The following is a 281,855-nucleotide window of genomic DNA, read 5'->3' as shown; positions in this document are numbered from 1 at the left end:
TCAAATCACAGGTCCAGAGCCCACTGATCCGCAGCAAAGCCAGATCCCTGTGCAGAAGGGCCCAGCAGCCCGGCCACAGACGTGGCTGTTCCTGTAGGCCTTCCCCAGTGGAGTCCACAGCCATGACTTGCCCCAGAAAAAAGGGATAAACCTGCATATTCTAGAACATCCTCAGACACCAGCTCTAAATCAATGCTGGTCCCTAGGGCCTCCAAATCCTACAGTGGTGCAGGACCCAGAGTGAGGGTCTGGAGAAATCAGCAGGTGCATGGTCCTTGGCCTTGGTGTGCCTTACAGTGGGTCCCGTGGGCCTGTGGACCCACCCTGTGTCCATGGTGCCCACAGGGATTAGAGAGTAGAAAAAGACCACTGACGGGATCTCCATTCTGGTTTCTGGAACAAGAGATAGTGTGGCAGCAAAATGAAAGCCAGCAGAAGTCTCTCAACATGCGCGCGCACACACATGAACAAATACTGAACCTAAGTCCATACAGCTTCCCCAGGGAAATTCAGAGATTAGTTCCACCAGGAAAGATCTGGAAGATGCAGAACTAATGATCCCCACTCACCCTCATTTACCTGTCCTGTTTGGCCAGTGCAAAAATCCAGATGGGTCTTGGAGAAAGGCTGTGGGTTATTTAAACAAGTATGTGGTGATGCCTCAGAGCTGCTCTTCTGTACAGTCTCTGACCCGAGATGCTGCACTGACTTGACAAATGTTCTCTCCTCCATTCCAGCAAGAGACCATCAGGGCAGCAATACGCTCCCACTGTTTCCTCAAGGCTAGACCAAGCCCACCCCCACAATAGAACCCACAACTGGCTCCACTGTCTATGTATCCAGTCACATAACGCTGAGCCGCTCTGTGTTGGAATCGTGGTAACTGGCCTCGCAGTAACAACCCACCCCCAGGAGAAGTATCCCAAGAACCTGGTAAGACACGGGCATACTCAAAGATGGGGGTGAGCCCTGTAAAGTGGGTGTAATTTCTATGGATCCAGTGGTCTGAGAAGCATGAAAATATTTCTTCTTAAGTGAGGGAAGGCTGTGAAACCTTCCAAAATTCACCAATTGGTGAGCCTTTGAGAATTTTCACATATACTGCATTTGGGCATGTCGCTCTCAACCAGCTGTGAGCAGGGCTCCAACCGAAGATTTTTATAGCAGAACCAGGCCGTGGTCCAACCTGCCATTTGAGTCATGTGAGTGTGAAGACCCACTGGTGCACGAAGTGCCTGGATGACACTTTCTGGAGCCTCCAGCAGGCCCCAGTCAACAAATCACCAATGGCAGAAGCAAGCCTGAACTCTTGTACCCCACCTCAAACCCCACAGGGGCTCAGCACTGGCTTATGACCAGGGCAGGCTGAGCGCCCAGTGGCATGACGGGTCAGCCCCCAGGAAAGGAAATCACGTGTCACTTCCATCTCTGTGTCAATGGCAGCCCTGAAAAAAGAACCAATGAGCAAGCACAGGAATGATGATACAAACAGGAAGGCTGTCACCCACAGAACAGGTCGCCTCCTCTCCCTGCCTACAGGTGGGCCCTCTGAAGTGGACACCCTCTGCAGCGCACTTACATGGGACATGGGTAGTTTCACACTCTGTGCTCATTCCACGCCACCGAGCTTCTAGTCATGCTCTCTTCAAGACTCAGACCAGGCAGCCAACCTTAGCTAACCACTTTTTATGAATCCTAAAGCCATCTCTCCTTTCCCAAAACTAAAATAACCTAGGAGACCATGAAAACTCTGTCCCCTGGAAGTCGGCCCCTCCACCACCTTGTAGGGCTAACCCTCGGTGGGTTGTCATGGCACAGCCATCCATGTCTGGTGCAGAGACCGGCATGGACCAGACCATGAGGTTTCTTCATCCACAGCGCCACCAGGAAGTCTGCATGAGGCCCAGCAGGGAGGGGAGAAGCCAGTCATCTTGAGATTTCTTCCACGTGAGTACAGAGCAATCCAAAGAGATGGCAGAGGGGACCCAGTCTGCAGTCTGCAGTCAGAGGGAGCATGGGGATAGCCACCAGGCCAGTGTGCAGGACAGAAAACACTTCCTGGGATTCATGGGTACACTTGGTATTAAAGAGGGACAGCTCACACCCATCAGGACAAGGGCTTGGGTAATTCTTATCTGACTAGTACTTCAGAGAGCTCAACAACACAAATGACGGGATGACAGATAGACCATGAGATCTACCTGTGTTTTAAAAAAAATTCCATGAGATCAACCAAGATCTTAGTGGTCTTGGGAATGGGGTTATGGATGATTTGTTTTCTTCTCTAATTTTCTACTTTTATTTAACTAAGACTGTGTTTTTCATTCAGATACAAGAGACATGTAACATGATGTTGCCTTCAGGTGTACGGCACGATGATTCAGTGTTTGCGCCTTTTGACGTGATCGTAGTGTGATCAACACCCGTCACTACACATGGTCACAAAACTGTTTCTCGGGGTGGGAACTTTCAAGAAGTACTCTCAGCAAATTTCAAATATGCATCATTGTATTGTTGGGGCGCCTGGGTGGCTTAGTCAGTTGAGCATCCAACTCTGGGTTCAACTCAGGTCATGATCTCAGGATCATGGAATCAAACCCCACATTGAACTCCACTCAGCAAGGAGTCTGCTGGAGATTCTCTCTCTCCCTCTCCCTCTGGCCCTCCCTCTTCTCTCTCTCTCTCTCTCTCTCTCTCTCTCTAAAACAAACAAACAAAAAACCCCAAACATGCAACACAGTATTGTTGACTCTGGTTCTAGCCACCATGCTGTCCACCATATCCCCAGGACTTACCTATTTTATAACTGGAAGTTGCTAACTTTTGCCTCTTCACCTATTTTGCCCACCTCCAAGCCTCACCAGTCTATGTGTCTCTGGACTTGGTTTTGGGGTGTTGTTTTTGTTGTTTTTAGATCCCACATGTGAGATCACATGGTGTTTGTCTTCCTCTGCCTCGTATCTCTGTTGTTGAAAATGGCAAGATTTCCTTCTTTTTATGGCTGAGTAATATTCCATTGTGTATGTACACCACAGCTTCTTTATCTCTTCATCTTCAGTGGACACAGGTTGTTTCCATATCTTGGCAGTTGTCAACAATGCTGCAATGAACATGAGGTGTCAGCATCTTTTCAAAGTAGGGCTTTTATTGTATTTGGATAAACACCTAGTAGTGGAATTACTGGATCATATGGTAGTTATATTTTTAATCTGTTGAGGAACCTACATACTGTTCTCCACAGTGGCTGCACCCGTTTGCATTCCCACCAGCCATGCATGAGGGTCCCCCTTTCTCTGCTTCTTCGTCAACATCTGTCATTTCTTGTTTTTTTTGAGTCAGGCTATTCCGACAGGTGTGAGGTAATACCTCATTGTGGTTTTATTTGTATATCCCTGATGGTCAATGATTTTGAGCATCTTTTCATGTGTCTGTTGCCCATCTGGGTATCATCTCTGGAAAAAAAATGCCCATTTCTTAACCAGATTGTTTTTTATTGAGTTATATAAGTTCTTTCTATGTTTTGGATATTAACCCCTTATCAGATTAAAAATTTACAAATATTTTCTCCCATTGAGTAGGCTGCCTTTTCATTTTGTTGATAGTTTCCTTAGCTGTGCAGAAGCTTTTCGGTTTGATGTAGTCCCACTTGTTTATTTTTGCTTCTGTTGCCTTTGCAAAGACTTCATTTTTATTTATTTATTTATTTTTAAAGTAATATCTACACCCAATGTGGGGATCAAACTCACAATCTCGAGACCAAGAGTCACACACACTACTAACTGTTCCAACCAGGTGCCCTTGCAAAGATCTCATTTTTTTAAATGAAATATTAAAATTAAATGTGGGGACAATTTTGGTACCAAAATATACAGAGAGGTGGAGAAGATCCCTGAATCCATCAACTATGTGTGGTTAAGAGATAACTAGAAACATCATGAATCCTGGAACTGTTTCTTTTTACAGAAAATAAACAAGATGGGAGAAGAAGACAAATTTAGAAACTTAGGAAGGTATCTGTTGGATGAAAGTCAAAGAAAGGCCATGGATTCTAGAAGCACAAAAAAGACATTACTCCAGAGAAATGACACAAGCAGAAACCAGGAAGTGATCATGTGCCTAGCATTGCACCTGACCACTGGCAGGTATATAAAGGGCCCCAGCCCAGGAGGCTCCACACCTGAACCCCTCCCCTCTATACCTACTTCTCTGACCTGCTCCACACTCCACCCACCAGAACCATGACCTGCTGTGGCTGCTCCGGGGGCTGTGGCTCCAGCTGCTGTGTGCCTGTCTGCTGCTGCAAGCCCGTGTGCTGCTGTGTGCCGGCCTGTCCCTGCTCTAGCTGTGGGTCCTGTGGGGGTTCCAAGGGGGTCTGTGGGTCCTGCGGGGGCTCCAAGGGGGGCTGTGGGTCTTGTGGGGGCTCCAAGGGGGGCTGTGGGTCCTGTGGGGGCTCCAAGGGAGGCTGTGGGTCCTGCGGGGGCTCCAAGGGGGGCTGTGGGTCTTGTGGGGGCTCCAAGGGGGGCTGTGGATCCTGTGGGGGCTCCAAGGGAGGCTGTGGGTCCTGTGGGGGCTCCAAGGGGGGCTGTGGGTCCTGTGGGGGCTCCAAGGGGGGTTGTGGCTCCTGTGGCTGCTCCCAGTCCTGCTGCTGCAAACCCTGCTGCTGTGAGTCCAGCTGCTGCAAACCCTGCTGCTCCCAGTCCTGCTGCTGCAAACCCTGTTGCTCCCAGTCCTGCTGTTGCAAACCTTGCTGCTGTGAGTCCAGCTGCTGCAAACCCTGCTGCTCCCAGTCCTGTTGCTGCAAACCTTGCTGCTCCCAGTCCTGCTGTTGCAAACCCTGCTGCTGTGAATCCAGCTGCTGCAAACCCTGCTGCTCCCAGTCCTGTTGCTGCAAACCCTGCTGCTCCCAGTCCTGCTGTTGCAAACCCTGCTGCTGTCAGTCTAGCTGCTGTAAGCCCTGCTGCTGCCAGTCCAGCTGCTGTGTCCCCATTTGCTGCCAGTGCAAGGTCTGAGGCTACGTCACGGACCTCAAGTGGCTCCTGCAGATCCACAATCTCTAGGAAATGATCGGTTCTCCATACCAGAGTCACTGATTGCAGATCTCAACCCATCTTTTCCAGAATTGGCAGCCCAAATCTCCTGTCTCAGTGGGGTTGCTCCCCAGATTATGAAGGATAAGTGCATCTATCCATACCTTCTCTCCTACTCTAGATCTCCTGCTTCATTTGCCTTGGAGAAGAGTAATTTCTTTCCCCCTTAACAATTACAGTCCCTTTAGGACCCTGATCCCCAGAGTCATCATCCCCACCCCCACCCCACACATGGGACTTAGCTGAGCCTGGGAATATACAAGACCAATGGCTGGAGTCCAGATCTGGGATGGGTGCACCACTCTCCCCTCTCCCCCACATATTACCAGCCCCAACTCTGGCACTTCCTTCTAATTTACCTGTGCTTCTTTCACCTACCAAGGTCCAGACTGGACCTTGTGACAGCTCTAAATAAAGACATTTCTAACTTAAGCACCCTCTGTCTCCATGATGCTTCTTTAATAAATACTCTAAAAACATCTGTGCATTGCTGATGGGAATAAAAACAGGTGCAACTATTTTTTTCTGAAAGTAATATGGTAATATTTACTCTGATTCCACCATTGTCAGTATTATTTTACTTGCTTTGATGGAATTATTCAATATAATCACTTAAGAGAATGAAATGCAAAATATAACAATTGAAAAGAGAAATCAAAACCATTATTATTTATAGATGGTTCCATTATATAACTGGAAAAAAAACCAAAAACAAGTCAAATGAAAAATACTCAAAATGTAAGAGCATTCAGATAGAGGGTGAGATATATAATTAACATGTAAAATTAATATCTCTCTATTCACACATAACAAAAAGAAAAGATCCCCACCTATTAAATATAAACCTTATAAGAAACAGTTTTAAAAGTGTATATAGGGCAGCCCCAGTGGCTCAGCGGTTTAGCACTGCCTTCAGCCCAGGGTATGATCCTGGAGACACAGGATCGAGTCCCACGTCAGGCTCTCTGCATGGAGCCTGCTTCTTCCTCTGGCTGTGTCTCTGCCTCTCTCTCTCTCTCTCTCTCTCTCTCTCTGTCTCTCATGAATAAATAAATAAAATATTTTTTTAAAAAAAAGTGTATACAAAAAGGTGGCACTTCTAGTACTAAAAGCTGAAACTGTCCAGATGTCCACTGACAGCAGGAAAGAACATTTATTTGTGACATAGTCACTCAGTGGGATACTATGTGGCAATGAAAATCTTACAGGCATAATGTTGAGTGAAAGAAGCCAGTCAAAAGGTATGTATTATATGACTCCTTCTATATGAAGCACACATGCAAAAACATGGGTCAACTAAAATAAAATAAAATTCTAGAAACCAATCAACTGTAAAGAAATACAGATTTTTGAGCTGCCTGACAAAGAGTTTAAAGTAAATGTCATAAAGATGCTAAAAGAGAGCACAAAACAACAACTGAATGAAATCAGGAAAACAATGCATGCATAAAATGAGAATATTAACAAAGAGAACAATTTTTTTTTTCAAAAAACCCAGAAGTTCTGGATCTGAAAAATATAATAAGAGAACTGAAACATTTAATACAGGGGTTCAATTACAAACTTGTGAGTTTGAAGACAGGTTATTGAAATCACATCAGAGGAGCATGAAGAAAAGTGAAGAGAGCCTAAGTGATGTATGGGTCACCAATAAAGAGATTGATATATGCATTGTGGGAGTCCCACCAACAGCAGTAGAAGAGAAAGAGGCAGAGAGTTTAATAAATAATGGACAAAAACTTCTAATCTAAGGAAATAAATGGACATATAAATTCAAGAAGTTCAAAGAACTACAGTCATATTATATCCAAAAAGATCCACATTGAGGGGCACCTGGGTGGCTCAGTCAGTTAAGCATCTGCCTTCTGCTCAGGTCATAATCCTGGGGTCCTGGGATACAGCCCTGCATTAGGCTCCCTGCTCAGTGGGGAGTCTGCTTCTCCCTCTGCCCCTCCCCCTCCCCATGCTCTCTCTCCCTCAAATAAATAGAATCTTTAAAAAAAAAAAGATCCACACCAAGATACATTATAATCAAACTGTCATTTGCAATTTTTCCCTTAGAACATATTTCTTGAAGGCTAATTGCCAGGCAAATGGGTATATACATTAAGTGCAGATAAATACATATTTGGAATTATTCATTTGTTTTGATAGGTAGTAACCACACATTGTAAATGTAGTAGAGTGTATTGCTGCTGCACAAATTACCACAAATTTAATGTCTTAATACCAATTTATTCTCCTACAGTTATGGAGGTCAGAAGACTCAAGTGTCTTACATCAAGGAGTCAGCAAAGCTGTGTTCCCTCTGGAGGCTCAAGGGAAGAATTCATTTCCTTGTCTTTTCCAGTTTCTAGAAATCGCCTACATTCCTTGGCTCATCCCCTTTCCATATTTAAAGCACATCACTCTGGTCTCCACTTTTGTGGTTATGTCTCCTTCTGTGGCTCTCAAAGGACCTTCATATAAAGCTTCCCTCTTATAAGGACCCTGGCGATTCCATTAGGTACACAAGGATTATCCAGCATAATCTCCCATTTCAAGACTCTTAACCTAATCACACCTGCACAGTCTCTTTTACCATGTCATGTGAGATAACATAATCATAGGTTCCAGGGATTAGACATACCAGGGATTAGATATGTTACCTCATATGATGACATAATCATAGGTTCAAGGGACTAGAATCCAAACCACCCAGGAATATGATTTACACTGGAAATAGACTGGAAGTGAAGAGAAAAGAACAGAAGAATATGCACTGCTAAAGATGAGTTTATAATACAAAAATTAAAAAATAAACATTCATTAGCAAGAGTGAGTATTTATAATAAACAGGATTACAAACCTAAACTTGTAAAATGAAAGAAAAACAATACAAAAATGCTGTAAATACATATACCTAAAACTATTAAAAACATAAAGAAGAACTAAATCCATAAATAAAGAATAATAAACTAAAAAATAGATTTATAAGAATGTTCATAGAGAATTACCAATATGAAATATAATGTCACTAAAATTAAACATCCAAAGTTCTAGCTAAACAGAAAAGTAGATACAGATGCAGAGAGAACTGTTAAACAGGGGAGAAACATCAAAGGAAATTAATTGGAATGCAGTATGGAAAAAAATTTAAATATGTAAAGACCCTTAAGACACATGAAGACTAGAACAAAAATATTCAATATATAGTTTATGTGAATCTTGGAAGAAGAGTACAGAAACAGTGGATAAAATTCAATATTCAGAAACAATAATCATCTAAAATTAATAAAAGAATGCATCTCATATTGAATAATCACAAATCTAAAGCATGATAAATAAAAACATAAGTAAATTCAAACCCGGTCACATCATAGTAAAACCTCAGAACACAATGGCAAATAGAAAATCTTAAAGGCTATCAGAGAAAAAAATTAATAATTCTATTGAAAACAAACTTTTCAATGAAAGATCTAGGAGGTAAAAAAAAAAAAGGAAAAATTCAAATACTAAGCATAAATTTCTGTCAACTTGGAATTCAATACCCAGCTAAACTATCACTCAATAATTAAGTATAAAATAAAGACACTTTCAACTAAATTAAGACTGACAGTGCTTACCCACCATCAGACCTCTGCAGTAGAAACTCATTCAGAATATAATCCAGGAAGAAGGAAATTAAACTGAGAGGCAAGGAATAGGTCACTAAAGACAATCATCATGTGAGTAAATATAAATCATGTTGACTAACAAAAACAAACAAGAAAAATCATGACTGATTTGGGGGAGTATCATAAACAAGGTGGCAAAAAATACCAGCCCATATCGCATGCAGGGCCTCCAGAGGAATCATTGTCCTGAGAGTATGAGAGTTAAAATGATTCAAGATTCTTCAATTGACTTTGGAGACGTGTCTAGCAAGAAGTTTCTGCAGCCGAGTTCACAGAGGTTGCTGCCTCTGTTCCCCTCTAGCATTTGGATGGATTCCTGTCTCACATTTAGGTCCTTCATCCATTTTGAGTTTATCTTTGTGTGTGGTGTAATAAAGTGCTCTAGTTTCATTCTTCTACATATAGCTATCTAATTTTCCCAACACCATTTGTTGAAGAGACTGTCTTTTTTCCATTGGATATTCTTTCCTGCTTTGTTGAAGATGAGTTGACCATAGAGTAGTGGGTCCATTTCTGGGTTCTTTACCCTGTTCCATTGATCTGTGTGTCTGTTTTCATGCCAGTACCATACTGTCTCTGTGATTACAGCTTTGTAATATAACTTGAAGTCAGGAATTGTGATGATACCAGCTTTGGCTTTTCCTTTTGGGTATTCCTCTGGCTATTTGGGGTCTTCTCTGGGTGCATACAAACTTTAGGATTGTTTGTTCCAGCTCTGTGAGAAATGTAGTTAGTATTTTGATAGGGATTGCATTGAATGTGTAGATTGCTTTGGGTAGCATAGACATTTTATTTTTTTAAGCAAAAATGAACTCTTGGGACCTCATCGAGATAAAAACTTTTGCACAGTGAAGGAAACAGGCAACAAAACTAAAAGGCAACCTACAGAATGGGAGAAGATATTTGCAAATGTCTTATCAGATGAAGGGCTAGTATCTATAAAGAACTTATCAAACTCAACACTCAAAACACAAAAATACAGTTAAGAAACAGGCAGAAGACATGAACAGACATTTCGCCAAAGAAGACATACAAATGGCCAACAGACACATGGAAAAATGCTCCACATCACTAACTGCCAGGGAAATAAAAATCAAAACCACAGTGGGAGTGGGATACTACCTCACACCTGTCAGAATGGCTAAAATTAACAACTCAGGAAACAACAGATGTTGATGAGGATCCAGATAGAGAGGAATCCTCCTACAGTGTTGGTGGGATTGCAAACTGGTGCAGCAACTGTGGAAAACTATATGGAGGTTCCTCAAAAAGTTAAAAATAGAGCTACTCTATGACCCAGCAATTGCACTATTCAATATTTATCCAAAAGATACAAACAGTGATTCCAAGGGGCACATGCACCCCAATGTTTATACCAGCAATGTCCACAATAGCTAAAATATGAAAGAGTCGGAATGTCCATCAACAGATGAATGGATAAATATGTGATACACACACACACACACACACACACACATACACACACACTGGAATATTACTCAGCCACCAAGAAAAGAATGAAATCTTGCCATTTGCAACTATGTGGATGAAACTAGAGGGTATTATGCTAAGCAAAGTAAGTCAGAGAAAGACAAACACCATATGATTTCACTCATGTGGAATTTAAGAAACAAAACAAATTAACATACGGGAAGAGAAGGAAAAATGAGATGAAAATTGGGAAGGAGACAAACTATAAGAGACTCAACTCTAGAAAACAAATGGTTGGTGGAAAGGAAGGGGGGGAACAGAGTAAGTGGCGATTGGCATGAAGGAGGGCATGTGATGTGATGTGATGAGCACTGGGTGTTATATGCAACTGATGAATCACTAAATTCTAGCTCTGAAACTAATTTTTTTAAAGTGAGAAATAAAATTTGTTGCAAAAAAATTTTTAAGTGTACAAAAGAAGATTCTTCAGTTGGTAAGTAGGGTCAATAAGCTTTAAACTCTAATTCAGAATTAGAATTGCTGGGGATCCCTGGGTGGCTCAGTGGTTTGGCCCCAGCCTTTGGCCCAGGGCGCGATCCTGGAGTCCCGGGATTGAGTCCCGCGTCAGGCTCCCGGCATGGAGCCTGATTCTCCCTCTGCCTGTGTCTCTGCCTCTCTCTCTATATATATCTATCATAAATGAATAAATAAAAAATCTTTTTAAAATTTTCAAAAAAAAGAATTAGAATTGCTTTTCCTTTAGTAAACCCTTAACCTCTATTTATTCTTGCTAAGGTAAATTGGCCCATAATGGGAAAAGATCTGGGGTTGTACAGTCTGTGATTTTAGAATCCTGATTTCCTGTGGTTGTTTAGAAAGCTAGCGCCCATGTAATAAATCGTTTCTTTTTAAAAGAGAGAGAGAGAGAGAGAGATTTTATTTACATATTTGACAGAGAAATAGTGAGCGTAAGCAACCACAAGCAGGAGGAACTACAGAGGGCAGAGAGAGAAGCAGGCTCTATCCCAGGACCCTGGGATCATGACCTGAGCTGAAGGCAGACGCTCCACCACTGGGCCACCCAGGTGCCCTAGAGTAGGAATTAAGTATTATTATTTTTTTAATAAATTTATTTTTTATTGCTGTTCAATTTACCAACATACAGAATAACACCCAGTGCTCATCCCGTCAAGTGCCCCCTCAGTGCCCGTCACCCATTTACCCCCACCCCCTGCCCTCCTCCCCTTCCACCACCCCTAGTTCGTTTCCCAGAGTTAGGAGTCTTTATGTTCTGTCTCCCTTTCTGATATTTCCCACACATTTCTTCTCCCTTCCCTTATATTCCCTTTCACTATTATTTATATTCCCCAAATGAATGAGAGGAATTGAGTATTATTTATGACTTCTCCCCGATCCTTGCTCTCAATTGATTACCTTGCTTCCTATTTTACCAAGAAAATTGAACTCTCAGAAGAGGATTGCTGCAGCTTCATGCCCCCACATCTACTTCCCATAGCTTCTGTGCCCACCACCTGGCCGACCCTCCTGTGATAGCAGATGAACATTCCACGCTCATACCTAAGGCCAACCCCTGCCCAAATGTCCTTTCTGATCCATCTAAGGGCGTCTCTCCAAGACTTTTCCCTGCTCAGCTGCATCACCTACAGAAACACTCCATCATAATCATACATAAAATAACTTGGCACGGGTGATTACTGACAGGATGTTGAGTGCCCGCAGCATTGCCTTCCCGAACACAGTCTTAGAACATGGGAGCCTGAGAAGTGAGAAAAGTCACTGCTGATACCACAGTCAGTGATAAGTTGTTCCGAATGGACAAGCCGTAGTCAATATGTCTCTGCCATCATGAACAGGTCAGGAGAGAGAATATTGACCATTCTAGCTTTTACCCCAGGAGACAGCTTGGCCTCTACTGAGAACTATTACTGAGGAATTTCCCAAATACACGAAGATAGCCACAAGGCAGGCCACATGATGTTAAAATATTCTTTTAGCCATTACCTTAAATATTAAGAGCAATTCATGATCAAAGGACAAACTCACTAGGCAGATAACATTCCAAACATGAGTGCATCTACCAACACAGATTCAAAATTATAGAAAACAAAAATGGGAGGATTACAAGGAGAAATTTATAAGCCTACAGTTATAATGAGAGATTTTTTAAAAGATTTTATTTATTGATTCATGAGAGACGCACAGGGAGAGAGGCAGAGACACAGGCAGAGGGAGAAGCAGGCTCCCTGCAGGGAACCCTATGAGGGACTTAATCCCAGGACCCCGGGATCATGCCCTGGGTCAAAGGCAGGCACCAAACTGCTGAGCCACCCAGGTGTCCCATAATGAGAGATTTTTAATAAACCTCTCTCAGTAATTATGAGAATAAAATATAAAATATTAGTACCATAAAAAGCTTTACCTCCTGAACATATACAGAACACCATTCCCTAAAAAGAGCATATATTCTTCTCTCAAGGACACATGGAGCATTGATCAAAATTAACCATGTTGGGAAGCCTGGGTAGGTCAGTGGTTGAGCATCTACCTTCAGCTCAAGTCGTGATCCCAGAGTCCTGGGATAGAGTCCCGCCATCAGGCTCCCGGAAAGGAGCCTGCTTCTCCCTCTGCCTATATCTCTACCTCTCTCTGTGTCTCTCATGAATAAATAAATAGAACTTTAAAAAAAATTAACCACAATACTGAATTAGATCCATTTTTGCATGAGCCCTTAAAAATATGTCAAAATGCAAAAACAAATGTGACTAATTTATCCAAAACAGTTTATAAAAATCCCACCCAAACAAATAAGAATCTGTACAAAATAAACAGTAGAACAAAGCTGCCTCCAGAGACCCTGAAGGCAATTCCTTCCCATCTTGCTACAGGTCTTCCATCGATAACCAGAATATATTTAACTCACATGGCAATTGGCATTTTCCAGTAAAGAATCAAAAGAGAACAAGATGAACTGCCTAATACGAGGCTGCTCCAGCCTTGCAACCTGGGGTCAAAATTTTAAAAACTGTAAAATATATTTTCAAAAATTCAGAAGAGAAATGTGTACACAAACAACACACAAAAAGTGTACGCAAAGGTTGATAAAGTATAAATTTGTCTCTTTATCTGCAGTTTGGAAACATATTGTTGAACATCTCAATTAAAAAGTGAGAAAGCGGGGATCCCTGGGTGGTGCAGCAGTTTGGCGCCTGCCTTTGACCCAGGGCGCGATCCTGGAGACCCGGGATCGAGTCCCATGTCGGGCTCCCGGTGCATGGAGCCTGCTTCTCCCTCTGCCTATGTCTCTGCCTCTCTCTCTCTCTCTCTCTCTCTGTGTGTGTGTGTGTGACTATCATAAATAAATAAAAATTTAAAATAAATAAATAAATAAAAAGTGAGAAAGCAAAGGATCCTGGGTTAAACAGGAAGCACTTTATTCTATCATCTTGACACGTATTTATTAAAGAACTAAAGGAGACTCCATAACAATTAATAGAATGGAGGTAAGCATGATAAAATAAGCCATAAATTATTCTGACCAGAGACACAAACTCCAGCAAAATTTTCATGTCCCATCAACAACAGCAAAATCTATTAAGAGGAGATACATTTCATACAGAAGTAATCAAGGCTCATGAATTATTTGATAATCCAATTAATGTACAATAGCAAATCATAAATATTTTAGAAAAGATTTCAGCCTCCTGCTGATTTGACATGAAAATACTGAGCAGCCAAAAATGCTATAAAGCACACCAGGCCACCTTGAGCAGGATGCAAACACGACAGGTTGATGGATGTAATCAATCCTAAGAGAATGTAAAATCAAACACAACACCTCGCAAAAAAGAAATGTTAGTGCCCCCAAGTTCTGCAGTGCAAATGTGAAAACATCTGAAGTCTTCCCAGATTTGACACGACAATACCAATTTTCAAAACCAACAATCAAAAGAACAAATCGCAAGCATCTGAGCTACAGGAAAACCCTAAGATGTCTTTCTAGGCATAAAATTAAAATTTAGAAAATAAAATTATAAAACTGCTACCATATGAAGAGTGACCAAAAAGTATGTGGCCAAAAAACATAGTGGAAGGAAGTAGCGTGGGGTCTGGAGGGGATGTGGGCCATCCATTCAATAAAATCAGGTTATTTGCCTATTTGGTCATGTGTGTGGTCTTCAAAAGTTTCTTTAAATGTCTAATCTATTGTGACTTCTTTTCTTGTTCTGATTATTAACTAGAATAAATACACACCCTACCCGAGTTGGGCCTCCAAAATCAGAGGAAGCACACAGATCTCTTCCTTTTTTTATTTATTTTTTTTCCTTTTTTTATTTAAATTAAACTGGCCAACATACAGCACATCATTAGTTTCAGATGTAGTGTTCAATAATTCATCAGTTGTGTATAATATCCAGTGCTCATCACGTCGCAGATCTTCTTAAAATCAAGAGTTTATGCTTAAAATGAGGCCAAATTCTTCATAAGAAAGAGCAGCACTTCTGCACGACACAGCGCCCCCTGGTGGTTGGCCTGATAAAACGCGGGCCCGCGACAGGTGGCCTGAGGACCAAGACCTGCACCTATCCCCTGAAGCCTTTGGGCACAGAATCCCCATATCCTCCAGGATTCATCAATTATTGAAAAATCCAATTAAAGAAATAAAAATTGAATAAGTAAAATACTGACACTCTAGGCTGTGTGCCCTCAAAAAACAAAAAAACACACACACACACAAAAAACAAACAAACAAACAAACAAACAAAAAATACCCAGGCCTGGACATTTCATTTTTTTTTTTAATTTTTTTTATTTATTTATGATAGTCACAGAGAGAGAGAGAGAGAGGCAGAGACACAGGCAGAGGGAGAAGCAGGCTCCATGCACCGGGAGCCCGATGTGGGATTCGATCCCGGGTCTCCAGGATCGTGCCCTGGGCCAAAGGCAGGCGCCAAACCGCTGCGCCACCCAGGGATCCCCCAGGCCTGGACATTTCAAAACAACTTTTACAAAACATTCAAGGAATATAATACCTTTCTGCACGTAAACTGCTGCACGGGACAGAACAACATGGCACATTCCCCAGCTTCGTTACAGGGGTTCTCCTTGGCGGCACCAGGCAGGGGTCCGGCCAGGTGCAAATCCTCACGGAGGCTCTTCTGCATAAAAACAAATCCCCACAGTAAGGAAAGCGGGGCCTCCACAGGGGTTTTTCAGAGATGAGACCCAAAGCCTTATTCAGTTTTCCTTTTTTCCCCTATTTTTCCATATATTAGAAGGTGCAGTGCTTTCGCCTCCTGCCTCCATTTGGCACATGATGAGCCCAGCAGAGCAGAAGGAGGGAGACACTCCCTCAGCACAGAACCTTCAGGAAATCTCATTCTGAGGTTCACGGGAAGAGAGACCTCCCCACCGCCACCACCTGCTCTGCTCCTGCCCACAAGGTGTCCGCTTCCCACCTACGGAGCCTCAGGTAGGTAAGTGCTAGACCACCTGCCATGGTGGCCAGGAGCCCCTAGGCTCACCAAGCCCCTTCCCTGCCTCACAGCCTTTGCACTCACTCTTCCCCCCACGTGGGATGCCTTTCCAAATATTGTTTTATCAGTGTCACCTCTTCAAAGAATTTTCTGTTGAGGGGAGCCTGGGGAGCTCAGCCAGTGGAGCATCTGACTCTTAATTTGGGCTCAGGCCATGATCTCAGGTTGGGGGATTGAGCCCCAGATCTGGCTCCGTGCTGAGCATGGAGCCTGCTTGGGATTCTCTCTCCCTCTGCCTCTGGCCCTCCCACCCCCACTCACATGCGGGTACACTGCCTCCCGGCCCCTCCAAAAGAGTTTTCTGTGGACCGACCTCAACAAGTTGGCCAACCCCGCAAGCACACACACATGCTGCCGCACCATGCGGGCATGCCCTCCCCAAAGCAGCCCTATCCACTCTCCCCTCCTCAGCCTTACGGACAGAGCCAGTGGAGCAGGTTGGTGCAGGAAGAACAAAGCCACACCTTCCCAGCCTTCCTGGCATGGCATTGGCAGGGGGTAGAAAGCTCTGATGCGGTCACCTGGCATCTTCCCAATTTGATGGGCGATTCCCATTAACAGGTGCTAAGCATCCACCCTCCTCAGGTGCACCTCCCACCCCAGAAGCAGAGACACAGGCAGAGGGAGAAGCAGGCTCTATGCAGGGAGCCCAATGTGGGACTCGATCCTGGGACTCCAGGATCATGCCTGAACTGAAGGCAGGCGCTAAGCCGCTGAGCGCACCCAGGGATTCCCCCATGCAGACCCTTTTTTTCCCTAAGATTTTATTTATTCATTCATTCATGAGAGATTCAGAGAGAGAGAAGCAGAGACACAGGCAGAGGGAGAAGCAGGCTCTATGCAGGGAGCCCAATGTGGGACTCGATCCTGGGACTCCAGGATCATGCCTGAACTGAAGGCAGGCGCTAAGCCGCTGAGCGCACCCAGGGATTCCCCCATGCAGACCCTTTTTTTCCCTAAGATTTTATTTATTCATTCATTCATGAGAGATTCAGAGAGAGAGAAGCAGAGACACAGGCAGAGGGAGAAGCAGGCTCTATGCAGGGAGCCCAATGTGGGACTCGATCCTGGGACTCCAGGATCATGCCTGAACTGAAGGCAGGCTGCATAGCCCATCCCTTCCCAACCTCTCCTGCTCAGACCTGCTCAGCCCTGTTCCCCACGGAACCTTGGGCTGGCACTGATCCCCGGAGCTGGGGGAGGTCCACTACACACCCTGCCCCTCGTCCCCGGGCATCTCCCCTGACATCAGCTCATCCTGATTCTTGGTCTTATAAATTCAACTGTGAGCTTTGTGAAGCTTCTAGATAAACAGATCCTCCAAGGACAGGCCTCATTCTTACAGCTGTGGTGGAAACCAGGGTGCACTAGTTCCGTGCATGCAGACCCTTTTTTTCCCTAAGATTTTATTTATTCATTCATTCATGAGAGATTCAGAGAGAGAGAAGCAGAGACACAGGCAGAGGGAGAAGCAGGCTCTATGCAGGGAGCCCAATGTGGGACTCGATCCTGGGACTCCAGGATCATGCCCTGAACTGAAGGCAGGCGCTAAGCCGCTGAGCCACCCAGGGATTCCCCCATGCAGACCCTTTTATTCAGTGCCTGAACTTCTCAGACTTTACCCAGGAAGGACACTGGATGTTCAGAGATCTGGGGAACAAGGCTGGCTAACACAAAATTATCTAGAAGAGGGTGGGCTTAGGAGCCACCTACAGTTGAAAGGCTGACTCTTGTCTGTGTGATGTACAATGTACTGGATATACTTGGGGGCGAGGGACTCCAGGCAGTGGCTACAAATGCCTGTGGGTTCCTTACAGCCCAGGAATGCGGCTTTGTTACGGCGTAATGGGAAAAAACCAGAACGCAAAATGTTCCACAGCATGTGATCACAACCACGTGTGCCCACAGATGGATAAGGTGGGCATTCTTTAATAATATTATCTTATGCTTAATATTAAAAATTAATAAACTCTAACAAGTACACAGAGGCAGGATACCACAAGTGCTCCTGTGAAGTGGGCACAAGAGTTAGGGGAGCTGTGAGCCTTTGAGATAGGCACATTTTCACACTTCAAATCCAAAGCAAAACACAAAACAAAAATAAAACACACAGGTGCTGTTAGTCTCACATGAAGAAATAGCTTGTGCGGAGCCCGGTGCTGGACACCACAGGGAAAATCACTCATCCGCGGTCCTCAGTGGAGGCCGCACCCCTACATTCAGTTTCACGATGACTGTCCCTCCAAGCACCTGTTGGCAGTGCCAACACCAAAGAAGAGTCGGGATACTTTTCAAGAGGAGCCTGAAGCCTTTTGTGAGACCGAATGTGTCTTCCACTCAAAGTCAAGAAAATCTTTGCAGGGACCACAGCGGCTCTGGCCAACAGCCCTGCCAGGAAACACGCAGATGCCAGGAGGCAGTGGGCGTCAGGGAGGGCGCACACAGGACCCATATGCTCCCTGCAAGGCTGGACACCCCCCTGGGCAGGGGTACCGAGCTGGCATCATTCCCTGGCGACCACCATCAGCCAAGTGAGTGTGAGGACATGTGGTTTGTAGTGTGGCCTTTCCCACGGCCACTGGCCAGGAGCACCACCTTCCCTCTAGCCCAGCATGGTGCCAGGCTGAGATCAGAGGTTCCATCATCCCGCTGGCTCTGAGACCTCCACGTTACGGGGTGTGTGAGTCAAAAGTTAAGACTGGAACATGGGCATATCCGTCCTGAAGACAACCAGCAAGAAGACGTCAGAGGGAAGCTAACCTCATTAGTAACCAGGAAAATACACATTAATGCCACACTGCTGATCTGTGGGAGCACTGGGACAGCCAAAATGGTGACCCCAGCAGAGCCAAGTGGTTGTGCAGCAAGAATAACTCTGGGGAACTGGCGAGAACACGACAGAAACACTGCTCCGAACACAGTCCACTACGTTTCCACACACATGCCCCGCCACAGTCCCGCCGCAGGCAGGACCAGAAGGCGTGGGTGCGCAGACCCTGACGCTTATGAAGAGCACGGACAGTGCAGCTTCTCCTCGCAGACCCAAACTGGAAAGCATCCAAGGACCCACCAAAAGTAGAACTGGCAAGTGAATAAATAGCACTGTAGTCGTGTGATGTAAAACTGCACACAATTGAAAATGAATGGACTTAAACTATGACAAGAACCATGGGTGATGTCACACAGAAAGAAGAGAAGCCCATCAGCAACACGCACATGGGGGGCTCTTAATGAGGTGGCATCACTTTCTGCCCAGACCATTCAGAATCTCTTAATTCCCCTTCCCACTTTGAGCCTCGTACCTTTTTCAGGATTCCTCTACATGTCAGCTCTGCCTAGGGTCCTGGCTTCCAAGCTCTACTGGGAGCAGATGATTCCACCCCATGCTCCAGTGCTCCTGCTGCTCCTGCTGCTCCTGCCCCTCATCATGGAATCACTTGGGACCTCACAACCTGCCTCATGAGAGCACTTCCCACCTGCCTGCCTGTGTCCCAGCTGGACAGTCACCTTCAACAGGTTTCTAAACTGAAGCCACTGATGACACTTCTGAATCCCATGCCCACGAGCCCCAAGAACTCACCCCTCAGCCACCTACTCATCAACTGCCAGATCTGAGGAGGTGTGGTCCCATCGAGGGCACTGCAGACCAGGGCAGCTAGAGCCATGCTGCTTCTGGCAAACAACAGTCAACTTCTTATTATAACAAAATAAATATGTTTCAATAAAAAAAACACACACACCTTTTTTGTCAAATAGAAAACACATCCTAATACATATAAGGAATTTCAAGAGACCTCCAAATAGCCCAACCATCTTGAAAAAGAATAAAGGTCAAGGACTTATACTTCTTGATTTTAAAACTTACTGTGAACTCTCAGGGTACCTGGGTGGCTCAGTCAGTTGAGCGTGCTTTCGGCTCAGGACATGATCTTGGGGTCCTGAGATCAAGTCCCACATTGGGCTCCCTGTTCAGTGGGGAGTCTGCTTCTCCTTCTGTCCCTTCCCCAGCTGTGCTCTCTCTCATTCATAAATAAATAAATAAATAAATAAATAAATAAATAAAATAAAAACTTAAAAACTTACTGTGAACTACAGTAATCGTAACAGTGTGGTGCTAGTACAGGACGGGCTTATAGAACAGAGGAAGAGAAAACACAACACAGCCCAGAAATAAACCCTCTCCTCATACATACAGCCAGCTGGTCTTTGGCAAGGGTGCCAAGACCACTCAGTGGGGAAATGATAGTCTCAGCAAATAGTGCTTGGACAACTGGATGTCCACAGGCACGACAGTGAAGTTAGACCCCCACCTTACACCATATACAGAAATTAGCTCGGAATGGATCAAAGATCTAAATGTAAGAGCTAACACTGTAAAACTCAGAAGAAAGCATTTCTGTAGTCAAAGGACAGCACCAAGAAAGTGAAAAGATAACCCACCACAAAGGAAGAAAATATTTGTATATCATATATTGGATAAGGGTTTAATATCCAAAATATATAAAGAACTCCTACAACTAGACAACAAAAAACAACCCAGTCAAAAAATAGGTGAAATATTTGAATAGATAAGTCTTAAGTCTCCAAAGAAGATGCACTGCTGGCCACTAATGAAAATGCATGAAAAGATGCTCAATATCCTTAGCCATCGGGAAATGCAAATCAAAACCACAATGAGATCCCACCTCACACCTGCTAGGACAGTTCCAATAAAAAAGAAAGAAAAAGAACAAGTGTTGGAAAAAGGATTTGGAACCCTCATGCGTAGCTGATGGGAAGTAAAATGGGGCAGACGCTGTGGAAACAGTTGGGCAGTTCCTCTAACTGTTAAACATAGAATTACCACATGACTCAGCAATTCTGCTCCTAGGTGTTTACCCAATGCAAGCAAGGGCCAGGAGCAGACACTTGTACATTCACAGTCACAGCAACAATGTGCACAACAGCTAAATGTGGAAACCACCATCAACAGATAACAGGTAAAAAAATGTGGTCTATCCACACCTGGAATGTTATTCAGCCATGAAGAGGAACAGGGCTCTGACACCTGCTGCAGTGCGGATGAGCCCTGAACACAACATGCTGAGTAAAATAAGCTGGTCACAAAATGACAAACATTGTATTATTTCACAAGTATGAAACACCTAGAATGAAAATTCCTAGAGGCAGAAAGTAGATTATAAGCTACCATGGCTGGGGAGAGTGGGAAATGGGGAATTACTGCTTAATGGGAAGAGAATTTCTGTGTGGGGTGATGAAAGACATCCAGAAACAGATGGGGGTGATGATTATTATAAAACATCATTAATGTACTTAATGCCACTGAGTTGTACAGGTAAAATGGCAAAAAATTACTTAACAACAGTAAGTTGAGCCCCTGGGTAGCTCAGTCGGTTAAGCATCTGCCTTATGCTCAGGTCATGATCCCAGGTCATGATCAAGTCTTGCATCAGGCTCCCTGCTCAGTGGAGAGTCTGCTTGTCTCTCTGCCCCTTTCCCCTGCTCATTCTCTCTCTCTCTCTCTCTCTCTCTCTCTCTCTATCTTTCTCTCTGATTCTCTCTCAATAAATAGATAAAATATTTAAAAAGAAAAAACAATAAGTCAACCAGATATCTTATATAGAAATTAGGATTCTCCTGGTAGTTTGACAGGGATTGCATTAAATGTGTAGATTGCTTTGGGTAGTGTAGACATTTAACAATCCCTATCAATATACCAACAGCATTTCTCACAGAGCTGGAACAAACAATCCTAAAATTTGTTTGGAACCAGAAAAGACCCCAAATAGCCAAAGAAATGTTGGGGGGAAAAAACCTGGTGGCATCACAATGCTGGCCTTCAGGCTCTATTAATGGATAAAGAAGATGTGGTCTATGTATACAATGGAATATTACTCAGCCATTAGAAACGACAAATACCCACGATTTGCTTCCATGTGAAGGGACCTGGAGGGTATTGTGCTGAGTGAAATAAGTCAATCGGAAAAGGACAAACATTATGTGGTCTCATTCATTTGGGGAATATAAAAATTAGTGAAAGGGAAAGGAGAGAAAATGAGTGAAAATATCAGTGAGGGTGACAAAACATGAGAGACACCTAACTCTGGGAAATGAACAAGGGTTAGTGGAAGGGGAGGTGGACGGGGGGTTGGGGTGACTGGGTGATGGGCACTGAGGGGGCACTTGATGGGATGAGCACTGGGTGTTGGCAAATTGAACTCCAATTAAAAAAAAGCTATCATCAGCAAGACAGTATGGTACTGGCACAAAAACAGACACACAGATCAATGGAACAGATTGGACAACCCAGGAATGGACCCTCCACTGTATGGTCAACTCATCTCTGACAAAGCAGGAAAGGATATCCAATGGGAAAAAGTCTCTTCAACTAATGGTGATGGGAAAACTGGACAGCCACATGCGGAAGGATGAAACTGGACCATCGTCTTATGCCACAAACAAAAATAAACTCAAAGTGGATGTAAGAGCTAAATGTGAGACAGGAATCCATCAAAACCCTAGAGGAGAACACAGGCAGCAACCTCTGTGATCTTGGCTGTGGAAACTTCTTGCTAGACACGTCTCCAAAGGAAAGGGAAACAAAAGCAAAAATGAACTAGTAGGACTCCATCAAGATAAAAAAACTTCTGCACAGTGAAGGAAACAATCAAGAAAACTAAAAAGCAACCTACAGAATGGGAGAAGGTACCTGCAAATGTCTTATCAGATAAAGGGCTAGTATCCAAGATCTATAAAGAACTTATCAAACTCAACACCCAAAACGCAAAAAATACAGTCAAGAAATGGCAGAAGACACGAATAGACATTTCTCTAAAGAAGACCTACACACACACACAAAAAAAGAAGACCTACACATGGTGAACAGACACATAAAAAAATGCCCCACAGCAGTTGGCATCAGGGAAATACAAATCAAAATCACCCACCTCACACCAGTCAGGATGGCTAAAATAAACAAGTTGGGAAATAGCAGATATTGGTGAGGATGCAGAGAAAAAGGAACCCTCTCATTCTGCTGGTGGGAATGCAGGGTGGTGCAGCCACTCTGGAAAACAGTATGGAGGTTCCTCAAAAAGTTAAAAATAGAGATACTCTATGACTCAGCAACTGTAGTACTAGGTAATTACCCAAAGGATACAAAAATACAGATTCAAAGGGGGCACCTGCACCCCAATGTTTATAGCAGCACCATCTACAATAGCCAAACTCTGAAAAGAGCCCAGATGTCCATCAACTGATGAATGGATAAAGAAGATGTGATGTGTATATATATATATACATACATAATGGAATATTACTCAGCCATCAAAAAAGTGAAATCTTCCCATTTGTAGTGATGTGGATGGAACTATAGTGTATTATGCTAAACGCAGTAAGTCAGAAAAGACAAATATCAAAATAAAATAAAATAAAATAAAATAAAATAAAATAAAATAAAATAAAAATAATAAAATGATAAAATAAAATAATAAAATTTTAAAAAGAATAGACAAATACCAGGTGATCTCACTTATATGTGGACTGTAAGAAACAAAACAGATGAACATAGGGGAAGGAAAAAAAAGAAAAGGAAGCAAACCATGAGAGGCTCCTGAGGATAGAGAACAGACAGGGTGGGTGGAGGGAGCTGGGGAGGGGTAGGATGGGAGATGGCAGTTAGGGAGGGCATGTGTAGTGCTGAGCACTGGGTGTGATGTGCAGGTGACGGATCACTGAATTCTACTCCAGAAACCAGTATTGCACTGTATGCTAACTAGAATTTAAATAAAATTTTTTAAAAAAAGAAAGAAATTGGGATTCTCCAATGTCATGCCTACAGGAGGCGGTGCTGGGAATTGTAGTGAGCAGGGGCCAGCACCCCTCCACTCTGTGCTACATGCTGAGAGGGTGGGGGCCAGTGAACCTGCAGGTAAGTGGGACCCTGGCCCCGGTGTGGGGTCCAGCAGAGAGAAGCACATGCATCTGCAGCTATGCCATTCTCTGAAAATTCAAGAAAAGCTACAAATCCTGGAAATGAGTTTCTATTAATAACAACCAAACAAAATGAGAAGAAGTTAAATTTAGAAACATGGAAAGGAGGATGTCAAAGCCAATGGGAGGTCAGGGATGGGAGCATGTGTACACACACACACACACACACACACACACACACACACACACTGAATGTCCCCTGGAAAAAAGGCACAAACAGGAACCAGGAAGTGACCGTGGGTCCAGCATCTCACCTGACCCCGGGCAGATATATAGGGGCCCCCAGCCCAGGAGGCTCCACACCTGAACACCTCCCCTCTGTACCTGCTCCTCTGACCTGCTCCACCCTCCACCCACCAGAACCATGACCTGCTGTGGCTGCTCTGGGGGCTGTGGCTCCAGCTGCTGTGTGCCTGTCTGCTGCTGCAAGCCCGTGTGCTGCTGTGTGCCAGCCTGTCCCTGCTCCAGCTGTGGGTCCTGCGGGGGCTCCAAGGGGGACTGTGGGTCCTGCGGGGGCTCCAAGGGAGGCTGTGGGTCCTGCGGGGGCTCCAAGGGGGGCTGTGGGTCCTGCGGGGGCTCCAAGGGGGGCTGTGGGTCCTGTGGGGGCTCCCAGTCCTGCTGCTGCAAGCCTGTGTGCTGTTGTGTGCCGGCCTGTCCCTGCTCCAGCTGTGGGTCCTGCGGGGGCTCCAAGGGAGGCTGTGGGTCCTGCGGGGGCTCCAAGGGGGGCTGTGGGTCCTGTGGGGGCTCCAAGGGAGGCTGTGGGTCCTGTGGGGGCTCCCAGTCCTGCTGCTGCAAGCCTGTGTGCTGCGTGCCAGCCTGTCCTTGTTCCAGCTGTGGGTCCTGCGGGGGCTCCAAGGGGAGCTGTGGGTCCTGTGGGGGTTCCAAGGGGGGCTGTGGGTCCTGTGGGGGCTCCAAGGGGGGCTGTGGGTCCTGTGGGGGCTCCCAGTCCTGCTGCTGCAAGCCCGTGTGCTGCTGTGTGCCAGTCTGTCCCTGCTCCAGCTGTGGGTCCTGCGGGGGCTCCAAGGGGAGCTGTGGGTCCTGTGGGGGTTCCAAGGGGGGCTGTGGGTCCTGTGGGGGTTCCAAGGGGGGCTGTGGGTCCTGTGGGTCCTGTGGCTGCTCCCAGTCCAGCTGCTGCAAACCTTGCTGCTCCCAATCCTGCTGCTGCAAACCCTGCTGCTGTGAGTCCAGCTGCTGCAAGCCCTGCTGCTCCCAGTCCTGCTGCTGCAAACCCTGCTGCTCCCAGTCCAGCTGCTGCAAGCCCTGCTGCTCCCAGTCCAGCTGCTGCAAGCCCTGCTGCTCCCAGTCCTGCTGCTGCAAACCCTGCTGCTCCCAGTCCAGCTGCTGTGTCCCTGTTTGCTGCCAGTGCAAGATCTGAGGCTCTGTCCACAGACCCCAGGTAGCTCCAATCTGAGCTCCCCTGGCCATGACCAATGACACATTCCATATCCCTGGAGCCCAAATCCTTGTCCATCTTCATCAGAAGAGGAGTGACTTGAGATTTGGGGGCAGTGTTCCAGTTCACAGACCCTATTCTTTTATCCATCCTGGAGCCCCCTCCCCACTCACCTTCCAGAAGGCCCTTCCTTGTCTGCTGCACTTGGATCTCAGCTCCTTGGGATCTAAGCCTCTAAATACTCTCCCCTCCCCCCACTGAATTTGGTTAGGACTAGGTTGGTGCTATTCCCAGCAGAGACCTATCTCTCATTCCCATTACCTGTCTTCTCCATCTTAACACCTGAGGTAAGGCTGGTATGGGGCTCCCAGGAGGCAGCTGACACCCCAGCTCTGGAGCTGCCTGGGACCCCTTCACCATTCCCCCCTCCGCTCCTTGAGCCTTCTTCCCAACACCCACTCACTGTGTTCTCTGTCTACCAGGGCCTGACCCTGAAAAGCCCCTAAATAAACACATTGTCCAATCACAAGCCTCAGGCTCCCTGTGTTTCCTTTCTTCCTTCCCCTGTAGGTGAGCAAACTGCCAAAGACGCTGGGAAAACCAGTGAAGTGTCACGACGTTTACAAGTGTTTCATCAGGGGATCCCTGGGTGGCGCAGCGGTTTGGCGCCTGCCTTTGGCCCAGGGCGCGATCCTGGAGACCCGGGATCGAATCCCACATCGGGCTCCCGGTGCATGGAGCCTGCTTCTCCCTCCGCCTGTGTCTCTGCCTCTCTCTCTCTCTCTGTGACTATCATAAATAAATAAAAAAAATAAAAAAAAAAAACAAGTGTTTCATCAGTAATGCCTTTTTGAGACATGCACATTCTCAGAATATGTCCTGAGGGAACCAATGCTGGATTTCCCCAGAAAACCATGAATGAGGCTGTTTGTGAGAGCATTATAAGACGAGGGACTTCCTAGAGCTACAGCAGGTGACTTGGTGACCTAAGAAAGCTTTGCATCCACAGGACTCCAGGCAGGGGCAGACCACAGTCTTCACAGTGTGAAAAGATGACCTTGTCAGCAGGAAGGATCATGCTGGGCTCTGTCCCTTTGGCATCTGAGAGCTCTGGACCTGAGTGACACAATGAGCTGCAGTCCTACTGCCCTGCAGGATGCTGCCTCCGGGGCCGCACATCTAGGGATCAGCATCCTGCGGGGGTCTGGGCATTCACCTTGTGCTGAATGCACTAGCCCTCTGCTTGCTTGCCGAGGTGTTTTGTCTAGAATTACAGAGGAAGCCTTTGTCCTCTGGGAGAAGTCGACAGATAATGCACATAGGATCAATGAAACAAGAGGGGATGGTATCTTGTGCTAAAATACGAGGGTAAACACTAGAAGACGTTCACCTGTAGAGGGAGATGCAGGCGGCAGGACGGAGTGTGAATACCTGACTTTTGGTACATGTTTCAGGTACCATTTGCCTTTTTAAACTACGTGTTTGTGATATTGATTTTAAAATATATTTAAAATAACAGGGATCCCTGGGTGGCGCAGCGGTTTGGCGCCTGCCTTTGGCCCAGGGCGCGATCCTGGAGACCCGGGATCGAATCCCACGTCGGGCTCCCAGTGCATGGAGCCTGCTTCTCCCTCTGCCTGTGTCTCTGCCTCTCTCTATCTCTCTGTGACTATCATAAAGAAATAAAAATTAAAAAAATAAAATAAAATAAAATAAAATAACATATAAGGGGTGCCTGGATGGTTGCAGCTCAGGTCGGGATCTCAGGGTTATGAGATCGAGCCCCACATCAGGCTCCATAGTCTGCTTGGAGTCTGCTTGGGATTCTCTCTCCCTCTCCCTCTGCTCCTCCTGGGCTTGTGAACGCTTGTGCTCTTTCTCTCTCTCTCTCTCTCTCTCTTTCAAATAAGTGAATAAATCTAAAATAAAATAAAATAAAATAAAATAAAATAAAATAAAATAACACTATAAATGCTAAAATGATCCAGACCATTTAATTTTAAGTTAGTCACCCTTGGGGCAGCCAGGTGGCTCAGCAGTTTAGTGCCGCCTTCAGCCCAGGGCCTGATCCTGGAGACCTGGGATCAAGTCCCACATCAGGCTGCCTGCATGGAGACTGCTTCTCCCTCTGCCTGTGTCTCAGCCTCTCTCTCTCTCTCTCTCTCTCTCTCTCTCATAAATAAATAAATAAATAAATAAATAAATAAATAAATAAAATCTTTAAAAAAAAGTTAGCCATCCTCTAAGTCGTTCCTAAAGACAGATATTGTGGGCACTGGGACTCTTGGCCCCTTAGGGAGAAACATCTTGGAGGCTTACCCATGGCTGCAACCCTTCCCTGACACCCCAAGCACTTACTGAGCACCTGTTGGGTGTCCACCTTGCTCTGACTTTGGGGAAATGACAGCAAACAGCAGGCAGGACCTGCCCTTGAGGTCTGATCTTCCAGGGGATAGAGGCAGGCAGGCAGCCCAATAGCAGCCTGCCAGGGATGCAGAGCTCTGAGAAGCTGCTGAGGATGGGGTCAGGAGGCTGGTGGCAGAGGGCCTACAGGACCAACCCCAGAGGCAGGACCCAGCCCTGACAGTGACTCGAGCAGACACCACACCAAAAGACATCTAAGCGGCTGAGGGATGCCAGGGGGACAGCCCTCCTGCTATGTTAGTCTAGAGCACAGTGCCTGCCAAGGCTAAGGCCCACCCACGAAACAAAGGGAGAGTATGTTTCTCCTGAAGGTAAAAACATTCAATGTAAAGAGCTAGCCTCACGCTGAGATTCTATGTCTGCTAAGTCTTGGCACTAAAATCTCAACCAATACTGGTTTCATGAGAGGCGTTTTCACATCCCTATTTGGCAAAATTAAGAGCTGTCAGCAATAAGTCCCTGGCCCTATTTTTCTTAATTTTATCGATCCAAGAAATTCAAAATCCTCAGATTTGAGCCATTCTCAGGCCTAATAAGACATTCATTCTCCTCTGAAGCAAAGGTGTCTAAGTAATACGGCGGTTTTCTTGCTTTCCTGGTATGTCCACTTTGACAAAGGAAAGTTCTCTGTGGATATTCACAGGAAAGCACACAGCCACTCAAACACTCCAGATGGCTGGCTGTAACTGCCCTATGTCTATACAGATAAGAATTACGCTGCCCACATTTCTTTGTAAGCAGCCTGATTTTTTTTTTCATAAAACACACATCATGGAGGGGCACCTGGGTAGCTCAGTCAGTTGAGCATCAACTCTTGATCTCAGCTCTCTTGATCTCAGCTCTCTTGATCTCAGGGCTGTGAGTTCAAGCCCCACATTGGGCTCCACGTTGGGTGTAGAGCCACCTTAAAAAAAATACAACCCATATGCCATGGTTATCCCTCCTAGGAAGTGGACATAGGTGTAACTTTTGGGCTTCCTCATGCAGGCATGCACATAAATAACTTTGACATAAGTAGACCATGCAACATACCCGATTCATTTTTATATTCTCACCTGCCTTTTTACCTGCCCCCTCCGGCCCACCTCATCACGCCCCAGCACTATCCTACTCCCCCCTCATGACATATAAAATATACATGAGAGATATTTGGTACTGTTCCAGGAACCCTTCTGCACTGTTGGCAGGAATGACAATGGGTGCAGCCACTCTGGGAAACGGCATGGAGGGTCCTCAGAAAATTAAAAATAGAACTACCACGTGATACAGTAATTCCACTACTGAGTATTTACCCAAAGAAAACAAAAACACTAATTTAAAAAGATACCTGCACCCTCACATTCATGACAGCATTACTGACCATAGCCAAAATATGGAAGCAGCCCAGGTGTCTGTCCGTGGATGAATGGATAAAGAAGGGGTTGTGCATATACAGTGAAATATTACTCAGCCATAAAAACACAATGAAATCTTGCCATTTGCAATGACTCAGATGGAGCTGGAGAGCATGATTCTGCAAGAAAACCTAGCCATAACCTACAACCCCCGCCTAGCGCCTGAACCCGAACCCTGAACCTGGGCCTCATGCCCACCCTGATCCTCAGTTTATCCTTCTGGGGAGGTCTTTGTACTACCACTAGTAGGAACATAGCCTCATCCAGGACCTAACCCTAACCTCAACCATTGTCCTGGTCCTCACCTGACCCCCAATCTGAGGGAAACAGAGACTGTGGTGAGGACAGAATATTACTCATCCATAAAAAGAATGAAATCTTGGGGTGCCTGGGTGGCTCAGTCAGTTAAGCGTCTTTGGCTTAGGTCATGATTCCAGAGTCCTGGGATCAAGTCCCACATCAGCTCTCTGCTGAGCAGAGTCTGCTTCACCCTCTACCCCCTGCTCATGTTTTATCTCAAATAAATAAATAAATAAAATCTTAAAAATAAAGAAAGAAATCTTACTATTTGCAATGACATGGGTAAAACTAGAGAGTATTATGCTGAGTAAAATAAGTCAATCAGAGAAAGACAAATACCATACTCTTTCAGTCATATTTGGAATTTGTTTTGTGTAAACAAATGAGCAACGTGGGAGAAAAAGAGACAAACCAAGAAACAGACTCATAACCATAGAGAACACACTGATGGGACCAGAGGTAAGTGGGAAGGTGGGGATGGGGAAACAGGTGATGGGGGTGAAGGAAAGCACCTGTCTTGAGGAGCACTGGGTGTTTTTTGGAAGAGCTGAATCACTATACTATACACCTGAAACTAATATTACAGTGTATGTTAACTATGCTTTGATGAAAAAGGAATAAATAAATAAAAATAAATACTTTGTACTATTTGTTATGAAAATGAGATCCCATTATGCTTGTTTTCCTACATCCACTTTCCTCACAAACAAATGCCTTGGAGAAATTTCTCCAAGTCAACTGGTATGGATAATCTAATGTTTCTTTTTATTTTTTTTTTAATTTTTAAAGAAGACTTTATTTATTCATGAGACACACAGAAAGAGAGAGACAGAGACACAGGCAGAGGGAGAAGCAGGCTCCCTGTAGGGAGCCCAATGGGGAACTCGATCCCAGGACCCTGGGATCACACCCTAAGCCAAAGGCACTCAACTGCTGAGCCACCCAGGTGTCCCTAATTTAATGTTTCCAACGGCTATCATTACTCATTTCCAATTCAGTGGGGGTTTTACTAATGCTAACATATGTATATTATATGTGTGTTTCTATTTGCTTTTACTTTTAGTAATTTCAAGGCAAATTGTGTTGATATCACCTAATTTTATCAAATGATGCTTTCAAAAAAAAACTATACCAACTTATCATCCCAAGAACAATGTATAAGAATACCTTTTCCCCAAGTTCATGAGCAACAGCCGTAATTCTTGTTAATTTTTGCCAGATAGGTGGACATAACATCTTATTATTTAACTTGCTTTTGTCTGACTACCAGCGAATCTGACCTATGTGAGTGTGTAGGAGCCATTGTGCTGTAGGGACCAGAACCAGGGGACAGGTTCTGCAAGGTTTCAGGACACAAGATCAATACAGGAAAGCTGGTTGTATGTCTGTTCACTTGCCATGAACAATCTGATCATGACATTTAAAAAAAAAATCCATGTGCAATATAAAGAGAATAAAAGAATAAAATACTCGGGGATGAATTTAACAAGAGAGGTACAAAACAAATACACCGGAAGTGATAGAACACTGTCAAAAGAAATAAAGGGGATGTAAGTACATGGGAAGACTGAATGTTGGTCCCACCAAACAAACACACAAAAGCCCTGACCCCCAGGGAGCTGGGTGTGGACATGGAGCCTCCAAGGAGGTGATTGTGGTTGTATGAGGTTGGAAGTGTGGACCGATCCCAGAGGACTGGTGGCAGGAAGAGACACCCAGAGCTCTCTCTCCACCTCTCTCCCCATATCTTCATCTCTCTCTTCATCTCTCCCTCCATCTCTCTCTTCATCTCTCCATCTCTCTCTCCATCCCTCCATCTCTCCATCACTCCCTCCATCTCTCCCTCTATTTCTCTCTCTCCATCTCTCCATCTCTCCCTCCATCTCTCCACCTCTCTCTCCCCATCTCTTTCTCCATCCCTCCATCTCTCTCCCTCTATTTCTCCCTCCATCTCTCCATCTGTCTCTCCATCTCTTCATCTCTCTCTCTAATTCACCATCTCTTTCTCCCTCCATCTCTCTCTCTAGCCCTCCATCTCTCTCTCTCCCTCCATTTCTTCCCCATCTCTCCCTCTGTCTCTCCCTTCTCCATCTCTCTCTCTCTCTCCATCTTTCTCTCTCTCATTAGCTAGGAAAAGGCCATGTGTCCGCACAGTGATAACATAGCCATCTGCAACCCAAAGGGAGAGTTTTCACCAGACACTGAATGTGCAAGAACCAGGCACCTTGCTTTTGGGCTCTGGCCTCCAGAACTGTGAAAGGGTTAATTTCTGCTGTTTAAGCCACCATGTCTGGTATTTTGTCGTGGCAGCCTGAGCTGACTAATACAGAGTCTACAGACCTGGAGACTTAATGTGGTAAGACAGCAATACTTCCCAGATTGGTCTACAGATTCAGTGTGCTCCCTCTCAGAATCCCAGCTGTCTTCTTGGTGGAAACTGACAAGCTGACTCGAATAAAGTTCATATGGAAACTCAAGGGATCCTGAGCAGCCAAAACAATCTCTAAAAAGGAGAACAAAGTTGGGAATTCACATTTCCTGATTTCAAAACCTGCTACGAAGCCACGGTGATGAAGACAGTGTGGCCCTGGTTTGAGGACAGACACACAGACCAATGGAATAGAATAGCCTCACATACACGGCCAGTTTTTGACAAGGGAGTCAAGATTGATGGGGAAAGAACAGTCTCTTCAGCATATGGTGCTGGGGAAACCATGCAGCCACATACGAGGGGATAAGTTGGAGCCTTAATTTACGCCATGTACAAAAGTTAACTCAACATGGATCAAAAGGCTCAAATTTGGGATGCCTGGGTGGCTCAGCAGTTGAGCGTCTGACTTCAGCTCAGGGCATGGTTCCAGAGTCCTGGGATTGAGTCCTGCAGCAGGCTCCCTGCGAAGAGCTTGCTTCTCCCTCTGCCTATATCTCTGCCTCTGTGTTTGTGTCTCTCATAAATGAATAAATAAAATCTTTTTTTACAAAAAAGGTCCAAATTTAAGAGTCAAAACTATAACACGGGGTAAATCTTCACAAATTTTGGTCTGGCAGTGGTTTCTTGGATGTGATGTAAAAAGCATAGACAACAAAAAATAAAAATAGATAAATTGGACATATCAAAATTTTAAGGTTTTGTGCCTCAAAGGACACAGTCAAGATAGTGAAAAGACAGCCTACAGACAGGAGAAAATATCTACAGATCACAGGTCTGATAAGGGGCTGGTGTCCAGAATATATGAAGACCGATAACACAATTAAAAAGTAAGCAAAGCAACTTATTAGATATTTCCCTGAAGAAAACACACAGATGGCCAACAAGCACATGAAAATGTTCCCAACATCGTTAGCATCAGGCAAGTGCAAATCCAAACCAGAGAGAGTACCACTTCACGCCCACCAGGACGGCTAGAATAGAACAGGTGAAACAATGGCAAGCATTGGAGAGGACACAGAAAACTTGGAACCCCCATAACTACTGGTGGGAGTGTGATGGTGCAGCCCCTGCAGAAAGCAGCCTAGCAGCTCCTCCAAAAGTGAAACAGAGAGTCATTACATGACCCAGTCCACCCAAGAGAAATGAAAACATACATCTACAGGGAAGCTGCACTCAACAGCCAAGTGTCCACCAGGGGATGGACGGATAAAATAATGTAGTTCATCTGTAAAACAGAATATTATTGATAAATAACATCCAATAAATAGGAATGAAGTACTGACACACACTACAGCGTGGATGAAACTCCAAACATCATGCTAAGTGGAAGAAGACAGTCACGAAGGACTGCGTACTGTAGCATTTCATTTTTATGTAATTTCCAAAATAGACAAAAACACAAACACAACCTTACTGTTGGTCATGTAAGGCTGAGGCTGGGAAAGGAGAATTGGAGGTGGTAGCTAAAGGCTATGAGGGTTTTCCTGAGGTGATGAGCATGCTCTATGATTGACGATGGGCGCAGTTGTGAGCTGGAAGCCACTCAGTTACGCACCTTCATTGGGTAAATTGTATCGTGTGTGAATTTTATACCAACTAGTCATTATGACAGAGGTCATCAGAGAGGTTGAGGGTCAGCAAAGAGGGTCCTGGTGAGTTCGGGGCACAGGAGAGTATGAGCTGGAACAAGGGTGAGAGTGGGGGTAGTGGTGGAGGAGGGGTGCACAAGCTGAGCACTAAGCGGGGTTGCACTTGTTAAGAGCAAAGCTAAGGAGATGACCAACCAAGGGGAGAGCAGGTCAACAAGCTGAGAAGACAGGGGTAGGAACGATGATCTGCTTGCATGCAGAAATCACCAAGAATCAAACCAGAAACTGTTGGAGAGCGTGGCCTTGAGCCAGCAGCCAAACTCGCTGAGCAGTCAAGGCGGGGGCGGGGGTGGGGGGGGGAGACTGGTGACCAGTCATCACGACCGACCAACTGTGGCAAAGCTGCGGGGTTCTGCAGGACACGAGGGGCGGCCCAGACCACCGCATCCTAGGTACACAGCCAGTTCCCAAACCTGGCACTGGGGCTTGTCATTTGCATTATTCGGCCCCTCTAGATCCTTTTATTTTTTTTTTTTTGTTCAAAGGTAAGCCCAATTCCAGAAGTGAAATATTGAAATCTTCCATAATTCCGTTTTTGTCAATCTCCCCTTACACTTCTAGTCATTTTTGTTTTTCCAGGTACCGACTCTGCTGCTCGATACACACGGGTCAAAGGTCATTTCTTCTTTTCCATAAAGCACACCTTCTAGCATCAGCTTCTTGGCCCTATCTGATGCTTTTCACCCTAAATGTCACCTTGTGCACTTGCTGCTCCAGTCTGGTCCCTTCTCTTCTGCTGTCGTCTCTGTATCACTTGCTTCGTTTGCAGCACTTCTCCATTGCTCTGTTAACTGTTGCCTGGAAATAGTTCTCACCTCTTCCTCTCATAGCTTTGCTTTATGTTCCTGCTCTGCGATGGGAGATTTTCCTTTCACTTAATCTTCCAGGGCAATAATTTCAGCCCCATGACTGTCCTTTGAGGCATCTACAACAGTCTTTTCTAAATTGTACTTCTTTTAGGGCAGTCTTAGGTTCATGACAAAACTGAGAAAAAGATACAGAGGTCTCCCACAGACCCCCCTGCCTCCCTGCATGCGAGGCCTCAGCCACCGCCAGCATCCCACCAGACTCAGCTTTGTTGAAGTTGATGAATCTGACATCATTGGGTGTGAAGCCCTTTGTCTACACTATAGCTCACTCATGGTGTCGTATGTTCAATGGGTTTTAACACACACATAATGGTATGTGTCCAGCACCACAGTGTCACACGGACTGGGGTCTCCCTGCCCTAAAGCCATCCAAGCTCCTCCTGTTCGTCCCCCCCACAAACCCTGATGACCCCTGATCTCTGTCCTGTGTCCCTAGTTCTGCCTTTTCCAGGATGTCCCACAATCTATGGTTGTCTCCTTTCACTTAGTAAGAGGCATTTAAGGTGTCTCCATGACCTTTCATGGCTTGATAGCTCTTTTTTTTTCTTTTTAGCACTAAATAATAGTCCAGTGTCTGGATGTGCCACAGTTTATTTATCTATCACCTACTGAAGGGCATCTTGGTTGCTTCCAAGTTTTAACAATTACAAGTAAAGCTGCTGGGACACCTGGGTGGCTCATGGGTTTGGCTCAGGGCATGGTCCTGGAGTTCCAGGCTTGTGTCCCACATGGGGCTCCCTGCAGGGAGCCTGCTTTGCCCTCTGCCTGTGTCTCTGCCTTCTCTCTGTGTCTTTCATGAATAAAGTAAGCCTGCTATAAATGTTCATGTGCCAGTTTTTGTGTGGACATGAGTTTTCAGCTCCTTTGGATAGATATCAAGGTGCACAATTGCTAGATCATATGGTAGGAGTATGTTAGTCCCAACTGTCTGCAGCCATTCCACATTCCTGCCAGTGGTGAGAGAATGTTCCTGCTGCTCTTCATCCTTGCCAGCACTTGATGTTGCTTAATTTTTTTAAATCATGGTTTTTTAGATTTCAGTGATATGACATGACTGCTTATATAGAAATCCCACTATAGCAAAGTTGCAGGATACAAGGTTAATATGAAATGTGAATTGCTTTTTACATACCAGCAATGAGCAATTGGAATTTGACATGAAAAATCTCAGTATTGTTTACATTAGCACCAAAAAAATGAAATATTTAGGTAAAAACCTAATAAAACATATACAAGATATATATATCCAAGGAAACTACAAAACTCTGATGGAAGAGATTGCCCCAAATTGATCAGCAGATTTAAGTGTGATCCCAATAAAGATCTCAGCTTATTATGCCACAGATGTCAACAAACTGATGCTAGAGACCATGGCAAAAAGCTAAAGACCCAGAACAGCCAACACTAACAAAGGAAAACAAAGTCTGAAGACTAACACTACCCACCTTCAAGACCCACCACAAGCCATAGCAGTCAGGGCAGCATGCCATTGGTGAGAAGAGAGACAAACAGATGGAGCCACAGAGTAGAGATCCCAGAAACAGATCCACACAAATGTAGTCAACTGATGTGACAAGGGAGCAAAGGCAATTCACTGGAGAAAGGATAGACTTTTCAACAAATGGTGCTGGAACTCTTGGATGTCTACATACAAGAAAAGAAAAAAAAATCTATATCCAGACTTTACACTTTTCACACACACACACAAAAAAAAACTCAAAATGAACCACATAAGACAGAAAACTATTAAAGTCTTGAAAATAAGAGAAAAAAATCTAGGTGATCTTGGGTTTGGTGATGACTTAGGACGTCCTTGGAAGAAAAATTTGGTAAGTTATACTTTATGAACTTTATGTTAAAGACATCTGCTCTATGAAAGCCACTGATAAAATGAAAACACAAGATACAGCCTGAGGCGGAAAACACAAAACACATGTCGGATACAGGACTGGCATCAAAATATATAAAGAACTTTTGAAATTCAACAATAAGCAAACAAACAACTCAATTTAAAAATGGGCAAAAGATCTGAATATATAGCTCACCAAAGAAGATACACAGATGGCACATAAGCAAATGAAATGATGCTCTGTATCCTATGTCATTCGGAAATGCAAATTAAAACAACAATGAGATACCACCACACACCACCTGGTGGGAATGCAAAACAGTGCATCCACTTTGGGCAATTTCTTACAAAAGTAAATATGATCTTACCTTATGATTCAGCAGTCACATTCCTTGGTATTTACCCAGGGGAGGTAAAAATTTACATCCACACAATAACCTGCATGTGGATGTTTATAGCAGCTTTATTCATAATTGTCAAAACTTGGAAGCAACCAAGATGCCCTTCAGTAGGTGATGGATAAACTGTGGGATATCCAGACAATGAAATATCATTCAGTAGTAGTGAGAAATGAGCTATCAAGCCATGAAAAGTCATGGAGTCATCTTAAATGCATTTTCCCAAGTGGAAAAAAAACCAATCTGAAATGTCCAAATGTCCATGATCCCAATGCTATGATGTTCTGGAAAAGGCAAAATGAAAGAGCTGGTAACAAGACCAGTGGTTGCCAGGGGTTGGAGGAAGGAGAGGAAGGAAGATGAAGAGGGAGAGCACAGAAGATTTTTAAGGCAGTGAAACTATTATTCTGTATGATACCATAATGATGAATCCATGTCATTATGATTTTTCAAAAACCATGGAATGTGCGACAAGAGTGACCCTAATGTAAACTATGAACTTTGGTTAATAATAATGTATCAATATTGGTTCCAACAATTGTAACAACTGTCCCATAGTAACATGATGTGTTAGAAATATGAAAAACTGAGGGGGTGGTGGGTAAAGGTGGTATATGGAAATCCTCTGTACTTGTCACTCAATATTTTCTGTAAACATAAAACTCCTAAAAAAATTGCCTGTTATTTTTTTTTTAAATCTTCACGTGTGTGCACTTGACTCGCCTGAACTAGTCTTCTCTTGTTCACCTGCCATTCATCCCACTGGAAACTTCATTTTACTGGGATCTGATCTGGTGCCAAGGCTTCTTGTCCCTCCAATTCGATCATCCTCTGGTGTGAGGCATGTGTCCTACTGCCCTGTGGGGCCCACTTCGCCTGCTAGGGCATCAGTAATGGCTATATTCCCACAAGATATGGAAGGTCATACCCTAAGTGAGGCAGTAGGTGGGATCCACTCTGCTCCCCAGTGTCCCCATGTCCTTCCAGAGGTACAGAGGACTCATCCCACTTTTCCTCAGTTGTGTGAGGATAGAGGCAGAGAACCCTCAGGAGGGAGACAGAAACTGCTTTGCACTGTGCTCGGTGGCTCTCTGTGGTCAGTCCTTGTCCAGGCCAGGGTTCTGACTCTGTTCCCAACCTCTTATCAAGCCCAAAGGGTCAAGGAAAGCCTAAACCTCATCTATCACCCCATCCATGACCTCTCTGCCTGCTGCCCTTGAAAGGCATGTGGCTGGGAGTCAATGTTGGCAGGAGAGAAGAGATGTTACATATTCAAGCTGTCATCTTCCAAGGATGCCCTCTTAATCTTACTGCTGGATATAGATGCAAAAATGCCTAAATAGTAATCAACAGAATCCAACAGTGTATCAAAATAAAAATACAGAATGACCAAGCTGGGTTGCATCCCCAAGCATGCACGGATAGTTCAATATCAGGAACTCCAGGCAAAGCTGCAGACGCAGAGATAGCCACCTTCCCATTGACCAGCAAGCCCTGAGATGAGAGCACAAACCAGACACAGATGCTGCACGCTGAATTGTTGGGTTCACTACTTAATCACTATTTAATCAAGGAAAAGGCTGGTTTCATGAGGAACAAGGTGCATCTCTACAGAAATTATCACAAACTTGCTGATTTGGAAGATCCCTTGTCAGGATCAGAATCAGTGGTAGAGACTATAAAGAACAGTGGAAGAAAAGGTCGGAAATTTTCATACCAAGGACAGCAGTCCAGTCAAAGGTAGATGGTTGGAGGCCAGAGGAAAAAGGCCATCAGCAGGAGGCCGATGCCCAAGGGCATAGCCAAGAGAATTGAGGAGCAGTGACATCTGGTACAGATTTAAATTCTCCTTTTCAGCACAATAATCTTCTTATGCTCACCTCAAGCTTTATAACCATCCCTTCAACAAAGTAACCTTGCATTAGCAATGGTTTGGTAACTGCAGAGAAACCACCCCTTCTCCTGTGGAGTGAAGCTGAGGAGGGGAGCAGACTTGGAAGCTGGACAAAGTAGTTCATGACAAACGGATGGTCTGGGTGGAGACAGGACAAACAGGAACCAGAGACATTTGTGAGGTTTTCAGAAATAACCAAGTGGAGAAGGGATTCCTTGGCAAATACCAAGATGGGGGCTAGATTATTCTTATTTTGATAGTAAAAGAAAGTGTGTTCCCAGAAGGCTGACAAAGGCCTGGGTAAACTGAGGCAACGCAAACATACATACACTTATTCATACTTACAGAAACCAACCAAAATGTCATCTCCAGATGACAGGTCTATGGGAATTATTTTCTTCTTTAAATTTTTACTATTTCCAATAAAGAGCATGGATGATTTTTCAAATCTCAACATGTAAGACGAATGTTGAGAGAGGTCAGGCACAAGTAAGAGCATCCATAGGTCACTTGAGGCCAGCAGAGGGCAGGTGACCAGTGCCTGGGGCTCCTGGGGAAACACAGGCATTCTGGAGCTGAGGTTCTAATTATAGAGCCCAAAACAAAAGTGGAAGAGGACAAATTTAGGCCACAGAAAGTGGATGGTCACCTGAGACAGTAGGAAGGCACCAGCAAAGAGAAAAAATAGGGCTTGGAAAAATAATATAATTAGTCATAAGGAAGTGACCGTGTGCCCAGCATCTCACCTGTCCCGGGCAGGTATATAAGGGGCCCTGGCCCAGGAAGCTCCACACCTGAACCCCTACCCTCTGCACCTGCTCCTCTGACCTGCTCCACCCTCCACCCACCAGAACCATGACCTGCTGTGGCTGCTCTGGAGGCTGTGGCTCCAGCTGCTGTGTGCCTGTCTGCTGCTGCAAGCCCGTGTGCTGCTGTGTGCCGGCCTGTCCCTGCTCCAGCTGTGGGTCTTGTGGGGGCTCCAAGGGGGGCTGTGGGTCCTGTGGGGGCTCCAAGGGGGGCTGTGGGTCCTGTGGGGGCTCCAAGGGGGGCTGTGGGTCCTGTGGGGGCTCCCAGTCCTGCTGCTGCAAGCCTGTGTGCTGCTGTGTGCCGGCCTGTCCCTGCTCCAGCTGTGGGTCCTGTGGGGGCTCCAAGGGAGGCTGTGGGTCCTGCGGGGGCTCCAAGGGGGGCTGTGGGTCTTGTGGGGGCTCCAAGGGGGGCTGTGGGTCCTGTGGAGGCTCCAAGGGGGGCTGTGGGTCCTGTGGGGGCTCCAAGGGGGGCTGTGGGTCCTGTGGGGGCTCCCAGTCCTGCTGCTGCAAGCCTGTGTGCTGTTGTGTGCCGGCCTGTCCCTGCTCCAGCTGTGGGTCCTGTGGGGGCTCCAAGGGGGGTTGTGGGTCCTGTGGCTGCTCCAAGGGGGGTTGTGGGTCCTGTGGCTGCTCCCAGTCCTGCTGCTGCTGCAAACCCTGCTGCTCCCAGTCCTGCTGCTGCAAACCCTGCTGTTCCCAGGCCTGCTGCTGTGAGTCCTGTTGCTGCAAACCCTGCTGCTCCCAGTCCTGCTGCTGCAAACCCTGCTGTTCCCAGGCCTGCTGCTGTAAGCCCTGCTGCTCCCAGTCCAGCTGCTGTAAGCCCTGCTGCTCCCAGTCCAGCTGCTGTGCCCCTGTTTGCTGCCAGTGCAAGGTCTAAAGCTCTGAACCCCGACCTTGGTTTCTTTCTCAATGTTTGGTGAAACTTGTATTTTTATGGTTTCCCTGAATCAGCACCTTTCACACATCCTCTCCTGATGTATCCTCAACTTTCTCCAACCTTTCATTCATACACATACCTCCTTCTTTGGCTCATCTCTACCTCTAGGACCTGTCTTTAACCTCCTCACTCAGAAGTGGATTTCCTGTAGGTGCCTCTGCTTAGAAGCAGTTGTCCGCTGACTGTTGCAATCAGCCCTTCGGACTTGTGTGGGAGCTGGCTGAGATGCAAGGCCAAGTCCAGGTTTCTAAGTGAAAACCAAGACTGTTTTAATCTGGCTTCTCAGCCAGCAGGAGGCTGGATCTTACGGGGCCACTTCCTACTTCCCTGTGACCCTCTTCTCCCTACAAGGGTTTCCTTCCTTCCTGTGCCTCTAACTTCACCTGTTTAAAATAATAACAATTGAATATCCCTTTAATAAAATTTATTTTGTCTCTGTAAGCCAATGGTATGCTTAGTGCAGTTTTTTCTTTTCAACCTTTTTCCTGTATAGTGACAAGTTAGCAATTTCCTCGTCAATGGGCTTTTGGATGTGCTAACTATGCTGGTACATTCACAAAGAACCATCCATTGACTTCTCTGACCCCAGTGGCTACCAAATATCTTCACCCTCTCTGCTCCCAGGATAAGAGGGCTCAGACTTGAGGAGTGGGTGTGGGTGTCTGTCACAGGAGGTCCAGATGCATAGCAGGTGCTGGGTGCTGACAACCATCTGAGCAGGGACTAGGTGTGTGTGTCCAGGTGAGTAAGAGATGGGCAACCTCCCCTCTCCTCTCTCCTCCCAGATACCATACAGATCACTGGTCCCTGGGAGGACCCTGGAGCAGATCAAGGTCAGGGAGAGGAAGCATAAAGCATCAGGATGCCCTTTCCCCTCAGGCTACCATCCACCTTTTATACAAATACAAAATTAGGATTTTAGAATTTAAACCAAAGTCACCAGAAAGCTATAGCACTGCTCACAGTGCTGAGAGAAAGCAGTCTCCCCCAGGAGAGGTGAGATCAGCCTGACACATTTGGGAGAGTCTGAAGCTCTTTCACATTGACATGCATGTTGAGACTATTCTCAGAACCTATAACATACACATATTTTAGAAACTATGCCATTTCTAGGGAGGATGTTCTCCAGCCAATTAAACACTACATGAAAACCCAGAGGCCAGAATCACTGATGAGCAGTAAATTCCAATAAAACATACAGCAAAACCTAAATGACTGTTGATAATGGGTTGGAGAAATCCGGCATGCCCTGGAAGAAAGGATCCTTGTGATAAAAAAAAAAAAAAAAAAGACAAGATGCAAGATGTAAGAGAAAACGAGAAATTAATCCAGAAATAAAATATCAGATTTTTTTTTTCAACTACATTTGGGAGGCGAAGTGAGGATAGAAGGGTATACCAGACATCTCGTGTCACCAGGGAACAGGATTATTGTTTGTTTTGTGATGTCAAGAGAATATGGTTTCAGGTATTTGGGCTAAATTTTCAAAAGAGGAATTTTAGAAAACTGGAAGCACAGGGGGCTCGTCTGTATATTCTTACATTTTCACATAAAAACAGACCAGGCAGCTAGACAGGAAAACTAAAACTCCATGGTTGAAATTTTTAACAAAATCAGGTGAACCACAAAGTACAAACTCACAAAAGTCACGAGTCCTCTGTGGTATCAGCATCTCTGCATGAGAAAGCCAACGGAGGCAAAGGGATGTGTGACAGACCTGAGGACAGGGCAGCCTCAGAAGGGCCATGGGTATTTGTCAGAAAGCGTGGCACATGCCTGAGCTCAGCACCTGAACGTGGTAGGCTTTCCTCCCTGCTGTGGTGAGTGGGTGCAGGGGCCCTTGGTGAGTCCTTAGGGCAAGAGAAAGAAATGTTACCCGACAGACCAACAAGTAGCCTACTATTTCAAAATGAGCTAATAAACAATCATAGAAATTAATACAAAGTGAAGGAACAACATAAGTTAGAACAGAATGTTTGAATGAGGTGACAACCCTCAGGGGAAAATAAGAGATAGAAAGAAAATCACTCCAGAAATAAAGAGTAAAATGAAGGAAACACAAAGCGAACAAGAACAACACATTTTAAGGCCAAAAAAAAAGTGAATGAGATAAAAAGGATTAGAGACAAAATTATGAATACTAAAGATAGGCAAAGAAGATCCCACGTGTAAGCAGAGGTCCATGGAGAGAAAGCAGAAGATGGGGAGGTCCAGTCACACGATGATGGGATGAGAAAGCACAAATCAATCCAAAAAGATGTGAGGAAGAAGAGGAAAGAAAAACAGGTTGATTCTATATTAAATATAAGGTAAGGTGTATATTTAAACCCAAATCTGTGGCAGCCCAGGTAGCTCAAGGGTTTAGCGCCACCTTCAGCCCAGGGCATGATCCTGGAGACCCAGGATCGAGTCCCACGTTGGGCTCCCTGCATGGAGCCTGCTTCTCCCTCTGCCTGTGTCTCTGCCTCTCTCTCTCTCCTCTCTGTGTTTCTCATGAATAAATAAATAAAATCTTTTAAAAAATAAAAAATAAACCCAAATGTGTCCGGAATTACACTAAATAGAAATGGGCAAAAATATGCTACCTTAAATATAAATATAAAGATTGCTTGACTAGATTTTTTTTGAAATCTAACTACATGCCAATTCAAAAGCCATATTTAACCAGAAAGAGAGGGGTAAAAAAAAAAAAAAAACAAAGGATGGAGAAAGACATGCATGCAAACAAAGCTGTATCAATAGCAAGAAAAGTAGAACCAAAAGCCCAGAAGAGTTACCAGAGAAAATGAGTATCATTTCCATACACTAAGAGTTCTCACCAATTTAAAATTTGTGTGTACATAATGAAACAGCCTCAAGAAAGAAAGGAAAGCAGACCTGCACAAACTAGGGGGTGAAGTGAACCAAACCATAATCAGAGTGGAAGGCTCTGAGGTTTCTTCTCTGTACTTTATACTCAAACAACAAGAAATATGGGGCAGATGTGGAGGATCTGAGCCCCTCAATTAACAAACTGACCCAGTATGACTCATGTCAAGTGTTGTGCCACTAACTATAGAATGTGTGCTCCTCTAAGTGCACACAGAGCAGTCACAAAAATTAACCATGGCTGGCCATGAAGCCTCAACGTGCACAGAGAATTTTATAGATCACAGTCATCAGTTAACGGGTCCTCCCTGCTTATTACTTAAATTTTCTCCTTCATCCTCAGCCCAACCTCACCACCCTCCACACCCACAGACACCTGTCCCCCTACCTTCTTCTCTTTCACCTCCTATAACTTTGTTCCCATATATGTGCATCAGTCATGACAAATAGGTAGTATTTTTCCAGCATATATGTTTATTTGTATTCATGAGGGTTATAAAGCTTGTTCTGTTTCTCACTTTTTTTTAGCAAATTTGAGATTGATTTGTTTTGCTACATAAAAATCCAGTATGTTACTTCTTTTTTAAAAATTTATTCATGAGAGAGAGAGAGACAGAGAGAGAGAAGCAGACTCCATGCCGGGAGCCCGACGCAGGACTCGATCCCCAGTCTCCAGGATTGAGCCGTGGGCCGAAGGCAGACACTAAATCACTGAGCCACCCAAGGATCCCCCAGTATGTTATTTCTGGCCACTAAAGTGTATTCCATGCAAACCCCACATTGCAGGAGTTCGTTGCCCTTTGGGGAGTCATGACAGAAAAGCCATGACTAACATCCTTCTTCCTTAGCATCTGTACGAGTGTTTCTCTGGGTGGAATCTGCATGTCAGAGGTGTGCATACGTTCCACCTCACTAAGTGCCACCAGGTTGTATGAGCGTTCCTCTGGGGTTACATATGGGGGCAATCCACTTGTCATAAGGGATGGGTATACACCATCTCACTAAATGCTGCTAGAGTTTTCCTTCTCCTCAATGATACAATGATGTGTTGTTTTAATTTGCTTTCCTCTGATCAAAATCAGGGTGAAGATCTCTGTGTTCTTACTGGCCAAGTGTGAGTGCTCTATTCACTGTCTCTGTCCATTCCCTGTTGTTTTGCAGTTCCTTGTACAGTCTGGATATTAACCCCTTAGTGATTACAAACAGCAAATATCTCCCCCAAAAGTCCAACGACCTTTTCCTTTTGCTCTATAGCAACCTGACTGAGCACATACATATGCAATTCTGATGCAGTCAAATTCAGCATTTTCCTAAGTTTTATTTATGCTCTGGAATCATATTTAAGAATTCCTTTCCAAAAAAAAATTCATTTTCTACCCCTAGCATAATAACCATAACCTCCAGCACTGTCTCCTACACTTTCTATTTTTCCCTTCACTTTTACATATACTTTTAGACCTTAAATCCATTTTAGGGGGTGTAACATAAGCATATAATTTTAATTTTCTGTATAGAATGAGCCACCTTTCCCATTCATCTTCTTAAAAAGTAGACTTCCCAATACATGGGGCTCTTATGGGTTCCTGTTCTGTATTTTCGTCTATTTATCTGTTCCTGTGCTGGTACCAAACTTTTAACAGAAAAGACTTTATTATATGTTTATCATGTATTTAATAATATCTAGTAGAAAAACCCTTTTTGCTTATTATTTATAATATCAGTTATTCATGAGCTTTGCACATACATTTTATTTTTATTTTTTTCAAAGATTTTATTTATTTATGAGAGACACAGAGAGAGAGAAAGAGAGAGAGAGAGAGAGGCAGAGACACAGGCAGAGGGAGAAGCAGGCTCCATGCAGGGAGGCTGACGTGACACTGGATCCCGGATCTCCAGTATCATGCCCTGGGATGAAGGTGGCGCTAAACCGCTGAGCCACCCGGGCTGCCCTGCACATACATTTTAGATCTGTGGAAGAAATTCCCCAATTTAATCCTCTGGGATTCCAACTGGAATTGCACAGACTACATGGACTGATATGGAGAAAACTAATGTTTTATAATGCTTTCTATCCATGAACATGGTTTATTTCTCCATTTATCCAATTTGTTTAGGGCTCTTTTCTGAAAAAAAAAAGGAAGGAAGGAAGGAAGGAAGAAAGAAAGAAAAAGAAGAAAGTAGAAAGAAAGAAAGAAAGAAAGAAAGAAAGAAAGAAAGAAAGAAAAAAGATTTTTATATTTTCCCCCATAGAGGTTTCAAGCCATTCTTTATTGTTTCATTCTTAGATATATAAGATTTTGTTGACATTTTAAGCAACTTTTTTCCTACTAGATTTTCTAATCATTTATGGTGAATAGGAATACCAGATTAAACCACAATAATACCCTGTTTCATCTAGCACCATTGAACTTGGCAATGACAAGTGGGGGTGATGACTAGGGTCTCCCCAGCACTGCTGGAAGTGCTCAGGGTTTAGTGCAGCCCAGTCCCAGGCCCACCACTCCAAAATGCACCAGCAGCTTTAGAAAAGACAGTTGCAGGATGCTGGAGACAGTGTCCACTAACAGGTAAGGGGTAAGTCAGTGACTACCTTCAGGAAGAAAACGTGTAAATTAGGGCCTTACCAGTCACCTAGAGAAATCTCTTTCACGTAACCACTGCATTTTGCAAAGGCAGTTTCCAGAAGGAGAAAATTACTACACTAAGTTTAAAGCATGCAAAATAATATTTAAAGAATACGCATAAGGATGCCTGGGTGGCTCAGTCAGTGAAGCACCTGCCTTCGGCTCAGGTCATGATCCTGGGGTCCTGGGATCAAGTCTCACATCGGGCTCCCTGCAGACTACAAGGGTTAATACATTCCAAATTCAGGAATTTGCCTAGGGTGGGAGGGAAACAAGATGGGAAGATGCATGGAGAGGGCTTCATCTATTTTCCTAATATCTTCATAATCTGGGCATTTTACATGTTTTTTTGATATATTATTGTATATATGCTTTGTACAGTTAAACAATTTTTAATCATGTTAATCATCCCATTAACACCCCTAGTTAATGGGAATGGGCTGAACTCTTGGGGATGGATCTCCCTCAAGTCTAGACATGGATTCTGTGAGGGGCTGAGCCCCAACAAGTAGCCAATAGCAGCGAACGGACTTTATACTAGGGGCTGGTATCTAGGGGAAAACAAGGATGAAGAGGTACAAACAGGAAGCAGGAAGTGGTGTGTGCCCAGCATCTCACCTGTCCTGGGCAGGTATATAAGGGTCCCTGGCCCAGGAAGCTCCACACCTGAACACCTCCCCTTGCACCTGCTCCTCTGACCTGCTCCACCCTCCACCCACCAGAACCGTGACCTGCTGTGGCTGCTCTGGGGGCTGTGGCTCCAGCTGCTGTGTGCCTGTCTGCTGCTGCAAGCCCGTGTGCTGCTGTGTGCCGGCCTGTCCCTGCTCTAGCTGTGGGTCCTGCAGAGGCTTCAAGGGGGGCTGTGGGTCCTGTGACTGCTCCCAGTCCTGCTGCTGCAAACCCTGCTGCTCCCAGTCCCGCTGCTGCAAACCCAGCTGCTGTGAGTCCTGCTGCTCTGTCCCTGTTTGCTGCCAGTGCAAGATCTGATTTTCCATTTTCTCAGGGACTCCTACCAAAGCCAGAGCCATCCTGATCAGGACCCATGGGTTCCGGCACGGCTATCATCTGCCTGTTCCCTGCATCCCTGATCCAAACTCTCCTCCAGCCCAGCACCCTGTCTTCTGCCCTCCTCCCCTGCCCACTGTGAGCATTTCCCTTTGATCTCCTGCCAAAGGATACAGCGGGCACTGTGTCCAACAATGACTTTCAAAACCCCACCTCCCATCACCTGGAGACCCTCCCCAGCCACCTGCAGAAAAGGCCCACCCCAAGCCCTGCCTGCCTGGCCTCTTCTCCAGTGAGAACATCCGAGCAGGGGCCACACAAGCATTCCTCAGCTCTGCTCACTCTACAGTCACTAATTTCTCAGATATCTGTCCTTGAAGGATCTAATAAAGCCATTGCCCAGAACCCTGTAGCTGTGTGCTGATGAATCTCTGTTTCCATCTCTCTGCTGGGAGGGACAGGATGTGCACTGAGGCTAACACCTGCACCCATGCTTCCCAGACCTGCTAGCAGGCCACTTGTCCTAGGCTCCCAGAGCACCTTTGGCAAACGCTGATCTGCTCCGCATCTGCAAACACTTGGTGTGTTTCCCACAGCCAACCAGCTGAGGAACCTTGAGCATATAATTTTTCCTCCCAGAACCTAGGTTCACACCTGTAAAATGGGCTACTGATACAGTACTTTCCTTGTAGGAAATGCACAGTAAAGCAGCCATAGGAGATGGACTTATTATGGCGGCCAGCTGGGTAAGTTCTGGCATGCACCTCCTCGCTCCATGCTGAGCTGAGGTGGGCATGGCCCTATTGTCTTTCCTGAAGCAATCTGACCAAAATGAAATCACCTCTAAACATTCCCTGTGTGGATCTGGCACTGTGCAAGCACTTTGTGTGTATCACTGCACCAAATGCTCAAAGCAGCACTGGTGTACTGATGCAGAATGAAACTCAGAGAGGGTAAGTGGAATAAAGAGCCCAACACCATCTTTGACGTTGGACCACTGACAGTTTTCAGGGGCTCCCCACCTTCTTTTTACCCCAAAGATGATCAGCCAATAAGAAAGCCCATTGCCACTGGCAGGGAAGTTCAAACCATCCCAGGTCCAGCTTGTATAGGAACCCAAAGCCTAGAGCTACCCCTAACCATGGTAAAAACCAAAGCACATTCCCTCTCTTCATTCAAGTCATTCCAAACCATCTTGGTGCCTGCCCTGCTCACCTGGCGGCTCATTCTGACAATAATAAACCCTTTCCTATACTCTTGGTGTATCTAGTGTCATTAGTCTGGTATCTGTGCCAATTTGGGGCAGAGAATTGATCCTGACCCCCATGGGGCAGCCACAAGATAGGAATACATTGTCCACGGTTCCACTGTAGAGAGCGACAGAGCCAGGATGAAAACCATGCAGTCCAGTTCCAAGCCACCCTCCCAACCCCTGCACCATGAAGGTTTTTGATGATGTGTTAAAGTCAGGAGAGCAAACTCTGTGCTTCCAAAGGGATTGTCATATTTATGGAAGGTCGATGATCCCACTGCAGCAACTAGAAAAGGCTAAATTAGTTTCAAAACCCATAGAGTAAAAGACACAGTAAATTGTATGTTGTGTGTATTTTACTGCAATTTGGAGAAAGTGGAATACATATATAATATTAGGGCACTGTGGCATCAATGAGGACCAGAGAAAACAAGTCTCAGAAGGGAAAGCTCTCTGAAAGGAACAGAGGATCAACCACCATGTTTTCCTCCTTTGAGGAATTAGCCATTTCTGTGTGTGGGCTGATCATCAGGTGTGACCCAGAAGGAGGGATGCTCCTGGGAGAAAGAAAACTCACAGAACTGTTGCAATCACACCAGGGCTGGTGTAGAAAATTGGGACATTTGCTAAGTTCCAGGACTATGAGAGGCACAAAACGAGACCCAAGGATTCTAAAGGCAAAGTGAAATCTCCTGTAGCCTCATGGTCCTTAGCACACGATGTCCTTCTAGAGAAAAAGGTTTCTGCCTCAGACACAAGACAAACGTCTTCTAAGACATTTTCCAAATTCTGAAGCTGACTGAGCAGAAAACTAAAGAGCTAAGCTCTTTATATTTGAGGAAAAGAACAGAGTTCTCCACAGTCTTGTAGCACTACGGAGATACAGAGGCTCTTAATCAAACACCAAGAAAGCCACATCTAGAAGGCTCTTAATCACACACCAAGAAAGCCACACCCAGAAGACTCACAAAAGTGCAATGAGCCCAAACCCAGCCCAGTCTCCACTGGACTGGAGTGTTCAATTTCTTGCCCTACCTGGATAAGAGAGGAAAGGCCAAGTGCCCCATTGAAAGATATCAACTAGACCCTCCATTGCCCTTTTATACAAATAATTGTCATACAGTCAACAAGTGCTACATACAGGTAGTGGCAAGAAATCAATAATCAAGAGGAAAACTAACAACAGAAGCAGGTCCACAGATAGACCACATATTGAAATAAGGAAACAATTTTTTAAAAACTATGATTGGGACACCTGGGTGGCTCAGTGGTTGAGCGTCTGCCTTTGGTTCAGGTCATGATCCCCGGGTCCTGGGATCATGTCCCACACTGGGGTCCCTGCAGGGAACCTGCTTCTCCCTCTGCCTGTGTCTCTGCTTCTCTCTCTGTGTGTCTCTCATGAACAAATAAATAAATAAGTCTTTAAAAAATAAAAAATAAAATAACTTATTAATATGTTAAATAAAATATAGAAAAGATAAGCAAAGTGGATGAAAAGATAAACGATTTTCTGTAAAGAACTGGAATACAGAACATGAGAGACTCCTAACTCTGGGAAACGAATAAAGGGTAGTGGAAAGGGAGGTGGGCAGGAGGTTGGGGTAACTGGGTGACGGGGACTGAGGGGGGCACTTGACGGGATGAGTACTGGGTAATATTCTATATATTGGCAAATTGAACTCCAATAAAAAATAATAAATATATATATAAATCTAAAATATGCCTTTTTAATTACTATTTCAATGTGTGTTTTTAATCCTGCCTTCTTTCAGAAGGAGTAATACTATTTACTCTTAATTTTTTTTTAATTTCTTTTTTTTTTTATTTTTATTTATTTATGATAGTCACAGAGAGAGAGAGAGAGAGAGGCAGAGACACAGGCAGAAGGAGAAGCAGGCTCCATGCACCAGGAGCCCGACGTGGGATTCGATCCCGGGTCTCCAGGATAGCGCCCTGGGCCAAAGGCAGGCACCAAACCACTGCGCCACCCAGGGATCCCCTATTTACTCTTAATTAAAATTATTATGGTAACTGAACCTCAAGAAATAATTACATGTCTTTATTTTTTTTAATTTTTTTTTAATTTTTATTTATTTATGATAGTCACAGAGAGAGAGAGAGAGAGGCAGAGATACAGGCAGAGGGAGAAGCAGGCTCCATGCACCGGGAGCCTGACGTGGGATTCGATCCCGGGTCTCCAGGATCGCGCCCTGGGCCAAAGGCAGGCACCAAACCGCTGCGCCACCCAGGGATCCCCAATTACATGTCTTTAAATTTACTTATTGGTGTTCTGTTTTGCCTCAAATAATTTTTGGAAATATGTTGCGTATTAGCTACCTTGCAAGGAATTTAAGTTGGGAATCCCTGGGTGGCTCAGCGGTTTAGTGCCTGCCTTCAGCCCAGGGTGTGATCCTGGAGTCCTGGGATCAAGTCCCACATCAGGCTCCCTGCAGGGAGCCTGCTTCTCCCTCTGCCTGTGTCTCTGCCTCTCTCTCTGTCTCTCATGAATAAATAAAATATTAAAAAAAAAAAAAGGAAAGGACTATGTTGTCTTGTATATAGCACGTGATAGTTCCATCCTATATTAAATCCATAAATCCCTCACAAAAAAAAAAAAAAAGAACTGGAATACATTTTAAAATGTTAAATGGGGGCAGCCCGGTGGTGCAGTGGTTTAGCGCTGCCTTCAGTCTAGGGTGTGATCCTGGGGACCCAGGATCAAGTCCCACATCAGGCTCCCTGCGGGGAGCCTGCTTCTCCCTCTGCCTGTGTCTCAGCCTCTCTCTCTCTCTCTGTGTCTCTCATGAATAAATGAATAAAATCTTCAAAAAAAATGTTAAATGGAAGAACAGTCTCATACTGAAAAATGCAGTATCTGAAATACCTAAAATTAATGACTCATCGGATGGATTTAACAACAGAAAACAAGTTTAGAGAATACAAATATATACAAATAGAAAATATCCTGATTGAAGCACAGAAAGAAGATTAAACACAGAAAATAAAAAGAGTACAGAACATGAAACATATGAAATATAGTTTAAAAACCTATTTCTGGACTCCCAGAAAGAGAAGCAAGAAATAATGGAGTGAGGGCTATATGCAGAGAAAATGATATAATATTTTTCCAGAATTGTTGAAAACCATGAATCTACAGATTCAAGAAGCTCAGCAAACTAACAGCAGAATGAATAACTAGGAAACCACACAGAGGCATAACATAGTAAGATTTCCAAACACCAAAGACCAACAGAAAAATTTAAAAGCCACAGGAGAAAAAGAACACATTATCTTTGAAGGAACAACTATAAGAGTGACAGTTGATTTTTAAATGGAAGTGATAGGGATCCCTGGGTGGCTCAGTGGTTTAACGCCTGCCTTCAGCCCAGGGTGTGATCCTGGAGTCCCAGGATTGAGTCTCACGTCAGGCTCCTTGCATGGAGCCTGCTTCTCCCTCTGCCTGTGTCTCAGCCTCTCTCTCCTTCTGTGTCTCTCATGAATGAATGAATGAATGAATAAATAAATAAATAAATAAATGTGCTAGAAGCCAGAAGACATGGAATGGTATCTTACAGTGCAGAAAGGAAAAATAAAAACATCCACGCATCTGGAATTTTATATCTAATAAAATGCAACTGAAATAGAGTTGCTTTCAGATGACAGACATTATCACCAAAAGACCTATAGCACAAGAAATATGAAAGAAAGTTCTTCAGGGTGAAGGAAAAGAGCCCCATGAGGAAACAGAACTTCAGAAAGAATAGCGAGCATCAGAAATTGTAAATATGTTGGTGTTAAAGATTATATTAATGTCCTATAAGATTTTTACCATTTTTGGAAGTAAAATGCAGGGGAATAAATGGAATGAAACAGTTGTAAGGTTCTTGCCTTGTTCAGGAAGTCACAAGAGTATTAATCGATAGTATATTATAAAAAGTCAATAATAGGGATCCCTGGGTGGCGCAGCGGTTTGGCGCCTGCCTTTGGCCCAGGGTGCGATCCTGGAGACCCAGGATCGAATCCCACATCAGGCTCCCGGTGCATGGAGCCTGCTTCCCCCTCTGCCTATGTCTCTGCCTCTCTCTCTCTCTCTCTCTGTGACTATTATAAATAAATTTAAAAAAAAATTTTTTTAAAAAGTCAATAATATAAAATATAATCTCTGAGATAACCACAAAAGAATAATACATGAATATATAACTCAACAGTTAATAGAAGAGAGAAACTGAATAAAAAAGAGAGTAGTTGAATACAAAAGAAAGCAAGAGGGGCACCTGGGTGGTTCAGTGGTTGAACATCCGCCTTCGGTTCCTAGGGTCCTAGGTCCCCATCCTGGGGTCCTAGGACCGAGTTCCTCATTGGGCTCCCTGCAGAGAGCCTGCTTCTCCCTCTGTCTGTCTCTGCCCCTCTCTCTGGGTCTCTCATGAATAAATAATTTTTTAAAAGACAAGAAAAAAAAGAGGAAACAGAACAGGTGGAAGAAATAGAAACTAAAATACCTGTTAATAAACATGAGTGGAGTCCATGGTTAGAGGCAGTGTGGCAGGATGGAGGGCTGAAACAAGCCACCCAATTAGTGCCATGATTGCTGCCAGGGCCCCTACGTGACAGGGGTCCAGAAGAGCTCCAGATCCCCACGGAAAAAAGCAGAACTGCACCCTTTCCTGACAGCCACAGCCAGGACCATTCCTGAGGGCAATGACCACCTCACACGAAGTCCTGAGACAGATCTACAGAGAGAGGGAGAGGAGAGGAACCAGCCAGCCCTCTTGGTCAACAGACTGAGCAATCATGGTGGTCTGGGTGCTCAGAGGCTGACAAAGGTCATGCTTTCACAGGTGTTGGCCACAAGCAGGCATCTCCCGCAATCCACTCTGCAAACTTGTTATTGGGATTTCTGTTTAATGACCATGGTATGGCCAACCCAGAGAGACATCTCCAAGGCTGATAAAACCCCACAGATACCACAGGAGGAGCTGTTCCAAGCCTGAGGGTGAGGCTGCTCTGGACTGGCCATATCAGGAACAGCCTGGCAGCCCAAGGGCAGGCTCCTCATCTGACAGTGATCAATGAGGAACCTTTCACCTTGTTTGCACCTAGAGGTCCTGTGCTCCTGGAAGCTGGCAGGCTCTGGGATCTAAAATGCCCTGGATAAAGATAGATATCCCCTCCGCCAAAAAAAAAAACAAACAAACAAACAAACAAACAAACCCAGTGAGTCTCCTTAGTGTGACAAAAACCATAGACAGGAGTAACAAATGCTCCCAAAGGGGCCTGGCCACACTACATGGTAGAGGTTATTAAAACAGCAGATCTCCCAAGATAAAATAAATGAGACAAGCACCCAGAAATTTGGGCCATATATAGAGCTATGGGAAGCCCCAAGGGGGTACTAAGGCACCTCTGAAACAAAAGGGCTGCCACAAAGCAAGATCCTCATGGAGGTCGAGTGCTCTCTGCCAGAGGAACTGAGAGCCAGTATTTGCCCGGGAACAAATCCCTCTTTTGGCACCCCTACTACCTGACCCATACCCCTGTATGGGCTTTCAGGGGAAGGGGGATTAGTATGGGATTGAGCTCGCTCTGCTGCAAGGAGGACCAAGGTCTCATGGTCCAGCCCATGAGGCCAGGGGCTGTAAATCTTTATAGCTGTTTCAAATATAATACTTAGGTGAGCCACCCAACAGTAGTTCAGGGAGATGCCAGGAGGATAGCTTTGTGGCCAGGCACTGAGAACAGGTAATTCAGACAGGAAAACTATAAAATAGTCTCCTTAAAGTTGGTCAACAGAATGGATATCCTCTGTACGGGACTCAGCTTGCTACCCTCCCATATCTGCAGGCCTCAAGAAGCCCTTCTCTAGCCCTGGACCCTGGCCTTGCTTCCAGAGAGGGCCAGTCTTATGTTTGACTTTCATCATGCCTTTAGCAACACGAGCCCCAGGAGGTTCTGCATGCCGCTCCAACTTTGCCGAACCCACAGAAGCTCTGGCTCCTCCAGTGGCCTCCTAGAAGAGCTAATTTAACACACAGCAGAAAAGTTCAGGGAAGTAAATTCCCCGTGAAGTGAACTTGAACTTTTGTGGGAACAGAAGACAGAAGGATTAAGTGTTCTCCTTTCTTCCTCTGTGAAGACTGCTGTGAGATGCATTGTCTCCATAAGGCCTCCCTGGAGATGACCTTCATAGACAAGCAACCAGCTGCAACTTCTTCCCCCCTCACTGAGGCCTCCTTGGATCAACCTTTCAACAGCACACTTGCATTAAGCTTTGCCTCTAGCTGCTTTCTATGCAACTCAGGCTAAGATTCTTACCATCACCGTGTACATTTGACATTATGATGGGGGATCCCAGCCAATGCAATACGACAAGGAAAAGAAATGGGCCATGTCAAGTTTGGAAAAAAATGAATGTGGTGATCCACAGCAGTACGACAGTCTACCTAGAAAGTCCATATAGTTGATAGGGAATCTGGTGGAACTTATGAGGGAATTCAGAAAGGTTAAATCAAAACATGCATACAGGGAGGTCCCTGGGTGGCTCAGCGGTTTGGTGCCTGCCTTCAGCCCAGGCTGTGATCCTGGGGTCCTGGGATCAAGTCCCATATCAGTCTCCCTGCATGGAGCCTGCTTCTCCCTCTGCATCTCTCTCTCTCTCTCTCTCTCTCTCTGTCATGAATAAATAAATAAAATCTTTATTAAAAAAACATACATACAGACAAGTGAAAACAAATCAGAAACTACAATTTTTACCAAGGGCCCTTCCCAACAGCAACAGGAATTATACGGTAAGTAGGAATATATCTTACAGGCATGAATAAGACATCTGGAGAAAGTTGTAAAGCAATATGGAAGAACATTTAAAAGCTAAACAAAGAGCATGGATGAGAAGAGCCTATAGTGTTCTCCAGGTAACCTATCAATTCAATGCAGCTGCTATCAGAATACCAAATGTTGACAAGAATTATAAAAAATTGAGCTTTCATAACCTGCTGGTGGGTGATTATTATATCCCCACTTTGAAAGCAATTTAGCAATGTCCAGAAAGCTAAAGGCAGATATATCCTATAACCTGATGATTCTATAACCCACATCTGGGCACACACCTCAGAGAAATCTGGCCCAAGAGCACTGGGGCAGTATCACTCAAAGGCAAATGGCAGTTTCTTTAAGTCAAACCTACACCCACTGAGTGACCCAGTGGTCATATTCCCGGGGCATTTACTCTAGACACATGAAAACTTATATTAACATAAAAATCTGCATGTGAATGTTTATAACATTCATTATCTTCAAAAACTGTAAACAACTCAAATTTTCTTCAGCAAGTGACTAGGTACACTGTGTTTTAAATTTGCCATCAAATACATACCAGCAGGGGCACCTGGGTGGCTCAGTGGTTGAGTGTCTGCCTTCCACTCAGGGTGTGATCCCTGGGCCCTAGGATCCGGTCCTGCATCAGGTTCCCCTTAGGGAACCTGCTTCTCCCTCTGCCTGTGTCTCTGCCTCTCTCTCTGCGTCTCTCATGAATAAATAAATAAAACATTAAAAAAATACTTCCCAGCAGTAAAAAGGAATGAGCTATTGATACACCCAACAACCTGATCAAACTCAAAGGCAATAGTAGTCTCAAAGCTTATATACTGCATGATTCCATTTCTCTCTTGCTTCCAAAAGACTAAACTATGCTGATGGGGACAGACCTGTGGTTGCCAAGGGGTAGGAGCAGGAGGAGGATGTCACCATAAAGGAACAGTATGAGGGATACTCTTAGGATGACAGAGCCATTCTGTATCCTGATTATGGTTATGGTACTTGAGTCTACACAGGTAGATTCAAGAAACCCTCAAGATCCAATTTTGTTGCAACATTGGGAAATTGGAACCCTTGCACGTTATTGGTGGAAATATAAAACGGTATGGCTGCTGTGGGAACAGTTCAGTGGTTTCTCAGAAGTTACACATATATGTCATATGATCTGGTAATTCCGTGTCTGGGTATATCCCCCAAGAGAGTGGAAAACAGAGCCTCATATACATACTCGTACACTAACGTTCACAGCAGCATTATTCACAATAGACAAAAGGTAGAAACAACCCAAGTGTCCACCGAACAATGAATGGTTAAACAAAATGTGATCCGTCCACACGATGGAACCTTATTCAGCTTTAAACAGGAAGGAGATTCTAACAAATGCTACAACACGGATGAAACCCAATGACATGATGCTCAGTGACAGAAGCCAGACATGAAGGACAAATATTGCAGGATTCCATCCACGAATCCTCGAGGAGCCAAATTCATAGAGATGGAAAACAGAATGGTGGGGGCCAGAGGCTGGGGGAGGGACAATGGAGTCTAGCAGTTAGTGGGGAACAGAGTTTCAGTTTGGAAAGATGAATAAGTTCTGCAAATGGATGGTGGTGATGGCTGCACAATGTATATGTACATAATGCCACTGAACTGTACATTTATAAATGGCTAAAATAGCCATTTTTATATTGTACATATTGTACCACAGTAAAGAAGTCAAAGAGTCAATGTTACTATGTGATAACTTTAGAAATTAAATAAAATGCAAAAACATGAATCAAGTATTGAATGTGCATACAAATCTCCTGAACTTGTTAAAACACAGATTCTGGCTTAGCAGGCTTTTTTTGGGGGGGGGGGTGCTGAGAGCCTGCATTTCTAACACAGCCCCAGGTGGTGCTGACACAGCTGGTGGGGAGGACCATGAGTTACACAGTGCTAGGAGACGTCCACCAGAATGCTCACCACTATGCTGCCACATGTAGAAAAACTTGCAAATGAAATGTCCGTCAGTAGAGGAATGGCTAAGTAATGGGTCTGTTCATTCAATGCAGAGCCATTCAGCAGCTAAAATGGATGGGGTAGGCTCACCCGCATTGGCAAGGATAAACAGGCTGGAATATGAAAAAAAAAAAAAAAAGCAAATTGAAGGTGAAATGTTGTGCCATGATACTTATACATAAATATTTAAAAGCACACGAGAAGATCAGGTGCTGTACCCAAGACCTATACACAGGGTTCAGTGATAAAGACAGAAGCAGGAAGACATCCACCAGTCTGAGCAACAGCTGCCTCTGGACGTGGACACAGGACAGGAGACACCCAGGGAGCCACCAGCATGGGGACTGTTGTTTTTTCTAATCTGAAGCAAACCCAGGAAACTGCCAACACGGTTGGGTCTAGGAGCTAGGCGTTTGTTATACCATCCTCTGTGTTTGTCAGTTTTCTTAAAATATCATGATTAAAACCCAGGGAATAAAATAATGTTTAATGTATTGTGAAAAACATAAAGAAGGATGCTGCTCACTGCGTTGGTTGTAGTAGCCAAAATATGGAAATCATCGGCCATATAAATAGAGAAAATTCATTCGAGTCTCACCATACATCCATAAGATGCAACACTGCACAGGCATTTATCACCTGGTTGTGGGAGAGCAGGACCCTGGATGAAATCTCAAAAGCACTTCCTGGAGTGGGAGCAGCCAACAAAAAATAATTAACACCGCTGGCTTCCATCTCTGTGAACTGGATGCCGGGTCAGGAGGTGAGGGGACAACTGGCTGGAGAGGGTGAGGGACCTTCCTGGGGTGAGGGGAATGCTCTAGGCCTCGGGCGGATAGAGATGACACGTGCCTGCAGAGCCCACCCGCTGAGATGTGCTTTGTTACCAATATTGTTAACAATGAGGACTTAGAGAAAGTCGGGTAGTGGGAAGAGTAATGCCACGGACACACGTTTACTGTGAGTCATTGGCTGAGACGCTGAGTTGCAAACCATCGAGAAGAAGTGGAGCTTGCTTTTCTTTTTGCGCGGAGAGGAGGCTGCGTAAAGGAAAGTCCACCCCGAGCGTCTTCCCCGCGGCGGGTCGGGCGCAGGCGGGCGGCAGAGGGCGCGCACGGACCGTCCGGCTGCGCCCGCACCTGCACCTGCTGGGCCCCGAACGCGGTCGCCCCGGACGCTGCCCGGGCGCCTGCAGATCCTGCTCCACAGCTGGGGGCGCGGGCCCCGGGGCGGCGATGTCCCGCGGGAAGCCAGGGCCCAGAGGGCCGCCGGGCTTGGACCTGGCCCCGCCTGACACGGCGGCCACTGCGGACCCCGCGCAGGCTTCCCCAAGCCGTCCCTGCCGCTCCACGTCTCCTAGACGCGGGCGTCTCAGCGCCCAGGAGGCCGGCCCTCTGGGGGAGCCCAGCGGGAGGGGCCAGAATTCAGCCCCGGGCCTGGAAAGAACCTAGGGCAGGGCTAGCGGCCTTGGAAAGTCACAGTATCTCCCTACCCCCTACCCCACTGTTGCAAAAGTCCAGGTTTTAAGTGCTCATTTGCACGAGAAATGACAGGATTGTAAAGTAATCATGGCCCAAACATACTTCCCTGGCCAGCAACAGCCCCGGAAAGCTACAGGCTGCCCCCATCCACTCACCTACTGGAGTTTCCAGAAGGAAGAAAGGACACCATCGCCTGCCCCTCAGTTTACTGCCACCTGCTCAGGCCTAGCTAGGAGCTGCCCAGGGCACAACCGGAGTTCTTTGGAGCCATTGGCACTCCCCTGACCACATCTGGGCCGGGCAGAAGAGGAGCCCCCTTGGACACCTTCTGCCTTCCTCCTCAACTGGGCTCATCCTGGGTCTAGCCTCGGAGCAAGCCCAGCTCGTCAATCTCAAGACTGACAACCTCCCATGCCCTGCCAGTCCCAGACCCTCTGGACCTGTCCATGCTCCCCAGGGGCTTCATGTGTCCCCGCCAGCCATCTGGCCCCATCTGAGGCTCAACCTGAGTCCTCCTGTCCCCTCCCAGGGTCCAGCACTTTTCAGACTTGGAGTGAGCCCAAACACAGCAAGGCCCCACTGCATCCCCCACGCAGCACTGACCTGGCCATGCATCTGGGTTGGACATTCCCCACAGCTCAGGATCGGCCTCTGGAAGGCCTCTCTTCTCAGCAGATTCCAGAGGATTCTGGCTAAGGGCAGAGAAAGAGGAAGGACCTGAAGCCACCCCAGCTCCAGCCCCAAATAGCCCCTGGGTTACCAGTGCGTCCTTCCAGGTCAGGCCCAGGTGATTGTTTGTCCCTGGTGCTGGCTCTTTGCCAGGAACACGCTCTCCCCCTACATACACAGCTACCCCCACACTCCTCAGGCCAGCCAGGAAGGAGGCCTCAGGCCCTTGCTAAACACCTACTCTGTAAAGCTCTGAGGCTGCAAGAGGCCCAGCCTGCTCTCTCCGGAACAGGAATGAGGATCAGCAAAGGGGCCCTCCAGACACCCACCCCCAGCGCCCTCCTGCAGTGATGCCCTCCTGCACGCCCACACAGTGCTCTGGGTCCTGAGGGCTCATCTTGGCCCAAGCCAGTTGCACCTGCTTCATTTTCTGTGACCCTTCATTCAACCAGGGATGCCAAAAGTGGCCCCAGGCTCCCTCCCTTTGTGGGAAGGAGCTGCACTTCCTGAAGGCCAAAGCTCCTTTCAGAGCCCCAGGGTGGCCCTGAGAGACTTGCCAAGGCTAGGAGGCTCCAGGCTGGAGGAAAGATGGCCCTCACTCTCCATCAGGCAGCCTTGGGGGGGGGGGGGCTAGTTAGAAACACCTGTGGTGTCTGGTCACACCTTCCCCCTCCCTCAAAAATAATTACCTTTGAAGGCTCCCATCAACTGTCAACTCCCTGGCAAGGATCTTTGTCCTCTGTCTCAGAACTAACTCCCCAGTGGCCAGCACAGGGCCTAGCCCCAGAAGGTGCTCAGTAAGGACTGGATGAATCTGGAGATGTGTATCCTCCTGGATCTCCTGGTCCTAGCTCCCTGCCTGCCCCCAGGTCTAGGGAGGGTTCAGGCCTTTCCTGCCTAGGGCGGGGTTGGGGGGATGGGGGCGGGGGGAGTGGGGGGGTCCCTCCTGCACCCGGGGTGCCTCCACAGCCTCCAGCCATTGCTTGCATGCCACCTCCTGGGGTGGCCTCCAGACGGCCCACCACCTTGTTTCCGGCCCAACCCTGCTCAAGGGGTAATTACCTAGGTCCCCCCACCCCCAACGCGCCCTCTGGACTCCCTGTACCCTGGCCTCCAGCGCGACTTTCCCCACCGTGGAGGGGGGGCGGAGACAGACCCTCAACAGCCTTCTTTGTGCGGGGAGGGGAGGAGAACACACAGTCAGGGTGCACCCCATGAGCGCTGTTCTCCCTGGAAGCACCAGGGGCCAGAGGTGACCCGGTGGGGCCAGGGGCCAGCGCTGCACTGGGGACCCCCTCGCCGGACTCCAGAAGCTGTGTGACCCCACACGAACCATCCCGCCTCGGAGCTCCCCATCTGCTGCCCAGCACAGTGGAAACCCAGGTTCCCAGCCCCGGGGTCGTAGGTGCTGCAGGTGAGGTGCCCGCCGGGCCCAGCTCGCCGCGGGGTCCCCGGCCCGCAGGCCCCGCGCAAACAAAGGCTGTGGCCAGGGGAGGCGGCGCCAGCTCCGGCCGCGGCGGGGGCGGGGGGAGGGACCCTCGCGCCAGGACCCGTTCGGCCGGCCCCTCCTCGGGCGTGAGTGCCGCGACGCCCGGCGTCCCCGGCCGTGGGGTTGGCGCCGGGGCTGGGAAGGCTTCCCGGAGGTGGGGGCCCCGGCGGCGCGGGAGGGACGCTGTGCGGCGCCTTTAAGAGCCGGTGCCCGGGCGAGGGGCGGAGGGCAGAGGGCGGAGGGCGGAGGCCCGCTCGCCCCCCCGCCCCGCTCCTGCCCCCCGCGGCCGCCGCCTCTGATCTGCACCCGCGGCCCGGCTCCGGCTGACGTCACCTGCCCTGGAGCTGCGCGCGCTGATTGGCTGCAGGTGACGTCAGGGCCTTTTTCGCTCGGCATGACCTCATCCCCGCCGGCAGCCCCGCCCTCCGCCCCGGGCCTGTCACTCGCGGCCGAGCGCGGCGGCCCAGCCGGCTCCGCGCCCCCCGCCCGGACGCCGGAGCCCGAGCCGCGCCGGAGCCGCACCGGCCGCGCCCGCCGAGCCCGGGGTGGGATGCGCGCCGCGAGCGCGCGTGCCCGCCCGCAGTGCGCGCGCCCCGGCCCGAGCGAGCGCTCCCCGCGGCGGCGGCGGCGACGGCGGCGACGGCGACGAGGCCCGCGCGCTCCCCCGGCCCCTGCCCCGGCTGCGCGGGCCCCCGCCGGGCCCATGGGCGGCGCCGGTCCCCGTGCGCCCCGGACGCGAGCAGCGGCGAGGTGAGCGGGGGCGCCGAGCGGGGGCGCGGGGACACGCGGGGCGCGGGCGGGGAGCCGGTCCGGTGGGCGCAACGGCGGGAGCGCTGGGGCGGCTGCACCCGGCGGGCGCCCGGGAAGAGGCGGCGGCGGCGGGCCGGAGGGAAGAGGCCCGGGTCAGGGGGACGCGGCGGGCCGGCCCGGGAAGCCCTTCCCCCGCCTCCCACGGCGCCCAGCGGACCCCCGGCCCGGCCCGCGCTGCCCCCGCCAACCCCCGCTTCGCCGCCTTTCTCCTCGAAATTCTTTCTTATTTTGTGGGGGGAAGGGCATGCAGTAAGCACCCGGACCTGGGCCCTCTGCGATCCAGCGCAGACCTGTACGGACCTCTGCTAGAGCCCCAGACTTCCCAGGCTGCCCCCCACCGCACCAGGGAGGCCCCAGATCGGACGGCCGTTCCTGCCCCCGCAGGGTAGGGACGCAGGCCCTGACCAAAGGAGCGGAGGGTTTGGGCCTGTGGGAGGCTTAGGAAAGGGCCCATTCCGAGCTCGAGCTCGGTGGGGAGGAGCTGCAGACCCCCTGTCCGCTGTGTGGTCAGGCCGCCACCGGTACCCCCACCTCAGGGTGCTCAGCTGGCCTCTGCAGAATAAAGACCATCCGCCAGCCTGCTGCAGAGGCAGCAGCGGGTGCTGGGGGAGGGGCTGGCACTGCCAGGCTGAGTGCAAGCAGCCTGCCTCAGCCTATCTGCCCACCTTAGTGGGGAGGGGTACCTCGGTGTCTGGCCTTGAAGGGAGGGGGTCACAATGGGCCCAGCTCCCATCAGGTCACCGCGACTGGGAGAATTTGCCTCCTGACTTCCCACTGCAAAAATGGACTGGCTTCTGCAGGGGGGAGTTGGGGGCCTGGGTGCTTCAGTGATTGCGGGGTGCAAGGGGCAGTCCATGCAGCAGAGGAGAGAAGTGGCAGGGTCTACGGTGATGCCCAAAGTGTCGTGGTGCAGCCTGGGGTGGAGGTGGGGGTGCTGCAGATCAGGGGAGCAGCGTTCTGCTGTGCCCCCTGCCCCTGGGAGTCTGAGTGGAGGTCTGTGGGTCCAGGCACTGCCCTCTGCCTCCCTCAGACCTTCTTGCTGGGAGGGCAGCTCAGGAAATGAGTGTAGCATCCAGTACACCCCCCCCCCCCCACCTCCTGCTCAGGGAGGACAGATGTCCCAGGAATTCACTCCTCAGATGCTTAATAAGCACCTGCCCGGTAGGACAGATCATGTGACTAGGAGCTGGGAGTTCATCCTGAATACCTCCCGATGCAGTCAGCCAAGGGCTCTGGGAGAGCTGCTGGGCAGGTTCTAGTTCCCAGCAACCCCCACCCCGTCCCCCCCTGCTGCCCTCAGCCCTCGGGAAGGCTCCTGTGCCCCTGAGGCTGCTTCCAGGAACGCAAGGCAATGGATGCAGAAGGATGCTTGAAGGCATCCTCTGCTCCAGAAACCTACCCAGCATCCTCTCCTCTCTAGCTGAGGCTGACCTTGGAGCCCAGATGTTTCTGCTGCACAGAGGGCCCAAGGGGCCTTGGAAGCCAGGGGGTATCCTGGCTGCATCTCCACAGGGTGCAGCTCAGAGGGAAAGCAGATGAAGGAGCCAAACCATGGCAAGAGGGACATGGGTCAGACTCTGACCACCAGGACTGCACAGGCTGAGTCCACTTCTGCCTGGACCGCTCCAAGCAGTGACCATAGATATCCCGGGCTGGCCCACATGTGTAGCATGGGGGGACAGTGACCAGAGTCCTGCAGGTCAGGAGCACAAGCCAGGCAGGAACAGAGGAAACCTAGATCTGTAGGGTCCTGAGTGTGGCCTTCTAAGGACCCACATGCTGAGGCCTACTGCAGGCTCTACCCAGACCCCTGTGAACTGAGGGGGCAGGGCCCCACCCCATTGTCTCCCAGGCCCATGGCCTCCATACCAAGTCAGCCCTACTTGGCCTTGCCATCAGTCCCTCTGGGACCAGGTAAAGGCCAACTTGGATCCTGTTCCCTGCAGCCCAGGGAGATGAGGGGGCAGGAGTGAGAGCATCTAGGGGTCCCTGATGAAAGCAGAGGAAGGGAAAAATGAGCTAAGTGGGTGAGAGCTATCTACCAGCCTATCTCCTGGCCTCGTTTTGCAGCAGTTTTTGACTCGAGGTACCCCTGGATCACAGCGAGCTGGACATCGCAGCATAGTGGGGGCCCCCTGCCAGCTCTTCTCTTCTACCTATGAGTGCCAGGCACCACTCGGGCTGGAGACACCGCTGTGAGTGAGAGCCAAGGCCTACCCATGGCTGACAGTCCTGACCGTTGTCTCTGGAGGTAGTGAGTTCCCCGTCAGTAGGTGCTGAGCAGAAGGCCTTGGTGAAGATGCTATCCATTGGGAGTTTTCAGGCCACGCATGTCCCTTGCTCAGGGACAAAGATGTGCCCCATGGAGGCCCTGAGAGCCAACAATGTAAAGAGATCTTGGGGCTGGCCCCTGGGGTTTGAGTGTCCTGGGATTTGAGGGGATTTGGCCCCCAGAGGGTGAGGATGAGTGCACCCAGTGGCCACATGTACCAGCACACATGTCTGCCTTGTGAGTAGTTGCATGAGGGGATGGGGTGGCTTGTGGAAAAGAGGTGAGCAGACAGGGTTCAGACAGGGTGCAGAAGGGCATGTCACAGCACAGGCTGCCCTGTGTATGTGGCCTTGCAAGGCAAGGGGAGCTGCTTGCCGCCTGCTGGGTGGTGCCCAGCCTGGTGGGGAGGGGCCTCCAACATTCGGAACTGCCAAGTCTCCCTAGCCACGAATCCTTTGATGGGGGTGTCTGTAGTTGTGCCTCCATCCCACCGGCACTGAGACTCTAGAATAGCAGGTGATGGATACCGTTTCCCCTCAGTTCCCAAGAATGGGATCTGGATTGAGCCTAGAGAGGGTCCCTGAAGTCAGAGAGGCCTGAGACTTAACAATATCTGTTTTCTCTGTGCCCACCAGGCCTGTTCTAGCCCCACTCATCTGCTCAAGACTGTCCTAAGCTTCCCTAGCCCCACTGGAGCTCTGGGCCCAGATCCATCCCACTGCAGGCAAGGGCCTGTCCCAGGAGCTTTAGACTCCTGGAGTCCCCATGGGTGAGGATGCACTCCCAGGATGCCCGCTCAGGGCAAGAGGCCTCCTGCAGGAAGTGCACTCCGGCCAGACCTTGGCCACTTGGAGAAGGCTTCCCCAGAGGTGGGAGTAAGGGGGGCTGTGCGCACAGGTGCCCAAGGCAAGGAAGGTTAGGACCAGGCTGAGCAGGGATGGGGTTGGTGGGGGTACTGGAGGAATGTCACACCTGGGCTTTGGGGCTCATGTGGACTTGGCCCAGGGTTATCCCAGGTCCCAGCTACTGGGCACCTGCAGGAAGCAAGGGGTGGGCCCTGCCGTCCTGCAGAGCCAGCCTGTTCTGTGGCTGTGCTGTAGGAGCAGCGGTTGCCTGGCACCTCTGTGGTTGCCATGGCAACGACGGAGGTGCTAACTTGCTAATGAGTCCCCCTCGGCTGCAAATAACAATACTATAGCGGTTAATATGGCTGAGCTGCAGAGTTCCTTGGGGGAGGTGGGGCTGAGACCAGGTACCGGGCCCTGGAACCTCACTGCCCACCCTTCCAGCCCCCTGCCCCTGTCCTGGAGCCCTGCAGCCTAGCTGGGCTCATCCCCACCCTCCTCCCGTCTTGAGCCTGCCCCCCCGTCTGTCCTACAGCCTGGATTCCCATCTGTGGAGGGTGCACCCCTCCTCACCCCAACTCCTCTCCTGTCCAGTTAAGGACCTGAAGGCAGTGTTTGCGCCCAGTGGCTGCAGGGAGGGCAGAGGATCTCTCCTAGCCCCTTCCCTTGTCCCTGCCTCTGGCATTTGTTGCTTCAGGTGGGAAACGATCTGCCCTCACCTGAAGGATGAGGACACTGAGTGCCCCTCTGCCCCGCTGCAGCTAGCTGTCTCAGGGACTGGCCTTGGAGCTGGGCTCCTAGTCACACATCCAAGAGCAGGAGGCTTGTGGAGGATGCGGAGGGGATGCTGCTAGCTGCGGCCTGCCTGCCACACCACAGACACAGGTTAGAACTCAGAACAGTTCATTCAGGAATTGAATCAGGGACCCCTCAGCAGATGAGAACCCTCGGGCAGGTGGGACTCCCCTCCACCAACAGGCAGGACCTCCCCAGCTAGTGAAGACTCCCCCTCAGCTTGTGGGGTATCCCTTTTGCAGATGAGGGACAGCTGCTCCAGCTGCACTCCCAGGCCTTACCCCCACAGTGGAGGAGCCCGGGGAGCAGGGTGTCTGTGGATGGGATCCTAGGGCCCTGCCCACTGACGAGGGCCATCCCAAGCGCTTCCCTTTGGGCCAACTCCCGTGGCTCAGCCCAAGGCTGCCCTTGGACATGGTCTACACCTGCCTTGTGCCTAGTTCTCTGTGAACTCCGCCATCCCCTCCACCAGCCTGGGAGCTCACCTGAGGAATAAGCACCAACATCACTGAAATGGGACAGTGTCCTGGCTGGGGGGGGGGAGCGGGGGGGCTCCCCCAACACCATCTGCAGCTGCAGCTTGGGGGCTTGCTGCAGGGCTCCCCCTCCGCCATCTGACCACCAGCCTCTCCCGTGTCTGAGCTAGGTGGGGGTGTGGTGGAGGGAAGACCCCAAATGAGTAGCAGTGGTAGAGGCCTTGGGGCCTGTCCAGTCTTTGTGGTGCCACCTGAGGCTGATCCCACTCCTACCACAAGCCTCAGTCTCCCCATCTTTAAAGTAAACTTGTCCTCATACTGTGTGCCTCATGGTGGGCTGTGAGGCTAGGTGAGCCTAAGAAAGGCCAGTCCTGGGGCACCTGAGTGGTTGAGCATCTGCCTTTGGTCAGGTCGTGGTCCTGAGTCCTGGGATCGAGTACTGCGTTGGATTCTCTGTGGAGAGCCTGCTTCTCCCTCTGCCTATGTCTCTGCCTCTCTATGTCTCTCATAAGTAAATAAATAATTTTTTTTAAAAAAAAAAACAAAGAGGGCAGCCCCGGTGGCGTAGCGGTTTAGCGCCGCCTGCAGCCCAGGGCGTGATCCTGGAGACCCTGGATTGAGTCCCACATTGGGCTCTCTGCAGGGAGCCTGCTTCTCCCTCTGCCTGTGTCTCTGCCTCTGTCTCTCTCTCTGTGTGTGTGTGTGTCTCTATGAATAAATAAATAAAATCTTTAAATAAAATAAAATAAAAATAAAATAAAGAAAAAAAAAGAAAGAAAAGAATGGCTAGTCTTGGCAGGTGGCAGGGCAGGTGGGTCCTGGCAGGTGGGGTGGGGGTGCGAGGTATGTGGCAGAGGCTTGGCACCAAATCCGCAGGAGGGGTCTCTGCGCCGGGATCTGGGGTCCCCACATCCGCATCTACCTCCTACTTCCTCCAAGAGGAAGAGTCCTATATATGGGTTACCTACTTAGACTTTCATCCTCAGACGCCACCCATACCACCCCGTCCTGGGACCTACAGGTCCTTAGAAGGCTCCCCCTAGACCTTGGGCTTTCACTGTGCCTGGAACACCCTGCCACACTGCCACCTCTGTTCTGTGAGAGTGTGATACGCTCCTGCAAGGAGACGGGCGCTGGCCCCAGACCCTTTTTGCAGCTGGCATTACTGGGACAATGGCAGGAGCGTAGGAGCCCGGCCTCCACTCCCACGACCCCTCCAGCACCCTGCCTGGGCACCTGCCCCTTCCTATGGGTCCAGTTATCTGCTTCTGGAGCACTGATACTGGGCAGGGCTGGAGAGGGGGTTGTGCTGGGGCAGGGGGCAGGCTCTGGATCCCTGCCTTGCCCAGAGTTCTGGAGATTAAGAAGATGTGCAGGCCAGAGAGGGAGAAGTCTGCATCCCGGCAATGGGATGACAGAAGCCTTGGGGGCAGGATGAATGTTCTGGATTGAGTGAGGGCCCATGAACCCAAGGGCCCAGAGGAGGGGTTCTCCGGCCTGTCCTGCACATCCAGCCCAGTCCAAGCCCTGAGACCCTTGCTGTGTCCCACTGAGAGGCTGTCACCATGACCTGCACAGTCCAGAGCTGAATGGGACCATTCCAGAACATTCTCCTGGTCCAAGGGCCACAGAGCCCACCCTGCTTGCCTCAGATGCTAGGGGACTTGACTTTCACAGGGCCAGTGGGGCTGCCGATTTACCCCAAGGGAGGAAGGGCCCCCATGGGTGCATGCCAGGCTCAAACATTCTGGTGCCCTCAGGTCCCAGCATGGGTCCTTCTGAGGTTGGCCTGCCGGGGGAGCTGGCCGGGTGCCCACCCTGGGGGCCTGCACCACTGCTGACCATCTGCCTCTCCCTGCAGGTCTGGCACCATGCCCGGTCCTTCCGAACTGTAGGCCACATCCCTGGCCTCCGGAGCAGCCCCTGTGCACTGCAGGGCTCACCCCCTCCCCACTGCCCACTGCCCCACCATGGCTGGGGACCGACTCCCTCGGAAGGTGATGGATGCCAAGAAGCTGGCCAGCCTCCTGCGGGGCGGACCTGGGGGACCATTGGTCATCGACAGCCGCTCTTTTGTGGAGTACAACAGCTGGCACGTGCTCAGCTCTGTCAACATCTGCTGCTCCAAGCTGGTGAAGCGGCGGCTGCAGCAGGGCAAGGTGACCATCGCCGAGCTCATCCAGCCAGCCGTGCGCGGCCAGGTACCTGGCCCCTGCCACCCACGCCCTGTCCCCCTGTCCCCTGTCCCCACCCAGACACCCATCACTTCCAGGGGCGAGGGCAGAGTTCCTCGGCCAGGTACACAGACAGGGGCTCTCAGCTGGGGCAGCCTCTGCCTCCTCTGCCCTCAAACCCAAACTGAGCTCTTTGAGTCAGAATATTCTGAGCCGTTCCATCCCTCAGGCCTTGTAGGCAGCCCCCACCCCTCTCCCTGAGCTTCCTCTTAGGGTGGACAGATGCCCCTCCCCAGGGAGACCCCCCCCTCCCCGGCTGATACCCTCTCCCCAGATACAATCCATCACCCCTCCCGCCCAGAGGCTGCTGACCCTATGTGGGTCCTTGCCACCTAAGATGGGGTCATGTCCCTGGGGTCCAGACCAGGACTCAGAGAGGGGTGCAGCAGGGCAGCGAACCATGGTGGCAGCCATGGTGGCAGCTGGTCAGGCGCACACTGATGGCTGCGAGAATCCAGAGGAACGCAGGAGGGGGGCCAAGAGGCTTATGCTGAGCCACGTGTGCCCAGCCCCCCCTCCAGTTCTTTCCCCTAGAGTTCGGAGTGACCCAGAATTCTCTCTGTGCCTCCCCCCTCCACCGCCCCAGATCATCCCAGGTCAACTGCAGTGGAGCCAGGAGCACTGGGAGGGACCACTGGCCTGGTGACCTGGGGAGGCAGGGTACCTCTGGCACGGGTCGGGGGTGGGGGGGGGTGGCATGCCCAGCAGCTCAGAGCTATGGGAAGGTGTTGGTCACAGGCCTTGGGCCAGCAGAGCTGGGTGTGAGGACCCAGGTGGTATAGCCGCTTGTGGGGAGTCCCCCCCCTCCCAAGGCCAGAACCAGCTCCCTGCAGCCTTGATGAGGGGAATCCGGTGATTAATCACCCCCAGCGAGGACTCCCTGCCAGAGCGCAATCCCATTGGCTGCTGGTGACATCATCCAGCCCAGGGCTGGCGGCTCAGCTGGCTTAGGGGCTGAGTGTGCTTGGGGGGCAGGGCATTAGCCACTCCGAGCAAAAGCTGCTCAGCATCTGGTCCCAAGGCTGGGAGGAGGGCAGTGGAACCCCCACCTCTAGCTGCCTCCTGAATTATAGGGGCTCTTGCCACAGCCCCCACTTTGCCCATTACTGGCTAGGGGATTGCCCAGACCCAAAGGCACGCCACCCTCAGGAGCCTCTAAACACGCCTCCCAGTGACCCTGGGGACAGTTTTCCCTTTGCCTCAGACACCCTGACAGAGTCTGTACATTCCTGTCACTGTGGCCACCTGCGCGTGCCCCCGAGAACACTGTCACATTCACCTGCACATCCTCCACATGAGCCTGGCCCACCCTGGATGCCCACCCCGTCTGTTCCCTTAGCTGGGGTGACTGCACACAAGGGTTCAGCATGGAGATGAGCACCTCCCCGTTTCCTCCTGCTCTGAGGGCCTCCCTGTGTGTCTGTGGGCACTTAGCCCCATCCAAGTATGAGCCGGGAGGTGGATGGGTGAAAGTCTGCCCTCCCTGCAAGGCAGCAAGGCAGGGATAACCCCTCCCCGCCAGAGCCTGCCCAGTAGCAGAGGGTGGCAGCAGGGGGCAGGGGGCATCCAGCAGATGCACAGCAGTGCCCTGACCTCTGCCCTCACGGCCCCCAGGTGGAGGCCGCAGAGCCACAGGACGTGGTAGTGTATGACCAGAGCACACGGGACGCCAGCGTGCTGGCCGCGGACAGTTTCCTCTCCATCCTGCTCAGCAAGCTGGACGGCTGCTTCGACAGCGTGGCCATCCTCACGGGTGAGCTCCAGACACACCTCGGGCAGAGGCTCTGGGGTATCCTCTCCTCGCTGTAAGCCTCCTTACAGGAGCTACCTCTCCTAGCTGCGGGGGCGCCTGGGGAGTCAGGGCTCTGGACCCACCTCTGCTCTCTTCTCTGAGCCCAGAGACCAGCAGATACTAGGGCAGTGTCTGGAGCTAGGGGTGCCATCTCAGTAACCAGAGCTCTTTGCAGCCCCATCGTCCCCTTCCTGGGCCCCCACAGTTCAGAAACCCCTCCAACATGGGCCCGCCCCTCCACTGGCAGAGGAGGAGTCTAGGCAAGGATGTGTCTCTGCCCCTCCAGCTGTTGGGAAGGGGAGTCACAGTCCCAATCTGAGCAGAACTGGTCCAGGACAGGGTGCCTCTGAACGCTGCAGCTGGCAGAGTGCCTGACCCCTGATTGGGGGCCAGCAGAGGCCGCTATAGGGCTGGCTGTCCCCCGAAAACAGCCCAGCCATCCTGGAGGCTGGGAAGCCCCCCGCCCCCATACGCGTATGCACGAGTGCCTGAGCATGAATGTGTGCGCGCACGCGCGCACACACACACACAGGCTCCACAGTGGTTCTGGATGATTCCGTCCTCCTGTAGGCAGGGGCTGGGCACCTCTGTAGAATCCACCTCCCCCAGGCAGCCCAGGATCCAGGGCTGGGTTGAGCTGGCCTGTCCCAGGGAGATGCACCCTCCCTGCCCAGGTCTGGGGCCTCTGGGTGCCAGGGGCCACTGCAGGTGAGCAGAGGATGGAGAGGGCTGATGAGGGTGCCATCCCTACCCTCACACAGCTGATAGGACTCTTCTGTACATTCAGCACATGTGCCCTGAGCAGTCCCTGTGTGTGGGCACCCTGTGGGGTAGTCCGTGGGCACCGGGTTGGCCCCCTGGCACTGGTGTTCAGTGGGAGCACAGACCTTCACCACTGCCCAGGGGAAGTTTTGGGGAGAACCTACCCAAGGCTTTAGTTGGGCTGTTCTGGGCTGATCTCTAGGAGGAAGCACCCCTTGAGCTCACCCCAAGGGCTTCTTGGTGGATCTGCAGTGTATGCAGGTGTGCGTGCTGCCATCTACACCTGTGTCTGTCTGGGTCTACACAGTCTGAGGGCATCTGCATCTGTGTGTGGCTCTGGGATGCTGGTGATCCATGCTTGCTTGTGCCTATGTGTCCCATCTCGTCGACCCCAAATTTGTGTGGGTAGGATGTGGGTTTGTGTGCATGTGTGTGAACTCTGGAAGCCACAGAATTGCAGACTGCCCCCTGAGCTGTTTGGGGGCTGAGCGGGTAGAGAGAAGACAGAGAGGGCACAGAGGTCTGGGCTTTTTGGCAGGTGTCCTGGGCAGAACAGGAGCCCAGCTGGGAACCCAGCGTGTATGTTCACACCTGCGCATGTCAATGTGCATGTGCGTGCGTGCATGCATGCGTGCGTGTGCATGCGCGTGCTCTGTAGTCAGGAGTGGGAGTCCCCAGGCCTCCTGGGAGTCTGAGAAGCAGGTCCAGGGCAGTGCCCTCCCTCCCTTACTATCAGGCCTCCCAGGAAAGCCTCCAACCTCTCATGTCAGTCTCCTCTGGAGCCGGGGGGCCCCTCACCCAGCAGGCAGGGAGGACGCTGAGGCTGGGATGTGCCAGGAGGGCTCACCAGGGACCTGGCTGTGCCCTACTTGTCTGGCTGAACCCTTGGGGCAGCCACCTGCTCTTTCTCCCCTGCCTGCCCCTGCTTTCCTGAGGGCCAGGTGAGGCCCAAGTCCTGACCCACCGTGGTGTGAGTGAGATGGGCTCCTGGTGGCACCAAGCAGGCCCCGGGCTGGGGGGCAGCCTCAGAGCCTGGCCCACAGCTCCCACCAGAGGCAAGCACAGCTGCCGGACCGGTGGGAATGGGAAGGCAAGGCTGGGGGGAGGCGGTCAGAGGGCCGCTGCCCAGCCACAAGGGGAAGTGACTGTCCAGGGGGATGGGGCTCAGCAGAGACCAGAAAGGGAGGACCCCCCTCGGTGGGTGGGGCGCAGGAGGATGGCGGGGCTATCCCTCTCGGAGAGAGGAGAGACCGCGGCGGCTTGCGGAAGCAGGAGAGAGGCAGGAGAGGGCCGCGGGGCAGGCGCGCTGGGGTCCGGAACCGGCTGCCGGGACCGCTGCCCCCCCCGCCCCCCACAGCGGCTCGGCGGTGACGTCCGGCGGGGCGGGGACGGAAAGGGAGCCTGGCCCTTTAAGCGGCGGGCGGCCCTCGCCCGGGTGCGCGTTGCTGCGGAATGCGGGCTGGTGATGTCGCCGCGCCGGGTCGGTGGGTCCCCGCGGCCCGACCCCGCACGCGCCGCCCTCGGACCCTGGCCGGAGACCGCGGCGGGAGCGCCCCGTGCGCGGAGGGTGCGCGGAGGGCGCGCGGAGGGCGCGCGGAGGGCGCGCGGGGGCGGGGGGCGCGCGCAGGTGCGGACCCTGCCCGGGGCGCGGGGGCGGGGGCGGGGGCGGGGGGGGCCGCGGCGGTACCGGGGGCTGCGAGGCGCGCCGCCGGCCCAGGGGCAGGAGAGCGCGCGGGGGAGCCGCGGGCGGGGGCGCTGGCGGAGCCCGGGGCCCGCGGAGTCGGTGGAGGTGGACGCGCTGCGTCCTGGGCATGGGCTTTTGTGCGAATCCGGGATTCCATTGTGTGGCGCAGAGCCGGGAAGCGGTGAGGCAGAGGGAGGTGGGCATCCCTCCTGAAGGAAGGTGCCCTTGGGGAGGCCTCGGGGTGGGGGCGCCCCTGCTGCCAGTAGTGCCAGCCCCTGGGAGGGTCCAGGCCTGCTGCCACTGACCCAATCAGGGGTGGCCGTCTCCTGCACCCCAGAACCTGGGAGGGTCCTGAAATCACGGGAGGGGCGGGGCCTCGGGCTCTGCTGCACTTGGCATCCATGGGGCAGTTATCAGGTTGGGGGCACTCCTGTGGGGCTTTACCTGAGGAGTTGCGGTCAAATCTGGTGTGTCTGCACCTGTCCAGAGATCCCCCTTTGTGGGGGAGGTTCCTGGTGGAATACAGCCCCCCACCCTTCACCTTAGGCCACCCAGAGAGCAAGGGAGGCATAGGGTAGAGAGGAGTCTTTGGAGAGGTCCTGCCGACCTTGTCCCTCTGGGGTAGGGGGGGCTCTCCTTCAGGAGGAACATCCAGGGAACCCCTGGCTCTGACTGGTAAACAGGAGCCCAGCCCCAGCACCCCGGTCAGCTTTCTCCTGTGAACTGGGTTGTCAGTGATGCCGACAATCACGCACTTCTCCCTATCCAGCCAGCAGGTTGCCAAGATAGGGACAGCTTCTCCTTCACTGCTGGTGCCTCCCCTCCCTCAACTGGAGGTTCCACATCACCATGCCCCCTGCCAAAGTCAAGCCTCCATTGGGGGCCACAGAGCACACATGGCAGGCACTCCGATTGGCAGTTTATACAAACTGGCCATTGAGCTGGGCCAGGGGTGAAGGCTGAGGGCACCAGGTATCTCTGTCCTGGGAAACCAGCCAGGGTCTGGCACCAGCTGTTTCTGCAGCCCAGGAAAGAGTACTGGGGGTCTCGTGGCCTGGGACCCGTGCCCTCACTCTCCTTCTGTGGCACGTCAGACGAGGCCTCAGTCCATCTGTACTCTGTAATGGATCAGTCCACTGAGAGCAGGGAATGTCCACGGGGTTGTGTCGCCGAAAGTGTGGTTAACTCCAGGGTGGCGACCAGGTAGTCTCATCTCACCCCTTACCCCAGGAGCTGGCGATCACCCAGCTGTGGGTGTGGGCAGGTCAGCTCCCAGTGTGTCTGCACGGGCATCATTTCCCTTGAGACTCACAACTGTGCTATGTGGCAGGCAGGATGCAGAAACAGGCCAGGGTGTGATGAGCTCTGCCCGTGGCCACTCACTGAGTCAGGGAGAAACTAGGGATTCCCACCCGGGTCTTTCAGGGCCAGTGGAGATGCTCCCTCCACTGACCTATGGCCCAGGACGTGAATGTCGTAGGAGGGCAGCGCACATGCCAGCCACGTGTAGGACGTGCGCCCGCTGCGTGCCCTGCTTGCTCACAGTCCCGGGGGTTCCCAGCTCTTAGTCCATCCTCTGGTGCTGTCTTCTGGGCAGAATGGAGCCCTAACTAGGGCACAGGTGCCCCCGCGGGCCATGCCAATTCCAGTAGGTGATGTCATGCCCAGGGGGGAGGAGGGCCCCTTGGAAGCCCTTGCCTGCTGGTCCTGGCACCCAAGCTTGGCCTGGGGCCTCCAGCCAAGTAGAGTCAGGGAGGGATTGCATCAGCCCAGGGGGAGAGGCAGGAAGGCCCAGGCTGGCTTCCAGCCATGGGCACGGAAGATCCACACCATCAACAGGAGCCTGCCATAGCGTCTGAACTCACCCTTGCCTGGGTCCTGCACGTGCTAGGCTGACCTGCCACCTTGACCCCACATTTATGGGCATCACAGCAGCGTCCCCAGGGTGGCCAGCTCCTAATTAGCCTGGGGAGGAATGTGGGCGTAGGGGCAGGCTGTATATGGGCACAGCACACGCCTCGACTTAGTGAGAGCAGCCCTCCAGCACCTAGCACTGACACCAGGTGCCCAGGCCAGAGGCTCACCTGCTGGCATCACTTTGGGCTGGGAGTCCAGGCTGGGTGTGGCTGAGATGTAGGGGTGGTCGGGTGCCCTGGGCTCTTTCTCGTACCCCAGCCGGCTGACCGCCTGACCCACGTCTCCTCTGCTCCTCCTCCTGCAGGGGGCTTTGCCACCTTCTCCTCCTGCTTCCCTGGCCTCTGTGAGGGCAAGCCTGCTGCCCTGCTGCCCATGAGCCTCTCCCAGCCCTGCCTGCCTGTGCCCAGTGTGGGCCTGACCCGCATCCTGCCTCACCTCTACCTGGGCTCTCAGAAAGATGTCCTGAACAAGGTGTGTGGGCTTGGCCGGGAAAGGTGGCAGGAGTGCAGGTGCAGCTCCTGGGCTGGTTGGGGGGGGCGGGCAGGGTGCAGAAAGGAGCTGAAAGCCAATGAGGGGATGAGTGAGCATGGTGTGGGAGAAGACTGGGTTGAGGGCAGGAGATCGCAAGGGGGCTGGGTAGGACCAGAGTAGGGCTGGGTGGAGAAGCAGCTCCCAGCCCCTTAGGCGGTGGAGCCCACATGCCAAACTGCTGATGTCACTGGGCCCCTGGCCAGCTCAGAAAGAATCCCGTGTTTTAAAATTGTGATGAGGGAAGAGGGTAAAGCCACCGCCCAGGCAGCCATAAAATTCCTGGGAGCCTACCTCAGGCTGTGGGCGGCGCCAGCAGAGACCAGCATCCCAACCCCGCTCTGGAGGCTCCAGAGGCTCTGAGCTCCCAGGTGGAAGTGGGAGGGGCTCCTGGAGCCAGGCTTCCACCTCCAAGGGCACCCCTGTCCAACCTGTCCCCTCCCCCGTCTCTCCAGGACCTGATGACCCAGAATGGAATAAGCTATGTCCTCAATGCCAGCAACTCCTGCCCCAAACCGGACTTCATCTGTGAGAGCCGCTTCATGCGCATTCCCATCAATGACAACTACTGCGAAAAGCTGCTGCCCTGGCTGGACAAGTCCATTGAGTTCATCGGTGAGGGGGGCGCCCTCCTGCCCATGTCCTCGGGGGTGGGGGGGGTGGGGGTCTCGTGGAGGAGGGTGTGCAGGAGGCAGGGGAGAAGCACTGTGACCAGCGGTGCTTGGGCCTCAGACAGAGCTGGGATGGTGGGCGGGAGGGCAGGAAGGTCCCCTATCTGGGTTAGGGAAGGGCTGCGCAACCTGAGCGCTCATCTGGCCCCATGGCTCCTGCCTCCAGATAAAGCTAAGCTGTCCAGCTGCCAAGTCATCGTCCACTGTCTGGCTGGCATCTCCCGCTCTGCCACCATCGCCATCGCGTACATCATGAAGACCATGGGCATGTCCTCTGACGATGCCTACAGGTAGCCTCTCCTTTCTTCCTGGGCTCAGAAGTGGAACGCTGGAAGCAGCCCTTGCCATCCCCTCTCCACCCACGAGAGCAGCAGAATGGACCTGGCCGGGAGGGGGAGGCAGGCGCTGGCTCCAGCGCTCTCCGGTGTGCACACCTGCTGTGTGCCCCAGCACCGCAGGGGGAGCTGGGGAGAGGGGGAGACCGGCAGGGAGCCTGTCCAACGCTGCCGCATTCCCCCAGGTTCGTAAAGGACCGGCGCCCATCCATCTCTCCCAACTTCAACTTCCTGGGCCAGCTGCTGGAGTATGAGCGCAGCCTGAAGCTGCTGGCTGCCCTGCAGGGGGACGGGGCGTCCCACCCGGGGACCCCTGAGCCCCTCCCGGGCCCCGCCGCCCCGCTGCCGCCGCCGCCACCACCTACCTCAGAGAGCGCTGCCACCGGGAGCGCGGCGGCCAGTGCGGCCAGGGAGGGCGCGCCTGGCACCGGCGGGGAGCTGCCCGCGCCTGCCCCCGCCCCGGCCACCAGCGCGCTGCAGCAGGGCCTGCGTGGCCTGCACCTGTCCTCGGACCGCCTCCAGGACACCAACCGCCTGAAGCGCTCTTTCTCCCTGGACATCAAGTCGGCCTATGCCCCCAGCCGGCGGCCCGACGACCCGGGGCCCCCCGACCCCGGCGAGGCCCCCAAGCTCTGCAAGCTGGACAGCCCGTCGGGGGGCGCGCTGGGCCTGCCCTCGCCGGGCCCCGACAGCCCGGACGCGGTGCCGGAGACGCGCCCGCGCCTCCGCCGGCGGCCCCGGCCTCCCGCCGGCTCCCCGGCGCGCTCCCCGGCGCACGGGCTCGGCCTGAACTTCGGTGACGCCGCCCGGCAGACTCCGCGGCTCGGCCTCTCGGCCCTGTCGGCCCCTGGGCTGCCTGGCCCCGGCCAGCCCATCGGCCCCGGGAGCTGGGCGCCGCCGCTCGACTCCCCCGGCACGCCGTCGCCCGACGGGCCCTGGTGCTTCAGCCCCGAGGGGGCGCAGGGCGCGGGCGGCGCGCGGTTTGCGCCCTTCGGCCGGGCGGGCGCTCAGGGCGCGGGGGGCGGCGACCTGCGGCGGCGGGAGGCGGCGAGGGCCGAGGCCCGGGACGCGCGGACCGGCTGGCCCGACGAGCCGGCCCCGGAGACGCAGTTCAAGCGCCGAAGCTGCCAGATGGAGTTCGAGGAGGGCATGGTGGAGGGGCGCGCGCGGGGTGAGGAGCTGGCGGCCCTGGGCAAGCAGGCCAGCTTCTCGGGCAGCGTGGAGGTCATCGAGGTGTCCTGACGGCGGCCAGGGACCGGCGCCCGGCGCTCCGCTGCCCTCGGCTCCTGGCCTGGGTCGCCAGCAGCCGGCCCGCTATAAATATATATTATATATAATGCAAAGAAAGGTAAATGGTTTTACTGCGATTTTTATCGAGAAGTAAATATTTCAATTTTTTATTTATTTAAGCTGTTCATTCTGGCAATGATTTGGCAACAGTGCGGGCGGTCCTCGGAGCTCTATTTTTACTGTCTGGTATTTAAACTGAAACACACGTTTCTAAGCAATATGAGGCCACCTTCAGCCCCAAGCTGGGGTGCCAGGCCTGGGGTCCCCTCCCTCCTCCCCCCCTCCCAGGAAACACTGCTGACCGTTGCAAAGAGGCTGCCGAGCTTTCGTGCACTTTTTACATAAGAAAAAGGGGAAAAAAGGAGAAAAAAACTTTGCCACAAACTGAGCCGCAGAACCTCCCTGCCCCTCCCTGCCCCTCCCTGCCCCCTCCTCTCCATTCCTCCTCCTCTGCTCCTTTCTTGGGCTCTGCACCAAAGTCTAGGTGGGGGACATGTCCCAGGAGCTGGGGTGTGGCCAAGGCGGCTCTGCCAGCTGGGGGCACCCCCAACCCCTGCCCTCTGCCTCCCCCGCCCACCACCCCGCCCCATTGCCCGGTTGGTATAGACTGGCTTTGGGCCTGGAGAGGCTAGAGTATTCGGAGCAGGCTGGGGATAGGACAGGATAGGGGCTCCATGAGGGGGCTCTTGAGTGTCAGATGCCGTGGGTCCCCAGGGCAGGGATGGAGGCGAAATGCCTCCCACTCCTGCCTGAGACCAGGGCCAGTTTCTCGGGTTCAGCGAGGCTGTTCCGTGCAGGCTGCTCCTCCTCCTCCTCTACTCGGGGGTGCTGCTCCGCACCACCTGCCAGGTGAGGAAAAGAGGAGAGGCACCGGGCCCCAATGGGTATGAGGCAGGAGGAGCTGGGCTAGCCAGTGCTGTCTCCACTGGTCAGAGGGCAGATGCATTTAGAGTCTGGTTCTGGGCTCTTCCCCCACTGGCCCCAGGCCAAACTTGGAATTCAGGTATGTTCCTACAGGTGGAGGGCCTCCACCAGGAGCTGGCTGCCTTGCTGACTGAGGGGGTAGTTAAGCACCTGTCAGACCCTTATGCTTCCAGGGGATGGGGGTCCTTAGCTTTGGGAGAGCCGTCTCCAAACAAAGACCCCTGATATGGGCAGGTGCAGGTGTCCTCCCCACCTGCCCCAGCCCCACGGGGTCCTTGAAGAAGAGCACTCCCATACTCCCCTGGGGAGCTCTCGCCTCTGAAGCCTCCCTAGTATCTTCAAGTGATATGCCAGGTGGCCTGTTGGCCCAGGTGGGCTGGCCTGGCACTAAAGCAGGGAAAAGTCACAGCTGCACCTGCCCCACACCCTCTTGGGTCACTGGGACCCATGGCTTTTGGAGGCAGGAGATGTCCCCCAACCCTCAGATGTCCTAGTGTCTAGTGGAGGGGGGTGACTGGTCGCCTCTGGAAGAGGCCAGGGGCTTGGCAGGAGGGGCAGCTGGGTGGACTGAGTCTTCAGGCAGCTGCCCTGTGGCTGTTTCTTCTGTTTGTTCTGTTGACCTGCAGCCCCGTGCACCTGTCATCCCTCCTTTAAGCAAAAGTCCTCTTCCTGTTCCCTCTGTCCCCACCCCATTTCCCAAGAAAATAAGCTATCATTGTTGTGTTTGCAATCTATGGATTAGAGGTTTAAGTATTTATTATTGGTTAATTATTATTATGATTGATTATGTAAACTTGCCTTCTGTCTGTCTATCGCGTTGGGTTTCTGAGGTGACCCTGGGTGTGGAGGATGCACTGGTCCCCACCTCCGCGCCCCACCCCTGTGCTGTCCAGGAGACAGTGGTCTGGGGCCACTGGTTGGGCCCAAAACTCTGGAGGCAGGTCCCGCAGCCCCCATTCTTCCCCTCTCTCTGCCCTCTGCCCTTTCTCCAGGGCCGCCAGCATCTCTTGTAACTTAGGTCTTGGAGTGGGGGGGCTCTTGCTCTTGAGGCACTGGTCACCCCAAAGTGAGCAGCTGCAATGTGTGGGGAGGTCCTGTCTTGGCCACCCCTCTCTTGTCCTGGGGGGACTGGGCCCTGGCACGCATCCCTCCCCGGTCACTTCCACACACTGCCTGAGGTGAGGCAGGGGCCAGGCCCTAGCCCTCTCCAAGTCTCTCAGTCCTCCCCGCCCCCCTGCCCTGGCATTGGGGGTCATCCCAGAATGGACCCCGCCCCCTCCTAATATTTGCTGGAAAGTCCAGCGGAGGAGAGGTGGCAGGTCCCCCGCATGGCTCCCAGTCTCTCTGGACTGGGCAGCCCGCCCCCACCTCAGAACCCTTCCCCCAGTGCGGCCACACTCTGCTCCCTGTCCTGTCCCCTTCTTTTGTATTTGGAAACAACGTGTTGTAATAAATCCTGAGATGGATGTTTTCTCCATGCCTCTGGCTGCCTCTTTCTTCAGGCGGGTTGAGTGGTTGGAGTGGAGAGCGTGGGGCAGTGGTCCTGGAGGTTCCTAAGGCCAGGAGACTGGGGCATTGGGCCCAAAAGACCAATTTCCCCAGGATTCACTGCCTCAGAGCCCGAGGGCAGGGTGGGCAGGATGGGGGTGCGGTGCTGGGGAAGGGGCCCCAGCCCACCCTAGAATGGAGAACACCCTGTTTGTTGCTACCTGCCAGTGAAAATTTTAAAAACTTACAACTATGCCCAATAAGAACTTGGTTTTGCCCCTCAACCCTTCCCCATCCCACTACCGGGTGTAAGTCCTGCAGACGAACGTGTGTGCCTGTGTGTGTGTGTGTGTGTGTGCCACGACAGCCTTCCCTTCCAACAGAATTTGGGGTCTAGCTACAGAGTGTTTGCAACTAGCTTTTCAATTATTTAAATTACTTGTTGAAGGAATCCACGTGCGTGCTACAAGGACCACAGGCACATGAGAGTATCTGGTGGAAGGCACTGGGGTGACTCACCCGTTTTTGTGGGTTCCTCTCCCTGGGGTCAGTGCAAGCGATGGGCTCCAGCCCCCCACCCCCCAGGGGCTTAGATTAGTCCTCCGGAATGCGGTGGTTACAGCTGCAGCTCTGAGCATTCAGGTAATGCTCTCCTGGGACAGATTTTCAGACATGACTCCTCTGGGTCACCCAACGCTTGCCTGGCTGTTACTATAACGACAGCTTCTGTGTACTGGGCTCACTATGTGCTAGGCACTACTCCAGGCATCCTGGCATTTCCCAGGAAAAGATCTCCCAGGCTCAGGGGTGGGGTTGGGGTGGGGTGGGGCAGGGCAGGGCAGGGCGGGGTGCGGGGGGGTGGGACTGAAGGACAGGCCCTCAGCCCCATGGCCCTCTGGCTAACACAGCACTAGCCCTCGAAGAGGGTCTGACCCTTCTTGGAGGTTTGGCCTGCTTATTCCTAGGGACACTTCCCTAGTTCCAAGCTGCTGGTAGCCCAAACCAGGAACACAGGCCAGACCTATGTGTGTGTGTGTGCATATGAGCACACATACACCGGATTGTGCACACGCATGCAGGATGTGCATGTTTCAGGAGGCTGGAAGAGATGAGAAAGCAGGAGATGGGGAAAGCTGAGGGGCTCAGCTGGCTCCTCTCTGGGGGGGCTGTGGGAGGAGGCAGGGTCCTTGAATCCAGCATCCCTAGGAGCCCTCAAGAGGCCGAAAACTAGAAGCACAGGGCTGTTGCTAAAGCAAGGCTATTTTTAGCTCAAGAACATCTATTTATAACTCTGGCAGCCCCTTGGAGTCCATAAAACTGGGGACTGGAAGAAAGCTGATGGCTGTCTCAAGCAGCCCACGGTGCCTCCTGCTCCCTAAGGAGGCAGGGTGATGGCACCTCTCCCAGGATGACCCACTGGGGCTCATAAGGACAAAGGACCCAGGGGGGTGGGAGGATGCCAGCTACCAAGTCGACCAGGCTCCTGGAGGTCAACTGGCCCAAGGGCTGAACAGAGCAAGTAGCCAGGCACACCTGGGCACTGTGGGCTGGCTTCCACCTGCTCTGGACCACATGGTCTGGTGCCTGCCGCAAGGGGTCTTCTGCAAACATCCTGCCTGCTTCTGCCTCTCACTCCTCTGCCCTCCTTGGTCAAGAGCTTTAGGGTCTTGATGGGTCAAGCATTGTCGGTAAAGGGTTGCTCTGTGTTGGTCTCGCCTGCGGGGAATGATGCTATCGACTGGGGATGCCCGAAGCCCCCACCAGGGCCTGTACCACCGCTGGTGGGCACTACAGGCATTTCCCCATGGGAGCCGGTGTCATGGCAGGACCGGTGCTGGTGGTCCATCCTACATTACAGGACACACTTTAGCACCAGCCATCAGGGAACTTGGAGGAAACTTTACTGCTCATGGCTCCTGGAGGGGACAGCAAGGTCGCAGATAGAGAGGGAGGGTGCATGGACCTTGGTCTCTGACTTTTGGGGGTTGGGGGTGGGGGCTGGTTTTTCTAGAGTGGTTGGTTATCAAGTCACTGAGGACTTTCTAGAACAGAATTGCCTGGGTGGGGCAGCCTGGCTCTTTATCTAGTCCAGTAGCTGGCAATGTGTTTATTTGAGATGGATGTCTTTGAAGTGAATGTCTCAGCAATCAAAAGCTTAATGTCATGCAGTTACATTAAGAATCAAAAAAGCTAATCCTCAGGTACTTATACTCCAGGGCTGGCTGGCTGGCTGGCTGGCTGGGTATAAGGGGTTGATAGATGGGGGTTTAGGGAGTGGCTGTGTGAATAGTGGTATATGGATGGGTGGGTGAGATGGGTGGATGGATGGGTAGATGGTTGAGTGTGTAGATGTGTGGATAGACGAGTAAATGGGAGGCTGGCTGGGTGGTTAGTGGTCGGATGGGTAGATAGGTTGGTGGACAGGAGATTGATGGATGGGTAAATGGGAGGAAGGCAGGGAGGGAGGGAGAAAAAGAAGATGGATAAGTGTAACATATTACAGGGTGCACTTCTGCTGGTCTACCTTACGTTGAAGCTGTGTGCCTGCCTCCATTCTACCACTGGTCTGTATACAGACACCTAGTCCCTGCTTAGAGAAGATGGTCAGTAAATGTTCAATGTATAAAGCACAGGCTCAGAGCTGGGCACCACTGCAGAGACCCAGTTCAATCCTCTCCAGGACCCAAGGAGGTGCTAAAAGAGTGACAACAGGCCCAAAATGGAGTCACCTGTGCTAAGCCCCCCACCAGCAAGCCAAGACTAATCACCTAATCTAACTGCAGTTCCAGCCTCTCCCAGAGGTGGACTCAGTCTGGAATTTCCTGGTCAGCACCAGTGAGGTCATCTGCTGGATAAGATCCCTGCCTTCCCTAAGGGAAGGTGACCTTCCTGAAACAATCCACTCTTTTAGCTTCCTTGTCCCCTCCCCCACTTCTGCCTATATAAACCTTTCATTCTGTACCACTCCCCAGAGCTTCTTTCTACCTGCTAGGTGGGATATTGCCCAGTTCACAAATCTTTAAATAAAGCCAATTAAATTTTCAAATTTTTTTCAGTTGAATTTTGTTTTTTAACAAGAGGAACTGACTTTCCAACATCCCTCAGAGTCAGGGCAGAGTTGGGGTGGGCTCAATGCCTGACTCTGGGCTCTGCTCATCCCAGCTGAGCAGTCTGCGGAGGTATCATGGAATGGGCCAGCCACAGTGACCCCTCAGGCCCCTTCCAGCTCCAACCTAAAGGGGCTTAGCAGGGGAAGCATGAAGCCGCTGGCTCTCAGGAAGGCTTGGGGTGAGGGGGTTGGCCTCTGAAAACCAGGTTGGATTTGGAGAACTGGGACATATGTAGAGAGGGGACACTGTACCAGGGCCACAGAGAAAGGGTGGAGGTGGGGCTGAACACCTCGGGGCCAGGCAGAAGCTGATGACCTCTGCAAGGTGAGGTCCAGTGACAGGGGGAGTGCACAGCTCTGAAAGGCAGGGATGGGGCAAGGGGTTCCTCTGTTCTGCCAAAAAGTAGTCCTTCCTGAGGAGCCATGGAGCCTCCAAGGATCTGAAAAAAAAAATGCAAACTGGCAGTTCAGTGTCCCATTCTCCAGAAAGGGGCACAGGGTTGGCTGGGTCCTGGGCATATAGGCTGATTGCCAGCAGAGTGTCACAGAGGTGCCTTGTGCAGATGGCATGAGCCCTCTGGAAAGGAACCTTTCTCTCCCGGGGAAGAGGGCTCCTTGAGCCAACCCCCCAGGGTAGTCTCATCCTTTTGTCAGGGGGCAGGGGTCTAGGCTGGCAAGGCTGCCCTGGGGTCTGTTCCTGGCCATTGTGGGGTCCCTAGACATAGGGTCATCTCTGAATGAGTGGCTAGGCCCTGAAGATGGTGCTGTTAGCTTAATGAAGGTGAGGGGAAGGGAACGGTTCCTCCTCCACTCCCCAGGATAAAACCAGAGCTAATGTTGGTCAGGCAGGAAGGCACCAGGCTGAGATGTGGGGGTCAGTGCCCAGACCTCTGAGGAGTTCTTGGTGGGCTGGGGGAAGAACTGCTCCCTCTCTCAAATACACATAGGCCACAGGGCAGGGTGATGCCAGGGGTAGATCTTTGCCAAGCAGGCAGGTGCCTGGGGAGCCCCTCCAGCCTTTCAAAGCTGAGCAAACCTTCCAACAACCCAGTTCCTGGTTCCTAGGGAACACCAGGAGAGGGGCTGGGAGTGGGGTGGTCTCAGGAGAGTAAGGGGTGGGTGGAGAGGGGCTCCCTGAAGTCAGATGGATAGAGCCAGAGCAGATTGGGATTTGGGTGAGGGACCTTCATTCTAGAGGAAAAGAGGCAGAGGCCACCATGTGCAGCCCTCCTTAGCCGGGTGGAAGCCTTCTCCCCAGCTCTTTGCAAATAGCAATGAGGAGACCAGAGCAGCAAAGGCCCTTTCTCATGGCAGCCCAGCAGGGACAGTTCTGGGAGCAGAGGGAAAGCTGCCCCTTCCTTTCTATACACACCCGCGCCAGCCGGCTCCCCAGTCTTAAATTAGGGGGCTTCCTCCGCTGACCCCCATCCTGTGCTCTCGGGGCCTCTGCTGCATCTGAGCCCCAGGCAATTGGCGATCTGCTGGACAGCCAGCCGAGCACCAGCACACACACCTGGTCACCCGGGACCCAGCAGGCCAGGTAGCTGACCCAGCGGGGATGCTGGCACCCTTGGCATAGGGCCTGAGAAGCCAGACTCAGCCTGACGCAATTGGCGGACCTTCCTATAAATAGTCAAGGAGAGCTCGAAATAGAAGTGGGAGAAGAGGAGGGGGAGGGGCTGGACTCCTGGAGCGGTGGCCGGAGAGAGCGCCCCACCCCTGCCCCCACCTCCCCCCGTCGGCTAACGGGGTGTTTGCACAAAGAAACAGCCGCAGAGGAAGGGTGAAGTCAGAACCTTACCGGCCTGGTGCCGGCGGTTGGGGCGGCAGAGTGACTGAGCCAGGGGGCTGTCCCCTGACAGAGAAGGGTGGGGACTTGAGCCTGACCCTGCTCCCCGCCTGTGTCCCAGGTGGCAGAGTGGCCTCCTCTTGGTGCCCAGCAGGGATGAGATTCCGTGCCTCTCCTTCCTCACCCCTTCCGACTTTAGCCCCTGGCACAGGAGCCAATTCCAACATCCCTCACACACAACTCCCGGGCTGGGCAGAAAGCCCGCCCCCCCCCCCCCCCCCAGGCAAAGCCCCACAGGACGGTCCTCTAGGCTTAGAGGCCCTGGGACTTCCCAAAGACAGGCTGCAGCTGATGGGATGGCCCTGAGCAGAGGGGGAAGCTTTTCTCTCTTCCACCTATTTATCTGGGGGTCTGGGGGCTTAGTCCAGGCTGGACAGGGCTGAGTCCCCACAGGCAGGGTCGGGGGTGGCAGAGGTGCAAGCCCAGGGCCTCCTCCCTGCACCCCTCACCCCTCCCCATGATTTCCTTCTGGGTTCCCACCGGGGGACACTCCCCGCAGGCACCCGCCCCTCTCTGCTCCTGATCTGTCAGTGGTCAGCTTTGGGGACAGATGGGCAGGCTGGCGTCCTGGCGGCGGGCTTTAGGGGGTGTTGTGGACGCAGCTGCTAAGCCCCTCCCCGCGAGTCAGCCCTAACCGGAACCGCAGCACGGCAGGGGCCCGGCCCGAGGGCGGAGTGCGGGAGGGTCGCTCGGCCCCCACCTCTCCTGGCAGGTGGTTGGCTGCCCCGCCCTCCCCGGACCCGAGGCCCCAGCTGCAGCTGGAGGCGGCCTCTCCGTCCGCGGGGCAGGGGTGCGGTCCGCGGGCGCGGGCGGGGCCCCGCGAGGGGCGGGGACGTCGGGGCAGGTACGGGGGCACCCCGGGCCCCGGAGCCCGGGCGGGAGCCGCCGGCCTCTGCGCTTCCCAAGAAGCACCCCCGCCGCGCTCCGATCCCAGAGGCCAGCCCCGGGCTCCAAGGGTCGGGAGGTCGGGCGCGGTGGGTGCGCCCGCGGCTCGCGATGAGCTCACGCCGGGAAGGGCCGCGCCCGCCCCCGGACGCCCGCCTGCCCGCCCGCCTGCCCGCCCGCCTGCCCGCCCGCCGCGGCGCCCTTCATCCTCTGAGCGCCGCGCCAGCGCTCCCGGGCGCCCTCCCCGCCGCGCGCCCCCGCCCGGCCCGGAGCGGAGGGCGGCAGCGCTGACACCGGCTCCGCGGCTGAGCCCGAGGCCGTCGCGCCGGTAGCCCGCGCCCCCCCTCCCCGTCCTGGCCCCGGGGGGCCGCAGAGCCGCCGGGCAGGGCGGGCCGGGCAGGGCGGGGGCGCGTTCCTTTGGGCCTCGGGCTCCCCTCTGGCCCCGTCGGCCACCCAGCCCCAGCCCCGGGAGCCACCAGGCCCACAGCAGCCCGGCAGCGCCATCTGCTGCCCGCGCCCGCCGAGGGGCAGCCAGTTGGAGGCGGAGTAGCCCCAGCCCTGGCGGGGCCCCCCCTGGCGGGGCGCGTTGGGGTGTCCCGCGGTCCTGAGCCCCATGGCTCCCACCTGCCCCTCTCTGAGGCCTTCCCCTTGGCCCTTCGGAGGCCTCAATTGCCCGAGACCGGCCTCCAGGCCCCACAGGAAGGTCAGCCACACCCAGGGCTTCGGGACGCTGCAGACCCAGGTCTATCTCCAGACTGCATCCTTGACCTTCAGACCCGGAAATCCCATACTGCTGGGTGCCATCTACAGTCTAGCTGATCTCAACACCTCTCACTGTTATCTCAGCTCCACACCTTCACTGCCCCTTTCACTGTCCCTTTCACCCCTGCAGCCCTAGTAAGCAGTACTGGCTACTGTTCTCGAGCCCTCCCCTCCCCTCTCATCTGGATGCTTCCTCTGCTTCACCCCCACCCCCTATTCTGGAGGACCTGTCGACAAAGCACCCTCTTTTTCTCTTCCTGGCCCCAGCAGCTCCACCCAGGAACTCCCTGCCATCTGTGAAGGGGCAGTGCAACTGGGAGAGAATATCCCTGGCTTACTTTCCTGCTCCCACCTTTTGTGAATTTTTTTCAATTTACTCACTACTGTAGCACGCTGGTGCTGGGGATCCACACAACATAGATCCCTCATCCCCAAAGTTCCCCTGGCCCCCCAGTACAATGGAAGATGAGTGGTGGAGGCCATGTGACATGCCACCACGGTGACATCAGTGGCTTCTGTGACAGGGTATGTGCAAGAAATGCTGCTACTTGAAGGAAGTAGTGCCTGGAGGAAAGGGGCTTTTGACAGAGGCCTTGAGGGATGAGTAGGAGTTCTCTAAAAGGAAGGGCATTGCAGATAGAAGGAACAGCATATGCAAGTCCTGTAATGTGAGAGAATCTACTAGTTCAGGCCACATAACTCATTTATTGACCAGGCATCTACCCTGGGCCCATGTGCTCCTTAGAGTACAGAGTGGGGTTAGTGCAGGGAGAAGGATGGGGCTGGGTAGCCCCTGAGGATTGTATTCTGTCCTGAGGGTAAACAGAGCAGACTGGGCCAACACCTCAGAAAGAGTTGCTGGGGGCTGGCTGCCGGGTGTGAGGGTAGAGGGAGGGGAGACTCATGGTTCTCCTACTGGATGGAGGTGGTGGGAGGGGTGGTGAGCACATGCCAAGGGGCAATTCCTAACCCAGTTGGTCAGTGACTTCCTGCCCCGAGATATGGTGACCCTGGGGCTTGGGTCCTCAAGGAGCATCCTGCAGGGTCTCCACCTGCTGCCTGCCAGGTACTCTCTACACCTTCTACACGGTAGGGGGGGGGGGCAGCAGAGGGCCTCACCTTCATCGGAAAGGATGGTTCTGAGGGTTGTGGGTAGGGCTATGAGGCGCTAGATGGGGTGGGGAGGAGCGCTGGTACTACCTACCAGGCACTGGGACACAGGGTCCTGGGTTGGTGGGGGAAATCCCGCCAGTCTTGTTTCCTCCTTCTGCTGGGGCTCCTCTGCACCGGGTTCTCCAGTCCCACCCCTCCAAGCCAGCTCTGGCTGCTGAGAGAGGACCCTGCTGGGGTCAGGGCACCCCCATCCCCTGAAGGCAGGGTGGAGGCAGGACCCACAGGGAGGCAGGATTTCCCCCAGGAGGAGAGGCAGGTGGGTGGGACCCCCTGGTCCCCCTCCCTGGAAGCCAGGCAGATCCCTAGAAGGCAGGCAGGAGCCAGCACTCCTGGGAGGTGGGGCGGGGCTAGGAACCCCGGGGCAGGGCCGAGGCAGGAAGCTGGGCCTGGTAGGGCACCTGGTGCGCCCCACCACCCTCTGCAGGCTCACACCTTCCCACCTTCCTGATTCCCCTTTCTGTGCTCAGGTCTAGAATGGGGGTCCCAGAGCCAGGGCAAGGCTAGAGTGAGGCAGGAGAGGCAGCTAGGCGGTCACCGCGACCCAGAGAGTGAGCGCCTCCTCACTTTTTGGCCCTGCCTGAGCCTCCCTTGTGGATCCCCCGGGGTTCCAGCACCGAGCTGGGGGCCAGGGTGTCCTTTCACTAGCATGTGGTCATTGACACTGCCCGGGGCAGCTCCTGCTGGGATTGACCAGCGCTGGGAGGAGCTGGAAACCTTGAGCAAATGCTCACATGCTCATCTTTTTTCAAAAAATTGAGAGAGCAGGGCCTGGGGTCCTAGGCAGCAATGGTCAGAGGGAGATCACCTTGGTCTTGGAGGCCCTTTGCTAATGAGACATGTGAAAACTTATATGGAAGTACACACCTTCATGAAGTCATTTTTCTTTTTCTTTTTTTTTTTTTAAGATTTTATTTATTTATTTATTTGACAGTGACTACAGGCAGGTGGGGTGTCAGTTGGTGGAAGGGGGAGAAGCAGGCTCCCTGCTGAACGGGCAGCTGGATGTGGACCTCAATCCCAAGACTCTAAGATCATGACCTGAGCTGAAGGCCAATGCTTCACTGACTGAACACCCCAGATGCCCCCATGAAGTCATTTCTTGCTGACGTGGGCTGGATGGCAGAGCAAATAATAAAATGCAAAACATCCTCTTCTGTGGGAGAGAAGCTAGCCCCACATTCAGGGCCATTGAGTTATGGGACGGACTTCCCGCAATTTCTCTTTTGCCTCGGAGGGTCCAGGGAGAGGGTGTTCCTCTGGGCAGTGAAGGCCCAGAGGTAATGGAGGTTAAAAATGCCATTGAAAATCCCAAGTAGAGAGTCAAGTGAGTGGAACCCCAAGAGGCTGAGAACAGAAGGGAAGATCCAAAGTCTGCATTGGTGATTCATTCCTAAGAAAGAAGCTCGACTACCACCTTGGAAGCCAGTGTTTCCTCAGTGACAAGTCCCATGTGGATCAATGTAAGTCTTTGGGGAATTACTGAGTCCATCTATATCCCAGGGAAAGTGTGTCATGTGTTGTGGGTCATGTCAAAGGAACCACCCCTGGCATGGGTTGAATTGGGTACCCCAAGAGGATATGTGGGAGTCCTAAAGTACTGTGAAAGTCACCTTATTTGGAAATGGGGTCTTTGCAGAGGTAACCAAGGTAGGCGGGGGTCATAAGGGTGGGCCTTTATCCAACAACTGGTGTCCTGGTGTCCGTATACAGTTTGGACGCAGACACAGAACCCATACATGGAGAAGGCAGTGTGAAGGGGGAAGCAGAGACCACAGTGAGTGAGGTGCCTCCAAGCCAAGGAACACCAGCCATCCCCAAAGAAGCAAGTAAGAGCCCCCTGGATGTGCTGACACCTCAGTGCAGACTTCCGGCCCCCAGGACTGCAGAGGAAGACATTTCTGTGGTTTTCAGCCACCTGGTTTCTGGTCATTTGTCACAGCAGCCCTAGGGGACTGAGACAGCCTCCCACCCAAATCCCAGTTTGGTTTGTCTAAAGGTTAAGGCTGCGCACACACCAGGCCTGAGGTGACGGCCAGGTCACTTGGGTCCGGGGGTTTTGGGGCACAGCCTCTGAACTTTGGCGTGACAATGAGCCTTCAGATGGGAGGAAGCATGATAAGTCATTAATGTGAAACATCCTACTCTTCTTCAGACACCAGCCACCATCAGGTAAGTAAGCAAGGTGGGTTTCTGGAGCAGAGGCATCGCTTGTCCCTGGTTCTCAGGGGACCTCCATTGGCCAGAGCTTTGAGCAGTCATCCGCATGCTCCAGGGAGGGACGCTTGGAGGAGGAAGGAGCACCTGGTATGCCAGGTGTGACGTGGGTGGGAGACAGTGAGGGTGGTGACCAACCTAGGAGCTGATGCACCTGCCTTCTGGGCCTTCCAGGACACGCCCTGCACCAGCTTGCTGAGCCACACCTATAAGACAGGGAGCTGAGGGCCCCTACCTGCAGGCTGCACATACAGCAGGAGACTGAAGTGACCCCAGGTGGTATGGATGTCTGGGCCCTGGCCCTAGCTGCCCCATGGACACCAGTCACCACTGAGGCCAAATGCACCACAGAGGGGCTTCCTGCTCTCTGCAGGGAAAGGAGCCGAAGCCTGGAGGTCTCCAGAGGGGCATCTGGTGCTTTGGAGGAGCCACTCCACAGGTTGCTCCCATGGGGGGCCCCATCCACTGTTTCTCAAGACCCAGGGAGGAGTGCCCCACTGGGAAGTGGGACAGAGTGGGAAGATGGTGGGCTTGGGAGCAGAGGGCTCTGGCATCCCACCGCCTGCAGCTTGCTGAGGGACTTTTGGCAGTCTCTGACCCTCTGAGAGCCTCAGGGTCCTGCTGACAGTCGCTCCCCAAATGGTGTGAAGTGTGAGCCACTGAGCGTGCACAAGGCAGCTGGCCCACGACAGGTCTGTGGGAGGGCACCTATGGTGTTAGCCAAAGTCTCAGAAGACCCGATGCTCCAGGAGGGATGGAGGGGCCGCCAACCCTGAAGCTCCCCTGGGACAGGCTTCCCACAGCACACTGCCAGGCTTCTCCGACAATGACACGCTGACCCTGGGTGGGGGTGGGTAGGGATGGAACAGGCTGTCTGAGCACTGCCCTGGCTCACCTTCAGCCTCACCTGGGACTGTACCCAGCACAGGGACTGGCTCAGAGGAGACAGGCATACTTTGTTCTCCAGCCTCCAGGGTGCAGAACAGGTGTCATGAGGACTGCCCTGTGCCCAGGGAAGGATGCTCAGCACTGACCCACTCTTGGGCAGGGGCCCGCTGGGAGAGGGGAATAAGCCTGAGGGACAGAGAGAGTCAGTGAAGGGAGGACCCAACAGGGCTCAGCTTCTGTCCCAGGTCAGCCGCTGAACAGAGACTCATCTCTCCCCAGAGTCTTGGCCATGCATCCATCCTTATGCTGGAAGTGTCTCCCTCCACCTCACAACAGAGGACTATTCCTTTGGGGGGAATTCCTGCAGGTCCCTGCCCAGGGCAAAGCACAGTTAGGAAAACCAAGCCCTGTTTCCCAGCCCAAGGACTCCTGGCTGGCAAGCCCCTTGGGATCCTGGCAGGAGGCAGGTGCCTGGTGAGAGGGAGGTAGAGGACTGGTGCCTACAGTAGTAACAAAGCAACAGAAACTTGGTGACTTAAAACAACAGAAATTTATTGTCTTGCAGTTCTGGAGATCAGAAACCCTGAAATCTTTGGTGAGGCAGGGCTGGTTCCTCCCAAGGCTGTGGATAAGGGTGAGGATGGGGCCCAGGCCTCCCCCGGCCTGAAGATGGCTGTCTTCTCCCTGGGTCTCATCTCACAGCCTTCCCTCTGCACTCCTGATTTCTCCTGTTTTATAAGGAGACCCATCATACTGGCTTAGGTACTCACCCTAGCCTCCAGGTCCTCCTCCTGACTGATTTAATCCACAATTACCCTCATTACAAGTAAGGTCCCATTCTGAGGTCATGGGGGCAGGGGAGCAGCCAGCATCCCTTGTCCCTGTCCTTGGTGTTAGTGTCTGACCTAGTATGTGTGTCTTTCTTATTGTTCTTTCATCCCATCTCCTCCCAGCCGCCTGTAAGCTCCACAGGGGCAGAATTTTGTCTGCTTTGTCTACACTGTATTCTGCGCACCTCATGAGGGCCTGGCAAGCAGTCGGCACTCGGTACTTCTTTGCCAAGTGAATGAGGGCATGATGAGAAGGGAGGGCTAATTGAAAATCCTACATTTCCACCTCCCTGCTCAAAGGGACAGCACACACTTCACCTGCAGAGAAGGCCAGTCCTGAGCCCCGCTGTCCCAGCCTAAGAGTCAAGAGGGACAGGGCTCCCGTCACTCTTCTACATCGTCTGTGCCGGAGATGGACACTGTGTTGCTGCAAGTTTAGAGACGTGATGATTCCAACGGCTGCTGTCTTCCAGATGTGATGCCCTTCCTGGAGCAAGTCAGCACATGTATGACTCAGCCGTGGCTCATGCAGACACGCCCTGCCTTGTCCCATAAACTGAGAAGCCGAGAGCGGTGCTCTGTCCTTTTGGCGAGACTGCTGGTATGCCTCCACCTTCATGCCACAGGGTCAGATCATTGCTTGTGTTTTTCACACAGCTCAGTCCACACAGACATTGGCTATCCCAGCATGCCTTGGGATTTCACACCACTCCACTGTATGGAGGATGTCCTGCCAGTAGGCCACGAAGCCCAGGATGCTGATAAAATATACGTGCTTGCCAGAGGGTTATTCCCCTTGACTTTAGGAACTCGGACACAGCTGTGTGAAATTTCAGGGGCTTAGTGGTTTGGGAAAGTCATGACATACCCTGCAAAGAAGACAAGCTTTTATATTTCAATCACCTGGACACCAGGAAGAAGACATACATTGTCCTGAGTGTATCAATGAGGCAGTTGCCTTTTAGCTTCAGATAACAGGGACAGGAAAGAACAGTGACTTAATTGGGATTTTTTTCAATTAAAAGAAGTCCAGAGGCAGGAAGTTCAGGACTGCTGTGGTCGTTTCTGGAACCTCAGTGCTATCTCTATGCTCCGTTGTCATCCACATGCCTCATGGTCCAAGATGGCTACAAGATCTTTAGCCATCCTTCGCCTATTCTCAGTAGGAACCAGAAGATTGGACCAGGGCTGGGGGTAGAAAGGAAGGACTTCCTAGAAGCCACACAACCACTTCCACTGGCTACTCTGTCCACATGGGAACCTGGGAGAAAGTGGAAGGGGGGAGGGTAAGGAAGAAGATGAGAAAAGAGAGGAGGAGAAAGGGCATCACATGCCGTATGATCTGAACTGTCCATTATGAACTGGGCTGTAAAGTGGGGTGTGCCCAGCAATACACCACCATCGAGGGAAAGGCCACTGACTTTGAGCTCAGGAAAATTGCCATGAGCAGTTAGGTCATAATCCCGATATACCCAGTCATACCTGCCTGCCTCATCGCCTTCACCCTACACCTGCGAATTCGCCAAGTTTCTCATGACACATTTGGCAACATTATTGTCCCCATCACATTAGTAAAGACACTGAGTCACAGGGACATCAAACAACTCGTCCAAGTCACCCAGGCAGTGAGTGGATGAGCAGGGATCTGACCTCCAGGCTCTGGAGGGGACACAGGATTGCTGGTCCACAGTGGCAGCAGGAGAAAGATGGGTGGAGACTGAAGCACTTCCCTGGACCTCCATGCGCAAGGGCACTGGTTAGTGGATGGTCACAACAGGTGGGACTACCTGGAGTTCATATTCCTCAGGAACATGGTTTGGGTCACTGCCCTGGGTGGAGAGGCAGCCAGATGTGCACATTCTTCCCCTCAGAGTCATTACATATTAAGTGAATTCCCTTCTTCTTTCCTTTATCTGGCCTCATTGCTTGATCTCAGGTGGTGGCTGGTCCTAAAGTTTGCAATGGTCCCCCCCGAGTTTCACGATCATGAAAGCAGTCAAGGGAGAAAAGAGATCTCTGTGGATCCTGGCAATCGCTGATGAGACTCAGGCCCATGAGAAAGGTGTGAGTCGAGCTTAAGGACAGGACGGGCAGGTGCATGATGGTGCACAGAACTCCCTCCTCCCCCCCCCTTCGAAGTATAGGTGTGGAGAGAATGGAATTAGTATAAGCGGCACAATGGGGTGGATCCTGGTGGTGGGTTCCACTCCTGGCCTCCTCCACTGGAATCTCCGCAGGAGTCCTCCCCTTGGCAGGTGGGGTCTGCCTCTTCCTCTAGGAACAGACCGCCTCCTGTTCAACCGCACACAGGGGAATGACCTAGGCTTCCCGGGCCTGGAAGCACCTGCCCCTCTCCGGCATCAGCACCTAGGGGTGTCGGTCCCTGGTGCCCAGCAGTGGCGGCAGCCTGCAGCTAGCAGTGTGGGCTGAGGGAGCTATGTTAGGTGGGACTTCCAGCGGGGCCACATCTTTCTTGCCTCAAGAACTTTAAAGGAAGGCAGCCCGTGCTGGCCACTGCTCCTCGAAGTCACCCATGTTTGGGTTTGCCTCATTGGTTGTACCCGTGTCCCCGGCCCCCCATGGCTACTAGGGCAGCAGGGGTAACACGGTCCATGTGCTGCTCCTGCTGTGGGGATGGTGGGATGGTGGGGGCTCAACATCAGCGGGCAGGTCATGGTCAGAGCATGGTCTCAGGGGCCCCCCAGCTCTCCAGGCCAAGCTGCCAGAAGCCCTGTGTCCACCCATAAAGAGTGTCCATGCTTTTTCTGTTGATGCCCCTGAGGGCATGATTCCTGAGTCCTCCTGAGTCTGAAAAGGAGGCAACATGGCAGCAGGAGACTTGATGGGGACAGGAGTTCTGGGGGAGCTCCTCTAAGAGTGAGGAGGGGACATAGCGGGCGCGGGGCACTGGCAGGTGCAGGGGGACAGTCCAGGCCAGGAAACAGTACAGGGTGCAGGGGGCAAGCCCAGAGTGTGTGGGGACATCTTTGGCGTGAGGAGACATCCCAAGTGTGAGGCGTCTTTCCAGAGTGAGGGGACATCCCCAGTGTGAGGGGACATCGTGGGTGTGAGGGGTCATCCCAGGTGTGAGAGGTCAGCCCGCAGTAAAGGGACATCCCGAGTGTGAGGGGTCAGCCTGGGAGTGAGGGGACAGCCTGGGTGTGAGGGGTCAGCCTGGGTGTGAGGGGTCAGCCCGGGTGTGAGGGGTCAGCCCGGGTGTGAGGGGTCAGTCCGGATGTGAATGGACAGCCTGGTCAAGGGGCCAGCCTCGGTGTGAGGGGCTAGCCGGGTGTGAGGGGTCAGCTCAGGTGTGAGGGGCCATCCTGGGTTGAGGGGTCAGCCTGGTGTGAGGGGTCAGCCTGGTGTGAGGGGTCAGCCCGGTGTGAGGGGCCATCCAGGGTTGAGGGGACAGCCCAGGTATGAGGGGTCAGCCCGGTGTGAGGGGCCATCCAGGGTTGAGGGGACAGCCCAGGTATGAGGGGTCAGCCCGGTGTGAGGGGCCATCCAGGGTTGAGGGGACAGCCCAGGTATGAGGGGTCAGCCTGGTGTGAGGGGTCAGCCCGGTGTGAGGGGCCATCCAGGGTTGAGGGGACAGCCCAGGTATGAGGGGTCAGCCTGGTGTGAGGGGTCAGCCCGGTGTGAGGGGCCATCCAGGGTTGAGGGGACAGCCCAGGTATGAGGGGTCAGCCTGGGTGTGAGGGGTCAGCCCGGAGTGAGGGGTCAGCCCGGGTGTGAGGGGCCATCCCGGGTTGAGGGGACAGCCCGGGTGTGAGGGAACAGCCAGGAGGAGGGGCGAAGGGGAGGGGGATAGAAGGAGGAAGGGAGAAGGATCCCTGCAGGGCCGGTGGGGCCCCAGAGGCCTCCGGGACTACGTTTCCCGGCGGGTGGCGCGCTACCACGTCACTTCCGGCGGCGCCCGTGGCGCGCGTGTGGGAGTGTGCGAGTGAGTGTTTACTTCCGGCCGCCGCCGCCGCCGCGGGCTGAGGGCCGAGCGTGTCGGGCGGCGGGCCCCGAGCAGCCATGGACTGGCTCATGGGGTGAGTCGGGCGGCCGGGCGGGCGGGCCGGGGCGGCGGTGGGGGGCGCGGGGCGCGCTGCGGGCGGCACCGGCCCAGGGCGTGGGGCCGGGGCGGAGCGGGCTGGGCGGGCGAGGGGCGTCTCCTCGGGGCCGGGGTCGCGGTCGCGGTCGTGGTCGCGGTCGCGGACGGGAGCCGCCGGGAGCGGGGCCGGGCGGCCTGTGCGGGACGGGCCCCCGCCGAGCCTCTGGTGTCGGGGGCCGGGGGGGCGGACGGCGGCCGCCGTGGCCGGGCGCCGCGGGGACGCGGCTCCGCAGGAGGGAACTTTGCCGCCGGCCGGGAACGGCTGCGCGGAGCGAGGAGAAGCCGGGCGGCCGGGTGTCCTGGCGCGGCGCGGGGCCGGGGGAGGGCGCGGGGAGGCCGCGGTGCGGGCGGCGGGCCGGAGGGTGGAGTAGGAGTAGGAAGGGCGCTCGGCCGGTGGCCCTGCGCTTCGCGGTGCGTGCGGCGCCCTGGAGACGAGGGCGGCAAGGTGAAACGTCACGGCTGCGGAAAGTTCTCCGACGGCAGTGCCCTGTGCAAGAAACTTTTCTGATTTTGAGGAACGGGGAGGGCAGGCGCTTCTCCCTCTCTGCTTAGCTCTCGTTGTCATCACCGCCCCGGGCGGAGCAGGGCCGGGAGGGCAGCCATCCGGGGGCTGTCGCCCGTGGCCCGGGGCTGGGGGAAGTCCTGAAAGGCCCGGGCAGGGTCTGCCGGCGTTTCCGTTCTGGGTCCGGGGGCTGCTGCGGGTGGCAGGGCGGAGGAGGGTGCCGTCAGGATCGCGGAGGAGATGGGTGAGGCCCGTCCTGGCCCGCGGCGGCGGGGGTGGGGTGGGGGGGTGGGGGGTGGCTGGAGGCCCGTGAGAGGGACACCAGGGGAGATGAGGCCGCGAGGGCCGGGCGGATCCAGAGCGTGGCAGGGGCCGGCCTGGAGCCGGGCGCGGAGGACCACCAGCTGGGCTGCCTCCCGGCAGAGGCTGCCTGCCTGCCCAGCTCCGTGTTAGCTGTGTGGACTTGAGGGGACCACTGCCCCTCCCCAGACCCGCTCCTTTAAAGTCTTCTGTGAGATGCAGTTTGTAGTGCATGTGCTGTAGGACTCTGGAAGGGTAAACCAACCGAGGTAAGTCGCGGAAAGCACCTTGAACAGCGCTGGGTATTTGGTGAGCGTTGGCCACCGTTGGTGTGGAGGTGGATTCAGAGGAGGCCTTTGTAACCCACAGGCACCGATTGTTGAGGGCAGGCAGCTGTGTTTGCTTTATTTTTGAATGGCAGAGGCTTTCTGCATTTATTGGGAGGGACTCCCTGGGAGGCCAGGCCACCTGGCCACCTGGCCTCCCAGGGAGTCTGAGGGAAGTAAACTACTGATTGGGTGGGTTGAATTCACGCTGCTTTGTGCCAGAAGACCGGGGTTGTTGAGAAGGCAGCCGATTGTTATTTTTGTCTGTGTGTGATGAGCATGTGTTCCTGTCCACGAGAAGCAGGTATTCTGTGCTGAAACCTGACTAGCATGCAGTCTTTTAAACTGACTAGGTTCTGTGCTTCGTGGACTTCCCTGACATTGTGAGTATTCAGAAATTAACCCCACAGTTAGGCTTACCAGGGACTGGTTGTCGAGGCCTTCATCAAGACTTTGGGAAGCAGGCAGTCGTCTGGGTGAGGTTGGTGGAGCACTCACCTCCTGGGTCCCACGCTGAGGATGCTGGTCCAGGTGCTAGAGGAAGACAGCTCTGAAAGGGACACCGCCTGGAACTGCTGCTTCCGTGAGCCCCAGAGACGGAAGGAGTCTTTACTGTGCCTGGCTGTAAAATAGGCAGCCCTAAGGACACTAGAGATCTCAAAAGATGGATTACAGTGTTTGGTTATCCTTTTGTACGTAATTGTAAATTTAGTGCATTGCATATTGGACATTGTGAATTATGAATTAACAGTTCCTTAATCCTGAATCCCCCGCCCTTTGTAAACAAAAGTGATATGATTTCAGTTGTCACATAGGGATGTTCCTCCAGAGCTTGTTCTCGAGGTGTTACCATAGGACGTGAGAGCTGGGAGGGCCCGTGTGCTCTGTTCCTCCCACATGTTTATTGGGCATCTGCTGTAGAGGAGGGGGAGGCTGAGGCCTCGGCTTTCCAGCTGCAGAGTGAGACAACAGCAGTGACCCCAGCTGGCCCTCCCTCTGGTCCTGCCCTCCTTGAGGATAGCCAGCCAGTGGCAGGTGAAGAGGGAGCTCCTCCTGCCAGGCACCTTTTGTGTGCTCTGTGCCGGGGCTTTAGTGGGCCATTAACCCTTTAATTGGTTTTCAACTTGGAAGAATTGAGGAAGTGTTATTTTTGACTATTTCTTGATATTTTTATTAATTCACACTGTTCATTATCAACCAGGTAGTTTGGAATATGATTCTCTTTTTGTTTTAAACTTCTTTTTTTTTTTTTCTTTCTTTTTTTTTAAAGAAAGAGTTTCTCTGTATTGGTTCATCTCAGGTGACAAAGTATGGACGGGCTGTAGTAGCAAATGCGGTTCCCGCCTCCTCTGCGGACAGCTGTCGCAAGCAGAGCAGCGAATGGATGCACTTCCCTGTCACGGAAAGTGCTTTGCTGAGTAACACGAGCGGCCTTATCTGAGGAAAGGGAGGTCTTGCAGGAAACCTGCCGGGGGAAGCCAAGAATAACTCCAGCATGTTACAGCTTGCTGTTGGAGTTTGCTGGGACTTATTTGGAGAAAAATTTTATGATGTGTAGCATGTATCCATGTGTTTTATTGTATGTTTCTTTTGCTCGGCATGGTGAAAATTGGTGTACAGTAATTTCTCTTTCTTTTTGTAAAGAGTAGGTTTTTTTTTAAAGACTTTATTTATTCATGAGAAACGCAGAGAGAGGCATAGACATAGGTAGGGGGTTAAGCAGGCTCTCTGTGGAGAACCCGATGTGGGACTTGATCCCAGGACCCCAGGATCATGACCTGAGCCGAAGGTAGATGCTCAACCACTGAGCCACCCAGGCATCCTATAAAGAGTAATTTCTAGCTTGCAAAAGGGTCACCATTTGTTTGGCCATCCCTTTGGTCCTTGGCCATCTTCATTCTGGACAGCTGATGACAGGATGGTGCCCTTGTCGCTGGGAAGGAAGTGAGCCCCAGAACAGATGCTGCATGAGCAACATCAGATTCCCCAAGCTCTGAGACCACGCGAGGTGCCCCATGGCTCAGTGTGTGGTGGTGTGGGGGAAGCTTTTGTCTTATTCCTAACTGACGGTGACAGGCATTTGTGAGCAGAAGATAAAAGTGCAGTTTCATTTTTACCCAACAGACAGCTCAGTCCTAAAGTTTCCAAGCATCTGGGAATGTAGAAGAGGAAATGTACCTCCTCCCACTTCTGAGTCAGGGAGGGGGTTGGGGGTGGGTGCAGATCAGCCCTCCTACTGGTCCTGGGTGGGGCCCACAGGGGGTAGTTTGCAGGGCCACGCCCGCCCTGCGCCCTCTAGCCTGGGCCTGCATCCAGGGCAGGAGCAGGCACACACCAGCCCCCTTCCTGGGGCTGCTGTTGCCCTGCTGCTCTTGAAGCAGAGATGAGCTGGGTGAGGTGTGTAGCTGAGAGCTCCCCAGCTCTGGCCAGAGACCCGCCCCTGGGGTTGGCAGCTTAGTGCGGAGCATGATGGAAGTTGGCACTCTTGGTCAGCAGGCAGATCTTTCTAAGTGGCCACGGGGCTTTCTGGCCTGTCTGGCTTTGCCTTCAGGAATCTTGAGCTCAGTTGAAGGAGATAGAATCCTGTGCATATGTACCTGTGCAGGGATTTTGTGGGGGTGTTGATGACTTTTTCTTTGCACTTTGCATCTGACAAACCCTACCAGGAGGACACCCCGAATGAACTTGCTTGAGTCTCCAGACTTTTTTTTTAACAGCCTTGTTGGGATGTAACTTACATACCATAAAGTTTACTTGTTTTAAGTATAACAATTAGGTGACTTAGTGAAATTACAGAGTTTTGTAGCCATCAGCACAGTTTAACTTGCGGATATTGCCGTTACCCTGAAGGAGCCTGGTGACCATCAGTAGTCACTTCCTGTCCCATCCCTGGGTTGTTACTGGTTGCCTTTCTCTCAGTCTCCATTCACCCATTCTGGGCATTTCATACACATAGAATCCAATATGGGGTCATTTGTGACCAATTCATTTAGTATAATGTTTTAAAAATGTGTTCAGACTGTGCATGTGTCAACCCTAAACCCTTTTCCTTGCCAGATGATATTCCACAGTGTAGAGATATGCATGCTTGCTTCTCTGTTGGTGTCTGGATTGTTCCCTCTTTTTGCCAATCATGAGTGATGCTGCTGTGACCCAGCCTTCTTGGACAGTGAGCTGGACCACTTTCTCAGCTGAGGGGACCATCAGGTCCTGACTGCGTTCACAGTCTGTTGTGGGCCTGGCCCTGTGCTTCCAAGATTGAGAAGACACAGTTTCTGCTTTCTCAGGCTGGCACAGAAGGGCCTCGGACATGGGGGATGGAGCGTAGCAGAGTAAATGAGGGGGAGCTGGAAGTGGGGAGCCCAGGCTGGCAGGGTGGCAGGGGTGCTCAGGAAGCTTATATGGGAAGATGCATAGAATTTTCTACGTAAGAAAGAAGAAAGATTGTGACCCAGGCCTGAGCAAAGGTGTGGACGCATACGTGGCAAAAGCATCCTCCAGCTGGCCCCCCCTCAGAAGCTGTGATTGCAGAACACTTCCAGGGACACCTGTGGGCCTGGTCTGCCCAGGCGCTTGCCCGGGGCTGATCTGCACTCACATTCCCTTTAAAGAGAACAGCAGCCACATGGACCCCTTTGTGAGACAAACCCTGTGCACCTGGGAGCTCTCAGCAGCACCTCATTTCTCATTTGTCCCCCTGCCTGGGGTGTCCTCTGGTAGCCTAGTGCACGCAGAGCGTCCTGGAAGTTGTGCGTCTGGTCAGACGTAGGATGTGAATTCACAAGAGGTGTTGCAGAAATGCTTTGCCGCTTTGCCGGAAAGTGGGAGGTGGGGTGGGAGGTGTTGCTGGCCTTGGGCAGGGCTTCCGAGATACCTACAGCCCCTGAGGGCTGCCCTTGTCTGTGCCCTGCCTTTGGCCTCCAGACATCCCGGTGTGTGTGTCGGGGAGTGCCAGACCTTGTCAGTAGCTAGCCACGGCTTGGGAGGGGTTCTCTGGGTACAGCAGGGCCATTGTCGGCTCTAAGCAGCCTGTAGGAGGGAGCTGTGACCTCTGTTGTGGCCATGGCCTTTGGGATGATGGGTGTTGGAGGCCTTGGTGGGGGATGCCTGTTGACAGCATTTCCATTGTCCCAGCATTTCCTGCATTGCCCTTGAAATGGTCCTGGAAACTCAGACATGGCCAAACCCGCGCTCTTGTTTTTGTCATGAATGTGCTCATGGGGCAAGGGAGGTACTCAGTGAGGTGCGCTCTGCATTTTTTGGGGCACCTGGACACTGGGAGCGAGTCAGGGCACTGGCCTTGGTCTCTGCTGCTGGCTGGGTGTGCCTTTCCTCCTGCTGGCCTGGCCGGAACAGGAGGTGGTGGGTGCTGTTCCTGTCCGACTTGGCGGGACTGCCTCCCATTCTTTGTCTCCCCATGTTTGTTTTTCTTTCTGTGCAGGATTTCTCCTGGCTGGGGCACACCCGTCGGCATTGTGTGTCGCTCTGTAGAACAGTGCCTGGGAACATGGAAGGAGGAGCAATCAAAACCAAGGAGTGAACTGTGGAAGCTTAGAAGAGGAGGGGAAGTGGGGATGGGTGGGGTGTCCGGGCCACATGGAAGTTGGGGTACTGTTCATGCATGGAACCGTGTGTGGCTTTGGGTTGTGGCCACATTCACATTGTCACATTTCACATTCTGGTTCCTTTCTCTCTGAAGATGGTTTCCTTTGCTAGCTTGAAAGAGCTGATAATGCAGTTGCTGGGGTGGGACATTCATTCTGTTCCTTCCTGTAGCTCTTCCTTGGTACGTCTCAGGTATAGCATGGTGTGTAGACATGAGGTAAAACTTATCACACCTGTTTGGAATGTTGCTGCTACATTGGGTAATGGTGGCAATTTTTTATTTTAATTGAGCATTTCTGTAGCGATTTTTTGGTTATTGTTAATGGAGCATTTTTAAAAAAGATATTTATTTGAGAGCGAGAGAGAGCGAGAGTGCTGGCATATGCATAAGCAGGGGAAGGAGTAGAAGGAGAAGCGGACTCTGCTGAGCAGGGAGCCTGAGGTGGGATTTGATCCCAGGACCCTGGGATCATGACTTGAGCTAAAGGCAGAGCTTTACACACTGAGCCACCCAGACACACCTAATTGAGCATTTCTGTATAGGGTGAGGGGAGGGAGCTGCTCCCACAGGGGCATGCACCTTCTCTTCGAAACAGCAGGCTGACATTGGAAAGCAGGGATGTGTGGCGTCTTTCCCCTTAGGTGTAAGAAACCTTCCCCCTCCAGGCTTTGCACCAGGCTGGCCCTGGGCTAGCCGATTATTCTCTCTGAGAGCATGACACCTCTGGAGTCCACTGTGTCAGGGCTTGAGCTGCATTGCCCACACCTGGCAAAGTGGTCAGCCCCTACTTCATTGGCTGTGAGAGAGAGCCCCGCCTCCGAATGGCTTGCTGGTTCGACTCCCAGCAGTACTGTGGACGGTTTAGCCAGGTTGTAGGTGTGTGCCCCACATCCAGTCCTGGGGTCCACTGTATTTGGCCCTACTGTGCCAGATAAATGTTTTTCTCTTCTAGGGCCTGTCTTAGCAGTTTCTCAGCTTGGGCTTTGGGTGGTGTCTGTTGCTGTGAAATGAACCCCAGAACTTAGTGGGTCCAAACAAGGACCACCACCTCTCACAACTGAGTGGATGGGTGGGAGCCTCAGTTTCCCAATATGGCCTCTCTGCACGTGGACTCTGGAGCAGGGTTCTTAAACTTTTTGGTCTCAAACCCCCCCCTTACATGCTTAAAAATTATTGGGTTTATATGTGTTACAGCTATCAATGTTTATCATATTAGGAATTAAAATCAAGAAATTTGTAAAAATATTCGTTAATTCATTTAAAAAGAATAATAAACTCAGCATATGTTAGCATAACATTTTTTCGATGAAAATAATTATATTTTGTGGAATAAAAAATGTGACAGTATTGGTCTTTTTTACAAATCTCGTGAGCTGGATCTTTATATCTGCTTCTGGGTTCATTGTGTTGTGATCTTATAAGTCATGTAACTTCTGGAAAGCTCTGCTGCGCTTGGGTGAGAGAATGGGAGAGGCGAGTACCATCTTCATGTTGTTAGGAGAAGAGCTGTTAGGAGAAGAGTGTTAACCTTGGCCCCCAGGCCACATTTCAGGCGCCATGACAAGGGCTCTCTGTGGCCTTGCTCCAGGAGCAGAACCACCGCGGAAGTTGTTGGAAGATGAGTGTCACCTCTGATATGCTGTGTTGGTCGGACAAGTCACAGAGCCACCCAGATATGGTGGGAAGGAACAGACTCTCCCTCTCAACGGAGGGGTCTCCCATGTAGGGAAGGGGCGGTGTCTGGCATCCCCATCTGCAGACCAAGGGACGTGGGTGGGAACATGGGGCCTGTTATTACTGGGAACCCAGGTGTCCATAACAGCTCAGAGCCTTTCCTTCAGGTGGCAGGTGAAGTCTGTCAGGAGAAGGTGTGTAGGTGGACTCCTGCATAGAAGTGATTAGGACAACATGCCTCAGGGACAGACGGCTTCAGGGTTGAATCCTGACTCTGCAGCTTCACTAGGGCTCCCTGAGCCTCAGTTTTCTTATCGGCAAGGCAACACAGCCCCAGTAGTCCCCTTCCTAGCAGTGGTTGGGGGATTTTGTGAGGTGTCCACAGGTAGTGTGGGTATGCCCTGGGGGGGGTGTTGTGGAGAACACCCACCCCCCGCCCCCCCTTCTGAGACAGGCCTTAGCACCAGCCTGGTCTGAAAACTTCTTTCTGTGCTGGAAATTTGAAAATTCCTTCTTGGAACCCGGGGGTGGGGTGGGAGTCCTCTCTCACCTGCCCGCCCCCCACCAAGGGCTCGCTGTGGTGTGTGGCCTGTGTGCACAGCACCCGCAGTAGCAGCAGGGGCAGCCAGCTCCAGGCAGGGCCAGGTGTGTGCAAGATACATCCCTCTTGTCATCCTATTGCCTTCCCTCACATGTCCTCGCTGAGAACCTCCCAGCACCTGCCGCCCTACATGCCACCTGGTCACTGTCAGCTCTGCTTGTTCTCGAAGACCTGCTTTTGTGTGCAGGTAGCCCTGCTGTCCTGGTCCCTAAGGAGAACCCAATCTGATGGCCACACCATCCTGGGTAGCAAGGTTGGCACCCAGAGCCTAGCCCAGGGCTTTTGTGTCAGATCTGGCTCTGAGGGTGACTGGCAGAGGCAGGTGTTCTGGGGCTTGGTGCTCTCTAGAGGCTGCTTGACCCCATCCCCAGGTAGACAGTGCCTTCCATCTGGGCCTGTCCATTCTCGGAGCTGCGGGGCCCGAGCTGGTAGCATGTCATCATACCAGGCTTGCCTTCCCTGGCCAGATGTCAGCACCTCTGTGGAGACAACCCCAGTGTGGTCGGGAGGCACTGGTGCACACTGTTGGCTCTCCCGCCTCCACCTTTGTGCTGGGAGGTTGCAGGCCTTGTGTTTCGTCCCCTGTGTGTGTCCTGATGCCGTTGCAAGACGCCCACATGGGAGGCTGCAGCACCAAGTGGCAAAGGCGCTGCTGCCCTTGTCGTGGAAGATGTGGGGCTGTGGCTACTTATTTCCTGTGGTCTGCCGCCTTCTTAAGTTTGAGGGTGTTCTGGGTGCTGAAAGGGGAGGCTGAGAGGGTGCTGGCCTGTGGGGGGAACAGCTGGCCCTGGCCTGGCCTTGCTGAGACTGGCTCTTTGTCAGCTCCCATTAGCTTCTCCTAGAGCCTGCGTCCACCTCAGTCATCTTGCCCCTCCTTCCTGTCCCTCCCTCACAACTGTTTTGCTGAAATATTTTTCCTGTAGCAAAGCTCCCTCTTTCCTTCTATTGCCTCTGTGCTGGGGGCAACTACACTCAGGGCCCTCGGCACACAGACCTGCTTTCTTACCCCACGTACCTTCTTGGGCTCAGGCACCTGGCCTGGGCCAGCTCCTGCTCCCCACTGCTCCTGTACTGCCCCACAGCCGAGACCCTGCCTCCTTGCCGTCACTTGTCTCTACCCCACTGTCTTCCGTTTCCTTCCCTCAGAACTTCCCGCCGTTCTTCTATTTTCCTGTGCATCTGGGCCTGGGTGGGCCAGGCAGTGTCAGGGCAAGGCAGCAGGTTCAGAGGCAGAGGTGGTGCCTGGTGCCCCCTGCCTGTCCGAGACAACTGCTTTGGCATGAACCTCATGTGCACATGGAGCTATCCAATCCTGAGGGAGCAGTGCCCCGGTGCCCTGTTCTCCATCAGCTTGGCCCTCTGGCTGGGGGAGCAGTTGCCCCGAGCCCTACTTCAGGATGCCAGCATCGCTTTTCACCTTGGTTTTATTTCCCGCTTCAGCTTGCTAAGGCAGCAGCGAGCCATATATACGAGTTGAGGAGCTGAGGTTAGACTTGCCTGTGAACCTGGGTGACCATTTCTCCCAGCTGCTTCTCCACCTGCTGAATGAAGATGCAGGCCCTGACCTGTGAGGATCCCAGGCCGTTTATGAGAAGGCAGGGGCTTTCTTGGTGCTTGTCCCAGAGAGGACTGTCCCCCTTCTCTCTGTTTGCCCCTCCCTGGGCAGGCCTCTGAGGAGTCTTAGGACACTGGCCTCAACCGGATGCTTTAGTTGCTGTTGAGCAGGTGATTTGGCGAGAACCAGGGCCCTGTCGTTGACACTCCATGGGGTGGAGACTGTGCTCCCTTGTTGAACACACGTGGCTGGTCAGCGCAGGACATGGAGCCAACAGCAGGTCTCATCCTTGTGGGCCCCCAGACCCCATGCTTGGGGCCCACTGGCTCGGTCCAGCCTGCCTGGTAGGCTCTGGCTTCTGCACGCCACCATAGTCCCTTTGGCCTGTTCTGTGGGTTCCTTGGGAACTGCGAGGTCATGGAGAGGAGCATAGAGGATAACCCCTCCAAGACAGAGGAAGGTGGGACATATCACCCAGTCCCAGCTGCTCATTAAATAGGTGCTTCTAAAACAAATATGCCTCCAGGCTGTGGCTGTATGTATTTCAAGGCTGCTCCCTACCTGGTAGACTGCTTCCCCCTTACTGTCAGCCTGAGGTACTGAGACAGCTGGGGAGAGACAGGGTGGAGTGGGGAGTGGGGCTGAGTGGGAGTTGCTTCCTGCACTGCAGACAGACTGCCGGAGGCCCAGTGTCCCTCCAGAGGCAGAGCTAGACTCTCCAATGTCAGTAGCACCTGCTTGGCGAGCACTGGCCCATTGTATTCCCACTTGTAGGCTGCTTTGGCCCAGGGATGCCTTGAGAGGGGTGGGTTGTCTGGGAGGCTTGGGGATGCTCCCAACCCATTCGGCAGCAAGTGAATACCAGCACTGGCTTCTCAGCCTGAAGCTAGGCTTCTGAATGAAAGGAAGGGAAGACCTTGGAGAACAGACTGCTGGTCATCAGAGGGGAGGGGAACCAGGGATAGGGATTAGGGATGAGCACCTGTGATGAGCATGGGGCGATGCATGGAAGTGTGTGGTCACTAGATTGCACCTGAAACTAGCAGTACACCATATGCTGAGATTGCAGTAAAAACTTAAAAAAAAAAAGCCCTCAGGCAACAGGCTTCAGAGCACACAGCCTTCCCGTGACAGCTGCATAGTGACTTTAGGAGCCCCAGCCACCAGCCCCAGGCAGGCCTCTCCTTTGAGTCACTTCACCCCTTCAGCCACCCTGTCTGCTTAACCCTGGCTCCTTAAAGCAGAGAACCCTTTGATAGGTTCACAAGGACTGTCTCCAGTTCAAAGAAGGGGGGCATCAGCATAGCACTCCCCAGTAGGGGAGGGCGGTGGAGGTGCCCAGGAGGTGATGTGTAGTCAGTCACCCTCCCTTCCCCAGGTCCAGCAGCCCAGAGAGCGCTGCAGGCCAATGATGGGAGACAGACTGCAGCTTCATCTTGGTGGTGCCTTCTTAGTTGCTGCTGCAGGCTGGACATTAAGGTGCAGACAGGAGAGGTGGTCCTGGTGCTGACCCTAGTGTGCAGCCTTCCTGAGGTCCTTGTCCTCCTGGGCCTATTTGATTTCTGTAGAAGTGGGAGTGAGCTGTTTTCCTTTCTTTTTCCCCTCCCCTCCCCTCCCCTCCCCTCCCATTTATGTATGTATGTATGTATGTATGTATTTATTTGAGACACAGAGGCAGAGACATAGGCAGAGGGAGAAGGAGGTTCCCTGAAGGGAGCCCGATGCAGGACTTAGTCCCAGGACCCCGAGATCATGGGAAACCAAGAGTCAGAGGCTTAGCCGACTGAGCCCCCCAGGCGGCCTATGTAGTTTCTCTTCTTGGGGTAACCATGTGTGGCAGCCCTGCACTGGTGCTACAGACATGAGCTAGTAGCACCAACTTAGCCCATGCCCACCGGGCTGTACCTCTGAAGGGTAGGGGACTGACTCACACCCACTTTTGGTTCCCCAGAACCTGGTGCATTGGCACACTCAGGATCTGATCCCTGCGTGAAGTTTGGGACCCTCTTGTTATTCTCGGCAGCATTCCATGGACTGGGCTCTCAGGGGGTCTCAACCTGGGGTGATCTTACCTCCTGGGGATGTTTTGGTTAGAGACATTGTGAGGGTTTGGTGGGGGCTTCTGACACCTAGGGGGTAGAGTCAGGGATGCTGCTCAGGATCCTGGAGTGCCTAGATGGTCCCACAGTGGGAATGAGCCAGTCCCAGGTGTCAGTGTTGTTCAGTGGAGCCAGCCTGGGCCTGCCTAACACCATATAGCTATAGGGCAGGAGCAGCTGTGGCCCTGGTGCAGGGCCGCCCCTGGCCCTGACTGCTGTCTGCAGGTGCTGGTGAGCCTCAGTCCGTTGTGTGTGTGGCTTGGCGGGCAGAGATACCTGCAGAGCCAGGCCAGAGGGGGCCTGTCACAGCTGTGTGGTTGTATTTCCCCAGTGGTTGGGTTTGGATGTGCTGGGGAAATGTGGGATGGGTAAAAGATTTCTGTGTGCTCTGGGGGCCATCTTGGGGGTCTGTGCCCAGAGCCACTAGAGTGGACACCTGTGCCACTAGAGTGGACACCAGGGCTCCCAAAGTCACCCCCCTCCAGCCCCTTAGCCCTCTTCCCAGATCATCTGCCCATGTCCTCTTGGCTTGTTTGTTGAATGAACAAAGAAGGGCTGAGAAGGAATCTAGGCCACTGATGCTGTGGCTTCTAGTGGCTGCACCCTTTTGAGCCAGTACCGTGATCTCTATGGAGAGTGGTCTTTGAGGCCCAGGGAGGAGAGAGAGCAGCGGGGGGCCCAGTGCAGAGGAGCACTTGGGTGCTGGGCTGGCATGTGGGAAGTGCACAGGAAGGTGAAGGTCCATTTGGATGTCCAGAGAGTCTAAAGGAGCCCAAAATCTTAATTAAAAACACCCTTAAAGAGTTTCCTGAGTATTGAGGTGCTAACACTCATGTACTCTCCCATTGCCTTTTGAGCACTACCAGGGGTTCCTTTGTGGCTCCTGTGGAACTCGGTTTCACAAGTCCATTGCAGAAACATGAAAACACAGGAAATGCAGAAAACAAAAAGTGAGTGATCCCACTACCCAGAGACCGTTACTCTACATTCAAAAGTGATGTCACTCTGGATGTGGACTGCCTAGCAATCCGAGGTCCGTGGCAGGAGATGTGGGTCGCTGCCTGTGGATGTGCTGTAGCTCCTATAGTCCTCTGTGGCGGGGTGTTTAGGGTGTCTCCTCCTGGCGGAGGGGGGTTTCTGACCATCCTTGTACATCACCATTTGCCATACCCGATATTGGCATTTCCTTGGGTAGAATTCTGCAAGGGGACCGGCGGTCTCTGAGAGCAGGGCCTGGGAGGGTCTTCCTGGAGAGGCTCTGCCAACTTGTGTTCCTGATCGCGCAGGCATGCCGCTTGCCTCTACTTTGTGGCCAGCTGCCTGCGGTACTCTTATGAAAAGAATCTTTGCTGTATTAAGTAAAGAAGGGTGGTTAGTGCTCAAATCCTTGAGGAGGGCTGAAGCTGATGTTCTTGAGCGTTGGGCCCCAGTGTTCTTGGTGAGTCATCTGTCTGTGCTTTGTGTGCAGTGGTCTAGCTTTCTTATGACTGGCGTGAGTTCTGTACACTTTAAGGGTATTGATCCCAAGTATTAAGATTTTAGAGTTTGCTCTTAAAGGAAAAAGAGCAAGATCAAAGTAGGGGAGGTGTTAGGACCAGCAGAAGTGGGACTACCTCCTTCCTACCCCCCACTTGTTTCCTGAGGGTGTTCGTTCACTAGCTGAGAGAGTGCACATGCCCCCCTACGGGGACCCACCAGAGAAGCCCGGAACAGTCCAGGGTGTGCCAGAAGACCAGAGTGGTAGCTGTGAAACAGTGAATGCAGTGGGGTGTAAGGGTGCTCGGGCCGAGAGAGCAGGCCTCGGGCCCTCGGCTTGGCAGCCTGGGAGGGCTGTAGACAAGGACCAGAGCTTGACCCTGTGCCCTACCCATATCCTCCTGGCTAGTCTGTGGGGTGATCTCAGCATTCCATATATTCTTGTACAGCCTTTATCATTGCCCCCCCTCCCCCACATGCGTGCATTGCTGGAAGCGAGTGTACCATTTGGTTTGTTCTCTTAGGAAGAAATTCAGTTCACGTTGGTGTCATGAGCTGTCTGGAGCCCCTTGCTTGCTGAGTGCCTTTTGGGGCTGCATTTGGTCACTGAGGCTACAGAGACTATTAGGAAGGCAGCAGGGCATGGGAGCAATGTGGAGCACTCAAAACAGTGTATCTCAAAATGCTCTTCAAGGAGTACTCATCCTCTGAGGTGCTAGATGAGTTTGGGACACCCTGGCTGAAGTCTGGGGTCTTCTTGGAAGCTCAGTAGACAGCAGTAGTTTTGGCTCTGAGCAATCCCCAGCGAGATCATTATGTGAATGGTTCACACAGTGGGAGAGTCACCCCCCTCCAGCCCCCTAGCCCTCTTCCCAGATCATCTGCCCATGTCCTCTTGGCTTGTTTGTTGAATGAACAAAGAAGGGTTGAGAAGGAATCTAGGCCACCGATGCTGTCCTCACCCCCTCCCCCTCCGCCACCCTGCAGCTGATGATGGGCTGCAGAAAGGAGTCCTCCCAGGAGGCCTGGTATCCTCTCAGCAGGGCTCCCAAAGTGTGTTTACTTCTTGCTGTGGATTGTGTGACGTGCCCTCCTGTGCTGGGTGAACCAGGTAGTGGCCCAGGGCAGAAAGTGCGCAGGGCCTGAGGCTACCTGAGCTTTCCTGAGAGTCATTGACATGGCTATGCACCTAAGGACTGTGGCTTCAGCAGGAGACCAGAGCCGCCACTTGAGTTTGCCCAGGATAGTGTTCCCTCCCTTCTATAAGAGGAGCGTTTTGTGTTGCACTGGCTTTCCCACACCCAGAATAAAATATACTATGAATGCTTCCCCTTCAGTGTGGGCTTTATCTTCTCTCCGCAGACCCTTGGGTAGCCTCTGCCATACATAGTGTGCCGTCCTCTCAGGGAGGAGGCCACACCAGGGCACCCTGCCCCTGCCAGGGTCATGTGTCCTATAGGTACTGCTGTCGGGAGGAGGTACCGGCCAGGAGGCCTGGGTGCTCATGCCATGTGCTGTCTGCAGGCCAGGTGGTCTTGGGTGTCATGACTGCCCCCTGCACCTCAGCACCCAAGTCCACAGCCCCTGCCCTGTAGGATGGTGTTGGCCAGTTCAGAGTTGGTAGCTCAGTGTGGCATGCCTGTGCCTTGCTGTAAGCAAGTTTCCTAGTTTCAGAGACACAGATGTGCTCAAGGCACAGAGTGTGCAGCAGCACCAAGGGCGTGTAGGCATGTGTCCTGTGGTCACCCTGTCACCACACAGGCTGTGTCTGCAGCCTCCCGGAAGCAGGGCATCTGGGCTGAGCTCTGTGTGGTGACAGGCAAGGGGACTTGAGGGGACTCATTTCTGCCTTGGGCTTTGGTCCTGGGAGGCATGTTGGCTCCTGGCTGTCAGAGTGCAGACCCAGGCCTCTCCTCCGCCTGCTAGGGCTTTGAAATGCTTTGTAATTACAATCCTTGTTTTCAAGTGCATTCTATTGTTCCTGCTGGGAAGGCCTCCTACCTTTTTGGCTGAAGAAGTGCTGGGCTCAGCTGAGTTCTGTTGAGAGTTCCTGACATTTATAATTCATGTGAAAATAAATATGTTGTCTTGCCGTGACCTTGTTGGCTTTACTGTACTTCCTCTCAGGCCAGCTGAATGTGGCTGTCGTTCTGTAATGGGGACTGGACAGTCGGCCCTGAGGGGTTTCACTCTGTCTTTCGGGGATCTGTGAGCAGGGCTACAGCAGGAGCAGGGCTGCTGCAGGTGGGCTGTGCTTCTTCCTGGGGTGGGTGGGGGTGGGGGCTTCACTGTCTGCATCGTTTCCCCTCACCTGTGGTCTCCTCACTGGACTCAGTTTTAAGTAGTGTTTGTGGTTTGCTGGCCCCTGAGGTCTGAGCTGTCAACAGGAAGGTGGCAGGGGCCTTTCTTTGCCCAAAGAGTGCCCTCTCTCCTGAGGCTCTGAGTGAGAGCATAACCCATCGCCCTGCTGGTGGAGCTGGTGCCAGAGGTGGCCTTTGTGGACAGAGCTCACATCCGCTTTGCGACTGGCTCCAGCGGCCCGCCCAGCCCCTGACTCAGACTTCCACCCTAGGGCCTGAGATGGAGGAGGGGGGGCAGGAGGCCTCAGCAGGTGGGTCTGTCTCAGCCAGTGCTAGGGCCCAGATTGCCCCCTCAGGTCTAGGGGAACCCCCAGATAGAGACCTCAGGGGTGCTGCCATGCTTTTTCAGGGTGGAGCAGCTCTGCTGTATGCTTGTGGTCCTGTATCTGGCATCTGGCCAAGCGCCGGAGGCATTGTTGGAGCTGTACATGGGCCAAGGGTCCTGAGGGGTCCCACTGCCCATGTCCTCTGCTGTCCCGCATCTGCCTCCTGTAGTGTGCAGCATGCTCCCTGCTCCTGTCAGCATAGCAGAGACACATGGGTCAGCATTGGTGGTAGGCTCAGTGTGGTCAGAGGCTCGGCCTTTGCTGTTCTATAGACTAGCTGCAGCCGCCAGCAGCGTGCCTGGGTGCCGTCGTGTCAGGTCCTAAGCTACAGCTAGACCCATGTGTGAGGACCGTGGTACCTTGCTGGCCAGGGTGTGACATTCTGGCATCTGGCTCCCGGTGGCTCCTGTTCCTGTTGCATCTGCAGTGAGGACAGCATTGGAGGAGCAGGCGCAGCTGTACAGGACTTGATGGCTGGGGTCTCCACAGTGTCCTGGCCTTGTGCTGACCTGGCAAGGTGGGGACATTGGCTGTACTTTCTCGGCTTCTGGCAGTTGGCACCTCCAGTGCTATAGGTGATGAAGGTGCTGGGCTTGGGCTGGCTATCCCCTGGGGAAGCCACGATAGAAGTGGACTGTAGTATAGGGGCCAGGGCCAGGGCCAGGGCCTATGGGGCTGTGGCCTTTGAGTCTGTTCTCATGGTTTATTTGTTTTTAGAACACTGACTCAGATGTAGGATCAAGATGTGGTACCTGCAGATGTCCCCAGTAGTCCTGTTAGTGCTTTATGCTAATTCTGCCACAGCTGGGGTCACAGGGTGCTCCTGATAACACAGCAGCTGGGAGAACAGTAATTGTGGGGCCACACTGCCCTCCAGAGTCAGGTGTCCCTGTGGGAGCAGTTCTTTGGACCACTACTATTTTCTATATGTCATTTCTTTCCCAGAAATCTGGGTCCTTTGATTTGTAACACAAATAATAAAATGTCCACTAAAATGACATTTGCAGGGGTCTAGGGTGAAGACTGCACTCTTCAGCCTATGTGCCTGGACTGAGAGCCTGTGCTGGGGCAGGCCATGTCCTGGCTGCTTACGCACCCCATGGTGCTGGCTGCAGGCCTGGTCCAGGGGCCAGTCTAGACTGTAGAACCTCGCCAGGGCCATGGCTTTGTTGGGCTCCCTCCAGGCAGGCCCTGGGGCCATGGGCTCTCCCAGATGCATGCAGGCACCTAGATGTGGAATTGGGGGCCATACATCCTCATCTTTGAATCCAGTATTCCACAAACTACCGGAGAGCCTATCATGTCACACTTGCTTAAAAGACCCTTTGTCCAAATTTCCCATCCCCCTCTAGCCCCACCCCCGTTCCCGCCCCAGGGGTACCTGTTGCATTACAGCCTGGTCAGCCCTCTGATGTGCCCTCTCCAGCTGAGACTCCTGGCCTAGAAAGTCTCCCATCTGCCTGTCTTCCAAAGAAGACCTACAGATGGCCAGCAGGTACGTGCAAAGATATTCATCAATAGGGGAAATACAAATCAAAACCACACTGAGCTGTCACCTCACACCTGACAGTGTTGGTGAGAATGGGTCAAAACTGCCCCTTTGGTGGGAATGTCAGTTGGTGCAGCCACTATGGAAACAGTGTGGAGGTTCTTCATGAAATTAAAACCAGAGCTACCATATGATCCAGCAGTTTCTCTTCTTGGTATTTATCTAAATGAAATCATGATCCTGAAGACACGTCTGTACTCCCACCATCATTCCAGTGTTATTCCTGATGGTCAAGGTATGGAAGCAACTTGTGTGGGTCGACAGAAACATATCTATACACAGTGGAATGCCATTCAGCCTTAAAAAGAAGGAAATCCTGTCATTTGTGACAACATGCATGACCTTGAAGGGCATTGTGCTAAGTGAAATAAGCCAGATGGAGAAAGATAAATACCGCCTGGTATCACTTACTGTGGATTCTCAAAAAAGAAAAAATCAAACTCAGGAACAGAGGGATAGAGTAGTGCCAGGGGCTGGGTGAAATAGGGAGAGGTTGGAAAAAACGCTTATCCTGGCTTTGGCTCTCCTCTTGTTCTTACTGTCCCGGGTCCCTGGACAGCCCCTGGGCAGGATGTAGAGTGGCCCTGCTGGCATGGGGCCTTAGGAAGAAGGTGTGGGGAAGCTGAGTCCACCCACCTGCCCTGTACTCATGACAGCTCAGCTTCACTGTACCCTTGCCAGCCATACATGCCAGCCAGCGTAAATATTTGAAAATCATGATTCCCACATTCGAACCAATATAGAGAATAGGGAGCCCAATGGCAGTGGGCTCCATACCCTCTTTAAGGCTCCTAGAACATTCACAAACTGAAATCTGAATAGGCTTCAGCCAACAGCGGCCATGCAGAGTGTGTTCTTGGCCAAAGTGGAATCAAACCAGAAATCAACGACGAAGAGAAGCCAACTCCCTATATTTAGACATTAGGAAGCACATTTCTAAGTAACCAGGTGAACAAAAAATGATTTGTAATGGAAGGGGAAAATATTTTTAGCTGAAAGATAACAAAAACACTACCTGTTGAGACTTGTGGGCTGCAAGTAGACCAGAGAGCAGTTCAGAGCTTCGGAATCACAGATCAGAAAGGAAGGAGTCACCTGTGGAGCAGTGCAAGCCAGAGGATGTGGAGGGCGGGAAGAGCAGGGGGTGCGGAGAGCATGGGAGTGGCAGCTGGTACAACAGAAACTGGATCTTCAGCAGAGTCATCAAGGCCAGAGTTTGATGCTTTGAACAATAGGGATAGAGTGAACATCTCTGGCAAGACTGCTTGAGAGAGAAGAGAGAAGGTCCAGAGAGTCCTTGTAATAAAGCATGCTGGGTCAAGTGGATATCTATATATTTAAAAGAAAACAAAAAACCCGTGGTACATACTCCACACCATACAAAGAATAACTGAGCCGGGGAGAGTGTAGATATAGAAGTTCTAGAGCTTGTGCATGTTCATCGAGCACTTCAGATGTGTGGAAGTGTACAACACCTAGATTCTGAAAAAAATATAACAAAAAATGTTTTTATTTCTATTACATGTTGAAATGACAGTACTTTGGGCTAAACAGAGTTATTAAAATTAGTTTCACCTGTTTCCTTTAATGATTTAACGTGGCTATTAGAAAATCTAAAATTATATACATGACGGCATTTGTGGCTTGTGGTGATATTTCTATTAGACAGCACTATTCTAGAAGATAACACAGAAGATGCTATTCTTGGAGTTTGGTTTAAGAACGGTTTTCCTAAACAGGGCCAGAAGTGCTGATCATAAAGGGAAAGAGAATTTGGTTTACATTAAGACTAAGAAGTCCATCAAAAGATAGCCCTTGGGGGACACCTAGGTGGCTTAGCGGTTGAGCAACTGCCTTCGGCTCAGGGTGTGATCCTGGAGTTCTGGGATTGGGTCCTGCATCGGGCTCCCTGCATGGAGCCTGCTTCTCCCTCTGCCTGAGTCTCTGCCTCTCTCCTTCTGTGTCTCTCATGAATAAATAAATAAAATCTTAAAAAAGAAAAAAAAAAGATAGCCCTTGAGGAGTAGAAAGGCCAGTGCCCCAGGTAGATGTGTGGCATGTGCATGTAGCACTGATGAAAGGGATGCAGCCAGACCCCGCTGAAGATCAAGAAACAGGCGGGAGACTCCCAGAGTGGGGGATCGCATATGGCCCCCAAAGTGGGCCACCCCAAGGCTCTGCACCACACACAACAGACCTTGTAGGTCTGGTAATGGTCACATAAGCAGGTGGCACCTGAATTGGCTTTTCTTTTAGCCCATTTCCCCTTAGTGTGTATGGTGGAGGCCAGGGTGTGTAGGGCCCACCTGGCCAGGCCCTTCCTGCAGTGCTGCTCATCTGCCTTTTGTTTGAATATATTATGATTCTTTAATTTTTAAGGGGGCTGGGGCAGAGAGAGAAGGAGAGAGAACCTCAAACAGGCTCTGCACCCAGGTGGAGCCCAACGTAGGACTTGATCTTACGACCCTGAGATCATGACCTGAGCTGAAATCAAGAATTGGACACTTAATCCACTGTGCCACCCAGGCGCCTCTTATTCTTTTAAATCCTACCTCTTCTTACCTGCCCTGCTTTGGAAGCTATGCACTCAGTGTTCCTTTCTCTTAGAGGTTACGCAGGGCACAGACCCTAAACTTGACATATGATGCTAATGAGCTGCTCTGTCCTCTATGCATCACCCAGATCTCAGACCCTCATGCAGTCACCTGCCCTGGGACTCGTGGTCGTTCGAGGACGTACTCATTCACTCAGTATGTTGTAACCTCCCAAGTATTGTCTCTGTTCATATACTTGGTATTTATTTAGATTTGTGCATTTCTCTGATATCCAGTTTCTGTAGATTTGCTGCTTTCGTTGCTCCCTTCCATGGCCGGTTTCTCCCTCCTGAAGGACGTCCTCTCCATTTTCTTTCTTCAGTGCCAGGCACTGGTGGGGAGCTCCCCATCTGTGTCAGCCCAAAACCATCTCCAGTTTGCCTTCCTTCTTGACAGATGTTTTCACTGCATGGAGCAGTTTTGCTTGGCTTTCTTTCAGCCCGTTTTAGATGTCCGTCCACTGGCTTCTGGCTTCTGGTGTTGCTTTGAGAAGCCGGCTGTCAGGTAAACTCTTGCTCCTCTGGAAGTGATCCATTCTCCCACCCCAGCTGCTGCTGTTTTGTTTTTATTTACAGCAATTTCAAAGTTAGAGGAGTTGCAAAAATAGTTTCGGTACTTCCTGTATACCTATATATCCCACCCAGATTCCCTAGCATCACCCTTAGGTTTGCTCTCTCATTCCCTCCCTCTGCTCTGCATCCCTCTCCCCTCCCACCACATATATATTTTTCTTAACAGTTTGATAATGATTTACCCCTTGAACCTCAAATAAGACAGGCTGCACTAGGAGGAGCCTGCTGCCTCTGCCGTACTTAGTATAGCTTAGAAATAGGATCGAAAGTCACTGGATAAGAGCCACAGAGGAGGAAGAAGGCAGAGGTGAGGGCCATGTGGTATCAGGGTAAGAAACAGTATAAGGGCTTGCCAGCCTCTGAGACCTACAGAGCAGGGGCTGGGCGGGGATGGGAGGCCTGGAAGGCTGGGTCTCTGGGGGTCACCGAGCCGGTGTGCCCTCCAAAAGCCCCACTCACATGGAGGCCATGGAGACCAGACCCCGCCCCAGTGGCAGGGAAAAGAGAATGGATGGGACTTGTAAGAGAAGTTTGGCCTCTCGGCTGACTGGGGTCAGAGGCAGAGTAACAACATACAAAGTAGTAGGTATTCTCAAATAAATATATTTGTTGTGTAGTTGTCACAGCCTCGATTTCCTCTGAGAGATTTTTAAAGCCACTTTTATTAATGAAAGTCACTAGGATCCTTGCTTTTCTTGTCTCTGCTACTCAGTAGTATTGTGTTTCAAGCTGTTGAGAAAGAGCATGGGATCTTTGCTGCTCATCTGCAGTCTGCACTCCCTCTTTGTACCACTCACAGCCCCTCCCCTGGTTGTGAGGTTGGGGGTGTCCAACTCTGGGGAGTGCACAGACTGGAAGGAGTTGGTTGGGACTTTCTAGAGCCTGTCTTTGCTCCAGTGAGCTTCCTTCTGCACTGTGACCTTAGGTGAACCTGGGCTCTGGCGTCCCTTCCTGAAACAAGTCTGTTCTTTTGTCCTGAGGCCCACACGAAGCTCTGCAGTATTCCCCCCACAGATTCTGGAATTCTTGCCGGGCCCCACCAGCAACCTCACTCCTTCTCCTGGGGCAGCATCCCAGTCAATGCCATGGCCTGTCTTCTGTTTCCCCACCACGGTGGCTGAGGCTGCCCAGAACAGAAAGGTCCCAGGCTCCAGCCCTAGTCTCTTGCTCTGGTCCCACAGTGTGCTGGGTTCCCTCCAGCCTCTGTTCCTTTCTGTCAGCTTCACTTGCTGGCCATCCCCTTGGAGACAGGGCAGTGAATTCTTGGGTGTCAAGTCCCAGGGTCTCTGGGGCAGTCCGGGGCAGGTGCCTGGCGGTGTATGTCCAGTGGGTGCAAAGAGCCCTGTGCATAGGAGCCATCTCAGTCGTCTCTGTTGCTTTCACCTAGCCTCTCATTAACACCCCATGGGAGACAGGCCTGCCTGACCACATCTGTTTTGGAGGGGTCCCCACAAGGGCACAAGGCTCCTGGGTCTGGGGTTAGTGAGAAGAGTCCTGAGACTGCTTTCTTTGTGCACCATGTGTGGGAGTGAGTCATCCAGTCCCCTGCAGAGGCATCTGAGAGGCTGGGGTTTGGGGCAGTAAAGTGGCCACTTGGTGAAGGGAGCTGTGGTTTGTAGTGGGCACTGTGGTAGCATAGGACACTGGCCTTGCTGCCTCTGGCTTGCTCACCTACCACAGGTGACTAAGGATGCTGCCCTGAGGTCATGTTGCCAGGAGAGGGAAACAAGTCCTGCTCCCCGTTGGAGCAAGTGGACAGATGGATGGACAAGGCCCTGTCTGGCTGTTGACCAGCTTCTCCCACATTCCAGGAGGGTAGTGGGCCTAGCAGAAGGGATGTCCTTCTAGGCCATCCTTGCATGGGGTCAGGTCTCTCTTCACAAGAGGTGACTGTTTTGGCAGGGGCCATGGGCAGGGAGGGAGTGCGATTCACAACACATCTGGCATCATGAGTCTCTCTTTGTGCTGGCCAGAAAACCTCCCTTTGCAGAGCTCAGCCTTCACGTGGTTCCCATGTGCCACTGAGGTCGGAGCTGGGTACAGGCTGTTGTTTACTTGGTGTCTCGTTTCTCCTCATTGGGTGAGAGGGAGAGAGCAGGTGGTATAGACTCATTGCTGAAGGTCACATCCCAGTGTCCAGGCAGCCTGGAGCGCAGCACTCTGACCAGAGACCTCCTGTCAGTGGCTTGGTTATCCCAAAATATCTCAAATCAGTGTAGGAAATGCAGGATAAATGCTTGATTTTTCCCTCTGAGAATTAAGGAGCTGGTTCCCTAGCATCTGCTCAAAGTGGCCGGGAGGGTTTACAATATACACGTTTCAAGAAGAGTTCATGAATTAAAACGGTCTTTCCCTTTGATTCCATTGCGGCCGTCCCCCTCACCAGCAGCCACTTTGTCCCGTCTCCTGCCCCTGCAGGCTGGTTGTGAGTTTCGATGGCTAGGAATCTTGTGGCCTTGGGTAGTGTCACTGCTCTCTGCGGTCAGTGACAGCAAGGTCCAGACCTGGAATCTGCCTTATTCTCAAAGGACCCCTGGTTTCTTGTAGTGGGAGATGGCTTTCAGAGACCACATTCCAGGTGCAAGGGTTGGCTCTGTTGCTTTGGGTTGGGCGCTGTTTTTAGGCCTTTTTGGTGAACAGACCATACATGGAAAGACAAGGTGCTGTGGAGTCCCGCGCACCCTTCCCATTCCGAGTGGCCTGGGGCTTTTACATAATCCCCATCCGTTTCATAGCTAGCTTTCACTGTCTAGAAATCAAGGTTCTCAACCTGGGTTAGCAGCAGAATTTCCTGTTTAGTTTATCTGCTGTCTGTAACTGGGACGTGAGGCACATGCTGGCGGGACGAGCCCTGCCCCCAGCAGTGCAGTGCTGACGTCAGGGTGGGCGATCCCGGGCTGTGAGTGTGCCCCTCCTAATCTGCATCCCGCCAGGCAGCCCGCAGCTCCTGTGCCTTTCTGAAGGGGACATTAGCGACTGGTGCTATGGTCGATTTTCTCTGCCTCGTGGGCGTGGAATCTTTCTAGTTCTGATGTGTCAGCACAGTTGTCTCATGGCTTCTTGTATTTTCCTCATTGTTAAAACAGTTTTGAAATTGGGGTTACGGTTTTTATCTTGAGGGGCAGATGCCATGGTGCCGTGGCTGTTGCTGCCGCCTCTCAGTGGCCAAGTTGGGTTCACCCACCACCCTTTCCTCTGGACCTCTAAGTAAGTAAAACAAGTTTTCTTGTTTGGTTGGGCTTTTTTAGTTTTGGTGATGTGGGGGGAGCACTTAAAATGTCTTTTTTTTTTTTTTTTAGTTTCATTCTCTAGAGGCTCCCCCGCTCTTATCTTCAGAGATTGAAGCAGGGCTGGGTTAGCCTGTCTGTGCCATGTCTTCTCTCTCCAGGCTCCAGCATGGACAAGAGCTGTGCTTAGCGTCTGTTAGAGGCTCTGTGCTGTTAGACCTTGCTGCACTGGGGCTTGTCCATGCCCCCAGGGCCTGGGGGCTGCCCACTGCCTCCCAGGTTAGGTTCCTCTCCCAGATTGGCCTGCCTGGCTTCCCAGGGCACCTGCTGTCCACCGGAGATTGACTCCCTTTCCTCAGAAAGCCTGTCTGTCCCCACAGCCTGGTGCTGCCCCTCTGTGTGCCTGTCGTCTGGATGGCTGGCCTGGTGACTGTGCCTGGCAGCAGCCTGTGCATGGCAGGTCAGTAGTTCCTACCGCATCTCCTCAGCAAGGTCAAGAGGACTGCTCTGCCCTCCACTCCAGTCCAGGGGTGTGCACGCCCTCATCACCAGCACCCGGGCCCAGGCTGGACTCTGGGAAGGAGAATCCCGGGGCTGTTGTACTTAGGAGTGAAGAGTGGACTCTGAGTGGCTGTCTCCTGGATGTGGCAGGGTAGCTGTGGGTCATAACCTCTCTGGCTGGGTATTTATTGCATTATACAATAAAATGTACAGAACAAACCGTTGTGTGTTTGCTCTACGATAGTCCTCGTATGTTTCTGCATAAGTGCTCTGAGGACAGCAGCAGAAAGCAGTGTCCTCCTCTGTCTCGTGGCGGCCTTGCAGGGGGGCCACTTGCCCTTGTGGAGCGCTGGGTGGGTGTCCCCTTGCTGCCCTGCTGTTGGGTTTTGGCTGGCCCCTCATGTCTCAGCTCCTCCGCCTTTCTCTGCATGAACAATGGTCTAGCTTCCCTCCCTCTTGCTCTCTCGGGGCAGCTGTTGGCAGCAAAGCTTCCCTCACCTGATGAGGGGCTCTGGGTCGGCAACATCAGAATTTCTGATTGTCTGTGTTGGGGAAAGACCCCAGCAGGATCGCCTGGGTTGGGGGCCAGATTGGGCTGGGTTGGGGGCCATGGGAGAAAGGTGTGGGGGCCTTGGGTAGTGTCCCTTCCCTAAGCTTGTGGTGCTGGAGCTGTGAGATTCCCCACTGATTCAGTTTCTCTCTTAAGTGCCACCCGTTGGATCCGGAGAGTTCCAGGGATGGGGAATGCAATCACAGCATGATGCTTGAGGGGCACCATAGGAGCAGGAAGGAAACCCACAGCATCTCGACTGCAGACTGACTGGGAGACTGGGGTGTTGGGGTATCCATTCCGTAAGACATGTTTTGGAAGAACAACTATCAAGTGAAGTTTTGAATAACTGGAGCAGAATTGAAAAAGCAGCTCTAAAGAAAGCAAACCTCATTGAAAGTTTATGACTAACTTGTAAAAACACCGATTCAGTAACACACTTGACTGTATTGTGTTTGGAGAGCATTTTCCAATGGTTCTGTTTGTAAACATGGTTTTGTTTTTGTTGATCCTACATTGGCTTCTCAGAACTGTTGCAGAGCCTTGTGTGCTTGCAGCTCCTTCTACCGGGACTAGCCTCTTGGGGTGTTTCAGGTGTTCCTAAAATATTAAATGTGTGAATTTGTGCCCCTTTTGGCAGGTAGGACCTTCCAGTAGATGGATCTCAACATGCTGGCTTGGCAAGGCCCTGGATCCCACTCCGGTTTCCTGGAAGATAGCCAGGCACAGCTACAGTGTGTTCCAGAACAGTCTTTTGAAACTTTGTGATCATGAAGTTTATTTTGTAATGTGACTTAGAATACACTGTGTGTGTGTACCTGTGGGGAGTGTGTGTATGTGTGTATATGTGTAACTGAAACAGACTAGTCTGCTGCACATGCCAGTGATCATTTTTGTTTTGTGCTAGTTTTTTTTTTTTTTTTTTTTAGGATCTGACCCACCAAGCCAGTTTTACAACCCATATTAGTGGGTCCAGCTTGTAGTTTGAGAAACAGTTTCAGAGTACCTTCTATTTTGGAATAAAAAGAAAGTGATATTAAAATTACACATGCAAGGAGATCGATTTAAAATGTGAGACAATCCAGGCTTACTAATGCAGAATTGTTTCCTAACAAAAGAGGACATTTTACTTTAAAGGAGGAGACCAGTGGGGATGATCCTATGAGTGGAGGGTGCTGAGCAGTTGCTGGAGTTCCTGCACAGACCCTTGTGTCACAGCATGGACAGTGTGCACCATCTGTGTGTGAGAGTGTGAGCGTGTGTGCGCATGTGTGTAGGCTGTGCACCTGCCATGCATGGGGGCACCCCCTCTTGGGAGGGGTGCCAAGTTAGTGATCATGCTATGCAGCTGATTAGGGTGGGTCAAGCCTCCCCACTGCCACTGAGTGGGGTGTCCTAAAGCCGGTGTTATAGGGAAGGGAATGCACAAGGCACAGCCTCACCCCTGGTTTGGGGTCCTTTGCTCTTGAGGTGCCAGGACCTGAGCTTTTCACTGCAGTTCCCTGAGTGCTGCTGGACTGCAAAGGGCAGGCTGTGGGTTCCCATGCCCACAGCTCACCCTGGAGCCTGGGAAGGCCTAGCACCTTCTGCCTGTCATTTCCTCTGCTTCCAGGGACTGAGCGATGAGGGCGTGGTCCTGATCAGAATTAAGAGTCCTTTGAGAAGATGAGGCCCTCACATTGTTTATGCAGGTGTGATTTCGTCATGAACATCAGGTGTCAGTGAATGAGCAAAGGATTTTCCCAAGCCAACAGCCTTGCCTGGCATCCATCCTTGGGCCATGCCTTTCCCCTGAGCATGTACGCTGCCTGCCTGGAAGCAGAGGAGCCCCAGGATCTGGCCCTCAGGGCAGAGAAGTCCCTGCAGGCAGCAGCAGGTGGCCGCAGCAGCAGAGCCACATCTTTTTCTGCAGTGGTGGCAGCTCTTGCTGTGGGTGGGCTGAGGATGCAGAGGCGTCACTAGGAGGGCATCTGGGGAGCAGGGCAGTCCCAGGCCTCTGCTTGGGTGCAGTGTGAAGGGAGATGAGAGCAGCAGGAATGCTTAGGTGGAATTGCTCCCACTTCTGCTTTGGTGGGAGATCTTCCCAGGGAGCAGTCGCTTTATTCTCAAAGCTGTGAGAGAACAGAGGAGCTTCTGCTGGGCACTCAGGAGTGAGTCCCTGAGGGGTATCTCAAGAAGTGTCATTTTGGGCTCTTGAGAGGACTCTGGAGGACTTTCACAGGCCTCTTCCTTTTGCACATCTGTGAGCCTCGGCCTCTTAGCTGGCTCTGCCCGTGCCCTGGCTGGACTAGGCTCGCTGCCTCTCTGTGTCTACAGGGGAGCTCCCTGTTTCACTGCAGGCCTTCTTTCAGCAAATACCGTTCATTGGCCTGCTCCACCACAACTATGATGCATCTCCTCCCAGCCCCGTGAGGTCTGCTCCCCCACGAAGGTGCACCCCAAGTCCTCTGGGTCCCTGCCACGCACATGAGCCTTGTGGGCATGCTGGCGTCTTGCTCCCAGGCCACATCCACAGCACCTTGGCTGGCAGCCTGCTGCTTCGCTGCCTCAACACTGGAGGAACTTCTGTGGCAGAACATTGGTTGTGTCATGGCCTCCAGGGTCCCTGGGGTTCCACTGCACTGGACTCCAGTGGCAGCTGGTGATTCTGAACCCATCAGGCCCTCACCCCCTGCTCCACTCTGCCCCCACGGGCCTGGCCGCAGCCTACTGACTTCCGGCCTGTCTGCACAGCCAGCTCCCATGCACTTGGGTCTTGGCACCTACTGTTTCCTCCATACCTTTGTTTGGCTTGTCCCTTTACATCACTCAGCTGTCAGTGGTGATGTCCCCTGAGCAGGGACGTTGTCCCTGACCTCTTGCTTCAAGTAAACTCTCCCTCCCTGCCCCAGTCGTCGTTGCCCCTTTCTGACTGTTGTCTTCTCCATAGCACTTACTAACCAGAAAGTACTAGAGTTCTCCATGTTGTCTCCATCCTTAGAAACATCAGTGTCCAGGGAACAGGCAAGGACATGGGCCACCTGGTGCAGTGGAAGGTAACACGTAGCTGACTTGGCTGTGTTTGTGACACGAGAGCAGGCCAGGCACTGTGTCCAGTGCTTATTACAGTGCAGGTGGAGTGGACAGCAGCTGGCCTGCTGGTCTTCTGCAGCCCTGCCCAGGCCTCATGCTGCTGTGCATCAGCTTATGGGTGGCTGGGCCAGCAAAGTCCTCTCTCCACTGCCAGGGCCACTGGTCTATGTGCCAGGGCCAGGCCTCTGTTTCGAGTCTTGCTGGCTGAGCTGTCCTGGGCACTTCTGCAGCAGGGGGCAGGTGGGTGTTGCTCTCGTGCACTGTGAGCCAACAGTGAGGGGGGCCTTGTCAAGGCCCTTGGGGCCAGGGCTCCATCCCCACTGTGGCTGGGTATGGTGACAACATCCACCTTGAGGCAGAGCTGCAAGCCACAGAGAAGCTGTGTGGATCATGTTGTAGACAGGGCCTCCCCATGATGTGGAACCCCACAGCGGGGCCCCATTGGGGCACGGGCTGTTGGAGGGTCCTTTGGGCTGGGGGTGATCCCGAGGAAGTATGCTTAAAGCAGTGAAGTTTAGGCACTGCAGGGAGGCGAGTTCTGGAGGATCCAGGAGGCGTGGGGTGTGGTGAGCAAGGAGGGCATGAGAGGGTGCCTCTTGTGAGGCCAGAGGGACAGGTTTCAAGGTGGCTTCTCAGAGGTGAGGCATGTTTTAAGCACATCAGGAAGCCTTCAGAGGGGCTTAGTGTGGCCCTGTTGTGTTTTCCTATGACCCCTCTGGGTGTAGCATGAAGAGGATTGTGTTGCCAGGATCTCATGAAGAAGGCCAGTTAGGATACCTCTCAGAGTCCCAGCAGATGGCAGGACCTGCTTAGGGTGACTGAGGTGGGGATGGAGAGGACAGTGTGGTGGGCACATTTGTTCCTATCTTCCTCAGCGCATGCCTTTAGGGGTTTTCACAGTGACCCCATTTCATGGACGATGAAGCAGGCACAGATGGGGCAGGAAGCTGCCTGAGTTACTGGGAAGTCTGGGTGCTGCAGTTCAGCCTGGCACAGCTGTGCCAGAGCCTGCGCCAAGCTCTGCTTGTATTTGAGAGCAAATTGAGGGAATTGCCATGGGATTCAGGTGAGGGGAGAGATGGTGGCGGCGCATCACATGGCCAGGAGTGGGCAGGGGGCGGCTTTGTTCCTGAGGCACAGGCGTGCCTGTCCTGGCTGTCCTTTGGGGCATGGTGAATTTGAGGTGCCATGGTATGTCCGTGTGGTGGAGCAGAGGTACGAGGTTGGCTGAGTGTGCAGCCGGGCCTGGGCAGACCTGGGCAGGGAGGGGGCGGAGAATGGATGGGGAGGGGCAGGTGCAAGGCTGGGCTCCGGTTGAGAGGAGCTGCGGGGAGCAGGAAGGAGCTACGGGGAGCATTGGTCCACGGGGATTGCACGGGCAGCTATGACAGGTGTCCTTTACTCCCTGGACTACAGCGGAGGGTATGGGGCTCGGGAACCTTAGCAAGAGCTGTTTTGGGTGTGTTGGGGGACGGGGACGGGCGCACATGAACCTCCAGAAAGGTCAGGAGGTGGAGCCAGGGTGTGAAGACGTGATTTTCCAAAGCTTGGTGTGAAGGGCAGAAGTGGGCTAGTTGGGTGGGCTTCCCTGCCAGGCCCTTCTTCCTGGCTCCTTGGTCTTCCTAGCATTCTTGACATCTTTCCTTGTGGCATGGAGGACTGCGCCGGAAGTAAGCCACCAGCGGTGTTCGCATCGTGCCTGTCTCATGGGCCCGTCGGGTGCTCTGGTGCTCACTTGTCTAATGTAGTGCTTTCCTTCGTTGTAGAGACTGAGAGTTAAGTCTCACATGTGCCCCCTGCAGCAGCAGAGGGGGACTCGACGGCATCCCACCCCTCCCGTGCCCACTTCCTTCTCGGGCACACGAACCCCTAGATCTGGATGCACAGAGTGCACTCTCCTGGTTTTGTTTGTTTGAAAGAAAAACGGGGCAACTGGACTCTGGACCTGGCTTGTGGTGCCACAAGCCCGCACCCCCCCCACCCCCAGCCTCCCCAGGTCACCATCGTCCCCACTGTGGCTGATGGTCAGGTGGTAGTTGTGAGCAGTGTCCTAGGGGCCAGCTCAGTTCATTGTCTTTGCTGCTCTTTTTTTCTTTTCTTTCTTTTCTTTTTTTTTTTTTTTAACCAGGGGAGTCACTGCTGTCCTCTCCCTTGGTGACACATCCTGTCACATGCACTCTGTTCACTCCTGCCTACTCAGTGGCCAGAGGCCTGCTCTGGTTGGGGGTGCCAGTCTGCTGGCACATGATTCCAGTGTTGCCTGTTTCTTTGTTAGTGGGGCTGAGCCTATTTTTATGTTTTCTTTTTTTTTTAATTTAAAGATTTTATGTATTTATTCATGAAAGACACAGAGAGAGGCAGAGACACAAACAGAGGGAGAAGAAGGCTCCCTGCGGGGAGCCCAGTGCTGGACTTGATCTCAGGACCCTGGGATCATGCTCTGAGCTGAAGGCAGACGTTCAACCATTGAGCCACCCAGGCGCCCCTATGTTTATGTCTTTGTTACCTTTGTAAGTTTTCTTCTGCATTGCTCACTGTGGTCTCCAAAGTGCTGTGTTGAGAGGTGTGGTCTCTGCCAAGAAGAGATTTTTCTTATTCATTTCTTTAGCCATGGTCACTGTGCGGAGGTACTCCCCTCTGGGTGACTGGAGGGAGTGTCACAGCCATGGTGAGACCGTGTGAGACCGTGGAAGCAGCCTGTGCTTGGCGCCCTCTGTTTGCACAGCTCTGGCCACTGTACAGAAGGGAGACTTGTTCCCTGCTCATAGCCATGCTTGCCAGAGGCGGCTCCCATGTCCCCTCCCATTGTGTTAATTAGAAAGAGCACCCCTCCCATGGTGTGTTCAGAGGCCCTGGCACCCTCCTCTCTGGCAGCCAGCCTTCTCGTGCCCGGTCAGGTGCCCACATGAGTGCTGTGTCTGCTCACTTGGGACACGCTGGACTTGGGAGGCCGACATTCCCACTTTACAGACTGGAAAAGGAGACCCAGAAAGGTCGAGTAACTGCTGAGCTCCTGAGGCTGGGGGTGCGCTGCTGGGGGTTGATGTGGCCACTCTCTGCTTTGGAGCCCACTGAGCCCACTCGCCCAGGTCTCTGGGATGCACTTACATGCCCCTCAAGAAGCAAGCTGATTCCACCTCAGCTACTGCCTTCTAGATCTCTTGACGCAGGCTTGAACTGTGCACCTGCCACGTTTTTTTTGAGCTGTGCAGTGGACAGGATGGGTCCAGATCGTGCAGCCCGCAGTGGGATTTAGTGGGGACTTACTGGGACTTGGAGCAGGACCAGGGTTTGGAGGAGCTGCTGTGAGCTGGAGCCCGTGTCCACCAGAGGGCGCAGGTGAGCACGCAGGTGGGCTTCTGGGGTGAGCAGGATCCCAGAGCTGGGGAGAGCCGCTGTGTACCTGTGTTAGTGCTCCTTGCTCTGCTGGCCCACGTGCCGCTCTGGTCTGGGCTGCCGGAGGGGCCTGCTGGCTGCCCGCTGGCGCAGTGTCCCTTCCGGTGAGCCTGGAACTGACCAAATGCGTGGTGGAGAGTGCATGGCAGAATGGCCAGCTTGCCTCCGGAGTGCACACCTGTCCTGAGGACGGGAGACCTCAGGGCGTGCTGCCACCAGCAAGGCACCCTGAGAGGCTGGCTTGGCTTACGTGCTCCAACTGCTCCTCCCCCGCAGCCACGGGAATGCCACGTACTCTCAAGTCTGCCAGTGCTGGGTGGCATCAGTGTTTCAGGACTGCATGCTAGGTGCATAAGATCTTTTATTGTCATCACTGGTTCACTTGTGGCCTTGTTTGTATTGGCCTCCCCCCCCCCCCCCCCCGATTTTGTTTAGGAGATTCTAGGCAGCCTGTGGCTGCACCCTGCCTCAGAGCACCTGGCAGGGTGGTGGTCCTCAGGGGAGCATATCCCTTTTGTGCCTCTGTTGGGTTCCCTGCTGGGCTCTGAGCTCTGGTGAGCAGGTTGTGTGTGTGCATCCCTGGCCTGGCTGCATGCACATGACTAGCCGTATCTGGCTCATAATAGGTGCCAGTATTTGAGTATCTTTCTCAGGGGGCACCAAGAGGAGAGGTCTGCATTTTGCCACATGGTTGACCTTGAGTTAAGTTCCTCATGAAGGTAGTAACCCTATTGAGCTTACTGTACACTTGAACCCACTGTCCCATGAGGGCCTGGGGCCAGTGGCCAGGTGACTGCCAGATCAGGAACTCGGCCTGTGGCTGCATCAGGGAGGTGGGGTAGGGACCTCTCTGAGCCACACAAGCCTTCCCCAGGTGCTTTCGAAACTCCATGTAGGTATAGGGTGTGGGTAGTGGCAGTTGAAGCTAGTCAGAGAGACCCCATTTTCTGAACAGCCATGTGTGAGCCATACCCTTGCTGTGCAGATGGGAGACTGAGTTAGCAGCCTCAGCCAGGCTCAGGGTTGAGAGTCCCCACTGGTTTGACAGATTAGTGCTTTGCCCTTGGCCTCTGAACACACTGCTATGGGGACAGTGGTCCCCTGGAACCTTGGGCCAAAGCTAGAGTATACAACTCATGGCCTTGGACAGGGAACAACACAGTGACCATCAAGGTTGAGTCAAGGCTTTCTGATTATTTGGGGATAGGGGCAAAGGGAAGAGTTATCCTGAGGTTCAGGCTGGGAAGTAGGGCTAGGGTTGGGCTACCTGGGAGAGGCTATCAGGGCGCATTCCCTCTGAGGCTGGTCAGCCTACTGCTGAGTATAGTTGCGTCCAGGTACAGTAAAGACTGCCTCTATGAATCCGCCTGAGCTGGGTGGAAAATCCTGCCAACACATGAGTAGAACTGACAGTACTAGAGACCTTGGGCACAGGACAAGGAGAGGGTGTGAGGCCAGTAGCAGCCAGGCTGCTCCCTAGCATGGCTCAGACACCTCACTAGCCCCTCTTGTACACATGGAGAAGTGGCCATGGTCTCACTTGGTAGGTGCCCGTGAGGGTCTTTAGGAAGGGGAGCCGGGGGCCACCTGCCAGCATCCTGAGTTCCGCGTTGCGCTTGGCCCTAGTGCCTAAATAGAATGCATTGGACTTCTGCATGGACCTGCTCCCTTCCCACTCCACTGAAGTGAGAGGCAAGGGAAGTGTGGAAGGGCAGAAGCCCTCAGGAACAAAGATGGGGGAATGGGATGACTGATTCTGGTTTTGGAAGCTGGGACGGCTGCCTTTAGAATGGGTGCAGACTCAGTGAGCTGCCAGTCATCCTGATGAAGCTCAGAATAGCTCCTGATCAGTGGAGTCTAGGAGTCTCCCAAGGGGTCTTTCAGAAGCAGCTGGACATCCCTGTCCCTCCTAAGGGCCTGAGTCACAGGACTGTGCACTGGGGCCACCATCAGGCAAGGAGAGCCTTGAGAACATCCTGCAGCCATGGTGTTGAGATCCCCCACCCCATTCTCCTGTCTGTCTCCAGGACCCCACCCTCCAGGTAGAAGAATGGGAATCTGAGCAGCCCCAAAGAGAAGGCCTGCAGACACTAACATAGGGGCGTCCCCATGCTCCCTCCAGGGAGTCTGATGGCCCCCATCAAAGCACATGGGACCATCGATGCGCTATTTGGTGGACAAAGAGAGTGGACAGCCAGGGGTCCACTTGAGGCACCTTGATGGATGCCTGAACAAGAGAGGGATCAGACCCAGAAGGAAGAGAGCCCACACTCTGAGCAGAACACCACTCAGCTCCTCAGAGGCTAAAGACTGTGTGCCCCCAAAAGAGTAGATGCACAGAAAAGGAGCAACTCAAGAATTAAAAAGAATGCTTGGAAATTAGGAATGCAAGAGCAAATTAAAAGGCCAAGGGATAAGAGGTACAGTTGGGTGCATTGCCTGCAAGTAGAACAGAAAGTCAGGGGTGGACCCCAGGAGAATAAGCATGAGGATATCTGCACCCAAGCAGAGGAGCTGCGGCAAGAGCAGGAAGCAGGCTTTATCAACGCAGTTTGGCATATTTCCAGAGCTGCGGGCCGTGAGTTCACATACGGTAGGCTCGTCCAGTGCCCTGCACAGGGAGGTCCCCTGTTCCCACAACATTTTGGAACTTCCAGAGAGAGGAACAAGACAAAACAAAACACCAGGAATACAAACACAAATTCCAACCCAGAAATAAAATAGTCTTCAAGATACTGTCAGAAAAGGATTTCCACCGTGGGTTTCACATCAGACAACCATGCGTCACACTCGAGGTTTAGGATAAAAGTCTTTTCTCACTCCCAGGTTCTGAAAAAAAAAAAAAAGGATTAATTCCATCTACCCCCTTTTTGGAAGTTTCTGAGAAGACCTGGTGCTGAGGGGGAGCAGGTGTGATCAGAGTCAGGCACCTCCCAGGGCTGAAGAGCAGGGCTGACGCTTTCCTGCCAGGGTGGCCACAGGAGACCATGGGGTAGGTTGTGAGGGCACTTCAGGTTCCTGTGGGGTTGGACCCTGGCCTCCTGTTCCTAATCTTCCCAATTAATAATTCCTGGCTGCTGGCTTTCTGAAAGTCCCCTTACCTGCATCTGGGTGAGTGGCATTGGCTATTGCTCCTTCCGTCCTGTCCCTTCTTCCTCACTGTGCATACTGCTGGCTTCTGAAGACATGTTTTTGGGAAGAGACAGGAACAGCAGAGGAGGTGCACCCACAACCCCGGAGGTCACCGTGAGCTGCTTGTAATGGAAGTCCCTTCAACCTGGTGGCAGTCTTCTCGGCCATGGATCCCACCAGTGGGTCAGGTCGGCCTGGCACAGCTGAGTGTGTGTAATCAGTGGTCAGGGGACAGCACCCATACCTGACCCTTCTCAGGGTCATGGGGGCTAGGCTCCTGCTGGCATGTCTCTCCTTTCAGATACTACCCTCCTTGCCATGCTGCTGTCATGTTGTGCCCACAGAGCCTGTCCTGGGTACTGTCTGGGTCTCTCCTTGGGCCTCGAGGTCACCTGCTGTGTGTGGAGCAGGAATGGGTTCCTCTGGAGTGCGGAGCACAGTCTGCAGTGTGGCCGCCACGACAGGGTGACTCCATTCTGCAGCTGGTGGCCGCTGGGGGGGTCGTCTTCCCATTGTGGCTAGAGCTCCTTTCAGCGCCTCTGGAAGTCCTCGTGTGGCCATGGCTGTGTCTTTCTGCCCCTTGGGGTTAGTTAGGAGGGGCATTGTCGTGGGGTACCCAGTGTGTGTTTCCCTTTTGGGGAAACTGCTAAATGTTTAGCTGTGCCTCATTTTTTAAAGTCTTTATTGGGTTCTAGGTAATGACTTTTTTTTGAATTCTAAAAGCAAGATAACTGGACATTTGGGGACATGGAAAGAAAAATCACCTTTTATTAGCATCTTTTTTCTTGGCATTTTCACGTATAATTTTCTCTAAAATTACAGTTTTCCCCCCCTTCTGATTATATGGGAAATGCCAATAATTCATAAAATCATAAATGAAATGAAATCCACATGAAATTTCGCAGATATTCCAGGTGACACCTTCCATCACCTTCCAGCGTCCCTGTGCCATGGTCCATCTGTTCTGGCGCATGCCCTGTAGACACGTACCACGGTTTACTAACCAGGCCCCCATGGGCACAGGCTTATTTAGGCAGTTCCCAGCATCTCAGTTTTCAAGCAGGGCTTCATTCTGCTTCCTTATTTGTAAGTTGTTCTGAGTTTGAGTATTGGTGATAAATTCCTAGAAGTAGACTTTCTGGTCACAGGGTCTTCGTATCGTGCATTCCGGAACATTTTGTGAGGCAGTCTTTGCACGGGGTGGGGGTGGGAGGGTGGGGAGAAGTGGGGGGTGCGGGGAAGCCTTCCCAGCATCGGCTGTCCTTGTCCTTGATCAGAAGCAGAAAAAAGTCCTCTTGTCTTCTGTGGGGTTGCTTCTGGGTTAGGGAAATTGATCTTATGTTTATTGACCATTTATAGTTTTTTAAAATTCTCTTTGCATGGTTTTTTGTCTTTGCCCATTATTGCTGTTTTGTGGTGGGGGGGTTGTCATGTTTTTCTTACTGATTTGCAAGTGTTCTGATTTGCATATTAGGAATTAATTCATTTGGGAGCATGTGTTAACATCACTGCTGATGATGGACCAAGTTCTCTTGACTGAGGTGGTCGCAGGAAAGGACAGGCCCGTTTCCCACTCCACTGAGCTCCTGTAGACCCAGTGGAACCAGGGGGAAGACTGCAGGGTGGGTGCCTTTTGAGTTTTGGAGGATGAGGATCTTGGGTGACATTTGGGCCAAGACTTGTAGGAACGAGTGAGGGTCTGTTCCAAGGCTTTTTGAGGCTGAGGACACAGCCAGACAAGGGCTATGGGGTGGCCGTATGTGTGTCCCCAGGGCCAGGCTGGCATCATGGGCACTGGTGGGGGCACACATCACATGGGGTGTCCATGAGCTTTCTCAGCAGATGGGAGTTCTGGGGGGCTTCTGGGTAAGAAGGGAGGTGAACAGGCAAGCCCTCTGAGGACTGGGGCTGGGGGTCCTCAGGGTAGCCATGGGGGCCTCAAGCTACTTCCATGCCCAGGAGGTGCCAGGGCAGGAGGCCAGTGTTTCCAGGCCAGTGCGCTATGCTCAATGTCTCCTCCCCATGGCTTCTCTGAGCCTTGCCCTGAGGAATCTGAAGTATGGGCCTTGGCATGTCAGACTCTGGCTTTGCTCTTGATTTCTGGAACTCCCATGCCTGATGCCTTTGTCCTCATCTCTGAGGAGAAAACAGCAGCCGGAAGGGGGAGGGGAAAGGGGAGAGGGAGGGGTTCCTTTTCCCAGCACAGCTTCAGTCATCCCCTCTGCAGCACTCAGGGCTGGGACTTGGATGGTGCCTGGCCACAGGGTGGCTGCCGGCAGTGCTCTCGTGTGGACAGAGTTCTGGGGGATTCTGACCCTCCTGCCTTATTAATGGGATAACCCAGGTGCCCTACTGGCTTTGCTGTGAAGCTCTGGAGCAGCTCGGTGGGACCCTGTGTCCTCCCTAGACCCACAGTACTCCTAAGCTGTGTTGTACAGGGTTGTGTTGTGCCCTCACTGGGGCGACCTGTGGGCCTGGGGTGCTGTGGGGGAGAGCTTGTCCCTGTCCCCCCTCCAGCTCTGTGGCCTGTGCCTGTCTTGGGATACCCTCTTCTCTGGAAGCTTCCATCTGTCTCCCGTGATGTAGAAGTGCCCCTCTGGTTCCCTCTGGCACTTTTCTAATACAAGGCTGTTTTTGCTTGTATTTCGGTGTTTGGGGAGAGGGGCAAGCTTGCCCGTGTTTGTACTGAAGTACCTGCAGGGGAACAGGCATGCAGGGCACTGGAAGGGATCAGGCACAGGCAGGATCTCACTGCTCTGCTCCCCTCCCCTGTGGCCTCTGAGCCTCCTTCCTGGACTGAGCACGGGCTAAATCTTGCAGCCCAGGCTTTTATAGCAGTAGGGAGGGTGGGGCGACATGGTGGGACCCACACTGCCCTATTCTTAGGCAGCCTGGGCTGTGTGCCTGCTGGGCTTGTGGAGGCTGGGAGGTAAAGAGAGGCGGTCACCTATGTCTGCCTTGAGCAGACTGGCCTTCCTGAGCCCATGTACTCTCCTGGGGGAGTTAGTGCTGGTTTGGAACTATCATGTCTGGCACTTGCCTGGGCCCCTGACGTGGGCCAGGAGGGCTGGGGCACATCGACTTTGCTGCACTAAACACAGGGGTGCTGTTGAATCTGTGGGTCCCAGCCAGCCTGCCACGAGCAGGCCACCTTGCTTATGCCCAGGCCAGCGGGCGCTTGTCTTGGCAGATGCCAGTGTGGGGGTCAGGAGGGAAGACTTGCCAGAGGTGGCTGCCACGCGGCCTGGACGCCCCTGCCCTCTGTGGTCAGCGGTGGCTGGGGGCCAGGCGGGATGACTAGGCAGGCTTCAACAGCCACTTTCATTGTTTGGAGTTTGGCTTGACTTGAACTTGGAACAGGATTTTGGTGGTGTGCTGGTGTATTTCTCTGCTCTCTGGATGTGTGCTAATACCCTGGCGCCCAGCCCTGTGTGGTCCTCAGCCCACCTCCTCCTCCTGTCCAGGCAGCTCTTTCTGCCTGGCCTCAGACCTGCTCCCCGGTGACCTAGTAATCCAGGGCTACCCTGGTGCTGGCTTCCAGGAGAGCACTTGACCTCCAGCCTGACCCCTACATGTCTTCCTCGCCTGCCACCCACGGCTTCTTCCCTGACCACCTCAGGCTGGTTTACAGGGGGTATTGGGCAAGTATGTGAGGAATGCAAGGTGAGCCCTACTGGGTCATGGGCCCAAGCCTGGCCCTAGCCCTGCTCCAACCCCTGTGTTTACATCTTTGCCTTGTCATGGTGGATTTGGTGCCCACTCAGGTGCTAGTATCAGGGTGAGCGTCGAAAGGGGGCCAGGCTGTCCTCTTTTCCATGTGAAGGACGCAGGTATTATGTGTTGGGCGTTTCTCTTCTGTGGTGTCAGGTAGTGGGGCAGCAGTGGTGGGGCAATGGTGGGTTCTGGGCTTTCTCCCTCTTTGGGTCCTCCCTCTGCTGCTGGGGCTAGGAGGGAGGCAGAGACCCTTGCCCTTGGAAGTTGGAGCTGACTTGCCTCTGAGCCAGCTTCAAGGCCGCTTGTGACAAGTCCGCTCTAGGCCAGTGTGGAAATAAGCTTCTCTCCTTTCCGGATGTGCCTGTCCTCTCTTGAGGGGTAGGGTGTAGCTAGAGCAAAGGCTCTGGAGCAGGCTTCCTGTGTCAGATCTGGATTTGCTTTCTGTCTCTGTAGAACGGGGATGTCTAGACACCTGGAGGGCAATTGCAGTGTGCTGAGGGGGGCTGCTTGTGCTGTGGACTTGACTGCTGGCGTCACCCCTAGACAATGTCACCTCTGGTGCCAGAGGGAACAGGAATGGGGTGGGGTCGCTGAGCCCCAGGACTCCAATGGCTTGTTCTTTTCCTTCCTTCCCCTCCTGTGTGCATGGAGCTCCTGGCCCAGTGAGGTCTCAAGGAAGCACACGGAGGCCCTTTCTGCCCAGCTCAGGGTGCGCCAAGTGAGGGCCCATTGGCCTGGCTCGTGCTGAGCCACATCACAAGTCCTGGTGTGCAGGGGCAGCTGGCTGCTATGGGTGGGATTGTGCCTCTGTCCTCTGTGTCCTGGACTGTGTGCAGTGGGGACCACTGGCTGCAAGGGACCGTGTCAGCCTGTGCTCCAGTGGCTCTCACAGAAAACCTGCCCCGAAGCCACTGCTGCCTCCCAGCCCCAAGTCCACTTCCTCTCCTGTCTCAAGCCTTTGATGGCCATTGTGATGAGGGTTCCCTGAGTGCTGTCTGCTTGGTTCCAGCCGAATTTCAGTTGTGTGGCAACTCCAGCTTTCCCTCTTTCTGACCCTGCATGGGTGGTGACCACCTGACATTGGCTCTCCAAGAGAACAGAAGTCTTCTTCAGGTCCCTCCCTAGTCGGTTCCACTAACAGCAGCAGCAACTTCACTTCCGTGGAAAGTTTGCTTACATTCCAGGGGGGAGCCTGATGTGGTGGGTGTGCCTGCTGTTGGGCTGCTGGGCCCCTGGATGCGGCCCTGGGAATGGGGGGCTCACTAGGGCTGGAGGGGTTGTGGAGCTGACGCTGCAGGCTGGCTGGTTCTCTGGTGGCTTCTCTTTGGGCCTTACAGGTAGCTGAGTGGGTCGGACCCTCCCCTAATGTGAGCAGAGCCACTCGTGCTTATATAGTAGTTGTGCAGAAAAAGGGGCTGAGAAGAGGTAGCTGCTGCCCCTATACAGACGGGATCACAGACACTCCGTGTGAAAAGTTCATTACCACATCCCACATGGGGAGAGCACAGTTCCAAGTGTGCCTGCGTGTGGCTTTCAGATTACCAGACCACCTTGCCAGAACCTGGAAGGGGCAGCACACAAGCCCTCACGGTCCTTCCTGTCCACCCCTCCTGATCCAAGATCGTGCACAAGGTGACTGTAACCCTGTAGCGCTCCACTTTGGTGCATGGGTTCCTGCAGTCTCCACTGTGTGGGACTTGTGGTTCGTGTCCCAGGCAGGAGCTCCTGCTTCCTTGCTGGCATGTGATGATGTTTGTGTGTACACACCTCAGATCAGTGTGATGGGGGCCAGTCAGATCATCCAGGTTGTTGTGTGTATCTGTACTTGTTCCTTGTCGTGGCTGAGCTGTAGCTCCTTCTGCAGATAAGGCAAGTTTGCTTAGCCACCCGCCATTGTTGGACATTCAGGTTGCTTCCCGTGGTTGGTGATCATAAGCAGTGCTGCTGTGAACTGTCCCAGTCCCGTCTTCGTCACCCCACACAGGCGGTAGACTTTCTGGGTCACCCAGGGGGTGCACGCATGACCTGGGAGGACTGTGCTGCTCCTGAGGCACCAGCCCCTCCCGTTCCTGCCATCAGTACTGGGCTTCTCTGCAACCTCTTCAGCCCTTGTTAGTACACAGGCCCCCCACCCCGTGGGAGTGGCGCTGCCTTGTGTTTTCCCAGCTGCCCACGTGATTCTCACCCTCCTTTCCTTCTTTGGGGAAGTGTCTTCTCAAATTTACTGTTGAGTTTTAAGAGTGCTTATCTGTTGTGGATGAAGGTCCTGTGTTGCTCTGCGATTTGCTCATCCTCCCTTCCAGTCTGTGGCTTTGACTTTCCATTATTTACTGGAGTCTTCTAAGGCACAGACATCCTTACTTTTGATGAGATCTAGCTCGTCCGTTGTTGTCTTCTATGGACTGCCCTCTCCTCAACTGGCTTTTCTACATGTGACACTGAGGTCTTGCTCCTGCTGCTTCCTGGAAGACTGTCCAGTCTGGCACATGCCCCTTTCTGTCTGCCATGCGAGCTCCTGGGGGGCCAGGGTCAGGCACGCAGGTTGGGCTGAGCACCTTTCTGTGTCCTTCTCTGGAGCTAGCAGGTGTGCATGTGGTGAAGCTGGGAGGCAAGGAGAGAGGAGTTCTGATGCCAACTGTTTCACTAGGGTTGCTTTTAGGCTTTAAGGATCCATTCTCCAAAACTGTCCTTTGCACCCTCTTGGGACATGGATATGTCACCAGTGGAAACACTTGAGCCAGCCAGGAGCCTGGTTACCAGGTCCCTTATCTTTGCCCAGACATCAGAGCTCATCCAGTTTTTTGAAAGTAGTATTGCTTCTTGTACCAGTTTGACAGAAATGCCAGGAAAGTAGACAAAGGGTAGGGTAAAGTTAGCATTGTTGTGACCCTTCACCTCAGCTGGAAGGCTGTCAGGAGCACGTCCTGGTGCCAGAGGCATGTCATCAAACTCTGTCTGAAAGTTGTGTTATAAGCTCCCTGGGAAGATAACAAGATGAAGTCATAGCCAGGAAAACAGTTCATGGGAGAAGTGAGAGAGTACTTGGGTCCTGGGCTTGTTATGGCCATTAACAAATCTGGTGACACCCTGGTTTCCTGATGTGGTCCTGGTGTGGTCCCAGGGGGAGTGATGAGTAAACCATGTGCCAGATGCTGTGTGCTAGCAGAGAGTGAGGGGAATGGTGAGGGTTGACTGTGGTGGCATGGGGGAGTGTCTGTCTCCAGGAGGTGACAAGTGAGCAGAACCCCACAGGTCAGGAGAAGGAGTCCAGGGAGAGCAGGCACACTGCAGCCCCGAGGTGGGCATGAGCTCCTGTGCTTACAGCGTGGTTAGGGGCTGGCGCGGCCCAGCAGTGCAAGGGTCACTGGCTGGGGAGGCGAGGGCAGGAGCCAGTGGCTGGCTACATGTGTGCACACACAACTTACACATCCTGTACACACAACTACCCACATACACACTCATACACGCTCACACAACTCACATGTACTCATAGGCACACCCTCATATGTTCACATTCATGCACGTATGCACAACTCCCATGCACTCGTACAACTCATACATATACATACACTTGTGCACACACATATGCGAATATACACACACACTGTGTTTTGCACACTGTGCTTCGCCTCCTTTGGAGATGTCCATGTGTGGGCTGGACAGTCCAGACTCTTAAGAAAAGCAGGAAACGCAGGTGGGTTAACTGCCGGAAAGCTTTCTTTGCCCACTCGATTGGAGGTTTGTGGATAACATTTTTCCATAGGTGCATGTGGCATCTGCCTATTGTAATGTCATTAAGGAGTTTGTGGAGATCATCTTCATCACTGGTTTTCTGGGTATAAAATGGGTATGAAACTATTTGCTCTGGTCACCTTGCTGGGTTAGGAGGACCTGTTGAGATCGTGTACGTAGGACACCATCCAGGGAGTTCTGGTGTGGAGATGTTCTGCTGCTTTGACTGCGCTCCTTCTGGTAGCCAGCATTAAGCCAGCTGTTCTGGATTTTAAAATAAGATTAATTCTGTCTCTGGCCTTTCAGACATCTGAGGAGATTTGGGGCTCTCCACCTTGACGTCTCAGTGATGTGAAGGCTTTCTCTTTTCTTCAGAAAGTCCACCTGGGATGCCATTGTGCCCTGAACTGAATACCGTGTCTTCCCTTGTTTCCCAATGAGGTGGGCAGGGTCAGAGGCCTGGAACACTGGAGAGGATATCCTGCCAGAGGAGCCGCTCTCAGGGGCCAGCTCTTCCCACAACCCGGCTCCTTCCTTCCGACAGCCTCCCGAGACACTGGGGACCCTGCTGTTTACCTGCTGTAGGCACTGGTCTGTGCAGTGGTGTCTGTGCCTCTGGCTGACGGTGGGATCTGCCCTGCAGTCTGTAGAGCCAAGGTCTGAGGCAGAATGTTTGTTTTCTGAGATACCCAGCTCTTCTCTTTGTCCTGGAGGTGCCTCCATTCCTGTGGGCTCTCTGAGAAGAAGGAGGGAGGGAGAGCAGCCTCTCCGGCAGGTCTGGTAAGCGGGTGCTTGCTGAAGTCAGCAGTAGCCGTGCTGGGTTTCTTCCTGAGAGTGCTCCCTCCAGGCATGAGGCCTGTGGGGAATGGCTCTGACACCCTGTCCAGGTCCTGGCCAACCTTGGCCGGCGCTGCCCTTGCCCCTCCTGGGGACAGCACCACCTTGGAAACCTGGAGCAGCAGGATGGCAGGGAGGCAACTCTGATGCCCACCTTCCCCCAGGTGGCCTGGCAGGGAAGTCGAGCTAGTTGTATGCTTGTCCCCATGGTGGTACAGATGTCTGAGCGTGAGGAGGTGCGTGGGACACCTGTGCTCTGGGGACGTTGGGACGTCAGGCCATTTGTGGGGAGGCTCACCCGCCGTTGGAACCGTGCGGTGTTGGCTGAGCGCATCATTGAGCTCTGGAGGCATGGCCAAGCTGGGCAGCACCTGGATGGCGTAGGAGGGACGGGAGGGTCCTGCATCCTAGTCTTCAGGGCAGGGCCTTGGTTGTCAGGGTCACTGGGCTAGGCTGAGGACCTGAGGTGACAGTGCCAGCACAGGTGGTCACCCAGGGCATCTGGGCAGCTATGTGGCAGCCTGGGTGTGGCCCTGTTAGCTGAGCCCCATGCTCACACCTGCTCCTGCCCCCTGCCTCTCTCGTCCTGCCAGCCTAGACCAGACTGGCCCTACTACCTTCTCTATACAAGTCAGGCTTCTGGGCATGGCTCTCCCTCACTCACAGCCTTTGGAGGTTCCCACAGTCCTCAGGCACAGTGCAAATCTCAACCTCACTGCCTCCTGTGTCTTTAGCCCTCTCCACATGGCTCTCTTAGGGGTAGGATCTCTCCTCTGCACACTCTTCTTTCCAGGGATCTGTGTGTGCTGTTCCCTGCACAGACCTTTCTTTTCCTTGCCCTCCCAACTCCTCAGCCATCAACCCTCTCCCATCTGGACCCTTCCCCACAGCATGTTGGGGTCGGATACACATATGTGTTTGGGGCTGGGTGAGCCTGCTCACTGCCCCACTCAGAGCTCCACGAGGTGCAAGTGCACTTTTGTTGAGTGAGTGAAGGGCACGAATGTGCAAAGCAGTGAGTGTGGGCAGAGCGCCCTCCCCCCAACACACATACCACATGTAAACCATGCGTGCTCCTTGGACAGGCTCCCTGAGGAGGTGGTCTCATTTACCAGGGAGCAGTACTCTACCTGAGGCTGCGTAGCAGTGTGGGGAAGCCAGGTGTACCCGCAACAAGCCCAGTGCCAAAATGTGGTTAAACTTGCTCTACGTGTGGGGCACCTTCAGCCTGGCTGCATGTCCACTGCCTGTAGTAGGTGTTGGCTCATGGAGAGAGTGCCAGAAAGTCAGAATTACAGTGTTCACATTTCAAAGTCAGATGTCCCCAGGAGCCTGCAATTCACATTGGAGGGTAGGGGGTGAAGCCATCTCCCCTAAATTGGGAAGCAGCACACGTGCTTTCCTGTTCAGGTTGTTCTGCCATTTAAGGGGTGTGCGGACTGCTGGGAGGCTGCTGCTTACTCCTGGACTCTCCCGAGGCTGAGTGTCAGGCCTTCCTCCCTGTGGCCATCACCCAGGGCTCCTGGCCTCCAGGGGAGGACAAGCATTCTTGGTGGCCTGCAAGGCCTCAGCTTGGTGGCAAGCAGAATGCACTTGTGCCTGTGTGCAATGGGAGGATTGGGGTTTTCAGTGGCAGGCAACAAAGTGCTGATGGGGTACAGGTCTTCTCCAGAGTGACCACATCAGAGAGACATTTTTTCTGTCCTCTCTTCTTTATTTAACTCCTTGCTGGTCTGCCTGTCTCAGCACATATTCTTTGTGTGCCTTCATTGTGCCAGGCATGCTCTCCAAGTGTGGAATGTAGCACCAAGGAAGCAGTACGAACCCAAGCCCCGTGAGCTGGCCTTTCCTGGGAGTGGGGAGAGCCATCAATTCACTCCTGTGCAGCTCAGCCCAGCCCGGCACTGACTGGCGCTCCGTCCATGCTTATGAGAGAGGTGGCGGAAGGATGGTGCCCACCCAGCACACTTGCTCCCTCCTGGCGCCCACCACATTTGCAGGCAGAATACCTGTTCTGTTGTGGCTGCCCTGTGTCTCCCATCGTTGGGGGAGCAGTGAGTGTGCACAGTAACTGGCCGGGGTCTGACTGCTGCGGCAGGAGGCATCTGTGTGATGCTGGCTCACTATGGTGGTGTACTTGGGGCACCTGGGCCCTGTCACTCCAGTCCTGCTATGGTATTGGTGTTGGAGGCAACCTGCAGGAGCCAGGAGAGGAGACAGGGTCCTGGTGGAGCACCTGGAGGAGGCAGGAGCAGCACACAGCTGTGTGGTCCATGTCATAGTGCCTGACCCAGAGCAGGTGTCACAGGCACTTACACTGCCTGGCACTGGGCCTGTTGGAGTCTGGTTACCTTGGATGGACCATCCACCTGTGCCCAGAGGACCCTAGCCCCCGGGCAGATGCCATGGGTGCCCTTCTGCTGCATTAGCCCTCCCCGGGGCAACATTGTGTCTTAAGGATGGGGCTCCCTTCCAGGCAGGTCCATGTGTTTAGCGTCATCATCCAGCCCTTGTGTGAGTGAGGGAGCACCAGGCAGCATCCTGGGACAGAAAGAGCATACTGAAGGGGCCACTGCGGTCCTACAGTGAGAGCCCAGGGGGCTTCAGCCAGGGCAGACCTACCCATTGATGCACTCTATAGATAGCCTTGAGGACCTACTGGTAGGTGGATGTCTCCTGAGGACACAGGAGGGACCATGCAGGAAGGACAGGCGAGTTCAGGGAGCCTGTCAGGACAGGTGGAGCGAGGAGGCGTGGTGGGATTTGTCATCGACTGCTGTGCTGTACGTGACTCACTGGAGGGGTCCAATCTTGTAAGTGTTCGTGTATGTGTGTGCACATGCACAGCCACGGATCCCTCTCCACAGTCAACGAAGTGACCCCACCCATCACCCCCTTGCAGGTGACCCTGGTACGCCCCTCTCATCATGGATTAGTGACATTTTTCCAGCCACTTATAAGTGAAACTCACTTATAAGTATAGACTCGCAGTCCCCTTGGCACGAGTCTGCAATCGCCCATGTGGTTGTGTGTGTCAGGAGGGCGTTCCTCCATGGCACGGTCAGGCCTCGGCTGGCCCATCTGTCCGCCTGCTGGTGGCCATGAGGCTGTTTCTCATGCTGGCTGTCACAGGCAAAGCTGCTCTGAACATACGTGTGCAGGTCTGTGTACAGACTCGCACTTTCTCTTCAGTGGATTGCCTGGGTGGTACGACAGGCGTTATGTTTAACATTTTAAGAAACTGCTGAACCAAGTGATGATGCCAGCCAGTGTGTGAGAGCCCAGGAGCTCGCTCCTTGTCAGCTCTGGGTGCAGTTCTGCGGTTGGAGCCCATCGAAGGCAGTAAAGCATTGGCTCCAGCAGATGTAGTCCGCCTTTCCTCGGGACCTAATGACCTCTGGCATCTATTTTAATAGGGCAGATTTTGCTTTGTGGTGAGGAGGATCTGCTCAGACCTTTTGCCCATTTTCTACTGGGATTTGTCTTGTTGAGTCATAGGGGGCATGGAACATTCTAAATGCAAGTCCTGTGTCAGGCAAATGCTTTCAGAGGGGGTCCCATGGCCTGTGGCTTGTCCCCAGGCAGCTGGCTGGGTGCTGTGGGCTCCCAGGAGGCCTGCTTCTGGCTTCAGAGTCCCCAGGTTCCATTTTGGATAGCCTCTCTTGCCACGTCTTCAGGTTCATTCATCCTTTTTCTGGCTGCATTCACTTGGCTGTTAATCCTACCCAGAGCACTTTTCATTCACAATGTTGTAGTTTCTATGTCCAGAAATTCAGTTTGGATCCTTAAAACAAACGTTCTCTGTCTCTCTCGAATGTGCTAAGTATTTCCTCCAGCTTCTGGAACAGATGGGGGATGAGGTTGTGCTGACTTCACGTTGTGTTCTCATTCTGTTATCTGGCCATTTTGGGGGTCTTTTTCAGTCAATTGCTTGACTCTTAGCAATGGAGTACATCTTCCTTCTTCCTTGAAGACTTGCCATTCCCGACTAGCTGCAAGACCATGTGAGCTCTGCCTTTTTTGATGCCACGTGTTTTTGTATGTTTATACCTATTCTTGAGCGGTGTTTCTTGGTCTCCCTTTGGAAATAATTGATCCTCTTCAGTTCTTGTCCATGTTCTTTGTTTGCTGGAATTATGGGCGCTATTTCATGCAGAGCAAATTCTCCTCACTGCTGATGCTAAACTTCTTATTACTCCTGATACTGTAGGTTAAGTTTTTCCACTCTGGCTCGTGGCAAAGGGACTCCTTTCAGCCCTTCATGAGCCTCGATGACTGTCCCTCTACCCCTCCCAGGTGGCTCATCCCACCCATTGTAGTTCCCCTGAACACACACTCTGGCTGGTATTCAGCCAAGGACACCATGGGGCCCTCAGCACATCCACACAGCCCTCTCCTCTTGGGTGCCCTGCCCCCCAATCTTGGCTTCTCTGGCCTCCTCAGATGCCCAGTGGAGACTCCTCAACTCAGGGTCCCCCTGTGGTGCAGACTTACCTTGTCTGCTCCTGTCCCCGTGGTCACTTGTGCTTTATTGTCCCGTGTCTAGGATCTTGAAAGCTATCACTCATCTGATCCAGTGTCCTATTGTTTCAAGCAGGAGGTAGAATCCTGTCCCTGTTACTCCACCTTGTCCAGGGCAGATGGCCCCGATTGGAAGTTCTGCTTTTGAGGACCTTCTGGTTTAAAAGGTGTGCATAGTTAGCAAAACTGAGTGAGCTTTGAAACTGCTTTTATTCCCGCAGACTTGCTTTGTTCAGTGTGTAAACACCATGGGCACTTTAGTGGCAGAGAAAGGTGGCCCTTAGATTTGGGAGAGCCCTGTTTTCATGTGTTCCTTCGGTGGCCAGCACAGTGCAGTGTGTGTTTTAGGGGCGGGGTGCACACCGGCTGCTCCTGTGGTCCAACTGAGCTTCCGGCCACATCCCTACCCCCACCCCCGGCCACCCAGTGATCACAGTGCCAAGCCTGGCAGGACAGCCGGACTCCCACCCTGCCACAGCACAGGACCACCAATGGAGCACCTGCACAAGTCAGGACCGGTGAGTTTCCAGAAGCTCCTGGTGGCCCACACAAAGAGCAAGACTTGGATTGTTCCCCACCCAGGTCAGAGGAACAACTCCCGAGGGTGCTTATCTCCTTTGTGCCTTCTCCGGAGGAATAGACGTCCCTACCCAGGCCAATCAGACGTGGGCCTGGGTGTGAGGAAACAGGACACAGCCTCGGTAGTGGAACACTCCCTCCCCCCATGCCTGGCAGTCTTGGAGAAGTCACAGCAGTCACCAGTAGTTGTTCTTAGACCTTGCTTTAAGAGTACGCCCCAGCTGGGATGCCTGGGTGGCTCAGTGGTTGAGCATCTCCCTTCAGCTTAGGTCATGATCCTGGAGTCCTGGGATCGAGTCCCACATTGGGCTCCCCACAGGGAGCTTGTTTCTCCCTCTGCCTGTGTCTCTGCCTCTCTGTGTGTCTCTCATGAGTAAATAAATAAATAAAATCTTTTTTAAAAAAAAGTATGCCCCAGCACACTGATGAAGGGTTCCACTAAGTTGGACCACTTAAGCCCAGGTGTTCCTGGGCAAGCCTGTCTCTTGGCTGGAGGCTGGATTCATGTCCAGATTTTAAATGAGTGTGTAGTTCAAAGTGAGGTTTTCGTGGCACGTGGCCCTAAGCCCTGTTTCCGAACTCACACCTTGTATGACCCTAATCTCCCTGTTCTCTCTCTTTTTTTTTTTTTAATTTAATTATGATAGTCACAGAGAGAGAGAGAGAGGCAGAGACATAGGCAGAGGGAGAAGCAGGCTCCATGCACCGGGAGCCTGATGTGGGATTCGATCCTGGGTCTCCAGGATCGCGCCCTGGGCCAAAGGCAGGCGCCAAAATGCTGCGCCACCCAGGGATCCCTCCCTGTTCTCTGACCTTTACCCCATCCCCTGAGCTACTCTGAAGCAAACTCTGGACATTGTGACAGGAGAGGGCTGCTTTTCCTTAAACAGAGGACATTTTGCTATCATATCAAAGGAGAAGTCCTTTATAACATTAAATATCCAATCCATGTTCATATTTCTCTAGGTTCTTTACAACTTTTTTTTAGTGTTTGAATTCAAGTAGAATCTGTATGTTGTGGTTTGTTGACACGTTTTATAATTTTATTTTTATCTTTTTGTTCATTTTTGAAAAATATTGTTTATTTATTCATGAGAGACACAGAGAGAGTCAGAGATATACGCAGAGGGAGAAGCTGCAGAGCTCAATCCTGGGACCCTGGATCATGCCCTGAGCCAAAGGCAGACAGACACTCAACCGCTGAGCCACCCAGATACCCCTCTCTTTATCTGTATGTTTTGAGATAATTATAAATTTACAAGAAATTGCAAGAACAAACAGTACAGAGAATCCAATGTCCTGTTCAACCAGACCCTAAGTGGTGGCACCCCATACAGCTTGAGTGTAAGAGGGTGATGTTGTCACAGCACTGTTCCCTTTTACTCAGCAAGTTAGTCTCTCAGTCTGCAGGCTCTGCTCCTTCTGTTTCCTCCCTATGGTCACATTGAGGAGACCAGGCCACTTCTCTTATGGTATTTCCATAGGACACAGGTTAGCACATTCCTCCCCGTGTCCTGTAAGTTGTCAGCTATCCCAAGACACTAATTGGATTGAATTCTTATTTGGGGGTAAGACTCCTCGTGGGTGTGTGTGTGTGTGTGTGTGTGTGTGTGTGTGTACCTCTAGTTGGAGGCTTGGACTCTCAGGCTATCTGTGACTGGCTTGCACACTCCTGACCACTGCCCAGGATCACTCCTTTGTTAGATGTTACAGAGGCCACATCCCAACCTCTCTTCTTCATTGCTCAGATGGAATACTTCCAGAAAGAAAACCTTCCCCTCTTCCACTGACTGGGCACCTCAACGAGTGGGACAAGCGCTACTTCTTTCCTTTCATTTCATACAGATTTGGTGATTTGCCATCCTCCAGAGGGCAACAATGAAGTGTTTCTATAAAACATATCATTTGGTTAAGGTTTGAACATCTCTCTGTTTCGACCCATTGGGTTGTTGTCCTTAGATTTATGCTTCCACTGCTCCACACGTGGCCAGGGAATGTCTTCAGGCTGGTTCTGAGTCATGGTGACAGTGACCTTCCTGGCCTCAGGCAGCACTGCCATCCTTTCCCACCCATGACTGCAAGATACACACCTGGAATGTGTATTTAGGAGTCTGCCTGGCTGCTACAGGGACAGCTACGTGTACAGGCCATTGTCTGGACACCAGGCATGCTCTCTACTTCTGAGCCAGTCTTCTTTCTTGGCCATCTCAGTGGACAGAGGTAGAAAAGGTGGGAATGTAGAGGACGCATGTGTCCTTACAGGTACTTCACATCCAGGTCCAGAACCTCCCCTTCATCTATGTCTCCAAACCATGAAGCGTGTTCTCAGCCATACCAACCCCCTATGCCTAGACCTTGCCAACCATACCAACAAGACAAACACAGAAAGTAGAAACCCCACGTGTGGAAGGTTGTGGAGGGTGGACCCTCGTGCACCATCCATTTAGAGGGGATGGAAGCTGGTGCAGCTGCTCTGGAAAACAGTGTGGCGGTTCCTCAAAAAATTGAGAATGGAATGACTGTATGATCCAGGAATTACCCTTGTAGGTGTTTACCCAGAATCGAGAGCAGGGCCGGGAGTGGAAGCTCCACACCCATGTTCACAGCAGCCGATACATGGGACCCATCCAAGTGTCCATCGACAGACAAGGGGATAAATGTGGGCCATCCACACGCTGGACGGTCACTCAGCCTGAACAAGGAGGGATGCGCTGACACCTGCCACAGCATGGGTGGACCTGGGGGACGTGATGCTGAGTGACACGGGCCAGACACCAAGGGACACATCCTACAGGATTCTACCCACCTGAGGTTCCTAGAGTCTTCAGATTCACAGGGACAGAGCGTGGAAGGTGGTCACAGGGCCAGGGCAGGGATAGGGGTTAGTGTCTCCTGGGGACAGAGAATGGACAGTGGTCACAGAGCCAGGGGAGAGATGAAGTCAGTGTCTCAGGAGGACAGAGTCTCCATTTGAGACAATGGACAGTGCTGGAGACGGATGGTGGGGACGGCTGCACCAGTAGTGTGAATGTGTATAGTGGCCCTGAGCTGTGGCTTAGAGACTGTGAAGATGGTACATTTATGTCTATTTTGCCACAATAAAAAAGAAGATTATTAAGAAATGTTGATGTTTTAAATAAATTCAAAATGGATGAAAGATCTAAATGTGAGACAAGAATCTACCACAATCCTAGAGGAAAGCATAAGCAGCCTCCTTGACCTTGTAGCAGCTTCTTACCAGACATGTCCCTGGCGGCAAGGGAAACAAAAGCAAAAATGAACTATTGGGATTTCATCAAGATTAAAGCTTCTGCACAGTAAAGGAAACAATCAACAAAGCTAGAAGTCTATGGGATGGGAGAAGATATTTGCAAATGACATACCTGATAAAGGGTTAGTATGTAGAATCTATAACTTACCAAACACCCAAAACACAAATAATCTAGCTAATAAATGGGCAGAAGACATGAACAGACACTTTCCCAAAAACGACATCCAGATGGCCAACAAACATGTGAAAAAATGCTCCACATCACTTGGCATCAGGGAAATACAAATCAAAACCACAGTGAGATCCCACCTCACAACAGTCAGAATGGCTAAAATGAACAAGTCAGGAAACAACAGATGTTGGCGAGGATGCAGAGAAAGGGGAATCCCCTGACTCTGGTGGGAATGCAAGCTGGTGCAGCCACTCTGGAAAACAGTATGGAGGGTCCTTAAAAAGTTAAAATACAGCACCTGGGTAACTCATTTGTTTAAGCATCTGCTATAGGCTCAGGTCATGATCTCATCATGGTCCTGAGATCAAGCCTGGCATTGGTCCCCCTGCTCTGCGGGGGGTCTGCTTCTCCCTCTCCCTCTGCCTGCTGCTCCCCCTGCTTGTGTGCTCATTTGTTCTCTGTGTCAAATGAATAAACAAAAAATCTTAAAAAAAAAAAAAAAAAAGGTTGGAGCTCCTGGGTAGTTCAGTGGTTGAGTGTCTGCCTTCAGCTCAGGATGTGATCCCGGGGTTCTGGGATCAAGTCTGGCATTAGACTCCCCACAGGAGCCTGCCTCTCCCTCTGCCTGTGTCTCTGCCTTTCTATGTGTCTCTCATGAATAAATAAATAAAATCTTAAAAAAAAAAGTTAAAAATAGAGCTGCCCTAGGACCCAGCAATTGTACTAGTGAGTTTACCCAAAGGATACAAAAATGAAAGCTTGAAGGGGCACCTGCACCCCAGTGTTTGTAGCAGCATTATCAACAATAGCCAAACTCTAGAAACAGCCCAGGTGACTACTGACTGATGAATGGATATAGAAGATGTGGTATATGTATATAGAATGGAATATTATGCAGCCATCAGAAAAAAAGAAATCTTGCCATTTACAACAACGTGGATGGAACTAGAGGGTATTATGCTAAGTGAAGTACATCAGTCAGAGAAAGACAAATGCTAGGTGATCTCACTCATATACAGAATGTAAGAAACAAAACAGATGAACATAGGGGAAGCAAAAAAGAGAAGGAAACCATGAAAACCATGAAAGGCTCCGAAGGATAGAGAACAGACAGGGTGGGTGGAGGGAGCTGGGGGAGGGATGGGATGGGAGATGGCAGTTAGGGAGGGCGTGTGTAGTGCTGAGCACTGGGTGTGGTGTGCAGGTGACGGATCACTGAATTCTGCTCCAGAAACCAGTATTGCACTGTATGCTAACTAGAATTTAAATAAAAATTTGGAAGAAAAAAAAATTTTTTAAATGTTGAGGTTTTTCTGCAGTTACCTTTGCAAAGCCCCCAGTCCTAGGGTCTTCTGGCTGTTGCCCTTTGGTTTCCTCCTGTGAGAAGTCTTGAATATTGCTCCCCTTCCTCCTACACTTGATTTAGAATGATATTTGTTGTTCCTGTTCAATGTTGCTTCTCAAGGTAGAATATCCTCGGTGCTCACAGGTCATCCACGGATGTTCTTAGCACTTCGGCTGTGTCGGAAGTGCCTGGGGAGCTGCTTTACCTACATGCCTGCTTCACTGTAGTGCATCCAGGCCAGTAGGGCTGGGAGGACGCGAGAGTAGCCATTTCGGGTGGGCTCCCAGGTGCTGCTGCTGCTAGGCTGGAAACAGCTTGAGAAGCAGTGATGTAAATGCAAAGAGGCCTGGTGGTCACCATGGGGCCTGAGCTCCTTATCTGCACCTACTTGCAGGCTTGTTCACCTCTGTGCTGTGTGCAGCCAGGTGATTCTTGGTGGGGGGTGGGGGGGTGGGCAGGGGGCACAGCCCTGGCCTCTGCCCATGTCTCCAGATATTACCAAAAATTCCCCAGGGCAGTATCATCCCTAGTTGAGAACTTATACTTGAAAGACACTTTGGGTAAATATGGAGTCTTTGGCTCACGTTTTCTGTCCTTGTGCCTCATTGACCACACATGGCTGTGTCAGCTCAGACCGCCAGAACAGAAGAGCACAGACAGGTGCCTCAGCACGCCTTTATTCTCACGGTTCTGCAATCTGATGTCAGGGTCCTGGCTAACTGGGATGTTGGTGGGCTGGGGATGGAGATCCCTTTCTCTCCTTTTAGGGTCCCTGATCCCATCGTGGGTCCACCCTTGTGACCTCATCTGCCCCTAATCACCTCCCAGAGGCCACATGTTCAGACACCCTCCCCCTGGCAGGTAGGACCTCCGGAAGGACTGGGAATGGGCACACATGCTGTTGGTAACAGCAGCTTTCCAGCAGAAAGAGTCATTGAGAGTCTGATGAAAATCAGTTTCCCTCTCAAGCTAGTCTTTTTGTGGAAGGGTTTTTAGTATCTTTGGTCCAGTGATTTGATTGTACTTCCATGTGGGTGGTTCTGCTCCAACACGCACTGGTTCAGTGCATGGTGTCCAGTCTTTCTCCGGTTTCCCTACTGCTTTCCCTAAAATGCTCTTTCTTCCTTTATAAAAACTTTTAGTGTTTTTTAAATTGGTGTATAGTTTACAGACTGTCTAATGCCCATATCTCAAGTGTCCAGGTCGCTGAGTCTTGACATATGTGAACACCCTGTGCTTTACCACCCCAAGCCCAGAAAGTTCCATCCTCCCCGTTTCCCTGCTGCCTCCCCTCCCAAGAGGCACCTGCCATCCTTTTTGTCGAAGATTAACCTCACCTTTTCTAGAACTTCATGTAAATGGAACTGTGCAGACCTGCTATTTTCTTTCTGGCATTTTGTTTCTCATCCTGCTGTCTGTGAGGTGGAGCATACGACGAGTCTTATTAGTGATGTTAGGCGTTGGACCGCTGAGTGGTATTTGTCATAGGAATAGCCTATAACCAGTCTGTCCTTCTGTCGATGGACCTTGGGGTTGTTGGCAGTATTTGGCTATTGTAGTAATGCTGCTGTGAGCATTCTTGTGTCCTTTGTGAGGATGCGTGTTTCGTTTCTCATAGGCAAACACTTAGGCATGGATTTACTGGTTTAGAGCATACATGACACATTCACTTTATGACAAGCTGCCAGCCATTCTCTTGAGTAGTTGTGCTGTTCTCTATCTCATCAGTGGTGTGTCAGTTTTCTTGCTCTGCCTTCTTATTGACGCTTGGGTTCTTTCTGTGTTTAATTTTAGCCAGCGTAGTGGAGTCTCATCAGTGATGGACCTGTGCTGCATTTCCCTACTGACCGGTGATGCTGAGCACTTTCTCTTGTATTTATCTGCTATACCAGTAGCTTCCTTGGTAGAGTGTGCTGTGTGCTGGTCTTTTGCCCTGTGGGGCTTTAACAAAGGACCCTGAGGTGAGATCAAGACTTGGATGCTTAACCGACTGAGCCACCTGGGGGCCTTGGTCTTTTGTCCTTTTTAAAAATTGGGTTGTCTTATTACTGAATTGTTATACTGCTTTATAGAGTCCAGATATCTGGCTTTTGCCAGGTATATGTATTATGAATATTTTCTCCCAGTCTGTAGCTTGCCTGTTCATTTTTCTCAATAGTATTTTGAATAGGAGTGTGGGAGGGTGGGTGTTAAATTTTAATGAAATGTTATCAACTCTTCTTTTATGGTTAATGCTTCATGTGTCCTAAGACATTTTTGCCTACCTTGAGGGCAGCACACGTCTTCTCTGCTGTTAGAAGCATCATGATTCTGCTTTCACCTTGAGGTCTCTTGTCCATCCTGAATTACCTGTTGTCTGTGCTGTGAGGTAGGGGTTGAGTTTTGTTGTTGTTTTTCTTTGTTCTCCAATTTTGTAGCAGTGTTTATTCAAGAGACTTTCCCTTTCCATGGAATTGACTTACCATCTGTGTTGAGGTCCAATTGACCATGTAAGTGTGGATCTATTCCTGAACTTACTGTTTTACTTACATAGATATAGCTGTTCTTATTGTTAGTAACACAATTTCTTGAATACTATAGGTTTAAAGTAAGTCTTGAAATTAGCAAGTCCTGCAATGTGGTTCTTCTTTTGTAAGGGTCATTTAATTATTATGAGTCATTTTGCATTCTCATATACATTTCAGGATTACCCTGTCAATTTCTATGTGCACATTCTGCTGGGATTGTGATAGGCTTGTGCTTTATCTTTGTCCGGTTGGGAAAATTGACATTCCCAACGGCATCGAGGTTTCTAATCTAGACTGAGGTAGATGTCTTTATTTATTTCTGTCTTTAATTTTTCTCATCAACGCTTTGTGCTTTTTCCAGTGAGAGGCTCCGTATACTTTTGATGAAATCTGTTCCTCGACTTTAAAAGTTCTGTTGTAAATAACAGTTTATTTTTAAAGATTTTATTTATTAAAGAACATGAGCAGGGCTGGGAGTAGAGGAGAGTGGTGGAAGGAGAGGGAAAAGCAGACTCCTTGCTGAGCAGGGAGTCAGATGTGGGGCTCATTCCCAGGACCCTGGGATCATGATCTGAGCCGAAGGCAGGTGCTTGACTGACTGAGCCACCCAGGCTCCCTGACTAAATAAAAGTTTTATAACTTGTGTTTTCTATTTATTTGTTGCTAGTGTATAGGAATAAAATGAATTTTTGTATATTGACCTTGCATCCTGTGATGTTGCTAAATTTACTTATCAGCTATAGCAGACTTTTTGTGCATTTCCAGACCTTTTGGTATATATAGCCATATTATTTCCCAAACAAGATATCCTTTTCCTTCCTGATATTTATATGTTTTATTTCTTACTTTGCCTCATTACCCCAGCTGAGACTGTCAGTGCAGTGCTGAATAGAAATACTGAGAGCGAACATCCCTGCCTGATCCCTAATCTTAAGGGAAGGATGTGTAGGCTTTCAGCTGAACATTGGATATTAATTTTAGATTTTCTTTAGAAAAGATAAAGATATTATTTATTTATTTGAGGGGGGGGGGAAGGGAGGAAGGGAGGGGAGAGAGAATCTGAAGCCAACTCTGCACTGAGCACAGAGGCGGACATGGAGCTCGATCCCACAACCACCATATGGTGACCTGAACTGAAAGGAAGAGTCGGACGCCTAACTACTGAGCCACCCAAACGCCCTGGTATTATTTCATCTGTATATTTGGCAGAGTTCACTCATAAAGTCACCTGCATTTGGCATTTCCTTATAGAAAGTTTTTTTTTTTTTAAATTACAAATCCAAATTTTCTATTCTTGTGTCAGTTTTGGTAACTTATGTTTATAAAAGAAATTGTCTCAGGGACACCTGGGTGGGTCAGTGGTTTGGCACCTGCCTTTGGTCCAGGGTGTGATCTTGGAGCCCTGGGATTGAGTTCCACATTAGGCTCCCTACATGGGGCCTGCTTCTTCCTCTGCCTGTGTCTCTGCCTTTCTTTCTGTGTCTCTCATGAATAAATAAAATCTTAAAAAAAAAAAAAAGAAAAAAAAGAAACCGTCTCATTTCTGCTGGCATTCGGTGGTTCACAGCAGTCCCAGTGGTGTGGGACTCAACAGCATTCCCTCATATCCTTCCAGCATCTCCCGGCTTGTCAGCACGTCCTGTTCTGTGGCTGCTATGGGCCATCTGCACCCCCACACCCTCCCCTTTTTGCATCAGTCTGGCTGAGAAATTTATCAGTTCTCTTAAGCTTCTGAAGTTACCTTTGTGTTTAGTTAATTTTTCATTATTTGTCTGTTTTGTTTAATAGATTTCTATTATGATGTCCTTTCTGTTTCCTTTGGGTTTAATATGTCTTTTTTCTAGCTTCTCAAGGTGGCTGTGTAGGTCATTGATTTTAAGCCTTTTTTTTTTTTTTTTTACGATTTTTTATTTATTCATGAGGCATACAGAGAGAGGCAGAGACATAGAGGGAGAGAGGGAGAGAGGGAGAGGCAGAGAGGGAGAAGCAGGTTCCCTACAGGGAGCCCGATGTGGGATTCCATCCCAGGACCTGGGGATTGTACCCTGAGCCAAAGGCAGATGCTCAACCACTGAGCCACTCAGGGGTCCCTAAGCCTTTTCTTGTAACATAAGTGTTTATAGTTCTAAATTTTCCCCAAGCCCTGCTTTTTAGCTGTGTTCTATAAACTTTAATGTTATATTTTTATTACAAACTTCTATTTCACTTTTTAATCAGCTAAGTATATCCCATATAATTTCATTCTAGATATTCTATTTTTCAATTCTAGAAATTTCTGTTTTTTGGTATGTCTGTGTCTCTTTTGAGAATTCCAGTCCTTTTGCTCATTATGTTCATCCTTTCCTGTAAATCCTTGAATTGTTTAATGTATTTATTGTTGTAGTTTCAAAGTCTTCGTGACTTCCAGCGTCTTTGTTGTGTCTGGGTCTATTTCTGTTGACTCTTACTTTTCCTGGTTATGGGTAACATTTTTTGTTGCTTCACATACCTGTGTGTGTGTGCACGCGCGTGCGTACATTAGGTACTATGATGGCAAGTGCTTTTAAAGCCCTGGGTTTCTTTGTCTTTCCTGAAAGAGTGCTGTGGTTATTTGAGGATGCAGTTCATTGGCTGTTGGTTCAGCAGAAACCCTTTGAGGCTTGCTGGAGCTTGATGAGGGCAGGTCTAGAGAAACTTTCCAGTGGGGCTGCCATAGCCAGCCGAGGCCCTGGGGAGCCTCAATGGAGTGCACGCAGGGTCTCCTCTGGGAGTGGGGATGTCTGTCTTCTCCCCTCACGACCTCCAGAGCACCCCATGAGCTTATGGTTCCCCATAACTGCTCTTTGCCAGGCCCCATGGAGGGGCTCTGTGAGTCTTCTGCCTAGTGGCCAGCCAGAGGCTTAACTGGTTTTCTGTCCCTTCTTCCTGGAATCACTTCTCTAGTCAGCGCAGTCCATCTGGCACCCTGCCCTGCACGTGACAGCAGCCCCAGCTTCAATCCTTGCCTCCATCCGAGACTTCAAGGCCTTTGTGGGCTTCACCTGCCTGTACCCCAGCCTCCAGCCGGCACTGATCACTGCTCACCCTTGGGCTCCCTACTCTCAGGCACTGTCCTGGGCCGCCAGCAAGTTGTCTAGTTAGTACCTGAAACCTGCTGTTTTGTATATTTCACCCAGTTTGTAGCTGCTGGTGGTGGAGGTCAGCCTGGGACCTGTCACCCCACTGTCATGCAAGTGAATGTCTCTTTGTTCTTTTTTTATTTAAAAGCACTTTTTTCCATCCTTATTTCCTGCCAGTTGGCCTTGTGCTCCTTCTGGGTTAGCCTGCATTTCAGGGGCTCTCGTTTCTCATTCCTATTTTGAGTTCTTTTGCCTCTCCAAATCCTCCTTTAAGTCACTTTATTCCTGAGATTGCCTAATTTGTTGGGTTACGGGTTTCATCTGTTTCATCATCTTCATCTGTGTGTATCTTTCTGGGGTGTTTGGTTGTTAGTGGGGTGCTCATTCTGTCTTACTCTCTTCTATCTCATTGGACTCAGCCACAAAGCTTTTCCCATTTGCTTTTAAATGAAGCTTGCACTTTCCTGTACCATTAATAAGAATGCTGGGCCCCTTGGTTTTGCTGCCTTTACAGTGCAGAGCTCCCTCTGCTGTGGTTTTGTTTTAAAGATTTTATTTATTTATTCATGAGAGACACAGAGAGAGAGGCAGAGAGGGAAGCAGGCTCCATAACCCGATGAGGGACTCCATCCTGGGGCTGCGGGATCAGGCCCTGGGCTGAAGGTGGCGCTAAACCACTGGGCCACCCGGGCTGTCATGGTTTTGACTAAGTGATACAGAACCTTGTGGCTCCTCAGAGGTGTCTCCTTGTTGGAGCAAGAGGTTATAGATAAGCCAGGGGAGGAGGCTGGGGTGATCCATGGGTGACGGATCTGTCCGGGGCATTGGGACGAACATGTGCACAACATTATGCAGATGGCGCGCAGAAATGGTGATTTAGGTATGTAGGTGAGCGCACGCACGTCTCCCTGCTCTGTCAGCAAAGAGGACCTAAAAAAGTACCACCCAGCAGCTGGGTGTCAGGTTTTTGTCTTCTCCAATACAAGGGACCAGGGCTTCTGGAGAAGTGGCTGGTTCTGATGCCAGGGCAGGCAGTGGAACAAGGTGAACCTGGAGTATTCTTCTAATGCTCCACTGCAGCCCCCACACACTGTGTCCTCCCCTCCTGGAGCCTCCGCACCCACCTGCCCGGGTGTGGCCTTCTGGTTAGTGGCTCTACCCTGGGCAGGCAGCAAGCGAGTGGAGTGCCTCAGGTCATGCTGACTCCAGGGTGGCCACGGGAGCACTGTTCTGCCAGGGAGGAGGGGCCCTTTTTGCGCTGCCTCACAGGTGGCTGGAAGTGTCACCAGCTGTGCTGGGCAGAGGCTGCCCTTTGCTGTTGCATGTTAATCTGTCCTTTCAGTGTCTTTGGGGTTGCCCCTGCAGAGTTGGGTTGAACTTGGCCAGATGAGAAGGTCAGCAGGGTGCTTTGTGGGATGTGGCCTTGGAGAGTGGAGGCCAGAGCTGAACCTGGGCATCTGGGTGCAGCGGCCTAGCAGACCTCTGGCTGTGCTCTGGGCTGGGTGGGGCTTCTCAGTGAGCATGGGGACAGGCTGTCGCTGTCTCTGTGGCCAGAACTAAAACCAGGACTGAACAGAGCACCATCCTCTTTCAGACCTTTGATTTCTCAGTACTTTGTGGCCTCCTGTGTCTTAGAACAGCTGCAAAGAAGGCTTGGGCACTCAGCTTCTTGCACCCCCACTGGGAGTTCTGGGTATTTCTATCGAGGTCTGCCCTCCAGGAGCAGTCTCGGCCCCGCGCCAACTCATTGCCTGCTCTGGACGTCCTGGGAGCCAGCCAGCCTTCTCTTTCCAAGGCTGTACGAGTGTAGGTGTGCTGCAAGCCCATGCCCATGCCCTGCAGGTGTGTGGCCAGCCCAGGTAGCCCCCCACCCCCACCCCCGCCCCTGCCCCTGCCCCTGCCCCTGCGGGTCTCTTGTGTCAGCTGGGCTGGGCTCAGGCTGGGTGTGGTGGTGGGGGGGGGCATTGGCCCCGGAGCTCCTGGGGGCAGAGCTGCTGCCTTCTGTGTCAGAGGGGCCACGTGGTACCACCCTGGGGCCTCGCTGATGGGTCCTGCCCAAGGGTTGTCTCCTAGGCAGTGGCCTTACCCCACACAGCGCCCGTGAGGCGCCACTTTGAAAAGACGATTGAGACACTCCCTCATTTAACCAGACTTGGCCAGCCTTCGCCTGTAAAAGGAGCAGCTGTTTTTTTCTGCCAGGCCAGAGCCCTTCTTTCACCCCCTGCGTGTCCTCATTGGCTGGTCTCCTTGGGGGGAGGAGAGAGGGAGGGAGGGAGGAGGGAGCGGCAGTCCAGTGCCGTGGCTCCCACTTTCCCCGTTTCTGCGTTGCCCCACCATGCTTGGAGATCACAGCAGCCTCCCCACAGACCGAGCTCTGCTCAGCCAGCCCCCCAAAACTGGACTCAGCTGCAAAATGGTGCTTCAGGCTGTTGGCAAAGTGCTCAGGTGAGTTGGGCAGGGGGTGGTGGGGACTGTCTCACTGTCCCTAGCCCTGCCCAGGGGTCAGCCTGGGGAGGAGTGCTGTGATTGCTACTCTCCCAACAAAGGTCCTGGCTATATGCAGCTCCTGGCAGGGCGGGGGGGGGGGGGGCGGGGGGGAGGGGGGACTTGATTGACTCAGGAACTTTGGAGTCAGGTTTTCCCTAAATGCCTGTACTTCCTGTTGCTTATGGGAGGAAGCTCCCCCCTGGAGGGTCTGGTTGAAAAGGCGGCCCAGCAGTGACCCATCTCCCATGGCGGTCCTGCCTTGCCCTCTCCTGAGCCTGCCAGACTGGCAGGGTGTCTGTCCCGTTGTCCCCGGCTGGACAACCGGAAGCTCTCCATGAGTAGCCTTGTCCAGAGACCTGACCTGGGCTGCAGCTGTCTGCTCAAGGAGGTGCGGGTTGCCAGGAAAGTCATTTCTGACAGCTTTTTAAGTTTCTTTTTCTGACCTGCAGAGGGGTCTAGAGAAACTCACTCCAGGGCCATTTCTGTGTCTGAGGAGAAGCCATGTCAGGTGCTGGGCAGAGCGTGTGGCCTACTGGTGGGAGGGTGTAGGCGTGGGATCAGCTGGCGGCAGCAGTGGGCCGAGCTGGCCGTTAGAGGTGGGCAGGCCTGCTCAGAGCTGTGGGGCAGTGCAGGGCTTAGAAGTGCGGCCAGAGTCAGCATCCCGAGTGTCCCGGCTAGACTGATACGATATCTCACATTCACCTGAGACTTTAGTAGGTCGTCATTTTAAAACTGAGAGTAAATGTCTCTTGCTTTTCCAATTCTGTGTTTAAGTGTAACCGAGCTGAGCAGGCCTCTTGCCAGGGGTCTGACAGGTAGCACAGCCCAGCTGGTGGTGGCTGGCATGGAGGGACCGAGTGCATGTCTGTGCCACCCACCATCATGTGTGTGCCACACGGGGAATTCCAAGCAGAGAGCCAAGCTGTTAGCTGGCTGGCTGTTAGCTGGCCCAAGCTGGCCTTTATAATGCTAAGGTGTGAGATCTGGAAATGTGGACAAGCTGAGGGTGCTCCCCTCCAGGTCTTTGGTTCACATCAGGGACAAGACCTATCACTGGCAATGTGGAGGGCATGGTGGGTGCCTGCATGGGCATGTGAACGCCTGTGTGCATGTACATGGTGGGAGGGGGCTCTGCAGAAGACAGAGGCTAGCCTGCCCCGGCTGGGCAGCAGCATGCTGCTGTGGGAGACTAGAGGCCCAGGCCCTTCTTATTGGGGAGATCTGAGAGGACTTCACGGTGGAGGTGACTTTGCAGCCCAGGTCACGGGAAGAGTACTTACTCTGCCAATGGAAAAGTGAACGTAAAATTCGTACTCTGAGCAAACACTGTGGCTTGGGTTCTTGGTCAGACAGCATGCAGCAGCACCTGACTCACGTGGACGTTCAGTCTGCGATGTCTGTGTACCTTTCTCAGTCCTCTGTGGCTTTTTCCATCTTGGTGGCTCTCGTTTTGTAGGGGACACAAAGGTTTGTGAAAGCGTGCATTGTTTGGGGGTGTTGACTGCCAGGCAGTTAAACCAAGAAGAAAAATAACCTGTGCGTCCCTCTCCACAGTACCTGGCCAGTTGTAGCCCATGGGGATTTGATGGGAGTCCCCGGGGGGATCTTCCTAGCGTTTGGTTTCCAAAGCTCTGTGACAGGAAGAAGTATAGTGACACCAGGGCACCAGGAGCGGCAAGAACGCAATATATGCAGGGCACCTCACATGTCAGAAGTGGTTTTCAGACCTGCCACATCAGAAACTTGGGGTTGGGAGTGGTGCTAAGCCCTAGGGTTTTCACTCTGGGGTTGAGGGAGATGTCTGACCCTGCTGGTGGGCCATCTGGGGTGACAGTGCTGTCAATGCCATCCCTGTGGAGCCCGTGCCCTTATCACTGTCCTGGGAAGGTCAGGAGGAGCCTGGGCTTGGGGCCCTGTTGCCCCCTGGGGAGTAGGGAGTCCTGTGCGCGTAACCTAGAGGCTGCTCTTGATCCCCAAAGAGCTGCTCTTGGCAAGCCTGGGCTTGGGAGTTACCTGTTAGCAGGGAGTGATGGGCTGCACCCAGGAAGGTGGGCACCCTGCTCCTGCTTTCTCAGTCCTCAGATGCCCTCCCCACAGGTCCTTCCCTTCCCAGACCACCACCACCAGCACAGGCTCTGTTTCTGTGACGCACTTTCTGTGGGGCCTCTGTGCCCATGGGTCTGCCGTCCATGTATCCATCCATAGGGTCCCCGTAACCTGGCCTTTTGCTCTCCATCTCATAGAGCTACCTCCTGCAGGGTCAGGATCTCACGCTTCTGTCGACTTCCCACGGGGCCCTTCCTCCATCTGCTCGGCCTCCATTCCAGCCAGAACCTCAGCTGTTCTGGGATGCCAGCATCCAGGGAGCACCGCCGGAGTCAGGTTGAGGGACAGCAGGCTGAGCAGGGCTCTGAGGAAAGACCGGGGTCTCCACCTGTCCTGCCCATCTCTTCTCCTGGCTCAGCACCTGCTTGCTGCATACACCTGGCCTCACTCTGTGCCTGGGAGCCAGCTTCCCCTTGCCCCAGCATGGCTTAGGCTGTAAGGAGGCATCCCGTGTTCCAAACCTGACATGTACTTACAGCTCCTAGATGGTGGGGCTGTGCCAGCGGGGGCGTTACTGCATCTGCCCATGGGGGCCAGCCCTTGGGGTTGAGCTGACTGCTCACCACATCAGCACAGGCAGTGCTCCCTCAGCTGCAGCCCATCCGCAGGTGCTCCTGGGCAATGGATCCCTTGCAGTGTGTCTGCATCCTTAGGGGAGACACCTCTCCTGTGGCCGACAGACCCTTCCCAGTCTGTCGGGCGGACATCACTCCCACACACTTGGATCACCTTGCTCGGTGTGGATGTATTACGTGTCCATGCCAGCTCACACTGAGGGGCCTTCTTGGTGGGACTGTGGTGTGACATTGGATGGGAAGTGTGTCAGGCCAAGCCATGGGCAGAGGGACCCTGCTGGGCCTATGCCCAGAGTATGGCTACTACTGCGGTGGTGGTAAGGTGTGGGGGTGGGGGTGGGGCAAGCAAGGGGTGAGGCTACTGGGTGGGCACCCACCGATGTGAGAGACAGTACAAAAGCGCTATCGGTGGAGCCTGGGCCCCTCCCAAATGAATGGCCCAGCCTTGAAGCCCACCTGGTAGACCAGGAGCAGTATATAGGTGCTTTTGGGGTTCTCTGCATGTGTCTGTGGCCGTACTCCTCCCTGAAGTGCCAGCAGGCCCTGTGGCACGCCAAAGCCTTGTGTCCACCTTCTGGTCCCTTCAGAGCAACTCCATGCCTGGGACTCAGCCTATCACTGCTACTGTGGGGGTTCCAGTGAGCAGTAAGGGGGAGAGCCAGAGAAGAGGAACCCAGCTGTGTGGCTCCCCAGTAGACCTCTGGGCCTTGCCTGAGTAGAGTCTACTCCAGAGCACAGTGCCTGTGGGGCGGGGGACACAGGGTCTTGTTTTCTCTACCTGTGTGGCCACAGGGACAGGTGTCACATAGCCTGTTCACCTTGAAGCCACAAGGTGTTTTCTGAAATCTCAGGTCCACTGCTGCTGGCAGCAGAGGAATGGGGCTGGGCCAGGGCCAGGGCCAATTTTGCCACCCAGGGGGGCCAAGTGGCTTGGCAGGGGATGGGACAGAACTTGGGGTGGGAAGGACCCAGTGTGGCTGGGCTTGTGGGACCACTCTGGCACAGGGGCCCTTGTTTGTACCTTGTCCTGCCACCTGTGGGTCAGTACCCATCATCTGCTGCCTACCTGTGGGACTGAAGGAAAGAAAACTGACTCCATGCCCAGGCTCCACGGAAGTCTGGGCTGGCAGGCCTGGCAGAAGGGTTGTCCCAAACTGCACCAATGTCCAGGGGTCCCAGGCCAGCCCTGGATAATGGGAACAGGGGAACCAGCTTGGAGAAGTCAAGCTTGGCGGGCCTGGTATGCACCTGTCCACTCAGCCTGTTACAGGAGAACAGATGTGGACAGCAGTAGGGGAGAAAGGTGAGGAGGCTGAGGCCTTCTGACCATACACATCGCAGCCCACATCCTCCTGAGGCTGCCCATCTGGCCCTTGGAAAGTTGGCCTAAAGGGGCTTGCAGTGTCCCCTGGTAATGGACTCCCTAGCACGAGAGTGTCACACCCTTCCTGAGGCAGCATCCCCAAACGGGTCCTTGTGAGACTCCAGTGACGTTTTGTGCCAAGGTGGTTCCTGCTGCTGCTCTGCCTGTGGCTGTTCCAGTAACAGCTGCCCCGATGCTGGTTCTGATGCCTCGTCCTCACGTCACTTGGTACCATGGTTCCTGAATGGCAGGGCAAGGAGGTGGTCAGACAGCCAGCTTTGCAGCTCAGGCCCCCATGGGTGCCCTCCCTACACGTGTGATCATAGGACCCCCTAGACCCAGAGGTCGAGGCCCAGCATGTGGTCCTAGCCAGGTGTGAGTCAGAGTGAGGTGTGGGCAGGTGTGTACATAGAGCACCAGGGAGCGGGTGGGGTCAGATTGGGCTGGATGCAGAGCAGCGAGTCTGCCCAGCAGATGGATGTTTGGTGGGGCGTGGGCAGAGCAGAACTGGCACAGGTGGAAGGTGCATCCTGTGTGCTGGTCCCTTGTGCCAGGGGCTATGGGCACAGGAGCTCTCACAGGCAACTTAAAGCTTTCTGATAGGGTGGCATGTGACTCAGTAGTGGAGACCAGAGTCAGGAGAAGAGCAGGGGGCAGGGAGCCAAGTGGCCTGCCCACCGTTTCCTGAGGGAATATCTGAGGGAGTGAGCAGAGCCCTCCCAGGGCCAATGTTTCCTGTGCATGCTCTTGGGAAGGGTGGGAACCTGGGCCAGGGGACCGCAGGGCCCTGAGAAGCATGTGTCCACATTTGTCTCCAGTGAACTTAGCCCCTTGGCCAAGGGACCCCTGAAGTGCTCACTGCAGATGTGTATATAACAGAGGTTGTTCCAGTTACCCACGCAGCGCTGGCAGCTCTAGGTCAGGGGTGTCCGTCCCACCCTGTCCCCAGGACACTGTGGCCCTGCGTGGCATTGGCCACTCCCAGTGGTGCTCCAGGAGGCTGAGCACACATCGCCTTTTAAGGAGAAGATTTGCTGAGAAGCTGAGGAAAAACATCTCCCTGGCATTCAGGGAGCATTTTTCCTTCCTGTTTCTCTTAAATAAACCGCTAGCAACTTTTCAAAACAGAAGAAGAAAAGGACAGGGTCAGGGAGCTGCAGAGACCTTTCGCCCCTACTGGACTGGGGTGGGAGGGGTGCACAGGGATCTGGGTGCCCTGAGTCCTTAAGATGGCAGCGTCCAGCTCAGCCACCACTAGGCTGTGCCCTAGCCAAGACCCACCGTGCATTCCCACTTGGGCAGCTGGGCCAGAGACAGAGGCCAGGAGTGAGCTGGTTTGCTTCTCCTTCTGTAGGTGTCACAGACCTTGAGGACATGAGCAGGTGGGGCCTGGCCAAGAATGCCGGTCCCAAGTCCAGGTCCTCAGCCTGCCTGCCCCCCAGCCTTCTGGCCCTGCTAGCACCCTAACCACAGCCCTCCAAGTTTGCAGGGGCCAAGTGGAGGAAGGTGGCCCCTGGTACCATGGGCTGTGGCTGTCCTGACAGTAGGGCCCGCTGGTTTGCCATGGCAGGGGCATGCTCACTCCCACCTCTCACCACTACAGAGCAGGATGGGGGGCTCTCAGCAGGTGTCTCCTGGAACTCCGAGGCCTCTAGCTGTCTTGTTCTGTCCCCAGGGCAGATGCACACACTTCCCCTGAGGCTCTGTGCCTAGGGTGGGGAGGGCCCATCTTTGAGAGTTTATAGCCAAAGGTGGCCTTTTCTGGTCAGTAAGACTTCCCAATAGTGTTGATTTTCAGTTTGTTTCCACGAGTCAGTGTGTGCCACTGAAGATTTCACTTGTCCAACTAAGAACCAAGAGGCTCATTCATGCCATTAGGTATTTTCTTTAGTTTCTCAGACTTTCCCCTGGGAACCCAATTCTGAACCCTAAAACGTTGGCGGGTCTCTGCAGGCGCAGAAGGATTACAGCAGTGCTCTGAGCAGCTACCCAAACGGCAGGAGGTCCCCTTGTACCTCCACATTGGATAGTCGCTGCCGGGAGGGGCTGTGTCTGCACGTGACCCTCCATGACGTCCTCTGCTCCAAGGCACCTTTGCCCACGGTGTGCTCCAGTAGGACATTCGGTGACTTATGACAGACCCAGCCTGGGCCGTGTTCCCAGCTGTAGGCTCTGGGCCACTGTGTTGGTCACCCTTCCCTCTTAGGGAACATTCCATCTGGTTTCTTTACCTAGGTTGCACACACCATGGCCCTGGCTCTGGCCTCTGGGAGGCTGGCGGGAGGCTGGTTTGGGGCCCAGGGCTCCCCCACCAAGGAGAGGGCCCTCTCAGCACCAAGAACTTTGATTTATGGGGCTTATTAGCTACCGATGCTCATTAGATTTGAATGAAAACAGACATTTCAAAAATCTGTATTTAGTCCCATAAAAATAGCTATAACAAGATCATTCTGTATGACTGTATTTTTATGGAAAATAACTATTTTTCTCAGCAAAAAAACTTTTGGTGCAAAGTGGTCACGTGAGCAGATCTCTGTAATGCCTGGTTCATGCTAACCTCTCTGCCCCTGCCCAGAACCTACACCATGTGCTTGGGATGGAGCCCAGGGGAGCAGGACAGGGTTGTGCACGGGAGCCCCAGCTGTCATGCATGGGGGTGCTCTGAGGGCAGGTGGCTCGATTGGCTGAATTGTCTGCACGAAGGATCAGGAGCTGGGCCAGGGAAGCTCATCTCTGTGTTCTACCTGGCCACCCTGTGGGCCAAGGCAGCTGCCAAGTCATGCGTGGGGGGGGGGGGGGGACAGGGGCGGGGTAGAGCCTGACAAGTGTGGCCACTACCCTCCCCTTCAGTGGGCTCAGAGCCACCTGCCTGTAGTTGGTTCCGGGTTTGGCCCTATGGCATCAGGCCTCTGGCCTGTGTCTCTGCATCCCACTCTCCCCTTGTGGTGACGGGATGGCTTGGCTAGTCAGGCCATAGGCCCCTGATAATGGCAGAGGAGGGCACAGACACGGGGCAGCTTCCTTCCACTCCTGGCGCCCAGTGGGAGCAGAATCTCCTGGGGTGTCCCCCTAGCGGGGACAGCCCCGCTCCTGTCCTAGGACCTAGCTCGTGGCCCCCATGCCTGTGCTTGTCATGCAGTGACCCTCTGCTCCCTTCTCTCTGGCAGGAAGTCTAAAGCAAAGCCCAATGGAAAGAAGCCTGCTACAGAGGAGAAGAAGATGTACCTGGAACCAGAGTACACCAAGTCCAGAATCACTGACGTCGGCTTTAAGGAGCTGGTGGTACTGCCCCGGGAGATCGACCTGAACGAGTGGCTGGCAAGCAATAGTGCGTGTGGGCACGGGGTGGGGAAGGACACCACAGCTGCTGCCGTTGGTCACTTCCTTGAGGATTCCCCAGAGCTGGTGGCTGGCCCTGCCGTGCACTTAGGGTCTCCCACAACACCAAGACCTGGAATAGGTCCTGGCAGAACCGGGGATGGGCTAGCAGTGCTGGGAGTCTCTGTGGTGCGGGTGTGTGGCTGCAAGGCTAGCAGTGCCAAGGTCATGGGAAGGCCATGGCCTGTGGGAGGGGAGGGTGGATCTCACCTCCAGCCACCAGGCAGGCCTGGGGCTCACAGCATGTCTGCCTGCCCCGCCCCTTGCAGAGGGGACTCCATCTAGATGGCCGCTGGCTCTCTGCCCAGTTTGGCGCTGTCCAAACACATGCCAAGCCTGCACGACAGTGGCTCACGGCCAGCTTCCAGGGCTGGTGCTCTGCACTGGGATGTGTCTTTCTGGTCTGTGGCATGTGCTGGCTGCCCTGGGGTCCAAGGGAAGAAGCGCTGCACCTCCTGAGCCTTCAGGGCACTGGGGACGTGGAACGATTCTGCAGAGGTGGTTTTCACACCTGGTCCTTCTCTTCTCTCACAGCCACCACATTTTTCCACCACGTCAACCTGCAGTACAGCACCATCTCAGAGTTCTGCACAGGGGAGGCATGCCAGACGATGGCCGTGTGCAACACGTGAGTACTGCCTGGCTGCAGCGTGGCACCCTCGCAGGGTCTCCTGGTGGCATGGGGTCCTCCTCAACAGTGTCCTGTGGGGCAGGGACACCAGAGGCTGAGCCCCGTCAGGGGAGGCCCTCAGTTGTGTGGGTCCTGCTGGGGTACGGGGTGAGTTCTCGGGGCTAGGCTGTTTTCCACAGTATACACCTAGGTTGGTTTCCTAGACAGCAGAGCATCATGAAGCTGCAGGTCCTTCTCTACTTCACTTAGTTGTCCAGTTGAAGGATGGCTTTTCCCCGAGAGCTCCTGCTCTGTGTGGAGGGAGTAAGGAAGGGGATAGGGAGGAACTGGGTGGAGAAAGGCACTGGTTGCCTTCTGCATTGGCTGGGGCCTGGGTGCTGGCCACTCTCTTCTGGAAGCTTGTGCACGTTTGTGTCCTCAGTAGGCAGGTACCCCTAAGGGGCTTTGGGGCACCCTGCATCTCCTGATTGGGGTGTAGATAGGAGAGCCACCGCACAGCACAGGCTTGCCACTGGCCCCTCATAGCAGATGGAGTGGAAGGTGGCTACAAATAGGAGGCCGAGTGAGTTGGACCTCAACCTGGGGCAGTTGTGACTGACAAGGAGGCACGGAAGCTCCTTTCTCACACCTCCTATTTATCGTTGGGGCTCTAGGTCAGGAGCTGATGCAGGTGCACATGAGCTGCTGGCCTCTGCTGGTGAATGCACAAATGCGTACTATACTGAGTTCACTGCCTGCCCACAGATGCTGTTGGCCAGGCTCCTGGGCACAGACCCAGCTAAGATGCAGGCAAATGGAGCTCTGCCATCACTGAGGGCCCACTGAGGTCCTGACTCTCAGCCTGGCCAGACCCCACTCTTGTGGCCCTAGTATGTCACAGCTTAGGGTCTTGTCCCATGGGAGCAAATGTAGACCGCAGCTGGCTCTCCACTCTGTCACCCAGGGAAGGGTGGGGTAGGCAAGTTGTGGAGAGGATATTCATGTGTGAGGGAAGTACCCTCAGTAAAGGAAACCACCCAGCAGTAGATGCTGGAGGTGGGCAGGACAGTGTTGTAGAGCTGCCGTGTGTGTGGTATGCTCCAGAGGACACTTGCTGGCTATGTCTGACCCAGCGGTGTCAGAGGTGGCCTGGTGGGTGGGCAGGTTGGGAACCTGGTTTCTTCTCCCACATGCCCTCCGTATCACTGTGTTTGAGAAGAGACTCTGTGAAAGAGTGTAGAGCTGGGTATGAGACTGGGAATCTTCTCATTCATCTCAACTGCAGCTGCCTTCCCCAGAGTGTTTAGGCTTCCAGGGCCTGGCCTGCTTTACTGCTTTCCTAGCAGTTGTTCGACATCTAGTCAGTGGAAGAGAAAAGGGTGGGTTTGCCAGAGCTGCATGCTGCCCCAGGACCAGTGTGTCTGCCTAGGGCCCAGACATGGAAACCAGGGGGTCATGTTGGAGTCCCAGAGGGTGATGAGAAAGGGCCACATGGAGAATATGTTTAAAGAGGTAATGGCTGGAAGCTTTCCAAGCTTGGCAGACACAAACCTACATATTCAAGAAGCTGAAAGAACTCCAAGTAGGCCAAGTGATGAGCCCACACACAGACACATCATAACAAAACTGTGCCAGGAGAAATCCTAGGCCAAAGCCAGCAGCACCGCGTCCCCCCAGGACACAGGCAGATTGCCACAGCGCTCATCAGAAGCCTTGGGCCACAAGGAAGCTCTGCCATGTTTTTAAAACTTGGGAAGGAAAGAGCAGTCACCCCGAAGTCGTCCTTCCAGCAAACATGTCAGTCAGGGTTGTAGGTGAGATACGGACCTTTCTCAGATGGAGGAAGACCCAGAGCATCCACAGCTGGTAGACCTGCCCCAGGGGAACTGCTGCAAGCAGACCTGCCCCAGAGGAGCCATCCTGTTGGGCACTTTGAGCCCTGCCTATCTGATGGATCACAGTAGAGGGGACTGTGGCAGGCTGGGCTCTGGGTGCTCCTGCTGGAGTGGCTGGAGGTTGGTGCTGAAAACAGCAGTGTGTGTATTTTATACTCCTGTTGTCAACTTCTAAATAGTTATGTTAATGATGTAGTTGAAGTCATGATTGGCAAACTAAAAGGAAACACTAAAACATAGCTCAAAAGCAGGCAGGAAAGAGAATTTGTGGGGGACAAGAACCAAAGGGAACAGGTAGTAAATGAAAGATGGTAAACTTAAATTCAGACACACCCGAAATATCCATAAATGTCAGAGGTGCAGATGTGCTGATGGCACAGCTGAGATACAGGGTCTGCCATCAGCCAGACTGACCCCTACATGTGCTGTTTTTCCAATGCATTCATGCCTTGTAGTAAAATTTCATTGATAAATTAGAAACAGAGATGAACACTAATAACTAGTTGTAAAATGGGACAATTGAATAAGAGGTGAATGTAATCTCTCTCTCTCTCTCGAGAGAGAGAGAGAGAGAGAGAGAGAGCTCTTACTGCACTGCACCCACTTTCTTCTTGTGATAACATGTGATGATCAAATGCCCACGTGGTATGCTGGAGGACGGGGATGGATGCAGGCAGCAGGATGTGCTGTTTAGTCCTTCTCAGCTTTCTGATACCGTGTCAGGAGGAGGCAGCTGACCATGAGGACCTGAGACCAGGGATTGTGAGACCACACATGACAGGCCTCCGCTTTGCAGGAGAGGGTTTTCAAACTGAGCCAGCTGCACCACAGTCACAGTGACGTCTGTAGGTTAAAACGAAAAGGATGGAGGAGATATACCAATAAAGCATCGATCAGAGGAAAACTGCAGTGGCTCTATTAACCCCAGACATGGTAGACCTCCGAGCAAGGTAGAGGACAAGTGATAAGGAAGATGGCATATTCACAGAAGAGTCAGTCCAGAAGTATTGATTTTGCACATGTGTGCACCAAGCAGCAGTGTTTACACAAAGTAAGTGGACAGAACTGAGAAAACGGACACAGATCACGTCAGAGTGGGAGATTTCAGGTCCCTTCTTGGAGGCAGATGGTGCTGGTAGGCAGCAAGTCAGCAAGGACACCAGCCAACAGGGCTCGATGCATGTCACCCTCTGCAGCAAGGGACCCTCTGTCAAGTGCACATGGGTCAGTCACTAAAGTCGATCGCATCCCACCTCACAAAACAGCCCTTCAAAACTCAGAAGAATCAGAACCGTACTGCATTCATCATCTGACCATCTGGAATTAGACTAGAATCAGTAACAGAAAGAAAACAGGAAAATCTCCAAACACTTGGAAATGAGCACATTTCTAAATAATCCATGGGTTAGAGAAGAATGAGAAATGTTTGAAAATGAGCACAAATGAAAATGCAGCCTACCTGCCGTGGTGGGATGCAGGCTACAGCAGAGGTTCAAGGGGAATTTATAGGGTTACATGTTTGTTGCAGGAGAAGAATCTCAGATCAGGGATCTAAGCTGCCATATGAAGAAACTGGAAAAAGAAGAAGAAAATAAGCCCAAATTGAACGGAAGGAAAGAAATAATAGAGTAGATATAATACAAATGGATTTCTGAAAACCGGAAAATCAGTGAAACCAGAAGCTGGTTTCTTGAAAAGATCAATAAAATTGGTAAGCCTTTAGCAAGATCGACAAACAGAAAAGGTACAGAGTATCTGTATCAGGAATGAAAGGGGTGTCTCTATAAACTGAGGAGTTATTAAGGAGTTATTAAGGAAACATACCTAAAATCCCTACGTACGTAAATTGGACAGTTTAAATGGCCCAATCCCATGGTAAGAGCAAAATACCAAACTTCACTGAAGATGGGCAGTGCAGTACGGCAAGAAACCAGAAGCAGAAGGTATCACGTGGACAGGAAGAACTAGGAGTGCCTCTGTTGCTGTATACAGCGTGGTCATCTGTGTAGAAAACCCTGAGCAGTGCCTGCTTTGAGCCCCAAACTAAGAGAACCGCACCACGTACAACAGCCCCACGGATGACGAGATGCTCAGGATGAACTTGGGAAGCTGAGATGCTGGACAGTGGAGCTGAGAGGCACGCATGCACACACACATGGAGACATGCTCCACTGGAGGGTGGTGCTCCCAGGTCCATCTGCTCATTTCCTACCGTCTCGGTGAGAAGAGTCAAGGCCACTCTGGCCTGGGCATAGTAAGGCACAGTCACAGATACGGTGACGACAGTGTTGAAGAAAGAGCAGTGAGGCTGGAAGAATCCACTGCCCAATTGTAATCACTGTCCAGCTGCAGTAATCTGGACAGCGTGGTGCTGGCAAAATGGACACGTCAAGGTAACAATACAGAGTCCAGAAATAGGCCTAAGACCCACACAAATGTGGCCCTTTGCTTTGTGACAAAGATATAAAAAAATTCAATGCAGAAAGGATAATCTTTTTAACTAACGCTGCTAGAAAAACCAGTCGTCTGTGTGCAAGAAAAGAAAAAAAAAGTGAATCTTGACCGAAACCCCACACTTTATGCCAAAATTTACTAAAACTTTTATTGGAAGAAGACACATTTTCATAACCTAGTGCTAGGTGAAGAGCTCCTGGCTCATTGATGTGAAGGAGTCAGTAAATCAGGCATAATCAACATTTCTAACTTTCGCTGTGAGAAACCATGGGCTAGTCATATAACTGAGAAGGGATCAGTGTCCAGAGTGTGTGGGGAACCCTTGTGAGACCCCGAACGCATCACCAGTGGGCCAGGGCCTGGACACACAGGTGAGCAGAGAGGACATAGGAGAGCACCCTTGAGCAACAGGTGGGGGGATAGGGATTCAGACTTTTCTGTGACGGCACCTGCTTCAAATGCCTGGTGCTGGCGAGGATGTGGGCGGCAGAGCAGTGGAGGGATGCATATGGAGGGATGCACTCCAGTCCAGGAGTGTAGGCCCAGCAGTCTTGAGTGCCCACCTTAGAGAATTGAGAGCTTGTGCTCACAGAGAAACCTGCCCAGGAGCATTTATAACAGCCTAAGCCATTATTGTCCCAGACTGGAAATGACCCAGATGTCTTCCAGCAGGCAAACAGCTGGACACACTGGCACCTGGGTGCTGGAGCTCACCTCAGCAGTAAGGAGGCAGGGACCACGGGCATGCACCCCGAGATGGGCTGGATCACATGGCATTCTCCAGGGGCCATCCCTGCTGTGCTGGGAATGGACTGGGGGCCGGGGTGGGAGGCCGTGGCTGAGAAGGGCAGTGTGAGCTGTGCTTGGCTGTGGGAGGTACCCGGCCATCTGGATGGGTGAAATGCGTGGGACTGCATGCCAGAATGTGTCCTCTTTACTGCGAGATAATTTAGAAATGAAAACCAACAAGAGGAATGTTGAAAGCAGAGCGTCTCATCTTCCAAACAGCTGGGGCAGTCCTCCCCGTCTCTCAGGAGCTGGTCTCTCCGGGCTACACATTGTGGAGACATGTCTCCCGGTTTCTAGTCAACAGTTGTGCTTTCTGACTCTTGGGCACCTGTGGCCAGGTGCATCTAACATCATGACAGTCAGGGGAGTCGGAGCAGGAGTCTGTGACACCTGCCCGGCCACTGGGCCTTGTTCCCTGGATGTCACAGCAGACAAGGGCCTCAGCCTGGCCCCCAGAAGCCGGGTTCCACTTCCAGCATGGGGACTCCACAGGCTGTCCAGAGTGACCCAGAACATGTCCTCAGGTGACCTGACACACCCTGTGACGTCTGCGTGGTGGAAGGAGGGTCAGGCAAAGCCATCGTGTGTGTGGGGAGGGTGTTATGTTAGGGCAGGTGTTTGGATGCGAGCGCCTTGCTGGATTTTTACTTCCTGAGGGCAAGCAGAGAGTTTTGCAAATTCTTCAGGACTTTGTCTTCACTAGCAACCTTGCCTGATCGCATTCCTGGGCCTTGTGGGGCACATGGCACTGGGCTTGTGCAGCCTGTTGTCCCTGTGGGTGTGTGGCAGTGCCTAGGAGCAGCCCAGGAGCAAGAAGATCTGCCTTCTGCAGACCCACCCCACGCTCCAACCACACCCCAGACCTTCCACCTCCAAGTGGGCAGGTCTCATGCTGAGGGACAGTTGGGCCGTGTCCCCTTATCCACTTGGGGCTGGCCTCCTCTTATGGCCCGCCCGTTAATGTGGAGGCCATGCTCTCCCCAGTCTTGCCAGCCAACCCCACTCCCTGCCTGTGGCACAAATATGCTAGTAGATGCCCAGGGTGGAGCAGAGCACTTGGTTCCTACGAGGTAGAGGTGGGTTTGCTGGAGCAGAGGCAGTGGCAGTGGAGCTGTCCTGAGGTCACTTGGCCAGGGTCAGGATGGCCATGGGAAATGGGGATTCCCCACTGTCCTGAGAGGTGGTAGGAGTGGGTTAGACCTTGTGGCTGTCACCCAGGGGTACTTGGTGAACTCAAGAAATCAAGCAGTATACTCCTAGCCAGCCTAGGGCCCCTGAGCAAGGTGGGATGTTGAGGTTGGGGAACTTAGTCTAAGCTGATTCTGAGACCAATTAAGTCTGCAAAATGAGGGGTGTGCGGTGCGGGGAGTGCCGGGCAGGGGAGAAGTCCATGTGAAGCCTGGGGCCCAAAGGCTGCCCATCACCTGGCTGGACCCAGGGGATGAGAGGGCCAGAGTCCGGGCCATGCGATCACTCACAGGTACGGCACCACATCCCTGAGCAGACTATAGACCACCCTCCCCCCTGCCTCATCCTCCTTCACCCTCCACCACCCTTTGCCCTCTGCCCTCTTATGGCTCCAGGGTCCTGTCCTTGGTGAGCCAGCCTGCAGAGCAGCCCTCTGGGAAGGCGGGAGCAGAGAGTGGGGAGGGCAGGGTGGCTGCCAGGTGGGTGCCCACCAGGCACTATGTGTGTTCTGCTGGGGAGAGAAGTGCTGGGGCAGGAGGGCAGTCCATGCTCACATGGGACTTGCTCGGTCCCATTGCTTAGACTCACAGAATGAGAAGTCTCGGGTGTCCCTGCTGCTCACACTGAAGACTGGCCCTCCCACCCCACTGGACCAATGAAGGGCATGTAGCTTCTAGTGGGGGGAGCAGAGGTGTTCCCAAGGGTCGAGGCCCGGCTGACAAGTCACAGCAGTGCCTCTGGAAGAGGTGGGCCAGTAGCGAAGACTGTGCTGTCTGTGCTCCTTCAGATCATACAGAACACGCATCCCCTAAAGGAATGAAACTTGCAGCCACGAGGTATAGAAAATGAACGTGCCTTCTGTTGATTTTTGTACCTGGGTTTACATGGCGTGCTCTGTCCTGGACATTGTTCTGAATTTTTGGTGCAGTGGACACAGCTGAGGGGCCCGAGGTGGTGGGAAACAGTGTGTCTGCCCCTGGAGGCCCTAGGAGGGGAAGCCTGGACAGCTGCCACACCTCCATCCCTGGTGGCCAGCCTGAGGCTGGGGCCTGGGTGTCTGCAGGGGCATAGTGACTGGCCTTTTCTGTCCCCACAGACAGTACTACTGGTACGATGAGCGGGGGAAGAAGGTCAAGTGCACTGCTCCCCAGTACGTCGATTTTGTCATGAGCTCCGTGCAGAAGCTGGTGACCGACGAGGATGTGTTCCCCACGAAATATGGTACATCTCTGCTATAGCGCGCTCCTTCTTGCTGGGCAGGCATGGCTGCCAATGGGAAGGGGCCAGGCTTGTGGGGCAGGGTTAGCTGTGTGACCTGGGCTGTAAAGCCAGGCAGGTGTGCTCTGGCAGGGGTCAGCCTGGGTCAAGACCCCACCCACCCCAGGCTCTGGGATCTGTGGCCCCTGCCCCCCCACACACACCCTGTACAGTGGGGCTGTTATAGTCCACCTAACTGGGGGCTTCACAACCAGCAAGCAGTAGCTGTGTTGTCCTGGCCTGGGCAGGTCCTGGCAGGGGCTCTAGGCCAATACAGAGCTACCAGAAGGCAGCTCTTGGCCAGCAGAGGTACTTGTGCACCTTGGTTCCTGTCCTCTTCTGCGACCCTGGCCATGTAGAGAGCCCAAGAGCATCCACCAGGGAAGCCCATGTGACCCCAGGGCTGAGTCCAGACTTTGAGTGACCTGTGGCAGGGCAGCCAGTACAGTCAAGCAGATCATTACTGATGCAGCTCTCGGGGCCAGGCCTAGGGTGACTGGTCACTCAGGTGCCTACCAGTGGGCTGCTCTGTGGGGAGGGTGTGGCAGGTGGGAACCGTCCAGGCTGGTCCTGCAGAAAGCACCAAGAGCCTGCAGAGCCGGTCTGGCCCTCTCCTTCCTGACGATGGGAGCTTGGGATTGGGGGTGGTGGGGCATGGGCATGCTGCATCAGGGCTTAGAGAAGTTGGAGGAGTGTGGTGGGTGAAGCAGAGCACAGAGTGACGCTGTGGACTCTTTACCTAGGCAGAGAATTCCCCAGCTCCTTTGAGTCTCTGGTGAAGAAGATCTGCAAGTACCTGTTCCACGTGCTGGCACACATCTACTGGTCCCACTTCAAGGAGACCCTGGCCCTTGAGCTCCATGGACACTTGAACACACTCTATGTCCACTTCATCCTCTTCGCCAGGGAGTTCAACTTGCTCGACCCCAAAGAGACCGCCGTCATGGACGACCTCACGGAGGTGCTGTGCAGCGCTGGGGGCCGTGGCGGGGGTGGGGGCGATGGGGCCAGTGGCGGGGGCACGGGGGCACAGAACCACGTGAAGGAGAGGTGAGCCCCCGGCTGGACAGGCGTGCACATGTGCAGAGAGACGGTGGTCCGTGTGCCTGTGTGTGTGCGCACACGTACCGGGCACGCGCGGCGGGAGGTCTGAGAGGTCGCCGCTGCCCCCCTCACCTGGCCCGGGCGCGCTAAGTGTGGGCTCTCCAGACGCTGGCAGGCCGTGCGTCGGACTGGCTCCCCGCCGGGCTTCTCCTCTTGGATGGATGAGTGCCGCTTGTCAAGAAGGACCTTTGGATTTCATTCATTCGCTCAACAAACGTTTATGGGCCTGCCAGTCTGAGTTTCCTTCTCCTGTGGGGCTTTCCTTTCTTTGGGCTTCCGCGTGGCCTCTGCCTCCCCTGGGGGCTCTGCTGTGTGGAGAGAAATATATCAGTGAGAGCTGGGGCTCCTTCCCAGGAGGGACATGGGCTCTCGTTGGTTGGTTTCCAGGGTGGGGCTGTTTTAGAGATTCCTCCCCCTGCCCCGCAGACCTCCCTCTCCTGGCCTGGCTTGGATCGCGGCTGTCGGCGGCTCAGAGTGGGTGGGATGGGAGTGTCCCATCTGGATGTCCACAGGGGCCCTGACCCTGTGGCCGTGTCCCCCACTCCCCTGCCGCCCACAAGGGCCCCTGGACTAGCTGGGCCTAGGACCGAGGTGCCTGGGCGGGCAGCCTGTGTGGAGACGCAGCTGTTGCCGGAAGGCTGGGTGTCCCCGCTCGGCTCACCTGTTTGGTCGTAATAAAAAGAATTCTCTCAGGTCAGCGCCTGTGTGTATCCTCAGCGTCACCGGTGACCTCAGTGCTTGCCACGAGACTGAGGGTGGCCCATCTCCTGCCTCCAGTGGCCCCTGCCCACCCCAGGCTGGGCCCTTGCTGCCAGGGTTGACCACAGGTTCCCCTGCAGGACCTTGGGGAGCTGGGAGTGGGATGGGGAGGGACATGCCTGTTTCCTGCATCTCCAGGGAGTCATGATCACTCTGCTCAGTCCCACGCCCTCCTGTGCAGGTGGCAGGGACCCTGGAGTGTGTGCTGGAGCAGGCTGGGGGTTCCTGGCCAGCCCAGCCCTGGGGGCTCTGCTGTAAGGGTCAGCCCTGGCCTGGGCACTGTGGTGTCTGGGTGGTGAGCCCAGAGGAGAGCTTGGGAGTGGGGTCAGTGCAGGGGCCGGGCAGGACGGCACCTAATGTAACTCTGGAGCTGGTATAGGCCCTGTGCAGGCAGAGAAGAGAAGAGTGGGCTCCAGGGGCGCTCCACCCTCCTACCCGACATCTTGCCAGGGGATGGCCTTCTCTGGCTGTCATGCTCACCCACCCCACCCCTAAGTGGTGGGGGTCTTTGACTCCTGACTCAGCTCCTACACCCTCCCTACCCCAGCCTTCACCCCACCAGAAAGGTCTTCAGTTTCTGCCCTCCTGCCTGTAAGTTCAGCTATTGCAAAACATGCTTGTGACCTTCCTCTGCTTTTGGATCCATCAGCAGCCCCAGGGCCTAGCTAAAGACGAGTGCCACCACCCTCAGCTCTGCTTCCCATGACCCGTGGGACCCTTGGGGTCTTGCCAGCTGGTGGCCGCCACCAGGCCTGCCCACCTTCTCTCCACTCCTGGTGATGACTCTTTCTCATCCTGTCCGTGAGAATGACCCCCCCCCCCCATCTGACAGTCCTGGAGCTTACTGCAAATGCAGATGCACCCGGGGGTACCTTCACGTTCCAGCCCCTATTTCTTCTCCAGGGTCCTGCACTGTCTTCCCAACTCCTCCCTGCACCAGAGTACCTCCCCTGCTGGCTGCACACTGGTCAGCTGGGGGCAACTTTAAAATTCTTTGGTGCTTGAACCAATCTCCACCCCATTGACTCAGTCCCTGGACATGTAGGGCAGACATCAGAATTGTTTTAACATGGCTTTAACTTACGCCATTCTAGAAAGTTGCACCTGTATTGTCTGCTGAATTCACACATGCTCTGAACCACTGGGAAATTTTGCCTGCCCTGCAAGAAGTCTCCTGGGCCCTGCTGTACCCCTCAGGGCCTGCTGCTGTCCCACCGGAGCTCATGCCTTTGTCCCTGCCTGGTCAAGAGCCCGGGTTAGTGGGGAAGCATGCTCCCCTCTGTCCCTCAGTCACTGGACACACCCCACAGCATCCAGACCTTGCCATCCTGTGAGGCCTGACCTCTCCCACTGAGGCTAGCAGATGTTAACTACCAAAGGGTTGGGCTTCTCTGACTGGGCATAGCCCCACTACCCCCCTACTGCTTCCCAAAACCCTGCGGCTGCCTCTGGGGCCAGCAGGAGATCATAGCCCCTCCTGAGCAAGGCCTGGGTCTCATTATGACCTCAGCCTGTTGGGCTGTGCCCTGGCCCCTCCCATTGCATCACCCCCAGGTCTTTCTGCTTCTCTAGGCATGCGCGCCCTAAGTAGAGGCCTCAGGAACTTGACCACAACCTGGGTGTGAGCCAGAGGTAGGGGTCTTCCTTGACCTGGGCCCCAGGAACACCTCCTGGGGGAAGGCAGAAGGCAGAGCAGTGCCTGGCTCCACCTGCTCTTCTGCCCAGAATCCCAGGCTGGGGGTAAGGAATAGGCCCTGTGTCCAGTGCGTGTCTGGGAGTGGGGCCTGGCTACTGGGCGTAGGCCTGAAGTGGGAAGGTGGCAAGGCTGGGCCTGAGAGCAGTCCGGGTCCTTGTCACTGGCCAGGGTGGGCACTGCCCGTGCCAGGAGGACATGGGGATTTCCAGCTCAAGCTGCTGGATGGAGTCTGAGATTGTGTGTATGCGTGTGTGCGCGCGCGTGCACATGTGGATGATCTCTATATCTGCAGAAAAGTGTCCAGGACACATAGTCATATTTCTTTAACTTAGGAAGGAGTTGTGGAATCCCTGAGCACATGGAGTTCTGGGTACGGCACTGGTCACCGGGCCTCAAAAGGTCTCCCAGGAAGGGGCAGGCAGCCAGGATGAGGGCCAGCCTGCACATCTCTGAGGGTGAGGGTGATGCCCTGTGTTCTCCACCAGCTGGCTAGCTCTTTGCTGCAAGAGCCAGAGCATCTTGGGCTGTGGAAGAGGAAGGAAATGCTTTTTCCTTCTTGAGCCTCAAGAAGAACCAGCCCTTAAAAAAAAAAAAAAAAAAAAAAAAAAGAACCATCCCTGCTGACACCTGGATGGTTGCCCTGTGAGATCCACTTCAGATATCTGACTTCCAGAACTGTGAAATAAGCCACGTTTGTGGTGCCCTGCGACAGCAGTGACTGGGAATGAATGCAGACTGTGTTCCCAGGGGTGGGGTGCCCTGCAGCAAATACCTGTGGATGGACCAGTGGCCATGGGCGGAGGCTGGGAGAGTTTTGCAGGGCACAGTAGAAAAAGCCCAGGTGGGACGCTGGATGGCACAGTGGTTAGTGGCCTTTGGTCCAGAGTGTGTTCCTGGAGTCCCGTGATCAAGTCCCACATTGAGCTCCCTGCATGGAGCCTGCTTCTCTTTCTGCCTATGTCTCTGCCTCCCTCTGTGTCTCTCATGAATAAATAAAATTGAAAAGAAAAGAAAAAAACCAAGTTTTCTGAAGCAGGTGATCGGTAGGAATTATGGGTGTTGAGGATGCCCCTACCAAAAACTCACATGTAAGGAGGGGCTGCGCAGAGGAGAACTGGCAAATTGCCTTGAGGCGTGCCTGAAACCACCACCAGCATCCGTCTGTAGAAGCAAGAATGTGTCAGGCACTGCTGGGGAGGGCACAGAGAAGTGAGGACCGTGTCCGTAGGCATGGAGGATAGGGGACCGTCAACCTGCAGTGTCACGTGGTGGAAAGCCCCACCAAGTTCTGCCCCCACGGTTGTCGGAGGGCGGGACTCGGGAGCCATCCACCTGGGTATTCAGCTGAGAAGACTGCCAAGCATGGAAGGTGCAGCCTGGTTTCTTGTTGCTCATAGTGGCGTGGGAGAGGGAAGCCCACTGGAAGGCAGAGCTCTTGAACACGGGGGCCCCTACACGTGGCAAGCCGGAGCTTCTCCGCCCAGCCGAGTGGCAAGAGCCACTAAAACAAGGGGGTTCACTGTCAGGAGAAATGTGCTCTAGAGAACAAGTCGAGGCTGTAGCTGGACAGCCTTTTGCTAATACCTCAGAAAGATGACCAAGCTCAGAGTGTTCAGCCATGCAGGGGGCACTATGAAGAGATTGTGAATGTGACTAGTAGACTCCGCATTCATCTCTGCAAATGGCAAAACAGAAGAAATTTTCTTGGAAGGATCTGGAGGCGTGTCTTGTCTAGTGGAGCAAATGCCCATGATGCACACAGGAGACCCGCACCGTCCTCAAGAGTCCTACGCCGCCAGAAACCCTGCCAGCTTGGACTGCAGGGTGCAGAGGGAGGACAAAGTGCAGGGCTGTGGGACACCCGGGCCCTGTGGGCAGGGATGCTGGTGAACCGTCAGCTGCAGACTTGTGTGGCATCTCTGCAGACGAGAGCATGGCTCAGAGCTGGGAGCCTTGAGCCACACACTTCTTCCCAGTCCTTGACAGCACCTCACAGAATTGCTTGGCTGGATTTTGGAATCTCCTGGGACCCGTGATTCCCTCCCTCTTCTCTTGTCTCCCTTCTGGGATGGGGATTCTGTAACTGGCATCCAGGACCTGTACCACCATAGCACTTCTGGTTTCAGTGGTGGCACATGGCAAGGATTTTGCATTCGATGGATCCAAGTCTCAGCCATACCAATTCAGGTGATGTAGGCGACATGTGGGGCTTGATGCATTGCTGCTGAGAGTTTGGGGGACCCTGGTTGGGGTGAGGGTGTCTTCCATGGGGGATGGATGTGGAACTTGCTCGAGGGCAGTCTTTGTGGGCCTGACCAATGCTCCCTCCAGACATCCACACCCTAGTCCCTGGAATCTGTGAGCATGGCACCTTACACAGCAGAGGGGAGTTCAAGTTGCAGGTCAGCTTAGCAGGAGATGGAGAGATTACCTAGGCCAGTATAATAATGAGATTCCTTAAAACTGGGGGTGGAAGAAGGAACGGAGAGCCGGCAGGCAGCCAGAGGATACAGCCTAATGTTCCTAGCCATGAGGGTGGAGGAGAGCCCCACTCCAAGGACGTAGGTGTCTCTGGAAGCTGGGAGGGACTGGGACACGAATTCTCCCACAGAACCTCCAGAAGGAACCCGTGCTGCCAGCACCATGGCTTTAGCCCCATGAGACCCCGTGCTTGACCCCCAAAACTTAAGATGATCATATGTGTTTTAAGTCTGTCAATATGTTAGAGCAGTAACAAGAAACTAATACATCTTGAAGATGAGCCATGGAACTCTCATAGGGTCATTAGGGGCATGAGGACATGACCTATGGAAGCACTGAGCCCAGGGCCTGACGCCAAGGAGTGGGGCAGCACAGCCCTTGGGCTTGCAGCCAGCAGCACAGTCTGTGCCATCCCACTGGAGCCCCAAAGCTGGCACACACTTCTGCCTCCATCCATCCCAGCTGCCTTTCTCCAGACGTCATCACCATCTCCTCCACTACCCGCTAACCTCTCCCCTGGATGAATCACAGAAGAGATTCGGGTTGATGGTGGGGAGTGGTCTGGATGAAGGAGGGGGAAGTATGAAGGGGAGAAGCCAGCAAAGAGGGGGCACCGGACTTGGTGATTCCACCCTTGGTGACCTGGGGTGAGGGCTCTGAGCCACAGGGGGAGGGGAGGGCAGAACCGCCAGGCAACTTGTGTGCTGAGCTCCCTGGTGTCAGAGATGTGTGAGCAAGAAGGAAGCTGCCCCCGTGACACCAGCAGTCGCCCCACCTCACAGTTTAGGAGCCTCTGGGATCCTCTGCCTCCACCGTCATCAGAGAGCATGGGCAGGGTCTGGGGCAGGCTTTAAGCCCAGCAGAGCACAAGCCCCTGGTGTCTCCATCCTGTCCCTGCCACCCGCTGGCCCTCAGAGCCCCTGAGGGGCCCGGGTCTCACTGCCTTCCTCCAGCACCTTCCTGCCGTGACTCTGGTGGATGCACAGCCGTTGATTTGTGCCAGGAGTAGCCGGCACCAAAAACTTGCCAGTGCCTGAGAACTGTGTCAGTCCTAAGAGGCCATCCTCTGAGCAGGCGCTAGACCCTCCACCGTATCCTCCTTTGGTTTAAGTACCTGTTCCCATCTCTACCTCACAGAAAAGCACGAGGACCATTTGGCTTAATGTTCAGCGTAAAGTGCTCAGGAGAGTGTCGTGTTAGTAGACATTCATACCAACAGTTTTTGGCTTCACTTGCCTTGGTTTCCATTTCTTACAACCCAGAGAGAGCTTGGTGTCAGAAGTAGGATTGAAGGGTGTGGCCTTCCTGCTAAATGGGTGTGATGGTGGGCAAGTGCAAGGCTGGGGGGTCTGTTGGGTATACTGATACCTTGTGGGGCTCCCCATCACTGGTCCCTTAAGGCTGACATTGCTGGCATTTACAGAGGGCCAAGTCAAGGAAGATGGTTTGCGTGTGTCAGCTGCTCTCTCAGGACAGCAGATGCAGGACCACAGCTCCAGGAGGCTTCTCCCGTGGCCAGCACCCCAAGGACCCCTGGGCCCTGTGACCATGCCTAACTGAATGAATCCCTCTTTCAGCCTGTTTTTCAGCTGAAGCTCATGGGATGTCATACAGTTCAGTGACTGCAGTGGGGCCTGTCTCCTCCACCCCCTCAAGTACCTTCTGGGTGCCCACCTCCCTCAAAAGCACAGCTACAGCTGGCCCAGAAAGAGCCCACCCAGTTCCACATCACCAGATTCTTTCTCATGTCCTGGGCTTTGAGCAGAGCTGGAGGCAGCTGCCATTCCCACAGAGCGCCGGAGCTCAAAAAGTCAGAGCAGCACTCTTCCGGCAAGATGGTACAGGCAGTAGAGCATGATCTAGGGCTGATCCTGTCTGCCAGCGTCGGAAATAGTTTTGCCTGGGGCGGGGTGGTAGAGGATGGCTATGGGCATTTAGCTGGGGAGACCAGGGACCATGCTGGCGTTCTACAGAGTGCAGGTCAGCCCGCGCCACAGAGAACCATCCAGCCCCACATGTCGGTGCTGTGGTGGCAGGACCCTGCTCTGGAGAGACAGCTGGCTGCAGTGGCCATGCTGTGGTGCCTGATTGCCTTCACATATGAGGGGAGTGCCTGCATGGGACATGCCTGGGGCGGGGGTGTCCATGGGTAGCAGCATGGTTTGCTCCTTGCCCATCCTCAATGCTGTGTGGTGGGTGGACAGACTCCCAGGTGCTCCTGTGTGGCGTGGGGCTGGCAGCCCTGGGGCTCGTGGGGCTTTGGACTCCTCCTCATGCTGCTCCAGCAGAGGGAGTGGCTGGCCAGTGCATGGTTGTGATGCCTACGTGGCTGGCAGGTGTGGTGGGCATGGCTGGGACCATTTCCCTATGTGGAAGAGGCCAGCCCAGATTCTCCAGGGGCTGCCCGCCAGCCTCGCCCATCACTTCCAGGGCTGGGTCATGGCACCCCAACCACCTCTTACCAAGGAGCAGAAAGAAGTTTCATTGTCCAGATGTTAGGGTGACCCCATGAGGTCTGGTGGTGGCAGCAGAGCTGCAGCAGCCAGGCAGGGCAGTGCTCCATGGCAGCCCCAGGTGGCAGCTCCCTCTTCCCCACCCCCTGGGGCCTCCCTCGCCCCCAGCCCAGCCTGTGATCCCCGCTCAGTCTGGGGGCAGAGCCCCAACCCCACACAGGGGTCTGTCCTCTTCCTCAGGGCAGAAGGTAATGTCAGGTGTCATCCACCTCTGGCAGAGCCCAGAAGAGTGCATGTTGGGGACGAGAGCTGGTCCCCGGTGTCCCGCATCCCGGCCCCACCCACCTGGACGGAGACTGGCGTCGGGTATTTTTACTGAAGGAATTTATTGTTCGAGAACTAAGGTTGCTCACAGTTATTTGACAAGGGATACACTGGGTGGGGCTTGTTTGTTTCCGTGACGTCTGCGTGTGTCCCAAGTACAAAAGAGGAAGGCTGACAAGAGGTATTGCTCTCGGTGTCTTCTGCCTCTGGAGAACCCTCCCGCTTGTACCGCGTGGCTTATGCTGTTATAGGTGTTTAACTGTTTATGTGTTGAAATCCCAGCCTGTGGTTGGGGGGGGGGTCAATGTAACAGAAGCAGTAAAAGCTGTCCACGACGGGAGGGAGGCAGGGGGGCGGGGGAAGAGACACCTAAAGCAAAGTGGACTCGTTACAGCGAAGGCATGCAATCAAAACCTGCCGTCCTGGCCCGCCGCCGCCCGGCGCCTCCTGAAGGCGCTCGCCACAGCACGGGTCTGGGCCAGCCTGGAGGGGCCGGGCCCACCAACACCAACAAGCAGAGGCTGGGGACAGGGATGAAGGGAGGCGGCCACGGCCCACGACCTCGCTGCGTACAGAGAACACACACGGCGGAGGATGCCGCCAACTTTCTTTTTTCCTTTTATCCCCCCATTTTTTTTTTCCTTTTTGTCATTTTAGTAAAAAACCCTGCGGTGCCTCTGCTGTCCTGTGCGTGGGAGCCAGCTCAGGGCCCTCCTCCTGCCCCGGCGCTCAGACACAGACCTGGGATGGTCCCCAGCCTGGGCCTGCAGGGGGCCCGGGCGGTGCCATCGAGCCCAGGGACAGCGCCCTGCCTGCCCCCACCCCCCGGGGCTGGAGTCGCTTCTACACAGCGACGGGACAGAGCCAACCGCGCCGTTCTTTAAATATATATATGTGTATGTATATAGAAAGAACCAAGAGCAAAGAACTGAACACAAAACCTAGCCCTGCCCCAGCGGCCCCCCCCACCCCCACACCCTGTTCCAAAAACAACCAAGAAAAAAAAGTTTATAAAAATATCTTGCAGGAATTCTTTAAAGTTTACAGTAGCTTGCCGGTGCCCCCGCTGCCCCGGCGCTCCGACGGCTCCGTCCTCCGGGCGCCCCGGCCCCTGACCCCACCCTGCCCCAGACACACGGACACACAGACAGACGGCAGGACGGCGCTGCTGCTGCCCCTTCCCTGAACAGAGAAGTGAAGAAACTCAATAAGTTAAAACAGCAAATAAATAATACTGGTCTCGGCCAGCCCTGGCGCAGGCAGGCGGCCCCGGGCCTCCAGGGACAGCGTCCGGCCGGCCGCGAAGGGCCGCCAAGCGCGAGAGCAGCGGAGGGGACGGGACCTGGGAGCGACCGTGGGGCCGAGGGGGACGGGCACGGGGGGGCCCGGGGTGGGGGGGTTGGGCGGACGCTAGCGAGCGGCGGGAGGGGAGGAGCCGTGCCGGGGCGGCCCCCTCGGCCCCCTCGCGGACTCCGCTCTGCTCTCCGCGGCCCTGCCCAGGGGGTCACCGCGCGTCGGGGCCGCCCGCGGGCCGGGGGCGGGGCCTGGCCGCGGGGGCGGGGGCGCGGCGTGGGTGGGCGGGGCCTGGCCGCGCGGGGCCTGGCCGCGGGGGCGGGGCGGGGCGCGGCGTGGGTGGGCGGGGCCTGGCCGCGGGGGCGGGGCGCGGCGTGGGTGGGCGGGGCCTGGCCGTGGGCAGCGGCGGTGGCAGCGGCGGCAGGAGACGAGGGAGGGCGGGTCCGCGGCAGCTGCCTTCGGTCAGCCGGTGTCCGGCGCGGAGCACAGAGGATGGCCTCGTGGAGGTGACATGTTAACTTTTCGGGATAATTCCTGGTATCAGAGCGGAAACAGTGACGTTGTCAGAGACAGGCAGAGAGAGAGACAGCAGGAGAAAGAGCGGCCCGGGCGCTGCCCCCGAGCCCCCTTCCTTTCCTCCCCGGCGGCGCCGCGGTCGGTCCGGGCGGGCGGGCGGGGGCCGGGGCCGGGGCCGGGGCCGGGGCCGGGGCCGGGCCGGGCCGGGGCCGGGAGGCTAAGGCTGCTCGCGGCGGGCGGCGGGCGGCCCCGTCCTGGCCTTGTCCTGGGCCGTCGGGCGCTCGGCGTCCCCTCCAGGGCCGGGGCCAGCGGCCGCGGAGTCACCGAGGGGGCCGGGGGCACTCCGCTTGGCGGGCGTGCTGGGGGCCTGGGCCGCCTGCCCGTTCTTCTCGTCTGAAAAAAGTTGTTTAATTACGTCAAAGAAGTTACTCAATGGGCTGCCTGGGTACACAGAACAGAAGACAAAAGAGAAAACAAGAAAAAAGAAACAAAAGAAGAGAAAGAGGAAGGGGGTAAGGAGAGAGAAAGAGAACAAACAAATGAACGAAAGGGCGTCCAGGCCAGGAAGGACACCCAGTGAGATGAGGTCAGAGCCGGGCGTGGCAGGGGGCAGGGGGGCAGCAAGCGGGCAGGCGGGTGGAGGACCCCTCCTCCCTCACCATCCTGGCCCCCCTCATCTGCCCCGGGGCCTGGCCAGCTGGCCGGCCCCTTCTGGACACGGAGGCGGCGAGGCCACCACCGCCACAAACCCTAGGGCTGAGCGGGACCCTGGGGCCCCAGGCTGGCGCCCTGCGTGCCCATGGGGCCAGGGAGCCCTCTCTGGGCTGGGAAGGCTTGGAGCCCGGCCCCTGGCCAGCCCGGGCGGCACCGCATGGACACACAGGTCAGCAGCAGACAGACAGATGGACGGATGGGTGGACAGGCATGGAGGGCTTGGGTGTGGGAGGGCTGGAGGCAGGCAGCCAGCGTGGGAGCCCTGACCCCAGAGGGAATGTCCTGAGGGCAACAGGAAGGGGGCGGAAACGGCAAGACCACCCCCACCTAGGTGGGCCTATTCTCACTGTCCTGAGGCCTGTGCTCTGCTTTATTTCTGAAACCTGACTCCCCAGCCCAGAGCAGCAGGCAGGGGAGTGCATGCACAGCACCCCGCACCCCCTCCAGTGGACAGAAAGCCTTCCACCAGCCTCCTGTGCAAGACCTGGAGTCCACCCAGACCCCAGGCCAGAGCCCACACATGGGACCCTTGCTGGCCTCGGGTCACGGGGGCCCTTTACTGCTCTGAGCCTTGGGGTCCCTTCCTGGCCTGCCTGGACCCTAGGGCCAGGCCTGTGGCTGCCCTAGGGGTGGGTGCCCTAGGGGTGGGTGACCGAGGCTGCTCCTGGCAAAGGCGAGGGACTAGATGGGCCCGAGTGCCCACATCCGGGCCCCGCGTGTACACAGGGACCCCAGGATAGCCCTAAGGGTGGCGGGGGCGGCACCCAGCCAGGAGCAGGCTGCAGGTGGGGGTGACAGGCTAGGGGTCCCAGGTGAGCGTGAGGGGTTCTTACCACATTTGGAAAGCCTCCCCGTCATCATTTCCATACAGTTAGTGGTGTCTGGAGCACAGAATGGAGAAAGGAGGGAGAGGGAGACGTGTGAACAAGTCTTCCCATGTGGATCCCTGGCCAGGCGCTGCCCTCAGCCTCTGGCCAGGCCCTCTGGGGGGCAGAGCCAGGCGGGGGGCGTGGCCATAGCCAAGTAGGGGGTTTGCTGGGGCCAGTAGAACAGAGGAAAGGACAAGGAGGGGAGGGGTGGAGCCCAGAACAGGGTAGGCCCCAGGTGGGGCCCAGGTGGGGCGGGGTGGAGCTAGGGGGTGGATCCTGGGGTGCCCGAGTGGGGGCCTCTTCTGCTGTAACCAGAGCCTGAGGACAGGATGTGGCATGCTCCTTGGTGCCCTGGGCCTGCCTGGCCCTCCGTCCCCTCTGTCCTGCCCTGGGCCCAGGATGCCGGCTCCAGAGCTGAGAAGCCCAGGGCTCTGGCTAGGGTCTGCTCTAGCCACCTACACGTCCTCACTGCCACTCTGCAGCTCAGGCAGCTGCATGGTCCCATCTGCCCCTCCATTTATGTTGGCACTGCCTTCCCTGACCCTCTCCCACCTTCTGCTGGGCCTAGGAGTGTTGGTGCTGGGCGGGACCCACGCTGGGTGGAATGTGACCTCTCGGCCTCCCGTCCCTGTTGGAGTGACCACCAGGTCTCTCACCCTGGTAGCTGAGGGGCCCCGGCATTTGCCCCCTTGCTCATGGTGGCTCTAGGACTGAGCTCGCCAGCCAAGAGTTTGGGAGCGGGAGGGAGGGTACTGGGAAAGGCTAGGGCTCAGGGAGACCCATCAGAAGGCCTGGAGGCCAGGGCATGGACTGGGGTCCTGGCTTAGGCTCTCCAGGTCCAAGGCCCCCTGAATAAGGGCAGGAGAATGGGCTTGGGGCCCAGAGTGGGTACCCAAGAGTTTCCAGGGACAGGGGTTTGGGCACAGGGCTAAAAGAGACCGCTTTGGGACGGGGACAGGACTGGGGGTGGAGCCCGGGGGAATGGGTGGAGTCCGCCTTGCTCAGTGCTGTGCCTGGGACTTGGCACGAGGGCCACCTACTAACAGGCAGAATGACCCCTCCTAGATCACTGTCCACAGCCCAGCCAGGAGCGGAGGGACTGCGGCCCCTGGACAGTGGCTGCAGGCCTGGGCATCCTCTGGGCAGCACAGCAGGCCCTGGCCTTTGCTCACCTCCCTAGACAAGCTCTGTCCTTCCCTGGCCTCAGTTTCCCTCTGTCAGCACTGCTCTGCTCGAAGACAGAGGCCTTGAAGGCTCAGGGAGCCAGAGGCACCCGAGCCCCACCCCTGCTCACGCCCAACTCCCCACCTGCAATGCCAGCCTGGCTCCCAGGGCCAGGATGCTGGGGCCAGCCCAGTCCTGACCTGCCCAGGAGGTGACAAGGCACATGTTGGGGTAGGAAAGGGTGACACACACAATGGAATGAGGATGGCAGGGGTGAGGGGACAGGTGGGGGACAGGTCTGGCCTCTTGGACCCCACCAGGCTGGAGGAAGGGCCCTAAGACTCCAGCCAACTGACAGGGGTTGTTCAGAGAGCCGGGGCTTGGGCTGGATGACGTGCTCCCCAGACCCCAAATCCTGACACGGACCTCAGGGCAAGCCGTGCCTTACCGCCATCCTGACAGCAGTCACACACCCTTGCTAAGGGACGGTGGCGTGTGCACATGCCCGTCCTGCCTAGACACAGGCTGACCCACCCCCACAGTGGGCACGGAGCCCACTCCCCACCAGATGCTGAGCTCTTAAGAGTCCCGGCCTCTCTAGGCCTGGGCAGTCCCAGTCCTGTGTGACCCCCCCTGTAGGCCCAGCTGGGGAGCCCCTCCTCTGACTGAGGACTCAGGCCTGTGGTGGGGAAGGCAGGTGGCCCATAGCCCTGCCACGTGTTGGCTGGTGTGGACGTGAGGCTGTGGGCCTCATGGGGTGCTGCTGGGGGAGCCCCGAGGGAGGTGGGCTCCCAGGCAGGGCCTGGGCCACTGCCCTCCCGGAGCCTGCTCTCGCCGGCCTGGGGCCAGGCTGCCCATGTCTGGCTGCTCGGCCTGGGTGCTGGGCCTGTGCGGCCTGTCCAGGGCCGGGAGCTGGCCGCCGCACGTTTGAGTGGGGGGGCCGGTCTGGCACTTGCCAGAGGCCCTGCCCGAAGCCCCCTCCCTGCCCCTGCGGCGGGGCCGGATACCTTACCTGCCAGCGTCAGAGGCTACTCTCGTAGCTGGTGGCCACCTTCTGGCCCTTAAGCCCAGCACCCCAGCTCAGTCCTGGCGCTGGTGGGGGGGGTTCTACGGTGGACAAGAGGCGCCTTTCAGTGTGGTGTGCTGGGCCCTACCTCCCTGGGTGTGCAGAGATGGGCTGGCCCACTGCGCCAGGAGGGCCCTGCCCCCCTGGGGGCAGGGAGGTGGGCACGTCGGAGGGGCCACACCCCTGCTCACCAGCCCGCGGGGCAGCCTGAGCTGAGCCCCCGCCTCACCTGACAAATGCTGGGCGGAGGGCTGGTCGTGTGTGCTCAGTAGCTGGGTCTGAATGGTCTCCACGACCCTCTTGAAGCGGCGGCTGGGGCCTGGGGGAGACAAGGGGTCATGCCTGGGACGGGGCTAGCCCGGAGCCCACGCCCTGGGCCTGTGCCTCACCTGACAGGAGTGTGAACGTGACGGAATAGATGCCATTCTCCTTCTGTGCCGCTCCGCCCTCGGTGTAGGTGATGTCCACCTGGAACTTCACGGGCTTCTGGAATACTGCCGGGCCCCCCGTCGCCTTGTACTCCGCCCGGAAGCTTGTCTGGGAGATGACGCTGTGGCTGAGGCTGGGGATCTGTGGAGTGATGGATGGTGTGAGTGTGCTGGGCACCGGCCGGCCCCCACGCCCCTCTGCCAGCCAGACGCCTCTACCCCTCAGCTAGCGCGCAGGTTGGGACATGAGAGGCAGGCACAAGGAGGTCCCAAGGTGCAGCAGCTGGGACCCGGGTGACAGCCCTTCCTCTCCCCCCAAGGCTGGGGCCACACGGCCAACGATGAGGGCATCCCCCCACTGCTCTGTGGGCTTAGAAGGGCACCTCTCCCGGTGCCAGCAGCAAGGAAAAATGTCCCGGAGACAGGAGGCAGTGTTGCTCTAGAGGGGTCAGCCTAGGGCAGGGCTTGGGGTCAGAACCTCATGAGGGATGAGGGTAAGCCCCATTCCCCCTCCCCTGTGAGCTGCCCGTGCCTTAGTGAGCTCTCACCGCCCACCCCACCATGCCCCAAGTTCATCCCCATCCCTGGTGCTCCTGTCCCCCGTGGCCCAGCCCCGCTTGCTTGTGCACACCTGTCCCCGCCCCGGACGCGCCAGCTCCCACAGCCAGAGGGGCTGCTCAGAACGGAGCTGGCCTCCCTCCCCAGGGTCCGCATGTGATATGCGTCCCCGGACGGGTGGGAGGCTCACCGACAGGAAGGCGTGAACGATGTCGGCTTTGATGGAGCTCAGGGGCTTGTCCTTGATCACCACGAAGATCTGCTCCTCCTTCTCCAGGTTGATGAAGTTCCCAAACCAGGACTTCTTGGCAAGCCTGGGGGCGGGCGGTGGGGGCAGAGGGCAGCTTGCATCAGGGTCCTCTCACTGTCTGCTTCCCTTCCTAGCTCCCCACCCCTCACCTGACCCCCCAGCCTTAATGCTAATAACCCCACAGTCTCACCTGGCTCCTTCTCCCATGCCTGCCTGGATCTGGGCAGTGCCCACCACAACCCACCAGAAAGGAAACCAGGGCACACCATGACCCCAGCCTGACTCCAGCCTGTTCCAGCCACCAAGTTTTGGGGGAATTTGCTCTGTAGCCATCCTGTAGTAGCCTGGAGAAGGTACCCCCTGCCCTGGGGCTGCATGGGGAGCGGGGGTCAGGGCTGGCAGGGAAACTCTGCATCCACATGGACGAATGGGCAGGAGACACTACGTGGACAGTAGGGCCTGGGGGCCAGAATGCTACGTGCCCCCTCCCACCCGGTAGGTCAGCTTGGCTCCCCCTGCCCCCACCCTCTGTCCTCAAGGACCAGGGGTTGCCCAGCCACCTGCTGCCCAGCCCGGTCACCCTGGGACAGGAAGGCTGCTTCAAAGCCAGGTGTTGTGCAGGGTGGGATGGGGCACATCCTCCTGCTTGCGTTGGGGGCTTCCCTTCCCATCCTGTTGACCGTCTGCCCTTGATTCTCTGTCCAGCATCTGCATCCCCCCTGCCCCCGCAGTGCACCCCAGGGTCGGCACCCGCCCTTCTGCTGGCCCCATGATCCTGCCTCCGGCATTTGCACCTGCGCAGGTCCCTCTGTGGGTTGTGGACGGGGCCAGGACTTGTTTCAAGGCAGAACTGAGCGACAGATGTCCCCTCTAAGAATGTGTGACTCAAGGCTGGGTCTCCTGCTTGCTTGCTAGCAAGTCTCCACTGCATGGTGACGAAGCCAGCTGATGTGGCGGAGAGGCCCTCGGTCCAGCAGCCCACAGAACCTGAATCATGTCCATGACCATGGGAGTGTGGCCGCAAGTCCTGCCCCAGCTGAGCCTGGAGGGGACCATGGCCCCCCGACAGCCTAAAGTGGAGGGCCCAGCTGGCCAACTGGGGCCTGACCCACAGCACCTGAGACAAGGAGCATGTGGTGCTTAAGCCGCTGGGCTTGGAGCAGTTCGCCATGTGGCAGTGCGAACGGGCCCGATGGCCACCTGGAAGCCCCGAGGATGGAACGCACCCACTGAGACTGTGAGGCACAGTCTGGCATCAGCGCTGCAGGGCGAGCAGTAGGGGCTGATTCTCAGGCACTTTTCAGTGGTTTTCCTGACCATGTGATCTCCCCTTGTCCTACCCATTTCCAGAGCGGCCTGGGATCCTACCCGAACAGCAGCACAGAAGTGAAGATAGGGAGGCACATCCAGCTGGCCTCCCTGACCCCTCAGTCACCAGCCTCTTCTGCCTCCTTCCCCACATCCTGCCATCCGTCCACTGTGGGTCTGGCACTCTTGAGGGCGGGCTCCTGCCCTGGCTGTGTCCTGCCATGTCTCAGGCCCACCCTGGCCCTGCAGCCCAGCAGCCCAGCAAGTACATGGAGAGGCAAATCCAGAACCTGCATCTGGGGCTGCTTCTCCTCCCTTGACGAAGAGACTAGAATAACACTGAAATGTGACTTGTTTGTAGTCTGGGAGCCACCGGCTTGGTTGGCATCTGGCATCATTAACAGTCCTGTGCCTGGAAGAAGCCTGACGGAGCCAGAGAGGCAGTGCTGGCTGGTGTCTTGTGTCATCTGGGCCATCCAGTCAGTGGCTGGCTGCCACTTCTTAAATGTGGTAGCCAGGTGTCTCCGAGGAAAGCAGACCATGCTCCCTGCTGTGGTCGGCCTTGTCCAAGCAGGTGAAAGCCTCAGGGGCAAAGGCTGCTGCTTCCCCAAGCTTCACGGTTTCACACTCAGGGCTGTGATGTCACCCAAACCAGATCTCCACCTGCCGAACCTGTGGTCCCAGACCTGCCAGCCCCCATAATCACGTGAGCCAGTTCCTATAAATACCAGCCCCATGCGGGCACACTCGTACACATGCACCCCACCGAGTGCTTCCCTGAGAACCCTGATGGTCACACTGTGGATAAGCATGTCCTCTGCAGCAGGCGGTACTGGGGCGCTAACCACACCAGGCCTCCTGGGCCACTGTGCACCTGCTCTGTCCCCACTGGTCACACCTGCCAGGTGATGGATGTGGCTGGACCCCCGGTTGGGGGCTAAGCCTCCAGAGGAGGGGAGGCTGCAGACCACCTGCAGGGCTGTGAGTGCTGTGACAGCAGCAGGACGTTTCGGCTGAGGGGCACTAACCCTGGGGTGAGAGTCCCTAACCCGCACATGCACGTCCCCAGGCCTCGCACAAAGCACACCATGTGGTAGCTCCTGCTCAGTTGCGGAGACAGCAGCCTTTGAGTAGACTTCCTGTGCCCCTCGCCGGCCCCGCCCCGTGGCTGCAGTGCATTTCTTGTTCCTGCATCATCCTCTGCCAGGAGAATGGGGGTGGGATGGCTCCAGGGTCTCCGCCCTAGTCCAGACCCGCTGTGGGCTGGGGTGTAGCTCTGCTTGCCCATCACCTCCCATGGGTTCTGCTCCTTCCTCTTGGCAGTGGTCAGCTGAGAACTCAGTCTGCTCCTGGCCTTGAATGATGCCACCCTCCCCTGGACACAGTTCCCAGCAGGCCATTCTATGGCTTTCCATCCTCCTCGGCCAGTGGGGACATGTTTCACCTTGAGACCCTCCATCCCTATGAGCCCCCACATTTCTGGCTGCATGCAGGCTCTGTTCTGCCCTTGGGCAGCCCCGGTCAGCTCCACCCAGCGCGCCCCTCTTTGGTGGATGCCACCTGTAGGCTAGTCCTTTGCAGACTCCCTGTGCCAACACAGCCTGGGCTGAGCCCATGTCCAGAGAAGTGTGAGCCCATCTGACCACAAGTGCTTGGGCTCCGGGTCCGCCAGCTTCCCCAGCCTGGAGGCCGGGGCTTTCAGCAGCTGTACCAGTCCCTTCAAGGCACAGGGGGGTCGTCCCTTGCCTCCAGCTGGCCCCAGGCTGTGGCTTCTGAGGGAAGCCGGGACAGGCCAGGTCTCTTGGCACCACAGGCCCTGCTCCCCAGCCTGGTGCTAAAGAGGCAGCAGGTGGAGGGGGGCCTGGGGCAAGCACAGGGTCCCAGGGAGAAGAGGAGGAGGACCTGGAGGCACTCAGGTGCTTCACCCAGAAGCCCTTGGCACCCTGGCCAGCCATGGGGAGGGGAGGGTCCAGCACGAGCTTCCCCTACACATTCGGACCTGGGCAGCGGGACAGAGCTGGGCTCACACTCAACCGTGGGCAGCAGTCACTTACTCTGGAGACGACTCCGGAGTCAGGTTGGACATCTCCTCGGGTGTTGGAACTGTGCACACAGGAAGGACAGGGAGAGAAGGTGTGACCCCTCTGCCCTGCGCTCACCAGAGATCCCCTACGCTGTGGCCTGGGGCCTACGGAGCTGCCCCATGTGCTCCTGGCCCCCGCTGGAGCGTAGGGCCCTGAGGCCATCCCAGCCTCCAGTGCTGTAGTCAGGCAATGCCTTCTGGCCTCCAGCTGGCCCTGCTGGCCCCTGACAGATGGCACTGGCCCCCTCTGCCCACCCATCGTCTGGGCTGTAGGCTTGAACAGCCTGGCTGTGCCCACGGGCCCTCGGCACCCCACGGTTTCACACTCAGGGCTGTGTGAGCTGCCCACCGCTCCCCTGTCCCGTGGGATTCCTGATAACTTGCACCCGCCCATCAGCTGGCCGTCCTCCTGGGGCGCAGGTCTCAAGTGGCCTCTGGGCTAAAGAGAAGCACAGGAGCTGGGAGGGGTCCCAAGGCCACACCTGCCCAAGTGGGCATACCTGGGGGTGAGCGGACATCTGGAGGTACTCCCTGGGCCTGTGCTGGCCTAGAGGTGCTTGGGGGAGGTGAACCAGCCCAGTGGAGAGGGGGCGGCCCCTGTCACCCGCCACCCATGTGCCCAGGCTGGCAGTCTTAAACTACAGCCCCTCTGCTTCCACTTACCCTGCAGTTTCCGGCGGTGGAAGCGGGGTGACCCCAAGAAACTGTTCTTGATGGAGTTCAGCCGCGTCCTCCAGGGCACACCTCCGACGCTGGGGCTGGATGGTGGCGTGGGGTTGGGCGTGCCTGCCGGGCTCTCCTTGGGCGTGTGCACGGGCGTCCCCTTAGGGGTAGGGAGGGGACTACCCCTTGGAGAGGGGTGAGGGGTCACCTGTATGGTGGGGACAGATTTGGTGTTGGGTTCAGTTCCGGCGGCCGGGAGCCGGGTGGGGGCTGGTATGGTTGGCGGGCCTGGGGGCAGGGCCAGCTGGGGGCCTAGGCCCCCCGGGACAGGGGGTCGGGCCTGGGTGCCGGCTGGGAGTGGGTTAGACTTGGTGCCCTGCAGCGGCTTGTCGGTCAGCTTGGCCTTGCTCGGCAAGGTCTGGGTCTTGGGGTTGGGCCGCGAGGCGGCCTGTGGAGGGAGGATGTGTCCGGGCCGAGGAGCACTCCGACAAGGTTCCAGCTCCACGGAGGTGGCCAGGGGGCAGGCCACGAAGGGGGTCTCAGAGGGTGGGGGGGGCAGGGCAAACTTTCTAACAGGCTACAGGGCAGGCAGCAGAGTGCGAGGGGTCCCGAGAGCAGCCATGCGAGCGCCCCCCCCCCCGCATGCACACACAGCGCCACCAGGACCAGAAAGACACGTTCAAGCAGGACCCCAAGGCAGGACCAGCGGGGACAGGCAGGCGTGGGGGTGGGAGCGTTCGCCAGAAAAGAAAACAAATAACACAGGAGAAAACAAACGAAACGAAACAAAAAACAAAACAAAAGAACGTGCAGTTAGCCAGAGCAGCAGCACCCACGCGGGCGGCCCCAGCAGCGGGGGGTGGGGGCACGGGCCCAGCCCCGGGGCCGGGGGGGGGCCTGCTTCCCGGGCTCTGGGAGCCTCCCCTACCCCCCCAGTACACGCAGGCCTCTCGGAGCTGGGGGCAGGGCGGGGGCTCACCCGGGGGCTGCTCAGCGGGCTGGTGGACAGGCCGGAGGAGGCGCCACTGATGGACCTGGACCTGTAGACACAGGTGTGGAGCGGGTCAGCTGGGGGGGGCCGCGGCTCTCGGCTTCTCTCCCCCAGGCGGGCCCTCCAAAAGGCCGGGAGCCCTGGCCTCAAGCCTGAGGCAGCCCGGCCTGTGCAAACCTGGCCATGCCCCAAGGCCCCTGTGGGGTGGCTGGCTGCCTGCCTCGGGGCTCCTCTCCTGTAAGCGGGAGCTGCCCCGAATCCAAGGCCCAGGCTGGCACCCGGGAGCCCTCAGCAAGGATCTGTCAGGGGCTTGGATGGACAGAGGGATGAGGAGACAGGCACTTCCTGGGAGCTGAATCCAGCCCTGTGCCAGGTCCTCACCCCAGGCCCCGGTGCCCTGAGCCCAGCCAGGAACCCCAAGGCTGAAGTGTCACAGGCCCCTGTGCTTGATCCTAGCATATGGGCTACTGAGTGGGCACTAGCCCAGCCCTGCCCTGCCCACAGCCCACCTGCCCGGCCCAGAGCAGCCCACAGCACGCCAGCCCAGAGCCCTCCTCGCTGGCACCACGAGGGCCTGGGCAACGCAAGGCTGGGGTGAGCCCTGGCTGGGACCACGAGCCTTGTCGACCAGTGGCCTCACTTGGCCCGCAGACCTGGCACCCTGCGGGCAGGGGCCTCACTCCACCACACCACACAGCCTCAGGGAAGGCCTGCCGTGCTTGCTCAGCCCTGGGCTTTGGCACCTGCTGCCCTCCGAGGAAGGAAACGGGGGTGGAGGTCGGGTGAGGTAGCCACAGGAGAGAAGAGGAGAAGAGTGAAGGCCCGCCCCCACCAGTCAGCCCACCCACCCGCACCTCAGCCCAGCCCCTGGGCCTCAGGGAGGAGCTGAGCCCACTCTGACCAGGACCCCGGCATTTGTGGGCGGGGGGCCCATGGCAATGACCCTACGACTCTTCCACCTCACAGCCACAGAGCCAGGGGGCGACGCTGACCTTCCCCCAGCCCCCTACAGCCCAGCTGGCCCATGGCCAGGACGGTGCCAGAGCCAGGCCTTGGTCCAAAGCTTTCCGAAGTTGGGAAGCGAGTGGGGGCCGTTGGTTCCGGCTGGTGCCCACCCCCAGCGGCCACAGGCCAGCAGGGCAGCAGCTGAGAGTGAGGCCCAGCGCCCGGGGCCTGCCTGCCACTGAGCCAGCCATGCACTCATCACTTGGCACAAGGAAACCAGTAAAGAAGCAGCGGAAGGAAGAGGGGTGGGGGCTGCCTCCATGCCGGCCAGTCTAACCAGGCGGCACCTGCCCGAGACAGAAAGGATGGGGCCGGCACGCAGAGCAGCCAGGGCGGGGTGACAGGTGGGCGGCAAGAGGCCAGCGGTGAGCAGGCAGGAGCACAGGAAGGTACGGGAGCAGCGGGGAGGGGAATGGGTGAGGCCCGACCACTGTCGCCCACGGGCAGCGGGCCCTGCAGGGGCAGGGCTGGGGGTTCAGGACCGCCGGGCCCCATGCAGAGACCCCTGCGACTGTCATGCCTCCTACCACTGCCCTGGGGTGCCACTTCCACTCTGGCCCCTGTGGACAGCAGGGCATGACCCCAGGGCCCTGGGGCAGCACAGAACAGGGGAGGGGAGGCTCACTGGGGCCACGCAGAAGGGGCCTCACAGCCTGCAGACCCTTAGGGGTCCCCAGGCAGGGAGAGCACAGTGGGTCTCCCCACCCTGGTCAGGCTGGCCACCGGCCTTGCCCCTGCAGCCCACGCCTCCTCAGGGCCACGGGCCCGCCTGGCCCAGGCCCTTCCCCAGCTCGCTGGAGGGCTCCCTCGCCACAGCTGCGAGGGCCAGATGCACCTCAGGCCCAGCCCTGCCACCAGGCCCAGCGTTGTCCTTGGGGCTGGGGGGCGGGGGATGGGTGGGCAGGGTGTATACCTGTCTTCTTTGCTGAATTGGGGGTGGGCTTCAGCGATATCCAGGCTTTTACTGAACATTGCTTTACTACAGCAGGAACAAAGCGAGAAAACAGAGTTACTGACGCAGCCCCACCAGGCGGCCCGGGAGGCCGGACCTCCACACAGCTCCACGCAAGCTGGGTAGGGCCCACCTGGAGCCAGGCCGGGCACACGGGCAGGAGGGGAGGTCAGGCAGGAGAGCGCCAGGGCCACAGCGCACCCCACCCTGGTGGCCTGCTGAGCAGGGGGGCCTGGCCAGCCCTAGGACCCTTCCAACCCCAGCCGGCGCCCACTGTGGCCCAGCGCCGGGTGGCCAAGCCAGAAGGAGAAGCGCAGCCTGCAGCAGCGGTGGCAGGATGCGAGGTGCCAGGAGGAAGGGGCTCTCCAGGGACTGCCCGGGTGGTCCATAGCTGACCCCGTCCCAGCTCCCGTCCCAGCTCCTCCTGCCCCGAGGCAGCCCGACCTGGAAGGCAGAGCAGGTCACTTGACTCAGGGTGGCCTCCCGTGCCCGGCCCCTACTCCAGGCGGGTGAGGAGGGAGGGACGCAAGATGGCTGGGATGACGTGTGCCCCCCATCTGCACTCGCCTGCTCTGGGCAGGTCCAATGGGAGGCAGGGGTGAAGCTCAGGAAGGGTGGGCTGGGGAGAGGTGGCCTCTCACCCTGGAGGCCTGCTGGGGAGATGGGGAGCCCCCAACAAGCAGGACGCGAGGCACAGTCAGGGCAGGAGCTCAGCCAGCAGAGAACTTTCTTCCCACCACCCTCAGCAGCCCCCCAGTGCCAGAGCCCGGGGGCAGTGGGCCAGGGCTGTGTGCAGCCAGCCCACTTCCCCGAGGAAGGCCTGGGACCACCAGGGGAGCTGTGGACCACCAGCCTATTTTAATGCTAACCGTGGCTGCTTCCTGGCAAAAACCAGGAAAGGCCAGGCTGTCCCCAGCACTCAACCCCCAGCTGACCAGGGGAAGCGCCAGGGCTGGGACCCCAAGCCCTGGTGGTCTCCAGCCCCAGAGCTATGGCAAAGGCCCCTGCCTCAGCAGGAACACGGGGCGTCTCCCCAAGCGGGCCCTGCCCAGAGCTGGGGTGAGGACTGGCAAAGGGCCCTGCCAGGCCCTACAGGACCAGGACACCCTTCCTTCCTCCAGGAGGCGCTGTTGGTACAGCCCTGACCAGCTCCTGGACGCTACCTAGAATTCCATCCATGTCCTTGACCCCCACACTACCACAGGTGACCCAAACCTGGGGCCAGCATCAAGTGGGGACAGGCCTGCTGGGCGGCTCTGAACAAGGCTTGACCCTAGTGTAGCCAAGTCTGGTCCACTCCAGTTTAGCCCAATCCTGTTCTGGATGGTCTGACCGGCCCACTTCAAGCCAGGACAACAGAGCAAAGCCCAGTCCAGCCCAGCCCAGCTCAGCTAACAGTCCAGTACAGCCTGGTCCACGCCAGCTCAGTCCAGCCCAGCCCAGCCCAGCTAGCAGTCCAGTCCAGCCGGTTCACCCTAGCCCAGTCCAGCCCAGCTAGCAGTCCAGTCTAGCCCAGTCCAGCTAGCACTCCAGTTCACTCCAGTCTAGACCAACCCTGTTCTGGATGGCCTGACCAGCCTACTCCAAGCCAGGACAACAAAGCAAAGCCTAGTCCAACTGAGCCCAGTCCACCCAAGTAGCAGTCCAGCCCAGTTCCATCCAGCCCAGCTAGCAGCCCAGCCCAGTCCACCCAGCTAGAAGCCCAGTCCAGACCAGCCTAGCCCAGCCCAGCCCAACCAACAGTCCAGTCCAGCCTAGTCCAGCTATTAGTCCAGTCCAGCCCAGCCCAGCCCAGTCCAGCCCAGTCCACCCTGGTCCAGCTCAGCGCAGCCCAGCTCAGCCCAGTCCAGCCAAGTTCAGCCCAGCCCGGTCTAGCCCAAGCAGCTCGAGCAGCCCGGCCCAGCCCCTAGCACAGCGTGGTCCAGCACAGCGTGGTCCAGCACAGCCCAGTGGCCTTGGTCCAGCCCCAGGGCCGGGAAGGGGGTGGGCAGAGATGAGCCATGCCAGGCCCCACGCAGCCAGTGAGGAGTGCCAGTGCCGACCAGGCCACGCCACCAGGAGGCAGAGTGCCGTGTCCTCCCAGAAGGCACGCACCTCTGGCCATGCTGGGCCATCTCGATGGCCCTCCGCGCGGGCACCGGGGAGCCGCCATCTGTCACGCTGAGCACCTCCATGGACTTGCGTTCGGGCCGCCGCTTGCCGTGCCGGTTCAGCATCGGGGAGTCCACACGCTTCCGGGGAGGGTCTGTGTGCAGACAGGGGTCAGGGCCAGGCAGCCCGCCGGGCGTGGGAGGGGCAGCATGGGGCCAGGCCACCCTGCCACCTTATACCTATTTCATTTCTGGGGGGCAGGTCTTCGTCCTCGTGACTCGGGTACCTTTCTTTCCGGTCCAGGAGAAGGAAATAAATCATCTTCTCCTGGTTTTCCCTGCAGTGGGTGAGAGGCACCAAGAAAGGTGGGCAGGTCCATTCCCGGAGGGAGTCCCACCCCACGGCCGCCTGCCTGGGAGGGGCCGCAGGGGCCCCAGGCTGGCCACGTACTCCTCGGACAGCAGGTCCTGCAGCAGCTTGTTGCGATCTCGGAAGCAGCCCAGCGAGTGCATGCTGTCCAGCACGTCGGGGTCGATGTCCTCCAGGCTGGGCAGAGAGCGGATCTGCACCTTGCGGGGGATGGGCTGCTCTGGCTCCGGCTCGTTCTTGCCTCCTCTGTGGACGACAGGCACGGCAGGGTCACGTGCTGCCCCTCCACCGCTCCTCCGCCCCCACCCTGAGGTGCCGGGAGGGCAGGGCCCACCCCTTCCTGGGGCCCCCGAGTCTTGCTACTCTGCCTGCGCCCAGCCCTTGCACACCTCCTGCGTCCTGCCTGTGCCCAGCACAGGCCAGCCCGGGGGCCTTGAGCCAGGAGCGGCTGAGGCTGGGGGCAGGCCTGCGCTGGGCCGGGTCACCCCCCGCCTTCCCTAGCAGGCCCTCCAGGCCACGGTGACAGGTGACAGGCAAAGCAGGCGATGTGGGAGGAGAAGCTACTTACATATACCATATGTGTTTCTGAATGTGCTCTAGCTACAAGGAAAGAGAAACAGGGAGTTAGTACGAGGAGGGACGAGGGACGGAGGAGCCCACGTTAGGAGGCCACAGGGGGCGGTAGGGGGAGCGCGGGCGTGTGCAGAGAGCAGGACAGGAGGGGGGAAGAAGGGGCTGGAGGGGGGAGAGCGTGGGGAGGGCCTGCGTTCCTGGAGGCTCCAGGCAGGCAGCCCTGACCCTGCTCACCCCCAGTGGAAGAGAAGGAAGGTGGGCAGGGCTGGGGGCCGGGTAGCAGAGGGAGTGAGCACAGAAGCAGAGAGGCCTCCTGTGCACAGGGAGGGGCTGGGTGCAGGTGTGAGCAGGAGGCTTGGGGACCAGCCCTGCTCTCCCCTCAACTGCACTCGGGACAGCCTGGTTGGGAGGGTGGGCGAGGGTGGCCTCTTGGCCACTGGGCCACCTCTGTCTGGCCAGGGGAGTCCTGCTGCCCTTGCTCTGGGACCAGCCCTCCTGGCACTAGCTGAGCCCTAGGGAGGCCAGAGGTGGCCAAGGGGGGCTTCTCTCAGAAGTAGGAGCTTCCCTCAGACCTTCCCCGGCCCCCAGCTGCCATGAGGAGTGCTCGTGAGCAACTAGGCACGCTGACCAGGCCCTGGGAAGCCCGGGACACGAGGGCCAGCATCAGTGGGCGCCTGCCTTCCAAGTACACCAGCACTCCCAAACCACACCTGTGCACATACACCCACGCACACGCAAGTACACGCCTGTGTATGTGCACACACACTAGTGCAACTGTGCACACACAGCTGTGCATGGTCACACACCCAGGCATATATGCACATACCCTGTATGTGCTCACACAGCCATGTGCATAGCCACACACACACACACACGCCTGTGTATGTGCACACATGTCCATGCACCTGTGCACACTCAGCTGTGCATGGCCACACACCCATGCACACATGCACATACCCTGTATGTGCCCACACAGCCACGTACATAGCCACACATAAAGTACACACCTGCATATGTGCACACATGTCCATGCACCTGTGCACACACAGCTAAGCATGGCGGCACACGTGCACACACTATGTATATGCCCACACAGCCCTGTGTATACCCACACCTACACAAGTACACGCCTGTGTATGTGCACACATGCCCATGCACCTATGCACACTCGGCTGTGCATGGCCATACATCTAGGCACATGTGTGTATACCATGTATGTGCCCACACAGCCCTGCATATACCCACACCCATACACACACATGTACACGCTTGTGTATGTGCACACACACCCATGCACTTGTGCATACGGAGCTCTGCGTGGCCAAACACCCAAGCACACGTGCACACACTCATGTGTGCCCACATAGCCATGCACATACCCACAACTACACGCCTATGTGCACGCGCACACACACACACGTGCACCTGTGCACACACAGTCATACATGGCCACACACCCAAGCATGTGCACACAGCTGTGTGTGCCCACACAGCCATGCGCATACCCACAGCCACGCACATGCAAGTACACACTGTGTATGTGCACACACGTCCATGTACCTGTGCATGGCCACACACCCAGGCACACACACACACACAGCCCCAAGTGTATGCTCACAGAGCCATGTGCATACCCACGCACATGCAAGTACACACCTGTGTACATGTACACACACCCGTGCACACCCAGGGACCCCCTGTACCACACTCACTAGCACAGGTGGGGATCCCTTGCACAGGCCAGCCTTCATCCCTGGGAGGAGATGCTGGAGACAGGACCCAGGCCCTAACATGGTGGCCCCAGGCAGGGACCTTGCAGGGTCCAGGAGTGGGTGGGCTGCATAAGGGGGAGAGGCGAGGCCCCCTGGCCCCTCTGCGACGCTGGGACCCACCGTGAGGCGCCGCGCCGCATCCACCTCGATCATGCCGCGCAGCAGGCTCTGGCAGTCAGGCGGGATGAAGTGCGGCATGTGGAACACGCCCCGCTTCACCTTCTCCAGCAGCTGCCTCAGGTTGTCATCATCGAAGGGCAGAGCCCCCTGCCGGCAGGGGCACTGGGGTCACCTCGGGAGGGGCACCCAGAGGCAGCACCGCGAGGGAGGGGCGGGGGGCCTTACCACCAGCAGGGCGAACAGGATCACACCGCAGCTCCACACGTCTGCCTTGCGGCCATCGTACTTCTCCCCCTGTGGGCAGCAGTGGGGTTGCCAGGGTGAATGGCTGGTCTCCGCAGGAATGGGGGCGCCCAGGCTCAGGGTGTGGGAGTTGGCCAGGGCCTGGGGATCTGCAAGGCTCGGGTGGCGACAAGGGCAGGGCGTGGGGGGCTGAGGCCACTTACCCGGATCACCTCGGGGCAGGCGTAGTGGGGAGATCTGGAGGCAAAAGTGGCAGTCAGGCACGAGGTTCGGGACCTGCTGTCTACCCTGGCTGTCCCACCCCGCCTGGACTCCGGGCTGCCCCCGGACCACAGCAATGGAGACACCTGGAGGCACGTTCCGCCTGCAGTAATGCCCCTCTGGGGGGCCCCCAGGCCCACGAGGAGGCTCAAGGGGCTTTGATGCCAACTGCCCCACAGCCTAATCCCTACTGCGTGCTCCTGGGGGACACGGAGGCACAGGAGCCTGCGGACCCAGCCACATTCAAGGCTGCCTGCTGCCATCCTGGTCCCGGGAAGGGCCATGGGGCTGAGTGCGCACAGCAGGAAGATGGCCACACTGAGGCTCTGGGCAAGCAGGCAGCCACCGGGACCAGACTAGCCTTCCGGGGTCTGCCTGGAGAGCCGAGGGAAGGCCTGGGCCTCACTGGTCACCAGGCAGGGCCCCTTCACTGCACCACACTTTGCAGCACAGGCTGGGAGCAGAGCCAGAGGTCCTGGGGCTCCAGGTCCCCAGGGCTGTGCAGCCGAGACCACTGGTGGCATCTAGGGGGCAGGGCAGGGCCTTCGGGGGCAGCAGCCTGGCCCTCTCCTGGCCCCGCAGCCCCGCTCACCCGCAGCTGGTCTCCAGCAGACTGTCGCCAACCTGCAGCGACGCCATGCCGAAGTCGGCGATCCGGATGTTGTTTTTCTCATCCAGTAGGAGGTTTTCCGGCTTCAGATCCCTGTGGCTGGGAAGGAAGGCGGGGTTGAGGCTGACCAGCCCCTAGCTGCCTCCCCTCCCCAAAAGCCCATCCACGCTGCATGGGGCCAATGGCAACCCAGCCTGGTGATGTCACAGGCAGCCAATGGGAAGTCGCCTGCCTGGCAGCTGTGGTCTTGGGGACAGAGAAACAGGGACCCTCTGGGGTCATACCACATGCTCCCACCCACCCTGGGGCAAGCTTTGCTTTACTCTCTGGGCCCCCCACCCACCATAAGTGCTCTGGGCTGAGGCCAACCTGGGATCCCCAATCTAGGGTGACCTGGCCCCAGAACCTCTAAGAAACCTGAGGAGGGGACTCCTGGAGCCTGGGGTGCACACCTGACATAAGCTTCCTGATGCTCCTGAAGGGGGTCAATAGAAAGACTACTGTCTGCCCCAGTGGCATGGGGTGGTGCCTGATAGGGAGGTTGGGGGGTACCTGATGGGGTATGGGGAGTCCCTGATGGGGGATAGGGAACACCTGATGGGGTGTGGGAGGTTACCTAATAGGGTATGGGGGTACCTGATGGGGGGCGGGGGTACCTGATGGGAGGTGGGAAGCACCTGATGGAGGATGGAGAGCACTGGATAGGGGATGGGTGATACTCATGGGGGATGGGGAGTACCTGATGGGGGGTGGGGTGGATGGTACCTTGGGGAATGGGAGGTACTTGAAGGGGGATGGGAGCACCTGATGGGAGGTAGAGGGGTACCTGATGGGGATGGGGCGTATGTGATGGGAGATGGGGGGCTGCCTGATGGGGAATGGGGAGCACTTGATGGGAGGTGGAGGGGTACCTGATAGGGGTGGAGCCTATGTCATGGGAGATGGGGGGGTACCTGATGGGGGATGGGGAGCACCCTGATGGGGGATGAGGGTACCTGAATGGAGGTGGGAGGGTACCTTGGGGGATGGGAGCACCTGATGGGAGGTGGCAGGGTACCTGATGTGGGGTAGGGGGTATGTGATGGGAAATGGGGGGTTACCTGATGGGAGACAGTGGAAGGGGCACCTGGTAGGATGGGAGGCACCTGGTAGGGGGTGGGGGTATCTGATGGGGGATGGGAGCACCTGATGGGGATGGTAGGGGGCACCTGGTGGGGAATGGGCCCCTGGCAGGGGGTGAGGGCCTGCCTGGGGGGATGGAGGTGCCCTAGCACGGGAGGGGTCAGCTGGTGGGGCTGGGGGCACCTAGTGGTATTGGGGCACACACCATATGGAGTGACTGTGGCAGAAGTCTAGCGCAGAGATGATCTGCCGGAAGAACTTCCGGGCCTCTTTGGGGGTCAGCCTCCCCTTCTTGACCAGGTAGTCGAAGAGCTCCCCACCAGACACGTGTTCTAGCACCAGGTATCTGCAGGGACAGGTGGGCGTCGGGTGGCTGCACACGGTATGACCAGCCCGCCTCGGGGCCACCTGGCCACAGCAGCACCGGCCGCAGGCTGCAGGCCACCAGCCCGCCCCAGCGTCCAGCACCCTCAGCATGAGGGGCCCTGCCTGCCTGCCCACCTCCTGGCAGGCCTGCCTCCAGTGCAGCCATGGGCGGGGCGGGGGGTGGCCTGATGCGGGGAGTCTGGGAGGAGGGCCACACCTGTCCCCCTGGCTGAGGGACACTGTGGCCACTGACCCCCATGCAAGCTGGGGTCGTGACTATTCTAGGCTCCCCCTGGCTAGCCCCACTTGGGCTCCCAGAGCAGACACTCAGGCCCTCGGAGAGCCCTGGCCACCAAGGCAGACCCAAGGGTGGGCAAGGGGCTGGAGCAAGGCATGGCTGGGGGCCCCCAGGGGTGGCCCTCAAACTGGTTCTTGGAAGATGGAAGAAAAAGTGTGGAAGGAAGGCCTGAGTTGGGGGGGCAGCTGGCAGATGGTAACTGTCCCCCGCCTTGGCTCAGCATGGCCTGGTGGCCTGGACAGGTGCAGGGGGTGAGGACTGGGCCACCAGGAAGATTCTGACAGGGCCTTGGGTTTCCTGGCTCTGTGGGCCAGTGCCTCAATGCCCACACACTGGGGCAGGGCACTTGCCCTGGGGCGGAGGCCTCAAGGAGTGGCACTCCCCTCTGCTGCATCATGTCACTGGCCAGGCCCAGGGACTGAGGACCCTCTGGGCTACTGTGCAGGGCCACGGTGGGGCAGGGCAGGATGGGGAGAGCGGGAGGGGCAGGGCAGGCCGTCTCTGGCCTGCTGATGTCTCTGGCCTAGTGATGGTGGCTGCGGGGGGAGCCTCCCCAAGGCAGGTGGGGAGGTGCAGGATGGCCCCCAGGACGTGTGGACAATGATGCCTGCAGGACCTCCAAGGAGCTGCTGGTCTTGCAGAAATGGAAGGGTCAGTGGGGGTGGAAGCACAGGGAGCCTTAGGCGGGAGTGAGGGTGAGGGGGTGGAGCTGGAGATGGGGAGGGAGCACTAGTGGGGTTCAGGCAGGGGCGCTATCCTGGGGGTCCTGCCTTGCTCCTGAGCAGGAGGATCCAAGCACAGCACAGGCCACAGCCTGCCCTCACTGGCAGAGGTCCCTGCAGGCTCCCTGGGCTGCCTTGGGGCTGAGTCCTGGGGAGCCCTGATCATCCTCGTGCTGGGCACGGTGTCCCTGTCATTGGGCCTTCACCTGGGCTGCGCCCCCCCCCATCCTGCTGTCCCAGGCGCCCCCCCTTGCTTCCTGACTCCCACTGAGGTGGCCTCCTTGGGGCTGAAGGCTCTGCCCATCATCCCACCCCTGGGTCTGTCCTCCCCAGGATCTCAGCAAAAATGAGGCCTGATGGGTTTCCTGCTTGTTGTATGTGGAGGCAGCCAACACCTGCCCCAAGCTCACGGGACATTGTTGGACGCTGCAAGGGGGGCCCCCGTCAGGCTGATGGTAAGGGTCATGCAGGTGTGTGTCTCAGGGCAGAGGTCCTGCTCACCACGGTCAGGGGCCCCAGGACCACGACCTGCCACCCAGCACCCCCACACCTGTACTGACCGGGCACAGGTGTCCCCTGTGGTGTCCCCTGAGGTGTCCCCTGAGGTGTCCCCTGACCCTCAAACACTTGGAGTTGGCTGCTCATGCCACTGGGCCTCTGGCTGGCACACAGTGGGGACACCACAGCGATGAGGAACAGGCTCAAAGAGGGAGTAACTTGTGGGAGGGTCTGGGCTTTGGACTGGGGGCCTGTCCTCCATCTGTAGGCCTGAGCCTTCCTGCTCCTCCCCGGGGCAGCCCCTGGCAGCCGGCTTCGTGCCCCAACCCCCGCTGCCCGGAAAACTGGGCAGGCTGGGGACGGCCACCTGGGGCCAGCTGGTCCCATCCATCAGACACCCTCTAGGGCCCCTGGGCCAGCCCCCTACTCACATTCCCTCAATCCCAACGTCCCCAAGGAAGTGCCACTGGAGCCCCTCCCTGAGGGCCCGTGCATGCATCACAGGCCGAGGCCCTCCTGCAGTCACACAGGCAGCAGTGACACGGCTGGACGCCCCCTTGCCGTGACCCTGGGAGTGACCGCCACCCACACCCCAGGTGAGCTCATGGAGGCCACACAGCTGCTGACTTGGCTGGGGGGTGACAGGGCCCACTTTCCAACCCAGGGGTGCCCAGGATGTGAGATTCCCGCTGGCCTCGGAGGTCAGCCTCTCAGCACCATGGGAACCGGACATCCCAGGGAGGGTGGGACAGCAGACCAGCGAGGGGCACCAACCGGCCCTGGGGTCCAGTCCCGTGAGTGAGCTGGTGGGGCTCAGTGGGAATACAGAGGGTCCCTGGAAGCCCTGGCAGTGGCAGGGCTGGGGGTGCTCACTGGGATCAAGAGCATCTGCTGCTTGACCCCGGCGGCCAGCCTGGCTTGCCCTTCAGAGCCCTCCTGCGAGCTCCGCCGCCGGGGCCCCCTGCCCAAGGGGCTGCCTGTGCCCTCCCCGAGGCCCCACGGCCTCACCTCTGCCCCCACCCCGGCTCTCCAGACCCGGCAATACCTACAAATATTTTTTGTTTTCATAAACATCGTGCAGCTTTAGAACGTGAGGGTGCTCGATGAGCTTCAGGATGGCGATCTCCCGCTCCACCTGCATGGCGGGGAGAGGTCCAGCTGGGGGCAGGCTCATTCCCCTGCCCCCTGCTTCCACCCACCCTGTCCCCTCCTACTCGCAGCCCCAGGCCAGGCCGTGCCTGCCCTGCAGGGGTCCCTGGCTGGTGGGGATATGGGATTGCGGGGCTCATGCCCCCTTGGACACCCTCGCTAGGTTCGCGGGGGCAGCAGGAGGCTTGGAGCAGGGCCAGCCTCACGATGGGGTCTGTACCCCTGAAAAGAAGGGGGCTGCCTCCGGCCCTTCCACCCTGGCCCTGCCGCTGAGCTCCTGTCTCTCTGCTCGCAGAGTTTATGGGCGTCTTGCACATCTTGCACTCACTGCCCCCAAGTGAACACGTGAGTCCCGGTGAGTCCAAGGCAAGGTCAGGGTCTGCCCACCCCCCAGCAGCTCCCCCCTCACCCCTCCAAGCAAGCATCTCCTTAAAACTCCCCCAGCTTCAGTCCCTGGGGTCCCCCCACAAGCCTCCACCCCCAGGCAGCCTGTCACTGCCCTCCTGGTGTGCTGGCCCCTCATGTGCCCCTTGGGAGCCGTCTTGGGGAGCGAGGGAGGCGCCGTCCCCAGGTGGAGGGCAGCGATGCTGATAGGAACCCCAGCGTGCCCCCCCACCCCAAAGGTCTGAGCACTCTACACCCATGGCTAAGCAGGCAGATGGCGGACCGAGGCTGGAGCAACCCCTTCCGCCCGGCATCCTGTCCCAAAGGTGACAAGGGGCTCCCAGGACCGGGGATGGAAGGGGCAGCAAGCAGGAGGGGCTGTGCGGTCCCCCAGGAACTGTCACTTCCTCTTTCCCTCCTCAGAGGCAGGGGCCTCCTCCCAAATCTGACTAGGGAAACTGAGGCCCAGTTGGCTATCTCAGCGGGTTGGCACAGCACCAGGACCGTGCCCAGGATGCGGCCTGTGCCTGTCCCTCCCAGGCCCCCGGCTGAGGCCAGGAGAGAGCAGGCAGGAATGGGGGACTGCCAGTCGCAGGGTGGCGGGCACGGGCAACAGACGGACGGAGCGAGTGGGACCGTCCTGCGGGCTCCTCACCACAGGGCCGCCCACCTGAGCTCACCTTCATCAGGACGGACTCGCTGAGCTTCTCCCGGTTGACAATTTTAATAGCCACCTTCTGGCACGTGACACAGTGAATCCCCAGCTTCACAAGGCCTGCGGGGTAGAGAAGCCCCCTCAGACCCAGGTCAGCAGGGTCCCACCTGCCCCCCGCACCCCCTAGGGCCCAGACCCTGCCCCCACCCCGCCCTGCCCAGTGCACCGCAGCGGGAACCCCACAGCTGCCGTGGGCCTCTCACACTCCTCGGTCACTGCCCAGAACACACCACATCGCCTCCCATGGCACCAGCCCTCTGGCCTCCTGGAGCCTCCACCCCAAGCCTTCAGCACCGCCCATCTCCCCCAGCAGGGAAGCCAGGGTGCTTTCAGGTTCAGGGCCTCCCCCCGCCTGGTCCCTTAGGGTCCGCTCCTGCTGGATGCTTGGCCTCTGCCACCCTGCAGCCCAGACCTGTCAACCTCCCTTGGGCCCGCAGACCTCCGGACAGAGGTTCCCAGACACTGGCATCCGGCTCACTGGTGTGCCCAGGACAGCAGGATGGGCCTAAGGCCACTCCCTGGATGGCACCACCTGGCCTGCAATGCCCCGTACCCCCACCCCTGGACCCCCTCACAGGGCAGAACTTGTTCTCATGCTCACACTTCAAGGACCTGAGTCCTGGTTGCCACCCCCTCATCCTGTGACCACAGCCAGGCACCCACATTCCTCTCTCCCTCCTTCCCACCTCCCCACGGCAGCCTGGCCCCTGCCAGCATCCTGAGAACCTCTGGCTGGACTGCACTGTGGCCTTGGGCCCAGGACACCCCCTCTGGTGCTGAGCCCTGGCCCCAACCCCAACATTCTCCAAGGTGACTCCCACTCCCAGGCAGGCATGTGAAGGCTATCACAATGGTCGGCCCCACCTCCAGCGTGTGGGGGCGTGGGGGCATGGGGGGGGACAGGGGACCCATGCACCTGGCATTGCAGCCTGGCTTGGGATGCCTTTTCTGTGAACACTGAGGGACGCCCACACAGCATTATCCAGACTTGACCAAAGCCGGGACTGACGGCACGCCACCCCATGGTTCTGGGGTGACCTGCCCCCCCCCCACTGCCCCATCCAGTTCTTGCTGCTTTAACCATGACCTTGAGCTCCCTGTCAGGCTCACTACCTCCCTGGGATCACTCTTTACCCACTTTTACATGGGGCCAGGGGAGGGTTCTTACGAGTTTGCAAGAGCCCTTTGATGTTTATGGGAAATGAATCCCTTGTCATGTGTGTAGAAAACATGATCCCTTAACGGACCACACGTCCATAACTTTATGTGGCCTCTGTGTCCTTCCATGGAGCACGGTCACGGCCATCCTTCCCAGCTCAGCTCAGGCCCTCCCCTGCTGTTGGGACGGACGGGCCTACATGCCAGCCTCTCCCTGTGCGTGTGAGCGCGGCCCAGAGAGCGTGGGGCTGCCCAGAGCCCAGAGCAGTGGCAGGCAGGCGCAAGGAGCTGGTGGGCCACACAGGCCTTCGTGGGCAGTGCCCACGGGCCGGAAGCTTATGAGCGTGCTCAGGGAAGGACAGATGGGCTCCTGCACCCCGGCAGGGTGTGCCCGCTGAGCCCTCCACGCCGCCCAGCTCCCACCCCAGGGAGGCCTGCAGACTCCTGGGCCTCTGGCAGCTGCCTTTGATCCGGCCCCGAGCCCTGTGATTCCTGGTCAGCAGGAAAAGCACAGAGGACAGAGCAGGAGGGGGGTGGGGGGTGCCAGCAGGTGTGCTGTTGGCCTCCGTCTGTGATTCAGGCTGGAGGCCCAGGGACTCACTGCCCACAGGCCGGCACCAGCCCTGCCTCCAGAGCCAGAGTCAGCAGCAGAACCTCTGCGTGGCCAGTCCCCAGAACAAGGCTGACAGGCCAGGAGGAGCCGGGGTAACAGGCAACAGAAGCTGCTATCCCAAGGGGGACAAGCTCATCCAAGGCCCGAAGGCCCAGGACGGATGCCAGATGGGGTGGCCAGACACCTGGAAGGAGACAGCAACGGCCCAGAAACGCCTGGAGTGTGAGCCCGAGGACCCCACAGGGCAGAGCGCCATCACTGGGCATGCCCGGAGACAGGTGGGCATGGCCTTGGGCCGGCTCTGCGGGCCAGCTCCTGGGGCGAAAACGGGTGGGGGGTTGTGATGTCCCCAGACAAGAAGGAGCTCCGTAATCAGGGCCCAGGCAGAGGGTATCACGCAGATGGGACGGTGCGCTCGGGCACACGGGCGGGCAGGGGCTCGCCGGGTGCAGGTGGCCGAGGACACACCTACACGCACACCTCACACAGCAGCGCACACTCATCCTCACAAGGCAGGAATCCCAGACGTGTGGGGAGAAATGTCCTGCTTCCAGGAAAATAAATGGGTGTCAAAGGGACAGGGCGCTGACGCTGCGCCGGCCAGCTCTCTAGAAGCAGAGCTGTGCAGCTGGTACACGGCTGCCCAGAGGCCAGAGGCCAAACGGCCCAGCAGACGAGTTGTGCCAAACAAGCCCCACTGGCCTGCCCCCCAGAGCTGCTCAAGGGGTGGTCGGCCTGACCACCGGGAGCCATGGCCAGGTGTGGGGGGGCTGCCTGTCAGGCTCACTACAGGACTCACCACAGGACCGTGGGCATGGTCCTGGAACTGGGGCAGCTCCTTCCCTGACTTCATCTTATTCCCCTTGCTGCCTCTGCCAAGAATGTCTTCAGTCCCCACAGACTCCTACACACCCCTCAAAACCCAGCGTAGAGGTGCTCCTCCTTAGTGAGGTGTCCTGCCAGCCTGGGCAGTGACTCAGACCTGGGGTCCTCTGGGGTGGGGTGTTTGGGTTCCTGGCAGTGCTTCCACTTCCCTGGAGGCAGGAAGTGACTGTGTGCCCTCAGGAGCCCCCCTATGCAGGCTCGAGATGGTGGGAGGACAGCTTCTGGGGGGAAGCCCACCATCACCCTCCGCCCCCTCCCGCCTAGGCTGAACCGTGTCTGGTCTACTGTGGGGGAAGCTGAAAGCAAGGTGACCACACAGTGGAGTGACCATGAACCTTCCCCACAGGGCCACTTTAGGTCATTACCCGCCCACACCATGAGCACGCATGCCCTGGCCACCTTCTCTGAGTGTCCACTATGTGCCCGGTGTTAGGGTCCTCCAGAGAGAGGAACCTGGGACCTGGAGGGATGAACGAACATATGCCACACGCGGGCCCCGTGATGTGGTCAGCCACGCCTGTGCCCGCTGCCCTGCCAACTGCCACGGACCAGGGCACGTGAACCCCACAGCCTCTGTGGGGACCTGGGAACACCACCGGCCCTGCCTGCAGAGTCCCAGGAAACGATGCACACAGGGCTCCTGCACCAGGGGAATGGAGCGCAAGGGAGAAATGATGGCTCTTCTCAATCAAACCACCAAATATCTAGATCGATGGAGATCTGGGGAAGCCCCTCCCATTGCTGACTCAGGTAACCTCAAGACTCGCCTGGCCCTCGACCCCCCGCACTGTCTGCAGGGCTACCCTGCCCCCCAGCCCTGCACTGTCCGCAGGGGCTACCCCGCCCCCCCCAATGTCCACAGGGGCCGCATCATCTGGCCCTCAGGGGAGGAGTGTCTGCCAGAAGGTCCTCCCGTGGCTCCCCACCTGCGGCAGCTGGCGATCCCCCTGCCCCTCCAGAGGAGGCTGAGAGCAGTGGACATGGGACCCAGGGCAGGAGTGGGTTGTAGGCTCCCACACGGCGGGCCGTCCAGACACAGGAGTTTCCAGGGAGGAGGGAGGCTCCCTGGAAACTGGAACCCGCCTGAGAACCGGGGCCACTGTCCGAGGTGCTGATGGAGCCCACAGCCCCGGAGCTCACACGGGGGACCACCCCCGCGGTGTCAGCTGTTCCTTGGGTGTGGGGGACAGGCGACAGCAGCTCCCACTGCGGGTTCTAGGGAGGGAGACTCACGATGGGGGGACAAAGGAGCAGGGCAGTGCGGACCCAACCTCATGGGGCTCCGTCCATGAGTTGGGAGAAACCAGCATCCAGCCACCAGCACTCACAGGGCCACTCCGAGGGTCACTACCACCTGGGACAGGAGGCCATCCCTCCTCCAGCACAAGCGGCCTCCGTCACCTCTGGGAGCCTGCAGCTGGCTCCCAGGACCACAAGCACAGCTGAGAATGACCCATTCTCTGCCCCACCGACACGCCGCACTGTGGGGCCCCCTCATGGGCATGTGAGGGCACAGTCCCTGTGGCCCGCGCAGCACACATGCCTGTCTGGCTGGGGTGGATGGGCCCAGTGACCCCTCCTGCCTGGGTTCTCCACACCGGCTGTCGGAAAAATAAGTCAGCAGGGCTGGCGGCCCAGAGACAGCCCCACGTCCCCCAGGCTGGGCTGCCCACAGCAGGCAGGGCAGCGGGAGAAGCCAAGAGGGCGCGCAGGGGCAGGGTGGGACTGTGAGTAGGGGAGGGACTGAGCAATACTCCCCCCGCCCAGCATCAGGGCACAGTATCCTCACGGGAGCAGCCTGGGGCCATGCTCAGAGCCCACAGGCTGCCCTTGACCATGATGGGACCTGATGGCTCTGCTCCCAGGTGCCAGTGGGCAGCCCCACAGGGGAAGCTCCAGACACAGCAGGTGGTCTCAGCTGGTCCTCAGCAACCTTGTGGTCCTGCCCTGGCCACTGTCCCCACATGCACAACTGCCCCATGCCGAGGCCAGGATCCACAGGCCTGGATCTGGGCGCAGAATCAAAAGGGAGGGACCAGGCATGGTGTTCCCCACGGGCCAAATGCCTCTGATGGGAAGTGGATGCCTGTGGGTGGGAGGGGGGGCAGCCAGAGGCCGTGGGCCACAGAACCAGCTGGCCCAGGGGAGATTCCCAGAGAAGCTGAGCATAGAGCTGAGCCCGGAGGAAAGTGGATTTGGGGGGCTGCAGAGGCCCCACTCCCAACTCCCAGGAGCAGCTCATGGGCACAGGCCATGAGCACAGGCCGTGCACATAGGGGTGCGGATGTATGCAATGCTCCCAGCTGCACCTGCCCTGCAACCTCTGGCCTGGTTGTGACTCTTCCTGCCACCTTGTCACCCTGCCTCCCCAGATGGTGGCAGCAGCTTCCCAGAGGACCCCTAGGAACTCCACATCCTGGGAAGCCCACCTCCTGGCCACATGGCCACTCCTGCACTGCACCACCCTGGCCTGTGTGGCCAATGAGATGTGGCAGAAAGAAGCCCTCATCCTTCAGGGCAGGTGGTAACCTTTCGGGGAACCAGCTTCCTTTCAGGGTCCATTCCCTGGGATCCCTGCTCTGAGGAGCCCGTGGCCTCGTCCTGAGGTGACGCCCTGTGGCCAAGAACAGAGGCTTCCAGCCAGTACAGCCTCAGCCCAGCTCAGCTATCCCTGGATTCCCCTGACCCTCAGGAACCATGAGACAAGGTTCACGTTCTGGGGGGACCTTGTTGGGTAACAGGTAGTGAAGATGCTCTGCCCTCCAAGCACCGGGCTCCAGCTGAATGCCCAGGCCAGCTGCACCGCCCGGCAGTGGATGGCCTGGTGGCCCAGGCAGGTGCCCCGAGACCAGTGCCCCAGCCTGAGTGTCCTCACCTCACCTGTGCAAGTAGGGAAAACAGCCCGCCCCACACAGGCCCTTGTGCACAGCATGGGCTCTGTTCCTGACACTCTGGGACCTCCCGTCCTCCACAGACAGCCCCAGGCACCCACCTGGCTGTGTCCCAGGGCGAGAGCCCCTCTGCCATCCTGTCTCAACCCCCAGCTTGCTGGGCAGCCCTCCAGCCTGGGTCTGAGGACTAACGCCCCCCGGGCCAGGGCAGGGGTTGGTGTGTGGCTGGGAGGGGACAGTCAGTTGCATGGATGCTGGTGGTGTGGAGGAGCTGATGGTGCCGGCCATCTGGTTCCTGCTGGGGCACAGTGCAGCCCGGTCCCGGGGTGTCTGTATCCTTCTCCCTTCAACACCAGGGCAGTTCCTGCCACTGGGAGTCTGCTGAGAAAAGCGAACCTCACCCTGCCCCATTTCCTGCACCGACCCCACCCCTTCACCTGACACAGAGCCCCCTCCACTGTGAGGCTGGACTGGAGGGGACCCCACCAGGGCAAGGTTAGGGTGTTCTTTGCGCCCTCCTGGCTCTCCCCCACCCCTTCCTAACCCCCACACTCTGCCTCGTCTAGTGCTGGGGCACCCATGGAGGCTGCAGGAGGCCCTGGTGATGCCCACGCTCCAGGTGACCACCAAGGGCTCCTGTCAGCCAGCTGAGCTGCTCCTGAGCCCATGGGCAGGAAGCTATGGTGCAGAACTGGGGACACTGTGGGATCTGCCTGGGGCCCCAGACCACAGATGGATCAGGTAGGAGGTGGAGTGGACGGTGGCCTCAAGACGTCCTAATGCCTAGACCCCGTGAATGTAATCTTATTTGGGGGAAAAAAAGACTTTGCAGAGGTAGATTTATAGATGTCAGTGTGTCTCAGCACTTAGGGTGGCCCTAAACTCAGGACAGGGCTTCTATGAGAGGCACAGAGAGCGCGCCACACACACACGAAGGCAAACGCGGGACACGGCTCCATGGGCCAGATGGACAACACGCCTAGACATAGGGGGCGGGGGGAGGGGGGGAGGCCTGGACCAGTCCCTACAGGTGAGCAAACGAGACGCTTGTGTTCTGGCAGCCGGGGCTGTGGCAGTTTGTCACATGGGCAGTTCCATGCCCATGATATTTATCTTGAGTTTTCTTTTATCTGGAACCTGATGCATCTAAGGGTCTGTTTCTCCTTCGACAACCCCAGCTAAGCGCACGTCTCCAGACCCCTCTCCATAGCGGGACCTTCTCTCCCCCTGACACACACTTGGCAAACTGCTATGCCCAGCCACGGTGGGCAACTCCCAACAGCATTCAAGCACACGCATACACACACACACACACACACACACACACACACACACACACGCACGGGCTGTTGACCCAGCAGGAGTCTGGGGACTTTGAGGACAGGGTTTGCAGGAGGTTCGGGTTCTGCTTCATTGTAAGAGGCTCTCACTACTGCCCTGCCTGCACCAGGCACAATCCTGGAGGGGGGCACCCCCTCCAGGGGGATGAGCTGCACTCAGTCATCTGGGGCCACGCTAAGGCCCTGGGGCAGGGTGGGCTCTGGGAGGGGGGTTGTGGTCAGGCCTGGATGTGGCTGCCTGTTCCATCCAGGCCACTGGCCTAAAAGGACGTTCCTCAGGATCTTCCACTTGAACCTTGATCCTTACAACCACTCACTTCCTTTCTCAGAAGAGGAAACTGAGGCTGGGCCTGCCTGACCCTAGGGCCCATTCTTCTACCACTGCCCAAAGCATTAGGATAAACCTGCCCATGCCTGGGCCTGGGGGCAGTGCTTCCCCTGCTGGTGCAGGCACAAGTTCCCCCCCGCCAGCACCCCCAGCACAGGCTTAGGGTGTCAGCGGGGTGCTGAGCAAAGATTTCAGGGGTGGGGGTGGGGTGGGGTGGGGCAGGAAGCCTAAAGGTACAGGAGGGAATGAGTTCAGGTCCCCAGCCCCTGCTCCTGACCTGGTGGGGGGTGGGGGAAAAGGTGTCCTTTCAGCACCACGGACAGAGACTGGTGTAGCCTCTGCCTTGGGGGTCCTGGGACAGCAGGCAATGTGCTAGGGGCTATGTGGCACCCTGGGAAGCGTCTGTCAGTGCGCCCAGGGCACATCCTGGAGCCACACCCCTGCTCTTTCCTGAGCCTGGCACCAAGGCCTGCCGGCACCACATTTTGGGGGGCGTGGCATGCTGGCAACCAGTAAACCCAGGATATCAGTGGAGCGCACACCTCCCTGACAGCCCTTCTGGCCCCAGAGCTCTGGCACCCAGGCACTGGGTGCAGGTAAGGCCAAGGGACCAGCCCTGGGAGGCTGGAACACCTCCCTCCGGGTGGGGGGAGGTGCTGCAGGAGCCCCCATTCCTCCTGGAAGGGCATCCTACTTGTGGCAGCCTGTAGTGGGGAGTGTCCAGGAGGCCAGGACCTGCGGGGGAGGGGGGGGGGCTCACTGCACTCACAGCGCCAAAAGCCCCCCGGGGTGAGGTGTGACAGGGGTGGAGCCTGGCAGAAGGACGGCTGCCTGCTCTGGTCTCCAGAGGGTCTGAGACCCCGGCTCGGGGAGACTGCAAGGTCCCTCAGACCTCCAGTGGGATGACATCACTGCCCAGGCCCCCCTGGGGGTCCCCCAGCAGGAAGCCCCCCCATCCCAGTCCTGGGTGGTCCTAGGCAGCACCTCTTAACAGCAGAAGGCTGTGCTGGGAGCCAGTCCTGGTTATTCCACTGCAGGCATGTGTGAAAGATGGGGGTGTGGGCCATGCTGAGGCCTTGCCCCCCCACCCCGGCTGCCTCCCATGACCAGACAGTAGACCAGGCACCCGGCTGTCTGTGCCCTCTCCAGCTGCTTGACTCCCACCCCCACCAGCCTTATCCTCCTGGTAGTGGGCCGGCTGGGGACATTCGGGAATGGAGGCCCAGCTTTAGGCTATACGCGGAGTGTCAGCTCCACTGAATAAATGGCTACAGGCCCCAGTGTCCTCCCAGCAGTTCCCCCGCACCCTGAGAGGGCACCCAGATGCAAGACCTGTGCCCAGGAAGAGGGTTTGGGGGCTCCTCACCCCCCACATACCCACAGGGCCCGCCATCGCTCTCTCTTCTCTCCCAGGCCCTGGTGCAGGGCCCCCTGAGCTCCGTCTGGCTTCCAAGGCCACTCCTCTGCAGGCAGAGGGCAGCTCCTGCGACTGTGGGTGTGGGGGCACCTGTGGGGGTGGCGGGGGCACCTACAGGGGTGGGGGTGCGGGGTGGGGGTGCTCCATCCCCTGGTTTCGTTCCCAGGTTCCAGGAGCACCCCTGCCCTGCTGCCCCAGATGCCCCAGGTCCCAGCCCAGGGGTGCGGGGACCCAGCGGACTGGCTTCAAATGCACCTCGGCAGCCACCAGGCTGTGTCCCCGCCCCCCGCCGCCCCTTTGAAGTTGCCCAGACATCAAAGCGCCCCTGTTCCCACAGCACCTCGTGGGCCTGCCTTCTCCCCATCCTCCCCCTTCTTCCTGCCCCCACCGACCTCCTCCGGCAGTGCCCCTGGGCCCCCTGCCCCAGCTCTAGGGAGTGGGCAGTGTTGGGCTTCAGCCCTGCTTCTTCCCCCAAACCCTTCCTCCTCCTCCTCTATTTGGGGGGGAGGGGGGTGCCCAGATTCCATGCCCCACCCCCAACCTGCAGGGGCCCTATCCATCCGCCATGAGGCCCACGTTTCCAGGCTCCGTGGAAGCCTCGCCGGCCGGGTCCACCAACACCCCCACACCCCACCATCACGCGGCCAGCTCCAGGTTTGTGCCCACGCACGCTCCTCCTGGGCTGGGAAAGAGGCCCCGACCGGGTGGGGGGGGGGTACCCGGGAAGGGGACAGGGAGGGATGGAACGCTGGCCTCCAGCAGCTCAATCTCAATATAGATGCCGCTGTTTCCTTCGCCCACCAGGCGCCAGGGGGGAGGCGGTGGCGCGCGTCTCTTGGGAGACAACTGTTCACGCTCTGAAAAGGAACCTCTCAAATTAAATTAATTAAGGCCTGAAATATTTCACACCCGCTGCAGCCGCTGGGCTGCCTCTGCCAAGCTCCCCGCCCTCCCCACCCACAGCACCCAAACACCACGTGGGGGCCTGCCACCCCCTCTGCAGGATGGGCTGGAGCCCCTCCTCCTGCTGCCCTTGACCCATGGGAAGAGGGGGGGTAGGCAGAGAGGCCAGCTCCCTACCCACCCCCATCTGTGGCTTCCCGCCTCCCTGGCTATTCCAGAGCTCCTTGCGTAACAGTGCGGCTCTTCTGGTGCCCAAAAGCCCTTCCCAGGGGGAGCTGGCCATCTCTGCAGCCCTGCAGTAGGCAAGGAGGGTTGCAGTCATCAAAGCCTAGTCCCCTCCCAGGGTGGGGGCTTCAGTGGCTCCTTCAGCCTTGGGGGGGGTATCCAAAACCCTCTCCTGCCTATGGTAAAGATGGCATGAGGACCCCCACACCCAGTGTAGTCCTAAACATCCTATACTTGACCCCTCCCCCTCCCAGAGGCAGTCTGGAATTGCACTCATCAAGAGGCCCAGCTGTGTAGCCAGGGGTTCAAGCAGAGCTACAGGGTCTCCACCGTGGGGCCGGTCCAGTCCACCCTCTCTCCACAGCCCAGAGTCAGCCTTCAGAGTCTTGGCATGGTTTCAGACCCAGAGCCAGCTGAAAATGAGAAGACAGTCGCACATGCCCCCTCCTCCAAAAAAGCTCCATCTTGGTTCTGCACCCAACTGGAAGATGCTGGTAAGAACCGCCCACCGGAGCCTCAGGGCTAAGAACTTTCTTGCCGGGAGCCAGGTAGAGGGTTGAGGGGTCATGGCCCTCCTGGGGACACAGACCCTCCTTCCCCGTGAGACACTCAGAACAGCCTCTTGAAGTCAAAGCTGAGAAAGGTGGAGATGCTGGGTGCCTGCTGGCCCCCAAGGGGGTGTTGAGCACCGAGGTCTCCAGGCTCAGTGACAAGGCAGTCTCTACCCCCACCAGAGGCTGGCATATTCAGGAAGTACCAGAGGCGTCTCCTAAGTAGGCTACGAGGTATCCTTCAGAAGGTGTCTCCACTGTGGACATATGACAAATCCAAGAAGGAAGCTGGGAGGAGGAAGATGGGCCCCAAGGGGACTTTGCTGGCCAGGTGCTGCCCCCAAGAGGAGGCATAGTTGGGTGGAGTTCAGGGAGAAAAAGGGAGGGCAGGGACAGATGCTTGGGGTGGGAGGACTTTAGGAAGAGATCCAGGCTGTGGGCAGGTGCCCTTGTGTTTGTCTCCTGTCAATGCCACCCTCTGGATTAAAAAGTGAAGGAGCCTAATGGTGGAGAGGAGATCTCAAAACATTCTGGAAACAGAAAGCAGGGGGCAGGTGATGAGGGACAGGACAAGGACTGGGCACACCAGTCTCTGGGGGACCCAAGAGAAGCTCCAGATGCCAATGTCATCAGGGAGTACAGGGCAGGCCAGAGAGTAGGGCTGCAAGACAGATGTGACACTTACAAGGGTGTCAACGTGAGGACAACCCAGGTTGATATCCCCCTGTCCATGCCAAGAATGGGACACAACCTGAGACAAAATGCAGTATTTTAGAGCCCAGGAGGCTACCCTAAGCAAGTCTTCCTTGTTCTGACAGGTCTAATGCCCAGTCCCTGCCCGTGAACACACCCCCACCAGACCTACCATGCTCTGAGCTGTGAGCAGGAGTCCCCTTCCAGAGAGATCCAGGCAAGAAAACATTCCTACTTCTCGCACAGAAGGAGCCACGCCACCCACCTAGGTCCCCTCATGTAGGTCAACAGCCAACTACATGCTACCAGAGGGAGTCCAGGACAGAGAATCAGAACTGACCTGGTAGAAACATCTAGAAAGATCTGATTATTGCATTGACTCACTCAGATTTAATAAGTTGCTACATCTATAAAACAAGAAATCTATAAAAAGGATGAGAAAACAAAAAAGAGCTCTAGGAAAGTAAAGACTAACTGCTAGAAAAAGCAGCAGCTGAAAGGACCAAAACACAGAGAAATGCCCATGAGGCTGAGCACAGAGATGAGGAGAAAAGGGGAACCAAGAAGCGATGACAACCCAGGAAGCTGGTATCTGATGAGAGGAAGGAGCTGGGAGTGTACAGAAGATGTTCCTGAGACCCAAGGCCCAGTGGGCATGGACATGTCACAGTAAAAGGCCCCATAGCCTGCCCGGCCATGGAATGCATGCAGACCTACATCCAGGCACAGCTTCTGGACACTGAGATCCCGGGAGCTTGGGGTCTCCTTCACTTAGGATTTATGGGGCTTCTCCTAGTGATAGGCATTCAAAACAAGGGGGGATAAAGGAAGAAATGTCCACATTGTCGGTCTCACACTTCTGCTGTACTTAGTTAGACCTAAACAGAAGCTCACTGAAGTGGCTACTCAGTCCTGATCCAGCTAAAGTCCTGCACAGATCAAACTGACCAGACCCACCCTAAATGCCTGAGATGGAAGGGTAAGCCCATTCTGGAAAAGCCAAAAACTTATCCTACTGCAGCTGAACTATCTTCCTAAATAAACAATGTCCAGCATACAATAAAAATGATGCCATATACAAAGAAGTAGAGAAATGTGACTTATACTCAAGAGAAAAAATCACCAATAGAAGCAGGCCAGAGCTAACAGAAATATTTATTAGAATTTTCAGAAAAGGACTTTAAGATAATATTATAAAAACATACTCATATATATTTTTATCTTTTCTCTCCCTCTTCTTTCCTCATAAATATATTTTTTAATTACAATAAAGGAACAAAAGATTTAATTGGATGGGCTTAACAGCAAACTGGACACAAAAGAAAGGATTAGTGAACTCTAAGACAAGTCAATAGAAATTGTCCAAACTGAAATACAGAAAGCAAAAGAATGAAAAAACAAACAGCACATCAGAGACCTGTAGAACAACTCCAGAAAGTCTGACATAATTATAACAGGAGTCTCTTTCTAGAGAAAGAGAGAACACAGCATAAGATATATTTTAAGAGATAACAGCCATGATTTTCCCCGAAAGGTATTACACACGTCAGCCCACAAATCTATGAAGCTCACAGAGGCAAAACCAGGAGAGAACATGAATACCCACACTAAGGCATATTACTGCTAACCCAACAGAACTGGAAGAAAAAGAGATAATCTTAAAACTAGCCAGAAAAAAGGATGCTTATCACATCAGGGGGAGTGTCAGAAGTGCGTGACTTCTCACCACAAAGAGTATGGCCAGGAGGCAGTGGCTTAACACCTCCCCAGTGCTAAAAGAAAACCTGGAATTCTATATCCAGCAAAAATAGCCATCAAAAATAAGGCAACATAAAAAACCTTTGTAAGGATCTCCCCAGGAGGTCCCTGGCCTGAGACTCTGAGAACAACTGCTCTAGAGTAACCCCTAATGAGAAACTAAGGGGAAAGAGGTATAGGAAAAATATTAATGAGAATGGAAAGCAAAATAACTTAAAAAGAGACACCTGGTTGACATAAAATAAGACATAAAGAGAGGGACAAGTGTACAAAGAACAGATGGGACAAATAAACACTCCAACAAAGAAAGACTGTTGGGGGGGAGCCCAAGACCCTACTGTATGCTGTTTACAAGAGACACACTTTAAATCCAAGGATGTACATAGGTTGTAAGTAAAAGGATCATAAAGACAGGCCATGCAAACCCTCTGCACATGGGAATGGATGGGATCACCCAGGCTGACTATCAACAGACAACACCCAAGCTGACCTTGGGGTGCTCCCAGGTAAAGAGGAGGCAGCGAAGCAAACTGGGAGAAAATGGGTAGTAGAATCAGAAGGGAAAAAAAAGGACAAACATGGAATTTCCTAAGCTAAGTGAAGAGAGGAATAGAGGAGAATGTTCAACTGTATCAAACGCTCATTGAGTGAGGACTGAGAAGGGACCATGGGTTTGGCACCAGGTAGGTCACTTTGTTAGGGTGGCAGGGTCAAGAGATAAAGAGAAAAGCTGTGGGTTCAACAAGAATAACACTTTTCAGGAGCTTTAATGTAAATGGAGGCAAGGAAAACGAAGGTAAATCAGACTGGCATCTTCCCTCCATCTGCCTGAGGTCAGGAGCTAATGGAGCAAAAGTCCCTCGAAGTGCTGAGGACAACGGACTCCCCACGGGGGCTGAGTGCAGAGGAGGGAACTTCAGTTCTGAGACTTAGACTGCTTCTTTTCCATGTAACTGTTCCTAGAAGTCACCCGATAAAATGAAGTGGTAGACCAGAAGGAAACAATGGATCCCATACAGAAGGGGGTCCTGGGAAACCCCCTGAAGGTGACCTTTTATTTTTTTTGAGAGAGAGGGAGAGAGGGAGAGAGAGAGAGAGAGAGAGAGAGAAGGGGGAGAAGGACAAAGGGAAAAGGGACAGAGGGAGAGAGAGAATCTTAAGCAGACTCCACACCCAGCACTGAGCCCGACACGGGGCCCAATCTCACAACCCTGAGATCACGACCTGAGCTGAAATCCAAGTCTTGGAGGCTTAGCTGACTGAGCCACCCAGGCACCCCTGAAGGTAGCTTTTTTAGAGAAACAGAGCAGTTTGATAAGGACAAAGGGCTCTCAGAAGCATGCTACCATGAACAAATGAGAACTGGATAAAACAGATGCTCTCTCTCTCTCTCTCTCTCTCTCTCTCTCTCTCTCCTTCCCAACCCCCGTCCCCCCTCTTCTACTTCCCCCATTTCTCTTTCTCTCTCCCTCTATACAAATACATACACACGCATTTGAATGAGCTTATGATAAATAGTGCAATGGGGGAAAAAAGGCAACTGGGAACTCCAGAAAAATCAAAGGACTCCAAGAAAGTCATGTAATGCAAAAGGAATGTGTCACAAATGTAAACATCCATGGGATGTTAGAAAAGAGACTCCACTCAACGGACTTTGAAATCTCTGATTTTCCCAAATCCATAACAACCAGGTCTCAGAGCAGAACCACCAAGCAGGCACACAGACACATCTTCCTACTAGTGGGTCACATCACTCCAGCCTCATGGACAAGGGCAGGTCATCCTGGTACACACGATCTAGCCCAGCACTGAATGACATTTCCACATTGACAATTACGCAAACCCTCTTTGTGACTTCACTTTTGAGAGTCAACCAACAGTCCCCAGAAGGCCTGGTGTGGCTAAAGCACAGACACATGTTATTTTGGTTGGGGGGAGAGTAGAAGTAGCTTTTAGGAGGATGGGAGGGAGGAGAGGAGACACTGCCACAAGTCAACGGAGTCAGATTAATGTGTTACAAATCGAACATAGGAGGGCAGCCCCGGTGGCCCAGCGGTTTAGCGCCGCCTTCAGCCCAGGGCGTGATCCTGGAGACCAGGGATCGAGTCCCATGTCGGACTCCCTGCTTGGAGCCTGCTTCTCCCTCTGCCTGTGTCTCTGCCTCTCTCTCTCTGTGCCTCTCATGAATAAATAAATAAAATCGTTTAAAAAAAAATCGAACACAGGAGTGCTAGGAAGAGCTGCACTGTCTGGCACTGGGGAGAGGGAGGTGCAGGGGCCACTAGGCACCACCTGGAGTGCAACTCCAGACTCAGGGGTGGGCTCCCCGCCAGGAGCACTAGAACTGAGAAGGGTTCAAAGAAGTGGCCTTGGGGGCTGCACTCAGGGAATCTCCCACACCCAGACCACTCAGACTTGCCCCAGTGAGCGCTCGTGGCCACACAGCTGCAGCAGGAGAGAAGCAGGTAAGACACGCGGCTTGTATGCACAGACTCTGGTCATCTTTCCTGCCACTTCACTCTGTCGCATCACGCTAATGTACTGGACTGAGAATTACACCAAGTCGGCCCCCCGGGGGGCCCGCGGAGCCCCATTCAGGACCACGTGTGATTTGCTACACATGCACCACCTCGATTCAACATAAAGACAACCCAACAGGTAGGGCCTACACTGCTGCAGGGACCAGCGGGCAACCCCTCGGGGCAGCTGGCCGGCCTCCTGGACCTTGCAGAAAGCCTGGCCAGCACCTCCGCACAGGTGGCTGCCCCAGACACGCCGAGACACAACTCGGGGCCACCCTGGCCTCCAACGGGGTAGGGGGTATGGCCACTCCCCCACCTGCAGCCTAGCCTCCCAGCTGCTCCCTCGCCCCAGGCCGCTCCCCCTCCCCCCCGCCCACACTGCCCTGGGCAGGGGGAGGCAGCCCTCCAGACGAGGCCTGGGGTTGCCACAGGAGCCAGTAATGAACTCCATCCATTCTGCTCTGGGTGCCGGCTGGCCGTGGACTTGGAAACTCTTGAGCTGCACAAATCTGTAAGATCTAAGTACTGAGCACAGGTGGCTCCAAGCCAGGTGTTCCAGGGCTTCCCACAGCTGCCCTCCCAGGGCAGTGGCCTCAGGCCAACAGGGAAGGGGGCCCACAGAGCCCCAGTGCAAGTACCTGCGAGCCACCCATGGAAGCCAGCGAGTCCCCCTTTCCTCAGAGCAGGCCAACTGCAGGGCACAGGGCGCCCTCTGAGCGGCTATAGGAGGGGCGGGCGCATGGCAGGATGGGGGGGGGCGGCCACACCCCTGCCCCCAGGAGTCCTGTTCCCGTTTGAAGCCTAAAACACTGACTAACCCAGGGGGAACTTCAGGTGTGACTTTTTGGGTAAGTGCCAATCTTAGTTCCTATGTGAAATATTTCACTTTGAAAATGAAAGTAAACTCTTCTTTTTAAATTAATTGATGATAATTAATTGTTTTCGAGCTAAAACACAGATCAAGAGAAAGCAGTTATTGCTGATTAGCACATGACAAATACCAAACAATTTGTCATAGAAAGAAGGACTGCTCTGGGCACCAGGGTGTGACACAGGTACCAGTCTGGGGGGAGGGGGGGCTTCTCCAAGGGGTGCAGTGGGATGGAGGCAGGGTCACCAGTGTCCCCACAGGCATCCAGGCACACGATCACGGGCAGCCCCGCTCCCATGCCAGGCTCTATGGATGAGCCTTGACCCCGGGGGTGGCTCCGGTCCCATGCCTGGCTGCTGGCTCCCTGGCTGGGGCTGCTGTTGGCCTTAAGCCCACCCCTCGGGCCACGTCCTTCTCTGCACACAGCCGAGGCCCAGGAGTGGGCCTCGGCACATGGGGCAGAGCATCCCTGCACTTTCCCAGGAGGGTCACAGCTGCTGCCAAGCTCACCTGCCCCTCGGCCTCGAGGGGTGCTAAAGACAGCATGAGGAGCTGGTGCAGTGAGGGTGGGTAGTAGGTGCTGCCACCTGCGGGGCTGAGGTCAGGACCCCTCCTCTTGACCCCCATCAGCTCTTGGATTTGTGGGGTCAGGGGACAGCAGTGATGGGACAGTGTGGGAAGTCCCCCAGACAGGGCTCAGCCCCGACTCCAAAGGCCATGCTCCATGTCCACGCCCCTCCTGACCTGCCCCTCCCCTACACTGGGTAGGGGGGCTCCTGGGGAGCTGGGGCCCGGGGTGCCTGGAGGGCAGGGTTGGCTGGTGGGAGGAGCATAGCCTCAGCATCCTGTGGTCCCAGGCACCTGCCGGCCCCAGCCCAGCCTGGCTGCCCCCCAGGTTGCCTGGCTCAGTGGCTGCACCCCCCAGTCCTGCTGACTCTGGCTACCCCTCCCCCGCCCTCTAGGAATACTTTTCTTAGCCTGAAAACAGTCAAATTAAGTCCAAGCAAAAAAAAAAAAAAATGAGCATTTTACCAGCTATGAAATCTGTGGGCTCCTCCACCACCAGGAGCGGCAGCCACCCCTTTGCCGCTAATCACCATCTCCGAGGGAGCACGGCAGGTGCACCCCGAACTCCCGAAATGACTCCTCAGGAAAGGGACAGGAAGCTTCTCCCTGGGCTGATCCCAGGTCTTTCCTGGGCCCTGCCAGGGGCTGCCGGGGAGGTAGAAGGTGGGCTGAGGAGCACCCCAACCCCCAGGCTGCTGACAGAGGGTGGTGGGGCTGAGGCATAGGCCCAGATGAATGGGTCAGCTCTTGGGGGTCCCAAGGAAGCCCCTGGGAGGTGGCAGGCTGTGGGCTGCCGGGAGAGGCACTGCCAGGGCCCCGGTGACGGGTCAGGTGCCCCCGAGGGTGCTCACAGGGCACTGGGGCCAGCAGCACAGCAACTCCAGGACAGGCCCTGGGAGGTCAGCCCCAGCCCTGAGAGCTGTGAGATGCCAGAGAAGTCGGCCCCAGGCCCCTGGTCCTTCTCAACAAGGCCAGCTGAACAGATAGCACATGGGCTCCTACCACCAGCTCGAGAGCGGTAGGGGCCTCTGGGTGGGGCTGGAGGGGCTGGAGGAGCTGGGGCTGTCCCTCGGCCCTCCTCCTGCCCAGGCCCTACCCACATCCCTGCCCTATGAGTATTGCTTGTTTGGGGGAGTAGCACGCGAGAGTGATGACAGGGCCTCACTGGGTTGGAGAGCCTGCCCCTGAAGTGACCTGGCTGAGGGTCCCCAAGCCTCCCCAGCCACAGGGTGGGTGGTAGCAGGCCCAAGGACTCAGCTCAGGTGTGTGTGTTCCCACCTGGGAACCTGGCAGCTGGGCCCCACCTGGTGCTGGTAGAAGTGCACAGAGTCCTTCCCAGGGGAGGCTCTCTCCTGCACTCTTGTGTGCACACAGACTCACACTCATGCCGGGAAATAACCAGGTGGTCTGGGCTGAGCCCACTGAGCAGGAAATTGCCTCTGCAGTAGGAGCCGGCCTGGCTCCATGGGCCCAGGTGACCACCCCAGAGGGCTTCCCCGCCGACCCCCCAGAGGCAGAGGAGCACCGGCGGGGAAAGGGTGTGTCCCCCTGGCTGGCTGGACTCGGCTATCCTGGGGTGGCAGGTGCCCCGGTGGTCAGAAGCCAGCCCAGGGCCGCTGAGCCATGCCCACTGCTCAGCTGCAGCACTCCCCGACTCTACCCACTGACCCAGGCTCTCAGGTGTCCAGGCGGAGGCTGTGGCCTAGGAGCAAGGAGGAAAGAGGGAGAGGTGGGGGAGAGAGGGCCCGCTGGGAGCAGGGGTGAGGCCGGAGCTCCAGTGAAAGGAAGCCTCCAGTGGGTTTGCCCTATGCCCTGGGTGCAGCCGGGCACCCAGGGGGCCAGGGTGGAGGAGGCTGCTCAGCCAGGGGGCCAGAGCTCCTACCCCACCCCAAAGGACCCCCAGCTGGTCTACAAACTACGTGCAGCTTCAGCCTCATACAAAGCCCTCCCCCTCCTCTCTCCTGCCAAACCTCCATCTGTTGCCATGGCAACAAGAGCAGAAAAGACAGGCGGGACTAAGCGCTCTCCCCCCACCCCTGCTTCCTGGCTCAGTCTGCTGGGCAGGCTCCTGGGGTTGCGGTCCCCCACTGGTCTCTGGACCTTCCTGCCCCCAGCAGGTGGACCTGGCCTCAGCCTGCTAACACCTGCCTCCTCCTACACAAAAGGCCAGGTGAAGGCCCCCAACCACTCCAGCCCCCCACCCCACAACCCCCACCTCAGAGCCAGCGGCCCAGGGCAGGACCTATCCCGCACCAGGCAATGGCTGGTGGCCTGTCTGGTCCCTGAACCACCTGCCCCACAGGGCCCCTACCTAGGAAAGCCCAACCCCAGGGCATCCACAGGAGGCCAGCCACCCACCCAGGCCCAGCCTGAGGCGCAATGTAGGCTTGGTGGAGAGGGTCAGGGCAGTCCTGGTGGCTGCATGGGGGTTCCCCGCAGGCGACCAAGCCACAGAGACACGGCCCAGCTCCGCCTGTACGTGCTGCCTCAAATACACTCCAGATGGCCAAGGAGACCACCCAGAATAACATAAGCATCATGCTCTACTGTCTGGGGCTGCATATGGGCACCCAGAGGTCACGGGGCGGGTACAGTGACAAAAAGGCACAGAGCAGCAGCAGGCTACCGGGTGGGTCCAAGCACAGCACCGCGACCACGGTGAGTTCCTAAGCCTCTGGGAGGCAGACACCACAAGGGCCCCTTTCTCAACAAGGCCCAGGCTCAGACAGGTTAGGTGACTTGCCTGGAGGCGCCCAGCAGGCGAGCAGCAGACTCAGTGACCACGCACAGCCTGGGACAGAGACTAAGCCCACGCTTTTTCTTTTTTGAACCTTGGTTTACATCTTAAAATCTGCTTCTCCGGCCGTGTGCCCTTGGCAGCGGCTCTCGAGGCATCGTGAAGGTGTATCCAACACAGACTCAAAAATGCTATAGTTCGTTTCTAGCAGGTGCACACCTGAGAGCCGCCGATGCCAACAGACAGCCGGGACGCCTCCCCCAATGGTCCTCACGCGCCTGCGTGCTCCGCCTCTGCAGCAGCCAGGGGCCTACCCCGCCTGCCTTGTTGGGCCTCCGCGTCTGCGGGATCAGCAGGTGTGTAGGAGAGCACCACGCGGAAAACCATGGGTCGGCCTCCCGAGTGACTCAGAGTGCGCAGGCTCCCCAGACCCCAAGGAAAGGCCAGGTGAGCTGGGGGGAGTCAGAGTCGGTCCTCTGACTGGCTCCTTGAGAAACACACCTATGCCACATTGTTCAAAAGACCCAGAGGTGAGATGAGTAATCTCCACATGACACCCCCATGTGGGGGCTGCAGGCCGGCCTGAGCAGGAGGACACGAGGACCCTCCTGAGAGCACCAGAGGACCTCCTGAAGGACCATCCCCAGCCTGGTTGGGGCACGAGGCCTGGGAGTGGGGGAGCCCGCCAGGCTCAAGGCAGAGTCACAGGGCCAGAGGAGCAAGATGCCAGCACCCCCAGCTCTGTCCTGCCCCTTCTGCCCAGTGCCCCCCACAAGTTGCCAGCCACCTCCTACGTGGGGCAGGCTCTAAAGCCCCTCTGGCCTGGGGCTGTGGGGTGTGGCCCCCATGATACCGCATCCACCCTCCAAGGGCTGTTGGCCTGGGACCAGTCCACCAGGATGTGTCGGGGACACTTGACTCCATCCCACACAAGCAGGGACCTGCGTGGGGCCACAGAAGGAGCTGGGTCATAGTGGACCAGGGGACCCACCCCCGCCCGGGCCATGGGGGAAACCGAGGGATGCCTGGGCAGGGCACTGTGAGTTCCCCAGAGCGTAAGGTCAGAGGGGGCTCGGGGTTGCCCCAGATGCCCAGGGTGCTGGGAAGGGCAGGGAGCCTGCAGCCTCCCCCCTGAGCTGAAGGACCCAGGCACATGGCTGGTGGGAAGAGAGTGGGGATCCCCTCTTCAGAGTCACTGGCTTGGTGCTGGGCGGTTGCCATGGCGACCACAGAGGCAGCTAAATTAACAGGGTATGTGATGCGATGAGACACCCCTGCCTCCCCATGCCCCCCGCAAGACAACCCCCCCACGACGAGCCACCCCCAGATGGCCACTCACCCGGGAGCCAGACACGAGGGCCTCTCCTTCCTGAGCCGCATGCCCCAGGCTGACATCTGGAGTGGAGCATCACCGTCCCTACCTCCGGGCCGGGGCTCCCCCAGAGGGCCCACCTGCCACCAGCATCCCCAAAGGGTGTCCACCTACTATGCACTCAGCTCTGGACCCCATGGGCATGAGCCCCAGGCGCTCAGAGACCTAAAGACCCAACTGAGAACCACGGGGCCCCTCTGCCTGGTGGAAGTCCGGGGGAAACGAGGGGGTGCCCACCACCTGGGACCCAGCTGGGCCCTGATGCCCCTCTGCCCACAGCCCTGTGGACAGGCGGGGGCAGGATGCCCCAGGGGACCCCCAGCCTTATCTAGGGGGCAGAAGGCTGTGAAACCATCAGTCCCAGGGCTACACTGGGTGAAGGGAGAGCAGATAGCTGGCCCCGCCCCTGCTGCCCCCCCCTTGGCCCCCCTGCCCAGAACCTGCGCCCTCTCCGTCCTGGGAAATCCAGGCGGAACAAGCCTTCGAAGGGGCAGGCGAGCAGGATCTGCGTCTCCCCTTCCAACGGTGGCAGACGACCGACCACAGGAGATTTTTACTAACTGGTTTTTCAACTCAATACTGTAAAATTAGCCCAGTGAAATATTTTGATTAAGCCCAGTAACAATTCAGAAATTCAATCTGGCAAATCATGTTTTTTTTTTTTAAGCTACTGTCCTAGTTTTGGAAGCCTCAGGACCAGGGACTAATGATGGGGGTCACCTGCCAGTGCCTCAGGCTAGAGGCAGGTGGGGTGCGGAGGGCCTTGGGAAGAGGGTAGGCTGGCGGGGACCAGGCGGCAGAGGGCAAGGGCTGGGGCCTGGGGCTGGCACACAAGGGACCCTGCGTGCCAAGGTCACACCCGCCATGTGGACACCACGGCATGGCAGGAGGAAGCCCTGTTGGCAGCCAGTAGCACCTAGTCCACTCCAGGAACTGCGGAAGTGGGGTGGGGCAGGCAGCAGAGGGACAGGGGTGCAGTGGGCAGAGCACCTGAGTCAGTCCCTGAGTGCCAGGCAGGGGAGGAGGAGGGGGCGCCAGGAGAGGTGGGCAGCCGGCAGCCCAGGCTCTGGGGAGGGGGCCCAGCAGCACGCACAGACCTCAGCCAACCAGGCCCTCCCTCCATGCCTTCTCCACACGGGCCAGCCCCTCTCCCGCCAGGCCCAGGGGCCCGCCCACCCTGGGGAGCCCAAGGCAGCCACCACCTGTCACTGCGCACACACACCCCCACTGCCTCTGGTGGCCAGCCACAGCTCCGTCCAACTCCCCACACACCTGCTAGGGCTGGGGGACCCTCGGGCACAGGGCCAGGCCCAGGGGCGCCCACAGGCTGCGCCAGGGCTGCAAATACTTCCTAGAAGCCACAGGACCTCCCCGATAAGGCAGGAGCTATGGGGGAGCCGGCACCAGAGGCTGGGCACCCTCCATCTGCCTGTGTCCCGGCTCCCACGAGCACCCTGGCTGTGTCCCCAGCCCCCATGACACAGAACACAGAGAAGCCACGTGCCTGTGGTCAGGCAGGTGAAGGCACGGCCCACCCGCCTGGCCCGGGAGGGCTGCCCAGTGTGGCCTTGGAGACACAGGGGTCCCGCAGCCCAGCAGGCTGGAGCAGAAGGAACGGGAGGGCAGATGGACCCCCAAGGGGCAGTGGGGCCTCCTGTCCCCCAAGTGGGACCAGTCTGTGGGGACGTCACAAGAAACTGAGTCAGTATGTGCAAGGGAGCAGAATCCACGGAGCCGTTCTGCATGTGGTCAATTTGGGGTTTAGCATTAAAAAGAAAAAAAAAAAACACCTGATCTGCACTTTAAAAGGTACCTGAGGGATCCCTGGGTGGCGCAGCGGTTTGGCGCCTGCCTTTGGCCCAGGGCGCGATCCTGGAGACCCGGGATCGAATCCCACATCGGGCTCCCGGTGCATGGAGCCTGCTTCTCCCTCTGCTTATGTCTCTGCCTCTCTCTCTCTCTCTCTCTGTGACTATCATAAATAAATAAAAAAATTTAAAAAAATAAAAAATAAAAAATAAAAGGTACCTGACATGGTTTCCCCAAACTAGAATGGTGTCGTGTCCCACTCTCCAGGGCCAACAAGCTTGTGCCCCCTCCCTGCTCATGGGATGGGTCACGTCCTCTTCCAGACTCCCTGGGAGACCAGTCCTGGCTCAGGGGTCCTGGACCGGACCCGGCAGCTCTACCTAGAAAAGGAGGCCAGGACGGAAGCCTACCACCCAGAACCCACTGGGTGCTGGCCTCACTCCACTGGACCAAGGCACAGATACCCCAGAGGAGCTGGGGGCGGATACAGGTGCTGGTGGCCTGTGCTCCCACGTGACACAGATGCCAGGGCATTAGGGCCGGGACGGGGACAAACGGGCCACCCCCACGTGGCCAAGGCTGGCCAGGGAACCTGGAGCTGGGCTTGGGCGAGCACAGAGGACCGGGATTCCCCCCAGGCCCCTCCGCCAGGAGGCAACCTCCATGGGGGCAAACCCAGACGTGCTCGGGTGCCCCGGGGGATGTGCTCCCCAGACAGACGGACAGCCAGCCGCGCACCCTGCCTTCAGTTCCTGCAGAGGTCGGGGAGCAGACCCGCGGCCCTCTGCCCTGCCCCCCGGCCAGCCAGGGTAGGGAACCCGGAGAGCCTGCCCATCCCCGGACGGGCTCTGGGAGGATGTAATCTCCGGCATGGGGTAATAATAGAATCTGCTTAGCAGGCAGTGGGCAGCTTGCTCCTTAGGAGAGAGAAAGGAGAGGCAAAGACCCGCCTGCCCACGCGTCACCCTCCCCGAGGCCCCGGAACATGCCCAACAGGCCCACCTGCCCAGAGTTGTCCCCGGTCACAGAGCGGGGGTGGGGGGGGAGGCCACCCTGCCACCTCTCCTCTCAGGGCTGGCCCTGGGGTGATGGGATCTGCTGCCCAGATGGCAAGAAGGGGCACAGGGTCCCAGGAAAAGAGCAGCCCCTCCCCTGACATGCCGCCGACAACCTGTGGCCCCCTGGCCCCAGGACCCCTGCTCGGCACCCCCGGGCCAGCGCCCTGACCTCCTGAGCCCCGCCCGAGCCAGGCACTGTCCTACACGCCTCCCCCACCCCCACCAGCACCCACTGCCCAGGGCCCAGGGGCAGGCAAGGCACTCAACACACATACACACACACACACACACGTACACATACCCATGTATTCTGTGCACTTGGAAACCTGCCAGTCAGTCTCCATGCAGGACCCCTGGGCCCTGGCCTGGTTTGTGAAGGGCCGTCCCCACACACAGGCCACCTGTCCTGAGGCCACACACGGCAGTGAACCCGACCTCACCCTGCGGCACAGGGCTTCCAGGCTCTGTGTCTCCCGACTCACAGGCAGGCCTGCCCCCCCCTGCCCTGGGCTCCTGAGCAGACAGAGGAGGAGAGGCACAGGGCATCTTGCTCCCTAAACACTTGGTCCACACCCGCCCTGTGCCTGCTTGGAGCTGACGACCCCCCCTGCACACCCATGCTGTTTCGGGGGGCTGCTGGCCTCTGCTCTGGGGGCACCAAGAGAAGTGCCTCCACGGGAGGGGTCGGCTGGCCAGCAGCCCTCTAGTGTGCCAGGACTTTCCACAGCAGCAAGCCCCTGAGGCCCAGCATGGAACTGTGGAGCTGGCCAGTCGGGGCCTGGGGAGGGCCTATCCACAGCTGCCAGCCTTCGAGGGCAGGGGCCCTGGCTTCCCCTGGGGGTTCTTATGAGGCTCCTGAAGGGCCAGCCACACAGAGGCCAAGGATAAGGACATGTAGAGAGACCCACCGCCACCCCCTGAGGTCCTGCTGCAGAGCCAGATGGGCAGGACCCTGCTTGAGCCCCTGCGGCTGTGGCAGGGCTATCACCCAGGACTGTCACCTGGAGGCCACCAGCTGGGCTGACTCAGGATACTGCACATGCCTGGACACAAGGAGCAGTGAGTGAGACCTCCATGGCCAGCTGGCTCTGGCTTGTTCTCCCAGCCCTCAGCTGGATGTGTCCCTGCGTCCAATCCCCCTGCTGGGCATTGCCACCCCCACCCCTGCCCCAAGCCTGGCTCCCAACAGGGGGCGTCAGCACCATCATCCCGACAAGGAGGTGATCCTGGTAGTAATCTGTAGGCTGAGGCTGGCGTGGCCTGGGGTGGGGACTGGCCACCCTTCTGGGCCTCTGAACAGGGACAACAGTGACTGACTCCCCAAGCGACCCCTCTGGGCTCCACATACCACCCCTGCAGACACCAGGGCAGTACAGGGTGATGCAGAGCCCCAAGGTCAGAGGGCCCATGGCTAGCTGACCCCAAAGGCAAGCTGTGGAACAGCTGAGCACCCCGCGGGCAGAGGGACCCAGGAGGGGGAGGCCTGGATGTGGCCTGTCCCCACCTCCATGGGGCAGCATCCAGGACAGCGGCTCTCTGCGGACACTGAGGATGATGCATGCCCCACCCCTCCCCGGGGCAACAGCAAAGTGGAAATGAATCTGATGGGATACTCCCCTGAAGATCCTGGGCCACTGGTGCCACCTGGGGTCCTCTCCAGCCCCCACCACACCCCTGATACATGTGTTCCGCCAGCCAGGACAGCACCGCCCACGTGTACAGATGCCCTCGGTCACTCCGTGGCATCTGCTGGAGGATGTTCTATCTGTGCCACTTTATGATTAGTTATAAATCCCCTGGGATTTGGGGTTTAGAGTCAGCAAACCTCCAATCTGAGACAAGCCCTCCGCCTCTTTAGAGATAAGCCAGCATCAACCCCTCGCCATCCGCCAAGCCCAGCATCACTCCAACAACCGGAAACACTCCCTCCTCTGCCTCATTCTCAGCCTCTGCTGGGAGATGCCCACGCCCCACCCCCCACGCCGGCTAGCCCAGGGTGGTGATCTTGGGACTGAGAGCCTGGCTTCCTGAATTCTACTCCATCCCCTGCTCCCCCTGCAGGGGCCAGCCCCGAGGAGGGGGCTGCAGGAGCTGACTGGGTGGGGAGCTGGGCAGGGTGCACCATGGGCCAGGGAGGCAGGAACACGGGAGGCTGATACCTGACGCCTTCACACCCTCACATCTGTGACCCCAGGTGAAGGGCTCAAGCAGGCACAGCCCTGACCCCCAGCCCAGCGCCTCTGGCCACCCCAAGGCCGTCCACCAATGGTTCAGCGTCTCGCAGAAACTCCAGCACTTCATCCACCGTCAGGCCACAAGACCCCCTGTAACAGACCTCCGGGACTTCGGAGGGTGGCAGGGGTAATAACTGGCCAATGAAGACCAGCCTTCCTTCCCAAGGAACCTCAACGGTGTGGGGCATCCACACGCTCCAGAGCACCGGGCCAGGGGACTGGTCAAGGTCCACTGGGTTGCTCTGTACCCTCGCAGCACCGCCACCCCCACACACCTCCAAGGGAACCTGCCACTGGAGACACAAGGCAAATATCAGAGGGGGGCCAGGGGCTGCTCCGGGAAGTCACCAGGAATCAGCTCCAGAGCCAGGGAAGGCTCCATCATGCCCACAGCCTGGGAGGACCGGTGGCAATGACGGTCGTGACCCTGTGAGGCCTCGGCCCTCCCCTTGCCCCTAGAGAGTCAGTGGCAGCTCCGGGAGACCTGGCCACCAGCTCCTTCTGCAGGGACAGGGGTTGGTGGGACCGGGGGCTGGGGTCTCCCCTGGGAGCCTCCACTGAGCAGGTCTAGCACCCAGGCGGCTTCCACCCCCCAGTGCTTGTCAGCACAGAGCCGTGCTGAGGCTGGGAGGCAGGTGCAGGAGCCTGCCAGACACCTGGACCCTTCCCACCGCCGCCAGACACCTGGACCCTTCCCACCGCCACAGAGGTCTGAGGACACGCTGCCCCGCAGCCTCCCTCGGCGGAGGGAAGCTGCAAACTTCAGCACAGCCCCGCTGGACAGCTCCCCGCCCGCCGCCGGCCCTGCAGGACCGGCCCAGGGCGCCTTCTCCCAGTCCCAAGACCCCAGGGTCAGGGTGCGGCCAGCAAGCCCCCCACCCAGGCCTGGGGCACGACTGAGGGCTTGTGGCTGCTCCCCCCGGAGACTCAGGAAGGGGGGGCGGGGTGGGGGGACTGCAGGCTGCAGGCGTGGACCAGTCTGCCCACCCGCACCCCACCCCCCTTTGGGTCCCAGTGGTCCTGCGGGGGTCAGGCCATGCTCCGGGGATGGGGCTCACAGGGACTCCAGGCGGCCCATGCCGTGCACGGTGGTGGTGGGTTACCTCGACCCGGGTCCGATGGCCCAGCAGCACGGGCACGCACATTTGGGGAATACAGCAGTGCATAGAACGTGAGCCCTGACTACGGGGCAGGAGGGGCATGACTGCCCCGAACAGCCCTAGCACCAGGCGGGGGTGGCAGGTGTCAGCTGCTCCTAGTGGGTCACATGTGGAAGGCACAGGCCAGGCATGCTAGCAGAGCAGCTCAGTGAGGACAGAGCTAGCACGTGGGCCTGCGGTGGGCAGGGCCGTGGCCACCCCGCCCGAGCTCTGACCACTGCACACACTGCTGTCCATCTGCCCTTCCAGCGTGCCCAAGACCAGCAGGGAGTGCTCAAGCCGGCATGCAAGGAGAGGGCCACACGGCCTGGGGTGGGGTGCTGGTGTGGAGCTGGGGCCCAGCAAGACACAAGGGGGGGGGGCAGAAAGCGTAGCCCACATAGGGAGGGCACCTCTCTCCCCCACACTCCTGTGGCCGCCAGGGGCCTGGGAGGCAGGACCAGGGAGAACCCTGCATGACCCTACATGACCCTGCATGACCTGTGCTCCTCCAGATGCCTTAGCCCCACTGGGCCTGTCCCTCTGTGCCCACGGCAGGCAGGGAGGCTTCCGGCCAGGGCAGATCCATGGCCCCAGGCAGGGCTGAGCCGTGTTTCGCTGCCCCACCACCAGCACCAACCCTGGAGGGTTCGGGGGCCGGAGAATGCAGCCCAAGCTGCTGCCACACACGGACAGGACAGCTGCATGCGGCTCTCCTCACCTCTGGTCCCCTCCAGCATCAGCAGCACTATGGGGGCTCAGGAGTGCAGACCCTCACGGTTCTGGGCCCGGGGCCCCGTTGGCCTCCACACGCCCACTGCAGAGACCTGGCTGGCAGTGGAGGCTCAGCTTCCGAGAAGCAGCCACTTCAAGTTAAAAATCTCGCATCTGGCTGGATCTCTGCCGGTTTGGGGAATCGGTGCTAACTTCAGAGGCTGATTTGGTGCTGCGCTTTTAGAGTCTCTGTCAGACACACACACAAAATATTTAAACTGTGTCTGAGGCTTGCCTCCAAATAATGTGGGATAAGGGGTGGGTGTAGGGTGAAATGGGCCTCATGTCCCTGAGGCTGGGGTGGGCTCTCGGGGTCGGGGGCCCTTGCCTTGACTTCTGCTCTAAGAATGCCCGTGTGTGGAAGCCCCAGCTGCAGCCCTGGGAGCCGGCGCAGGGCCCCACTGCAGGCAGGCCCCAGGGCAGAGGCAGCAGGACAGGGCACGCTGGTCCTGCAGGGCCCTGGGAAGGGACGGATCAGCCCCCACAGCCCAGAGCTTCCAGGCTGGGGCAGCCAGCACTCCGAGGCCCCAGAACGGTGCCCTTGCTCCCTGCACCCCACAGCGTGGCACAGCTGCCCAGCCCGGCCTTGCCACAGTCCCCATCCTCTCTTCCCTAGAAGAGCTCCGTGAACATCACACCTGCCAAGGGGATGAGTAAACGCAGCAACGCCTCTGTCCCCATTTCTCCCTACAGTCCCCTGCCCGGGCCAGGGGCCCCCTCTGGCACCATGGCCAGCACGTGGCTGGAGGGGGACACTGGGCACAGTGGCCAAACCAGGCCCCCTGCCGAACCCCAAGCTGGCTGCGTCCCCCACCCAGTGTCACACACGAGGAGCACCGAGGACCTAAGGACACAGACGACAGACAACCCATGCAGTCACACGGGCCCCACAATGTGAGCTCTTCACTGAACACCCGGTGGGAACTCTGCTGACCCCGTGGACCCCGGACAGTCACAACACCCCACACCTTCTGGCTCCTGCAGGCAGGCAGGCCCTGACCCTTCCAGGCTCTCACACACCATGCCAGGAATGGATGCAGGAGGGAGGGACACGGGAGGGCCTCGGGGTCACACCAACAGCAGACATCTCAGCAGTCCCAGGGCACCCGGGGCTCCTCAAACCCTGAAGGGCAAAGAGGCTAGAAAGTTCTGGGGTTGCTGCCCATGGTACTGCTCAGTGAGGCTCCCAGGCAACACCCAGGCCCCTGGCCAGACAGTGTGTGTGGGGGGGGGCTTTGTCCGGCCTCTGCAGACCTGGCTCCCGACTGCCCCCCACCACCTGTGCCCTGGGCTCTAGCTTGAGGTCACTGTCACCACCCACGGAAGCTGGAAACGACAGCCCTGTCTGCTGCTGGCCCCCAGCTCCCAGGCAGCGAGGGTCCCACCTCAGGGCTGCCTCCTCACCCCAGCCCTGCCTCACCCAGCGGCCACCTCTGTCTATTACTGTCCCACCTGGCTTGGCCCCCGTGGGAGGCCTCCTACCCAGGGAGACAGCTACCAGGGCTCAGGCGAGCTCTCAACCAGGCCAGGCTGGCCCAGGCCGGCCCCTCCGCTCTGGCCTCTGGTCCAGGCTGACGCTGGCCACGGGGAGGGACCCATGAGGTTCCCAGGTGGCCACCCCCAGCACCCAGGGCCACCACATGCGGCCTCCCCAACCCCCTTCCGTCCTGACCCTTGGCCCAAGCCTGTAGCTACCCAGTAGGTCCCCGAGCCAAACCACCCCTCACAGATGCCACATTCCTGGCCAGGCAGCCTCCTGCCACCCCCGCAGACCGCCCGCGGCGGTGACACGGAGCCGCAGCCTGACGTGTCCCGGCTCCTGCTGCGTCACTCAGGCCACACAGGCGCTGTGTGGGCTGCCTCCCACCTCCACCCTGGGACCAAGGAGGCCAGCGTGGGCGGCAACGGTGGGGTGGCCCGAGTCCCAGGGACCCTCAGTCCATCAGCCCCCAGCCCAGAGCCAGCAGGCCCCGGGCATCTCCCGTCCCCCATGGTCAGGCTCACTGGGAGGGCCTGCAGGAGGCCAGGGTGGGGGGTCAGCCTCAGGCCCCTGTGTGGACAGGGATGTGGTGACCACCTGGGGAAGCGGCTCTGTCCTCACCAGGCTGGCACCCCTGGGATGTCACGTGCTGCTCCACAGCTTTAGGACCCTTGAGATCCACCCGGAGGCACTGCTGTCCCGGGGCACAGTGAGGAAACCGCCAGGAAGGACAGCCGTGGGGCCATGGGCAGCACTGCTGGCTCCAGAACACTGGTCCCTCAGAGGCTGCAGAACAAGGCCTGGGCCACCTCTCGGCTGGGGCCCAGCACAATCCCTGCTTTGTCCCTGCGGCCTCTGTCCCAGCCCAGCCTCCATCTTGTCCAGCATCCGAGGCAGCTGGCCCGGGGCAGCCCTGACTAGCTGGCCGGCACCCCCAGGGCAAGGCCTCGGGGAGGGTGCGGACAGCTTGGCCATCCCTGGCCTGGCTCATGGGCCCTCCCCCCACTGGGCCTGGGGCTGAGCCGACCTGGCACCAGGGAAGGGCCCGTCAGAGTGGCCATCAGGAGACACCAGCCCTCCCCACATCTGAGAGGACTTTCTGTAGAGTCCTGATGAGCCCTGGGGGTCCCTGCTGTCCAGAGACCCCAGATGGGACCTAATGGATGTGGACCTGCTGTCCTCCTGCCAGAGAGTGGCCACAAGAGATGAGCCCCTCCCAGTGACCTCAGAAGCTGCAGGAAACCCTGCCCTGGAGGCCTGGCTCCAAGTCCATCAGCCACTGAGCTCCAGACTCCAGACTGTCCCTGGCCTGGGGTCCAGGCCCAGAGCCACCCCATGCAGTTCCAAGATGGCCACAAAGCCCTCTGGGCACCCCCTGCACACCTGGAGAGATCAGCCAAGATGGGAGCCCATGGGGCCACAGGCAGGCAGCAAGCCTCCTCTGATGGCACAAGTGCCCTGTGATGCCCACTGCACAGCAACAGGCCGCCAGAAAGTGCCAGCACTCCCCGGCCACAAGCATGCTGTCCACCGGAGGTGGGCATGGGCGGGTGGGGGTTCTGGGGCCTGGGGAGGCACAGCCACACACCAGGGTGGCCACAGCGGTCACTGCCTCCTCCCCCAGCACAGCCACTTGATTTCAGAGCAGCCACCTCCTCCCAAGATCCCCAAAAAGCCAGCTCTGAGTCCCATGGCCTTGAAGGCACAGGTGTTCTCCAAACCGAAGCACCAGGTAACCAGGAAGGTGCCCTGACTGCTCCCGGGCAGCACCAGTCACAGAGCCACATCTGCAGGCAGCACCGCTCAGCATCTGGCCTCTGACCTGGGAGGGCTTCGGGCATACTGAAGGTGCCAGGCACGGGGCAGGGCCGATGCTCAGGCAGAGAGGAACAGACAGTGCGTATTCAGGCCCTGGGGTCACTCCACAAACACCTGTGAAAACCAGCGAAGCAGGCCTCCTGGTGGGGCCCAGGCCAGGCTGGCTTTCTGGCACAACCCGCTTGCAGCCTTACAAAGTCCTTAAGGGGGCTGCTCTGGGCAGGGGCGGGCGGGCGGACAGGGGAGCATAGGGAGCCAGCCCTGGAGGCCCTGGGCCCACACGCTTCACCAGAGGGGATCAGGATGCTCCTGGCCACTGTCAGGCAGGCTAGGAATGGGGCAGGACCCGGAGGCCCTCACCTCGCTGCTCCTCTACCCCAAACACCATCCTGGGTGGCTGTCACCCCACAGCCTTCCGCAAGGATCTACTCTGGCCTTGCCTCTGCACTTGCAGCTGGGAGCACCCGATGCCCAGGTGGCTCTAGAGACAACCTGGCACCTGGGCACACTGGGGCCTGAGAGGGGCAGGCGCTGGCCTCAACACTTCTTGCGGGAAACAGCGGGAGCTGGCCTGGCAATGCCTGCTTTCCCCTTCGTGCTCCTGCCCATCTGTGCCCTCTGCCTGGCATGTCCTTCCTGCTACACTGGGCTCCCTGGTCCCTGCAGAGCCGTCACTGCTGCCGTGGGGAGACAGGCAGGACCCGTGAAAACTCAGAGGTGCTCAGAGCGTCGGCTGACCATAGTGGGCAGGGGACGCTCTGAGGCCAGGGTCCTAGGCCTCTGGCCGCCCCCAGCACCCTGCCATCTTTACCTATGGGAAACAGCCCATGACCCCAGAAACCTCCACACTGAGCTGCCCTCCATCAGCGGGGACAGGCCCCCAGGGACAGTTCCTGGCCCAAGCCAGGGGCTTCCCAGAGCAGAGCCTGACTGGGGTCGGGGGTGGGGGGTGTCTGTCCCAGTAGGTCGCTGCTGGGACACCAGCTGATGACGCATAAGCCCTTCTGACAGCTCCAGGGGGAGCTGGAGGAGGCAAAGTGGGGGCTCCCCACAGGTCCCTAGAGCTCTGCCCAAAACTACTTGAGAATAGGGTCCTGTTATTCTGAACTTTTTTTTTTTCTGTTATTCTGAACTTTTAAACAGGGTCTGTGTCGTGAGCAGATGGGCTTTACCTCCCACCCCCAAGGAGCTCTGCCCTTGACCAGAGCACTGGGCTCTGAGCCTGCTTCCTGGCTCGAAGCCAGGCTAGACAGCAGAGGCAAGCCTGCTGCACTGAGGGCGCAGGCTCCCGGGGATGGGAGCGGACGGCCCTCAGACACAGTAGCCAGCACATGTGGCCAGAGGAGGCCCACCCCACTCCCCACTTGGCATCCCTTCCCTCTGCTGTGGCCGCACCCCTTCTCTGGGCCTCGGCCTCCAGCAGCCCCCCAGGGCAGACCTCAGACAGCTCCCCCCCCCCCCCAGGGCCCAGGCCCTGCAGCCTCTCGCTGGCTCTCAAGCTGCCTTCTGCCCAACTTTCTAAAACCAAATACGCGCTCCATGCCCCAGGAGCCTCCCCTTCCACTCTTGCGTCTGGCTCTGGGCCCCCATCTGCTCCAGCTCTGGACCATGGATCACTATGGGTTGGCCTGTCTCCCCCTCCCTCACCTGTCCCATCTTTGCTGGCTTCCCCTACCTCAGGACTCCCCTCCAGCCTGCCTGACACCAGCACCCCACACGGACTCTCCTAAGATCCCTGGAGGACTCACAGGTACACAGCCAGGCTCCACCCCTGGCCCACCCAGCAGTCTTCAAGCCCGTCCAGGTGAGCTGCCCAGGAGCCCCTCAGCCCTACCTTCTCTCATGGGCTGGCCTGACCCTTCATCTTAATGCCCTGCCCCAGCTCCCTCCTCCTCAATCCCACCCACAGACAAAGGGCTTCTGAGAGCTCCACACCTTGCTGTGCCCCCACCCCCGAAAACAGCACACAGGGCCTGCTGCCCTCCACCTCCTCCTCCCATGGGGTCCTCTGGGCTCATAGGAGCTGAGCCTCGTCCATATGTGCTGAGTTCTGGTAGGGGCAGGTCCTCCCGGCTCCATGTCCTGATAGGGCTAGAGGGACACAGACTGGAAGGCCACCCAGCGTACGCCACACATCCTCCTAGAACTGCTCAGGCCTCCCCCGTACCCACTGGAGCTGCCTGCTGCCCCCCAGCTGAAGAGGCCTTTCCTGCATCAGGGACAGGACAGAGCCTTGGCAGTGGACTCTACCCCATGCAGGGTCGCCTGGCCCCCTGCAGGTCCTGAAGACCTCTCCCCCTACCTGAAAACATGACAGTGGCTGGAATCCAGGCCTCCCCAGGGCTGCCTACACGGGTGACCCTAGGATGCTGAGGGCTGCCGTGCAGAAATGCCCAGCCAAAAGGAAGATGACCTTGAAGCCACAGCCACAGTAGTCCCGGAAGAAGCAGCCTAACACCGAGTGACAACCCACTTGCTGAGCCCAACACCACACAAGCAAGAAAGAAGCACCCGCCACTGAAAAGACTCAATAAAAAAGGCAAGCAGGACCCTACGGCCACCAGAGGGGCATCGGGCTGGGTTGAGGGGGATGCTCTGGCCACACCTGCACTCCACACTGGGCAGCAGCCCCCCATCCCCACATCTGGCATCTTGGGGGCAGAGCCCACCTCCTAGCAGGCTGTGGCTCAGGACACGCCAGCTGGGGTGCCCGGAGCACATGGGCTGAGAGGCCCAGTGGCCACCCAGGACTCCCTGCCCGCCGCAGCTTCCCTGTTCCAGGACCTGGGCAGAGCGCAAGTGAAGAACAGGGAGGGCCCAGGCACGCTGTCATCCAGAGAGGGAGGCAGCACTGCGAAGTGCATTCTTCCGCTGAGGTCTCCTGGCAGAGAGCCTAGCCCCAGATAAGGTCAGACGTTTATCTCCGGAGCAAAAGGACAGGCCTGAGAAACTGCAACTCTCTTGGCATCTGATGCCGAAGACCAGTCAGCAAGCCGGGTGGCCAGGCCTGGTACCCCCACGCCTCAAGGCCCCGCATCCACCAGACTCCAGCTGGCCCTCCAACCGAGGGGACAGAGACAGGGGCACAGCCCCCCCCCCGCCCCCAGCCCTCCTGGGAAGCCAGCACCCGATGAAGCCAGAAGGAATGTGGGATGGACAGAACCTACCCCCCCCCTGGGGAGGGGGCCTCAGCTAGACCAAAGCAGACTCCCCTCAAAGGGCAGAGGGACCCGAGGAGGAAGGCTGCTGGCTCCATGTGCCACTTGGAGCTACTCCTAAACATCACATGGCAACGTGTTGTTGACACACACGCGCGGCATATCCTTTTGTATTCATTACTGTTAATTACAGTGGAAACCTCCTGTAATTAACTGTACAACAGTATAACTCGATGAAGAGTACGGAGACCAGCCCCTGCGCACGGAGGCCGGCGAGCGCGGCGCACGTATAATTCATTGCTGTCACCACTCACACGACGACGTTTCCTTATAATCACATTTTATTGGTACGATAATTAGATTATTTCACTGCTTCCCACATTCTGCTGCCCCAGGTCCCTCCCCCACTGAGGATTTCACCAACTACAGTCATTCCTCGCAGGAAACATGCATATTTTGAACTCAGATGAACACCGGCTGTCTGCCACCTCCTCCTTGAACCCGGGACACTGCACCCCACTCCCAACGGCGCTGCCCTACCAGCAGAGGCCCCTCGGGGCCTGAGCAGTAGGCACAGAGGCTGTCCACTCAGAGTGCAAGAGGGACAGCTCCCCACCCACCCCCAAGTCCCGTCACAGCCACTGCCTCAGGGTCTGGACCACCTGCCTCCCTGACACCACCTCTAGCTCCACCTCTGTGCTGCCCAGGGGGCTTGGGCAGGGCCTGCAGCCTCCCAGCCAGAGCAGCTCCCCCCTGGGCCCCCACCCTGCACCAGTGGGCAGCACGGCTGCACCCTCCTCCTCCTCTCGGCCCTCCCCTGCTGGCCTGGGGTTTCCCAAAGAGACAGGAGGAAGCAGTCAGGCCCAGCGGACCTCTGGGCTGCTAGGAGAGGCCCATCCTGGGAGAAGAAAGAAAATGGCTGAGCCCAGCCTCCCACAAAGCCACTCTGTGAACGCCTGGCCAGCTGGATGCAAGGACCTAGCCTGATTACCAGAAAGACAGCCGGGACCAGCCGGGGAGCCCCCTCCTCCCACAGGCTGGGGTTTGGGGATCCGGGGCCTGAGATCCGGGATCCGGCCAGGACCAGCCTTCCCGTCCCTCCCCTGGGGCAGTGCAGTGTCGCAGACAGCGCGCACGGAGGCTAAGAGGAGTGCCAGGCGCTGTCCAGCCCGGCGAGCCGCCTGGGGACTCTCCCACTCCCACCGTGCGGGAAGGTCCCAGTCGGGCCAAGGGGCCTGATCGGTCCGCTAGACGCGCGGGCCGCCTCCCTGCCCGCCTGCCCGCCTGCCCGCCGCCGGGCCTTGGGGGTCCGGCCGGGGGCGCGCGGCCCGGGGCGCAGCTGCTCGGGCAGCACGCCTATTAGCGCGGCCGCGGCAGACGGCAGATGGGCGCCCGCCCGGCCCCCTCCTCCCGCGGCACAATGGGCCCGGTCGCTCCGGCGCACAATGCGGCCGCGGCCGCGCACCTGCAGCCGGAGCCGAGGGGCGCTGGCCCGGCCCGGCCCGTGCGCCCCCGTCCGCGCCGCGTGTCCTTGGGCCGCGCCCGGCCGACCGCAGCCGCGCGGCCTGCGGGCTCCTCCGCGGGACCCGGCGCCCAGCCGCCCATTGTTCGCGACCGCCGGCCGGAGCCGCGGGCCGGGCCTCCAGCTCCCCGCTCGGGACGACCTCCTCCCGGGCCTCCCCCGCCCCCGCCCGCCCCCGCCCCCGCCCCCGCCCCGGCGCGCAGTCAGCACGGCCTCCCCGGCGGCGGGCCTGCGCGCCCCTGCGCCCCTGCGCCCCTGCGCCCCTGCGCCTCCGCGGCGCCCGGTCCCCATCCCTGTCCCCAGCCCCCCGGCGTCCCCGGGCCCCCGGCTGCCCCCGCCCTCGTGTCCCCGGGCCCCATGGACCCCGGGTCTCCCAGAAAGCCCCTGTCCCCCCGGAGCCCTGGTCTCTCCGGCCCCGTTCTCCATCGGCGTCCCCGGGCCCCTCGGTGCCCCCCCGTGCCCCGTGTCGCCTCGGAGCCCCCCAGCCCCCCGCGCCCCCCCGGCCCGCACGCACCTGTCTGCCCCTTGCCCAGCGTCTTCTCCAGCCGGTACGGCCCCACATACTGCGCGTGCTGCGCCCCGCCGCCGTCCTTCCCCGTCGATGTCATCGCTCCCGGGCCCGGCGCCGGCGAGGTGGGAGCCCCGGGCGGGCGGGCGGCGGCGGCAGGGAGGGGCCGCGTCCGTCCGCGTCCGTCCGTCCGTCCGTCCGCGCGTCCGTGCGCTGGGCCGGGTCGGCGGCGCCCGGGCGGGCCGCGCTCGCTCCGCGCCCCCCGCGCCTCCCCGCGCCGCCGCCCCCCGCGCCCGGCTCCGCTGCGGCCCGGCCCGCGGCTCTGCCTCGGCTCTCGGAGAGGACCGGGCGGGCGGGGGCACCAGGCTTCCGCCGCCGCCGCCGCCGAGGCCCGCGCCCCGCGCCCCGCGCCCCCGGCGCACGCCCGTCCGTCAGTCCGCGGCCGCGCAGCCCAGCCGAGCCGAGCCGCCGGGCCGAGTCGAGCCGCCGAGCTGAGCCGAGCCGAGCCGAGCGGCCGAGCCGAGCCGAGCCGAGCCGAACGGCCGGGCCGAGCCGAGCCGAGCCGAGCTTAGCGGCCGAGCCGAGCCGAGCCCGAACGAGCGCAGCCGCCTGCAGCGGGGGCGGCGAGTGGCTCCCGCGCCCGCCGATCAGCGGCACCAGCCAATCAGCGGTGCCCGGGCTCGTAGCCCCGCCTTCCGGCCCGCCCCGCCGAGGGGAGCTCCCGTAGGAGCCGGACTCTGCAAGGCGAGGCCGGGCGGGGCCGGGCGGGGCCGGGCCGGGCAGGGCCGGGCGGGGCGGGGGCGGGGCGGGGGCGGGGCGAGGCGGGGCCTGGGCGACTCCAGCCCCTCCACCCCCGGCCCTCGCCCCGCCCGGCCCCGCCCGGCCCGCCCGGCCCGCCCGGCCCCGCCCGGCCCCCGCCCCGGCCGCCGAGCTCCCGCAGCCGAGCGAGCCGCCCCGGAGGCGCACACCCGGCGGATGCTGCGGCGTGGTTCCCCCGGTTCCCCCGCGCCCTCCCTGCTGGCCGCGACTGCCGCGGTCTGAACGAGTCCGTCGCCCCCTCCCTGCTCCGGGGGCGGCGGCGCTGGCGGCGAGTGGACGAGCCGTGACCTTGCACCTCGCGAGGCCGTGCCGTGCCCGTGCCCGGGGCGCTGGCCTCCGCTCCGGCGGCCCGGGTGTCCACGGTGACCAGCACAGCGGGGTCAAGGAACTCACCCGAGGTCACACAGCGGCGGCCTCCCCGAGAAGGCGGCTCCCGGGCCTCCGCGCGAACCGTGCTCCGTGGGCTCGGCGGCTGAGGGGCGCACCGGCCCCGACGGCTCCGGAGAGGCGTCTGCAGAGGCCGCCAGACGGGCAGGGCCCCGGTTTCTCGCGGAAAGACGCTAGCGCAGCAGCGGGCGGGGGCGGGGGAGGCGAGGGCCGGGGGCAGGGCGCCCAGAGCCCCGCGGGCGAGGGCGAGGGCGCGGGCGCGGGCGCGGGGGCGGGGGCGCGGGATTCGGCCGCGGCGCGAGGCTGCCCAGGGCGCACCTGCAGGTTTTGGGCTGCGCGCCCCGCGGTTTGCCGCCAGCTGCCCTCCCTTCCATCGGGACCAGCCCCCACCCCTGCCCACCCTGGGGGCGGGCGGCGTGAACTCTGCAGGCTCCCAGCTCTCCCCCGCGCCGCGCCCGGAGTGGCGGGGGGCGGGGGGCTGTATCCGCCTGGCTCTCTCCCCAGACTCAGCCCTGCGACGGGAGACAAGCCTCAGAACGTCTCTCTGGCCCGCTGGGCCCCTCGCTGACCAGGCGCTGTGCTAAGTGCTGGAGCCTCCAAAGATGTGCAGCCCTAGTCGGTGCCCTGCCCTGGATGGGGTGGGGGTGGGGGGCCTCGCGGCATTAAAAACCCGCACCAGAGCCTCAGCTCCAGGCCTGGATGCTGCGGGCTGAGCTGGATTTAAGGAGCGTTTGGGACCTTGGACTAAAATTATCCAGTGGCCACGTCTCCCTGGAGGCAGACCAGTCAAGGGTGCAGGATGGGGAGGGCCCTCCGTAGGCAGAGGTAGGGGCCAGCCCAGGTGTGGTATGGATGGGGTGGGGCACACCTCCCTGTGCTGGAGCAGTGCTGCCAGGGTCACGTGGGCGCCCTGCCTGCAGGATTTGTCAAGATTCCTAGTAGCCTCACAGCATTCTGGCCTTGCTGACCACTCTCATCTGGACACTCCCAGCTTTCAAGACTCCCATTTCCCATCCCCTCCCCACCCTTGGGCTCCTGGCCTCTTCCCTCGGGGGCCAGTCTTCTCTGTGGAGCCTCACCCCACCTGTCTCCATCTCCCAGGGCTCTGTGTGGGACCCCTCCACCTTCCCCCCTCATGTCCTCCAGGCCCCTGCCTCAGCCATCGCCAGCCCGGCTCCAGCTCCAGGGCCAGGGCACTGTCTCCCTGCCACACCTCCTTGGGGTGTTGCACACATTCTCAAACTGAACGTGTTCACAGCAGAACACCCCATCTCCCCATCTTTGTGGGAGTCAAGAGCATGGCCCCTCATGGTCAGGCTTCTGTGTGCCCTGTCCAGTGCTGGACTCTACAGGTGGGAGGCCTGGTGGGAGGATGACACCAAACACTTGAAGAAATAACATGGATGCCGCGTCATGCTCGCAGTGCACAGAGCAGGGGGACGCTTCCAACCCCTTGAATGAGACCATCATAACCCTGGCACCAGAGCCAGACAAAGATAAGGCAAGAGAAGTCCAAGAGCCCCCACGGGAGCCCAGACACAGAACTCCTTAACGGAATATTAGCAAACCGATTTCAACAACTAGGAAAGAGTAAAGTGCAGGACCAGGCGGGGCTTATTCCAGGAATGTAAGGTTAGTTTAACATTTCAGGATGGATCCACACAGCTCATCACGTTATTCACACCCATTAGTGATTAAACAAGCAAACAAATCTGGGAAAACCAGGCTCCTTCAGTTGGACAAAGAAAGGGAACCAGCAGAAGTCCACCCCATCATCCAGCACCTGACACCAGGGTGATGAAGGATCTGGTCGGAGTGAGGCGAGAACGCACCCCAGCACCACTTCATTCCAGCCAACAGGGCCTCGCCAATGTAACGGCCAGCAAAACAAACCCCAAACCCCTTCTGTTTATACTTTTACATGATTGGAAAGGAAAAATTAAAGGCATCTCAATTCGCAGGTGACACGACTGTCTGTAGAAAATGCTGAGCTGGGATCCCTGGGTGGCGCAGCGGTTTGGCGCCTGCCTTTGGCCCAGGGCGCGATCCTGGAGACCCGGGATCGAATCCCACGTCGGGCTCCCGGTGCATGGAGCCTGTTTCTCTCTCTGCCTGTGTCTCTGCCTCTCTCTCTCTCTCTCTCTGTGACTATCATAAATAAAAATAGAAAAAAAAAAAAAAAGAAAAGAAAATGCTGAGCTGCAAAATGCTACCAGAACTAACAAGTGAGTTTGGCAAAGTCACAGGATACAAGACCAGTGTATAAAAATCCTGCTTCTGTATCCTGACAATGGATGATCGGAAACTGAAGTTATGAAGACAAGAGCACTCACAAATAGAATCAGAAATCCTGAGATATAACAAAATCTGTATGAAATCTGTTCACAGAAAACTAGAAGATGCCAGTGAGACACTTAAAAAGACCTAAATAAATGGAGTTGTGCCTTGTTTGTGGATTCCAAGACTCAATGTTGTTATCGATTCTCCTCAGATTGATCCATCTTTTCAATGCAATTGCACACAAAACCACAGATAGCTCACTTTTGTTTTTAGAAATCAACAAGCTGATCCTAATATTTAAAAAGAATCACAGGGCAGCCCAGGTGGCTCAGCGGTTTAGCGCTGCCTTTAGCCCAGGGCCCGATCCTAGAGACCCAGGATTGAGTCTCATGTTGAGCTCCCTGCGTGGAGCCTGCTTCTCCCTCTGCCTGTGTCTCTGCCTCTCTCTCTCTCTCTCTCTCTCTCTCTCTCTCTCTCTCTCCATCTCTCATGAATTAATAAATAAATAAAATCTTTTTAAAAAATAAATAGAATCACAAAGGACAAGTAAACCCCACTGTTGAAGACCAATGACATGGGGCATTCTTCCTCCTTGATTTCAAGTCTCACTATAAAGCTGCATCAATCAGGACGGAATGTTGTTCGCTTAAAGATAGACATATAAATCACGCTATGACACTAGAGTCCAGAAATCAATAATTGTGTTTATGGCAGTGGGTTTTCAACAAAGAAGCCAGGTAACCCACTAGAGAAATGAGTCATTTCAACAAAAGGTGTTGAAACAGACATCTGTTTGCAAATAAAGAGCCTCAAACCTTTCTTCACACTATGTACTCATATCGACTAGATTAGTGGATATATGTTTTTAAAGATTTTATTTATTTATTCATGAAAGACACACAAAGAGAAGCAGAGACAGAGGCAGAGGGACAAGCAGGCTCCCTGCAGGGAGCCCGATGGAGGACTTGACCCCAGGACCCCAGGATCACGCCCTGAGCCAAAGGCAGACGCTCAACCACTGAGGCACCCAGACATCCCTAACTAGTGAATGTTAACAAATATTAACTGTCAACTGTTCACAGATCTAAATGTAAGAGCTAAAACTATAAAAATTGTAGAAGAGAACACAGGAGAAAATCTCTGCGTCTTTGGGTTAACCATGGATTTCTTAGATAAGATGCAAAAAGCACATTGCAGAAAAATTTAAAAATAATAGCTGGACCTCAACAAAATTAAAACGTTTGTGCTTCAGAAGGCACCGTAAAGAAAATGAAAAGCCACAGATCGGGAGGAAATATTTTCAAAACTTACCTCTGGTAAAAGATTTGTATCTAGAATACATAAACAACTCAATGAGAAAACTGGATTGGAAGATTGAACAAAACACTTCATCCAAGAAGAGGTACGGATGGCAAATAAGCACTCATCACCTGATGCAGGAAAGGTGAATCCACAACGAGGTCCCCTGTACGACCATGAGGCTGGCTGACATTCAGAGCACCTAGACTTCAACACTTGTGAGAACTCAGAACCTGGAACCCTTGGCTGTGCCGAGGGGAAGGCAAAATGGTCTGGCCACTTTGGAAACAAGCCTGGCAATTTCTCATATCATTGCACACACACTTAGCACTCAATCTGACAATCCCACTCACAGATATTTTCCCAAGAAAAAAAAAGAAAACTTCTGTCTACCTGAGAGTTGGACCCCAGTGTGTATAGCAGCTTTATTTGTAACTGTCAGAATTGGAGGAGACCCAAATGTCCTTCAGTGGACACGGAGGGCGCTGTGTGGATGGATCTCAGAGACATCTCGCAGAGGAAAGACCCTGGAAACGTACCCTAGGATGTCGTGTACGTGACATCACAGCAAAGGCAAGACCGTCATGATAGCAAGCAGATGGTGGTGGCCAGCTGTGGGGCCAGGGAGGAAGTGGCTGGCAGAGGGGCATTTGGGTGCTGCGAATGCTCCGAAGCATGATTGCAGCAGCTGTACAGCTGTGCATTTGTCATGCTCACTGAATTGTGCGTGCAAGATGGGTCGGTTTTACCTCAACAAAGCCGACGGGACAGAGTTCCACATGGAGGAGCCGAGGGCTCAGGTGGGGAGAGAAAGCCCATATCCCTGTGCATGTCCTACAGCCAATGGCTGCAGGCAGGTGAGTGAGAGGAGGCTTCCTGGGGGAAGCGGGCTGGGGCTGCAGGAGGACATGAGCGCAGAGCAGTTGGACACTGCTCCCCCTTGGGGTTGGGGGTGCACTGGATGTCAGGGGGATGTCCCATCTGCAGGCTGACAGTTCTTTCAGGCAGGGACGATGCTGTCTATCCCAGTGCTGGCCACCCCAAGCACAAGCCCTCGGGAGAATGTGCTAGCCCAAGAAGGTTTGTACTCGGCCTCCGTGGGAGACGCTGGCAGCAGCGCAGTCATGGCCAGAGGCTGGCGTGGGGGCACGGGCTCAGCCCAGGTGGGCTCCAGATGCAGCCTACATCCCTGTCAAGATGGGCCAGCGTCCCCCTGTGTGGCTGCTCCAGGTTTGCGGTCAGTGGGCAGCTGCCTGTCTGTCCTACCCCACAGTCCCAGCCCTGGCCCAGGGATGACAGCTCCTGGTTCCACACGGGTTTCCTGAGGCCTAAGGCTGATGGACTCACTGCCTGAGGCTCATGGACCCTGGGCATTAAAGATGTGAGGTGCTCCCACCCCAGCTGCTGACTCTCCACCATACAAATAGGACGAGTCCTGGGGGCTCATAGTCCAGGAGGCTGGGACGGGGCCCTGAGGCCAGCACAGGAGCGTCCTCCGGGAACAAAGTACAGGTGGACCGTACCTGGCTATTGTTTGCATTCCCAGGGCCAGGAGAAAGCAAAGGGACCTCCTGGCCCTCTCCCTACCCCATCACTCCCAGGGGAATGGGCTTCCCAGGCCCATTGCAGGGGTATGTGCCCAGAAGGGAAGGACGGCCACCTTCTTCCTGCTTCCAGCATCATTTAAGGACTAGACCCTCCTGACCCCGGCTGCCTCCTGGGCTTCCTTCCCTGGTCACAGCCACCCCAGTGAGCCTGCCCTTCCCTGTGTCCCTCCTTCCTGTGCACAGACCCCTGGTTCCTTCAGGGGTGCACTAGGCCACTTGGCCCTTATCCGGCCGGGTCCACCTGTCCCTCGACCTCACCTTGGGGTCGGCTGTGGCCTGATAGCTGGACCAGGGTGGCTCTGGTCAGAGTCTCTGATGTCACCCCCTGCCCTGACCCGGGGGTGGGAGGGGGAGCTTTGGCCTCTGCCCCTCCTCTGCCCCCTCCTTCTTCTTCACATCTCAGAGGAGGGTGGCCCAGGATCCTCCTGCCAGCCCCCTGGTCCCTCCACTGTCCTCCCTTCCCCTTCCTGCCCCCCACCCCATCCCACAGTCACTTATCTTGGATGATGGCCACTCTGGCCCACAAATGCCACTCAAATGGAGTGGTGCTGTCCTAGACATGACGGGCTCTGCCCACCTACAGGGGTCCTATGTACTTCCTCTCTTGTCTATCCAGGGCCGATCACTGTGTGAGTGAAGGATCTCTTGTACCTCAGCCCTGAGGGCCACTCCGGGTCCTCCCCTCTCCCCCGCCATCTGGAGCTAGGCAGGGCCATCCATCCCCGAGCTCTACCAAGAAAGGGACAATGGCCAGGACCTCCTGTGCCCGGCACCTTGCTTGTACCCTGCCTGATGGCTTTCTACTGGGCCCACCAAGACCCTCATCCTGCCAGTAACCCTCGGTGCCCACATCCCTGACCCCAGGACCCACCAGTCCTGGCCTGCCAGCTGTGCCACTAACACCACAGTGTGTCCCCTCCCCCATGCAGAGGCACTGCTGTCCAGTGCTCTCTGCCCCCATCCCCTGCAGGTCCTCAGGTGGCACGCTGCTGGGAAGCTGGGGAGGATGGGCCTCTGGGGGAGGAGGTGGGGCCATAGCCATATCTGCCGGTGTGTTACAGCACACGCTGAGCGGCTTGAAACTGTTTGTCTGTGGCAAATGGTTTAAAATAACGACAAGAGGAGAAAGGAAAGCCCCGTGTGGTAGGTGGTGAGTCAGCGCCCCAGAGGTAAGCGCTGGGAGAGAGGCCCAGGGAGGCACCTGCTGGAGGAGGCTGGGTTCCTGTCTGCAGAATGAGCAATATTAGTTACTGAGGGGGTGGGAGACAGGGCAGAGAGAGGCCTCTGGAGCTCACCTTGCGGATAGGGAGCAAATGGGGAGCCTGGTGGTCAGGAGGCTGGTTCTAGGATAGCCTTGGTCCTGCTTCTTGGGGCAGTGGGAGCTGTGGAGGGGCACAGGACTGGCTTACAAGGGGACTGCGCTGGGGCTGCAGGTGAAGACTGGAGGGGCAGAGCTGGAAGCCCGTGACCGAGGGCTGGGCTGGGACGTCAGCAAGGCTCAAGCCAGAGGGGAGCCGGGAAAGGGTCAGGTCAGAGACTGGAGGATCCTTTCCTGGTGGCTCTTTGATATGCCACCGAGGGGGCAGGGGGCCAGGGTGGGAAGGGAGCTGTGAATCCCCACTGGGCACTGGTGTTGGTGGCCACTGCGCCCTGGGCAGGACCTTTCAGGCGTCAGATGCTCAGAACAGCCACCACAGATGAACTGCCTGCCATATGCCAGGGCCACGTGCTCCTCACGCATGGCCCCACTGATGCCTCCCAGCCCTGCAATCATGTCCATGGTGTACAAGGGAGTGGGGGCTGGGGATGCTAAGCCCTGGCCCCCGTGTCACAGAGCAGCATGTCCCCCAGCCTCAGCGTCAGGTGGCCTGCTCTCTGGCGCTTTGTGTCATCAGGCCACACACACAGAGGTAAGTGGGGCCTGGGGACAAGCAAGCCCCCAAGGAGGCAGGTGCCCTAAGAACAAAACAGGCCACAGGGCCGGGCCGGGAGATCAGGAGGGATGGCATGGCAGGGACTGTGAAGAAGACAGAGGACCCAGGATAGCGGTCAGCAGGAGGAGCCAACCTGCCAAGGTTAGTGGGAGGGTGGACAGATGGGTCTGAAAAGTCTCCGTTGAGAAAAGGATACTTGTGTGTCTCTCAATTACCAGAGGAATGCATGTTCATTTAAGACATCTGAAAAATATAAACAAGAAGCAAAAAAAAAAAAACAAAAAACAAAAAAAACACCTTTGTTCCCATGACCCAGAGAAGACCATTGTGGTGTGTGATTAACTGGGCATATGTGTCCTGCCAGGACTTTTCTCCCAGCTTCCACTAAGTGGGATGATTCATGATCTCCTGGCTGAGAGACGTTAGGACAAGAGAACAGAAGAGGAGCTTTTCTGCATGGTGGTGAGGTCAAGCCTCCTGTTCATGAACATGGTCCATCTCCATGTCACACGGTCTGCAATGTTTTGCAGCTTCCAGAAGATGGATTGGACACTTCTTTTGTTCATTTATTCCTAAGTTTTTATTCTTCTTGATGCTGTTATAGATGTAATTACTTCCTTAATTTCATTTTTAGGTTATTCTTGTTGGTATAAAGAAACCAAAATAATGTTTGCATTACATCCTGCACGTTTGCCAGACTTATTTGTTCTGACAGATTTTAGTACAGTCCATAGGTTCTCTGTATTCAAGCTCATGCCATCTGCAAATATAGTGTTACTTCTTTTTTTCCCCAGTCTGGATTCTTTATTTCATTTTCTTGCCTTATTATCCTGCCCAGAACCTCCAGTATAATGTTGGATAAAGCCAGCAAGGCCACACATCCTTTCCTTGTTCCCAAAGAATGTTATTGTTTACAAAGAATGCATCCAGTCTTCCATTATTAAAGATGATGTTAGCTGTAGGATTTTTGTAAATGCCCTTTATCAGGTGGAAGAACTTCACTTCTATTCCAAGTTTGTTAAATGGGTTTTTTTAGTCATAAAAGGATGTTGGATTTTGTTGAATGATTTTTCCACATCTATTGAGATACTTTTTTTTTAAGCTTTGATATGGCATCTTACATTAGTCAATTTTGATTTTCTTTTTTTTATTTTTTAAGATTTATTTATTTGAGAAAGAGAGAGAGCATACGGGTGTGCATGAGTGGGTGGGGACAGAGGGAGAGTAAGAAGCAGATTCCTCACTGAGCAGGGAGCCTGATGCAGGCTCCATCCCAGGATCCCAAGATCATGACTTGAGCTGAAATCAAAATCATGACTTGAGTCAGATGCTTAACCAAGCCACTCAGGTGCCCCAACATTAGCTGATTTTTAGTTAGGCAGGTCACTTGCCACAAGAGATCCTTGACCAAGCCCATCCACACACACAAGGGTTGGTGGGGGGGGGGGGTCTGGCAGACTTACTAGTTGTCATCACGGAAATAAAACCCTTTGAGAGCTGCCAAGTCCTGCCCAGCTGGGTCACTGCACCCCCACCTCATCCTGGGGGCAAACCCAAGAGAGCTCTACTTTTTTCCTGTTGGGCTGGTCACCACTGCTTGGGGTGCACCACTCCACCCATTTAGCTCAGGATGGTGGAAGGAATGGTGCCAAAGGGGCTTGGAGTAGGTGCAGGGACTGAGGTCACCCCACAGTCCCTCAAAGCCAGCCCCAGGTGCCCTCCCAGACTGTGTGCCCTGCTGGGATTTGCCGGTTGCCGGTGGCTATGCAGAAAGTGTGACTGGCTCTCAAACCGGTTGGCCCAACGGTCCCAATGGCAATGACCTGTTACTTGTACCTGCTGGGGAGAGACCAAGCCCCTGCAGCCAAGGATGGCAGCTCCTGGGTGGGGGCCCCCTTTCCAGCACCCCCCCACACACACACACACAGACGCTGAGGCTGTGGCTCCTTCCCCCTCTTTGGGTACCAGAGAAAGAGCTGGAGAGGGAGACAGTGAAGCGAGAGGAGTTCAGGAGTCTGTGCCTGCCTCTGATCAGCAAGGGTGGTCCTGGGGAAAGGTGGTGAGCCCAGAACCAAGAGGCACGGACGGTTCAGTTCTGGAGCCCGGGATCCTGTCTTCGGGTACAGAAGGTCTCACAGCATTTGCCCAGCAGGTGGGGAGTCTGCACATCAGCAAGTGGGGTCGGGGAGCCTTGCAGGTGTAGGGACCTCTTACCCTCCAGGTGGAGATGGAGGGCCAGGCCCCGACTAGGGGTCCTGGGTGGGAAGGGACGGGTGTTTCCACTGCATCTGAACGAGAACCAGGGAGTTGAAAGCTGCGGGGCTGCAGGACAATGTGAACGCACCCAATGCTGCCGAGCAGCAGAGCAGCACTGAAAGCTTAAGGCGGTAAATCTTACTCATATTTTTAGCCGTAATTAACAATTTTTTTAATTGGCTGGAAAGAAGATGGGGGTCACATTCTTTAAAAGCGGGGATTTGGTTCCTCCCCTTTCCGCGGACTTCCCAGGGCTGGGGGCGGGGACCGCGCGGGCAGGCAGCCTGTGGCGCTGGGGGCAGGGGTGGAAGGAGCTCATTGTTTCCCAGCCGGCTCTTGGCTCTGGCCGGATATTTTTGGAGCATTAATCCGGTTCCTCCGGGGACAGCCCAGCCCCGCGCCCCCTCCTCCCGCCGCGGAGGAGGAGGAGCAAGGAGGAAGCCAGGCCCCGCGGGCAATTTCACTTGCGGGGGGCGGTGGGTGGGAGGGCTGCACCTGCCCGGGGAGGGGGAGGGGCTGCGTGTTTCCTGCCGCACCTGCCCCGCGAGCCCGCGCGGAGAGGAACCGCGCCGGGAGCACGGAGCACCGAGCACCGAGCACCGAGCACCGAGCGCGGAGCACCGAGCGCGCCGCGGGGTCTGCGCATCTGACGACAGCAGCCGGGTCAGGAGCTGAGCACGCAGGTGAATTGTGGCCTCGTACTCCGGGCATCTCGGGCATCTCGGGACGGCTGCCTGGACATTTACTGCCGATGCAAACGGCGCTCCAGGCCCCAAGGGGCCCCGGCCGTGTCCTGGAGAGGACACGCCGCGCCCGCCCCGCCTCGGGCTCCCGGTGACCCGGCCGGTTATTTATGGCTTCAATTTGTTTTTATTATGATCATCATTACTATTATTTGTTTTTCAGAATTAGAAGTCCATCTGACATTCTCTCGTCCCCAGAAGCGGTACTAGGCCTCCAAGGGCGGGCAGAGAGCCCTCCTCAGATATGAGCAGAAGAAAAATATCTCGTAATTATGGTGAATGTTAATAATTAAACTTCCTATAACTCAGCGGATAGTCCGAATTTCCTGGAATGTGCCCGCTCCCTCGCAGGGCAAGCCTGGCTCCCCCCCCCCCCCGCCCACCCCGCTCACAGGAGCACCTGTGTCCGTGCTTCCTGGGATATGGTGTGTAATAAGGGGTTTCTTTCCGTGTGTCTCTCAGGACCCCTTCCACACCAGCCTGGGTGGCTGGACCGCCACCTGGTTCCTGGCTGTCTGTGCTGGCTGTCTGGGTTAGTTGATGCTGTTGTTCGCTCCACCATGTGCTCACATGTGCGCACACCTATTTGCACACTTTCACAGGTGCTCACACATGCCCACAAGCTCATGCTCACATGCACTCACACATGCCCACACCTATCCACACACATTCACAGGTGCTCATGCATGCCCGCAAGCTCACACTCACATGCATGCCCATGTGCTCACACATGCACACTTGTGATCACACACACTCACACACATTCACATGTGCTCACCATCAATCACGTCGCACCATCCTGGAGATCCCTGACCTGTGGTTCACCAGATGCCCCCTCCTGATGGCCTAGTCCTCCTGTCCCCTCCCCAAGGCCCAGGAGGAGGGCTTGAGCTCCAAGCTGGAGCAGCTGGAGGGCCAGGTGCTATCAGGGAGCAGATCCCTGTAGTAGGAGCCCCATGGGGTAGCTAGGACTGTGGGTTAAAATGTGAAAATTTTTTTGGTCACTTTATGGTTGGGTAACCCTTATAGTAGGAGACCTGTGTAAAGTCCCAGAGACCACTTTCTTGGGTATGTGCCTCTGTGCCATGCCACCACACCAAGTGTCAGGAGTTCTGTGCCTTGGGCACAGCTGGTCAAGGCAGAGGGCTGCCAGCGGCTGCTCCTGGGAGGGACCCATCCCAAAGGGGAAGAGTGTGGTGCAGGCACCCTGGTGCAGGAAAGATACCTCTGCAGGGCCTGCTTTCTCCCCAAGAATTCCCTGTTCCTCAGCTCTGGGTGGGCCAGGTGTGGCAGCCTCAGCAGGGCGGCTGAAGACCTGCCTCCTGGATCATCCCTCCAGCCTGACCTCGAAAGCAGGCCCCAGGGAGCTGCTCATTGCCAACTGCACTCTCCCCGCACCTGCTGCCCCTCTGAGAAGGCTTGATCCCATCAAGGCTCTCCATGCTTGGAGCTTCCCCGCTCCTGTAGCTTCGTGGCTTCTGTGGCTCTGGGCCCCCCAGCTCTGGGGCTCCCCTTTTGCCACTTGCCCACTCACATGGGTGTTGTGGGGTCTCTGTCTCCCAGTCTCCTGACCTCTCCTGTACTGGTCCTCAGTCTGCAGCACCTCTTGGGGAAGAGCTGAGCCAGATCCCATTCAGGCTCCCTGCTCCCTCTGCCAACTGGACCATCAGCACGTGGTCTCTGTGTCTGCCCTACTGATTCATCTCCCCCTCCAGCCACTGGCTCCTGGGGCGAACCTGGCCTTTCTCTTCTCCCTGCTTGTCTCTCTCTGAATGAATGAAGAGTCCAGGTGACAAGGGTGGTCTGGAGGCTGGCCTGGGGTGCCTGCTGACCCCCATGTCTCCAGGAGGGGGGCTGGCCAGATTGGGGCCAGTGCGCACCCTGGACAGGGCTGCAGCCTCTGCCAAAGCACCTGGCTTCGAGGGCACTCAGGGTGGTCCCCTTGGTCTGGTCATACCCAGATCACAAGCTGATCACGCCTGGGGCATGGGAACAGAGCCCTGTTGTGTCGCTGACCACCTCCCTGCTGTGGCCTGGATTGTGTGCCCCAAATTTATATGTTGAAGGCAAACCCCAGCACCTCAGATGTGACTGTATCTGAAGCTGGGCCTTTACAGAGGTGATTAAGGTCACATGGGGTCACTGGGTTGGGCCTGATCCAGTGTGACTGCGGTCTCTACAGGAGGAAGGATCAGGACAGAGACACACATGGAGGGCTGACCCCATGAGGACAAAGGAGAGCACGGCCGTCCACACACACACAGAGAGGCCTCAGGAGGACCCCTCCTGCCCAGGCCTGGACCTCAGGCATTGGCCTCCAGGACGGGGGGACAGTGAGCATCTGTTGTATAAGCCCCTGGACCCTGGTGACTTATTATGCCTGCCCCCACTCACATTCCCCACACTGCCCTTTCTCACACGACCCCTGATCTGAACTGAGGTTAGATAGGTCAGAGAGCACCCAACCTCTTGGACAGGCTGTGGCTGGTCCACCATATGAGGCCTGGGCCCAGTGTGTGGGGGATGGGTTCCTGACCTCAGGCCTTCCCTCCGCTCTGTCACAGAGCAGGACACCCTGTCCTTAGGCAAGTGCCTTCTGCTGGTGCTTGTGCCCATGCCACATGGCCATGTAACTGGCTTTTGCCAGTGAGGTGTGGGCACAAGTGGTGGCATATGGGTCCCTGCCTGTCTCTGAGGGGCTTCACCAGAGGGGACGTGGGGAGCATGCTGACCCCAAGCCACAGCCTGTAGCCATGGCCACTGACCCCAGAGAGCCAGGTGTGGCCCTGCATGTGCACTCTGCAGACTGGAGTTTGGGCTTCTTTGTTATGCAGCGCTTTGCAGCAACAACTAATACAGGGGTGTAGGCTCCTGCGGCCTTTCCTGCTCTTCCAGATGCCCCAGAAGAGTGCCAGGGGAGCCCACACCCACCCGTATGTGCCTCTTGCTGGGCCAGCCCTGGGACCCATGTCACCCCCACTCTTGCCACCACCACGTCCCTCTGCAGTGGTGTGGAAGCCTTCTGTCTTCAGAGGAGCTTGTCCCTTCTTTTTAAGTTGGGTTGGAGCTTTCTGCTTGTTTCTAGGTCTTCTATTCTCTCTACCTGAGCCCCAGGAGGATACAGGGATGGACCTGCCCAGCTGGAAGGGAAGAGCCTGAGGCCACAGTCTGAAGGCTGACCACGGGGTGGTCAGGTGGGACAGTTACATTGTGTAGATGCATCCTGGGCTAGGACACTGGCCTTGGCCTCTGCAGGGCCAAGATGAGCCCTGGGATCTGTCCAGATGTGTCAGGATGGCACCCAGGGCCTCAAAGCAGGGGTGGAGGCTGGCAGGGGTGGCCACCCTAGGACAGGGGCTCAACACTCAGTGTTGGCCTCACCATGTACCCAAGGAGGCTGTGGGCAGAGAGGGTGGCATGTGGGGCAAGTTTGCCCTTTACCAGCATTGGTGTCGTAAGCAAGGTAGCTGGATTTAGGGACTAGAAACACGGACTGCACAGTTAAATTTGAATTTCAGATAAGGAATGAATAATTTTTTTTAGTATAAGTGTGTCCTATGTAATATTTAGGGCATACGTATGTGGAAAAAAATATTCATTGTTTATCTGAAATTCAAATGTGTCCTGCAATCTGCCCAGCAGCTCCGTGAGCAGGTGGGCGAGCTCCCACCAGTAAGTTGTGTGCAGGTGGGGCCAGGTAGGCGGACTGAGTGGGGGGAGCACACAGGATGAGGGCAGGAGCCTTGTGGTCCTTCAGAGTGGGTCCCCAGGCCCTGGTGCCTGGAGGGACACTGAGGCAGGCAGAGGGAGGGGCAGAGCTCCAGAGATGCCCCTGCTCCCCCTCCTCAGGTCCAGTGGACAGACGAGGCCCAGCCAGAAGAGCCATCCCCCCACTTCTGCTGGGGGCCCCCAGACGCCCATGGCTCCCTGCAGCTGCGGTCCCCCCAAGATCAGATGCAGCATGAGCCGGAGTTCACATGCAGAAACTGCCTCCAGTGGCTCAGCCTCCTTGGCCTCCAGGGCGAGAGGCACCCCATCAGGAGCCTGGTCCAGGGACTCAGGACAGAGCAGCACAGCTGCAGGAGCAAGACAGGTGGCTGAACCCCCATCGCCCAAAGTGCCCCGCAACCGGGTCACAGGCTGAGATGAGGCCGCCTGAGCCCCGCTTGGTTGTAAATGAGGAGAAAACCAGCCACTGGTAAGAAGGACGGGAAGCGGCTGGGGGGTGAGCTGAGCTGAGCTTCCAAGTCCCTCTGAGCGGATTAGAAGCGAGGAGAGACCAGGCTGCCCGTGGCATGCAATCCCTCCGTGGGGGAGGCTCTGAGCTCCTGGGGGCTCCTGACACTGCGGGGCACACCGCTGGCTCCCAGCTTCACTGAACCTCCGTGTGATGGTGTAGGCAGGACGGTCGGGGTCAGGGATTCCCCACTCGGTTCCAGTCCTGCCTCTGCACACAGGGGTGGCAGGGCCCCTCCCTCTCGTGGCCTTGCCTGTCTGTGAGAGATGGTGGTGGTGGTGGTCCTGGCCTACAGGGTCACAGGGACAGTTGGGGAAGGTACCCAGGCAGGATGGCATTGGGGTCCTGGCAGTGCCCCCTTCTTGGGCCTGTTCCATGGACAGTGCCCGGCGGTCTGGCACCCCTGAGGGGACAGGGGGGCTACCTGGACACACAGGAGGAGGTCAGCAGAGCTAGTCCAGGACCCTTGGCTGGACACTGTGCAGCAGCCTCCTGGGCAGGCTCTGGGTCCCTCATAGGCCCCCGGGGCTTTGCTGGGCTGGCATCTCTGCCTTTCCCCATGTCAGGGAGGGATCTATGGGCTGCTGGGGCATCTGTGCTCACTGCTGCCCCCAGAAGGTGGGGGCGGAGCAAGAATAGAGTGCGGGGCTGAGGTGTGCGCAGGCTGTGAGGTGCTGGTGGGGCCTGGGGTCCGAGCAGCGCAGCATAGATGCCGGCCCCATCTGTGCTCCACGTCTCTGCCCTGGGTCACCACAGTGTCTCTGGAAGCGGGCCACGGGCATTTTGCTCCGTGCAGCAGTGTTTCCTGGGCTCCGTAGTCTGCGAAGGGCAGGAGTGGGGCAGAAGCAGGGACGTGTGCCCAGGACGTGTGCCCCATGGGAGGCAGCAGGTGACACAGCCCCACAGATGGGGTACACACAGCAGCCAGTCCTGCAGGCTGAGGCACAAGGTGCAGGGGATCTGGGCCTTCCCACTGTAGGACCGGGGTCCCCTGGGACTGGGCCCCCACCCTTGTGACGTCATTTGACTGGAATCACCTCTGAAGCCCCCCTTCCAAATACGGTCACACTGCAGGCCTGGGAGCCTTGTCCCATGAATTTTGGGAGGGAATTCAATCTACAGCAGGAGACCATCAGGAGCCCCACTTGTCTGCTTTTGGGACCCTGACTTCTGCTCGAGTCTTGGGGATTCTGGGGGATGGGCCTCTCTGTCCCTGGAAATGCCTTTCCCTGTGGGCTCACAGTGCCCTTGCCCTCGGGGCAGATATAAGTGGCAGTGCTGCCTTGTGTCCCATCACCGTGGTCACATGGGAGCTGGACTCAGTCCTGGCTGGAGAGCTTGCAGGCCCCAGGCACACAGCACCACAAAGCCGTGGCCCCACTTCACCCTGCCTGCTTCCCTCTAGGCCCAGAGGGGGTCCAGCCTCGAAGCCTCCTGATGCAGCAGCCCCTTCGCTGTGCCTGCTGCTGACCCTCTACCCTGGGCCTCTCTCCAAGACTGTCACTGGGCTGGTAAGGAAGTGTCAGCTCCTGTCTTCCTGGAAGCCCTCCCAGACACTCCTGCCATGCCATGTGTCTGCCACGTGCTTCCTGGTCTGCAGTGTGTATGCAGTGTGGTGCTGGGGTCAGCAGCCAGGTTGATGCGAGGCCGGGTCATTGCACCGTGGCCAGGGGCCCCTAGCTGCCAGCCCCCACCTCCCACCAGGAGGACCAGCCCTGCCACCTGGGCACAGCTGGGCCCAAGTGGGTGCTGGGGTCCCAGCCAATGGGACCAGAGGATGTGGATGTAGGAAGGTGAGGGGGATGTGTGAAGTTTTTGCTGGTGACTCTGTCCTTCTATCAAATTGATTTTAGGTCGGTCCTGGCTGCTTTCCCAACTTGGGTGCAAACCCTGAGACACTGAGGTCACATCACCTCCTTATCGTGCCCTTTCCAGGGTCTAAGAACAATGACTCATATGTGAACTGAGCTCTGAATTTCATAAAACATACTTGCCCACATCATTTCACTCTTCCAGTAGCCCTGTGAGGTGGGCAGGGTTGTCCCCAGCGAGAGAGAGCCCATCGCAGCTCAAGGAGAGACCCGAGGAGGTGAGTGGCTGCAAAAGGACCTGGGGGATGCCAAGACCCCCCTGCAGGGAGGGAGGGAGGTCACTGTGGGCAGTCCTGTGCAGTTAGACTAGAAAGCATGCCATGGAAGGATGGGGGCACAGGGATCACAGGAGGATGGGACCAGGGCAGAGTCCAAGTCCAGCGGGCAGGTGAGCACAGACTGATGGGGCCCCAAGGCAAGGCAGCTGCCCCCACCCCCAGGCAACCGAGGCTGAGCCCATTTCTTGATTTCCAAAGACGTGGTGTTTCCTAGTTACCTTCTGGAGAACACACTGTGCACGGTGCCAACGGTTCCCAGCTTGTTGACATTGGCTTTGTGGACCGGCACGCCGTGTATTCTCCTGGATGTTCTATCTACCCCTGGAAAGGGGGTGTCCCAACGGTGTTGTTTCTGGGAACTAGTGTGTTTTATCATGGGATTCAAATCTCCTGTAGAATGACTGATCTTTTCCCTTGTATTATTGTTTCCCAAGGGGAGTGGGCTACGATTTCCAATAACAGGTATGGATTTGTCTACTTCTCCATTTAGATTACCTATATTTCTTAAATAGAAAAAACATATTTCTGAAATGCCAAGGTTTTCAGCAAGCATGATTTCGTGAGTTTTGATGAGCGTACACGTGTAGGACCAACACTCCACCCTGGTGGCAATCAGGCACGCTCCCGCGAGCCCCTCCTGAAGACCCTCACACAGCACACTGCTGGCCAGCCCCGCTCTGCTGCCGGCACCCCACATGAGCTTATCTGCTCTTGAGTGGCACATAAATTAAATCCAACTGGATGAAATCTTTTTTTCTGGCCTCTTTTTCACATAATAATGCTTGAAATTTCTTTATTTTTAAAAGGATTTCACAGCTTGATGGAGGTATAGCCAAAATACAAGTGATGGAAACAGAGCCAGTGGTCTTAATTCACTCCAGGTAAATTAATTCTTTAAAAATGTGGCAAAATATATATAGTATAACATTTAACATCTTCACTGTCTCTAAGTTGGTCCTGTGACCACTGTCTACTCTCTGTCCCCAGGAGACACTGAGCCCATCCCTCCCCCAGCCCTGTGACCACCAACCACTCTCTGTCCCTGTGAATCCGGAGACTCTAGGGACCTCGTGTGGGTGGAATCATACAGGATGTGTCCTCTGGTATCTGGCCTGTGTCACTCAGCATCACGCGTCCCCCAGGCCCACCCACGTTGTGGCAGGTGTCAGCGTGTCCCTCCTTGTTCAGGCTGAGTGACCGGTCTGGTGTGTGGGTGGCCCATGTTTATCCCCTCATCTATCGATGGATGCCTGGGCGGTTCCCATGTGTCGGTTGCTGTGAACGTGGGTGTGGAGCTTCCACTCCAGTCCCTGCTTTCGATTATTTGGCATAAATACCCAGTGGTGGGACTCAGATCATATGGTAGTTCTGAAACCCCTATAGTGTTATCTGTAGCAGCTGCACCAACTTCCATTCCCACTGACAGTGCATGGGCATTCCAATTTTTCCACATTCTCACCATCACTTGTTAGTTTTTATGTTTTGTTTTTGTTTTTGTTTTTTAGTAACAGTCATCTGATAGGTGTCATAATTGGTGTACAGTGATGTTGGGCATTTTTCCATGTGCTTATGAGTCATTCATATATCTTTGGAGAAACATCTATTAAAGTTCTATACCCAATTAAAAATAGTATTGTTTGTTTTTTGCTGAATGTTAAGAGTTATTTACATATTCTGGATATTAATTACTTATCAGTTATATGATCATATAAAATTGCTTTGTAGAGTACTCTGACAAAGAGTACTTAGGATGGTCAAAAGCATAAATGAAGGATTGATGCCTATGTTGATCAGAGTTCTTAATCACAGACAACAGAATCCACTCTGGGTAATTTAATCAGAGAGGACTTGTTAAAAATCTCACAAAAATTCCTCGGGAATCACTGTTTTAGAAAAAAGTCCCCAATCCTGGTAGAGTCCTGGCCGTCAAAGGGACTTCTGCCTCTGCTCCGACTAGGAAGCTGCCACCACTAGGAACAGCATCCTATCTCAATGCTGGGCAGGTGGCATTCTGGGACAGTGCCCAGCCTTGCGAAGTCTTTCCTTCCAATCTAGTACCATAACTGAATCTTTGATAAGCTCTCCGACATTCTACATATGTTACAGACTAACAGAAGGGAAACCACAGAATTACAGGAAAGATTCAAACAATTCAATAGAAAGCAATATTGGATAGAAAAAGAAACATGGAACAGTCAGGATAACTAGAACTCGTAATAAGGTGGTGATTTAGTCCCCAGTATCTGTATTAGATAGAAGTTGGCTAAATGTTCCACCTGAAAGGCAAGGATGGTCAGACTGATAAAAATCAATGAAACTCAACTCCGTGATATGTACAGGAAACATATCTAAATCATAAAGATGTAGAAGACTGAAAATAAATGATGAGAAAGCAAATACCATGTAAACATTAAGCGAAAGAAAGAAGGAATAGCTACAGTGATATCAGAAGGAAGTAAACTTTAAAGAAAAAGCATTACCAGAGAGAAGGAAGTCCCTTCATAATAAAAACAGGCCTATTTCACGAGGAAGGTATAAATTATAAATTTTTAAAAAGATTTATTCATTTATTCATGAGAAACACAGAGAGAGTGAGGCAGAGACACAGGCAGAGGAAAAAGTAGGCTCCCCACAGGAGCCCAATGTGGGACTCGATCCCGGATCTTGGGATCAGGCCCTGAACTGAAGGCAGACGCTCAACGCTGAGCCACCCAGGCGTCCCTAAATTCTAAATTTTTATGCATCTAATAACATGACCTCAAAATAGGTAAAACAGAAATTCACAGTACTTCAAAGAGAGGTGGATAATCTCCAGTTACGGTGTAAAATTATAGTTTTTTACGTAAAACTCAGTAATTGATACAAGTAGAGAAGATGTCAGTAAGCACATAGATTATACGAACAAAGCAAATGATAATCTTGACTAATGTGTGTGGAGAGAACACTACACCTAATAACAGTACAGCATTTTTTTTTAAAGCACATGGATCATTTACAAAAACTAATCCTATCCTGGCCCATAAAGCAAGTCTTTAAAAAATTGTTAAGGATTGCAAGTGTATAGGGTCTGGTGTCTGACCACAGTGGAATTACACTGAAATCTAATAGAGAAAAGATAAGCAGAAAATACAGATAAGCAGAAAATATTTAAAAATGAAGACAAGCACTTAGTGCCAGATTGCCATTAATTCAGCGTAATCCCTCTTCCCTCTGCATTCTCTTCTGTGTTCTGGGAGAGAAAGCTAGTAGCAAGGCTTCCAGGGTCCCTTAAGTGTACACTCTGACAGTGAGAGACACTTGAGCAAGATTGGGAAGGCAGAAGGAACAGCCGTTCCCTTCCATGGCAGCTGCAGGAGGCCACCGTGGTTGGCGGTGGTAGTAGTTTCCCATTTGTGTCCAGAGTCAGCCCGAGATTCTCCGTAGGAGCTGCAGGTGGCTGAGGGCACTGGGAAGCCGCTAGCTACTTCAGGGCTGCAGTCACCTGCGGTCCCTGATACAGCCCCCTGCTCTTCCTAAACTTCTAGATCTCTGAAAGTCACCTTCCTCCCCTGAATTTCCAAATTTTTCAGTGTTTGTGTAACTGTAGAATTCCCCACAATAAATCTCTTTCTAACCAAAATATCTAAGATGACTTCAGTTTTTCTGACCAGTGACCCTCTTCTGACTTTCCCAGGTACCAGCAGTGTTTCCGGGAAAGCAGAACCTTAAAAATAGGAATCTGGGATTAGTTACCAGGTCAGGTTAGGTTTGATGTCAGTGATAACCTGTGGCCAGTATAAAGCAGGATACAGTTGGTTGGGCATCAACTCTTGGTTTTGGCTCAGGTCATGATCTCGGGGTCGTGGGATCAAACTCCATGTCAGGCTCTGTGCTCAGCAGGGATCCTGCTAGAGATTCTCCGTCTCCCTCTGCCCACCTCAAATGAATAATCTTTTTTAAAAAGCAGGATATAGGTAGTCCACGAATATAGGCACTAATAAAATGATCACCTCTAACCGTTTGTGATGAAGGGCATATTCAAAGCACGTCTTTCAGGGACAAAGGGACCCTCCAGACACCACGCTATGAGGGAAGCGAGGAGATACTGCTGAGCACACTAGGGTGTTGACAGCAAGGAAATGATGAGCGGTGGCCTTAAGTTCTCAGCTCAGGGAATGGCCAGAGAACAAGAGGGTTTCTATGCCTCTTTGGAGAAAAAAAAAATTATCTCTTGTAGCTCTCAGGGCAGTATTTTTTTTTTTCAAAGAGACCTTCAAATGGATAAAGAAGATGTGGTATATGTATATAGAATGGAATATTATGCAGCCATCAGAAAAATGAAATCTTGCCATTTGCAATGACATGGATAGAACTAGAGGGTATTTTGGTAAGTGAAATACGTCAGTCAGAGAAAGACAAATACTAGGTGATCTCACTCATATACGGAATGTAAGAAATAAAACAGGTGAACATAGGGGAAGGCAAAAAAGAGAAGGAAACCATGAAAACCATGAAAGGCTCCGAAGGATAGAGAACAGACAGGTTGGGTGGAGGGAGCTGGGGGAGGGCTGGGATGGGAGATGGCGGTTAGGGAGGGCGTGTGTAGTGCTGAGCACTGGGTGTGGTGTGCAGGTGATGGATCACTGAATTCTGCTCCAGAAACTAGTATTGCACCGTATGCTAACTAACTAGAATTTAAATTAAAAAAAAAACAACAGCACTTCTCAAACTTTGCCAAGTAAAAGAAAAATTAATAAATAAAATTAGCAGGTATAAGGAAATTTCAAAAATAAATAAATACTTCTTAAACGTTAGCAAGTATGATAAAAATTAATTTACAAATTAATAATTAATTGATAAAGGACCTCAAATTTGATCTTGCAGGCAGGCCAAAGAGCTACAACCAAAGCAGAAGTCCATGTTTTCCTAGTCCCTTTGGTAGAAGGGTGTTTGTTTGGAAAGAGTGAAACCATGAGAATTGGAGTGGATTTTATCGAATGTAAGCACCAAATCCCCTGAACCTCCTTTGCCAGCAGCAGCAGCCCTTTACCACCACCTGAGAAGGTGTGCCTGTGCCCCAGGACCCCGTGAGGACCTCGCCCGGGGGGAACAACCAAGGGAGGAGGTGACCAATCTCAAGCCTCCCCTCCACCAACTCTCATTATCTCCAGATCCACGACTAGAGGCAGGTGCAGAAAATGAGCTCGCAGTCACGTGGACAAGGAGGAGACCATCACCGAATGCAAGTTTTTGCCAACATGTGACAGCAGGAACCTGGGGACACATGCAGTGATGGGCTCTGCGGGGGTGACCGCTGAGGGGGCAGCGTAGCCCTGGGTCAGGTTAGATAGGTTGTCATGGGCTCACTTGCCAGACACCCTGGATTCAGTGATTTGTTCCAGAATAGCTGGTGGTGGCTTTAGTCTTGTTGGCTGACTGAAGCTCAGACATAGACTAAGGGAGACATCAGGGTAGCCTCAGTGTGACGGGAAGGGGAAGGAAAGCACAGACACAGTGCTCCTGGGGAGGGTCGTTAAGGGGACCTGCTCATCTGCCGCGGCGGTGGCTCTGCAGGAAGCTGGCATCAGGAAAGACATTGACAGAGGAGGACGAGGAAGGAGGATGATGGTGGGAGATGCTCCCACTGTGGCCGGCTCCCTGCTTCCACGCCGTGAGGTGACCCCGAGTGTCAGAAGCCAGGTGGCACGCAAGGTGGCCATCATGCCTCAGCAAGCAATGGCCGGAGGAGGGCCAGCAGTTCCCCTGCAGGACCGTGGGCAGCGGCTACTAGCTCAAGGTGTCCCTAGGGCTGAACACACAAGTGGCCGGCCCGGCGTCCAAGAGGAGCATTTCAGTGCGCATGTGCGCCGATACCTCAGATTTCTGTCATGTTTCCTTCTTCCCCGTCTACTTGGCCTGTGAAGGAAACAGACGGATTTTGGGGAATGACAGTGGATTATCGTCAACACAATCAGACCAGTCTGCCAGACGTGGTCTATGTCTTGCAAGACAGGAACCTCTTGTCTGACAAACGCTGTTCTCCTCGGTGCACGGGAGCCGACCGCGGGGCGGGGGGATGGGGGTGGCTGCCGTCACCTGGCAGGGTCAGCAGGATGCTATGGCCTGTGTTGGTCAAAATACAGATCTCAGGACCCCGGTCCTCCCATAGAACAAAAGTCCAGTTAATCCTGCTGATGGTGCAAAGGTGACGGATCTGGGGACAGGCAGTAATAAATGCCCCAACTCTCTTGAGAGGATACATATGTGTCGGATGGTGGGAGACAAACCCACAAAATCAAGAACACTGCCCTCTCAGTGCAGTGTACAGACACCCCGTGGTCTGGGGTTCCTTAGGGCAGCTGGTTCACCACGAGGAAGGCACCACGACGTTCGTTGGACCTGTAGGCTCCAGAGGGATAATGCACTGTGTCTAGGGTTCCCGTTTCAAATGTGCTCCCAGAAACGGGTCTGTGGCAGGTCTGGGCTGCCTTCCAGGCCTCTGAATGGCGACCTGGCGGACAGAAAGTGTCTAACGGGTCCATGTCAGCCAGGGATGCCATACGGAGCTTCTGGCAAGCTGAGCAGAAGGGCCATGGTGAGTACCCCACGTTTGGGGAAGATGCCCACTGTCCTGGAGATTCAGCCCCTGCCTCTCCACAGGGCCTTGGGAGACAGCGAAGGCTGGACGCCCCATGACCGTGTGACCCATCACGACGGATGCAACATTCAGTGATCCCTGCAGTCTGGGGTCCTCACAGCCTACTGCTATTCCACAGAAGGGGGACACGTGACCTTGGGTGCTAGAAGATCCCCTGGTGGCTCGCAGTGCTCTTGGGAGCTCACGGGTGTGATCTCAAACCAGCCCTGTGCGTGGAGGGCAGGAGTGACCGAAGAGGTGGCCACTCCAGGTTCACAAGTGTCAGTTTTCATCAGGAAGGGAACTGGCATCCGAGGCTGGTCAGGATGGCAGCAGGATGACTGGGCCCCACACTCACCTCCAAATCCTAAAAATTTATAAAGAGGCGGTAACCGGGCTCAGACCCATCCGCAGAGCAGCATCCTTAACACCACACCGCACCACCGTCTCACGGCTGTGTCCTTGGAACAGCTTCTGCAATGGGAAAGACAAGGGGGCCCACATTCCAAGGTGAGGAGCCTCCCAGCGCTGGGGTTCGGGTCACAGGTCAACTGGTGATCATGTCTTTTCAATGACCTTCCCCAGTGTCCTGGGAACACATGCCACACTCCAGCCGCACTGCCGCCCACAAGGACAGAATGTCTGTGCCCCCCCCATGGGGGTGTCGAAGCCATAACCCCCAGGGTGATGGCTTGAGGAGGTGGGGCCTTTGGGGGTGACCAGGTAGGAGGGTGCTGCCCTCACGAGTGCAGTCAGTGCCCCTGTCAGAAGGGAGTGGACACAGTTTGCTTCCCTCTCTCCCTGCTCTCAACCACGTGAAGATGCAAGAGAAGACGGCCGTCTGCAAACCAGGACGCAGGTCCTCACCGGACACCAGATCTGCTGGCACATCCGTCTCAGACTTCCAGCCTCCAGAACCACTGGAAATAAATGTGTGTTGTTTAAGCCCCCACCCCGTGACGTACCTGTAAGAGCCACCCCAGCTCAGACCCCGTCTCCCCATCAATGTGCACCTAAGGCCTACCAGGGCACGCTTACGTCCAGGAGATGACCCAGGAGTAAACCCTCAGCCAGGTGTTCAGATGGTTCCACATACTGTGCCAGCAGGGACAGGAGAGGACTTGTGGCCACTGCAGTGGCCCCAAAGGATAACAGAAAAGGACCTCCTTCCAGTGGGCAGAGCCCGGAGAGGAAGTGGCTGAGCCTACACCTGTTCACGGGGAGTCACGGGGAGTAGCTGGCAGTTTGTCGTGAGCACCCAGGGCTTGAGGAGGTTGGTCTGGAGTGCTGCTGGCAAAGAGGTCAGGGACGGAATGTGTGAGTGGACCTCCCCAAGTGGGCACAGAGTATGAGAGGGAGGCTCTTCACTTGGGTGGATGACAGGACCCATCTGGAGGATGTCGTGAATCACAAGCTGGGGCTGGCTCACTGGGCTTGGGAGCAGAGTGGTCACAGCAGCGGCCAGGAGGCTAGCACGGCCTCACATGTGGACCTCCCTCACCAAGGCTCTGAGGTCCCCACCACTGCTGATGGCTCAGCTCACCAACACCAGGGGCCAAAGCCAAGTCCCCAGAGTAGACCCTTCTCCAGAGGGACAAGCCAGTCCCCAGTGGGGACAGGTTGGCTTCACTGGACCCCTCCTTGGATGTGGACCTGGGCCTGGAGCCGTCAGGATTGTCCAGGTGCAAAGTCCCTCCTCCTACCCAGAACTTGGAAGAGGAGCTGGCATGGGGTTCACAGGGCCTCCTCTGTTCTCTGTGTCTCTGTGTCTGGGGAGGATCCACACTCTTCTAAAATCATGTCACAGCTATCCAGGCAGCACAAGCTCAGGACCCCCCCACCCAGCCCTCCACCTGGGTGCTGGTGTGCGGCTGCAACACTCCATCCGCATGCCTTGGGAAGGATACCACTCCCAGCTCTCTGCTCCTTTGCGCAGCCCAATCCTCCTAGAGCCACCCTCCTCTCCCCAAGGACCCCCTCCATGCTGGCTGTGGCCTCTGTTGCCAAACCGAAGGTTACACGTCCAGCTGTCTTCCTTCTCTGTGGGCAGCACATGTCCCCTGCTTGATGCTCCCCTGGTTTCCTCCTCACACCCCTCGCCTGGGGCCCTACTCCATCCCTCGCCCTCTCTGGCCTTCCTGACTCATCCACGTCTCTTACTCGTAGTCATCTCTGCCTCCCAGACTGTCCCCTGAAGTCCAGGCCATCCACCACTGGCACCTTGACATGTCTGCTTCGGCCTCCAGCAGGCACATCAAAGCCACCATGTCCAGAACTGCACTCCTGGTCCCTCCCCAAAGTGACTTCCTGCAGAATCTCCACCACAGAGTGGCAAGGCCACCCCAGAGCCAAGCTGGAGGCACCCTTCACCCCACAGTGCCAGCCCCACCCTCAACACACATCCTGACCCCAAGTGTTTCTCCCTTGGCTGTTCAAGGAGCTTCCCTCTCACTCATTTGTCTCCTTTGCCCCAACCCTGGGTAGATGTTCCAGCAGCCAGAGTGGCTGCACCCCAATACCATCACCTTCTGTTCAATCCTTCCAGTGAGTAAATGACCCCCCATCACTTGAGCCCTCCCCCCCCCCAAACCGACCTTACCTCTGTCTACTCTCCTGCCCACCCCCTAAGTCTGGCCTTGTTGGCCTACTTGCAGGCTGCACACTCTGAGCCGGCTGTGCCCTAGGACCACCGCATGTGTTCTCACTCCCTACAATCCTCCTCTCTTGAATATGCACATGTCTGTCCCTGTCCCAGGTCTCAGGGCACCCTGGCAGGAAGACCTCACTCTCCTCCCTGTTCACACCACCACTCTCTCTACACGCACCAGTACTACCAGCCCCTCCCTCCTCACCATCCATCCCTGGCAGGATCACATGCAACTTGACATTTATTTCTGCATCTCCAAGCAGTCTCCTCAAGGCTGGGTTCTCATCTGCCTTGTGCACAGAGGTTTCACTAATACTTTTTAGATGCACATAATTTTGTTTGCTATTTATTTCTCCAAAAATTTTAACTTGTGGTAAAATATACATAACATATAATGTACCATTTTAATCATTTTTAAGTGGACAATTCAGTGGCATTAAGTGCATTTACATATGCTGTGAAACTATCTGCTATCCTTTACTACTGCTTAACTTAATGTCACTAAGATGTTATTTACTAATTTCCATTATGCCAGATGCAGATTATCTCTGCTATAACCCCTCACCTATCCTTTCCCACACACTCAATATAAATAAAACTCTTATTTGAATCAATAGTTAATATTTATGCCATCATGGTCAAATATCATCCGTCCTAGTGAACAGATAGTGTATATTTCCTTCCCTGTACAACTTTCTGTTTTTCCTGGAGTTTATTATTGCTGCATATTCTACTTGCATTGATTGTTATCCTTTTGTCTTTATTTTCAATCATTCTACCGTATCATAATACTTTTCTATTGTGGCTATACTAAATTGTCACAAATTAAGTGGTAAACAACCTGAGTGACACGAGGACCAATGGAAGTCCTAGTAGCATCTCTGTGTGTCCAGTTGAAACAGGTTGTAGAAGCCCTCCCATGACCACAGGCCAGGCCGGGGATTGAGTGTCCATGAAGAAGAATGTTAGGAGGTTTCTGTCCACCTGGGAGGGGGTGTGACAGCAGCAGGTGGCACCCGGCAGTTATATGACACTAAGGACAAATGCACATGACCAGAACCTGCTGCACCAGAGATGTATCTCCCTGGTCCACTCCCTCCCTAGAGTGCAGGACCATCTGGCTTCCTCACCATTCTGCTCCAGCAGACAACAGACCCTGAGACAAGTAACTGCTCCGAGACTAATGTTTGTGTGCATGAGACCAGCAGCCAGAGGTGCTCTGGAGAAGCCCAGCTGAACACGGAAACAGGGGGCTATGCATTCCTAGGGAGTTAAGAAGGAGAATCTAGAAAGCAAGAGAATATAAGCAAGGGCTGGCTGGACAGAGGGACAGCAAGTACAGTGAGGTGTGGCTGTGGGGCCACCTAGGAACAGTGATGGAGCGACCCCTGCACTAACAGAGTCAGGCTCAGCCCCAGGGCAGGAAGCAAATCTGATGGGATGGGTACTACAGATGGCTTGTGGATAGGAGGAGGCTGGATGTCGTGAGGGGCAGGGGAGTCAGCCAAAACAACCCAGGGTAAAGCACCAATATGGTAGGAACAGAGTCCACCAGAAGATTCTGGAAGGCCAGCAGGACACGTGGAGACTTGCCTCAGGGACAGCAGCTTGTGTGTGGATCTCAGCCTGGGTGGCCTGTAGCCCTTTAGGCTCATGCCTGAGAGACTCTGAGGTTCCTCAACAGCAGGCCATGGGCACTCTGGGCAAGGGCTTCTCTTCCTGAAAGGCCATCCAGCCCAGCACCTGGCCGGTCCCCACAGTCACTGTCAGGCCTGTGGGGTCGGGGCCCAGAGCCTGGGTCGTGGAGGAGGGTCCAAGGCAACAAAGACAGCAGCTGGAGCACCAGCCTGTCCCCACACAGCCAGCCTCACCTCCCCCAGAGTCAGGCCAGATGGAGCAGCTGGGGCCTTGGGGACTCAGGGCCTTTGTACTCTCGGTCAGCTGACAGCCACAAACCATCCATCAAACTGAAGGACCCTCATTTAAATTCTAATAGGAAAGGGGCCAGGAGGCAGGGGGCTTCCCTGGGGCTGCCTTCCCTGCCTTCCCCCATAACCGCCCAAGCAAGCCCAGAGCTGCCCACATCAGGGTTGCAAGGCCCCCCACACACAGAAGGAGGGGCTCTCCTCTGGGAAACTTGGGACATGTGCTTTTGGTGGCTTTCCTAGGTCCCACTTGGATCATGTCACCTGCCATAGAAGAGCCACAACCTCACCCAGTCTGCTTGCAGAACTGCTCCTCCCTTGACATGGGGTGGGACTCTGAGGCTGAGCGCTCTGTCATGGGCAGACGGGTGTCCCATGAGTGGCTGGATTTCTGGAGACACTGTCAGTCCAGCTGGCATCTTGTTTGCATGAGTTACAAATGCCCATTCCCCTGGTGGTGGGATGCAGCTCACCCTTTAGCATGCCACGCTGGGGTGCAACTGTGTGCACTGGCAACCAGGGCAGCCACTCTGGACCTCCAGCTTAGCCTCACATCTTCGTTTCCATTTGGTCCAGAATGTGGGCAGTGAAGGGGGTGCCAGCAACCCCCGTCCCTCCAGCCTGTCCAATGAGCGAGGAGGGGCCCCAAGGCTGCCTCACGCTGGGGAAGGTGGCGTGGACAGAGGAGGAGGGGTGTGCAGAGCGGGTTCTGGCGGGCAGGGCAAAGGCTCGGAAATTTATTCCAAAGGAATACCCAGCTAATTGGTAGCCATAAATCTGTAATTGAGATCACGTCACCTTCCTGCCAAACCCTCGCCATGAACTGGAAATGGGCATGAGAGTGATGGAAACGTGGGAGGCGACTATTAGCTTTCTTTCTGCGAACACGGCTGGACGGCTTGCTTCCATTACAGGGATGCTGAGTCCAGGGCCTGGGAGAGGGCAGGGCTGCAGATGCCAGCTCAGGAGTTACTGACATAGATGAGCAGCTGTAATAGAACCATTAAGGCCCCAGTCGGGTATCGGAGCGCATCGGGTATTCTCCTCTGCCTTTACATGTGATTCTGATGAATCCTGATAGTGACGTTGCGATGGAGGAACTATTCCCGTCCACATTCTAGAGATAAAGGAATAGAAACTCAGAGATTAAGGGTCACGTAGAGCAAGTAAGGTGACCCCCATCATCTCAACACCAAGGCTTAAGTTTGGTCGACTTGGAGGTTCCTTCAGAGACGGGATAGAGTGGACAAACGTCCGAGTACGACTGTGGATCGTTTGCTCACACACCTCTTTGTGCAACATGTTCACCTTTCTCCCAGGAGAGTCTGGCCCAGATCGCACATGTGTTTTGGTCGCCCCAGAGCCTGTTGGCACGGTTGCATGGTTTCAGGGTGCCTGCATGTGCCACCCGTGGGTTCCAGAGGCAGAACCTTGTTAAGCCGTGGGGGAGCTGCCCGGGGTCTTGCTCAGCATGGCAGGCCAGGCTGTGGCGACCCTAGGGGGCAGCATCCCTCCCCCCCACAGCGGGTGCCATGTGGTCGGCAAGGGCTAGGCCTCCCAGACTCCAGCTCATGCAGCCGTGAGGACCCTGGTGGAGGCCCACCTCCGGGGAGTTGCCTCACCTGCCACCCCCCTGTCCTCATCCAGCATCTGGGGCTCATTTGGGTCCCATGCAGCAGGGATGTCACTTGTCCAAATCAGAGTAATTGAAAGCAACCCATTCAATGACAGCCTGTGTTCAGACCTAGCAGAAAACCCCTTCCCTGAAGTTGGGGAAATGAGCCTTATGAATAGATGTGTGAGGAAATATGTAGATGCTCAGGCCGGACAGACCCCACATGGCATCTTGCCTTTCACATCCTGCTGTCCATCAGCCACCAGCGGCCACTGGACAGTGAGCACCAAGTCCTGTCTCCTAGATGGACATGCTGGAGTCCCCGGCGTCCTGGCAGCACTGGGTGTCCTGGGAATAACTGACGAGGACAGACAAATGGAGGGAGGAAGAAGGGCAGTGGAAGCCCTGGGACAGGTGTGTGTGGGGGGGTACGTGGGGTGCAGTTGCATGGGGCATAGGCACCTGTAGTGCAGGCGGGAAGCAGGTAGGCTCTCTCACAGCTCCCCTGCATCAGAGGCTCCGAGGGCCCTGCCCACTGTACACAGGTGGGGCATCAGCCCCCCACGATGATCCTGGTGCCCCTCATCACTCCACCACTCACCTGGGACCTTGCCCCAAGGGCCCCCTGCCCAGTGACTCCCAATGGGGTGCATCCAGTCAGCCTCCAACCAGCAAGTGCTCTGTCCTAGAGCAGCCTCCCCAGGTGGGGTGGGGAACCAGGTGAGACCCCAGTGGGACATTCTGTGTTTGGGGAGGGCTCGGTGTTCTGTGGCCCCTTCAATCCACTTCGAAGGAGAGTTGCTTGTTAAGAAGTTTTGGGTTTTTTTTTTTTTTTTCAGGGGCACCTGGGTGGCTCCATTGGTGAAGCATCTGCCTTCAGCTCAGGTCATGTTCTCAGGGTCCTGGGATCGAGCCCCAAGTTGGGCTCCCTGGTCAGCAGGGAGCCTTCTTCTCTCTTTGTCCCCCACCCCAACTCGCCTGCTGTTTGTGATCTCTCTATTTCTCAAATAAATAAATAAATTCTTAAAAAATGTTTTTCCCAGGATTTGGTACAGGTGCTTGCCACGGAGCTCCCTGTGGAAGTGGTGAAGGCCTGTTTCTGAGAAGATACAGCTGGTCCTTTCTGGCCGCGTGGGTACAACAGGTGAACAACAGTCCCAGGGACACCTTCAGCCCCCCAGGTCAGAGGGGTTCCTCTCTGCCCCACCAGGACCAGGGCTGGAGCCTCAGGGAGGGAGAGAAGGGAGTCTCTTTGGCTGTCCCCATCTTTCCCTCCTCAGCCAGGATGCTTGCTTCTCTGACAGGGGTGAAAGGAGACAGTGGGGCTCTGGCTCTTGCTGGCCTTGTGGTCTGCAGGGCAGCTCCCAAGGGGTGTGTGCAGTGCCCTCCCAAGAAGGGAGCCTCCCTGGGTAGTGCACCCTACAGCCACCTGCTGCCGGCCACCACCCCCTAGATTACCTGCCCCAGGGAGCCACCCCTGGTGCACCGCCCCTGCCTGCATGGGGGTTCCTGGTCCCATTGAGATAGCGCAGGGGCACCCAGAGGGCTGCCTGGGCGGAGACGCTCCTTGATCGCCTCAGTCTGCAGCCTGGGCCACCAGCCCGCCCCGGACCTAGCAGAAAACCCCTTCCCTGAAGTTGGGGAAATGTGCCTCCCTTGGGGTCTGGCCTGGAAGCCCTGGGGCTTCCCTCCCATGGTGCCCGAGGAGGCTGCCACGGGCTGCCCTGTGGCCTGGGGTGGACACTGTGCTGCCCGCCACCCCCCGCCAGAGGACCCACCCCGCGAACCACTCCCATTATTGCCAGCCCGATGGGTGAGGAGTGGGGTGTTGCCTTGCTTCAATTTGCATTTCTCTGAGTATAAGTGACTTTACATACTTTTTATGTGTTTGGGCCATGTTTACACCTTGTTTGTGAATTGGTCGTGCCCCCCTCACCCCGTTTTCTCAGTTTGACCTCATTCCCCAACTGGGAAGGGTCTTTTCTGCCCGTGGACGTTAGCCTCTGTCCCCCTGACCTCAGCCCCAGCTGCTGGCTCTCTTTATGGGTCTTTCCCAGCAGGTAAAGCATTTTGTAATATAGTCAGATGTACCCGTCTTTCCCTCCAGCCTCTGGATTTTGTGTCAGGCTGGAGGGTTTCCCCACAAGGAGGATGAAGAGGCTCCATCTGGGCTTCACTTCTGACCATTCCTGCCTGATTCGTGTGGAGCAGATCCAAGATCATCTCTGTCCCCAGGGCCACTGGGTTCCTCTAGCGATGTTTACTGAGAACCCCACAGCCCCCAACGCCGCCTCCTGTGGTGCCCGGCCCTTCTGGGTCTGCGCCTGCTGCAGAGCCAGCACCGGGGTCCAGGGGGTGTTGGGGGGCGGTCAGGATGCCCTTGTGTCCCATCCCCATTCCCGGGCTTCCTCTTCTGGGAGAACTCGGTCACCAGCTTGTCTGCCTTTGCAGAACCATGCCTTCGTGTCTCTGCGGGTGTCCCCTCATGTCCACGGGCTAGTTCAGGAAACTGGGAGCTCTGCCCAAAGCTGTCCAAGCTCTGTCCTGGGCACAGGGTAGGCACCTCCCTTGTGTGTGAGTAGCCATGGGCCTCCTGGGAGGTGCGGACTCTCCCACCTAGGCTTTGCTGGGTGCTCCTTGAAACTCTGGTCCCCTGTCATCTCCCGGGACCCTTCTAAGTGGCTGCCACCAATTTTGCAACTCTGGATGCTGGTGCTTAAAATCTTTCTGTAAAGGGCAAAGTGGGTGTTCAGACAGCAGTCCGGGTCCTACTCCTTCCAGGTGGCCCTTTGGTGGCTTTCGTGTGACACGCATAGAGCAGATGCAGTTGTCCCACTGGGTCCCTAGGGTTTCCCACGTGCAGGTGGTGACCACATGTCTCCATGCCACGGTCTTCCCTGGGCCACCACGTGCTCTGTGGCGCTCAGGCTCACTTGACTGATGCCGAAGGCACACAGCAGCCTGGGGGCCAGCAAACTAGCCTGTGCTCGCTGGAAACCCCACCTGTGCAGCTCACTCTGTCCACAAATCACCAGAGAAAAATCCATGGTCGTCCCAACATATGCTGAGGAAGTTTTTGGTAAAGCCTGGTGCTCACTGGTGATTTAGGAAAAAAACTAGCAAACTGAATGGAACTCCCACCAGCCGAGTCCCGGCGAGCGATCAGAAGCTCTGAGAGATCCCTCTGTGTTAGGCACCGGCGTCCTAACGGTGTTGTAAGCAAGAGAAATCCAAGGAAACAAAGTGGTGTCATAGATGTGCTGTGTTGTGGGACGAGCTGTGTCCCCCACAAAGTCATGTGTTGGGGTCCTGACCCCCAGGATCTCAGAATGTGGCTGTGTTTAGAGACAAGGTATCTTTAGGGGTAAACAAGTTCAACAAGGTCACGGGGCTGGGGCCCTAACCCAATAGGACCCGTTTCCTTGAAAGAAGGAACACCTGGGGGGCTTAAGGGGTGAGTGTCTACTTTCAGCTCAGGTCGTGATCCCGGGCTCCTGGGATTGAGTCCCGCGTCGGGCTCCCTGTTCAGTGGGGAGTCTGCATCTTCCTCCGCTGCTCCCCCTGCTCGTGCTCTCTCCTTCTTTCTCTCTCATACAAATAAATAAAATCTTTTTTTAAAAAAAAAGATGTCAGGACACAGACACACACGGAGGGCCGACCCAGTGAGGAGCCAGGGAGAGCGCGGCCGTCCACACACACACACACACAGAGGCCTCAGGAGGACCCCTCCTGCCTGCGCCTGGACCTCAGGCATCAGTCTCTGCTGTGGGAGCCCCGTCTGCGGGTCTGTGCTATGGCGGACGGCGCTGGCTGAGCCAACCTTCACTGACTGATACAAAATCAATACTGAGGAGAGATTGTTTCTACAGGAGAGAGTGTTTCTTTTAAAAATATTTTATTTGTTTATTTGGGACAGCACATAGGTTGGGGAGCAGGGAGAGAGAGAGAGAAGCAGATGCCCCGTGGGGCAGAGAGTCCCATATGGGACTTGATCCCACAACCCTGGGGATCACAACTGGAGCCAAAATTGAGAGTCCGAGGCTCGTCGGCTTTGCCTCCCAGGTGCCCCAGTGGGGAGAGGGTTCCTATTCTGGGTGATGAAACAGTTCTGGAGGTGGATGGTGGGGATGGCCGCACAAAACGAGAATGTGCTTAACGCCACTGGGCTGCTCACTAAAAATGATTAAAATGGCCACTTTTTGTTATTTCTATTCTACTACAGTGAAAAATCGGTATACGGACATCAGTTGTTCACGCTGGCGGCAAACCATTGGAAATAGGATTTGGAAATCAGATTTATAAAAGCATCAAAAATATCAAACAACCAGGGATCTAACAGAAAATGTGTAAGAGCACTATTATGGCACCTGCGGGGGATTCACTGTCGCCGCAAGCAAGGAAATGCCATATCTAATGGATGGGAAGAGCCAGTCTTATAAGGTACCCACATTCCCCCTCCAAGTTTTGCACCCGTGTCTTATCCCAGATCTCAGTGCAGTGCTACTAATGGGTCCCAGGTAAACAGGGCAGGTGGGGGGCAGCGAGACTGGGGAACGATGGCGGGTCCGTTCCACACGCCAGGTCTGCTTTATGCGCTGGGGGGCGAGCACAGAGTCTCGAGGCCCCGGGCAGCATCTCTTCCGACAATTACCCCTTTGGTCAGTATAGAAATCCCTCCTTTCGATCTCAGGCCCCCGAGGTGGACATGTGTGTGGCACTGTCTCCATGGTGCACCTGGGGCCGCGATGGTGCGTTCCTGTCTCCGAGAGCACTCTCTCCCCGCAGTCCTGGGGGTGTTGTCGCCCATGCTGCTGCTGAGGCCCCAGAGCTGGGGCTGAAGCCCATGAGTGCTCTATGTTTTCTCTTGTGTCTCATTCACGGAGGGCCTTGCGGAGGCCCCTCTGGTTTTTCATTGCCTTCCCTGACCCATGATTGCGCTTGGCGGGACTCCACCTCCTGTTGCAGGTCCTGAGGAGCCTCGTGCAGGGGAGCACCGCTGTGCCACAGGCACCGATGAACAGGTTCAGAGCCCTGTGGGGGACGCATGGACATTTGCCCTCCGGGTCATCACAGCATTTGAGCCCTGGGGCCCTGGGCTGGGGTGGCCTTCCCCCTGGTGGGCGTAGTGGGCTCTCTGCTCATCCTGGAAGAGGAGGAGCCCTCTTATGATGGATTTGAGAGGCTCATATAAAACCCCCTACACGTGCATACATGCACACGAGCAGATACCCCACACGCCCATGGTCACTTGCACACTCACAGGCATGCCCTGTCACGTGGGCCCCATGGGTGCAGGGCTGGGGCGCCAGGGCAGGGGCTGTTGACTCACCCAGGCATGGCGGGCAGAGAGGCACAAAGCTATGCTGGTGAGTGTGGAGGGCAGGTGGGTTTGGTGTGGCCCTCGCAGGAACGGTGAGTCGCTTGGCTGTGCAGGCAGGACCCAACTTCCTGTGGTGGCCAACGGCCTGTGGTCACTGAGGGGCCTTAGGGCAGGGACAGCCCCCGCGGCCAGCCTGGGGCACACTCTGATCATGAGGAAGGGGAGCTGTAGGAGGACAGGGACAGGGAACGGGTGCAAGGAGGGCGGGGGGGGGCGGCTCGGAAGGACCCAGAGGATGATCGACCACAGCAAGAGGGGGACGGGCACTTGGACACCAAGGAGAACCCTGGGAGGAGTGAGATACAGAGAGAGAGACACACGGACAGCGATAGGCCACCCCAGGGCCCCCCCCTGGAGCTGGGTCGTGGAACCCAGGGACACCTTGTTTGCCCAGTGGACTGGACCAGCAGTGGTGTGGACCCTGACGGGGCACCTCTGGAGCAGCCTGGAGAGTCCTGTACATGGCACCTCCTGGCATGGGTGCCGCGTGTCTCCGCAGGTCACCACCAGAGGGTGCTGCTGAGCCCCAGGGATAGGCTAGGGGCAGGCCGGTATGGAGACACCCCTACCCACTATCTTCTCAACTGCACCTCTCCTGAGGCTGGGGTGGAGGGAAGCTGCCCTAGGGGCGGGAGCAGCAGGGCAGGCGGGGTCTTGGGAGCAGGATGAGCTCCGGGGCACAGGTGCCCAAACCCGTTGACTCTGCCGGGGGAGCTGCAGGCAGGGTGTCCACAGGGACCTCGAAAGGGAGCCAGAGGTCCCAGTGCAGCTGGACCTGCGCCTGCAGCAGACCCCTTCCTCCAAGCCTTGCCTGCTTCCCTGGGCGCTCCCCGGCTGAAGGAAGGGACGTTGTGGAAGGAAGTCTCCTCCTGTCACCACAGCAGACAGGCACCATGTCACCTTTAATCCGTGTTATCAACACTTTCTCTAGGTCTTTCTGCAGCCCCTCCAATCAGCAGAACTGTAGCCTGTGCGAGTGTGAACCGTGCCCAGCCCTTGGACTGTGCTACGCAGGCACCTGGAGGATACGCTCACTCCTGCATCTGGTATCTGGTGCGGCCCCCCCACGTGCACCTGGGACCCAGGCCGTCCTTGTCCCCATAAGGATGCTGCCCAGTGATTAGGAGGTGGTGAGTTTGGAGTATCTGCTGCCCTGTCTTTGCTATAATTTATTCAATTAGAAGTTTATATACATTACTTTTTAGCAGTGGCTGAGTTGGGGGGCTTGCTGGTCCCTGGGCAGCTAGAGGTCAGCTCTGCACGCCTGTGGGAGCTCCACCAGCCAGGCGAAGACACACCGGGACCTGCAGGACAAAGCCGGCCAGAGGTTCTGCTCCAGCTGGACGATGTGTGAGAGTGTGAATTGAAAACGATGGGGGAACCCTGCTGGCTCAGTGTGGACCCAGAGCACGTGACTCCTGATCTCAGGTCCTCCGTTTGAGCCCCATATTGACGCTGGGCACAGAGATTACTTTAGATAAATAAGTTAAAAAAACACAAAACAGTGAAGAGCCGGGCTTTGTTACAACAGAGTTTTTTGTTCCCAGATTGTGTTATCTGAAACTTGCCCCTCCAAACATCTCTGAATTAGTTAACACCTAGAAAAATAACACCCGGTGCTTCGCAAGAGCTGCCACTTATAGGAATTTGGGATTTAGCAGATTCTCTGGAAAGGCGGTTCTCACGAAGCTTCTTCACCCCTGACTCTCCCTCCTGGATGGCTGACTTCGTGTGTCTCCTGGGCATACCTGCCCTCCGCTGTCGGGGAACAGAGAGCTGGGGCCCGATGGTCTCATCACGCAGGACATGAAACTGCACAGACTCACCTGCTCACCCTTTGCTCTTTGTGTGATCTTGGGCATGGTGCTCAGCCTCCCTGATCTCAGTCTACCTGTGTGCCTGAGCACAGGTCCCAGGGAACAGTTAAAGCTGCCCAGGAGTGTGAGTGGATCTTTGACACAAGAGGTGACAAAGAATGGGTCTTGAGGGCTGAAGGGGAGTCTTCTGTGCAGCAGGTGGTGGAGAGGCACACATAGGTGGAGGCATTGGGTGCATGACCACGGGAAGATTCCCCCACGTGGCACACTCAGCCTGAGAGACCTCACCCATGGATCTCCTCATCGGGCTGTCATCTCTATCCTCTAATGTCCTTTGTTATCAACCAGCAACCTAGTACGTAAGCTGGTTTCCTGAGTCCTGTGAGCCACTCCAGGGTTAATTAATCAAGTCCCAGGACAGTCATGGGAACCTCTGATGTGTACCTGGGGGGTCAGAAGCACCAAAATGGCCTGGACTGGTGTCTGCAGTGGGGGCCGTGTTGTGAGCCTGAGCCTCACCTGTGGGGCCTGACGCTGTCTCCATATACACAGGGTCAGAAGTGGATTAAATCTGTAGGACCCCCAGCTGACGCCAGAGACCTCCTTGGGGCTGTGGGGAATACCAAGTGTAACAACCAAGAAAAATGAAAACACGTCCACATAAAAACTTGCAATGTCCGTAGTGGGGGTATCCGTAAAGGCAATGCATGGACATAGTGGGTAAGCGAAATGCTGTCTCCACACAGTGGAATGCTGCTTGGCGCACAAGAAACCAGGCAGGAACGAAAGCGGGAGCTCGGAGGCCACACACCCCTCTGCTCGCGGCGGCATTACTGACCATGGGGGAGAGGGAGGAGCAGCCCAGAGTTGTCAGCGGGCAAACGAATAAACAAGACTGAACAGTCACTCAGCCTGAGCGAGGAGAGACGTGCTGACACCTGCCACTGTGTGGGTGGACCTGGGGGACATGGTGTCATGGGAAAGAAGAAAATGTCCGGATGAAGCAAATCTAGAGACAAGAAAGGGCTGGGGTGGTGAGAAGCATTGACTTCAAAGGGGGTGCAGGGCTTTTTTGGGGGATGGGAGTGCTTGAAACCTAGTGCAGTGATGGGTGCACAACTCTGGACACCCTGACCGCCATTGAGTCACCAGGCTGAAAGGGTGGATTGTATGGTGTGTGAACTGGGGTAGGTGCAGAGGAGCAGCACAGCTGCAGGGCCCCTGGGAGCAAGTGGGATGGGGTGACCCAGAGCAGGACGGGGCAGTGAGGGCGGTGGACGTGGAAGGCGCTGAACAGAGGGACAGCTGACGGACCCTGGAATCTGTCCTTGGCTCCTTCTGACACCTGGGCCACAGGCTCCCTGGCTAGGACCCCACTTCCCCGCCATGGGTCCTGCGCCATGTGTAGGTCATGTCCCGTGTCCTCAGAAGGGAGGCAGAAGCAGGAACAGGCTGCAGGGACGCAGGCCATCAGTGCATGTTGGCTTCGGAGCACCAAGCCTCAGTCAAGTGTGATGCTGCCGGGGCCCCTGCTGTGGAGCCTGGACCCTGGTCTGTGCACGCATAGAGAACAGGAGACCAACGAGCAGGTTCTGGCCGCTGGGACAATAAGGTGTGTGTGGCCACCACCTTCTGCCTCTCGCACCTGTCACCCTGGACCCAGAGGTGGTGGCCCACCTCCTACCATGCTCTGGGACCACCAGGGCCACTCACAAAGATGTGCTTCCTCTGGGCCTGACAGCTTTCGCCACAGAAAACCTTTCCTGTGCTTGTTTTAAAGTTTGTATCAGTAGCTTCTCACCTGTAATTTGGCCAGGCATGCATCTACCTCCCCAGACTAATGCCTGAAAGCAGAGCTTCCAGCAGCTCGTCGGTTTCAGGGCAAGCAAATTGGCTTCTTTTGTCAACGCTGTGCTCCACACACTGTAACATAGCTGCTCATGGCCCCACTCACCCGTGTCCGCATCATTCACTCAGGACACGTTGGTGGGGCCTCTGCCTCCTGCGTGCCATCTGGGGGTGTTCACCTGAGCATGGCCGGACCTTCGTCCTTTTCCTGGGATGACGTGGGTCAATTCTTTCCATAAAGAAGATCCAGGTTCTGGCGCGGGGCCCTATCTGTGACTCGTGATTCTGGGGGAGGTCCTGGCTCTGGGAGCCCTGGAAGGTGACCCATCTGTCGACCTGAGTACAGACCCTGGAGGGCAGTGTCCATGCAGCGGCAGCTGAAAAAAATTCCTGAGCAGAAGGCACCACAGTGCTGCTTCCCTGGTGGGGAAGAGAAGCAGGAGCTCCACGCAAGTTTTCCCACTGATATGTCGGGAAGAGGCAGCCCAAACAATGGTGTTGCAGATTTATAGGACCACATTCTCTAGAGTCTGGGCAGAAGGCAGAGGCACATTATTTCATTGGGCTGGGTCAGGGCCAGAACAACCAGGGCATAGAAATGATCAGGAGTGATACCAGGCGGGCAAGTGTCCACCTGGGGTGGCTGTGACAAAGTCCCCAAGATAGGGAGGCTTACACGACATTCATTGTCTGCCAGTCCTGGAGGCCCCACCAACATGTCCTGAGTGAATGTCCAGGCGCAGGCAGGCGGGGTCCTCCTGAGGCCTCTCTCTGTGTGTGTGGATGGCTGTAATCTCCCGGAGTCC

At 55.3% G+C, this 281,855-nt stretch overlaps 3 protein-coding genes and 1 long non-coding RNA gene across 23 annotated transcripts; 3 read left to right on the top strand and 1 right to left on the bottom strand.

The window, feature by feature from the left end:
- The first annotated feature begins 60,869 nt into the window (after nucleotides 1-60,869).
- DUSP8 (dual specificity phosphatase 8) lies at nucleotides 60,870-79,069 on the top strand. 4 transcript variants are annotated; one of them, XM_041722735.1, is made up of 7 exons: nucleotides 60,870-61,011; nucleotides 67,321-67,618; nucleotides 69,308-69,446; nucleotides 74,153-74,319; nucleotides 74,832-74,991; nucleotides 75,214-75,337; nucleotides 75,568-79,069. In XM_041722735.1, exons 2-7 carry the CDS (start codon nucleotides 67,430-67,432, stop codon nucleotides 76,622-76,624), a joined length of 1,836 nt encoding a protein of 611 aa, XP_041578669.1. In that variant the 5' UTR covers nucleotides 60,870-61,011; nucleotides 67,321-67,429; the 3' UTR covers nucleotides 76,625-79,069. The 4 variants fall into 4 exon arrangements, with proteins under 4 accessions (XP_041578669.1, XP_041578667.1, XP_041578670.1 ...); XM_041722733.1 differs by having other exon boundaries at nucleotides 67,321-67,660; XM_041722736.1 differs by lacking the exons at nucleotides 60,870-61,011; nucleotides 67,321-67,618; nucleotides 69,308-69,446 and adding an exon at nucleotides 69,470-71,874.
- Nucleotides 79,070-94,718: 15,649 nt separating this feature from the next.
- Nucleotides 94,719-172,985, top strand: MOB2 (MOB kinase activator 2). 3 transcript variants are annotated; one of them, XM_041773728.1, is made up of 5 exons: nucleotides 94,719-94,831; nucleotides 162,786-162,946; nucleotides 163,531-163,624; nucleotides 171,029-171,153; nucleotides 171,933-172,985. In XM_041773728.1, the coding sequence occupies exons 1-5, from the start codon at nucleotides 94,815-94,817 to the stop codon at nucleotides 172,241-172,243; spliced, it is 708 nt and encodes a 235-aa protein (XP_041629662.1). In that variant the 5' UTR covers nucleotides 94,719-94,814; the 3' UTR covers nucleotides 172,244-172,985. The 3 variants fall into 3 exon arrangements, with proteins under 3 accessions (XP_041629662.1, XP_041629660.1, XP_041629661.1); XM_041773726.1 differs by lacking the exon at nucleotides 94,719-94,831 and adding an exon at nucleotides 137,179-137,537; XM_041773727.1 differs by lacking the exon at nucleotides 94,719-94,831 and adding an exon at nucleotides 155,363-155,532.
- Nucleotides 172,986-181,672: 8,687 nt separating this feature from the next.
- Nucleotides 181,673-241,653, bottom strand: BRSK2 (BR serine/threonine kinase 2). 14 transcript variants are annotated; one of them, XR_005990558.1, is made up of 22 exons: nucleotides 241,497-241,650; nucleotides 205,125-205,219; nucleotides 203,961-204,046; nucleotides 201,233-201,373; nucleotides 199,888-200,004; nucleotides 199,238-199,271; nucleotides 199,017-199,085; nucleotides 198,792-198,938; nucleotides 196,895-196,926; nucleotides 196,408-196,572; nucleotides 196,197-196,294; nucleotides 195,961-196,111; nucleotides 193,828-193,893; nucleotides 191,898-191,958; nucleotides 190,919-191,126; nucleotides 190,227-190,275; nucleotides 186,805-186,928; nucleotides 186,018-186,198; nucleotides 185,858-185,947; nucleotides 185,575-185,669; nucleotides 183,363-183,410; nucleotides 181,780-181,833 (listed from the first exon to the last, which is right to left on the bottom strand). XR_005990558.1 is itself a non-coding variant. In XM_041773203.1 (21 exons), exons 1-21 carry the CDS (start codon nucleotides 241,588-241,590, stop codon nucleotides 181,814-181,816), a joined length of 2,076 nt encoding a protein of 691 aa, XP_041629137.1. In that variant the 5' UTR covers nucleotides 241,591-241,651; the 3' UTR covers nucleotides 181,673-181,813. The 14 variants fall into 14 exon arrangements, 10 of the variants coding, with proteins under 10 accessions (XP_041629137.1, XP_041629140.1, XP_041629139.1 ...); XR_005990559.1 differs by lacking the exon at nucleotides 181,780-181,833 and adding an exon at nucleotides 182,142-182,208; XR_005990560.1 differs by lacking the exon at nucleotides 181,780-181,833 and adding an exon at nucleotides 182,238-182,256.
- On the top strand, nucleotides 181,675-188,908 carry LOC121501277. Of its 2 annotated transcripts, none has more exons than XR_005990562.1 (4): nucleotides 181,675-181,805; nucleotides 186,086-186,217; nucleotides 186,762-186,891; nucleotides 188,215-188,908. It is a non-coding gene; the product is annotated as an uncharacterized LOC121501277 (long non-coding RNA). The 2 variants fall into 2 exon arrangements; XR_005990563.1 differs by lacking the exon at nucleotides 188,215-188,908 and adding an exon at nucleotides 187,570-187,715 and having other exon boundaries at nucleotides 181,694-181,805.
- Nucleotides 241,654-281,855: the final 40,202 nt, after the last annotated feature.

Source organism: Vulpes lagopus, chromosome 11, assembly GCF_018345385.1.
Source record: "Vulpes lagopus strain Blue_001 chromosome 11, ASM1834538v1, whole genome shotgun sequence".
Taxonomy (NCBI): domain Eukaryota; kingdom Metazoa; phylum Chordata; class Mammalia; order Carnivora; family Canidae; genus Vulpes; species Vulpes lagopus.
The sequence above is the reverse complement of the archived record's forward strand: the minus strand, read 5'-3'. Positions and strand labels throughout refer to the sequence as shown.

Bases quoted from the DNA above. Each gene is read 5' to 3' on its own strand.
- BRSK2 (XM_041773197.1), bottom strand. From the start codon at position 241,590: ATGACATCGACGGGGAAGGACGGCGGCGGGGCGCAGCACGCGCAGTAT. The intron at 199,086-199,237 runs GTAAGTGGCCTC...TGCTGCCCACAG, and splicing joins CCTGCCCCGAGGTGATCCGG to GGGGAGAAGTACGATGGCCG. The intron at 196,927-198,791 runs GTGGGTCCCAGC...CTTTCCTTGTAG, and splicing joins ATGCGGCGCGGCGCCTCACG to CTAGAGCACATTCAGAAACA.
- DUSP8 (XM_041722733.1), top strand. From the start codon at position 67,430: ATGGCTGGGGACCGACTCCCTCGGAAGGTGATGGATGCCAAGAAGCTG. The intron at 74,320-74,831 runs GTGTGTGGGCTT...CCGTCTCTCCAG, and splicing joins AGAAAGATGTCCTGAACAAG to GACCTGATGACCCAGAATGG. The intron at 75,338-75,567 runs GTAGCCTCTCCT...GCATTCCCCCAG, and splicing joins TCCTCTGACGATGCCTACAG to GTTCGTAAAGGACCGGCGCC.
- MOB2 (XM_041773726.1), top strand. From the start codon at position 137,194: ATGAGGTGGGCAGGGTCAGAGGCCTGGAACACTGGAGAGGATATCCTG. The intron at 137,538-162,785 runs GTAAGCGGGTGC...TCTCTCTGGCAG, and splicing joins CAGCCTCTCCGGCAGGTCTG to GAAGTCTAAAGCAAAGCCCA. The intron at 162,947-163,530 runs GTGCGTGTGGGC...CTTCTCTCACAG, and splicing joins CGAGTGGCTGGCAAGCAATA to CCACCACATTTTTCCACCAC.